Genomic DNA, 222,338 nt, shown 5'->3' on the forward strand with positions numbered 1-222,338 from the left:
GAGGTGCGGCTTGAGGTGGGAGGAGGGGATAGGTGAGAGGAAGAACAGGTTAGGGATGCGGGGACGAGCTGGGCTGGTTTTGGAACGCAGTGGGGGGAGTGGACGAGCTGGGCTGGTTTTGGGATGCAGTGGGGGGAGGGGGCGGATTTTGAAGCTTGTGAAGTCCACATTGATACCATTGGGCTGCAAAGTTCCCAAGCGGAATATGAGTTGCTGTTCCTGCACCCTTCGGGTGGCATCATTATGGCACTGCAGGAGGCCCAGGATGGACATGTTATCTAGGGAATGGGAGGGGAAGTTAAAATGGTTCGCGACTGGGAGGTGCAGTTGTTTATTGCGAACCGAGCGTAGATGTTTTGCAAAGCGGTCCCCAAGCCTCCGCTTGGTTTCCCCAATGCAGAAGAAGCCACAACGGGTACAGCGGATGCAGTATACCACATTGGCATATGTGCAGGTGAACGTCTGCTTGATGTGGAAAGTCATCTTAGGGCCTGGGATTGGGGTGAGGGAGGAGGTGTGGGGGCAAGTGTAGCACTTCCTGCGGTTGCAAGTTCACCCGGACCATCTCCGACACGTTTCTCCCCTTCCTGGACCTCTCTATCTCCATCTCAGGCAACCAACTAGAAATCGATGTCCATTTCAAGCCCACTGACTCCCACAGCTACCGAGAATACCCCTCCTCCCACACACCTTCCTGCAAAAATTCCATCCGCTATTCCCACTTCCTTCGCCTCTGCCACATCTGCTCCCAGGATGAGGCATTCCATTCCCGCATATCCCAGATGTCCTCGTTCTTCAAGGACCACAATCTCGCCCCCCGCAGTGGTCGAGAATGCCCTCGACCTTGTCTCCTGCAACTCATCCCTCACACCCCGCCCCCGCAATAACCGCCCTAGGAGACTCCCCCTTGTCCTCACATACCACCCCACCAACCTCTGCATACAACGCATCATCCTCAAAACTTCCGCCATATACAATCCAACCACACCACCAAAGACATTTTTCCATCCCCACCCTTGTCTGCCTTCCGGAGAGACCACTCTCTCAGAGACTCCCTTGTCCACTCCACACTGCCCTCCAACCCCACCACAGCCGGCACCTTCCCGTGCAACCGCAGGAAGTGCTACACTTGGCCCCACACCTCCTCCCTCACCCCAATCCCAGGCCCCAAGACGACTTTCTACATCAAGCAGATGTTCACCTGCACATCTGCCAATGTGGTATATTGCATCCGTTGTACTCGTTGTGGCTTCCTCTACATTGGGAAACCCAAGCAGAGGCTTGGGGCCGTTTTGCAGAACACCTACGCTCGGTTCGCAATAAACAACTGCAGCTCCCAGTCGTGAACCATTTTAACTTGCCCTTCCATTCCTTAGACGACATGTCCATCCTGGGCCTCCTGCAGATCTGTAATGATGCCACCCGTAGGCTGCAGGAACAGCAACTCATATTCTGCTTGGGAACCCTGCAGCCCAATGGTATCAATGTGGACTTCACAAGCTTCAAAATCCGTCCGCTCCCCCCACTGCATCCCAAAACCAGCCCAGCTCGTCCACTCCCCCCACTGCATCCCAAAATCAACCCGGCTCGTCCCCGCCTCCCTAACCTGTTCTTCCTCTCACCTGTACCCCCTCCCACCTCAAGCTGCACCTCCATTTCCTACCTACTAACCTCATCCCGCCCCTTGACCTGTCCATCCTCCCCGGACTGACCTATCCCCTCCTTACCTCCCCACCTACACTCTCCACCTATCTTCTCCTCTATCCTTCTTCGTTCCGCCTCCCCCTCTCTCTCCCTATTTACTTCAGAACCTTCTCCCCATCCCCCTTTCTGATGAAGGGTCCAGGCCTGAAACGTCAACTTTTGTGCTCCTAAGATGCTGCTCGGCCTGCTGTGTTCATCCAGCTCCACACTTTGTTATCTCGGATTCTCCAGCATCTGCAGTTCCCATTTTCTCTGATCCCATTTCTGTATCCATCTTGCCAGTTCACCCCAATACTATGTGAGTTCACCTTTTGTACCAGTCTGCCATTAGGGACCTTGTCAAAGGTTTTACTGAAGTCCGTGTAGACAACGAGATAATGGGAACTGAAGATGCTGGAGAATCCGAGATAATAAAGTCTGGAGCTAGATGAACTCAGCAGGCCAAGCAGTATCTTAGCAGCATAAAAGCTGACGTTTCAGGCCTAGATCCTCTTGGCCCTAAACATCAGCTTTTGTGCTCCTAAGATGCTGCTTGGCCTGCTGTGTTCATCCAGCTCCACACTTTGTTATCTCCGTGTAGACAACATCAGCTTCGTTTCCCTCATCAATCATCTTTGTCACCTCCTCAAAAAACTCAAATCACGTTAGCAAGACACAATCTTCCCCATACAAAATTACGCCATCTGTTGCTAATAAGTCTATTTCCTTCAAAATTTACATAGATCTTGTCCCTGAGAATCTTTTACAATAATTTCACCTTTGGCCAAAGAACGTACAAAAATGTCTGTCAATGCTCCAGCAATTTGTTCTCTTGCCTCCTTCAATGTTGTGGGATAGATCCCATCAGGACACAGGGACTTATCGACTTAATACTTTTTAAGACCATATCACCTCTTCCTTTTTAATAGTAATTCAATAAATATCTGGAGTTAAGAGGCTGTGGTAACCATGAATCTATTATTGATTTGTCAGGAAAAATCCATCTGGTTCACAAAGGGAAAGAAACTGCCATCCTCCCATGGTCTGGCCTCCATGTGACTCCACACCTGCAGTCAGGACAAAGCAACGCACTTAGTTGGCACCATATCCATTCCCTCTGATACCAATGCTGAATAGCAGCTGTGTGAATTACCTATAAGATACACTGCAGCAACAAACCAAGGCTCTAACAACAGCACCATCTAAACTATAACCACTTCCATCTAGGTGAACACAGGCACAGATACTTGGGAACACCACCACCTGCAAGCTCCTCTCCAAGCCACTTACTGGGACAACTGTGTATGTCAAGGCACAACAACTGGGGGCTATTTCTAGGGGGACTCTGGGTTGAGTCAGGAGCTGTGTCAATATATATTTGGGGCCTCTAGGGGTCTAGTATGGCTGCAGGCTCCCTGGCTTGGAGGCCAAGCAGCATCTTAGGAGCAAGAAAGCTCCTAAGGCCTGCTGTGTTCATTCAGCTCCACACCTTGATATCTCAGATTCTCCGGCATCGGCAGTTCCTATTATCCCTGGCTTGGGTTGGGTGCGGAGGCTGCAGGCCCAAAGTGACACTGGGACACTTGTCATTTGAGCCAATCACTTGAAATGAAATCTGTAAGTAAAAAATGATTAAAACTTCCTTCTTATAAAAGTTTAATGCCTCTTGTTAAGTATTTCAATTAGAATGCCATCCTGACTGGGAACTATAACACCATGCCCTCAGTGTCACTGGGTCCATGCCCTGGAACAAGTTCCCTCACAAAACTGTCCTACACCAGAAAGACTGCAACAGTCCAAGAAAGCAGCTTACCGTAACAATTTCCAGAGCAAGTAGGGATAGGCAATAAATGCTGGTCCAGCCAGTGATGCCCATGTCATATATGTGAATAAACAAAGATGAACATTTTCTAATGCTAACACATTGGTGGCTCACCTTTCACCCTCTATCAAAAGTGGCTTGTTTTGTCAAAGGCATTCAATTTGTATAGAATCAACAAACTATGTTCAATCATGATCTCAAGGCTCCAATCTTAAACAAGAGAACACCACAGCAGTTTAAAGAAAGTCCTTAACACAGAGCCTTTAATTTAGTTCTGCATTTCATTGGGCCTTGAATGTCCCATTCCCTTTGGTCATCTGCTATGGCTTTCAGTCCAGAACATCTTATTTCAGCATACTTATATCCTTATCTCTAAATTCCAGCAAGGCATCTCCTCTTCCCTTTCTCTGCAATCTCTGCGTTCTGTACCAATCTCCAAGATTTCTGTTCCTCTAATTCTGACCTCTCAACCATACCTTGACTTTCCTCACTACATTATCAGCGGCTGCACCTTCAGCTGCCGGGATCCCAAGGTCCAGAATTTCCTCTCTAAACTTTTCTGCCTGCTCTTTTTCTCTTCTTTAAAACACTGCTTAAAAACTGACCTCCAGCAGGTTTTATCACATGAACTTTATCATTCAACTGTTCACTTGTTTCTGCTGTATGCCTGCACCATTGGCCATCCAACCTGTTCAATTGTGCAGCAGGAAGAGGAGCTGAACATTATTAAATGGGGAAAGGCTGCAGAATTCCACAGAACAGAGGGTTTTCGAAGTCCTCATTGATGACCCATAAAAAGCTAGCATCCCAGTTCAGCAGGACACAGGGAAGGTAAATGGAATATTGGCCTTTATTTCAAAGAAATGGATTTGGGGCCGGTGATCATAATTCTACTAGTTTTAAAATAGTTATGAAAAAGGATAGACTTGATCTAAAAGTTAAAGGAGGAAGGACAATTTTGGCAGTATCAGGAAAGAACTTTCAAAAGTTGATTGGAGGTGAGTATTTCCAGGTAAAAGGATGGGTGGGAAGTGGGGAACCTTCAAAACTGAGATAACAATAGTCCAGAGAGAGTTTCTTCCTGTTAGGGTGAAGGGCAAGGCTGGTAGAAGTAGGAAATGCTGGATGACTAGAGAAATTGAGGCTCTGGTCAAGAAAAAGGAAGCATATGTCATGTATAGACGGCAGGGATCAAGTGAAACCCAAGAAGAATGTAAGGCAAGTAGGAGTATAGTCAAGAGGGAAATTTGAAGGGCAAAAAGAAGACTTAAGATTGCTTTGGCAGATAGGGTTAGGGAGAATCCAAAATGATTCTACAAATACATGAAGGACAAAACAGTAATTAGGGAGAAAATACAGCCCCTTAAAAATCAGCAAGGCTGTCCATATGTGGAAGCACAGGGGATGGGTGAGATACTAAATGAGTATTTTGCATCAGTGTTTACTGAGGAGACAGATATGGAAGCTAAAGCACTTGGGGAAATGAATGGTGATATCTTGAAAAGTGACCATGTTACAGAAGAAGGTGCTGGACAATTAAAATGCATAAATCCATGGGACCTGATCAGGTGTATCGTAGACTTTTGTGGAAAGCCAGGGAAGTTATTGCCGGGACCCTTGCTGAGATATTCGTATTATAGTCGGCCACAGGGGAGGTGCTGGAAGACTGGAGGTTGGCTAATATGATGACATTATTTAAGAAAGGTGGTAAAGAAAGGCCAGGGAATGAAAAGCTGGTGAATCGGCATCGGAGAAGGATAAGTTGTTGGAGGAAATTCTGATAGGCAGGATTTACATGTATTTGGAAAGGCAAGGACTATTTAGGGATAGTCAACAAGGTTTTGTGCGTAAGCTTGAAAGTAGGAGACAGAGGGTGGAGGTAGAGGGCTGCTTTTCAGACGAGAGGCTTGTGACCAGTGGTATGCCATAAGGACCAATGATGGTCCACTCTTGTTGTCATTTATATAAATGATTTGGATGTGAATAAAAGAGGTATGACTCACCTTGATGAGATGGGCCAAAGAGTGGCAGATGACGTTTAATTTAAATAAATGTGAGGTACTGTGTTTTGTTAGGGCAAATCTGAGCAGGTCTTATACACATGATGGTAAGTTCCTAGGGAGTGTTGCTGAACAAAGAGACCTTGGGGTGAAGGTTCACAGTTCTTTGAAAGCAGCATCACAGGTAGACAGGGTAGTGAAGGCGGCTTTTGGTATGTTTGTCTTTGGTCAGTGTATTGAGTATGGAAGTTGGGAAGTCATTTTGCAGCCATACAGGACATTACTTGGGCCACTTTTGGAATACTACATTCAATTGTGAAACTTGAAACGGTTTAGAAAAGATTTACAAGGATGTTGCCAGAGTTAGAGGCGTTTGAGCTATAGGGAGAGGCTGAATAGGCTGGAGATAGCCTGGAGTGTTGGAGGATCAGGAGTGACCTTACAGAAGTTTACAAAATCATGAGGGGCATGGACAGGGTGAATAGCCAGTCTTTTTTCCAGGGTAGGGGAGTTCAATATTAAAGGATGTAAGTTTAAGGTGAGGGGGAAAGATTTAAAAGGGACCTGAGAGGCAACGTTTTCACACAGCAGGTGACGCCTTGATAGAACGAGTTGCTAGATGATGCGGTGGAAGCTGATACAATTACAATATTTAAAAGGCACCTGGACATGTATATGAATAGAGATGAAGGGTTTAGATGGATACAGACCAAATATTAGCAAATGGGACTAGTTTAATGTAGAATATCTGGTCAGCATGGACAAGTTGGATCAAAGGGGCTGTTTGCATGCTGTACGTCACTATGACTCTATAAAAGTAGGGAGACTGTGCTAAAGCTATAAAAGCCACCAGTCAGACTCTAGCTGGAAAACTGTTAACAGCTTTGAGCCCTTCATTTGAGGAAAAAATACAGGCATTGGAGGTAGTTATGGATCAACTGTCTTATGAGGACAGGTTAAGTAGGTTCAGTCTGTATTCAATGGATCTTAGAAGAATGAGAGGGGTACTTATTGAAACAGCTAAGATTCTTAGAGAACTTGACAGGATAAATATGAGGATGTTGCTTCCCCTTGTAGGAGGTTCTAGGACCAAAGGGCAAAATCTGAGTGTATGGATTCACCTATTTAAGACAGAAATGAAGAAGAATTTCTCCCCTTAGAAGCTAGTGAATCTGTGGATTCATTTTTATACCTCAGAGAGCTTTAGAGGCTACGTCAGTGAGAACAGTCAAGGCTGAGATAGACATATTTTCAAACAGCAATGGAATCTAAGGTTATAGGGTAAAGGCGGTAAAGTGGAGTTGAGGATGATCTGGTCAGCCTGGCCCAATTGACTGGCAAAGCAGACTAGATAGGCTGAATGGCCTGATGTCTAGTTTCAGAATGGAAAGTGAATGGACTGTTGGCTATTTGATTAAATGTTTACCAACTATCCATCAAATATTCCTTTCTTTCCAAAACTCAAATATTTTCATAATTAATAAACAATGAATGCACTGATACAGCTTCTTTATTTATTTCATTACTGTCCCTTGGATTTGTCTTTTGGATTCTGATTAATTTTCAGTTCCTTGAGAGTCCAAGGCCACCCTATCATTATGCTGAGGGTGAGGAAGCAAAGTCTAAATGCAGGCACATTCTTCGGTGATAATGTTTGGGATAGTCTCGTATTTAAAAGTGTAGCCACTGTCGGACGTTGTCCTCACTCTCAGGGGCTTCATGGTCCCTGGGACTGAGGTGCAGCAAACCTTGAGGCCGAGGCTGGAGGTGAGCCGGTTGGAGTTGGAGCAGGTCCCATTGCAGTAGTAGAAGGTGAAGACACTGGGTTGAACAATCCAGTTGCCCCATCCCAATTCTTCAAAGGAGATGTTAACGGCAGAACGATGGCAATCGTCATGAATAAGTTCAGGAGATGGTGGCCTCTGAAGGAGACTGACATATGCGGGGGACCAAGGGACTGTTGAGCGTCTAGATCGAGAAGGACCCAAGTTCTTCGCTGTGGACAGGATGAAAGGCACATTCACTTGGTCCCTCACACACTGGCAATTGGCACACTTGACCTGAAGGAAAAGTATCTTGTGCGAGATATATGAGAGGAAGGACTGGGAGATATGAAAGATTACCCACTGTCCTTCAACTGCCATGCTCTCTGCTGCCTGGGCAAAGCTGCCAGGTTCAGTGAGGAAGTACAGTTTAGTGGGGGGGTCAGCACCTGGGGGTAACTGGACCCCGGCGTAAAACCAGAACTCAGCAGAGGTCACCTGGCTGCGACGGGAGTGCAGGGATGGCTGAAAGACGTAACTGTAATTGCCCACGAATCCTTCATACTGTAAATCACACGGTATGTCTGAAAATAAAAGTATGGGGGGGGAAGGGAAGATTGAGCGGAATGAGTTATAAAATAGCCAAAACTTGTGTAAAACCGAATGATTTGCATTCACTTGTTTTGCTTCCATGCTTGTTTATTGCAAATATCAAACATTGTTTGACAGTTCCCGTTCTCATTTGATTATGTCTTCAAAATAAACCACCCAACCACACACCCAAATTTTGTGCCACCTGCTTAATCCTATTATCTTAACCACATCTCGTGCTGTTTATGTGCGTATGGGCTCCCAGGTCAGTGGGTAACCCACTCACTTCTCACTCCAGCAGTGGTGGTCTTAAGATCCCGTTTAGAGACTGAGAATCTAGTCTGGCATTGGAGCACTGAGGGACTGCCACACTGTTTGGAGGCACTTTCTTTCAGATGATATGTCAAGCTTATCCACTTTCTAAGTGGAGGCCATAAAGGATTTCACAGCATCTGTTTCCAAGAAGAGCAGGGAGCAGTTCACACCAGTCTCCTGGGAAAATGTGTACTTAAACAGAAATGGACAACACCTGGAAATTATTACCCAGAAGGCATATGAGAGTCAATCATGTTGCTGTGGATGTGGAGTCAGATAGAGACCAGACGGAGTAAGGACAATAGATTTCGTTCACTAAAGGGAAGCGGTTGATGGGTTTTTAAACGGTACATAGTTTTCATTAGGCTATCTTCTCTCAACTGAATTCATATTTCACCATCTGCTATGGGATTTGACCCCTTTAGTTTGGGGTTCTGATTTACTAATGTCTGGTGACATTACATTATATCACTGCCTCCGTTCTATTATGATCACTACAAATTGGCTATCAGGTCATCGTTACACTGCTGTCTGTGGGAGCTTCCTGTAGAAATCGGATGTTGTACTGCATGTATTACGACACTTCAAAAAGTACTTAATTGGTTGAAAAGTACCTTAGGTATGGCTGACATTGTGAAACAGTGTGGCCAGGATTTATCATCCTGACATACAAAATGATACTATTTTTACGTATTTGTTTTATGAAAGCCAAAAGAAAGCTTACTGGTTATGGGGAATGAGATGACCTCCGATTTATCGTTGTCCGTTTTGGGTTTGTGATGTCCAATCCAGCGGGTGATGCGCCGTGTCAGTCTGCGGTTTTTGAACGGATTATGCAGCTCCTGGCTGGTTACATTGCAGTTCTCTGGGGGTTCAGTCAGCCCCAGGCTCCTCAGAATTTTCTCCTGCACCTTTGCAATGATTGCATCCTCACTCATGCTGTGCATTGAGCAGGCACTTTCCAGCATTGGGGCCTGGAACATCAGAATCAGTAGCACCATCCACAACAAGCTCAGGAATAAAGGGACACCAGGGAGTTTGTGGGAAGCATGAAGCTGGAACATTGGGACAGAGGGGGACAGAGTGAGGGGGAGAATGAATAAGATACGTACACAGAGTAGAAGATAAACACTAAACAAGATAACTAACTTGAAAGCGATTACGAGGGAGGTTCTAAGACAATGCAGGAATTTAATGATTCAGATACAGAATGATGAGGGTAAATGAGAGAATGGGATCCAATGACAGAGATAGAAACACAGATACAGTAAAAACAGGAATGCAGGAAGACCGAAAGAATAAAATCAAAGTGTTTGAGACAGATAGATTGTCAGACAGCTAGAGTGGAATTGAGTCAGTGTAACCGGGGAGGAAGACAAATGCACACTGACACAGACTCACACCACACACAGGCACAGAGACACATGCACAGATAAATGCACACGGACAGATATATACACACAGACACAGTCACCCACAGATACATGCACACAGATACACCCACATATAGAGACAAAAGGAGAGATGGACACAAACACAGTGGACAGAAAGAAAGAGCCAGCAATACAGAATATGAGACAAAACAAGATACTGATGCAAGAGGAGAATGTGAGTGAGAGGGACTGAGAGACTCAGACAGAGGATAAGACTGAAAGATTGAAACTGGCAAAAAGCAAAAGAGGCACAAAGGCACTGAAGAAAATGCAATACAAGCAACAGGCACTCAGAGGAACAGAGTTAACACAATAGGGTTAGTTAGAAAGAGAATACACCATTACAGACAGAGTCGAGGAGAGACTCAGTTCGACAAGGAGAGAATGATACTAATGTCCTTTTAGTGTGATCTTCAAAACTCCTACAATCCCAGCAGACACACCCTCAAATGCTTGCTTGGAGGGCAGGTCGAGCTGACAGACTTGCCATTCACCCTGATTGTGCTGATTGGTGACCTGCCCCCTGACCCTGCTGCTCTTTGTCTCTCTCTCTCTCTCTCTCTCTCTCTCTCTCTCTCTCTCTCTCTCTCCCCACTGAGCTCTTCAGTGTGAATGCGCAGAGTTGCCACTATCAGAACTCTGATAGTCTGGTGACATTGGGCACGGCCTCTAAGACTGTTGTTAGCTGAATGACGTGGGTCTCCTGATTTGAATTATCTTCTCACAGAAGCACAAAACTCTAGCTGTAGAATATCATATTTTGGCCTCAAACAGCAGCCAATGGCTGAAATTCAAAGAAAGACTGATCTCAGGGACAGGGAGAGGTCAAACCAAATCTTCACTGATGCGAAAACACCTCCAAAGGAGTTCTCAGGAGGGATGGGAAGCTGTGATTCTCTTTTAGCCATGGATCTGAAGCCTGTCAGAGTTTGACCATTCCCTCAGTATACAATGTGGAGATTGCAGTGTAGTGAGATTTAGCCCACATTGATACAACAACTACCTGCATTTCTGTAGTGCCTTTCATGACCTCAGTAAATCCCAAGGTGTTTTGCGGCTGCTCGCAGTATTTGTGAGTAGTCACTCTTGTAATGTGGGAAAGTTGGGGCCGCAATGTTGATTGAGGGATAAATATTGGCCAGGACACCAAGGAAAGCTCTCCTGCTTTTTAAAATTGGGACTTTTGTCATTCTTGATTGTGCAGCGATGTTCCAGTGATAATCAAAAGCCTGGTCAAATACTCTGGGATAAATTGGTTCAAACCCCACACTCAACTGGTAAACCCAATTCAAATTAAGCTTGAATTGAAATATAATCTCAGTAATGGTGTCTACAAAGCTATCATTGCAGTAAAAACCTATCTGGTTCATTAATGCCCTTTAGGCAAGGAACCCTCCGGCCTACATGTGACTCCTGATCCTATGGTGACATGGTGGCTTCAACTGACTTCTGAAGTGACCAAACAAGGGAATGGCAACTGATGTAACCGGTTCTTCCTCTCACCCATCCCTTCCTCCCACCCCAAGCCGCACCCCCAGCTACCTACTAACCTCATCCCACCTCTTTGACCTGTCCGTCTTCCCTGGACTGACCTATCCCCTCCCTACCTCCCCACCTACACCCTCTCCACCTATCTTCTTTACTCTCCATCTTCGGTCCGCCTCCCCCTCTCTCCCTATTTATTCCAGTTCCCTCCCCCCATCCCCCTCTCTGATGAAGGGTCTAGGCCCGAAACGTCAGCTTTTGTGCTCCTGAGATGCTGCTTGGCCTGCTGTGTTCATCCAGCCTCACATTTTATTATCCTTGCATGTAAAGCTGCATTTAAAATATGGCCTCATGTTATCTCCCAGAGGCTAGTGAATGCCTGAAATTCCCTATCCTAATGAACGGTGGAGAATTGATCAAGTAAAGTATTTGATGAGGAGGTAGACTGATTCTTGAAACATCAGGGAAGTGAGGGATATGAGGAGATGGCACAAAAGAGTAGTTGAGGCCGGGGCAGATCAGCTGTGATCTTGTTGAATGGGGAAAGAGGCTTGAGGCCTTGACCTATCTCTGTGGCTATTTCTTATGTCCTCCCGTTCAATTGGGCTTTTTAACCAGCATGAAATGTGATGCATCTCTTACTGCAGTGTGATCCTATAGGTAGCACACATTTTGGTCCCTGCACAGGCTGAGTTCTCCCCCAAAGAAACTGCTGTTGCCCGACTGGATATCGAGGCTGCAACATTAAAGAAATCTTTAGTAAGTGAGCAATGCCACAGAATGCCAAACGACATTTCCAGGGAACTAACGTCATGAGAGGGATCAGCACTTTGCTGATAAATGTCTTTATATATAGAGAGAACTGAACTCAATGTCATTCTCCAATCACTCGTTACTGTCACTCGGATTGCACCACATGCAGAGGGAACATTTCATCTAAATGCAGGGTCTCTCCCTGAGAGGTACCTCACTGCCAGTATTTAATGAGATGAGGGTTGGAGATACAAACCATCCACAGTGCAGAACAGCAGTGAGACTTGGGTAAGGTGTGTCAGACGTGGTGGAACTAGGAGAAAAAGCTTTGTATTTGTATAGCACATTAACATAACCTCAGTGCATCCGAAAACACCTTCTGGCCAATGATATGCAATCATTGTTGCAGGAAACATGCTAGTCCAATTTCTGCACAGCAACATTCCACAATCAACACAGTGCTAAATGCCTGTGGCACATAAATCCAAGCTGTGGCACTGGAGGGTCAGAGGCGGTATACCAGTCTGATACCCAGAATGCGCAGGTTGTCTTATGATAAAAGGTTGCAGAGGCTAGCTTTATTCCCACTGGCGTTCCGAAGAATTAGGAGTGACTTGATTGAGGTGTATCGGATCCTAAATGGTTATTACCAGGTGAACATGGAAAAGATGTTTCCTCTTGCTGGCCAGTCCAGAACTAGGGGGTTCTAATTAAAAATTAGGAGTCACCTTTTTAGCTCAGAGTCAAGGAGAATTTCTTTTCTTGGAGGGTTGTGTGACTTTAGAACTTGGGGTCAATTAATATTTTTAAGACCGAGATGAGTAGCTTTGTGTTTGGCAGTGGAATCAAAGGAGTGGATGGGAAGGAGGAATTTGAAACGAACAGTTCAATCACGATCTTATTGAATGATAAGCAGGTTCAAGGTGTGGAATGATCCATTTCTGCTCCTATGCTGTATGCCCGCTTGTAACATTTCTACCACAGTACAGAAAGAGTGCTGCACATAAGGCTTGCTCTCGCAGATGGCACTGCTCTAAAGAAAAGCAGGATAGTTGTCCCCAGTGTCCTAGCCAATAGTTATCCCTCAAATTCCAAAAAAGCTGCACAAATGCTCTGTCCATTACAATATTGCTCTGTCCAAACTGATCACAATATTCCTTACGTTTCAACAGTGACTGCACTTCAGGAGTACTTAAATCATTGTAAAGCACATTCAGACTTTCCAAAATAGTGATAGGTGCTATATAAATGCAAAGACCGCTTTCTTGCTCGAACTCGTAGGAGCAGTGTATGAGCCAAGTCCAATTAGCTCTTCCACACTTCTGTTCAGCTGCTTCGTATCAAATGACAAGGCAGTTTCAATCTTTCTAATTCTGTCGGCTGTCCCACCATCCCCCTCCACCATCCACTCTCACCCCCTCCCAGACATTGCTTGTCTAAGACAGCAGAGATCCTTCTGTAATGTCACTTAAACGTAGACACGTAACACCTCGTTGGCTTCAGCTAATTCTGAATCTCTGCCACAGCACAGATAAGGGTCTTCGAATTCCTGAACGGGATTTGCAGTCACTGATCCTCCTACTTAGTCTGCAGCCCCACACTCCCCCAACCAGTCAACTTTCTCTTGGCAGGCTGGCCAGTCAATGGATGGTGGCCTCCTTTGCTCCCTGCATCCCCCTCCCACTATGGTCTCAACCATCCACACACTGCCAACCACCAGTCCAGCTCCTATTGGTGTTGTCGGGTCATGATGGCAGGGGTTATTTTGGGAGAGGAGACAGCTGGATAAGCTCCTTCAAACAATGAGCTGCAGAGCAGAGCAGGAGGGAGTAAGAGACTGGAGCATGGTTGAGGGGAACGGGGGAGGGTAGTTGCACACGGAATTTAAAACAGTCTTGCTGCTGAAAGGGCCTCCCCTAAGGACGGTCCGCTGTTAACAATGAGACTCATGGAGACGACATCTTAATGAATAAGCTGCAAAGAGGAGTGTAGGGATCTCAGAGGAAGAAACACTTGACAGGCAAACTGCTTCCCATCCCTGCCCTGAATTCTCAGCTAACTGGCTGGTAAGTAAATGATCAAACCCATGCCATTCTGTGTTGTAAAAAGAAGTGGTTGTGAAGTGCTTTCAGAGTATTAACAATCTTAAAGAGATATCAGATCATGTCAAGAGTCTGTGTAATGGAATGCAGCAGGTTGGGCAGGGATCATATGATAGTATTAACTCCCAGTCAAGCCACATGTTGAGTGCTCTTAGAGGTTTTCTGTAGTCCACTCTGTCCTAATATAGCCTGGGATCTTCTCCGTCTCCTTATCCTCTGACAACCCCTCAGGTATGAGGGCGATTTGAAATTAATATATTCAAAAAAGTTTGTTTTTTTAAGAGGCAAAAATAGAAACTGCTGGAAAAGCTCAGCAGGTCTGGCAGCATCTGTAGACAGACAGCAGAGTTAACATTTCGGAAAGGATTGACCCTTCCTCAGAGGGGTTCCTGTGGAAGGGTCACTCGACCTGAAATGTTAAATCTGATTTCTCTCCACACCTGCTGAGCTTTTCCAGCAATTTCTATTTTTGTCTCTGATTTACAACATCTGCAGTTCTTTCAGTTTTGATATTTTTTAGATTTTAAAGGCAACAAGAGACATGGGGAAAAGGCATGAACATGGCTCCAAGGGCCACATGGCCTGCTCCTGCCCCTGGTTTGTATGTTTTTCTAGCTTGTTGCCAGCCAGGGTTCGATGGCTTTTGGAATGACTGAAATGACTGATGCTTGATCTGCAGCTTCTGCTGCATTTAGAAGGTTGGGTTGATGGGTGATTATGCGTTTATGCCGTTCCCTCTGACAGCTCATCTTCAGCTCTGCACCTTTCCAATGGAGTCTCCCAATGTCTTAGGCATCTTCCAGAGCAAACCTTCTCCCTTTTGGTTGTTCACAAGCTAGGGTATCCATGAGTCATCAGGGGATGTTTGATCTCTTCAGGGAGGCCTTGAATTGAGCAGTCTCATTTGGAATCTGGGGTCAGGCTCACGAGTAACATGTACTGCCCAGTGATGCTGGTTTTGAAAGACTGGCCTCTCAACGGCAGGAGTAGGTATTGATGTTAGTCATCCTTTCCTGTTCTTGGATTTGGAGGATCTTGTGCAGGTGACACTGCTGGGACCTCTTTAGTGATTCAATGTGTTCAGCGTAGGCTCTCCAATTCTGGAATATTATTAGTGCACAGACAGGGAAGGGTTCCATTCGTGTGTTTGTGGAATTTTCATGACAGTTATGATTCAGACTCTGAAACATCTGTTTCCAGGGAATAAAGTGACTCAATTGGATCAGATGTCAGTAGGCAGTATGTTTAGGACATTGAGGTCACAGTATAATAAGAGTTTGATTAAGCATAGAGAGGATCAAGACAAAATCAAGGGTAAAATACTTCACTGGAGTAAGGCCAATTTCAGAGAGTAGGGAATGGATCTGTCTTGAGTAAACTTGAATGAACGATGAGCATGCAGAACTGAAACTAGACACTGTGTTGCCTTTATACAGGAACCAGTTCAGGTGCAGGCCTGTAGCAATGTGGTTGACTCTTTAACTTCCCTTTGAAACAATCAATCAGGCACAAGTCAGGAGCGTGGAGGAATACTTTCCAGTTGCCTGACTTAGTGCAGCTCCAAAAACACTTAAGAAGCTTGATCCAGGACAAAGCAGCCTGCTTGATTGGCACTACATGCACACACATCCATTCCCTCCATCACAGATGTTCATAGCAGCAGTGTGCATAATTGACAAGATGCATTGCAGATATTCATCAAGGCTCTTCAGCCAACACCTTCCAAACTCATGTTCACTACTGTCTGGGAGGACCATCATCTGCAATTTCCCCTCTAAGTCACTCATAATCCTGACTAGGAAATATACTGCCATTCCTTCTAAACCCTGGAACTCCGTCTCGGCAGAACAAATACTGCAACGATTGGAGCAAGTAGCTCACTATCACCTTCTCAATAGTAATTACAGACTGGCCAGCCAGAAATTAGCACAGCCCACCATTTTTTTTTAAAAAAGCCTACTGAAGTCAACAGCAATTCTGAATTGACTGTATTTCTGCTTGACATGGAGAACATATGTGATAGAAAACAAGCAAGGTCATCCCCAAAGGAACCGATTTCTGTTTGGCAGTTTTTGAATAGATCCTTTTAGTGAAGCGGATCTCTGGGACTGCAGCAGAGACTGTGTTACCGTGTGCATTATACAATTGGAAAGAGAATGGAAGGGAGAAGTGACAGGGGTCTTTTGACTGCACAGAGGGCAGTCAGCAATGTCAATGTCTCTCGACTATTAAGCTAAAATCAGAAGCTAATTTTCTCAGGGTATAGGTTCAAACCCCACCATGGCAGATGGTGAAATGTGAATTCAATAAAAATCTGTAATTAAAAGCCTATTAGTGACTATATTGAAAAGAATCAATCAGCTTCATTACTTGTCCTTTAGGAAAGAAAATCTGCTGTCCTTACATGCACTTTTTAGAGTCATACGGCATGCAAACAGACCCATTGGTTCAACCAGTCCATGCAGAGCATAATACCAAACTAAACTAGTCCTGCATGTCTGCTCCTGGCCCATATCCCTCCCAATATTTCCTATGCACATACTTATCCAAATGTCTTTTAAACATTGTAATTGAACCCTCATCCATCACTTACTCAGAAATTCATCCCACACATAAACCATCCTCTGCATTAAACATTTGCCCCTCATGTCTCTTTTAAATCTCTCTCCTCTCACCTTAAAAATGTGTCCCTTTGTCTTGAAATTCCACATCCTGGGAAAAGACAACTAACATTAACCTTATCTGGACAACTTACTTTTTTTTTATAAACTTCTAGAAGGTCACTTCTCAAATCGTAGAATCCCTACTGTGTGGAAACAGGCCACTCCCCTACCACCACTTAACAGCTTCCCATCCAGACCCATTCCCCTACCTCTGCATTTTCCCATGTCTACCCACTTAACCCAAACATCCCTGGACACTACAGCATAGCCAATCCACCTACCCTGCGCATCTTTGAACTGTGGGAGGAAGCCAGAAGGACACCCATGCAGACACAGGGAGTATGTGCAAACTCCACACAGACAGTCATTTGATGGTGGAATTGAACCCAGGTCCCTGGTACTGTGAGGCAGCAGTGCTCACCACTGAGCCACCGTGCCGCCAACCTCCTAGGGCCCAGGCTATCCAGCCTTTCTTTATAACTCATACCTGGCAATATTTTGGAAGATCTCTTTTGAGCCCTCTCTAGCTTAATAATATTCTTCCTATAACTAGGCGACCAGAACTGGACACAGTGTTCCAGAAGAAGCTGTACAACCTCAACATGACTTCCCAAAACCTATTTTCAGAGGACTGAACAATGAAGGCAAGCATGCACTAGGCCCGAAACATCAGCTTTCCTGCTCCTAAGATGCTGCTTGGCCTGCTGTGTTCATCCAGCTGTACACCTGGTTATCTTGCATGCTAAACACCTTTTTGACCACCCTGTCTATATCTGATGCAAACTTCAAAGAATTATGTACCTGAACCCCTGGGTCCCTCTTTTCTACTTGGTCTGATCTATACGTGACTGCAGAAACACAGCAATGTGGTTGACTTTTACTTTTAATGGTCAATAAATGCTGGCCTAGCTACACCGCAGAAATGAATTAAAAATACAATTCTTGCTGTTTCAATCTTTCCAGAGGCCATCAAGCCACTTAAAGGGACAGGAAAAGAATTTGAGGATTCTGTGACCGTCAGTACTTGCACAGACTAAATGAGAAAAGGTTTGTGCCTGCGCATCATTACAGTATTAATCATGTCCGGGAACTTAAGATGAACAATGGCTGCTGCTAAAGGTGATTTAAGGGCCAATTCTTTGAGTGGGAAATAAGAGGCCATTCAACCCATCGTGCCTGCACAGGTCCTATTACCTACTGCCAATCTTCCACCTCTTCCCCAGATTGCAACACCATTTCTATTCAAATAATCATCCGAAGCCCCTCTCGAATGCTTCAGTTGAAGCTGTCTCCACCACATTTCCAGGTCATGCATTCCAGACCCTAACTACTTGCTGTGTGAGAAAGTCTTTTCTCATATAACCCTTGCTTCATTTGCACATCACTTTGAATCTATGCTTTCTCATTCCTGTTCCTCTTCTGAGTAGCAGCAACTCTCCCTAACAACTCCGTCCAGTCCATTCACGATTTTGAAAACCTCGATCAGATCTTCTCTCAGCTTTCTTCTCTCCAAGGAGAACGAACCTAATTACTTCAATCTCTCCTGATTGACAGCCCTGTGATAGTATCGCAAGGCTATTAATCCAGAGACCCAGGAAACCTTCTGGGAACAGGGTTCAAATCCCAACGTGGTAGATGCTGGAATTTGAATTCAATAATAATCTAGAATTAAGAGTTTAATGATGGTCATGAAACCATTGGTGATTTTCAGGAAAAACCATCTGGTTCACTAATGCCCTTTAGGGAAGAAATCTGCCATCCTCATCTGGTCTGGTTTGCATGTGACACCAGACCCACAGCCAAAGTGGCTAACTCTCAACTCAATTAGGGATGGGCAATGAATGCTAGTCCACCCAGAAATGACTACATCTCATTAAAGAATAAAAAAAATTACTGAAATTGCTCATTCCTGTCACTAATGATGTAAGCTTGAACGGAGGGTGATTAATCAGTAAGTTTGTGGGTTATATGAAAATTAGTAGGGTGGTAAATAGCTAGGAGGGTAGCCATAAATTACAGGATGATATAGACAGGTCAGTCAGATGGGGTGAACGAAATTCAGTGGTAAATAGAACTCAATTGATAAATGAATCTATGAAATGTGAGGTGATGCATTTGGGCAGGACAAACAAGGCAAGGGAATAAATTATGAATGGTCAGTCCCTGAGAAGCACTGAGGATCAGAGGGACCTTGGTGTGCATGTACACCAGTCTGTTAAATCAGTGGAACAGCTAGATAAAGTGACTAAGAAGCAGTTCTGAGGAAGTGTCAACAGACCTGTAACTATAATTCTGAATTTCTTTTAACAGATGCTGCCAGACCAGCTGAGCTTTTCCAGCAACTTCTGTTTATGTTGTGACTAAGAAGGCATATGGGACACACCTTTATTAGGCAAAGTATAGCGCTTAAGAACTGGGAGATTATGCTGGAACTGTATAAAACATTGGTTAAGCCACAGTACAGCTATGAAATCCTCACTATAGGAGGGATGTGATTGCACTGGAGAGAATGCAGACGAGATTTACTAGGATGTTGCATGAGCTGGAGAATTTCAGTTATGATGACTGATTGAATGGACCAAAGGTGCTTGGTGATTGGTACTGGGTCCACTATTGTTCATCATTTATATAACCAATTTGGATGAGAATATATCATGCATGGTTGGTACGTTTGCAGATGGTACAAAATTGGTGGTGCAGTGGGCAGTGAAGAAGATTATTTAAGAGATCTTGATCAAATGACCAAGAGTGCCAAAAGAATGGCAGATGGAGTTTTGTTTAATGTGAGGTGTTGAATTTTGTTAAGACAAACAGAGCAGGGCTTAAACAGTTAATGGTAGGACCCCGGGAAGTATTGTTAAACAGATACCGAGAAAGACCGACTTTTGGGGGTGCAGGTACAGAGCTTCTTGAAAGTGGTTCACAGGCAGACAGGGTGGTGAAGAAGGCATTTAGCATGCTTGCTTCCATTGGTCAGAGCTCCGAGTATAGCAGTTGGGGGCATCATGTTACAGCTGTACAAGACATGGTAAGACTACATTTGGAGTAGTGGGAACAATTCTGGTCACCCTTCAACAGGAAGGATGTTATTAAACTGGAAAGACTGCAAAAGGATTTACAAGGATGTTACTGAGACTAAAGGGTTTGAGTTATAAGGGGAGGCTGGATAGGGTGGGGCCTTTTTCCCTGGAATGTAGGAGACTGATGGGTGACCTTACAGAGGTTTATAAAATCATGAGGGGCATAAATAAGGTAAACAGCCAATGTCTTTCTCCCAGGGTAGGGGAGTACAAAACTGTCATGATGGATACAGTTATAATATTTAAAAGATATTTGGATGGGCACAAAAATAGGAATGGTTTAGAGAGACTGAAAACAACAAATGCTGGAGATCATAGCAGGTCAGACAGCATCCATGGATAGTGAGCAAGCTAGTGTTTTGAGTCTAGAACGTAGAACACAGAACATAGAACTGTACAGCACAGTAAAGGCCTTTAGGCCCACGATGTTGTGCCGAACTTCTACATGAAACCTAAGGTCTATCTAACCTCCACTGCTACCTTATACTATCATCCATATGCCTATCTAATACCTGCTTAAATGCCCCTAATAAGGCCGACTCCACTACCCTCTCCAGCAGTGCACTCCACGCCTCTACCACTGTCTGAGTACGGACCCTACCTCTGACATTTCCCTAATAACTACCTCCACGCAATTTAAACATATAGCCCATCATAATAGCTACCTCCACCCAAGGAAAAAGTCTCTGGCTGTCTACTCGATCTATACCTCTCATCATTGTGTACACCTCTAACAAATCACCTCTCATCCTTCGTTGTTCTCAAGAGAAAAGCCCTAGCTCTCTCAACCTTTCTTTGTAAGACCTCCCGTCCATTGCAGGCAACAGCCTGGTAAATCTCCTCTGCACCTTTTCCAATGCTTCCACATCTTTCCTGTAATAAGATGACCAGAACTGGACACAATACTCCAGATATGGCTGAACCAGGCTTTTTTTTTACATAGCTGGAGCATAACTTCACGGCTCTTGAACTCAACCCCTCTATTAATGAAAGCTAACACACCATCTGCTTTCCTAACAACTCCACCTGGTGGCGGCTTGCAGGGAACTGTGGACATGAACCCCAAGCTCCCTCTGCTCCTCCACACTGCCAAGAATCTTTCTGTTAACCTTATATTCTGCTTTCAAATTTGTCCTTCCAAAATGAACCACCTCACGCTTTCCAGGGTTAAATTCCATCTGCCACTTCTCAGCTCAGTTCTGCATCCTAAAAATGTCCCTTTGTAACCTAGAACAGCCCTCTGCACTATCCACAACTTGTCCCATCTTCGTATCGTCCGCGAACTTACCAATCCACCCTTTCACTCCTACATCCAAATCATTTATTAAAATCACAAACAGAAGTCGACCCAGTACAGGTCCTTGTGGTACACCACTTGTAAATGAGCACCATGTTGAATATTTTCTGTTCACTACCACCCTTTGTCATCTAAGGGTCCGCCAATTCTGAATCTAATCTGATACATTTCCAGTTATCCCATGTCTCCTTACTTTCTGCATGAGCCTACCATGGGGAACCTTATCAAACGCCTTACTTAAATCCATGCATACCACATCCACCGCTCTACCTTCATCCACGTGTTTGGTCACCTCTTCAAAGAATTCATAGAGATTTGTGAGGCATGATCTACCCCTCACAAATCAAACTGTGCCTATCCAATTGATCATAAATCCTATCTCTCAGAGCCCTTTCCAATAATGTGCCCACCAGTGAAGTAAGACTAACTGGCCTATAATTTCCAAGGTTATCCCTATTACCTTTTTTGAACAAAGGAATGACGTTTGTCACTCTCTAATCTTCCACCACCAGACCAGTGGACAGTGAGGACGAAAAGATCATTGCAAAAGGCCCCGCGATCTCTTCCCTCACTTCCCATAGAATCCTTGGATAAATCCCATCAGGCCCAGGGGACTTATCTATCTTCAAGTTTCTCAAAATTCCTAATACATCTTCCTTACTAACCATCCACTTCCTCTAGCCTAACAGCCTGTTTTACACTGTCCTCCCCTACAACTAGGTCCTTCTCAGTTGTTAATACCGAAGAAAAGTATTAATTAAGGACTGGATGCGAGTTTGCTCGCTGAGCTGGAAGGTTAGTTTTCAGGCATTTCGTCACCATTCTAGGTAACATCATCAGTGAGCCTCCGACAAAGCGCTGGTATTATGTCCCGCTTTCTATTTATCTGGTTAGGTTTCCTTGGGTTGGTGATGTCATTTCCTGTTCTTTTTCTCAGGGGATGGTAGATTGGCTCCAAATCAATGTGTTTGTTGATGGAGTCCCGGTTGGAATGCCATGCTTCTAGGAATTCTCGTGCATGTCTCTGTTTGGCTTGTCCTAGGATGGATGTGTCACAAATCTTCTCAAAACTTGCTATTAATTAAGGACCTCTCCTATCTCTTTAGGCGTCATACACAAATTACCTTTACAAGCCTTGATCGCTCCCCCCCACACTCCCTTTCTCTGGTCATTCTCTTATTCCTCATGTATGCGTAAAAAGCCTTGGGGTTTTCCTTGATCCTACCTGCCAAGGTTTTCTCATGCCCCCTTATGGCTCTCCTAAGCCCTTTCTTCAGCTCCTTCCTGGTTAACTTGTACCCCCCTAGTGCCTTTTCCAATGCTTGTTACCTAAACCTTATATCAGCATCTTCTTCCTCTTAACCAGTCGTTCGACCTCTCTTGAAAACCAAGGCTCCCTCACTCGACCACATCTTCTCTGCCTGCTAGGGACAAACGTATCGAGCACATGCAGTATGCATTCCTTAAACAATCTCCACATTTCTATGGTGCTCTTCCCTGACAGCACTTGTTTCCATTTTAGATTACCCAGTTCTTGCCCAACAGAATTATAATTACCCTTCCCCCAGTTATACACCTTACCCTTCTGTATGTACCTATCCTTTTCCATTACTTTGTAAAAGTAACAGAGTTATGATCGTGACTGCCAAAATGCTCTTCTACCAACAAGTCTGACATTTGGTCCGGTTCATTGCCAAGCACCAAATCCAAAGTGGCCTCTCCTCGTGTTGGTCTATCTACATACTCTGTCAGGAATCCTTCCTGAACACATTGGACAAAATCCGCTCCATCTAAACTATTACAACTGAAACGTTTCCACTCAACATTTGGAAAGTTGAAGTCACCCATGTCCACAACCTTCTGCACCTTTCCAGTATATGCTTCCCAATCCACTCCTCCACTGCTCTGCAACTATTAGGGGGTCTGTAAAAATTCCCCAACAAAGTGACTGCTCCTTTCTTGCTCTGACATCAACCAAAACTGACTCTGTAGACATATTATTCTCGAACTGCCTTTCAGAAGCTGCTATACTATCCCTGACCAGCAACGCCAGTCCCCCGCCTCTTTTACCACCCTCCCTATTTCTTTTAAAGCATCTAAATCTCAGAACTTCCAACAACCATTCAGTTCCCTGATTTACCCAAGTTTCTGTAATGGCCACAGCATCGTTGCTCCAAGTACTGATCCATGCTCTAAATTCATCCACCTTATTTCTGGTACTTCTAGCATTGATGTACACACACTTCAAACCATCCCTGTGTGCACAATTGCGCTCCATCGACCACATTTCTTTATTAACAACCTCACTCCCTGTTATGTCTGTTGGATGGCTGAATACCTCATACACTGAATTAGAAATCTAGTTCCCCACCCCCTGCCAATCTAGTTTAAACCGTCCCGTATTGTTCGAGCAAACTCCCCCTCCCAGGATATCTGTGCGGGTCTGGTTCAGGTGCAACCCGTCCTTCCTGCACAGGTCCCATCTTCCCCAGAATGTGCTCCAATATCCACATAATGGAAGCCCTCCCTCCTACACCAGCCCTGTAGCCACGTGTTTAGCTGCACTCTCTTCCTACTTCTTACCCCATTATCACGGGGCACTGGTTGTAATCCAGAGATAACTACCCTGTTTGTCCTGGACTTCAGCTTCCACCCTAATTCCCTGTACTTGTTTTTCACATTCTCAGTCCTTTTTCTACCTGTGTCATTGGTACCGATGTGTACCACGACTGCTGGTTGATCAGCCTTCCTCTTAAGGATCCTTAAGACATGGTCCAAGATGTCACGCACCCTGACACCTGGGAGGCAACATACCATCCGTTCGTCTCGTTTGCGTTCACAGAACTGCCTGTCTGTGCCTCTAACTATTGAATCCCCCACTACAATTGCTCTCCTATTCTCTCCCCTTCCCTTCTGAGTCACAGAGCCAGACCGTGTGCCAGAGACCCAGTCCCTGTGGCTTACAAAACAGTATAATTATTGGTGTTGGGAACGACCACAGAGGATCCCTACACTGACTGTTTCTTTCCCTTCCCTTTCCTTACTGTCAATCAAATGCCTTCATTCTGAGGGGTAACTATGTCCCTGTAGCTCGCTTCTATCACCAACTCAGTCTCCCGAATGATCCTACGTTCATCCAGATCCAGCTTCAGTTCCCTAACACGGTCTTTGAGGAGCTGGAGCTGGGTGCACTTCCTCAAGGTGAAGTCAGCAGAGTCACTGCTGTTGATCCTTTCCTCCCACGCTCCAGGGCCAGTATGTCCTTCCTGAGGTGTGAGGCCCAAAATTGGACACAGTATTCTAAATGGGGCCTAACCAGAGCTTTATAAAGTCTCAGAAGCACATCACTGCTTTTATATTCTTACCCTGTTGAGATAAACGACAACATTACATTCGCTTTCTTAACCACGGACTCTACCTGCAAGTTAACTTTTAGAGACTCCTCTGCTCTACCTTCATCAATGTGTTTTGTCACATCCTCAAAGAATTCAATAATGCTTGTGAGGCATGATTTGCCCTTCACAAAGCCATGCTCTTTCTAATCAAGAGGTGCTTTTCCAAATAATCATAAATACAATCTCTTGGAATTCTCTCCAATAATTTGCTCGCCACAGAAGTAAATCTGATTGGTCTGTAATTCCCAGGATTATCCATATTCCCTTTCTCGAACAATGAAATAACATTTGTCACCCTCCAATAACCTCTTCCTTCCTAACATCACCTCACAATCCGCCTTGGGAGCCTACAACCCAATGGCCAAAATCTCCCCACTTCCGGCCTTATCCCATGACCAACCATCCCTCTCATCCCTGCCTCCTTAACCTGACACGACCTGTCCATCTTCTCCCCAACCTATCCACTCCTCCCACCACACTGATCAATCCCCACCACTGCCCACCTGCACTCACCTATCACCATCCCACTTATCTTCCCCAGCCCCAACCCTTCTCCCTATTTATTTCGGGGCTCCCTTGCCCCTCTCCCATTTCTGAAGAAGGGTCCTGACCCAAAACATCAACTTACCTGCTTCTTTGATGCTGCCTGGCCTGCTGTGCTCCTCCAGCTCCACACTGTGCTATCTCTATGTGGATGAGTTGAGCCGAAGGGCTTGTTTCATCCTGTATGAATGGGGTTGTTTTACTTTAAGCAGAGGTTATTAAGAGGGGACATGATTGAGCTATATAAAATTATGTTCAACATTGACTGGGTAAACAGAAAGAAACTTTTCCCCAGTGGAGAGGTCAATCACCGAGGCAACAGATTCAGGCTGAGTGGCAGAAAATTTAGAGGAGAAATGTTTGGTGGAAATCTAGGGGTGTTGGAAAATTGGATTAGAATAATTAGATAGTTGTTTTTGACTGTGCCAGGCTTGATGGGCTTAAGGACCTTTTTCTGTGCTGCTGATCTTTTCAACTGCATGACTATAAATGGTGGACGTGAAGTTGAAACGTCTGTGGAATTTCATGTGGTCCCACATTTGGCTGGAAAGTAATGCAAGTACCACTTGAGACACATAGTTGTACAGACTATTTAAAGTGAAATTTACATTTTTACTTGAAATATTCTTTACCTGGTAATTTACGGGCACATAATGTTCATTTCAGTTGGTTTGTCACAATAAAAAAAATTAGAAGTGTGAAATGCTGTCCAGCATCCTGCGGGAAATTTCTTTCCTTTCCATTTTGTACAGGGGTGAATAAAGGTTTATAGATTTTTATTCTCCAAATGTATTAGTGGTTGCGGGGCAAGGCCAAAAGTGGAGTAGGTTGCATATCAGTCACAATCTGGTTATGTGTGGGAATAGATTTGAGGGGCAAATTGCTGCTGTTCCTATCTTCCTAGGAGCAGATATCAGTCTGTGCATCGAAGTGAATATCTATCAGGGTGTGTAGAGTCAGGGCCTTACAGCACTGAGACACGAATAGCTCAATGTCAACTAAGATGTCTATCCATGCTAATCCCATTTCCTTGCATTTGGCCCATATCATTCTCAACCTTTCCTTTCCACGTATTTGTCCAAATGTCTTTTAAATGTTGTTAATGTACCCGCTTCAACCACTTCTGCTGGCACCTCATTACATATGCATATCACCCTCTGTATAAAAAAAGTTGCCCATCAGGTTCTCATGTATTCTTTCTCCTCTTACTTTAAATTGATGCCCTCTAGTCCTCAATTCCCCAACCCTGGGAAAAAGACTGAATGCATTCACCCTATACATGTCTCACCAAATCTTATACACTTCTATAAGATCCCCCCTCAGTCTCCTATGCTCTAAAGAAAAAGTCCAAGCTTGTCCAGTGTCTCTCTATAACTCAGTCCCTTGAGTCCTGGCAACATCCTTATTGTTTTTTGCACTCTTTACAGTTTAATAACATCCTCCTTGCAGTACTTTGGTCTTCAAAAGATGTATAATAAGTGCATATTGGGTATCTAATGAGTGCGTACCAAAATGTGTAATAAAGGGCAACAAGTAGGTATCAGGTGTGTACTGAATGACCAGAAGGGCATGTGATGTGGTGGTATCTGTTATTTAAGAGAATTTCCGGTGTGCATTGTGGGGTTATCGGAGGTGTAATGAGAAGGTATCAGGGTGTTTAATGTGTGGCCTTTGTTGACAGCACTAGCAGTTACAAAGTTTGTCCTAGAGACCATTTTCATTGCAATGGAAGATATTAAAATGCAGGATATGGAGGCAGAATGACCTGAGTAGGATATTAGGTCAGCACAACATCGTGGGCCGATGGGCCTGTACAGTGCTGTACCGTTCTATGTTCTATAATGGCCAACTGACAGTGCTTAAGTGGAATGAGTGACAGCACTTCCCAAAAAATCGCTTCATTTAAAGAAGAGGAAAGGAAGGAGTGATTATCGTTGGAGCAATATGATCAGCAGTCACTGTTAACAGGTTTCACTCTGATATCAATGATGCCAACATACCAATCGAGCGCCAGTTTCGAGTTCCGAAATGGATTTTTGTCTGCACAACATCAGTGTTGTTAGCACAATGCTGTACTGCTTGAGGTGGTTAAAGTTTTTAGAGCTAAACTGTGTTTAGAAAAACTCTGCATTTATAATAGCAAGCTCTGCATACTAAAAATTGCCAATCTCTTATTCTGAGACTATGTCCCCTACTTGTAGGTCCTCACAGGCACTCCCACAGACCGGGGAAACAAATTTCCTGCATCTATCCAGGATATCCCTTTAAGAAGTCAATGTATGCTTTAGGGAGACTCTTAATGGAGGAGGGAATGTCAGCATGAGAGAAGGTGTCAGCAGCCAATCATCTAAAATGAGGATAGAGTCAAGTGGCAATTACAAAGATGAAACTAGACATTCTTAGCAAAGACATGTAGCTGGAAGTTAATCATGGTCATACAGACTCCTGTGAATCACCCTGAGATGTTTATAATGATAACAGTGATATATAAATCTAAGTTGCTGGTCATGTTATTGGGAAGTATTTGTGGGTGGGGATGATGGCCTGGCGGTATTATCACTAGACGATTAATCCAGAGACCCAGATGATGTTCTGAGGACCAAGGTTCAAACCCCACTGTGAGATAAGGTGCAATACGAATCTGATGAAATTCTGGAATTAAGAGTCAAATGATGACCATGACACCATTGTCAATTGTTGGAAAAATCAAGTCGGCTTCACAAATGTCCTTTAGGGAAGGAAATTGCCATCCTTACTTGGTCTGGCCAACATGTGACTCCAGACCCATGGCAATGTGATTGACTCTCAACTGCCGACTGGGCAATAAATGCTGGCCTAGTCAATAACACCCACATCCCCTTAATGAATGAAAACCAAAGCAATTCATCACACAATATCTACTAGAATAGTCTTGCCTTAAAAGTTGTTCATGGAATCATACAAGACAGAAGAGGCTGTTCGGCCCATCAAATCTGTACTGCCAAAATATACCAAATCTACACTTGTCCCACTTTCTCCCATTAGGTCCGTATGAATGTTATGACACTTTCAGAGTTTATCCAAGTACATTGTAAAGGTTCTGAGCTTTACCGCCTCAACTACCCTCCAGGCAGTGCATTCCAGATCCTCACACTTCCTCTGGGTGATTCAGTTTACCTCAAATCCCCTCTAAACCTCCTGTCTTTCACTTTAAAATGGCATCCCTTTGTTACTGACCCCTAGACTAAGGGGAACAGCTGCTTTCTACCAATCCTGTCCTTGCCCATCATGATCCTATGACACCTGCCCACCTCAACGTTCTTTACTTTAAAGAAAAGAACTTGAACTTATCCAACCTCTTCATAGCTGAAATGCTTCATCACAGAATTTCCTCTGCACCTCCTCCATTGCAATCATGTTTTTCATATACTATGGTGACCAGAACTGCACACAGTACTCCAGCTGTGGCCTATCCAAAGTTCTGTACCAAAATGGTTGATGTTGGTGCTACATGGGACTTTCCAGAAACCGGACTTGATGACTGTTGTTCCTGAAGGGTCATGGAACCAAACTGACAAGATGGAGTTGAGTTAATGACCAGCAACTATATCACTGAATGGATGAACCCAGTCTGATGGGTTGAATGGCCAACTCCCGGTGTACCTACAATAAGGTGAATGTGTTGGGCATCTGACCTTAGCTGGGGAAGAGACTAAACAGCTCTGATCAGTTTTTACAGTATGGAAACAGGCCATACAGCCCAACCAGTCTGTGCTGGCATTTGTGCTCCACATGACCTTAACCCCATCCCCACCTCGACATACCAGCACGCCCTTTCTTTTTCCCTCGTGTTTATGTAGTTCTGCCTTGCATTTAAAAAGCCTCTACCACTCTTTGAGACCACATTGCCTTGGTGAGGAAATTTCTCCTGAATTCCCTATCGGATTTGTTAGAAATAATAATAATCTATGAACACAACTACAAAGTACGTTCTTCCTACCTGACCCGTCCGCTCCTCTTGCTAAATGGTACTGGCGAAAAGCTGCTCCTGAGATGATGCTTGGCCTGCTGTGTTCATCCAGCTCCACACTTTATTATCTTGGATTCTCCAGCATCTGCAGTTCCCATTATCACAGGTTCTCAGATTATTTTGCTTTGCTCGTTTCTAGGTGCCTGACCAGAAAAGACTCATTCGATCCCTGATTATTCTTCAATGGACGTCTTTGGTGGCGCTCCGAGATTTTTATCGTATCCCAGGACGTTCACAGTGCCCAATGGGGCAGACGCCGTTCTCAAGTGCCAGATCATTGGGGACCCTCGTCCAACGGTGATCTGGGAGAGGGACAAGACACAGATCTCCCCTCGCGGTCGCTACCGGTTCCTGGAGGACGGCAATGTCTATAACCTGGTGGTGTCGCGGGCCAGGATGGAAGACAGTGGGCAGTACATCTGCAAGGCCAAGAACGGGGTGGGGGAGACCTACGCGGCCGCCACCCTCAAGGTGGAGGAGGGTGACGGGAACCCGGAGAACCGGCCGGCCTTCGTGGTCAAACCCACCTCGGCCAGAGTGGTCCGCGGCCACGACGTGATCTTCACCGGACGGCTGGCTGGCTCCCCGATGCCGGCGGTGACCTGGGAGAAGGACGGCAAGAAGCTGAGCGAGATCTTCGAGAACGGGCATTTCAGCGAGGGCTGCGACGGTGAAGGGTGGCACCACCTGAAGGTCTTCAACGCCCGCATGCCGGACGCGGGGGTGTACCTCTGCAAGGCGCGCAACCTTTACGGCGAGGCCATGTCGGCGGCCGTCCTCCTCGTGGACCCAGGCGACGCGCCCAACGAGCCAGTCCCACCCACAACCGCCAGCAACGGTCTTGGGGTGAGCGAAGGGTCAGGTGTCCAACGGATCCGGCGCGAGGCGCGGCGCGGGAAAAGGCATCGCCTCGCTCACCGCGAGCCGCAGTCAGTCTCCGGCGTCGCCCGACAGAGCCAGGGTTCCGGCGAACCACCGACGGCCTGCAAAGTCAAAGTCTTCTCGGTGACGGAGGGCAAGCACGCGAAGTTCCGCTGCTATGTCACCGGGAAGCCCAAGCCAGAGATTTTCTGGAGGAAGGACGGCAGGCTGATCGTCTCCGGAAGGCGTCACCTCCTCTACGAGGACAGGGAGGGCTACTTCATCCTCAAGGTGCTGTACTGCAAGCAGCAGGATAATGGCCTCTATGCTTGTGCAGCCTCCAACGCGGCTGGTCAAACCCTTAGCTCAGTGCTGCTCAACGTCAAAGGTAAGATTAGAATGCATGGAAACATTTCTCAGTAAGAAGGGCAGGAGTGAGAAAACAAAGCAAAAGCATCTATTTTATGATGATATGGAGTCTACACGTTTAAAAAGAAAATCCTTTCATGGGTGTCGCTAGCTAGACCAACATTTTGAAGGGGCAACAAAAACAGAAGTTGTTGGTAAAGCTCAGCAGGTCTGGCAACATCTGTGAAGAAAAAAATTAGAGTTAACTTTTCAGGTCCGGTGACTCTTCTTCAGAACTGATGTGGCATCTTATCAGAAGTGCGCAAAGGTCACCGGACCCGAAAAATTAACTGATTTTTTTCTTCATAGATGTTGCCACACATGCTGAGCTTTTCCAGCAACTTCAGTTTTTGTTCCTGATTTACAGCATCCGCAATTCTTTCGGGTTCTTTAGAAGAGGTAACTTGTGCTATGGTTAAAGGATGCCATGTAGACGCGCTACATTTAGACTTCCAGAGGGTCATTTGATAAGATGCCATATTATTGTGGAAAGCAAAAGTTCATGGTGTAGAGGGTATTATGTTAACATGATTGGAAGAATGGCTGACTGGCAGAAGACTGAGACTGAGTAAATGGCAGATGTGATGAGCCACAGGGTTTATGGTAGATCTCAATAAGCATGACAGGAGTGGGAATTAAAACACAAATCTCAATCTTAAGTCTGTTTTCCTCCATTGCCTTCTGAGGTAAGTTCATTGAACATTTTTAAGACAGAGGTAGAAAACATTCTGAAGTTATTTCTACTTTCTGTCCACAGATGCTGCCAGACCTGCTGAGTTTTTTTTTCCAGCCATTCCTGTTTGTGTCTCTGATTTCCAGCTTCTGTGGTCTTTCATTTATTTTTGTATAGAGTCTTGTTAAGCAGGAGGCTCAAGGTCTATTGGGGTAGAATGTGAAATTCAAAACACAATAGACCAGCAATGGCCTTATTGAATGGTGACGCAGTCTTGAGGGGCTGAATTTGTATGTTCTTAGGTTCACATTCTGCCCACCCCTAATTAAGAAGGCGCTGATGAACAGGCTTCTTGAATTGCAGCAGTCCCAGGCATATGGATCCAACCACAGATTCATAGGGTTTTTACAGTGCAGATAGAGGCTATTTGCCCATGGAGACTGCACTGAGTTTCCAAAGAGCATCCCATCCAGACCCAACCACTATTTTATCCCCCTTAAGCCTGTATATACCATAGCTAATCCAGCTAGCCTGCACATGCTTGGACGGTGGGAAGAAACTGGAGTGCAGAAACTGGAAACAGTCACCCAAGGCTAGAAGTAAACTGGGGTTCCTGGTGCCGTGAGTCAGTAGGGCTAATCCCTGTGCCACTGTGCCTTTCAAGAGTCAATTGCATCTCCAGAATATTTTTAGTCAAGATTCAATGATCATAATGCAATTGAATGCGAGGCACCTGTATAATACCACTTGACACTTAGTAGCTCAGGACAGGATATTGTAGAGGTCTTGTTGCATTTGACTGCTTCAATCTTTGAGGAGTTGCGAATGGTGCTAAACATTATGCAATCATTGGCAGACATCCCCACTTCTGACCTTACAATGGAAGGAAGGTCATTGATGAAGCAGCTGAAGATAGTTGATCCAGGACACTACCTTGAGGAACTCCTGCAAAGTGATCCTGGAGCTGAGATGACTGACCTCCAACAACCATGACCATCTGAGGAAGGGTCACTTGACCCGAAATGTCAACTCTGATTTCTTTCCACAGATGCTGCCAGACCTGCTAACCTTTTCCAGCAATTTCTATTTTTTCCCCCATCTTCCTTTGTGCCAGGTATAATTCCAATTATTGGAGGATTTTCCCCAATTGATTCCAACTTTTCTAGGGATCCTTGATGTCACACTTGATTAAATGCTGCCTTGATGTCAAGGGCAGTCACTCTGTCTTCTGAACTTGAGTTCAGTTCTTTTTGTCCGCTTTTGAAGCAAGGCTGTAATGAGGTCATTGTCTGAAGAAGCGCTTCCTGACATTATGTTGTGACTATAAAGGGAGTGCAACAAAGTTTTTACCAGACTGATTCCAGGGCCGACAGAACTGATGTCTAAAGAGAGACTGGATTGGTTAGGATTGTATTCACTGGAATTCGGAAGAATGAGAGAGGATCTTATAGAAACCATGAAATTCCAACAAGATAAACACAGGGAGGACGTTCCTGATGACCAGGGAGTCTAGGACCATGGGTTAGATCTAGATACAGCCCTTTTGATGACTGAGATGAGTAGAGATGTTTTCATCCAGAGAGTGCTGAGCTTGTGGAATTCTCTCCAACTGAAAGTGGTTGAGGCCAAAACATTCAAAGTTTTCATGGAGGAGTTATAGTTCTTAGGACTAAAGAGGTCAAAGGAAATAGGGAGAATGTGGGAACAGGATGCTGAGTCAGAGGTTTAGCCATGGTCGTATTGAATGATGGAGCGGATTCAAAGGGCCGAATGACCACCTCCTGTTCCTACCTTTGTTTCGAGAGAACTAACAGCAGCAGATACATGGGAACGCTACCACCAGTAAGTTTCCCTCCAAGCCACTCACCATCCTGACTTGGAAATACATTTCCATTCCTTCAGTGTTGCTGAGTCAAAATTCTGGAACTCACTTTCTGACAGTGTTGTTGGTCTACCTACAGTTTGTGGGTTGTAGTTGTTCAAGAACGCAGTTCACATTCTCAAAAGCATCTAGGGATGGACAATAACTGCTGGCCCTGGTCTTCGTTACTTATGAAGTGCTTGTTATTTTTTTAATCTAAGTTGCAACAGAGACCTAGTTAGTTATTCATTTCATGTCTCCTCCCCAGAACCTCGCATCAAATTTAAGAGCCAGTTGCAGGATGTCGAGGTGAACGAGAGGGAGCAGGCAATCCTGGAATGTGAGGTCCCGGGAGACTCAATCCCAGCTGTCTGGTATCTAGAAGACCGTAAGTTACACTCCAGTGCCAAGTACATCATCGAGCAGCAAGGGGCAGTGCATCGCCTTACCATCAAGGATGTAACCATGGATGATGATGGGGTTTACCTCTGTGAGATGAAAAATGGCGGCAGGAGCATTGCTGAGGTGGCAGTAAAAGGTAATTGGTTTAAAACCCATTGAGTGACTGCAGCCCCACCCCAGGTGTGCATGTTGATGGAATGGACAGTGGGAGAGGCTGGGGAACTAGTCCCCACCTATTGAATGACCACTTATTCTCCCAAACACTGTCTAGTACACAGACAGAGTCCCCACAGTCAAGATTGGCGATGGTCATTAGCCCCTTGGAAATACTCACATTTTTTAAAGAACCTAAAAGCAGAGCCAACATTCTCCATCTCCCAGCCTTGCGAATAGCCATGTCAGCTCTATTTTAGATCAGCTAAACTCATTGAGTCAGTGTCTGTCATCTGAGTCAGAAGGTCATGGCTCGAATCGCATTCCAGAGACTGCAGCACAAACATCTGTCAAAGGGTCAGTTTGCATTATTCGAAGAAGCACTGCACTGTTAGAGGTTCAGTGCTGAGGGAGCACTGTACATCAGAGGTCAGTGTTGAGATGCCACACTGTCAGCATCAGCACTGAGTGAGTGCTGCACTGTAGATGGCCAGTACTGACGGAGTGCTGCACTGTAGAGGGCCAGCACTGAGGAACTGCTGGGTTATTGGGTTTACTCAGTCTCAAATGAGCTGAATGAAAGTAAAATTGTTGGAGTCAAGATTTGATTTGAATGTCTGAAATTATTTATTCCTTCCCAACCCTCTGAAGGTAAAATTGTGAAACGATTACCAAGGAAACTGGATGTACTGGAGGGAGAGAATGCAGCCTTCTGTGTAGACCTCGATGAGGAGAATGTGGAGGTGTCCTGGTACAAGGATGGGGAGCTGCTGACCGAATCCCACAAAACAATCATCAAGTCCTTCGGGAAAACCCACATTCTGGTCTTTGTTAATGTCACAGCGGAGGATTCCAGTGTCATCACCTTCGTTATCAGTGACTCCAAATCATCGTCACAGCTCCGTGTGAAACGTAAGATACCTGAAGCCAGACTGAGTTTTATTTTGTTTATTTATTCATATGATGTAGGCATCGCTGGCAAAGCCAACATTTATTACCTGTTCCTAATTGCCACGATCTGAGTTGCTTTCTCGGGTCATTTCAGAGGGCATTCGAGAGTCAGTCACATTGCTGTGGGTTTGGAGTTACATGTAGGCAAGACCAAGCAAGGATAGTAGATTTTCTTGCCCGAAGGATGCTATTGAACCAGTGTTAATGGGAACTGCAGATGCTGGAGAATCCAAGATAACAAAGTATGGAGCTGGATAAACACAGCAGGCCAAGCAGCACCTCAGGATCACAAAAGCTGACATTTCGGGCCTAGACCCTTCGTCAGAGAGGGGGATGGGGTGAGGGTTCTGGAACAAATAGGGAGAGAGGGGGAGGCGGACCGAAGATGGAGAGAAAAGAAGATAGGTGGAGAGGAGAGCATAGCTGGGGAAGTAGGGAGCGGATAGGTCAGTCCAGGGAAGACGGACAGGTCAAGGAGGCGGGATGAGATAGTAGGTGGGAGATAGAGGTGCGGCTTGAGGTGGGAGGAAGGGATGGGTGAGAGGAAGAACAGGTTAGGGAAGAGGAGACAGGCTGGGCTGGTTTTGGGATGCAGTGGGGGGAGGGGACGACCAGCTCGTCTCCCCCCACCCCCCACTGCATCCCACAACCAGCCCATCCTGTCGCCACTTCCCTAACCTGTTCTTCCTCTCACCCATCCCTTCCTCCCACCTCAAGCCGCACCTCCATTTCCTACCTACTATCTCATCCCTCCTCCTTGACCTGTCCGCCTTCCCTGGACTGACCTATCTCCTCTCCACCTATCTTCTTTTCTCTCCATCTTCGGTCCGCTTCCCCCTCTCTCCCTATTTATTCCAGAAACCTCTCCCCATCCCCCTCTCTGATGAAGGGTCTAGGCCCGAAACGTCAGCTTTTGTGCTCCTGAGATGCTGCTTGGCCTGCTGTGTTCATCCAGCTTCACACGACGCTATTGAGCCAGTTGTGATTCTATGACAATTGGCAATGGTTTAATGGTAATTTATTAGACTAGCTTTAAATTCCAGATATTTTACTGAATTCCAATTTAGCCATCCTCTATGGTGGGATTCAAACCCACGTGACTAGAAATTTAGTTTGGGGTTCTGGATTATTGGTCCAGTGACAATGCCCCGTGCTACCACCTCACTTTATTGTTGGGGTCAATAGGGATCAATGGCCTGTGCCCTTTTATGTCATTTTCCCAGGGCAGAAATGGCTAGCACGAGGGGTCATAGTTTTAAGCTGGTTGGTGGAAAGTATAGAGGGGATGTCAGAGGCGGGTTCTTTACACAGAGAGTTGTGAGAGCATGGAATGCATTGCCAGCAGCAGTTGTGGAAGCAAGGTCATTGGGGTCATTTAAGAGACTGCTGGACATGCATATGGTCACGGAAATTTGAGGGTGCATACATGAGGATCAATGGTCGGCACAACATTGTGGGCTGAAGGGCCTGTTCTGTGCTGTACTGTTCTATGTTCTATGTGCACAGACTTAGCAATAGGAGCAGGAGGAGGCTATTTAGCTCCTTCTATTATTGATTTGGATTGGATCAGGGCTAGCCATTATCTTAACCTGCCTTAGATCTGTAACAGTTAATCACCTTCCCCAGTACAAGCCGATTAATTAGCCTGTTCAGTGAAGTCACGACCCACCTCTGGAGAATGTGGAACTTGAACTCGGGCCTCTTGGTTCAGGTGTAGGCAGATTTGGTCTTCATCTCAGGTGGTTGTGTCTGTGGAACTGTCCTCCTCAGATGGGTAGAGGTGGGCTCATAGAATACTTTTTAAATCCACCTGTTTAGAAAAGTTACAACACAGGTCTGGTGCAGGTGGGTCTTGAACCCACACCAGCTAGCCCAAATGTAAGAGAATTATCCCTGCATTGTCTTTATTCAATTGACTGCATAATTAATCATCATAAATATCTCAATTCAGTCAGCACTTAACCTTCTCAACTGGGGTAACTTGTCCTTGTAATTTAACCCTTTTAGCCCTGCTCCATTTGGCACTACACCCCTCCAAGGATAATGGTCTGGTGCAGAGTTTGGTGACAAGTTCTTATAAAAATCAGGAGGAGACTTGAGGTAAAAGGTGTCCTTGCCGTTAGAACGGGAGCCTAATCTACACGCTTCTCGAAACTGGGTTGTGACCATTGCAGCATATGCCATTTGGGCCCTGTCCAGCTGGATCATTGTCTGGCTCTGTATCGCTAAATCATGGTCTTGAGGCCTGTGTCAAGGCTTCAGCCCGTTGTCTGGGGCCATCCTGCCATTGAGCTACACAACAAAATGTAACAGGTTCATCTTGTGGAGTGTAGGATTATTCCACAGAGCAGATGGAGGTCCAGCCTAAGAATGACATAATAGCTTGATAATGGGATTGGGGGAGGCCATTCAGAGCCTCGAAATAGTTCCACCACAGCAAGACCATGGTCAGTCGAAGTTGTGGCCATTTGAATGGTGGAGCAGGCTTGAGGGTAGAATGATCAATTCCTGCTCCTATTTGTTATGTTCTTAACTCAACTTGAATCTCCTCCCTAAATAACAAAGTGTGAAGCTGGATGAACACAGCAGGCCAAGCTACTGCTTGGATTCTCTAGCATCTGCAGTTCCCATTATCTCTGATCACAATCTTTGAACCTCCTCCCTTTACTGCTTCCATATTCTGTACTTTTGGGAGATCAAAAATCTGTCTCAGCCTCAAATAAAATCAGCGATGGAGCCTCCATTTTCCTGATTTCTGAGTGAATAAGTTTCTACTCACCTGAGTCTGCAAGTTTTGACCTCTTATCCTGAATCTGTGATCCATTTTGAGCTTTCCTGGTCAGTAGGAAACAATTTTTCTTCTCTAATAGCTTCAGAATGCTGTATATTTTAATGAGATCACCTCATTCTTCTAAACTCTAGAAAATACCAACCAAATTTACTCAGCCTCCCATCAAAGGGTAATCCCCTGATCCCAGGGGCTAATCCTGTGAAGCTTCCCTTTCTACCAGGGAGACCATCTCCAACGTAAGGATAGCTTTCCCTAAATTCTAGATTAGGCCCAATCAAGGATAGTAGTGGTAAGTTGTGTGTGGAGTCAGATGAGATAGGGGAAGCACTAAATGAATATTTTTCAACAGTATTCACTCTAGAAAACGACAATGTTGTCGAGGAGAGTACTGAGATACAGGCTACTAGACTAGGTGGGATTGAGGTTCACAAGGAAGAGGTATCAGAAATCCTTCAGAGGGTGAAGATAGATAAGTCCCCTGGGCCGCATGGGATTTATCCTAGGATCCTCTGGGAAGCCAGGGAGGAGATTGCCAAGCCTTTGGCATTGATCTTTAACTCGTCATTGTCTACAGGAATAGCGCCAGATGACTGGAGGATAGCAAATGTGGTTCCCCTGTTCAAGAAGGGGAGTAGAGACAACCCTGGTAATTATAGACCAGTGAGCCTTACCTCAGTTGTTAATAAAGTGTTGGAAAAGGTTATAAGGGATAGAATTTATAATAATCTAGAAAAGAATAAATTGATTAGGGATAGTCAGCACGGTTTTGTGAAGGGAAGGTCGTGCCTCACAAACCTTATTGAGTTCTTTGAGAAGGTGACCAAACAGGTAGATGAGAGTAAACCGGTTGATGTGGTGTATATGGATTTCAGCAAGGCGTTCGATAAGGTTCCCCACAATAGGCTATTGTACAAAATGCACAGGAATGGAATTGTGGGAGACATAGCAGTTTGGATCGGAAATTGGCTTGCTGAAAGAAGGCAGAGGGTGGTAGTTGATGGGAAATGTTCATCCTGGAGACCAGTTACTAGTGGTGTACCGCAAGGGTCGGTGTTGGGTCCACTGCTGTTTGTCATTATTATAAATGACCTGGATGAGGGCGTAGAAGAATGGGTTAGTGAATTTGCAGATGACACTAAGGTTGGTGGAGCTATGGATAGTGATGAAGGATGCTGTAGGTTGCAGAGAGACATAGATAAGCTGCAGAACTGGGCTGAGAGTTGGCAAATGGAGTTTAATGCAGACAAGTGTGAGGTGATGCACTTTGGTAGGAGTGACCGGAAGGCAAAGTACAGGGCTAATGGTAAGATTCTTAGTAGTGTAGATGAGCAGAGAGATCTCGGTGTCCATGTACACAGATCCTTGAAAGTTGCCACCCAGGTTGACAGGGCTGTTAAGAAGGCATACAGTGTTTTAGCTTTTATTAATAGAGGGATCAAGTTCCGGAACCAAGAGGTTATGGTGAAGCTGTACAAAACTGGTGCAGCCGCACTTGGAGTATTGTGTACAGTTCTGGTCACCGCATTATAAGAAGGATGTGGAAGTTCTGGAAAGGGTGCAGAGGAGATTTACTAGGATGTTGCCTGGTATGGAGGGAAGGTCTTCCGAGGAAAGGCTGAGGGACTTGAGGCTGTTTTCATTAGAGAGAAGAAGGTTGACAGGTGACTTAATTGAAACATATAAAATAATCAGAGCGTTAGATAGGGTGGATCGGGAGAGCCTTTTTCCTAGGATAGTGACGGCGAGCACGAGGGGGCATAGCTTTAAATTGAGGGGTGAAAGATATAGGACAGATGTCAGAGGTAGTTTCTTTACTCAGAGAGTAGTAAGGGAATGGAACGCTTTGCCTGCAACGGTAGTAGATTCGCCAACTTTAGATACATTTAAGGTGTCATCGGATAAGCATATGGACGTACGTGGAATCGCGTAGGTTAGATGGGCTTGAGATTGGTATGACAGGTCAGCACAACATCGAGGGCCGAAGGCCCTGTACGGTGCTGTTATGTTCTAAGTTTAAATATTGAGACAAAAGTGCACTGTATTCCAGACATGCTTTCAGTTTTCAGTTTTATGGTACAATTATACAAAACCCTGGTTAGAGGCCACTTGAAGTTCTTTGTGCAGACCTGGTAAGAAAAATTGGCCTTGAAGGGAGTATGGTGTAGCTATACAGGAATGAGACCTGGACTGAGGGGTTAAATAATGAGGAGAGATTATACAAATGAGGCCTGGTTTCCCTAGAATTTAGAATGTTGAGGGGTAATCTGTTTGAAGTCTTCAAGATATTAACATTAAAAATCAGGGTAGATAAAGGTAAACAATTTCCACTGGTTGGGGTTTCTAGAACTAGGAGACACAGTCAGAGCATGAGGGCAAGACTATTCAGGAGAGATGTTAGGAACCACTTCTACACACAAAAAGTGGCAGAAGTTTGGAACTCTCTTCCACAAACAACAGTGAACGCTGGATCAGTTGTTAATTTTAAATCTGAGGTAGATATACTTTTATTAAGCAAAAGTATTCAGAGATATGGGCCAAAGGCAGGTAAATGGAATTAGGTCACATATCAGCTAGGACCTCATTGAATGGCTTGAGGGGCTGAATGGCCTACTTATGTACCTGTGTTCACCAAAACCCTGTGTGACTTCTTGGCTGAGCGAAATCTTTTATAAAACTCTAGTTAAGTGGAATATTGTGTCCATGCCATGTTTCAGAGAAATTATCAAGGCCATGGAGACTGTGTGAGGAGATTTATTGGAATGATTCCCAGGATTTGTTTTCTTGGTGATCACGAAACTAACAGTGATTGCCTTGGAAACCCATCTAGTTGTAGTTGACTCTTAACCACCCCCTGAAAGACCAGGAAAGCCATAAATGCTGCTCTTGCCAGCAACACCCAGATTCCATGGAAGAATAACAAGAAAGTAATCGCTGTGGTATCTGACACACATGGGCAAGGGGTGAGGTGTGGTGTGGTGACGATTACGTGAGAAATATGAATAGTGGCTGAAAGAAATCAAGTAATAGAACTAAGTGTTCTCATAACCAGTGGATCAGATCTAAGCTCTGCAGTCATGCCATGTCTAGCCGTGAATAGTGTAGCAAATTAAATAGAAGGCGGCTACTCAAATAACCCCATCTTCAATCTTGGAAGAGGCCAACATATCAGTGGAAAAGATGAGACTGAAGCATTTGCAATGATCATCAGCTAGAATTGCTGAGTGGATGATCCATCTCAACATCCTCCACAAGTCATGTTCTTCAGGTGCCAGTCTTCAGTCAATTCGATTCACTCCACTTGATATCAGAAAATAGTTGGAAGCACTGGATACTATAGAGGCTAAGGGGTTTGACAAAATTCTGCCAACAGAACTTGCTGCACCCCTAAGCAAGCTGTTCCAGTCCAGTCACAACACTGATATCTACCTGACAATGTGGGAAATTGCCCATGTTTGTCCTGGACATGAAAAGCAGGATAAATCCAGCTTGGCCAATTACCACCCCATCAGTCCACTCTTGATCATCAGCAAAATGATGAAAGGTATCATCAACAGTGCTATCAAACAGCACCTGCTCAGTGAACCCTGGCTTCACCAGGGCCATTCAGCCCCTGACCTCATTACAGACTTGGTTCAAACATGGACAGACGGGCTAAATTCCAGAGGTGAGGTAAGAGTGACAACCCTTGACATCAACAGTGCATTTGATTGAGTGTGGCATCAAGGAGCCCAAGCAAAATTGGAATGAATGGGGATCGGGGGAACCCTCCGCTGTTTGGAGTTGTCGTGGTGTAACAAGTTCAGCCAGGTGGACCTCACAGAATGAGAGTTTCCTGATTTGGGCTGTTAATCTGGTCCAATCAGGGAGCCTTGGTTGACAGATATAAACAGGAGTATCAGAGGTTCTGTTCACTCTGGCTCTGAGGAAGGCAGTTAGTGTCAAGATCTCTCCATATGTAAAATAGGGGTAACTTGGGTGACAGGATATCAGCCTTTGTGGACTTCTTTCAGTTGCAATGAGGAAAGCACAATTCTGAAGAAATTCACTTACAACAGTCGTATTTGTGCTGGGGGTCATGGTGCCATTATTTGGGAAGCTTGACTCATTCGATCCTGCTGTCGAAGATTGGGCCCAGTATGTGGAAAGACCACATTATTTTTTCTGGGCAAATGACATTGGGGAAGATGAAAATCAATGAGTAATTGTCCTGACACCTTTTGGACCCGTGGCTTTTTTGGTTCTTAGGAACGAAACTTTCCCTGAGGCATCAGATCTTAAAACCTTTCAAGAGTTGATGGATTTAGGTAAGGAACATTACGACCCCGAGCCTTCTGTAATTCTGAGAATCTATTCGTGTTGCTCCATAATTCGAGTGCCAGGGGAATCCGTATCAGAATTTTTGACTACTTTAGGAGGACTGGCAGAGACATGTGATTTTAGTTTAACCTTTAATGAGATACTGTAAGACTGTTACATAATTAGTCCCAAATACCAAACAATGCAGAAGTACGTGCTTACTGAGGCCCACCTGGACTTCAAACAGACACTGCAACTGGCTTTGTCATTTGAAAATGCGGCAAGTGGAGTATATGAGTTAATAAAATGTGAGGCTGGATGAACACAGCAGGCCAAGCAGCATCTCAGGAGCACAAAAGCTGACGTTTCAGGCCTAGACCCTTCACCTCTGATGAAGGGTCTAGGCCTGAAACGTCAGCTTTTGTGCTCCTGAGATGCTGCTTGGCCTGCTGTGTTCATCCAGCCTCACATTTTATTATCTTGGAATCTCCAGCATCTGCAGTTCCCATTATCTCTGAGTATATGAGTTGTCAGGTATTCTGATGTAAGTGGACATTCTCGCCAGTCCGACTGAGCTTGGGAACACCATTAGAGTAAAGGCAATTGCACAACTTCACTCAGGAATTTTCCTGTACAGACGGACTCTGGGTCAGACCACAGCAAAACCCTGAAACAAAGACAAGCCATGGCTAAACAGTTAAAATTTTCTTCAGGATCTTGGCTGACAAGCCATTGTAGTTGCTGCTGGTGTGCAGACCCGAGACAGCAAAAGAGTCCCACTGAATGTAAATGGAGTAAGAAGACTCAAGCCGGTATCCAGGAGGGTGCACGCCATGGAATGTCCACCTACATCTGGTTTGAAACAGTTAAATTGCTTAGCAACATGCAAATCAGAACCAATCAATATAAACATCTGGTTAAATAGTGACTCAGTGCTAATGGGGTTCGATAGTGGCGCAGCCATTTCAGAGATCACAGAACGAGTCTTTAACAACTTTCACTCCGGACTCCAACCTTAAGTTTGTGCAAGATCTCAGCTAGACTGAAAGCCCATACGGGCAACCTGTACAGAATAATGATATAGCTTCTGTTCCGGTTTTTTATGAGAAGCAGCTGGTTCAGTTAACACTAATTGTAGGTTTGGGCCCAAGCTTAATGGAGCAAAAGTGGTTGAGAAAGATTCACCTAGATTGGCTCAACATTTTCCCAATTAAAAAATAACAGCTTAAGTGAAGTCGTAACTAATTACCTGTAAGTTTTTCAGGAAGGTCTGGGGACTATTAAAGGAGCCAAGACCACCTTGCATATTGATTGGGAAGAAATTCCACAATACTGCAAGGCCAGCCCAGTGCTATTTGCTGTATGGGCAAAAGTAGAGGTATAAATCAGAGGGCTGGAAAGGAAAGGAATCATTAAAACAGCCCAGTTTGCAGAATGGACAGCAGCGGTCATACCAGTTGTGAGGCCCGGAGGATTAGTTTGCCTTTGTGGGGATTAGAAACAAATGGGAAACTACTTCTTGCAGTTGGATTAATATCCCCATAACAAAAATCCAAAAAGATCCCTTGCATAGAGGATTTATACGCAAAGCTGGCAAGGGGGTTGTCCTTCATGAAGCTGAACATGACTCATGTACACGCAGTTGCGGTTAGCAGAGGATTCCCAGAAGTATGCTCCAATTAATATCCATAAGGGTTTGTACCAATATACAAGACTGCCATTTGAAGAGTACCATCAGCCTGTGTAATGTTTCAGCAGATAATGGTGAGGATTTTAGAAGTTCTACCCCAGATCACCATTTATTTCAATGATGTACTAATGGCAGGAAATACCAATATGGAGCACCAAGAACTTGGACATAGACCTCAGACATTTCTCCCAAGCGAGCTTATGTCTTTTGAAGGGAAAATGTATGTTCCGGCTACCCTAAGTGACCTACTTGGGCTATAGAGTTGAAAAGACCGCGTTATACCTGTTGGAATATGAAGTGAGAATGATCAAAAATGTCCTGGTTCCCATGTCCATACTGCAGCTTAGGTCTTTCCTTGGACTGGTGAATTAATGCAGAAAGTTTGTACATAACCTGGCCTTCTTCCTGGCTCATTTGCATCAACTCTTAAAAAAGAGTTAGCCTTGGAAATGGTTGCAAAGCCAGGAAAGGGAAGAAACCGCTATCATCCTCTAAGGTGTTAGCACACTCTGATCCCAAGTAAGATCAGGTGTTGACATGCAATGCCTTCTTATACACCATTGGGATAGTATTAGCTCATAACCCAATAGACAGGAATGCCCAATAGTGTATGCATCCAGGATGTAGGCTAAAGCTGACTGTAAATATGCCCAGATAGAAAAGGAGGATTTGGCAGGCATACATGGAGTCAAGAAGTTCTACCAATACTTTTTGCGAAAATAAATTTGTAATTAAAACAGACCACAAACCCCTTCTAGGTCTACAGTGTCACCCACAGCTGTCCCAAGCAAAGGTTGCCCCCAGATACCGGCTGTAGTACACCTTGATCGTTCAGGGGTTTCCGAAATGAAGATGTTGGTGAGAAGTTATGTCTGGTGGCCTGGACTGGATGCAGACATAACCGTGTTGGTGGGGCAGTGCCCAGAGTGCCAACAAGGACACAAATGACAGTCAGCAGACCCTCGTCACTTACAGGAATGTCTGTGTGAATTCTGGACTTGTGCAGGTCCTTTCATGCACCCTATGTTCTTAGTCAAAGTGGCTGCCAGTACATAAAGTTAATTCATCAAACACGGGGCCAATTTTAGAAAAAACTATGCGCATCTTTTGCAATACACCAACTCCTGAAAGTATTGGTCAAAGATACAGGCTGTCATTTCCAGTAGGGAATTTGGGTATTTCCTGAAGTTGAATGGTACTTGTCATTTAAGGACAACTCCATACAATCCATCGTCCAATGATCTGGCAGAAAGAGCGGTCCAAACCTTAAAGGCAGCCTTAAAAAAAAGCTTACAGCTCCACTTGATACCAAACTGTCTTGGTTCCTATTTGATTGTAGAACCACCCTCGTGCAACTACAGGGATAACTCCACCAGTGTTACTAATAGAGAAGGCTCCGCATCAGGCTAAATCTGACCTTCCCCGGACCGGGGATGGGGGGAATGAAACGGCATCTGGAACGCCAACGCCAGACAAAGATTTTGCTGAGCGAGAGAGCCACTTAACTTCAGGGGATGAAGTTTTGTGAAGGGACCATAGGAATGGCACTGCATAGATAAGAGGCATGGATGATGTGAGGTCAGGCCCAGTTACAAATAAAGTTTGGGTGGGTACAATGGTCCTAAAAAAGCATGTGGACTACATGAAAGCCCCAAACTTACAAACCGTGTTGGAGCAAAATGTCCCTGGCTCCTCAACTGTCCTTTCCGACAGTTCTGGAACCCATCGGTTGTCTTTCTCCATCAAATATTAAAGATACCTTGGAATCTGAGTTGGACATGGCAGATGTTGCCGCCTCAACACCTTTGCTGTCTGAGGGGGAGAATGAATTTCTTCCTGGTGATCCAGGCACAAGAGCTGAGCAAATGTGTGTTACACACTGCCCAAATCAGAGACAGAGTTGGAGAAACATAACCCTGTGCTAAAATGCCCCAGGATGAGCTACAAAATTAAAAGAACCGGCCTGTTTCCTCGGACTCAGATGGAAAGGGATGTGATTGTGGCAATTGGACCTCATAGAATATGAGTTCCCTGATTGGGGCTGTTAATCTGGTCCAATCAGAAAGCTCTGGCTGACAGGAGTGTCTGAGTTTCTCTTCGCTGTGAGAGCTTGCTTTGAGGGAGCTGGATGACTGTTAAATGCTCTCCATGTAAATAAAGGGTGACTTGGGGACGAGTTACCGGCCTCTGTGGAGTTATTTCAGGAGTGTAGAATAGGAGAATAGTGTAGGTTAGATGGGCTTCAGATTGGTATGGCAGGTCGGCACAACATCGAGGGCCGAAGTGCCTGTACTGTGCTGTAATGTTCTATGAGTCTTATCAGTTACATAGGAAAAAAGTTGTGATTGTTGGAGATCAATCATCTCCACTCCAGGACATCTCTGCATGAGTTCCTCAGGGTAGTTCCCTTGACCCAACCATCTCCAGCAGCTTCATCAGTGACTTTCCATCCATCATAAGACCAGAAGTGGGCATGTTTATCAATGATTATATAATGTTCAGCACCACTCGTGGTTCTTCAGACATGGATTGCTTCAATGTTCAAATGAAACAAGATCTGGACAATATTCAGACTTGGCTGACAAAAGGCAAGTAACATTTGCGCAACACAAATGCCAAGCGATGACTATTTTCAGTAAGACACAATCTAACTACCACCCCTTGACATTCAGTGATACTGCCATTACTGAATCCCCCACTGTCAACAACCTGAAGTGGGGCGGGTGGGGGTACCATTTTCCTGAAACGCAGTTGGTCTCAACACAAATGCAGTGGCTACAAGATCAGATCCAGGCTAAGAATATTGCTGAAGGTAACAGCTGCTGACAACCTAAAGACTGCCCACAATCTATAAGGCACAAGTCAGGAGTGTGATGGAATGCTTCCTGCTTGCCTGGGTGATTGCAGCTCCACCAATACTCAAGAAGCTTGATATCCTCCAGGATAAAGCAGCCCACTTCTTTGGTACTGGACCAACATTGATGGGGGCGGCATGGTAGCTCAGTGGTTAGCACTGCTGCCTCACAGTATCAGGGATCCGGGTTCGATTCCACCCTCGGCTGACTGTCTGTGTGGTGTTTGCACATTCTCCCTGTGTCTGCGTGGGTTTCCTCCGGGGTCTCCAGTTTCTTCCCACAGTCCAAAGATGTGCAGGCTAGGTGGATTGGCCATCCCAAATTGCCTATAGTGCTCAGGGATGTGTAGATGCGTTATAGGGGGATGGGTCTGGATGGGATGCTCCAAGGGTCGGTGTGCATTTGTTGGGCCGAAGGGCTTGTTTCCACACTGCAGGGATTCTATGAAATAACACTCGCACCATCACTGATATTCTGCAGCAGCAGTGTGTACCATCTTAAGAATCACTGCAGAAGATCATCAAAGATCCTCGGACAGCACCTTCCAAATCCAACCCTCCCTCTCTTCCGCGCTTCCTTGACCTGACACAACCTGTCCATCTTCTTACCCACCTATCCTTCCCACTGACCAATCTCCACTACCCCCTACTTGCAACCAACTATGACCATCCCACCTACCTTCCCCCAGCCCTACCATCCCATTTATTTCCAAGCACCCTTCCCCCTCCCAAGTCCTGATGTAAACCTGAAATGTTGACTTTCCTATGCCTCTGATGCTGCCTGACCTGCTGTGTTCCTCCAGGCCCACTCTGTATTGACTTTGTCTCCAGCATCTATAGTTCTTGCTATCTTCTAAATCCGCAAGCATTAAGAACAAAGGTAGCAGATAAATGGGAACACCAACTTCTGTAAGACTCCCTCCAAACCACTTACCACTGATTTGGAAATATATCGCTGTTCCTTCAATGTTGCTGGCTCAAATTCCCTTCCTTAGGACATTGTGGGTCTACATATGCAGAGATCCAAGAAAGCAGCTAACCACCACTTTCTCAAGGGGCAACTTGGGACAGGCAAAAAATGCTGGCCAGCCAGCGACCCTGAGGTCCCATGAATGAATAAAACAAATCTAGCCAGAAGGTAAAGATAAATTTGAAAAATGAGCTGCCAGGACCATTCATAGATATGATCAGTGAAGCTTTGATTGTTTTGTCACCCCACTCTTCCTCTCAATCGGCTCCAGGAGTGGGAAAACCTACTCCAAATCTGATATGTCAGTCACAATGCCTTGTTAAGGTCTTCAGGAGGTTACAATTCTGATTTCCCGTTTGAATCTTAGACTATTGCATTGTGGGAGAACTTCCGTATATTGGTAAAAAAGTTTCTTGCTGGTTGCATGAGAATTATAAATGCTTTGTACAGGTTGATGTGGACTTTATAACTCATAGAGACAAAGGAAAACAGGAACAGGAGTACGCCATTTGGCCCTTCGAACCTGCTGTGCTATTCAATATTATCATGGCTGATTATCCAATTACATACCCTGTTCCCACTTTCTCCCCATACCCTTTGATCCTTTTAGCCCCTAGACTATATCTAACTCATTTTTGAAAACATTCCATATTTTGGCCTCAACCACTTTCTGTGGCAGAGATTCCATTGGCATGCCATACTTCGGGGAAAGAAATTTCACCTCATCTCTGTACGAAGTGATCTACTCTGTGTCCTTCAACTATAACTCATAAGACCATAAGATGACAAGACATAGGAGCAGAAATGAGGCCATTTGGCCCATCAAGTCTGCTCTGCTATTCAATTATGGCTGATAAGTTTCTCCACCCCATTCTCCCACCTTCTCTCCATACCTTTGATCCCCTTAACAATCAAGACCCTATCTATCTCCATTTTAAATGCACTCAATTACCTGGTCTCCCCAGCCTTCTGTGGTAGTGCATTCCAAGGATTCTCCACTCTCTGGCTAAAGAAATTTCTTCTCAGCTTCATTCTAAACAGTCTTCCATTTACTCTAAGGCTGTACCCTCAGGTCCCAGTCTGTCCTTCTAAAGGAAACATCTCAATGTCCACTCTATCCAGGCCATTCAACATCCCATAAGTTTCAATCAGATCTCTACTTACCCTCTAAATTCCATTGAGTGTAGACCCACAGTCCTCAAATGTTGCTCGTATGTTAAGCCTTTTATTCATGGGATCATTTTTGTGAACATCCTCTGGCCCTCTTGAGGGCCAGTGCAACTTTCCTGAGATATGGGGTCCAAAATTGCTCACAGTATAATAAATGTGGTCTGATGAGAGCCATTTAAAGCCTTAGAACTACATCCCTGCTTTTATATTCTACTCTTCTCAAAATAAATGTCAACATTGTATTTGCCTTTTTAACTACTGACTCAACCTGCAAGTTGACCTTCAGAGAATCCCAGATTAGGACTCCTGAGCCCCTTTGCACTTCAGATTTCTGAATTTTCTCCTCATTTAGAAAATAGTCTATGCTTCAGTTCTTCCTACCAAAGTGCATGACCTCATACTTTCCCGCTTTGTATCCCATCTGCCCCTGTTTTACACTCAGTGGTCATTGGGAACATCTTTCCTGTTTTTGCCCTGTCTAGTCCTGTTGAAATTATATTGATTTCTATGAAATTACTCCCTTATTCTTCTAAACTCCAGTGAATATAGCCCTAATTGATTCAGTCTCTCATCATAACTCAGACCTGTCATTCCAGGAGCCAGTCTGGTAAACCTTCGCTGCATGGCTTCCACTACCAGAACATTTTTCCTTAGGTAAGGAGACCAAACTGCACACATTGCATGGCAAGTCTTTCGGGAGCGCTGAGGAATAAAGGTACCTTGGAGTACATATTGATCCCTGAAGGTGACAGTGCAGATAGGTGGTGAACTTGGCATATGGAATTATTGCCTTCATTAGACGGGGTGCAAAATAAAGCAGTGCAGAAGTCTTTTTATAACTTAATATTGGTTAGGCCACAAACGGAATGTTTTGTGCACTTATGGTGACCATACTGTTGCAATGATGTGATTGCACTGGAGGGGATGCAGAAGAGATTTACCAGAACGTTGTCTGGGATGAAAAATCTCAGTGATGAGGAGAGACTGGATAGGCTGGATTTTTTTCCCTTGTAGCAGGGCAGGCTGGGTGAGGGATGGACCTAATTGTGGTGTGCAAAGTTATGAGAGGCATAGACAAGGTAGATAATGAGAATCTCTTCCCAAGGGCAGACATGTCTAAGAACAGAGTACACAGGTTTACAAGTAGTTTGGAGGAGATCTGAGAAAAATATTTTCCACCCAGAGGGTGGTAGAAACATGGAATGTGCTGCCCAAGGGGGTGGTAGAGGCAGATACTCTTGCAACATTTAAGAATCATTTGGATGAGCACTTAAAATATCAGGGCATGCTAGACTATGGACCGAATGCAGGTAAATAGAATTGGTGCAGTTTGTTGTTTCTTGGTTGGCATAGCCACAATGGGCCAAAGGCCCAGTTTCTGTGCTATATGACTCAATGATAATAAATAACATGTAGGTGTTGTGTGTTTTCTGTCTTTTAGGCAGAAGACATGTACCTCCTAGCACTCCAGAGAATGTGTGGATGAGCTGTGAGAAGCCCAATGTAGCCTCACTGCTGTGGGCACCACCATCTGATTGCCAACGGAGTGAGGTGATGGGTTATGTAATCGAGAGGCAGGAGCAGGGCACTGAGGAGTGGGTGCGCTGCCTGACCACTGAGGACAGCACAACAGTGGAGATCCTAGGAGAGAGCGTTCCCAACGAGGCCCGCTACCGATTCCGGGTCAGCACCATCAACAACTATGGGAGGAGTGAGCAGGTGGAATTCCCTGGAGTGGTACACCTAGGTAAGAGCTCAGCATCCTCATTGAGTGATAGAGATCTACAGCAAAGAAAAAGGCAGTTCTTCCCTTCCCCTCTTCTAGTCTCCTGCAGTCAAAAACAACAACCTAACTATTCTAATCTCATTTTCCAGCATTTAGCTCTTGCAATGCCAAAGTATGTCAGGCTAAGTGCACATCTAAGCACTTTTCAAATTGTCACCACCCATTGAGTAGAAACATTCTTCCTCACATCTTCTGTAAGCCTTCTGCCTTTAATCTTAAATTTATGCTCCCTGGTCACTGATCCCTCCACCAATGGGAAATGTTTTTCCTGTCTACGCAATCAATGCCACTCATAATTTTGTATATCTCAGTCATACCCCGCTTAGTCTCCTTTGCTCTAAGGAAATTGAAACTCCCCAACCCACGAAACATCCTAGTAAGTCTCCTCTGCACCCTCTGTAGTACATTGACATCCCTCCTATAATGTGGACTCCAGAACTGCACACAGTATTGTAGCTGTGGCCTAATCAATGCCTTATACTGTTCAGCATAACCTCCCCACTCTTAAATGCAAATAAAGGTAAATATCCCATATGCCTTCTCAACCACTCTACCTATTTGTCATTATTCCCTAAAGTGATGTGGAGGGTGTGCTAGTCCTAAAACAGAACTGTAACATTCTTCACTCCTTCCTCAGCCATTCTAGGGGTAGGGCAGGAAAGAACAGTTACCCCAGAGGGAAAGGAAAGGTAAATTATAACATTTGCAGCAAAGAAATTGCACCTACCAGTGACCTCAAATAAAGCTTCCTACCAAACTTCTCAATCACTGAGGCTTTCTTCTCCCAATGGCTGTTTAAATCTATAATAAGTCAAAGGGCTGTCCAAGGATGCAGCAGCAGTGTTGTCTCAAATCCATCATACTGAAAGATTCTCACAGCCAGCAAACCAGGAAATTAAAAGGAAATTTTTATTTACTTCTAATTTAAACTTGCACTTAGTGAAAACCATTATTTTGTTTGGATTAAGACAGAAACTGAAATAACTTAAACACACTTTTTAAAGTACTGTCCAATCATTTTTACTGCAAATATTATTAGCTTTTCAGACCCAAAGTCAGGGTGCATGAGTAACTATGAAGTTGGCCCCTATCTATATTGCAGTTACAGCTTGCTCAGCATAAAATGGAGTGCTCATCTGCCCCCAACATTCTGTCTCAACCTGGACCCTGCCCACTGGCTTTTTACCTGCACTGGACCTGTTCATTAAGAACTGTCAACACAACATTGGTCCCATTAATTTCTCTACCCGCTTCATCCATTTGAACAAATCTCTCTCGGAAATGGCTGCACTCTGCACCCTCAAATTCAACCCTGACATTGTAATTAAACCTGCCGACAAGTGTGGTGCTGTTGTTGATTGCATGCTGAACTCTGCATTGAAGAGACTGAGCGTTGGCTCTCAGGCACTTCTTCCTGTTTCTCCGGACCATAAGTCCACCACCAGACACTAGTCTGTTGAGTTCATAATGGTCACTAATCTAATTTCATCCGGTGATCTCCCCCACCACTGCCTCCAAGCTCATAGTGTCCCAATCCCACACAACCCCCTTTTACTTCATTCCCAAAATCCACTAATAGGGCTGACTGAGCAGACCCATTGCTTTAGGGGCAGCACGGTGCCTCAGTGGTTACCATTGCTGCCTCACAGCGCCAGTGACCTGGATTTGATTCCACCCTTGGCCAAATGCCTGTGTGGAGTTTGCATGTTCTCCTTCTGCTTGTGTGGGTTTCCGCTGGGTGCTCTGATTTCCTCACACAGTCCAAAGGTATGCAGGTTAAGTGGATTGGCCATGCTAAATTGCCCATTGTGCCCAGAGATATGTAGGTTGAAGGGCATTAGTGAATCAGATGGGTTTCTACAGCAATTAATGATAGTTTTGTGGTCACCATCACCATGACTGGCTTTCAATTCCAGATTGTATTAATTTGAATTTAAAGTATTTGAGAAGATTTGTAGCTTAGGTTGTGGATGAGGGTGTAGACTTGCTTGCTAAGCTGATGTGTTTGATTGTAAACGTTTTGTCACCCTGCTAGGTACCATCGTCAGTGCGCCTCTGGTGAAGCGTTGGAGTTTTGTCCTGCTTGTTATTTATATGCCTCCTTTTGCAGTTCTGTTTTTTAGTGGCTTGTGTATCGGGTCCAGTTCAATGTGTTTGTTGAGACTGGTCTCAATACACATGGACAAAGGACGACACAAATTTGCCTGGGATAACACATCCACAATAGCACAAGCCAAACAGAGACATGCCAGGGAATTCCTGGAGGCCTGGCATTCCACCCCTAACTCCATCAACAAACACATTGAACTAGATCCGATATACAAACCGCTAGAAAAACAGAACCGGAAGTGATGCCAACTACCCCAGCAAACTGAGGCATATGAATAACAAGCAGGACAGCACATCAACGCTTCAACTAGAGGCGTGGTAATGAAATATTTGCAATAAAACACACTGGCTCGGTGAGCAACTCTACAACTTAGAATTTAAGTTTCACCAACTGCTATAGTTGAATTACCCGCAAGGATGGCCTAGAGGCCCTCAGTTTTTTCCTCTCCAACAGACCCATCCAGTTTCTGCTCCAATTAATACTCTCCTCTGCCTCGTTAAACTAGTCCTCGCCCTCTAACTTATCCTTCAAATCTTCCCACTTTTTCCCAAATCCAGGGCATCGCCATGGGTACTTGCATGGGCCCCAGCAATGCCTGTTTGTTTATCGGTTATGTCGAACAGTCCCTCTTCAGCACATACACCAGTACTGTTCCCCAGCAATTCTGCCATACATTGATCTCTGCATTGGTTCTGCGTCCTGCACCCAGGCTAAACTGGATCAGTTCAACCACTTTAGAAACAACTTCCATCCCATGCTCAAATTCACTTGGTCTATCTCAGACATTTCACTCCACTTTCTTGACCTCTCCGTTTCAATTTCTGGTGACAGTTTACCGACTGACATTTACTGTCAACCCACAGACTCCCATAGCTACCCAGTCTATACCTCCTCCCACCCTTGTATCCTACAAAAACTCCATCCCATTTTCCCAATCCCTCTGTCTCTGTTACATCTGCTCTGATGAGGAAATGTTCCACTCTCAAGCATCCCGGATGTTTGCCTTTTTAAAACACAGTTCTTTTCCCCCCTCTGTCATCCAAACAGCCCTCTGGCACCTCCTCCATTCCCCGATCCACAGTTTTAACCACCAAATCCCCCCCAACATAATAAAGAGAGAGCCCCCCTTGCTCTCTCTTTCCACCCTACCAGGCTCCATATCATCCTCAGACACTTCTGCTAACTCCAATTGGACCTCTCCACCCAGAACATATCCATTCCCCACCCCTCTCTGCCTTCTGCTGGGACCATTTCCTTTGTCACTCCTCAGTTTGCATCACACTCCCCAACAACCACTCCAACCCACCCGGTACCTTCCTCTGTAACTGTAAAAGATGCAACATCTGATAACAGACCACCTCCCTCACCTCCATTCAGGGCCTTAAACAGTCCTTCCAAGCGACACAGCTTCACCTGCATCTCATTCAACCTAGTTTATTATATCCGGTACTCCCAATATGGTCTTCTGGATGTAGTGACACCAAACAAAGACTAGATGACTATTTCACTGAGCATCCACACCTGGCCTGTAACAGCCAACCTAACCTCCTGGTCACTGCCCATTTCAACTCTCTTCCGCACTCCCCCTGTCCGTGTCCATCCTCGGTCTCCTCGAGTGTTGCAGCGACTCAGAATGCACATTTCCAGAACAACACCTTAACTTCAGCCTGGGCACCCTACAGCCCAGAGGACTCAACACTGAGTTTTCCAATTTTAAATAACTTTCCCACCCAAGCCTGGCTCCCTTTCCAGCCCCACCTCCTCCCTCCCATTCCACCTTCTGATCGTCCTTTCCAACCATCAAACGGATTCATCCCTCTCATCGACCAAATAGGCCGTACCTACTACCAGTGTCCACCTATCAGCACCATTCTACTACCATCCCTCCTCCAACCTTTATCTGTAGCATCCCGACCCTCACATCCAGCCCTGAAGAAGGGTAATACCGGAAATGTTGATTGTAATACCCGAAATGTTTACTGTATTCACTACTCACAACCTGATCTCCTTTACACTGGAGAGACCAAACACAGGGTGGGTGACTGCTGTGCAGAACACCTCTGTTCTGTCTGCAGGAATGACCCTGACCTCCCAGTTGCTTAGTATTTCAACAGACCATCTTGCTGCCATGCTAACATTCCTGTCCTGGCCAGCTGCAAATTTCCAATGCAGCAAAAGCAAGCTCAAAGAACAACACCTCATTTTCCATTTCGGCATCTTACTGCCTCAAGGTATCAAAATTGTATTCCACAACTTCAGAAACTGATTGCAAAACGTCTGTTCTTCATTTAGCTTATATTTCCCTCCACAGCCTTGTCTTGTTTGTATCTTGCATACTTTTCTCCTAGTAGGGAGGATCCACTGTCTCTCTTTCACAAAGAAAACAGAACTACAGATACTGGAAATTAGAAACAAAAACAGAAATCCTGAATAAATTAGTGGGTCTCTCAGCATCTATGGAGAGAAAACAAGTTAATGTTTTGGGTCCAGTGACCCTTCTTTAGAACTGTCGCTGGAAAAAGTTGGTATATATGCTGCAGATAGGTTGGGGAGAGGGGGAATGAGTAAGCAATAGGCGGAAATAATGCATAGAGAGAGAGAGAAAATCAGTTGGGCGGACAAAAGAATGGGTAAAGGTCAGCCTGAGAGAATCAGTAGCTGCTACTGAGGACTGTTAGTGGCTGATAATTGATTATTTGTGGTAGCAGCCCGTGTGATGACAGTCTGATCTGTTAGAGTTGGGGTAAAGACATGGGAAAAGGTGCTCAGGCCCTCATATTATTGAAGTCGATATTGAGTCTAGAAGGCTACTGGGTCCTGAAGTAGAAAATGAGGTGCTGTTCTTCCAGCTTTTCTGGTGTGCTGTAGCAAGCTTGAGAAAGAACTGGAACATGGTGGTATGTTGAAGTGGCAGTCAAAAGGAAGCTCAGGTTCATTTTTGCACATGGAACATAGGTGTTCTGCAAAGCAGTCACCCAGTCTGCATGTTGTCGCACCAGTGTAGAGCTGATCATGTTGTGATCTGTGAATATAGTAGATTAGATTGAGTGAAGTGTAGGTAAATTGCTGTTTCACTTTCAAGGAGGGTCGCGGGCCTTGGATAGTGAGGAGGCTGTAAGTAAATGGGGCAGGCATTACACCTTCTGCAATTGCATAAGAAGGTGCCGTGGAGTTCTTTGGTGGAGGAGGAGTTGACCAAGCAATCCCATTGGGAATGGCCCCTGCAGAAGGCTGAAGAGGGAGGGGAGAGCAGTGTCTGTCTGGTGGGGGCATTTTGCTGGAGTTGGTGGAAGTGGCAGCTAATGATTCTTTGGATATGGAAGCTAGAAGGGTAGTATGTGAGCAATGGGAGACCCTGTTGATGTTGCAGAAGGGAAGTGAAGGAGCAATGGCCAAAGTTTGGGTGATGGGTCGGACACATCTAAATGGGAATCCTTGGTTGAGGAAGAACAAGGACATTTCGGAGGCCCCTTGGCAGCATTGGAACAGCTGTGATAGAGATGGAGAAACTGGACAAATGGAAGCAGGATGTGAGGATGTTCAGTCAACTGTGGGAGTCGGTGGGTTTGTCATGGATATTGGCGACCAGCCTGTCCCCGGAAATGGAAACATTGATGTCAAGAAAGGGAATGGAGGAGTCAGAGATGGCCCAGGTGAATGTTACAGCAGGGTGGAAATTGGACGCAAAATTGTTAAATGTTTACAATTTTGGACAAGAGAGGAAGCAGTACCAATGATGTCATCAGCGTATTGGAGAAGGAGATGTGGGTAGATGTTTGAATACGACTAGAAGAAGGAATGTTCCACATACCAGACAAAGAGACAGACATAATCTTTGACCTGAAAAAAGCAAGAGGAGTTGAGGAGAAGCTGTTCAGAGTTCACGAGGTCAGCCCCATGGACAAAGTTAGTGGGAAATGGGGATGGTTCAGGCCTTTTTTCCAGGAAGAAATGGAGAGCCCTAAGACCATTCTCTTGGAGGACTGGATGTTTGAAGAGATTACACAACTATGGTGAGGAGGAGGCAGCTGAAGCCCACAAACTGGAAATTCTGAAATTGATGTAAAGCATCGGAAGAATTACGACTGTAATTGGGAAGGGACTGGTCAAGGGAGTAAAGTATTGTGTCAAGTTAGAAGAGATGCCTTCTGTGGGGCAGAAGCATCAAGTTCACAGCAACCCTCCGAAGAGCATCCCACTCAGACTATACTCCTACCCTGTCCCTGTAACCCTGCATTTTACCATGGCCTTGAACAGTGAGGAGGGAGGACGTGAATGGGCAAGTGTTACACCTTCTTTGATTGCATGGGAAAGTGCCATGGGAAGGTGAGGATGCATTAGGAATGATGAAGGAATGGACCAGGGTTTCACGGAGGGAATGGTTCTTGCGGAATGCTGACAGTGGAGGTGGAGGGGATGAAGTGTTTGGTGGTGGCATCCTGCTGTTGGTGGTGGGAATGGCAGAGGACGATTCTTTGAGTGCAGAGGCTGGTGGTTGGAAAGATGGAGAGTAATCACAGGATCCAGACTCTTTAAAGCCAATGTGAAATGTCACAGAACAAATGTGGTAGGCCCAAGCTAATCCCCTAGAGACACAGGTTCAAATTCTGGTACCACTGTTGGTGGAATTTAAAATCAATTTAATACAATCAGGAATTGAAATCCAGTCGTAGTGATGGTGACCATGAAACTATCATTAATTGTTGTAAAAACCCATCTAGGTTACTAAAGTCCTTCAGAAAAGGAAATCTGCTGTCCTTACGTGGTCTGGCCCACAACACAGCTCTCCACTGTCTTCTCCAGGGCAATTAGAATATGGCAATAAATTTTGGCTCAGCTAGCAACACAACATCCCTGACTCTAGATGGTTGATTCTCAATGTTCACTGACATGGCTGAGTGAGCTTGTCAGTTCAAGGGTCAATGAGGGATGGGCAACAAATGATGGATTTGCTAGCGACACCCGTATGCTACGTAAGACTTTAAAAATACACAGGCCACACAATACCAGATTGGGGAGAGCCATTCCCTTGTACCTACAGAGTACTGTGCACACATACAGGAGCTAACATTGAGACACACATGTCAGCAGTACTGTACCGACAAACGTCAAGGACATGTCTATAACTGTACCCCTCTCTTTCCAGTGCCTTCAGCAAAGATTCAGATTCACCTGAGTGATATGACGGTATATCAGAATTCCGATGCAGAGTTCACTATCGAGCTGTCCACCTCGGTCCTGGGGACATGGCACATGAAGGGGCAACAGCTTCACAATGATCAAAGGTTCAAGATCGACCAGTCCAGGACACGTCACTCATTGCTGATCAGAGGAGTCAACGTGGAGGAGAATGAGTCTGAGATAACATTTGTCGCTCATGGAGTGCGAGATTCGGCCATTCTGTTTGTCAAAGGTAAGACCAGAGTTGTATGAAGACCGGTGGCTAGTCTCTGTGTGCAAGCAGCTTTCTCAAGCCAATTACACAGGGCCACAAGGAGGCCATTCAGCCTCTGTTGAGCCTGTTACACAGGAACAGGAGAGGGCTATTCAGCCTCTCTGGAGCCTGTTTGATAGGAAAAGGATGGGACAATTCAGTCTTTTTGAGACTGTTACACAGGAACAAGATGAGGTTATTCAGCCCTTTGAGCTAGTTCAGCAGGTAAACAGAAGTCACATGTAGACAGGGTGGTTAAGGAGATGCTTAGCAAACTCACCTTCGTTGCTCATACCTTTAAATATAGGAGTTGGGGCGCCATATTGACACTGTACAGGACGTTGATGAGGCCTCTTCTGGAGTACTGTGTACAGTTTTAGATGCCCTGTTATAGGAAGGATGTTATTAAGTTAGAGAACATTCAGAAAAGATTTACCAGGTTGTGGCGGGAATGGAGAGTTTGACTTATAAGGAGAGGCTGGTTAGGCTGTGAGTTTTTTCACAGGAACATAGGAAGTTGAGGAGTGACCTTATTGAGGTTTATAAAATCATGAAGGGTATAGATAAGGTGAATAGCAGGTGTCTTTTCCCAAGGATTGGAGATTTCAAGACGATGGGGCATGTTTTTAAGGTGAGAGAAGAACGGTTTAAAAATGACATGAGGGGCAACTTTTTTATGCAGAGGGTGGTTCATGTGTAGAATGAACTTCCAGAGGTTGCAGGTACAGTTACAAAATTTAAAAATATTTGGATAAGTACATGATTAAAAAATGTGTGGAGGGATATGGGCCAAGTGCAGGCAGGTGGGAATTATTTGGTTTTGGAATATGGCCGCCATGGGCTGGTTGAACCGAAGGGGCTGTTGTCATGCTGTATGACTCAATCCCATCTTGCCCCGCAACTGTCCTGGATCTTTGAGCTCATTCAGTTCTCACACCTGATTTCCTTTCTTCCACCAGTGGGATCTGTCCCAGAATCTCTCTGAAATGTTTGTTAAAATAAACCCATTTGAGCAAGCTTTACTCATCTGTCCCACAATATATCCTGATGTGGCTCTGAGATGATTTTTTGTCTGTTTAAAGTTCCTGTGAAGCAGCTTTGGGATGGTTTCACCAATATCTAGGTGCTGTAAAAATGAAAGTAGTTGTTGTAAGGACACTCAGAACCGAGAGCTTCTTCCACGCTTCAATTTGATTGTAGCTGCCCTGTACCAAGCCCTATTTCTGCACCTTTCACACATAAACCGTCACTATTCTTCCTTACCAAGGTGAAGTCATATAGAAAGGACGGACCTTGGGACTGAACAGGAATCAGCCAGAGAATCCAAATCTGTGTTTGGGTCCTTGAGGAACTTCTTTTATCAGCTTCCCTTCCCCTTTCTTCGTCAGAAAAATTCAAAACACATTTTGAAAATATTCATAAACGTCATTTCAGTGGATTAGAAGCTGAATTTGATAACCAACTCCAAGATCATGTCCTGCACAGTCAGCATTTAATGATAATGTTGTGGAAGCTTTTCTTGGAATTCAACCCCATGTTGTATTTGACATGGGCGTGTTTGATGGAAACAGCATAGAGGAAGCTTTACTCTGTATCTAACCTTAAGCTGTACCTGTAATAGAGTCATTGAGACATATAGCACGGGAACTGACCTTTCAATCTAACCAGTCCATGCCGAACATAATCCCAAACTAGTCTAGCCCTATCTGCTTGCTCCTGCCCATTTATCTCTAGGCCTTTTCTACCCTGGCAGTGTTTCATGGACACAATGTTGAGTGAGCTTTAGTTTAGCTTACTTTGAGTTTAAAAGAGTAGAGGAAGTTTTAATTTCAGTTTAAAAGACTAGAGAAGGCTTTACTCTATATTTAATCCCACGCAATACCTATCCTGGGAATCTTTGATGGGAACAATGGGGAGGCAGCTTTAACTTTCATTGAAAAGAGTAATTGTATATCTATGTTATTGAAAAATGTTCTGCCTTGGTTGTTTTATACTGTTAAAGGTGCCATTATAATAGAAGTTGTTGTTGTTGTTTAGCTGTCCCGGTGAAGATCACACTGGGTCCTGGGATGGAGACTGTACAGCAGATCACAGCTTCTGAGTCGATTGTCCTTTGTTGCGAGGTATCAAGGCCCAGTGTTGAGGTCCACTGGTGTAAAGACGGAGAGATCCTCACACCGAGTGACCGTGTTTCTGTCCATTCGTCAGGCCACGTTCGGAAGCTCATTGTCCAGTCTGCCTGCTCGTCAGATTCTGGACAGTATATCTGCAGTGCTGCTGAGGATGTCCTTATATTTACCGTAAATGTTTTGGGTAAGTACTGGAGAGGTTTGGGATAGTTGTGAAGTCTTTGTGAAGAAGTTAAGAGGCGATTTCATGTTTTGTTAGATTACATAGAGAAACTTTGATAATAAAATGTGAGGCTGGATGAACACAGCAGGCCAAGCAGCATCTCAGGTGCTCCTGAGATGCTGCTTGGCCTGCTGTGTTCATCCAGCCTCACATTTTATTATCTTGGATTCTCCAGCATCTGCAGTTCCCATTATCTCTGATACTAGAGAAACTTTTCCTGGTTTCTCTGTAAGGTCCCTTAAATCACACACCATTCCCTATCCATGTAATCTCTTCCAGCCCCTACGAACCTCCCTTTCTCTGTAGCTTGGTGACCCCCTAAACTCTTCCCTATCTGTGTCATCTCCTCCAGTCCCTTCACCATTCCCTATCTCTGTAAGTATCTCTAGCCCCTACTTCCTTCCCTATCTCTGTGACCTCCTCTAGTCCCTACACCCCTCCTATCTCTGTGACTTCCTCCAGCCCTTAAACCCCTCCCTATTTCTGTCAGCTCCTCCAGCTCAACACTCCTCTATTTCTGCAAACTTCTCCATTCCTGGTCTCTTTCCCATCTCCAATATGAATCGCTCCACCATTGCTTGCCATATCTTCAACTGTCTGAACTTTAAACTCTTCAACACCCTCCCTAAATCTCACTGCTTCACTGTCCTCCATTTTCTTTGAAGCCTTCCATCACCTGTCCTAATGTCCTTTTACTTGGCTCAGGTTTAATTTTTGCCTAAGATACATTAGAGGTGCTATTTAAATACATTTTGCAGTCATGCGTTGCAATGTTTAAACTGGCATCCGTTTGTGTCAATCAACAGTACTGTCACTTCTAAACCCAGAGATTAAGAGTTCAAGTCACACTCAAGGTGCTTGAACACATTATCTTTAGTTAATATTTCAAGCTTGTATTGATGGAGTGCTGAGTTATAGGAAGTGATGTTTCTCAGATGATGTGTTAAGTCTGCGGTTTACCCACTGGTTCAGGAGCACGCATCTAAAATTTCTGTTTCAACCACCAAGAGCAAAAGCCAATTCTATTTAACAGCCTTTCTTACCCACATATAATACACCCAGAAATGAGCTCAGATGTCATTGCCTGTTTTCATTTAGTTAGTTGACTTTGTGATTAAAATTAGACATAGAATCACAGAATTGTTTTGGTGCAGAACGAGGCTATTCAGTCCAGCGTGTCATTACTGGTTCCATTACCTGATGTCACTCTCCTACCTTTGTCATCATATCCTTACACACTGCTTCTATCCAAACAGTCCAAAATCCTCTTGAACGTGTCAATTGAACCTGCCTCCATCTCATTTCCAGACAGTGCATTTCAGACCCTAACTACTCATGGTGTACACGAGAGGAGCTTCCTCCAGAGTCGGTGGAATCCCTGTTTCTGGCAGTGTTTATGGAATGTACCAGAATGCTTTTCTTAATTTTCTAATGGGATGTGGCTGTGTCTGACAAAATGTGTGTTTGTGGCCCATCGCTAATTGCCATTGAACCGAGTGGCTTGCTGATGCTGTTTTGAGGATTGTCAAGAATCAATCACGTTGCAGTGGGGCTAGGATCACATGGAAGACCAATCAGGAAAAGATGGTCTGTTGCTGTTGTATAAGCGGTTATGTCAAATCAGTACTGATGCCATCCAGGTAATGGCCATGCCAGCTGACTGTGCTTTATAACCTATTGCACATGACGAAGGTTTCTGCCACCATCACCTCAAGTGTAGGAAACTATAGGACCTACTTTGTCCAGTACGGGAGGGAAAAATAACTTCTTAGTCCAATTAGAAAAGTCTCTTTTAGTTAACAATGTTGAGTTTATTTAACATGAGTAACGAGTTGTAGTTTACTTTGATATGGTAGACTAAAACATAATAGAGAAATGTTGCGAGGGATCTGATGAAGGGTCTAGGCCCGAAATGTCAGCTTTTGTGCTCCTGAGATGTTGCTTGGCCTGCTGTGTTCATCCAGCTTCACACTTTGTTATCTTGAGGGGGATCAGATGTTGGGTCTTGCTCCTTTGACTTCCCAAGCTGTTCTAACCAAAAGGAGTGGAAATCATTTTTGACGATCCAGTATAGCTACAGGTTCCTGTTTCCTTGACAATTCAAAACAAATGTTATGCTAACGTCATTAATATTAATAGATTCTGCTATCCTTTGATAAATTAAGAAGATTTAACTCATTCTGCCATTTAAGACATGTTGTTTTTGGTCCGGCACAGTGTCTAGCACTTCTCCCTCAGAGCTGTAGGCACCTGGATTTGATTCCACCCTTGGACGACAGTCTGTGTAGAGTTTTCACATTCTCTCCATGGCTATGTGAGCCTCCATTGGGTGCACGGGTTTCTTCCCACAGTCCAAAGATGTGTAGGTTAGGTGGATTGGCCGTGCTAAATTGCCCATAGTGTACGGGGACATGCAGGTTAGGTGGATTAGCCATGGGAAATGTAGGAATTCAGGAATTGGGTAGGGGTTGAGTCTGGGTAGGATGCCCTCTGAAGGGTCAGCATGGACTGAATGGGCTGAATGGCCTGTTTCCACACTGTAGGGATTCTGATTCTGACTAGGCCTTGTCTACAATTCCTGCAGCCGTTCTATGTCATATGAGTTTTGAGTTAAAGTCACATGGTTGCGTTTCTTCACAAATCTATTGATACCTTAGACCATAAAACCATAAGAAATGCTTCCCTCTATCATAAGGTCAGAAGTGGGTATGTTTGCTAATGATTACACAATGTTCAGCACCATTCATGACTCCTCAGATACTGAAGCAGTCCATGTTCAAATGTAATAAGATCTGGAAAATATCCAGGCTTGGACTGATAAGTGGCAAGTAACATTGGCGGCAGACAAATACCAGACTATGATCATCACTGATAAGAGACAACCCTTGATTTCCAATGGTGTTACCATCACCGAATCCCCCACTATCAATATCCTGAGAATTACCATTGACCAGAAACTCAACCAGACTCACCACATAAACGCAGTGGCTACAAGACCCGGTAACTTGCCTCCCGACCTCCCAAAGCCATCTACAAGGCACAGGAATGTGTTAGAATACTCCCCACTTGTCTAAATGAGTGCAGCTCCAACAACACTTAAGAAGCTTGACACGACCCAGAACAAAGCAGCCTGCTTGATTGGCACCAGATCCACAAACATCCACTCTCTCCGCCACTGATACTCGGTGACAGCAATGTGTACTATATACAAGATACACTGCAGAAATTCACCAAAGATCTTCAGGCAACAGCTTCCAAACCCATGATAATAAAATGTGAGGCTGGATGAACACAGCAGGCCAAGCAGCATCTCAGGAGCACAAAAGCTGACGTTTCGGGCCTAGACCCTTCATCAGAGAGGGGGATGGGGGGAGGGAACTGGAATAAATAGGGAGAGAGGGGGAGGCGGACCGAAGATGGAGAGAAAACAAGATAGGTGGAGAGAGTGTAGGTGGGGAGGTAGGGAGGGGATAGGTCAGTCCAGGGAAGACGGACAGGTCAAGGAGGTGGGATGAGGTTAGTAGGTAGCTGGGGGTGCGGCTTGGGGTGGGAGGAAGGGATGGGTGAGAGGAAGAACCGGTTAGGGAGGCAGAGACAGGTTGGACTGGTTTTGGGATGCAGTGGGTGGGGGGGAAGAGCTGGGCTGGTTGTGTGGTGCAGTGGGGGGAGGGGACGAACTGGGCTGGTTGAGGGATGCAGTAGGGGAAGGGGAGATTTTGAAACTGGTGAAGTCCACATTGATACCATATGGCTGCAGGGTTCCCAGGCGGAATATGAGTTGCTGTTCCTGCAACCTTCGGGTGGCATCATTGTGGCAGTGATCACTTCCATCTGGATGGATAAAGTTAGCAGATCCATGGGATACTACCACCTTCAAGTTTCCCTCCAAGCCACTCACCATCTTGATTTGGAAATATATTGCCATTCCTTTGCTGTCGCTGGATCAAAATTCTGGAATTCCCTCCTTAATGGCATTGTGGGCCAAGCCAAAACAAGTGGACTGCAGTGGTTCACGAAGGCAGAAGTATGCACAATAAATGCTGGCTGGCCGGTGACACCCACATCCCATTAATGAATTTTAAAAATTGGATGAGGAGTAGCCAATCGGCCCCACTGAGCCTGTTCTACTGTTCAATAGGCTGATCTGATTCTCCTCATGTCCACTTTCCTCCCTTTTCTCCATTACCGTTCATTCTCCTATTGATTAAGAATCTATCTATCTCAGCATTAAATGTATGCAAGAGCTCTGCCCCCAGAGCTCTCTGTGGTAAGGAGTTCAAAAGACTCTGAACCCTCAGAGAAGAAATTCCACCTCATCACAGTCGTAAATTAGCATCCCTTTATTCTGAAAGTATGCCATCTCGTCTTAGACTGTCCCAAGAGAGAAAACATCCTCTCAGAACTCTGTCAAGTCCCTTAAGAAGCATATAAGTTACAATGAGATCACCTCTTATTCTTCTAAACTTCAGTGAGTAGGGAGCAAACCTAATATTCTGTTCTGTAGTTCTCTTTTCCAAAATGAACAAGTTCACATTTCCATATTGTACCAAATTTACTAACATTTTATAACTTGCTTAATCTATCAATATCTCTCTGCAACCTATTTGTAACAATTTGCCTTTCCACTTGTTTTTGTGTCGACTGCAAATTTGGCTACGGTACATTCACTTTCTTCCTCCAAGCCATGAATATATGCAGTCCAAGTACTGATCCCTATGAAACCTCATTAGCCACAGGGTTGTCAACCTGAAAAATAACTCCTTATCCCAACTGAGATAACAGAGCTGGATGAACACAGCAGGCAAAGCAGCATCAGAGGAGCAGAAAAGCTGATGTTTAGGGTCTAGCTCTACACCTTGTTATCTCAGATTCTCCAGCATTGAATGTTCCTACTATCTCCTTATCCCACTCATTGTTTCTGGCCCATTCACAAATTCTCTATCCATGCTAAAATACTACCTCCAACATCGTGGACTCTTGTGCCTTAGCCTTTTGTGAGGTACCTTATCGAACGCCCTTTGGAAATCCAAATACACCATATCGACCGGCTTTTCTCTTTCTATTCTGGTTGAGAGACTGTCTTTTAAAAAACAAAACTGTAATAAATTAATCAGTCACAATTTCCCTTTCATAAAGCCATTTTGACTGCTTGATTAAATTATAATTTTTCAGATGTTGTGCTATTACTTTCTTGATAATTGCATCCGATATTTTCCAACAATAGCTGTTAGGCTAATTGGACTACATTTCTGATGAAGGGTCCACTGACTCCATGACACTATAACCAATGCATCTCTATTTCTGTAGTTGCTTTCTTTGAAATCCTAGGATGTAAGCCATTAGGGCCAAGTGACCTATCTGCTTTTAGCCTCATTCAATGAAAACGTCTTTGGTATTCACTGGATATAAATTCTCCCATTAAATCTTGCTCTTTCAAGAATGTTATTAGTTCTAATGGTGAGTTAATTGACAAAAACTTTCAGTTTACAAATGTATCTGTTCACCCTTTTTTTCCTTTGACACGTTTATAACATCATGGCTTCCAATTATATGTGGAGTGACTTTACAGATTCAGCTTCTCATTTAATGTCTAACGTAAAAACCAACCTGTATCTAGAACATAGAACATTACAGCACCGTACAGGCCCTTCGGCCCTCGATGTTGTGCCGACCTGTCATACCGATCTCAAGCCCATCTAACCTACACTATTCCATGTATGTCCATATGCTTATCCAATGACGACTTAAATGTACCTAAAGTTGGAGAATCTACCACCATTGCAGGCAAAGCGATCCATTCCCTTACTACTCTCTGAGTAAAGAAACTACCTCTGACATCTGTCCTATATCTTTCACCCCTCAATTTAAAGCCACGCCCCCTTGTGCTCGCCGTCACTATCCTAGGAAAAAGGCTCTCCCTATCCACCCTATCTAACCCTTTGATTATTTTATATGTCAATTAAGTCACCTCTCAACCTTCTTCTCTCCAATGAAAAAAGCCTCAAGTCCCTCAGCCTTTCCTCGTAAGACCTTCCCTCCATACCAGGCAACATCCTAGTAAATCTCCTCTGCACCCTTTCCAAAGCTTCCACATCCTTATAATGCGGTGACCAGAACTGTACACAATACTCCAAGTGTGGCCGCCCCAGAGTTTTGTACAGCTGCAGCATAACCTCTTGGTTCCGGAACTCGATCCCTCTATTAATAAAAGCTAAAACACTGTATGCCTTCTTAGCAACCCTGTGAACCTGGGTGGCAACTTTCAAGGATCTGTCTACAAGGACACCGAGATCTCTCTGCTCATCTACACTACTGAGAATCTTACCATTAGCCCAGTACTTTGCCTTCTGGTTACTCCTACCAAAGTGCATCACCCCACATCTCAGAAATTGTTTTCTCTATGATGTCCAATTTTGTGTCCAATTTGGTTCATCCCAATTTAAGTCGTCCCAACAATGTATTCCCAATGCCCCAGCATATTCCTAATATATTTGGTTGATTTAATGGTTGTTAATTTCATAGTAATAGCAGCTTTGCTTCTTTTCACTGCCAAACTGAATAGTTTGCCTCCATTTTGTAGCTAGAATGAAGGATTTTTGTCCTTTGTGCAGCTTCACTTTTTTAAAAAATTCATTCATAGGATATATAAATTGCTGTGGAGGCAAGTAAATATTAACCATTTCTAGTTGCCTTCTCTGGTGATAGTAATGTATCTTGTCAAATCTCTGCAGTTCTTGTGGTGCTTGGACAGTCACAATGCTGTTGGGAAGGAACTTCCGTGATTTTGACCCCGTGACACTGAAGGAACCATTATATATTTCCGAGTCACAATGATGAATGGCTTGGAGGCGAGTTTGCAAACAGTGGTATTCCCATCTGTTTACTGCCTTTGCCCTTCTAAGTAGAAGTGGACATGGGTTTGTAAGGTGCTGATTAAGGAGCCACGATGGATTTCTGCAGTGCATCTTGTAGATGGCATATATTGCTGCTACTGAGCATTGTTGTGGAGGGAGTGATGTTGAAGGTGATAGATGGGGTGAAGGTTTATGGATGTGGTGCAAATAAGGTGGACTGCTTTATCCTAGATAGTGTCAACACTTTAGAATGTTGTTGGAGGTGCACCTATCCAGGCAAGTAGGGAGTATTCTATCACACTCCTGACTTGGGCAATGTAGAACAGTATAACAGGCTTTGGAGAGTCAGGAAGTGAGTTGCTCACTCCAGGATTCCCAGCCTCTGACCTGTTGTTGCAGCCACAGTATTTATATAGCTAATCCACATACATTTTCTGCACAAAGTTAACCTCCACAATGTCAAAAGTGGGCAATTCAGTGATAGTAACGCCATTGAATGTCAAGGGACAATGATTAGATTGTCTTTTTGGAGAAGGTCATTGCTCAGCACGTGTGGCGTGAATGTTATTTGCCTCTTGTTAGCCTAAACCTGGATATCGTACAGATCTTGCTGATTTTGGACATGGACTGCACCAGTATCTAAGAAATTATGAATGGTGCTGAACATTGTGCAATCATTGTCGAGCGTCCCTACTTCTGACCTTTCAACGGAGGGAAGAGCATTAAGGAAGCAACTGAAGATAATTGGATCTAGTATACTATCCTGAGGAACCACTGCAGAGATGTTCTGGAGCTGAAATGATTTACCTGCAACATCCACGATCATCTTCCTATCTGAGAAGCTGCGAAGGATCACCCATTTGCATTTCTGGCTGAAGAGTGTTGTGAATACTTCAGCCTTATCTTTTGAACAGATGTGTTGGGCTCTTCCATAATTAAGGATGTTGATATTTATGGAACCTTCTCCTTCAATGAGTTATTTAATTATCTATCATATTTCGTGACTGGATGCGGCAGGACTGTAAAGCTTAGATCTGATCTGTTGGATGTAGGATTGCTGACTTCTGTCTGTCACTCACTGCGTATGCTGTTTAACATGCAAGTATTTTGTAGCTATTCTGTAGCTTCACCAGGTTGACACCTCTTTTTTTAGGTATGCCTGGTGCTGCTCCTGTCAAGCCTTCATGCACTCTCCATTGAACGAGTGTTGATCCCCTGTCTTGATGGGAATGGTTAATGGGGGATATGCTTCGTCGTGAGGTTGAAGATTGTCCTGGAGTAAATTCTGTTGTTGTCAATGACCCACAGTCTTGATTTGCTAGATCTATTCGAAGCCTGTCCTATTAAGCACCGTGATAGTGCCACACAACAAGTTCGAGGGTATTCTCAGTGTGAAAGTGGGGAGACAATGGGGCCTAGTGGTATTGTCACTGGACTGTTAATCCAGATATCCAAATAATGCTCTGGGGACCCAGATTCAAATCCAGAGATGGTGGAATTTGAATTCAGTCACATACTAGGGAATAAGAAAATAATGATGCCCGTGAACCCATTGTGATTGTTGGAAAAACCCATCTGGTTCACTAATGTCCTTTAGGGAAGAAAACTGCCATCCTTACCTAGTCTGACCTGTTTGTGATTCCAGACCCACAGCAATGTGGTTGACTCTTAACTGCCCTCTGGGCATTTAGGGATGGGCAATAAATGCTGCCTGGCCAGCAACATCCTCATTCCATGAATGAATTTTAAAAAACTGTCTCTATAATGAATGTGAGGTAGTGACTATTATCGATATCATCGTGGATAGATGCATCTACTACAGGCTGATTGCTAATGATGAGGTCAAGTATGTTTTTCACTCTTGTTAGTTCCTCCACCACTTTCTGCAGACTAGGTCTGGATGTGAGTTTGCTCGCTGAGCTGGAAGGTTAGTTTTCAGACGTTTCGTCACCATTCTAGGTAACATCATCAGTGAGCCTCCGATGAAGCGCTGGTATTATGTCCCGCTTTCTATTTACCTGTTTAGGTTTCCTTGGGTTGGTGATGTCATTTCGTGCGTTGGTGATGTCATTTCCTGTTCTTTTTCTCAGAGGATGGTAGATTGGTTCCAAATCATGTGTTTGTTGATGGAGTTCCGTTTGGAATGCCATGCTTCTAGGAATTCTCGTGCGTGTCTCTGTTTGGCTTGACCTAGGATGGATGTGTTGTCCCAATCAAAGTGGTGTCCTTCCTCATCTGTATGTAAGGATACTAGTGATAGTGGGTCATGTCGTTTTGTGGCTAGTTGATGTTCATGTATCCTGGTGGCTAGCTTTCTGAACCCAAGGAAACCTAAACAGATAAATAGAAAGCGGGACATAACACCAGAGCTTCATCGGAGGCTCACTGATGATGTTACCTAGAATGGTGACGAAACGTCTGAAAACTAACCTTTCAGCTCAGCGAGCAAGCTCACATCCAGAACCTCAACCTGAGCTACAAATCTTCTCAAGACTAGGTCTAGCACATATGATCTTTAGGATCCAATAAGCTCAATCTGCAGTGTTGCTCCCTAGCCATTTGGTGATTGTCTATCGTGCAGAGTATGTTTTGTGCCATAGCTGCACTCAGTGCTTTCTCCAAGTATTGTTTAACATGGAGGAGTACTAATTCATCTGCTGAGAAAGGATGGTACATGGTTATCAACATGAGGTCTCCTTGCTCATATTTGACCTGGTACCATGAGACTTCATGGGGCTTGGAGTCAATGTCACGGAGCCTATGTCAACTCACTCATGACTGTGTACCACTATGGCAACCACTGCTAACTATCATGTTGCAGCAGGTCTCTTACTTGGTCTGAAATGCTTTAGCATTCACTGGCTTGTTGAGGATTGTTTGAGAATTTCTTCTGCAGTGTTTGTAAATTTTCAGCTCTCCCTTGCTGCTGACTTGAGCTGCATGAGCAAGTGGCTTATAGCTGAGTTTGAAAATCTCACACCACTGCTCACCATGTTGAGTGGATAGCCATCTGAAATCTTTATGACTGCTCAACATGTTGTGTGGATAGATATATGAAATCTTCATCACTGTTCACCTTGTTATGTGAATAGTTATCTGCATATAGCTCATCTAACAGCCCATACAACATGGTGAGCAGTGGTGTGAGGATTTGATGTAACTGTCCATACATTATGGTAAGCAGCAGTGAGGATTTGCTGCCACCATTCTCTTTAAGTGCAGGAAACTGCAGGACTTGCTTGGTCTATTGTGGGAGAGGAAAGCACACCCTGTCTTCCTGACTTCCTTATTGAGGAGCAGGCATGTCTTGCAGGAATTGTACAAGGCCTTGTTGAGACTACACTTGGAAGATTGTATGCAGTTTTGGGCTACTTATCTGGGACAAGTTGTTCTGCCTGTGGGGGAAGTGCATTGAAGGTTTGCCAGGCTGATTCCCAGAATAGCAATACTGACGTACGAAAAGAGACTGGATCAAATATGACTATACTCATTGGAGTTTAGAAGAATGGGTGGGGGGGAGTGTTCATCTCATAAAAACCTATAAAATTTCCAAAACCTAAAATCTGACTGGACAGGGTAAGCACAGGAAGGATGTTCCTGTGGACTAGGGATCCCAGGGATCAAAGCGTAAGGATACAGGTTGGCCATTTAGGACTGAGAAATGTCTTCACCCAGAAAGTTATGAGCCTGTGGAGTTCTCTTCGTGGAGAGCAATTGAGGCCAAAACATTGAATATTTTCAAGAAGGAATTGAGTGTAATTCTTAAGGCGAAAGGGATTTAAGGCTCTGAGGAGAAAGACGGAACAGGGTACTGAGTTGGATGGTCAGTCTTGATCACATTGAATGGCAGAGCAGACTCGAAGGGCCTAGTGCCTTACTCCTCCTGTTATTTTTTGATGCTTCTATGGTCCATCTAGAAGTATCTTTTGTGATTAGGAGCACTAGTTTATTACGTGTCAGCAACCAGTGACAGATCACAATGAGATGATAGACACTGTTCCAGGGACTTTGACAAGGACCAAATAATGAGTCTCAATCCTTCAAGATCCTACACTGTACTGCTCACAGATCCATTCGGGATTCTTACAGTGAGTGAGGCTAATGGCTTTCCTCAGTAATAATCCTTTCAGAACTGCATATAGCACCTTCGTTCCCTAAAGGAACTTAGGGAATCAAATGGGTTTTTAACATAAATTAATGATTGTGTTTTCCTGGTCACCATCACTGAGATTAGTTTTCAATTCCAGATATATAACTTAAATTTAAATTCCGCCAGCTGCCGTAGTGGGATTTGAACCCACTTCTAGCAATATCAACACTACACCACTAGCCCTCTAAAGCCTAGCTCCACCCCCATTCCCAGCCTCACAGTGAGGAGCATTTTCTACAGTCCAAAAGGTGAAGAAATAACTTTCACTTATTGTATGCCATTTACAACAATAGAAAGATCCTACAGACAGCAATGTGATCACGAGTGGACGATCCATTTTTTTTAAAGTGTGGTTGGTTGAGGAACAAATATTGATTCAGAAAGTGGTAGTAGATTCACCACCTTTAAGTACATTTAAGTCTTCATTGGATAAGCATATGGACGTACATGGAATAGTGTAGGTTAGATGGGTTACAGATCGGTATGACAGGTCGGCACAACATCGAGGGCCGAAGGGCCTGTACTGTGCTGTAATGTTCTATGTTCTAAAGAGGAACATTCTTCCACGCTGAGTCTGTATGATGTTCATTTGAGATGATAGATGGTCACCTCTGATTAAAATCTCATTTGTGAGACAATACTTAGAGTCATAGAGGTCCACAGCACAGAGAAAAGTGCTTTTGGCCCATCAAATTTATGCCAGTCAAAATAACCATCTAAGTATTCAAATCACATTTTCTAGCATTTGGCCCATAGCCTTGTTTGATTTGGCATTGAAACTGCACATCTAATTACTGCTTAAATGTTATGAGAGTTTCTGCCTCTAACACCCTTACAGGCAGTGAATTCCAGATTCTCATCATCTTCTCAGTAAAAAAAATTCCCTCACATCTACTCTAAACCTTCTGTCCCATACCTTACGTCTATGCCCTGGATCATTAATCCCTCCAACCAGGGAAGAAGTATCCTGTTTATGACTCTTATCATTTTATACATCTCAATTATGTGCCACTTCAGTCACCTCTGCTCCAAGGAAAACAACCCCAGTCTGTCCAATTTCTCATTATAACTGAAATGTTCTAATCCAGGCAGTGTTCTGGTAAATCTCCCTGTCCCCCCTCCTGTGAAATCAATGGCCTGGGATGGGCATTGAAGATGTCAGTGTAATCGGTCCAAGAAACATTGACGTATTTCAAGACTTGACAGGCTTGAGCGACCAGGGGAAGGTGTGTCATGGGGTTGTTTGGGGTTGAGTGGCCTAAACCAGTTTGAAAAATACTTTTGGGGGAGAAACATTTAAAAAGGGCATGAGGAGCACCCTTTTTACACAAAGAGTGGTGTGTGGAATGAACTGCCAAAGGAAATGGTGGATGCAGGTACAGTTAAAACTTGTAAAAGACATTTGGATAAGTACATGAATAGGAAAGGTTTGGAGGGATATGGGCCAAACACAGGCTAGTAGACTAGTTTAGTTTAGACAGATGGCCAGCATGCACTGGTTGGACTGAAGGATCTGTTTCTATGCAGTATGACTCTGTGACTCTATAATCTGACATTCAGTGTAGTAATGGCCCCTGAATAGCCACTAACCCAGAGTCTGGCTTTTCACTGTAGCTATCTCTGTTGGAAGCTGTTTGACGCACTTGTAATGTCATTTATAACACTTCATACAAGAATTTATGGTTTCTGCAAGTCACTTGTCCTCTCCTGTTGAAGTGGTAGCCTCTGTCAATTCCTAACATACCAGCTATCTATGAATCCTTCTGAATGGATTATAAGCATTGATGAATTTAGCTCTGACCACACTCTATGTAGCGGGGACAGGGCAGTAGAGATGGTGCTAAGGAGATTTACTAGGACAGTACTAGGATTAAGTAACTTCAGTAATGTGGAGGGTTTGAAAAATCTGGAATAGTTCTCCTTAGAGCAACATGAAATCTTAATGGAGTTGTTGAAAATGCTGAACAGCTTTAATATAGTAAATGTCTTGCGGGTTAGTATCCAGAGGCTTGGGATAAATTTAGAGAAGGAAACAGCAGAGATAACAATTTACATTTCTTTAGTAAGCTATTGTGATCTGGAATATGCTGCCTGCTAGGGCAGTGGAAGCAGATTTAGTGGAAACTCTGTAAGAAATAATTTAAAGGAAAACAAGTTGTGGTAAAGAGCATGGACTAACTGGAGAAAGTAGAAACTGCCGATGCTGGAGAATCTGAGACAACAAGGTGTAGAGCTGGATGAACACAGCAGGCCAAGCAGCATCAGAGGAGCAGGAAAGCTGATGTTTAGGTTCTCGATCCTTCTTCAGAAAATGGGATGATTAGCCTTGTTCTTTGCTGTAAGTTACATGATTCTAAGGGTGAAGACTGTGTCATTATTGTCATGTGTTACTGCCACATAGTCCCAATCCCCAGTGCCCCTCAGTAGCTCACTCAAGTTGCCAAACTTCACATGAGAATTTAGGCAGTCCTCATGTTAAGTCCCATTTACTCTCTTCGTTCACTAACCTGCACTTTGGGTCTAACAGAATTTCTGATTCACATCCTTAATTTTTAATCACATCCATGGCATTTCCTTTCTGTATTGTGATGTTTGATATGCCTCAGTGTTATACCTGCATGACACACCAGATTATATGGTGTGTAACAGGAATTTATCTAACTTGTTTTAAAATATATATCCATACATATAGTGATAATGGGAACTGCAGATGCTGGAGAATCCAAGATAATGAAATGTGAGGCTGGATGAACACAGCAGGCCCAGCAGCTCCTGAGATGCTGCTGGGCCTGCTGTGTTCATCCAGCCTCACATTTCATTATCCATGCATATAGCTTTTATTTGCTTCCAATAACTGCAACAATTTGATTACTTTCCTTTGATTGTACACACAAGGGTACCTAGTCAAGTACATGGACCGTTGATAGTAAACAAATTCACATAATCCAATGCAAGACGTTTGAATGCAATACTTATCGCTGTAATGCCCTCCAGTGAGATGGGAGGGAGGGTGTTATTTGTGCGAGTGAGAGCATTCATTGAAGTGAATGCCCCGGCTCAAGATTTCCCCCAACAGTGGAAACATTTTCTCAACATCTACCCTGTTAAATCCCCTCAGGATCCGATATGTTTCAATAAGATCACCCCTCATTCTTCCAAACACGAATGAATAAAGGCCTAACTATTGAGATATTCTTGATAAATCAACTCCCTGAACCCAGGAATCAGCCTAATGAATCTATTTAGACTGCCTCCAAAGCCAACATATCCTTTACTAAATACAGGAACCAAAATTGCGCAGTATTCTAGATGCAGCCTTACTAATACCCTGTACAGTTGTAACAAAACTTCCACGTAACTGCGCCCCCCCCCCCCCCCCCCGCAATCGCCACCCCACGCACTCACAAAACCCCCTTCCCCAGCTACCCAAAGCAATGAAGATCAAAATTCCCTTTGCTATTTTATATACATGCTGCACTGAGATGTAACTTCTTATGTTTCACGTACTCAAAACACCCAGATTCCTCTGTGCTGTGCCTTTTTGGAGTCCATTTAAATAATAGTCTGAACCTTGTGGCACTCCAGTAGTGATATCTTTCTCATCTGAAGAAGACCCTAAGATCCTGACTTTCTCTCTTCTGCAGGACAGAGAGAGTTAGACTAGAGTGACAATATTAAATGAGGGCCTGAGAGGGGAGTGACAGCATTAACTGAGGATATAATGGGGGAATGAGAATATTAACCTAGTCAGTGAGGGGAGAATGAAAGTGTTAATTGGGAGTGTGAGTGACAATGTGAATTGCACATTGTGTTATGCTTCTATGTGAATTAACTGCAGTGTTCCTCTCGTGATCCTGTACTTTCAGAATCTCCAGTGAGGATAGTGAATACAACCGATGATACAAAGATGGAGTATCACACTTCAGAATGCATTGTGTTGACCTGTGAGCTCTCCCGCTCCAACGCTGAAGTGAAATGGTACAAAAATGGACTGGAAGTCGAGGGAAGTGGAAGGGTCAAGATGGAATCACATGGACTCCACAGGAGTCTAATTATTAAGAAGGCTGGAATGGAAGATTCTGGAGAATACGTCTGTGATGCTGGGGATGATTCCATCTTTTATGACATCACCGTGAGAGGTTAGGTATCACACTGGTATCCAGAACAATTGGTGGTGGTTGTGAAGTGTTTTGGGTACCTAGAAGCTGGTATGCTGTGTGTAGTATAGTTGGTAGAAGGCTTGCCTCTGACAACCAAGGTTGTGGGCTCAAATCCTGCTCCAGGCTCAAGTGCAGAAATGAAGGCTGCTACTCTGGCCCAGTGTTGAGGAGGTGCTATGTTCCAGGATGTGTTGTGTCTCTGATAAGAAATTAAACCTGGGATTCCATCAGCCTTTGTGGTTGAATGAGAAAAATGAGCAGAGGAGTTTGTTCTGACTGTTTTATTCCAGGACAGGCATTGCTTTCTGAAAAATAAATCCTTGGGGGTAATTACCAGATTGCTCTTTGTGGGAGCTTGCCGTGTGCACATTACCCACATTACAGCTGCCAGCAAAGTACTTCATTGCCTGTAAAGCATGTTGAGAGTATAAGAAATAGGAACAGGAGTAGCCAGCTCTTCCATTCAATAGGATCATGACTGTTCTAACACTCCATATGTTCACTTTTGTGCCCTTTCTTTGTAATCCTTGCTTTACATATTAATCAACAATCTATCTATCTGAGCCTTGAGGATACATATGGACCTAGCAGTCCATGGCGCTCTGTGGCAAGAGAATTCCAAAGACACTCAACCCTCCGAGAGAAGAAATTTCTCCTTGTTTCAGTCTTAAATGGCTGCCCCCTTTAATCTGAGATTATGCCCTGTAGTCATAGACTCTCCCATGAGGGGAAACATCCTCTCAACATTTACCCTGTTAAGCCCCTTAAGAACCCTGTATGTCTCAATGAGATCACCTGTCATTCTTCTAAACTTCAATGAAGAGAGTCTGGCATACAGCAGAAAGGACATAGCTAGGATATTTTACGTCTTGTTTCAGAGAGAATGCTGTTGCTTCCAAAGATCTTGGGTTCAGTCTCCATTCCAGAGTCAATATCTTGGTGACACTCTCAGTGTAGGTTCTAGAATGATTCCTGCAAATTGGAAAGCAGCCAGTATTGCCCCACTATTTAAGAAGGGAGCAAGAGAGAAAATAGAGATCTATATGCCTGTCAGTACTCTACCAGTAGTGGGGAAAATGCTGAAATCTATTATAAAGGATAGGATAAATAGACATCTGGTTGATAGTAGATGACAAAGCGTGGAGCTGGATAAACACAGCAGGCCAAGCAGCATCTTAGGAGCACAAAAGCTGACATTTCGGCCCTTGACCCTTCTACCTGGTTGATAGTGATCTGATTGGTCATCATCAGCATGGATTTGTGAATGGGAAATTATTTTAGATTAACTTTTGGAGTCTTTCAAAGATATAATTAGCAAAATTGATAAAGGAGAGCTGACGGATGTAGGAGAGACTAAGGTGTAGGAACTACACCACCATGGTTCCACTTTCCTGCCAGTACACTTTGATTCTCAGAAGGAGTTTGGTAAAATCTCCCACAAGAGTCTGTTTAGAAATGTTAAAGCATGTGGGATAGAAAGTAATGTATTAACATGGATTAATGATTGGTAACAGACAGAAAACGGAGTGTAGGAATAAATAGATTATTCTCACAATATCAGACTGTGATGCATGGGGTACTGAAATGATCTGTACTCATCCCCAGCTGTTCATAATATATATCAATGATTTGGAAATAGGGACTAAATAGATTATTTCCAATTTCGTGGATGGTATAAGTCTAAATGGGAATGTGTATTGTGAGGAGAATGTACTGTGGCTTTTGGAGGATTTGGACAGGTTTAGTGAATGAGTGAGAACATGGTAGATGGAATACAATGTAGAAAATGTGAGGTTATGCACTTTAGTAGGAGAAACGGATGTGCAGAGTATTTCTTAAATATTAAGTGGGTTGAACATGTTGATGTACAAAGTAACCCAGGAGTTTTTGTCCCTAAGTTACTGAAGACTAACAAGCAGGTACAGCAGCTATAAGGAAGGCTAATGGAATGTCAAACTTTATTACACAGACTTTCAAATGCAGGAGTAGTGAGACCTTGCCTCAAATGAACAGGATCTTGGTTAGAGCACACCTGGAACACTGTGTGTAGCTTTGGATTTCTTATGTCGGAAAAGATATTACTTCCAGAAAAGGAACATTCACTAGACTTGCTCCCAGGCTGACAAGCTGTCCTACGAGGAGAAGTTGGACAAACTGGGCCTGTATTGGCCTTGTTGCCACATAACCTGCCATTATACTCTATCCGTTATTAGTCACTAATAGCTCCCACTAACAACTATTTACCCTCCCTGATCGTTATCAACTCTTTGTCCAACTGGTCTTCTGTCTCATTAGGCTCTATCCTATCATTTACTCCCTACCCCACCCCCTCACCTTTTTTCTGCATATAAACTGACGTTTTCCCAGCCACCATTAGTTCTGAGGAAGGGTCACCAGACCTGAAATATTAACTTTGTTTTTTGCTTCACAGATGCTGCCAGACCTGCTAAGCTTTTCTAGCAACTTAGTTTTTGTTCCTGATCTATAGCATCCATAGTTCTTTTGGTTTTTGTAACACAGTGTGGAGCTGGAGGAACATAACGGGCCAGGCAGCATCAGAGGAGCAGGAAAGTTTTTGTTTCGAAGGGTCCCTTCTGATGCTGCCTAGCCTGCTGTGTTCCTCCAGCTCCACACTGGGCCTGTATTCTCTCTAGTTTTGAAGAATGAGAGGTGATTGCACTGAACCTACAAAATACTTAAAGGGACAGACAGGGTAGATGCACATAAAATGATTCCCCTGTTTGGGGGATCTAGGTCTTAGCCACAGTTTAAAAATAAGGGGGATCTCACTTAGGCCTAAGATGAGGAGAATTTTTTTTTTACTCACATGGTTGTAAATCTTCAGAATTCCTTATCACAGAAGGCTGTGAAACTCAGTCTTTGAGTGCCTTTAAGGTAGAGATTGATAGATTTCTGATTACTGGACTGTGGGTTTAGGGTGAATAAAAGGCATTGATGTTTTTGACCCTATATTGATCATATTGAATGATGTGGCAGGTTTGACTAAGTAGGCTGAATGGCCTACTCCTGTTCCGATGTGCCTCGTAACAATGGTGAAATGGTATAATGATGGCCAGACACAGGTGGAGAGCCAGATCATTAAAATGGAGTCTGAAGGAATTCTTTGGCTGCTGTGGTTTCCTAGGGTAACAAATAGGTGTGCCTCTCTATGTTGGAGGGGCCCAGGTCAAGTGACAGCACAGGAGTCAATGCAAGACTCCTGACTAGAAATACAGCCTTGCTTCCTTCAGAAAGGTGTGTAGTGGAGGGGAGTGAGATGAAAAGAGGAAGGAAAAAAAGAGAGAAAACACTTGCCCCTCCCATTGATCAATGCAGCAGTTAAAAGATGGCCAATGGCAGTGGAAACTTTAAATAGCATTATTTCTTCTTAAAACTCCCAATTATTTATGTAACTAACTTTTCTGTGTTATTTGCTGTTTCACTCTGTCAGTTTTCTATTTCTTTCCATTCTTGATGAGCTGAATAGCCTCTTTCTGTGCCATAATTATTCCATCACACTCTCTCTCACTCTGTCCTATCTCTTTATATTCTCGCTTTTATCCATCTCTTCTTCAGTTGCTGTCATGCTTTTCTATTCTCTCTTCCTCTTTCTATCTTCTCTCCTTTACTCTTTTTATCAGTGTCTTTCCAACAACCTCACAATTTCTCTTTCTCTCTCTCTCTCTGTTGGATCTAGAGCCTCCAGTGAAAATTGTCAACAGTTCTTCACCAGTATTGAACGTACTGACTGGGGATGAGGTTGTCCTTTCATGTGAGCTCTCACGGCCTGAGGCAGAGGTAAGATGGTATAAGGATGGGGTGGAGGTGGATCGGAGTGAGAGATCCATGTTTGAGGTGGACGGACGGCATAGGAGGCTGACTATCTGCCAGGCTGCGATGGGGGACCAAGGGACATACGTGTGCGATGCAGTCGACAGCTCGGCCAAGTTTGAAGTGGCCGTTTCTGGTGAGTTGTCAGAAAAGAATGTATCAATGATGAGATGCATTTTCTCCTCTTCCTCGGTAATTGTAGGGATGTCCCATTGACAGCCTTGATGAGGTGTGTTGACTGCTCTGATGGAACCTGGTGCCCTTCAGACTCTGCCTCAGTACCACCTTGCATGGTTCCTTTATAAACACAGGAACAGGCCATCAACTCCTTGATCTCTCCCACCTCAGTCAGACGCTGGCTGATCTGTATCTCAGCTTCCTTTACTCAATTCATCCAATATTCCTTTAATCCCTCAAGTACCAGAACTCTACTCAGCTTACACATCAATGCATGTTGTTTTCCAGGCCAACGTTTCTGTCTCAGGCCCATTGTAGTGATCCAGCAAAGCTCAGTGCAGGCTGAAAGAACAGCATCACATTTTCTGCATGGGGTCCTTGCAGCCTTCAAGACTCAATATCGAGTTCACCACCTTAAGAGCCTGAACACCTCTTTCCATGCCCTTTATCCATCCCCGCACCCCAGGCCTTGTTGTGACATGGGTTGCTTTCAGCGGAGCCAACCTATTTTTACCTACTTTTAGTCCCATTATCAATTTTTCTTTTTCTCAGGCATATTATACCTTTTATAGCTACGTCAGTGCTGTTTTGTACAGCTGAAAATATGTGCCATTTGATTTTTCAAATTACAAAACTGGTGTTTCAACTGTACAGAAATGTCTGACATCCATTCCAGTTTATAATACAAAAAGAAGTAATATGTGGAAGTATGATGTGACAATAACAGAATGTTTAAAGAAGGACACGACTGAGTGTTAAATATCCTGGAAAGAAAGTATTCAGAAAAAAATAGAGGACTAAATCTGCAGGAAAATTAGAGTGATGTGAACATTCTCGAGTAGATATAATGGTTGGCGTCACTTAGTCAACTACAAAATAAGAGACTGGTAGTATACAGGGCAGCAAAGGGCAAGTGTTCCTAGGCCCAACCCGAAACATCAAACTGCTGTGTGCATCCAGTTTCTAGATGGTGTTTGGCAGTTTCCTACCTCAGTATATGTCTGGTTCAACAAGGAAGGATGCATTGTTGGACTTAGTCCTTTGGACTGAAATGTTCCAAGTGGATCTAGTGTCAGTGGGAGAACATTTAGGAGACATGAGATCATTATATTAGAACCTGAAAGAACTACAGACGCTGTAAATCAAATCAAATAAAAACAAATTGCTGGAAAAGCACAGCAGGTCTGGCAGCATCCATAGTGAGAAATCAGGGTTAACGTTTTGGATTGAGGGACCCTTTCTCAGTACTTGTTATATTATCAGGCTCAGGATGATATACAACAGCCCAGAGTGAGAAGTATCAGTTGCCAGAGAGTGAACTTAAATGAGGCTAGGTCAGAGCTGGTCAGGTTTAACTTGAACGAGAAGTTGGTGAGAAAAACCATAACTGAGCAATTGGTTACCTTGAAAGATGAGGTGGTTTGCTTACAGTTGAGGTATACGCCCTCAACTGGGAACAAAAGGATAAACTAATACAAATCTCCCTGGAGATAGCATATTTTTTTTTAAACTTAATTTCTAATGGCAGGTGTCAGGAAGAAAATAAAATTGAGAACCAAGAAAAAAAATCTGAAAATTCAGACTGAGGTGGAAAAGCAAATAAAAGAAGCAAAGAGGAATTATGAGGAGAAAAAAACTGACAGCCAATGTAAAGGATTGTCCGAAGGTTTTCTATGGCCATATAAATAGTGAAAGAGTGATAAAATGAGTAGGGTCAATTAGGGTCCAAAAAGGAGATTTACACCTGGAAGCAGATGGCATGATTGAGGTGTTTGAAGAATACTTTGCGTCTGTCTTTACAATAGAGGTGGATGCTGTCCAGGCCTTGGTACAGAGGGGACACTCAGTCACTAGAAGTGTTTGAAACTAATAAGGAAAAAGTCTTGGATAGATTGTTAGTTCTTAAAGTTGTCAAAGCACCAGGACTGGATGAGATGCATTCAAGGACTCTGAAGGAAGTACGCACTGAAATTATGGAGGCACAGGCTACAATCTTTCAGTCTTTCAAGAGAGGTGCCAGAAGACTGGAGATTTGCAAACATTAGGGCCTTGTTCAAAGAAGATTGCAAAGATTGGACCAGAAGTTGCAGACCAGTCAGTTTAACTTCAGGAGCGGGGATCTTTGAGAAACAATTTTTCGAGATAGAATTAGAAAAAGGTGAGTTGATTAGAAAGTGTCGGCATGGATTTCCGAAGGGGAAATTGTGTTTTACCAACTCACTGAAGTTTTTTGAGGATGTAACAGAAAGGCTCAATGAGGGTAATGCTATGAGTGGGGTGTACATGGATTTCCAGAAAGTGTTCACTACAGCATGAGGAGACTCATAGGTCATGGTTCAAAAGGTACAGTAGTGACTGAGCGATGGGAACCGACCTGAGGTCCCACCAAGTCTGGTGTGCAGTCCCTCAGCAGCATGTCCAGGAGACTAGGGATGAGCAATAAATAATATAAAAAAGTACTGTAAACAAAGTCTTACCAGACCAGGAGAGATGATTGGCAGTAGTTTAACCTAAGGATCACCCTGCCTCAGGCACGGGGAGAGGTTGAGAAGGTTGGATGTTCCTGGAAACCGAATTGAACCCATGTGGTTGGTAGCATTTCGTTGTGAACCAGCCATCCAACCCAACTGAACCACAGTTGAATAAGCAGACAAATGATTTAGCAATAGTGGAGGAGTCAAGAGAGGGATAGTCAGGTGATGTCAGCAAACTTGACTAAACTAATGCGGCTCTTTTGATTTATTTGTGTGTAACAGAAGAATGTTCCTGTCCCTGTCAACACCATGACAGTAGCTCACCTTGAGCAGTGTGACGGTCACTATTACTAATACACAAATCAGAGAGAGCACACTGTGAATGGGAATTGTGGACACTCTTGGGTGGAGACTTTGAAATTAGCTCACAAAGATATTGTCATGTTTTCAAGCACAATTGTCCTTGTCTTCTCCAAATTAATTCTCATTTGCTCTCTTCTACTGTCTTGTCACTTGCTCTTTGACTCTTTCACATTATCTTTCTCTCTTTCCGTTCCTGTCTCTCCATTTTTAATACTTAGCCCTCTCCTTTTTTCTATCCCTCTAACTTTGTTTTCTGCATGTCTTTTAATGATTCCCTTCTTTCTATTTCGTGTTTTCTCTCATCCCTTGCTTCTTCTTCAGTTTGTGTTTCTCTGCCTCACTCTTTCTCTACCTTTCCTTTCCCACTCCCTCCTAACAATCATATCTTGCTGTCTCTCGTTTTGTTTTTCTCCTTATTGCACACTCCTTCTTTCGCTCTCATTCTAATTTTTCTTGATTTTCTTCATTTTCTCTTTCTCTGTCTCTCTTGCCCCCTCCCTCTCTCTGCCTGTGTTGGACCCAGAGCCTCCAGTGAGAATTGTCAACAGTTCTTCTCCAGTGTTGAGTGTACTGACTGGCAGTGAAATTGTCCTCTCGTGTGACATCTCACGGCCCGAGGCAAAGGTGAGATGGTACAAGGATGGGGTGGAGGTGAAGCAGAGTGACAGGTCCACGTTGGAGGTGGACAGAGGGCACAGAAAGCTGACCATTCACAGAGCTGCTGTGGAGGACCAAGGAATATACACGTGCAACGCTGTTGATTGTTCAGCCGAGTTTGAAGTGACCGTGTCTGGTGAGTCCCCAGTCAAGCCATTGTTCCCTCTGGTGGGGAATGCACTGCTTTCATTCAGAGTTACAGCAGGAGACACGAGAAATCCCGGCAGGATCTCGGGATAGGTTTTCACACTCCCAGATGTCACAAATCTTTGTAAGAACCTTAAAGTTTCCATTACCCTCACAGCTGTTCTGATCCCTTAGTGACACAGGGCTTTGACCTCCCTCAACTCCTAGAGCTTTCTGCAGCATGGATTCCGACAATCAGTTGCCTGCTGTTTCCTAGAACTTGTTCATGCACTCTATCATCACAGTTTTTTAAGTGCTCTTGATTTGCCATGAAATCCACAACACTGCAGGCTCAGAATAGAGAAAATACCTTTCCTGTAGTTCAGCAAACTCTTTCCACATTAAGGTTTAATTTTTTTCTCTGTCTTCTCTAACTGTGATTCAGTAACTGCTCTACAGTAACCCCTGAACTGTTTGGTGTGATCTGTTGAAAACATTCCAATGAGAATATTCTGTATTCCATAATTTCGACACAATTATATCTGCCCAGTATCATCTCCAAAGTAAAGAAACTATCTTTTCTCTTTTTCACTCTCTCACTGTTCCATATTATGTTTTTCTTTCTTTGATTCTAATTCTGTCTTTTTCTATCTCTTTATCCTTATTTCTCGTTTTTATTCCTTTGTGCCATTATGTTTATTTTATTTCATATTCTTTTCTGTGCCTCTCTTCGTTCTCTGTCTCGCTACTTTCCTTTTTCTCTGCTTTTTCTCTGTTTGCCCTGCACTCCAACAATCACTCCATTCCGATTTGAATTCATTTGTTGTTCCTCCTCATACTCCCTCTATATTTTTGCTAATTTCCCTCAGTTTTTTTTCTCTCACTCCTCTCTCTCCTTTCCTCACCTGTGTTGGATCTAGATCCTCCAGTGAGAATTGTTGACAGCTCCTTCCCGATGTTGAGTGTACTAACTGGGGATGAGGTTGTCCTCATGTGTGAACTCTCGCGGCCTGAGGCAGAGGTGCAATGGCACAAAGACGGGATGGAGGTGGAGCACAGTGAGAGATTAATGACGGAGGTGGATGGAAGATGTAGGAGGCTGACCATCCACCCAGCTGCTGTGGGGGACCGTGGAATATACGTGTGTGATGCAGTCGATGTCTCAGCCAAGTTTGAAGTGACTGTGTCTGGTGAGTCCCTGGTTAAGCAGCTCTCGAATCCTTAACATTGTTCCCTCTGGTGAGGAGGGCACTGCTTTCATACAGAGTTACAACAAGAAACAGAAATTCTGATAGGATCTTAGGGATAGATTGTCATATTTCTCAGATGTCATACCTTGCTACAGAGGCAGATTGAGAAAGTTGCTCAGTTCCTCACTTCAAGGAAACTGAAGACATGACCAGCATTGGGGGAGGGGTAGAATTGGGTAGTTGGTTACAATCAGGAACAATCACATTTGTCCTACTTAATTGTTTCCATTTCAGAATTTCCTGTCCACTATCTGCAAGGCACAAGTCAGAATTGTGATAGAATACTCCCTACTAGCCTGGATCGGTACTGCTCCAACAACACTCAAAAAGCTTAATACCATCCAGGACACTGCAGCCTGCTTGAATGGCATCACATCCACAAGCAACCACTCAACACTCTGTAATAACAGTGTGTACCTTTTATAAGCATTGCAGAAATTTGTCAAATATCTTTGGATGGCTCCTTCCAAACCCATGACCGATTACCACCTCGAAGGGCAATGGCAGTAGATACATGGGAACACCACTACCAGCAAGTTCCCCTCCAAGCCATTCAACATCCTAACTTGGAAATATATCACTATTTCTGCACTGCATGGGTCAAAATTCTGGAAATTCCTCCATTAGGGCTCTGCGTCTATTTATAACACTTGGTCTACAGCACTTTAAGAAGGCAGCTCACCAACATCTTCTAAAGAGCAATTACGTCAGCCAACAGTGCCTGTGCCCCCTGACTGAAAAAAGAACAATCTAGAGAGCTTTTACAGTCTATTTTTATGCACCTTGCTAGTTTGCAATCGTAATCATTTTTCCCTTGTTTTGAAACTGCTTTTGACCCTCCTTTGCCAAGATCTAAATTATTACCAGCCCTCCAGACTGATATAACCTCAGACTGCTGCCAGGGAAGGGATGGACTGAGCAGTTAAGGAATGGAGTTTGGAGAGGTGTCCAAAACAGTGGCTTCAATCTCCCTGATATTTAATTATCTGAAGTTTCCGTAATAACCAATGGTGTAGGAGTTGAGACAAATGATAGTGAATTGGAGCTGTATTATCAGTGCACAGGTGAAAACTGACACTTTCCGTTAGTAAGATAATAAAATGTGAGGCTGGATGAACACAGCAGGCCAAGCAGCATCTCAGGAGCACAAAAGCTGACGTTTCGGGCCTAGACCCTTCATCAGAGAGGGGGATGGGGGGAGGGAACTGGAATAAATAGGGAGAGAGGGGGAGGCGGACCGAAGATGGAGAGTAAAGAAGATAGGTGGAGAGGGTGTAGGTGGGGAGGTAGGGAGGGGATAGGTCAGTCCAGGGAAGACGGACAGGTCAAGGAGGTGGGATGAGGTTAGTAGGTAGCTGGGGGTGCGGCTTGGGGTGGGAGGAAGGGATGGGTGAGAGGAAGAACCGGTTAGGGAGGCAGAGACAGGTTGGACTGGTTTTGGGATGCAGTGGGTGGGGGGGAAGAGCTGGGCTGGTTGTGTGGTGCAGTGGGGGGAGGGGATGAACTGGGCTGGTTTAGGGATGCAGTGGGGGAAGGGGAGATTTTGAAACTGGTGAAGTCCACATTGATACCATATGGCTGCAGGGTTCCCAGGCGGAATATGAGTTGCTGTTCCTGCAACCTTCGGGTGGCATCATTGTGGCAGTGCAGGAGGCCCATGATGGACATGTCATCAAGAGAATGGGAGGGGGAGTGGAAATGGTTTGCGACTGGGAGGTGCAGTTGTTTGTTGCGAACTGAGCGGAGGTGTTCTGCAAAGCGGTCCCCAAGCCTCCGGAGGCCACAATGATGCCACCCGAAGGTTGCAGGAACAGCAACTCATATTCCGCCTGGGAACCCTGCAGCCATATGGTATCAATGTGGACTTCACCAGTTTCAAAATCTCCCCTTCCCCCACTGCATCCCTAAACCAGCCCAGTTCATCCCCTCCCCCCACTGCACCACACAACCAGCCCAGCTCTTCCCCCCCCACCCACTGCATCCCAAAATCAGTCCAACCTGTCTCTGCCTCCCTAACCGGTTCTTCCTCTCACCCATCCCTTCCTCCCACCCCAAGCCGCACCCCCAGCTACCTACTAACCTCATCCCACCTCCTTGACCTGTCCGTCTTCCCTGGACTGACCTATCCCCTCCCTACCTCCCCACCTACACCCTCTCCACCTATCTTCTTTACTCTCCATCTTCGGTCCGCCTCCCCCTCTCTCCCTATTTATTCCAGTTCCCTCCCCCCATCCCCCTCTCTGATGAAGGGTCTAGGCCCGAAACGTCAGCTTTTGTGCTCCTGAGATGCTGCTTGGCCTGCTGTGTTCATCCAGCCTCACATTTTATTATCTTGGAGTCTCCAGCATCTGCAGTTCCCATTATCTCTGATACACTTTCCGTTAGTATTTAAGATTTCTTGCATTGTGCACAATATTGTTCCTGTCCCTGTAAACACCATGTCACAAGCTCACCATGAGTTATGACATGGTAACTAATACTATAATACATCCCTTCCTCTCTTGCTGCTTGTAATTTATTCCATCCTTTGCTATATCTGTCCAATTCATTTGTTTTCCACTTTTACATTCATTCGTCCTAATGTATTCTAATCTTTCCATATGCCACTATTTTATGTTCTTGTTCCCAGCATCTCTTCCTCCTCCATAAGTATTTTGCAGTTTCACCCTTCCTCTGCTTTTCCTTTCACTCTTCATCCTTGTAATAGTCAGCTCCTTGCTGACTGTTGCTTTCATTGACCCTTCACCTTGCTTTCCTTCCTTTCTCTCCTTCTTGATCTATTTCCTCATCCTCTCTCCCGCTCTCTCGCTCCCCCTCGCTCTCTACCCCCCTCGCTCTCTTGCTCTCTCCCCCCCCGCTCTCTTGCTCTCTCCCCTCTCGCTCTCTTCCCCTCTTGCTCTCTCCCCCCCTCGCTCTCTCCCCCCTCTCGATCTCTCCCCCCCCGCTCTCTCGCTCTCTTCCCCCCCCCCCCTGCTCTCACCCCTCTTGCTCTCTCCCCCCCCACCCCCCGCTCTCTCCCCTCTCGGTCTCTCTCCCCCCCCCCCCCGCACTCTCGATCTCTCCCGCCCGCCCCCCCCCCCCCCCCCCCAGCGCTCTCCCGCCCCGCCCCCCCCGTGTTGTAGTGATCATGAATGCGAATACAGTTGCAACATTGAGTAAGAAATGTTGGAGGGATGTGGGGCAAGTGCAGGCAGGTGGGACTAGTTTAGTTTGAGATTGTGGTCAGCATGGACTGGTTGAACTTAGGATCCGTTTTCATGCTGTATGACTCTGACCCATCTGGTTCACTAATGTCCTTCAGGGAAAGAAATCTGCTGCCCTTACCTGGTCAGGTTAATGTGTGACTCCCATCCCACAGCAGTGTGGTTGACTCTTAACTGCCCTCAGTGTGATTAGCAATGTGCATTAAATAATGGCCCAGCCTGTGATGTCCAGATCCTGTGAATAAATTTAGAAAGAATTGTGCCAATAACTCAATAGTGACAGGGTCGCTATTACACAAACAAGTTATTACACAAATTATTATGCTATTACACAAATCGCTATAACACAAACCAGAAAGACCTTTCTGTGGTCAGGGATTTTTCAGGATGTTCTGCATCAAGACATCTGAAATAGATCATTAATAGATCCTGTTTTTAATAAAATTATGTTCGCTGTATATCACCTGCAGGGTAAATGTAAATCTCTTTTTACACTCATTCTTTCATTATCTGGATCACTGACCTCCCTTTCTGATTCTATTTCTCCATCTTTCTTTCACTCTTTGTTCCCTCATCCCTTTCTATGTGCCTTCTGTTGTGTATTTACATTTCCTTTCCACTCAATTTCATGATCTTTATCCATTCCTCTTTTCCTGCCTGTTCAATGGCTCATTCTTTCTCTGAGACACCTCTCTGTAACATTAGCTCCCTGTTCTGCCTTTCCTTCTCATACTCCCTTTCCTTTTCTGTCTGTTACCTAATTTGCATTGCTGTCTTTCTCTCTCTGTCCCTGTCTTTCTGCCTGTGCTGGATCCAGAACCTCCAGTGAGAATTGTTGACAGTTTCGCTCCGATGATGAGCGTACTGACTGGGGATAAGGTTGTCCTGTTGTGTGAACTATCACAGCCTGAAGTAGAGGTGAGATGGTACAAGGATGGAGTGGAAGTGGAATGGAATGAGAGATCCACAATGGAGGTGACGGAGGGCACAGGAGGCTGACCATCCACCCAGCTACAATGGGGGACTGAGGGATGTATGTGTGTGATGCAGTTGATGACTCAGCCAAGTTTGAAGTGATTGTGTCTGGTGAGTCCCCGGTCAAGCTGCACTCAAATCACTGACATTGTTCTCGCCATAAAAGCTGGGGTGGGGGACCCTGTGCTCATTCAGATTAACAACAGGAGACATGGAAAAGTTCCTTCAGGATCTCGGGAATAGCTTTCACACTGCCAGGTTTCATGCCTTGTTACAGAGGCAGAGTGAGAAAGCTGGTCACTTTCTGGCTTCAAGGAAAACAAAGCAAGAGCAGAGTGGGGTGAAAAAGTGGGGCAGAGGGTTGGGTTGATTAAAATGACAAATGATCAGAGATCCCAAAGAATGGTAAAGTAGAATAAGATTACAGAGATAGTGGAAAAGGAGGGAATGGATGGATTTAAAAGCAATGATGAGAATTTGTGAACCAACATGTCTATTGCCTAGGACCCAGTGTAGGTCAGTATAAGTTTGCGGATGATAGGTTAATAGGGCTCGACTGTGGTTAAGTTACGGTTGGCAGTGTTTTGGTGTTGTAGTGATCATGACAAGGTCAGCCAGATGGATCTCATTGAATATGAATTCCTAGATTGGGGCTGTTAATCTGGTCTAATCAGGGAGCCCTAGCTGACAGAGAAACTGGGTGAGTGTCAGAGATACTGACACTCTGGTGCCTGATTCTGTATGAGGCAGTACTATAGTCAGGGACTGTTCAGTGTAAATAAAGGGTGACCCGGTGAGAGGATACAGGCCTGTTTGGAGTTATTTCAGGCATGATGTGTAGTTAATGTAGGGAGGAGTCTTTATGACCCACCGAGAAACCACTCAGCTATTTGAATTTAGAGTGAACGTAGACATGGTTAAGGGTTTCAGCAGCAGATGGGCTGAGACAGTGGAAATGTCAGGTGACAGACAGAGGTAGAAACAGGTAAGTCTTTGTGATAGAATGAATAAGAGTTTAGAGTAATTATCTCAGAATCAAAAGAGACAGAGGTGGTGAACAGACAGATTTGGTTGCAGACTATTACCAGAAAGGCAAATGGAATTCAAACAGAGACACGCACGAGAATTCCTAGAAGCATGGCATTCCAACCGGAACTCCTTCAACAAACACATTGATTTGGAGCCAATCTACCATCCCCTGAGAAAAAGAACAGGAAATGACATCACCAACGCAGGAAATGACATCACCAACCCAAGGAAACCTAAACAGATAAATAGAAAGCGGGACATAACACACAACACCAGCGCTTCATCGGAGGCTCACTGATGTTACCTAGAATGGTGACGAAACGTCTGAAAACTAACCTTCCAGCTCAGCGAGCAAACTCACATCCGGAATTGGCAGTTTTGGAGTCAGAAGTCATTGTCTTTGGTCAAGCCTCCAATCCTCCCTATGTTTAACTGAAAGATATTTCAACCCATCCAGTGTTTAATAAGTATCAGATAATTCAGCAACCAAGGTGGTAGCGAGGTACAACTGGATGTTGTCAGTGCACATGTGACAACTAATTATTTAATTTTTAATTTAATACTTCATATTTTACACATGATAATATTCCTTCACCTCTAAACAAAATAGTAATGCAGTGACAGTGTCACTGAACTAATAATTTTAAACTTAGGACTAATGTCCTGAGAGTGGAGCTTCAAATCCCACCATGGCAGAAGGTGACACTTAAATTCAATAAAAAGAGTGGGATTTAATAAATCAGAGATAATGGGAACTGCAGATGCTGGAGAATTCCAAGATAATAAAATGTGAGGCTGGATGAACACAGCAGGCCAAGCAGCATCTCAGGAGCACAAAAGCTTCCCAGATAATAAAATGTGAGGCTGGATGAACACAGCAGGCCAAGCAGCATCTCAGGGTTTAATAAATGTTGGTCTAATGGTAACATGTAAAGCTGAGAGGAGCAGAATTAGACCACTCAGCCCATTGAGCCTGGTCTACCATTCAATGAGATCATGGCTGATCAGATAATCCTCAACTCTACTTTCCTGCCATATTTCTGTAACCCTTGACTCACTTACTGATTAAAGACTCATTTATCTCAGCCTTACCCCGTCAGTAGTTATAAAACCCTATTTGGTTCATCCGTCAGGGAAGAAAATCTGCAATCCTTGTCTGGCCTGGCTTACACGTGTCGCCAGACCTCACAGCAAAGTGGTTGATTCTTAACTGCCCTCTGGACAGTTAGAAATAGGCAATGAGTACAGTTCCAGCTAGTGATACCAGATCTAAGAATGAATTCTAAAATAGTGTTTCAGTAAATCAGCTTGAGCAGTGTGAAAACACCACTATCACTGTAAAACAAACCAGAGAGGACACACTGTGGACAGAGATCGTTCAGGACACTGTGTGGAGACGTCGAGCTTAGGTCATGGGGATATTCTCCATGCCATATTTTCAAATTTATCATATTCGCCCTATATCATCTACAGACTAAATGTGACTCTCGTTCACTTACTTTCTGTCTCACTTACACTCTTCTATATTCTGTTCCTCACCTCCTGATTTATTTCTCCAACTTTCTTTTACTCTTTTCCTTCAATCTCTTTCTCTGTTCCTTCCTTCTGTTATTACATTTGTTTCTCTGACCATTCTTTTTCTGTCTGTTCTCTATGCCTCTTTGTTTGATATTCACTAGTTGTTCTGTTTGTTTCTCCTCCTTGTTCTCACTTCCTTTCTCTGTATCAGTTTTCTAATTTGCCTTTTATCTAATCTCCCTCTACTATCTTGTGTTGGATCCAGAACCTCCAGTAAGAATTGTCAACAGTTCCTCTCCAGAATTGAGCGTACTGACTGGGGATGAGATTGTCCTCTCGTGTGAGTTGTCACGGCCTGAGGCGAAGGTGAGATGGTACAAGGATGGGGCGGAGGTGGAATGGACCAAGAGGTCCACAGTGGAAGTAGACAGAAGTCACAGGAGGCTGACCATACGCCCCGCTACAGTGGGGGATCGAGGGACATACCTGTGTGATGCAGCCGACGACTCGGCCAGGTTTGAAGTGGCTGTGTCTGGTGAGTCCCAAGTCAAGACGCACTTGAATCATAAACATTGTTCCTTCTAGTTCGGGATGGTGGCTGGGGAGCACAGCTACCATTCAGACTTATAACAGGAGACACAATGACCTGCCTTCAGGATCTCAGGGATGGATTTTCACACACCCAGACCTCATGTCTCATTGCAGAGGCAAAACCACTTTGGAATTAAGAAAAATCTGTCATTTTGTGAGATAACAATGTGTAGAGCTGGATGAACACAGCAGGTCAGGCAACATCAGAGGAGCAGGAAAGCTGATGTTTCGGATTTGGACCCTTTTTCAGAAATAGAGGAGTGGAAGGGGGCTCAAATAAATAGAGCGAGGGAAAGGAGATGTTAGAAAGTGGGTAGAGGAACAGATAGGTGGAGAGAAGACAGACATGTCCAGGAGGCAAGGATGAAGCCAGTAAAGATGAGTATAGGTGTGGAGTTGGGATGGGGGTTGATCAGTGAGGAGGGAGGGGCGGGTAGCTGGGAGGTAAGATGGACAGGTCAATCATGTGGGGATGAAGCTAGTAGGTGGGAAGTGGGGGTTGGACAGTGAGGTGGGTGGAGCGGATTGGTGGGAGAAAAGACAGACTGTTCAAGGAGGCGGGCATGAGATGGGCTGGTCTTGGGATGAAGTTGGGGGTAGGGAAATTTTGAAGTTTGTGAAGTCCACATCGAGACCATTGAGCTGCACAGTTCCCAAGTCGAATATGAGATGCTGTTGTTCCAGCCTTTGGGTGGCATCGTTGTGACACTGGAGAAGGCCCAGGATGGACATGTCACCCGAGAAGTGGGAGGGGGTCACTGCTTGATGTTTTTTGAGAGTTAAGGAAACAGGCAGTTAGCCTTTAACTAGGATTCAGGATAATATCTCAAGAATAAGGAGCAGGACTTGGATATTTGACCCCTCGAGCCTGCCCTGACTTTCTTTTAAATCATGGCTGAACTTTCTGCCCCAAGCCAACCTTCCTGGCCACTTAGGGCTCTTGTAGTGCAGTGGTAGCTTCCCTACCTCATACCTAGATATTGCAAGTTCTAAACCCTGTTGAGATATGTCATAATATCAATGCAAGTTGATTGAAACTGCCATTTCAGTGGTAGCGGGTTAGAATGTTGCATCTTTCATTTTTAAGAATGGGAGAGATACATTTAGAACATGGAACATAGAACAGTACATCACAGGAAACGACCCTTTGGCCCATGATGTTGTGCCGAACTTGATGCCAAATTAACTAAATCCCTTTTGCCTGCCCGTGGCTCATATCCTCCATACCTTGCTTATTCACCTGCTTATCTAATAGCCCAATGGCATCTGCCTCCACCACTCCCCGGCAGTGTGTTCCCTGCATCCACCACTGTCTATGTAAAAATGCCTGCCTCACATCACCTTTGAAATTTTCCCCTGTTACCTGAACACTGACAGAATCTTTGTATCCTCTTTTGCCACAGGTGAGGACCTAGAGGACTGAAAAATAGTTAATGTTGTCCCGTTGTTTAAAACATTAAGAGGGATAAATCAGGAAATTACAGCCTTGTGAGCCTCACGTCCAGTATGAAAATTATTGGAAAAGATTATTGAGGATCAAATCTATAAGCATTTAGAAGAAATGGACTGATTAGCAATAAACAGCATGGTTTTGTGCAGGGGAGATTGTGCCTCACTACCTTGCTGGGAGTCTTTTGAGGAGGTGAGGAAGTTGATTGAAGGAAAGCAGTTGCTGTTGCCTACATGGAATTCAGTAAAGCCTTTGACAAGATCTTTCATGGCAGACTGGTACAAAAGGTGAAGTCACATGGCATCGGGGTGAGCTGGCAAGATGAATACAGAACTGGCTTAGTCTTGGGAGAAAGAGGATAGTGGTGGAAGGCTACCTTTCAGAATTGTGGGCTGTGACTAGTGGTGTTCTACAGGGGTCAGCGCTGTGACCTCTGCTGTTCATGATCTATATAAATGATTTGGAGGAAAGCATAGCTGGTCTAATTAGTAAGTTTGTGGACAGTACACAGTTTGGTAGAGTATTTGATAGTGAGGGGAATTGAGGTTGTAGACATGCTCGCTGAGCTCATAGGTTTGGTTGCAAACGTTTTGTCACTCTGCCAGGTAACATCAGTGCGCCGCCAGTGAAGCATCGGTGTTCTGTCCCGCTTGTTATTTATGTGCCTCGGTTTGCTGAAGTGGTTGGTATGACTTCTGGTTTTGTTTCTCAATGGTTTGTACACAGGGTCTAGTTCAATGTGTTTGTTGATCGAGTTCCGGTTGGAATACCAGGCCTGCAGGAATTCCCTGGTGTGTCTCTGTTTGGCTTGTGCGATTATCGATGTATTGTCCCAGTCGAACTCTTGTCCATGTCCATGTATAATGAGACAAGTGAGAATTGATTGTGTCCTTTGGTGGCTAATTGGTGTTCATCTATCTGTATAGTCAATTTTCTTCTGGTTTGGCCTATGTAGTGTTTCCCACAGTCAGAATTGCATACCAAAAAACTCTGAACTCCAATGCAACTAACCAAGAATGGACATTCACACTGGAACAAGCCATCAGCATACATAAACAAAAGACTAGAACAAAGAAAAGAATAGTCATTCAAGAAAACCTGTCCAAAATCACCCACATCAATGACATGGACAACACAGATTCATGGATTAAAAACATCTCGGACCAACCTCTTACGGATGCTGAGAAGACCGTCCTGGTTTGTAGACAGAGTCGCTAAAATGACTGATTTTCTCGCACTGGAATCAACACTAAAGAACAAACTCACGGAAGAAGTACAACAGACCATCTATGGAATAGAATCCCTACAGGATTCAGATGATAATCCCAACGCTGAGCCAAAAAAGAAAGTGGAACACATTCAACCTGGAACAAAAGAAAGCCTTGAAAAGACTCAAAAAAAAAGGACAGGAACAGTGTAATCTTATGACCAGACAGAGGATGCATGACTGTGATCCTCAATAGAACCCACTACATCAAGAAAGCTAACGTACTACCAACAGATGGAGATAAACGTGACACCACAGCTAGGAACTCTGATTACAGCGACCCTGAAGAAATTACACAACACAGGAGAAATTACACAACTTAGCAAAGCAGACTGCCAAAAATGAAGTCAGGGGGATCCAACACACCCTGATTCTACGGACACGCCAAGGTACACAAACCAGGAGTCCCTCTCAGACCCGTTGTCTCCCTGCCAGGTACACCAACATATAGACTTGCCAAAGAACTATAACAGAAATTAAAATACTTAGTGGACAACACGACCCACTCCATCCACTCCTCCCAAGAATTTCTCAACACCATTAAGGACACCAGGGTAGATGAGGACAAGCTGATGATATCCTTCAGTGTAACAGCACTATTTACATCCACAAACATAGAACTAGCCAAAGAAACAATTTCCACATTGCTAGACGAATCAACTAAGCAGACAACCTAGGACACCAACAACAATCAGGACATCACCATGAAACAACTAAATTTATGTCTCACAACCCACTTCACCTTCAACAACAACATATACAAATAAATCAACGGAACACCAATGGGATCTCCAATATCAGGAGTGATTGCAGAAGCAGTACTACAAAGGTCAGAATAGTGCTTCCCACTGTACAACCCAAACTTTGGGTCTAGTATGTAGATGACGCCTTTGTGATTATTCAATTAACTAGCGAGTTTTGAGAAGATTTGTAGCTCAGATTGAGGTTCTGGATGTGAGTTTGTTCGCTGAGCTAGAAGGTTCGTTTTCAGACGTTTCATCACCATTCTAGGTAACGTCATCAGTGAGCCTCCGACGAAGCGCTGGTGTTATGTCCTGCTTTCTATTTATCTGGTTAGGTTTCCTTGGGTTGGTGATGTCATTTCCTGCTCTTTTTCTCAGGGGATGCTAGATTGATTTGGAGCCAAAGTGTTTGTTGATGGAGTCCCGGTTGGAATGCCATGCTTCTAGGAATTCTCGTGCATGTCTCTGTTTGGCTTGTCCTAGGATGGATGTGTTAACTAGTTAATTCAATTAATTAAACTGGAAGAAACCCATCGACGCATAAATAACATCCTTACTGGGATAAAATTTATGAGAGAAGATGAAAACAACAACCGGCTGCCCTTCCTGGACATTTTTGGAGAAAGCAAAAGCAATGGGGATCTCCAGACAAGCGTATATAGAAAGACCACACATGCAGATCAAATAATCAATTACGCTAGCAACCACCCCAACACACACAAACGGAGTTGCACCAGGACATTATTTAAACGACAGAACACATTGCAGCAATCCGGAACTACGCAAAGCAGAACAGGAACACTTATACAGAGAAAGAAATGGAAGACATGACCAATTCTCACTTGTCTCACTACACACAAACAACGAGGGACACGAATTTGACTGGGACAAGGCATCAATAATCTCAAGCCAAACAGAGACACACCAGGGAATTCCTGCAGGCCTGGTATTCCAACCAGAACTCCATCAACAAACACATTGAACTAGACCCTGTGTACAAATTACTGAGAAACGAATTCAAAAGTCATACCAGCCACCCCAGCAAACAGAGGCATATAAATAACAAGTGGGATGCTTCACTGACCTAGCACGGTGACAAAATGTTTGCAATGAAACCCAATGGCTTGGCAAGCATGTCAACGGTCTCATTCACAACCCGAGCTACAAATCTTCACTGAAAATTTAAAGTGAGGAGAATTGTCAGATCCAGCAAGATATAGATAAGTTGAGGCATGGGCAGAAAAATGGCATATGGAGTTTAATCAGATAAATGTGAGGTGATGCATTTTGGAAGGTCAAGTACAGGTGAAAACTATACAGTGAATGGCAGAACCCTTAGGAGCGTTGATATACAGACAGCTGTGTGTGTGTGTGCAGGTTCACAGATCACTGAAGCTGGCAGCGCAGGTAGATAAGGTAATTAAAAAAAGGCCTATGGCATTCTTGCCTTCATTGGAAGGGGCATAGAATATAAGGATAGATAAGTTTTATGCTGCAGTTGTATAGAACTTTAGTTAGGCCAGAGTTGGAATATTGCATCCAGGTTTGGTCACCACACTGCCTGAAGGATGTGGATCCTTTGGAGAGGGTAAGAAAAGATTTCCCAGGATTTTGCCTGGTATGGGAGATTTTAGCTATGAAGAATGGTTGGATATACTGGGTTTGTTTTCGCTGGTGCGCAGGAGGTTGAGGGGTGATCTGATCAAAATTAATAAGATTATAAATGGCATGGATAGAGTGGAAAGTACCAGACTTTTTTCCACGGTGGAGGGATGAATTACCAGGGGATATAGGTTCAAGGTGCAAGTGCGAATGCTTAAAAGAGATGTGCAAGGCATGCTGCCAGAGGAGGTGGTGGAAGCAGTGTCAATAGTAGCATTCAAGAAGCACCTGGACGAATACTTGAATAGAATGGGAATAGAGGGATACGGATCCTGTAAGTGAAGACTGTTCTAATATGTTAGGCCAAAGTGTGTCGGTGCAGGCTTGGAGGACCGAAGGGGCGGTTATTGTGTTGTGTTGTTCTTTGCTCTTTGTACCTTAAATGCAAGCCCTGTAGTATTAGATAGTTCACTCTTGGTAAAAGAGTCTGACTGTCAAACCTATCTATGCCTCTTATAATTTTATAACCTTTCATCAGGGTTCCCCTCAGCCTGCTCTGCTGCAGAAAAACAACACTAGTTATTCCAGACTGTCCTGATGGCTCATACCCTCTAATCCAGGCAGCAGCCACTTCTAGGTATTCTAGGCATCAAGGCATATGGGGATAAAGCAGGAATATGACATTGAGATAGAGGATCAGACATGATTGTTTGGAATGACGGAGCAGCCTTGAAGGGCTGAATGGCATACTTCAGCCTTATTTTTTACGTTTCCTTCAATTGTGAAGAGTCAAATGGTCTTGAACATACCTTAATGCACGAAGATCCACATTGCTCTGGTATGGAGAATTGGAAAGATTTTTTACTTACTGAGGGAAGAAATTTCTCCTCCTGATCACCAGAAATGGCTAGCTCCTTACCCCGTGACTAGCCCATTGTTCTGGATGTATTATTCACATTATTAGTGGCCCTAACGGAACAAGTGCAGAAAAAAAAACCTGTGTGTCAGAACAGGAGCACTTGTATCTCTCTGAATACCATATCAGTATCTCACTTTGAGCAAAGTGGTCACTGTTATAGAACAGGGTCACTGTTATAGGTAGCATAAACCAAAGATAGCACTGCAGCAGGGATTCTTCACAAAAAGCCTCTTTCTGCATTCCCCTCTCTGCCCAAGCCTACAATGCACTCTTATTGTTTTTATTTCCTCCTCCCTTGTCTCTTCCTCCTAATTTCTCTAATATTCACTTTCCTTTCCTTTTTCTCATTGCTTCACTTTCTCTCTTTTTTCGACTTTTCTGTTTCATTTTGTCCAGTTATAGTTTGCTCCTCAAATTCTCCAATTTCTCTCAGTCTCACTCACACACTCCTTTTCTCTCTGTCTCTTTCTCTGTTTGTGTTGGATGCAGAGACTCTGGTAAGAATCGTCAGCAGTTTCTCTACGGTATTGAGTGTACTGGCTGGGGATGAGGTTGTCCTCTCATGTGAGCTGTCACGGCCCGAGGCTAAGGTGAGATGGTACGAGGATGGGCTTGAAGTGGAACGGACCAACAGGTCCACAATGGAAGTGGACAGATGCCACGGGAGGCTGACCATACACCCCGTTACAATGGCGGATCAAGGGGCATGCCTGTGTGACGCATTCGACGACTTGGTCAAGTTTGAAGTGATTGTGTCTGGTGAATCCTAAGTCAAGCTGCACTCGAACAGTTAACATCACTATCTCTGGGTCGGGCTGGGAGGCACTGCCATCATTCAGATTTGTAGCAGAAGACACAGGGAACTGCGTTCAGGATTTCAGGGATGGGTTTTCACACAACCAGATGTCATGCCTGTTGCAGAGGCAAAGCCACCTTGGAATTAAAAAAACAGCCATTCCCTGATGTTTGAGAAACAGGCAGTTAGCTTTTAATGAGGATAACTCTTAGTTTTTCTTCCCTGTCAGATGCAAAGATTCAAACAGTCTTTCAATTCTGGTCTTGAATATACCTTTGTGAGTGAGGATCTCAAGAATAAGGAGCAAGAGAAGGACAGTTAACCCCTCAAGTCTGCCCCCACTTTTCATTAGATCATGGCTGAATCTCTGTCTCTAGCCAACCTTCCTGGCCACCTAGGGTTCTTGCGGTGCAGTGGTAGCATCTCAACCTTACCCCTAGAAGACATGGTTTCTAATTCTAATTGATATGTGACAAACACATCTATGCAGATTGATTGAAATTGTCATTTCAGTGGTAGTGGGTCAGACTTTCGCATGTTTCATTTTTTAGAATGAGATAGATACATGTATTACATAGAATAGCGCAGGAACCATTCCTTTAGCCCATGATATTGTCCCAAACAAGATGTCAAATTGACCGAATCCCTTTTGCCTGCCCTTGGTCCATGTCCCTCTATTCCTTGCTCATTCATTGTCTTATCTAAAAACATTGAAACGTTCTTATGGTAACTGCCTCCATCAGTACCCATAGCAGAGTGTTCCAGGATTCAGTCACTATCTGTGTAAAAAACTTACCCCTCAAACCTCCTTTGATCTTTCCCCCACTTGCCTTAAATACATGACCTCTCATATTTAGTATTTCAACTCTTGGAAGAAGGTTCTGACCATCAACCCTATCTATACTTCTCATAATTTTAGAAACTTCCATCAGGTCTCCCTCAGCCCGCACTGCTCTGGAGAAAACAATGCTAGTTTCTCCAGCCTCTCCTTATAACTCATATCCTCTAATCTGGGCAGCATCCACTTCCAGAAATGCATTGCTGGAGAGGATAGTGGAGTCAGCCTCATTAGGGACGTTTAAGCGGCTATTAGGTAGGCATATGGATGATAGTATAAGGTAGGGCTGGAGGTTTGTTGGACCTTAAGATTAGGGTAAAAGTTCGGCACAACATCGTGGGCCGAAGGGCCTGCACAGTGCTGTACTGTTCTGTGTTCTAGGCATTGAAAGGGTATGGGAAGAAAGTGGGAATGTGGCGTTGAGGTAGAGGATCAGCCATAATTGTATAGAGTGACAGAGCAGCCTTGAAGAGCTGAATGACTTACTTCAACTCTTAGTTTTTCTTCCCTGTCAGATGCAAAGATTCAAACAGTCTTTCAATTCTGGTCTTGAATATACCTTTGTGAGTGAGGATCTATGTTCCTGTGGTGCAGAGAATTGCAAAGATTTGTCATCTACTGAGGGAAGAAATGTCTTCTCATCATCTGAAAAGGCCGGCTCCTTATCCTGATACCAGCCCATTGTTCTGGATAAATTTTTCACATTATCATGGTCCGAATGGAACAAGACCCTTTGCTGCCTGGCCTGCTGTGTTCCTCCAGCTCCACACTGTGTTATCTCTGACTGCAGCTTCGACAGCTCTTACTATCTCTAAAAGTACTGTGTGTGTCAGAATATGCACTTTCTTGTTCAGCTGAGCACCATATCAGCATCTCACCTTGAGCGGAGTGACAGGGTCACTATTAGTGTAACTCAAACCACAGAGAGCGCTGAGGACAGGAATTCTTCACAACAAGCCTCCTTCTGCTTTTCCCCACTCTGCCCAAGTCTCCAACGCACTCTCGCTGTTTTTGTTTCCTCCTTCCTTGTCTCTTCCTCCCATCTCTCTAATTTTCTCTTCCTTTCCCTCATTCTCATTGGAAAAAAAACTTGCTCTCCATCTTCCACTTTCCTATTTCACCGCCTGTATTCATATCTTTCTCCCGCAAATCCTCTAATTTCTCTCTCTTTTTAGCTGTCTCTCTCAGTCACTAATATACTCTTTCTCTCTCTGTTTCTTTCCCTGTTTGTGATGGATCCAGAGCCTCCGGTAAGAATCATCAACAGTTCCTCTGCAGAATTGAATGTACTTACAGGGGATGAGATTGTGCTCTGGTGTGAGCTGTCACGGCCCAAGGCGAATGTGAGATGGTACAAGGATGGGGTGGAGGTGGAACGGACCATGAGGTCCACAATGGAAGTGGATGGAGTTCATAGGAGACTGACCGTCCGCCCCGTTACAATGGGGGATCGAGGGACATACCTGTGTGATGCATTCGATGACTCGGCCAAATTTGAAGTGGCTGTGTCCGGTAAGTCCGAAGTCAAGCTGCACTTGAACAATTAACATCATTCCCTCTGGATCGTTACGTGGGCCTCTGCTGTCATTTAGATTTATAACAGGAGCCACAGAGACCTGCCTTCGGGATCTCAGGGATGGGTTTTCACACAACCAGACATAATGCCCTGTTGCAGAGGCAAGACCACCTTGGAATTGAGAAAATCAGTCATTGGCTGATGTTTGTTGTGAGTTGGGGAAGCTAGTAGTTAGCCTTTTATTCAGATAACAGAGTAAGATCTCAAGAATAAGAAGCAGGATTAGGACATTTGACCCCTTGAGCCTGTCCCGATTTTTAATTAAATCTTGGCTGAACCTCTACCTGTAGCCAAGCTGTCTGCCCACTTAGCGCTTGTGTCATGCCGTGGTAATATCCCTATGTCAGACCTAGAAAATCCAGGTTCTAATCCCCATTGAGCTATGTCATAATGCATCTATTCAGATTGATTGGAATTGTCCATTGAATGGTAGTGGGTCAGAGCCTTGTGTGTTTCATTTTTAATAATTTCTCCTATGTCTTATGGTCTTATTAATGGCTACGGGGAGAGTGCAGGTAGGTGGAGTTGAAATGCCCATCAGCCATGATTAAATGGCGGGGTGAATTCGATGGGCTGAATGGCCTTACTTCCACTCCTATGTCTTATGGTCTTAAGAATTGAATAGTGTTACAAAATTTGGTAGAGTAATTGTGAAGTGGAAGGCAGGAATCTAAAATGTGTGGCTCCTTTAAGAGATTTGTGCCTTGTCTGTACTTAAAATTTTAAAAAAATGTATGTCTGTGAGCAGTAGCTGAAGTTACCAGTACAGAGAGCCTCAAAAGTGAAACAAGTGTGTCAAAAATACCTTACAGGTGGTAGGCAAAACAGCAGTCTTGTTTTGATCAGAGATAATAGGAACTGCAGATGCTGGAGAATCCGAGATAAGAAAGTGTAGATCTGGATGAACACAGCAGGCCAGGCAGCATCATAGGAGCTGTGTTCATCCAGCTCTACATTCTTGTTTTGATGTTGTGACAGCAAGTTTGAATTCAGCTAATTACTTTAAAACCAAACTCAGCGATTCAAAGCCAGTTGAATTTAAATCTGATGGTATTGACAAATTGAAATCAATCATACTATAAGAATTTGATTATGTCATTATGGGCATATAAAACGAGGGCATTTGGAAAATCAGAAAGAGCCGACTGCCATCTGAAAGAGAACTATCTGCCACCTGCCAGACTTAGTACCATTCAGCTCTCAGAGAAAGCCCATATAATTAATTAAAGGTACCACCATCCTTTAACTCAAAGCCCTCATTGAAGAAATTACAGAAATAAAACACTCTTGACAGCAGAATTAGCAGAGGAAAGACTTCTGTGAAAAGACTGGAGATGACAGAATATTCCAGAAGACAGTCTGTGCGAATTTGGAGAGATTAAGTTATAATTCATTGCTTCATATTAATTGGGTTATGTAAGTGGGCCTTGTCTTTATTTATACAGCATTTTGTAGAACTTAAACCAGTTAGGGTGTAGTTAGTAGACTTAAGGTGGAATTGTCGGTCTGTTATTAATTTTGTTAACTTGGCTACTGTTTGGTGAAATAAATAAATTGTTTCTCGTTACTTGTAAAGTGGAGGTCAGGGATTTTCTTTCTTATAACTACTCTTCTATTAGATTAAGAGGGGATGGACAAGCTTCTCTAAGTGCTTTGAGGGCAACTATTAGAGAGGAACCCCTATTCCTGTCACAACGGATTGGAGCTTGTGTTTAAGAGGGATTTTAAGAGCCATTCCCAATTGTAACAATAGATACATTTTGAATATAGAACTCTTCAGCAGCTTCTCCCTCCCTGAAACCCTTGAATTTCTTTCTCTCTCACACCTTCTGCGCTGGATCCAGAGCCTCCAATAAGAATCGTCAACAGTTCCTCGCCAGTTTTGAGCATACTAACAGGGGATAAGGTTGTCCTCTCATGTGAGCTCTCACAGCCCAGAGCCGATGTGAGGTGGTACAAGGATGGAGTGGAGGTGGAGCGGAGTGAGAGGTCCACAGTGGAGGTGGATGGAGAACACAGGAGGCTGACCATCCGTCAGGCCAGATCGGGTGACTGCGGGACGTACCTATGCGATGCAGTTGATGACTCAGCCAAGTTTAAAGTCAATGTGTCTGGTGAGTCCCATGCGAATCCGTGCACAGTTGTTTTTCTCCCGCGTCGTTCAGCGTCACTGTGGATAGTTTTAACATCCACCTGTTCTTCAGCTGACTTGTGCAGTTTGGTCTAGCTCAACAGTGGTTGCGTTTCACTTGGACTGGCAAGAGACCAAGCTGCAGTGACTGCTTACAAAGAAAAAATTTACATTAGTGTAACACCATCCACCACCTCAAGATGTTTCAAATCAATTTACAACCAATGAAATATTGTTGATGTGCAGTTTTTTTTTAAATTCATTCATGGGACATGGGCATTGCTGGCTAGACGGCATTTATTGCCCAGAGGGCAGCTTAGAGTGAACCACATCGCTGAGAGTCTAGAATCACATGTAGGCGAGACAAAGTAAGGATGGCGGTTTCCTTCCCTAAAAGACATTAGTGAATCAGATGGGCTTTTCCTGACAATCAACAATGGATTCACGGTAATTGTTAGACGTTTAATTCCAGATTTCTTTTTTTGAATTCCAATTCCTCCATCTGCTGCTGGATTCAAACCTGGGTCTCCAGAACATTACCTGAATCTCTGGATTAACAGCCAAGCAACAATACCATTGGGTTGATTTAGTGGGCGGCAGTGACAAGTTGGCAATGTCACTGGTCTGGTAAACCAGAACCCCGAATGTTGTGGGGCTGTGTTTCAATTCGTGCTATGACAGAGTAGCTGAATAGCAAGTGAAGGGATGACCTATAATCCAATTAATTGAGGCAAAGAGATAATTGCAAAAACTTATAAAATGAGGTGGTGCTGGACACAAACCAAATGGCTTGAATATGTAAAACATGAACATAGAACAGTACAGGCCCTTTGACCCATGATGTTGTGTTGACCTATTATCCTACTAAGATCAAGATACCCTGCATACCCTACATTTTACTATCCTCCGTGTGCCTATCCAAGAGTCGCTTAAAAGCCTCTAAAGTATCTGACTCCACTACCATTGCCAGCGGCGCATTCTATATACCCACCACTGTGTGAAGAACCTATGGCTGACATCTCCCCTACACTCTCCATTCACCTTAAAACTATGCCCCCTCATAATAGTCATTTCTGCCCTGGGAAAAAGCCTCTGACTATCCACTCTACCTATACCTCTATCAAGTCACCTGTCATCCTTCGCTCCGGTGAGAAAAGCCCTAGCTCACCCAACCTTTCCTCATAAGACCTCCCCTTTAGTCCAGGCAGCAAGCTGGTAAATCTCCTCTGCGCCCTCTCTCAAGCTTCCACATCTTTCCTGTAATGAGATGATCAGAACGAAATACCAACCTGTCCCCTGCAGAATGTGTAGCCCTCCGCTCCCTCCACTCCAATCCCAACCTCATCATCAAACCCGCAGACAAGGGAGGTGCATTTGTATTATGGCGCACTGACCTTTACATTGCTGAGGCCAGACATCAACTCTCCAACACCACCTCCTACCGCCCCCTGGATCATGACCCCACCCCCGAGCACCGAACCATCATCTCCCATACCATTCACGACCTCATCACCTCAGGTGACCTCCCACCCACAGCCTCCAATCTCATTGTTCCCCAAACCCGCACCACCCGCTTCCCAAAATCCTCAAACCCGCCTGCCCTGGTCGACCCATTGTCTCCACCTGCTCCTGCCCCACCGAACTCATCTCCACCTGTTGAGACTCCATTTTCTCTCCCTTGGTCCAGGAACTGGCTGCCTATGTCTGCGACATCACCTATGCCCTCCACCTCCTCCAGAACTTCCAATTCCCCGGTCCCCAACACCTCATTTTCACCATGGACTTCCAGTCCCTATAAACCAGCATTCCCCATGCAGATGGCCTAAAGGCCCTCCGCTTCTTCCAGCCCCGCAGACCCATCCAGACCCCTCCACCAACACCCTCATCTGCCTTGCCGAACTCGTCCTCACCCTTAACAACTTCTCTTTCACTTCCTCCCACTTTCTACAGACAAGGAGGGTGGCCGTGGGTACCCGCATGGGCCCAAGCTATGCCTTGCCTCTTTGTAGGTTACGCGGAACAGTCCCTCTTCCGTACCTACACTAGCCGTAAATCCCACCTCTTCCTCCATTCCATTGATGACTGTATCGGTGCCACCTCGTGCTCCCAAGAGGAGCTCAAACAGTTCATCCACTTCACTAACACCTTCCACCCCAACCTCAAGTCCACCTGGACCATCTCCAACACATTCCTCACCTTCCTGGACCTCTGTCTCCATCTCAGGCACCACCTAGAAACCGATGTCCATTTCACACCCACCAACTCCCACAGCTACCTAGAATACACCTCCTCCCACCCACCTTCCCACAAGAATTCCATCCCCTATTCCCAATTCCTTCGCCTCCGCCGCATCTGCTCCCAGGATGAGGCATTCCACTCCCGCACATCCCAGATTTCCACGTTCTTCAAGAACTGCAACATCCCCCCCCCACCATGGTGATCGAGAACGCCCTCGACCGTGTCTCCCGCATTTCCCACAACTCATCCCTCACACTCCGCCCCCACAATAACCGCCAAAAGAGAATCCCCCTTGTCCTTACATACCACCCCTCCAAACTCCGGATACAATGCATCATCCTCCGACACTTCCACCATCTACAATCCGACCCCACTACTAAAGACAGTTTTCCATCCTCCCCCTTGTTTGCTTTCCGGAGAGTCCACTCTCTCCGCGACTGCCTTGTCCGCTCCACACTCCCCTCCAACCCCACCACCCGGCACTTTGCCCTGCAACTGCAGGAAGTGCTACACTTGCCCCCCCACACCACCTCCCTCACCCTCATCTCCAGCCCAAAGATGACTTTCCACATCAAGCAGATGTTCACCTGCATATCCGCCAGTGTGGTATACTACATCCGCTGTACCCAGTGTGGCTCTCTCTCTACATTGCGGAAACCAAGCAGAGGCTTGATCATTTTGTACACCTGTATCAAGCCACCTCTTATCCTTCATCATTCTATAGAGAAAAGTCCTAACTCTCTCAACATTTCCTCATAAGACCTTTCCTCCATTCCAGGCAACATCCTGGTAAATCTCCTGTGCACCTTTTCCAGTGCTTCCACATCTTTCCTACAATGAGGCAACCAGAACTGGACACAATACTCCAGATGTGGCCGAACTAGGCTTTTGTATAGCTTAAATAGGATGTTGGCTGATCTGACATTCCTGATATCCACTTTCCTGCTGTGTCTGATAACCCTTGATCTCCTGACTGATCGAGAATCTATCTATCTCGGTCTAAAATATTTGCAAGGACTCTGCCCTCATAGCTCTCCGTGGCAAGGAGCTCCAAAGACTCCTGAACCTCAAGTATGGCAGATTTCCTTCTGTAAAGGGCGTTAGTGAACCTAATGGGGATTTATGACGATTGATGGTCTTCTTCGGTGTTGTCTGGTCAAAATCCTGGAATTCTATCCCTAAGAGCATGGTGGGTCAATCTACAGCACATGGATTGCAGCAGTTCAAGATAGCAGTGCACCACTACCTCCTCCAGGCAACTCGTGTTTGGCAGTAAATGCTGGCAAACCAGCAACACCTATATCCCATTGAGATTTTTAAAAACAGTTAACTGGTCACTACTGGCCTGGCTTTTTATTCCAGATTTCTTATTGAATTTAAATTCACCATATGTGGTGGGATTTGAACCCATGCCCTGAGAGCAATAACCTGGGTTTCTGGGTTATTAGTTTAGTCAGGAATCCTGTCATTGTTATCTGGTCTGGTCTACATCTGATCTCAGTCCCACAGGAACGTGGTTGATTCATAACTGCCCTCTGGTTAATTAGGGATTAGCAAATAATGCTAGCCCAAATAGTGATAACCACATCCCATGAAAGAATAATGCAAAAACTTTCTATCTTTATCTCATCATAAAAATTTTTCTTCTCTACTAATCTTTAGTCATTTTTTACTGTGTAGTAATCTTGTGATCGACCTTCATGTTTGCTCAGTTATATACTTTTCTTTAAGTTTGATAATATCTTCAACATTTTTGGTTCACAAATCTCACGGTTCCTCCCCCTGGAAATTTGCTTTCTTGATGGAATTTATCAGTTCTGTGTATTTTGAAATATCCCCATATATGTCTGCTGCTGCATCTCTATCAATTTATCCATTTTTCTAATTTTCTCATTCATTTTAGCTAGATTTCCTTTCATGTGTTAATAACTGCCCTTACTTAAATTTAAAAGGCTAGTCTTGAGCTGACTCTTCTCTGCTTCAAGCAAAATGTAAAATTCAGTTCAACGATAACAACTGCTACCTGGGGTACTGTCACTATGGGCTGCAATTTTTGCCCAATACCAGATCAAGTATAATCTGCCCTCTATTTAGCAGTAAAGTCTGCTGTTTGATAAAAGTATCCTGGAGACATTCTATAAACTTCTCATGTACTTTTATCCATGTGTATTTTCTCGTATGTATGTGGATTAAAGTTCTTTACAATCAATGCTCTACCTTGCTGAAAAGCTACCAGTGTTCGTTCTTTATACACCATGCAACTGAGTGTTCAGTAGTAAGGACCTGGGCGCAGCTCCCACAAGTGATTACGTGCCTTTGGCATTTCTTATCTCTATCCAAACCATTTCTATATCCTGGTTTTGAGACTTAATTTCATCCCTTTCTGTTGTGTGTGAATTAACAGGGCTACCCTGCTATGTTTTCCTAGCTTCCTAACTGTTAGACTTCAGGCCAAGAACATAATCATTTTACAGTTCTGATTGTTGTTTTCAAATCTCTCAAAGGTCATCCTCAGTTTATCTCTGTCATCTCTTCCAGACTGGCATCCCTCCAACTTCTCTGTGGCTTCCAGAATTTGGTTGCTTACCATCTAACCGTTCTGCTACCTGAGGCATAACCTCTGGAATTCCCTTCCTTTCGACCCTCCTTTTAATAATGTCCAACTCTTTGACCAGATTTTTTTTTTCATACCCTCTCCCATGAATGAATCACTGGCCAGGCCAACATTTATTACCATGTCTAGTTGCCCGGAGGGTGGTGAAGAGTCAGTTCCAGTCTGGAGTCACGTGTAGGCCCAGACTGGGTGTAGATTGCTGATTTCCTTCCCTAAAGGAGATGAGTGAACAAGGTGGGCTTTCTTCCCCATCAACAAATGATATCGCTTTCATAGTCATTATTAGACTCTTATGGCCAGAATTCTATTGAATTCAACTTCCACTTTTGCACCCGTGTTCCCCAGGAAATTACTTGTGTCTCTGGATTAAAAGGTTCATGGCTGATCTTTTCATGGCCTCAGTTCCACTTACCCACCCTCTCACCGTAACCCTCAATTGCTTTACCATTTTAAAAAAGTATCTTTCTTAGCTTTAAAAACATTCAAAGAGGAAGCTTCAGCTACTTTACTGGGGACAGAATTCCACTGGTTCACAACCCTTTGGGTGAAGAAAATGCTCCTCAATTCATTCCTAAGTATGGTCCCCCTCATTCTGAGGCTATGTCCTCTTGTCTTAGTTTCACGCACCAGTGGAAACAATCTAATCCCTTCGGCACGTCACTCACGCGTTGCCGACCCCCTCCCCACCAGGGGAGGTGGCGCCCCGTGCGTTTGCGTGCCGTCGGCAGCAGTTTAAAGACCCTCGTGTGTCCGCCTGTCGGTCCTCGTCGAGCTCGGTGCACCGAGCATCCTCGAAGGAAGCGCGTCCTGAGCGGCGCTGGGCTCTCTGCCTCCCGGTCACGGCGTCCGGGCGGTGGGTTCCCGCTCTGTTTCCGGCTCACCGCTTCCTTGCGGTGGGGCGAGCCGCTGTGCCCGTCGACGCGCTGTCGGCGGTCTGGCGGCAGAGATCCTGCCTCTGCCAGCTGCGTCGCGCGCGCCAGCACGGTCACGGACTCCGGTCGTTCTGAGAGCCGCGCACGCGCTCCGCCTCACGGGCGCCCTGGCCTTTGTCAAACCCTTTTCAATATTCTGACTTTTCCCGTTGAGGGGCGCGAGTTTCCGAACCCAAACCCCGCCGCGGGCCGCACCAGGATAGGACTCCCCCCCGGGCAGCGGGGAGTGTACATGCGGTCCGGGTCGTTTTCCTCTGGCGAGGGGAACGTGCCGAGAAAAGAGAACTCGTACAACTCTTAGCGGTGGATCACTCAGCTCGTGCGTCGATGAAGAACGCAGCCAGCTGCAAGAACTAATGTGAATTGCAGGACACATTGATCATCGACACTTTGAACGCACTTTGCGGCCCCGGGTTTTTCCCGGGGCTACGCCTGTCTGAGGGTCGCTTGGCAATCAATCGCACCCGCCCCTTGGCCGGGCGGGAGCGCGGCTGGATGTGTCGCAGAGGACACCGCTCCTCTCTCTCCCCCTAAATGCAGACTGCGGCGTCGGAGCGCTCGACCTTCTCCCGGTGCCCTGCTCATTCCCCCGTCGCGTCGTACGCCCACTCCGGGCCCGGCGCAGCGTCGGTCTGTGCTGCGGTAGCGGGGCCAGCACGGCTGTTGCCTTTCCCAGCATGGCTGTCGGTGGGCTTGCACGGCGACGTTGACCGCTTCGTCATTGGGATACGGTGCTGCCTCATGTGCTGAGCCCCGCCTGGCCGGGAAGGGGGGTCGGTCCTCGCTCCGTACGCCCGCACCCCCGACCGCCCACCCCACCCCGGGGGTGGGCCGGTAGTGACGGAAGTCAGAGGAGGGCTTTGTCGGCTGCTACAAACGTGCGCCTTGTGCGTGCGGGCACCACCGACGCCGACGCGGATTCGGCCGCCGGATCGATTGAGAAGAGGGAGTGAGATCAACACAGGCTGTTTGCCCGGGAGCTGCGGGGCGCCGCTGCCGTCGGCGGGGTTTGTCCTCGTCCTATGGCTGCGGGCCGGGGTGCGTTCAATCCTGTCCTCCGCAGGCGCCGGTGGCCTGGGTGTGCCTCTGCACGTCGCCACCCTCGGCCCAGCAGATACAGGAGGCGTTTGTCCCCCTCCGTGGACGGGGCACGGCAATCCACGCATGCGTGCGTGCCCGCTTCACCCGGCCGGTTCTGTGTCTCAGCACCGTGTGTTTTGTCTCCCTCTTACTCGCTCCCTGTTGGTCCGTCCGTCCGTCTGTCCGTGTGCTGTCCGCGAGTTGCCTGTGCTTGCATGGCCTTGGCTCTTTCTCCTCTTCCTCCGTGTACCCTACCCCCCTTGTGGTGGGGTGGTTGGGGAGGAGGTGCGGGAAACGGGACGGTGTCCGGAAGGAATGCTTGGCGCCGAGCACGGTCGGTGACGGCCGCGCCGGTCTGGTGAGGAGGCGCGTGCGCTGGCGCAGCCTCGCCACCCTCGTTCTGACTACGACCTCAGATCAGACGTGACGACCCGTTGAATTTAAGCATATTACTAAGCGGAGGAAAAGAAACTAACAAGGATTCCCCTAGTAACGGTGAGTGAAGAGGGAAGGGCCCAGCGCCGAATCCCCGCTCGCCTGACGGGCGCGGGAAATGTGGCGTACAGAAGACCCATCTTCTGACGATGCCGCGGGGCCCAAGTCCTCCTGATCGAGGCTTAGCCCGGGGACGGTGTGAGGCCGGTGGCGGCCCAGGGCTCATCGGGATGGCGTCTTCTCGGAGTCGGGTTGCTTGTGAAAAAAAAAAGTGGAAACAATCTCCCTGTTTCTAACTTAACTATTCTTGTTAAAATTTAGTATGTTTCTATAAGATCCCTGCTCATTCTTCTAAATTGCAATAAATATAATACCAGTGTCTTCAGCCTGTCCTCATAAACCAACCGTCTCATTTCTGGAAACAATGTACTGAATCTTCTCTACAAACCCTCCAGTGCCAGTACATCCTTTCTCAAGTAAGGAGACCATAACTGCACGCAGTAACCCAGGTGTGGTCTCACCAGCACTCCATACTGCTGCAACATAACCTCCTGCTTTTAAACTCAATCCCTCTAGCAATGAAGGATAAAATTCCATTTTCCTTCTTAATTACTGTTGTATCTGCAAACCAACATTCTCCAATTCATGCACAAGGACACCCAGGTCCCTCTGCATGGCAGCATGCTGCAGTTTTTTATCTAGCCATACAATAGCCCCTTTTATTATTTATCCTATCAAAATAGATGAGATCAGATTCATCAACATTGAATTCACTTCCAGACCTTCATCCACTCACATAATCAATATCCCCCTGCAAACTTCCAGAGCCCTGTACACACTTTGCTCTACCACTCAACTTAGTGTCATCTGCAAACTTTGACACGTTACACATGGTCCCCAACTCCAAATCATCTATGTAAGAGTCTAATGAAAATATGACTGTGCCATCACCTCCCCGGTTATTTTATTGGTCATTAATAAAGACAGTCATGAATATAGAGAAGCTTCTTAATGCAGAAGGTGGAAGATTGTGGTATTCACTTTGACGTGGTGTGAATGAAGTAACAAGTACAAATACATTGATGGCAGAACTTATGGGTAGGCAAAGAATTGATAGTTATGCAGAAAAGGGTGAGATGTAAAAGTATGGAAAGGCATTCTTCTGGTGAACTGGAACCATCAGTGACTCAACAGCCTATTTCAGTGTTGTAAACTTCTCTGTAACTGTATGTAAACATATTGATCATGTGTTCTAATATGTTCGCGTGTCTCATGTTAACTTGAGTTTGATTGCACATCTTGAGACAGCTCTACAGAGAGAGAAGTGCTAAATAAATGCATGTTCTTGTTACAGAACACCATTAAAATGACTCTTCCCTGCTTCTATCTACAGAGCCACCGGTCAAGATAATTAGACAGATTGAGGGTCCGAGAGAGCACAAGTACTTGACTTCCGAGGATGTTACACTCCAATGTGAACTGACTCGGCTGGAAGGTGTTGCCAAATGGTACAAGGATGGGGAGAAAGTAGTGGAAAACAAGAGGATCTCCATTGGGAGTGAAGGAACATTCCGGTCACTGCGAATACTGGATGCTCAGATAACAGACTCGGGAGAGTACCTCTGTGATGTACAGAGTGACAGCATTGTATTCACAGTGTGCGTGGAAGGTAACAAAGCTTGATCTCAGTGCCCTCAACTATCTAAGCTTGGCCCTGACCATAACCAAAGTCAGGGTGCTGTTTGATGCTGAACTCAGCTTCCAATCCTTTCTGCTGTCCATCAGAAGGACACCCACCTCCATCTGTGTACTGCCACCACTACTTCCTTAACCTGACGGTTACTGACACTGTGCTGCATGCCTCTGACATCTCTTAGTTTCTCATCTTCTGTCCTCCATATTCTCCAGCTCATCCAATTTTCTCTGCTCTGTATCCAAACTGCAGTAAGCCTATTCGCCAATTAGCTCCTGTGTTCATCAACTTGCTGTATCAAGAGATTGAGCACTCCTGGCATCAGGACTTTACAAAGATGAAGTTAAATTAAGATTAAAACCAGAATAATGGAATATAAATGTTGGATTCAGACTTATAGTTGCTCATTTTGGTTGAGGAATTTCTTGTCTCTCTGGTCCTCTCTGACCCTGAATGTGGCCCCTTGCTGCCCCCTTCCTTACCAGTGCCATCTGCTGTTGAAGGCTCCAGTCTTAAACGGATGTAAATTAAGAGTAGGCCATTCAGCCCCTCAGATCTGCTCCTGAATATTGCGACAGTTTTGGCCTCCTTTTCTGATGAAGGATGCTCTTGCTCTCGAGGGAGTGCAGTGAAAGTTTACCAGGCTGATTCCGGGGATGGCAGATTTGACGCATGAGGAGATATTGACTAGGTTCGGAGTTTTTTGCTAGAATTCAGACAAATGAGGGGGGATCTTACAGAGAATTATAAAATTCTAAAAGGACTGGACAGGGTAGATGCAGGGAGAGTATTCCCAATGATGGGTGTGTCCAGAAGCAAGGGTCACAGTATGAGGATTCAGGATAGACGATTTAGGATGGAGATGAGGAGACATTTCTTCACCCAAAGAGAGGTGAGCCTGTGGAATGCATCATCACAGGAAATAGCTGATACCAAGCCATTGAATGTATTCAAGAGGTGGCTAGATATAGCACTTGAGGCGAATGGGATCAGTGGTTATGAGAAAGCAGCATTAGGCTATTGAGTCAGATGATCAGCCATGACTGTGAAGAATGGTGGAAGAGGCTCAAAGGGCCAAATGGCCTCTTTCTGCTCCTTTCTTCGAATTTTCTATTTACATTTTCATTTTTCATTAAATTTTCATTTACAATGAGACCATGGCTGATCTGATTACACCCCATTCCCAAAATAACTTTTATAGCATTTCACACCTTTGGTTATCAAGAATTTATTTACTCCACCTGATAAACATTTAAAGGCTCTGCTCCCCTTGCTACTTCAGGAACAGAATCACACAGACCCATAACTGCCTGTGAGAAAATAACTTTTTCAGCCCCGTTACTGTGGTTTTGGAGTCACATGTAGGCCAGACCAGGTAAACAACAATATTGAACCAGATAGATTTTCCCTGACAATCAACAATGGTATCATGGTCATCAACAGACGTTCAATTCCAGTGTTTTGATGGATTCAATTTCAACGTCTGCTATGGTGGTATTCAGTCCCAGGGCCCCAAGATATTACCTGGAGTAATAGTTTGCTGATAACACCACCATGCCATTACTGCCTCTGGTTACCTAATTGGTCATTGATAAAGGCAGCTACAAATGCATTGAAGCTTCTCAACTAGAAAGTCAGGAGAATGTGGAACTCACTCACTCCTTCACAGAGTCAACGAAATGATGAGTGCAGATACATTTATGGAGGACCTATGTGTGATGCAGAAAGGGTACTATGTAATGGTTTGGGAGGATGTACTCGTGAACTAGCGCCAACAGAGTCATGATAGATTGCATAGCCTATTCCTGTGTTGTAACTCTGTGTAATTGCACGTAAAAGTATTGATACCTGTCTGATATGTTCATGTGTCTTGGTGTTAACTTGAGTTTAATTGTACATCTTGAGCCAGCTGCATAAGATAGAGGTGGCAAATAAATTTATATTCTTGATATTGAATGCACCATTAAACTAACGCCTCTCTGGTTCTATCTGCAGTGCCACCGGTTGAGATAATCAGACAGACTGGGCGTCCAGCAAATCACAAGTACTTGACTTCCGAGGACATCATGCTCCAGTGTGAGCTGTCTCGGCCGGATGGTGTTGCCACATGGTACAAGGATGGGCAAATGGTGTTGGAAAATGAGAAGATCTTCATTAGGAGGGAGGGAACGTTGCGGTCACTGTGTATACTGGATGCTCGGACGATAGACTCAGGAGAATACCTCTGTGATGTCCAGAATGACAGCATTGGATTCAGAGTGCATGTGGAAGGTAACACAAATCGAGCTCAGTGCCCTCAACTTAAACCTGACCATTCCTAATCTCGCGATTCTGCTTGACCCTGACCTCCACTTCCAATTGCTTCTCCTCTCCATTACAAAGGCCCTGACTTCCACCTGTGTAATTTCGCCCGTCTCTAGTCCTTTCTTAACCGTTACTGATAGCATGCTGCATGCCTCTGGCATTTTCAAAAACGACTGTTCCAATGTTGTCTTCTTGGTTTTCCACTGTGCATCCTCCAATCATCAGTTCATCCAGTATTCTCCCATCCCTATCAAATTGCACCAATTCTCTTCACCCGTCATCTCCAATGCTGAGAAACTTATTCTATTGAGGGATTGAAGCAAACAGGTCGCCCAAAGATCATGAAGCAGTGTTTCTTTATTTTATTGTCATCAAATCTTTGAAAACTTGAAATTAAATTGAAACTAAACTAGTGAAATGGACTATTTACATTTAGATTGAGATTATAATTCTCATTTTGGTTGAGAAATCTTTTATCTCTCTCTCTGTCTGTTTATTTGGCTGTGTCCTTGAATTAGGCCTTTTCCTGACATTGATATGTCTTTGTAAATCAGATCTGTAAGGGATTCTGATCTATTGGGCCAGTGGTCTCAGGAGTGGTGGATGGAGTTGAATTTGGATTAATGTGAACTATTACATTTTGGTAAGACAAACATGGACAAAATGTATACAGTTAATGGTCGAGCCCTGGCTAACATTCTCAAGCAAAGATACTAACGGGTTCAGGGGCCTGATGAACGTATGATGAACAGCTAAGGATCCTGGGATTGTACTCATTAGAGTTTAGAAGGTTGAGGGGAGATCTATTAGAAACTTACAAGATAATGTATGGTTTAGAAGGGGTGGACGCTAGGAAGTTGTTTCCATTAGGCGGGGAGACTAGGACCCGTGGGCACAGCCTTAAAATTAGAGGGGGTAAATTTAAAACTGAAATGAGACGACCTTTCTTCAGCGAGAGAGTGGTGGGCTTGTGGAATTCATTGCCGTAGAGTGCAGTGGAGGCCAGGACGTTGGATGCCTTCAAGGCAGAGATCGACAAATTCTTGATCTCAAAAGGAATCAAGGGCTACGGGGAGAGTCCAGGGAAGTGGTGTTGAAATGCCCATCAGACATGATTTAAAATGGCGGAGTGGACTTGATGGACCGAATGACCTTACTTCCACTCCTATGTCTTATGGTTGTACAGGATGTTGTTGTGGCCACTTTTGGAATACTGTATACAGTTCTGGTTGCCCTTTTATAGGAAGGATATTATTAAATTGGAGGATTCAGAGAGGTTTGCGAGGATGTTACCTCGACTGGAGGGTTTGAGATTTAAGCAGGGGATGGATAGGCTGAGATGTTTTTCATTGGAATGTAGGAGTTGAGGAGTGACCTTATGAAAGTTTATAAAATCATGAGGGGCATAGATAACGTGAATAGCAAAAAATAAGCCTGCTCCGCGATTTAACATGATTGTGAGTGATCTTATCCTGGTCTCAACTCCACTCTTCTTCTGGCTCCTCATCGCCCTTTATCCCCTTTTCATCACCTTTTTCATCAGAAACATATCTATTTCTTTCTTGAATCTGTTGATTGATTCTACTTGCTCTGCGCTCTGGGGCAGTGAGTTCCACAGATTCGGAACCCTCTGAGAAAAACAGTTTCTCCTCACCTCTGTTTTAAACCTACCTCCTCTCACTCAATATCTATGACCTCTTGTTGAAAGCTGCCCCACAAAGAAGAACATCTGTTCAACATTCACCTTATCAATCCCCTTTAACATTTTGAAAGCCTCAATCAGGCCTCCCCTCATTTTTCTGAACTTCGGCGAGTATAAGCCCACGCTATTCAACTGCTCCTCATATGACTTCCCTTTCAGCCCTGGAATCAACCTGGTCAACCTCAACTGGTGCCACCTCATCCTTCCCCAAGTAAGGAGACCAAAACTGGACAAAATATTCCAGGTGGTCTCACCAACACCTTATATACTGATAACAACACTACTTTTATAATCCAGCCTTTTGCAATAAATGCTGAAATTCAGTTTGAGATAATAAGGTGTACAGCTGGATGAACACAGCAGGCCAAGCAGCATCAGAGGAGCAGGAAAGCTGTCATTTCAGGCCTGGACCCTTCTTCAGAAATTCCAGATCCGAAACATCCAGGTATACACCTTGTTATCTTAAATTAAATCCTAGCATTTAATACATAATGCACCTCCATACCCACTATGTAATTAATGCTGAAGGACATACAAATCCCTCTGCACTCATGCACTTTAAATCTGCTTCCTGGGCAGCACAGTGGCTCAGTGGTTAGCATGAGACTGCCAGAGACTCAAGTTTGATCCCACCTTTTGGTGGCTGAATGGAGTTTGTATACCCTGCCTGTTTCTGCCTGTGTGCTCTGATTTCCTCCCACGGTCCAAAGTTGCGCAGGTTGGATGGATTGGCCATGCTAAATTGCCCATAGCTTCTAGGATGCAGAAGCTAGATGGATTAGCCGTGAAAAATCCAGGTGCGGGTCTGGGTGGGAAGTTGTTAGGAGGGGTCAGTGTGGACTCAGTGGGCCCAATAGCTGTCTTCCACACGAGAAATTCTATCATTTAAACATTAATCTGCTTTTACTTTTCCAGCCAAAATGGACAACCTTGCGTCTAGAATCATAGAGGCATACAGCACAAAAACAGACCCTTCGGTCCAACCAATCCATGCTGACCATAATCCCAAACTAGACTAGTTTCACCTGCCTGTGCTTGACCCATATCCCCCCCCCCAGACTTTTCTTATTCATGTATATGTGTAAAATGTCTTTTAAACGTTGTAACTGTACACACATTCACCACTTCCTCTGGAAGTTCATTCCACACACAAACTACTCTCTGTAGAAACGTTGCTACTCATTTCATTTCTAAATCTTGCTAGCCTTGAAATCCCCCACCATAGGGGAAAAGGCATCTACCATTCCACGCCCTTCGTGATTTTAAAAACGTCTATAAGATGACTACTCAACCTCCTACACTCCAGTGAAAAAGTATCCAGTCTTTTCCTATAACTCAAACATTCCATTCCTGGCAACTTCCTGATAAATCTTTTTTGAATCGTCTGTAGCTTGTTAATAACCTCCATATTACTGGGTAATCAGAACTGGAGACAGTACTCCAAAGGGGCCTCACCAATGTGCTGTACAACCTCAACGTGACTTTCTAATGCGTATGCTCAAAGGTCTGGAAAGATGGGGTGGTGGTTGACCCTGAGCTCAGCTTCCAATTCCTTCTCCTCTCCATCACAAAGACGCTTCCCTCAAGTCCTTCCTTAACCTGACTGTTACTGATACCATGCTACGGGCCTCTGTCCCCTCCAAACTCAACAGTTCCAATGTTTTCCTCATGGTTTCCCAACATCCATCGTCCATAAATTCAGATAATCCAATATTCTCTGCTCTGTGATAACAAGGTGTAGAGCTAAATGAACACAGCAGGCCTAGCAGCATCAGAGGAGCAGGAATGCTGACATTTCGTGCCTAGACCCTTCTTCAGAAGTGGGGGAGGGGTAGGGCGTTCTGGAATAACTAAAGAAAGAGGGGGAGGCGGATTGAAGATGGATAGAGGAGAAGATAGGTGGAGAGGAGACAGACCGGTCAAAGAGGAGGGTATGGAGCGAGTAAAGGTGAGTGTAGGTGGGGAGGTAAGGAGGAGAAAGGTCAGTCCGGGGAGGACGGACAGGTCAAGGGGGCAGGATGAGGTTAGTAGGTAGGAAATGGGGGTGTGGTTTGAGATGGGAGGAGGGGATAGGTGAGAGGAAGAACAGGTTAGGGAGACAGGGACGAGTTGGGCTGGTTTTGGGATGTGGTAGGGGGAGGGGAGATTTTGAAGTTTGTGAAGTCCACATCGATACCATTGGGCTGCAGGGTTCCCAAGCGGAATATGAGTTGCTGTTCCTGCAACCTTCAGGTGGCATCATTGTGGCACTGCAGGAGGCCCAGGATGGACATGTCATCTGCGGACTGGGAGGGGAGTTGAAATGGTTCGTGACTGGGAGGTTCAGTTGTTTATCGCGATCTGAGCGTAGGTGTTCTGCAAAGTGGTGCCCAAGCCTCCACTGATTTTCTCTGATGTAGAGGAGGCCACAACGGGAACAGCGGATGCAGTATACCACATTAGCAGACGTGCAGGTGAACATCTGCTTGATGTGGAAAGTCTTCTTGGGGCCTGGGAGAGGGATGAGGCGGGGAGGTGTGGGGGCAGATGCATCACTGCGGTTGCAGGGAAAAGTGCCGGGTGAGGTGGGGCTGGAGAGGAGTATGGAGCGGACAAGGGAGCCACGGAGAGAGTGGTTCCTCCAGAAGGCAGATAAGGGTGGGGATGGAAAAATGTCTTTGGTGGGGTCAGATTGCAGATGGCTGAAGTGTCAGAGGATGATGCAATAGACTCACACAGCTACCTAGAATACACCTCCTCCCACCCACTTTCCTGCAAAAATGCCATCCCCTATTTCCAATTCCTTTGCCGTTTTTCCAGTTTTTTACTGTTTAACTCCCTTTTACTGTTGCTGCCACCAAATTGGATGATTATTAACATTGAATTCATCTACCCACCTTCGCCCACTCACTTAAAATGCCTCCTCTTCACACTTTGCTCTATCACTCATCTTGGTGTCATCCACAAAGTTTGTCACACTAAACATGGTCCCCAACACCAACCACCTATGTAATAGTCTTATGGTAATACCACCATTCCATCACCTCCCTGGTTATCTTATTGGTTGTTAATAAAGGCAGTCATGAATATAGACAAGCTTTTTAAAGCAGAAAGTGGGAAGAATGTGGAACTTGCTTCCTCAAGGAGTGAATGAAATGATTAGCACAGATACATTTCTGGGGAACCTATGGGTGAACAAAAAATTGGTGATACAGAAAAGTGGAGGTGTAAAGGTATGGATAAGTGTTCTTCTGGTGAACTAGAACCAACGAGTCACAATGGCCTAATTCTGTGTTGTAAATCTCACTGTAGCTATGTAAAGGTATTGATCATCTGTTCTAATATGTTTGCGTGTCTTGTGTTAACTTGAGTTTGATTGCACACCTTGAGACAGCTCGACAAAGGTAGAGGTGTTAAATAAATGCATGTTCTTGTTATAAAATCACCATTAAACTGACACTTCCCTGCATCTGTCTGCAGAGCCACCGGTCAAGATAATTAGACAGATTGAGGGCCCGAGAGAGCACAAGTACTTGACTTCCGAGGATGCTACACTTCATTGTGAGCTGACTCGGCTGGATGGTGTTGCCAAATGGTACAAGGATGGGGAGAAGGTGGTGGAAAACAAGAGGATCTCCATTGGGAGTGAAGGAACATTCCGGTCACTGCAAATACTGGATGCTCAGATAGCAGACTCGGGAGAGTACCTCTGTGATGTACAGAGTGACAGCATTGTATTCACAGTGTGCGTGGAAGGTAACAAAGCTTGGTCTCAGTGCCCTCAACTATCTAAGCTTGACCCTGACCATTCCCAAAGTCAGGGTGCTGCTTGATGCTGAACTCAGCTTCCAATCCTTTCTGCTGTCCATCAGAAGGACACCCACTTCCATCTGTGTACTGCCACGAGTGCTTCCTTAACCTGACGGTTACTGACACTGTGTTGCATGCCTCTGATATCTCCAAACCTCCACTTAGTTTCTCATCTTCTGTCCTCCAAATTCTACAGCTCATCTAATATTCTCTGCTCTATATCCAAACTGCACTATTCACCAATTGGCTCCTGTGCGCATCAGCTTACTGTGTCGAGTAATTGAGCACCCACATGGCCCAATGAATGTGAAGCAGTGTTTCTTTATTCTCCTGGCATCAGGCCTGTATGAACTTAAATTGAGTAAAATGAGGGAAATGGGGCATTGACATTGGCTTCTAACAATACTTGATCATCTTGCTGAACAAATTTTTTTGCCCCTCTGTCTGTCTGATCCTCTCTGTCCCTGAATGTGGTCTCTTGATAAACCTTTGTGTAAACCGTGGCTGTAGGTTCAATTTGGCTCCCTTGCCGCCCTTCCTTACTGGTGCCACCTGTTGTTGGAGGCTCCAGTTCTTGTAAGCATGTAAATTAAGAGTAGGCCACTCAGCCCCTCAGATTTGCTCCTGAATATTGTGTGCAGTTTCAGTCTCCTTTTCTGAGGAAGGATGCTCTCACTCTCGAAGAAGTACACAACGGTTTATCAGGCCGATTGTGGGGATAGCGGGCTTGACATATGAGGAGAGGTTGACTAGTTTGGGATTGTTTTTCCTAGAGTTCAGACAAATTAGGGGGCATCTGATAGAGAATTATAAAATTCTAACAGGAGTGGATAGGGTAGATGCAAGGAAAATGTTCCTGATGGTGGGTGTTTCTAGACCCAGGGTTCACAGTATGAAGATTCCGGGTAGATGATTTAGGACAGAGACGAGACATTTTGTCATCCAAAGAACGATGAGCCTGTGGAATTCGTTACCACAGCAAGTAGTTTTTTAAAATTCATTCATGGGATGTGAGCGTCGCTGGCTGGACCAGCATTTATTGCCCATCCCCAAATGCCCAGAGGGCAGTTAAGAGTCAACCATATTGCTGTGGGTCTGGAGTCACGTATAGGCCAGACCAGGTAAGGATGGCAGACTTGCTTCCCTGAACATAGAACATTACAGCACAGTACAGGCCCTTCGGCCCTCGATGTTGTGCCGACCTGTCATACCGATCTCAAGCCCATCTAACCTACACTATTCCATGTACGTCCATATGCTTATCCAATGACGACTTAAATGTACCTAAAGTTGGCAAATCTACTACCGTTGCAGGCAAAGCATTGCATTCCCTCACTACTCTCTGAGTAAAGAAACTACCTCTGACATCTATCCTATATCTTTCACCCCTCAATTTAAAGCTATGCCCCCTCGTGCTTGCTGTCACCATCCTAGGAAAAAGGCTCTCCCTATCCACCCTATCTAACCCTCTGATTATTTTATGTGTTTCAATGAAGTCACCTCTCAACCTTCTTCTCTCTAATGAAAACAGCCTCAAGTCCCTCAGCCTTTCCTCGTAAGACCTTCCCTCCATACAGGCAACATCCTAGTAAATCTCCTCTGCACCCTTTCCAAAGCTTCCACATCCTTCTTATAATGCGGTGACCCGAACTGTACGCAATACTCCAAGTGCAACCGCACCAGAGTTTTGTACAGCTTCACCATAACCTCATGGTTCCGGAACTCGATCCCTCTGTTAATAAAAGCTAAAACACTGTACGCCTTCTTAACAGCCCTGTCACCCTGGGTGGCAACTTTCAAGGATCTGTGTACAAGGACACCGAGACCTCTCTGCTCATCTACACTACTAAGAATCTTACCATTAGCCCTGTACTTTGCCTTCTGGTTACTCCTAATAAAGTACATCACCTCACACTTGTCTGCATTAAACTCCATTTGCCACCTCTCAGCCCAGCTCTGTAGCTTATCTATGTCTCTCTGCAACCTACAGCATCCTTCATCACTATCCACAACTCCACCAACCTTAGTGTCGTCTGCAAATTTACTAACCCATCCTTCTACGCTCTCATCCAGGTCATTTATAAAAATGGCAAACAGCAGTGGACCTAACACCGACCCTTGCGGTGCTCCACTAGTAACTGGTCTCCAGGATGAACATTTCCCATCAACTACCACCCTCTGTCTTCTTTCAGCAAGCCACTTTCCGATCCAAACTGCTATATCTCCCACAATTCCGTTCCTCTGCATTTTGTTCAATAGCCTATTGTGGGGAACCTTATCGAACGCCTTGCTGAAATCTATATACACCACATCAACCGGTTTACTCTCATCTACCTGTTTGGTCACCTTCTCAAAGCACTCAGTAAGGTTTGTGAGGCATGACCTTCCCTTCACAAAACCGTGCCTTCTATCCCTAATCAATTTATTCTTTTCTAGATGATTATAAATCCTATCCCTTATAACCTTTTCCAACACTTTACCAACAACTGAGGTAAGGCTCACTGGTCTATAATTACCAGGGTTATCTGTACTCCCCTTCTTGAACAGGGGAAGGTCATTATTGAACCGGATGTGTTTTTTGTGGCAATCAGCAATGGATTCATGGTTATCACTAGATTCTTAATACCAGATTATTATCTAATTCAAATTCCACCATCTGCCATGGCAGGATTCCAACCCATGTCTCCAGAACATTACCTGCATCTCTGGATTAATAGTCCAGCGATAATACCATTCGGCCATCGCCAACCCTAAAACTGTTAAAACATTGTATGTATGCAAGAGGCAGCTCGATATGGCACTTAGGGCGAATGGGATCAGTGGTTGTGGAGAGAAAGCGGGATTAAGCTAATGGGTTGGATGATCAGCCATGATCATGACAAATGGCAGAACAGTCTCGAAGGGCCAAATGGCCTCCACCTGCTCCTGTCTTCTGTGTTTGTGATTCCATACAATGAGATCATGTCTGATCTGAATACTCCCCATTCCCAAAATATTTTTTACAGCATTTCACTCCCTTGGTTATCAAGAATGTATTTACTCAAAGACTCTGCTTCCCTTGCTACTTTAGGAACAGAATTCCATAGTCATAACCTTCTGTGAGAAAATAACTTTTACAGCCTCATTACTGTGCGTTTGGTGTCACGTGTAGACCAGACCAGGTAAACGATAACATTGAGGCAGATGGGTTTTCCCTGGCAATCAACAGTTGTATCATGGTCATCAATAGATTTTTAATTCCAGGGTTTAATTGAATTCTAGTTCCAACACCTACTATGGTGGCATTCAGTTCCAGGGCCACAAGACATTACCTGGAATAATAGTCTGCTGATAATACTGTCATGCCATCGTTGCCCCTGATTAGATAATTGTTCATTAATAAAGACAGCTATGAATATATAGAAGCTTCTCATCTAGAAAGTCGGGAGAATGAGGGTGAGATGTAAAGGTATGGGGTATGTTCTTGTGAACTAATGTCATGAGAGTCAGTATGGATTGAATGGCCTATTTCTGTGTTGTAAATTTCTGTGTAATTGCACGTAAGAGTATAGATCCGATATGTTCACCTGTCTTGGTGTTAACTTGACTTTATTTGTACATCTTGAGCCAGCTGTACAAGATAGAGGTGGTAAATAAATTCATATTCTTGTTTTGATGCACCATTAAACTAACGCCTCTCTGGTTCTATCTGCAGAGCCACCGGTTAAAATAGTCAGACAGACTGGGGGTCCGGCAGATCACAAGTACTTGACTTCCGAGGACATTATGCTCCAGTGTGAGCTGTCTCGGCCGGATGGTGTTGCCAAATGGTACAAGGACGGGGAAATGATGTTGGAAAACAAGAGGATCTCCATTAGCAGGGAGGGAACGTTGTGGTCACTGCATATACTGGACGCTCAGATGACAGACTCGGGAGAATACCTCTGTGATGTCCAGAATGACAGCATTGTATTCCAAGTGCATGTGGAAGGTAACACAAATTGAGCTCAGTGCCCTCAACTGTCTGAATTTAAACCTAAGCATTCCTAATCTCAGGATTCTGCTTAATCCTGAGCTCAGCTTCCAATCCCTTTTCCTCTCTTTTACAAAGTCTCCGTCTTCCACCTGTGTAATTTCTTGTTCTTTCTTAACCTGACTGTTATTGACAGCATGCTGCCTGCCTCTGTCTCTTCCAAAAGCAGTCGCTTCAGTGTTGTCCTCTTATTTTCCACTGTCCATCTTCCATAATCTTCAGTTCATCCTGTCTCTATCAACCTGCACCAATTCTCTGCACCAACATCTCCTGTGCTTAGAAATTTATTCTGTTGAGGGGGATTGAAGCAGCTAGATGGCCCAAAGATCATGAAGTGTTTCTTTATTCTACTGACATCGGGTCTTTAAAAGCCTGAAGTTAAATTGAAACTAAACTAGTAAAATAGTTTAAATACATTGGATTGAGACTGTAGTTCTCATCTTGGTTGAGGAATCTTATCTCTTTCTCTCTCTCTGTCTCTCTCTCTCTCTGCCTCTCTCTCTCTCTGCCTCTACCCTTGACTGAGGCCTTTTCCTGACATTGATATATCTTTGTGCAAATCAGATTTGTAAGAGATCCTGATCTATTGGGCCCATGATCTAAGGAGTGGCAGATGGAGTTTAATTTGGATTAATGTGAGATTTTTGGTAAGACGAACAAGGACAAAACATATACCGTTGATGGTAGGGCCCTGGCTGGAAAGATCAAGGGATTCAGTGGCCTGGTTCTATGAAAGTTGTGGTAAAGGTAGACAAGGTGGTTAAGAAGGCATATAGCATGTTTGCCTTCATTGTTCAGACCATTGAGTATCAGAGTTGGGATGCCATGTTGAGGTTGTACAGGATATAGTTGTGGCCACTTTTGGAATACTATAAACAATTCTGGTCTGATGAAGGGTCTAGGCCCGAAACGTCAGCTTTTGTGCTCCTGAGATGCTGCTTGGCCTGCTGTGTTCATCCAGCTTCACACTTTATTATCAACAGCTCTGGTTGCCCTTTTATAGGAAAGATATTATTAAATTGGAGGGTTCAGAGAGGTTAACAAGGATATTGCTGAGACTGCAGGGTTTGAATTATAAGGAGGGGATGGATAGGCTAGAACTTTTTTCACTAGAGAGTAGGAGGTTGAGAAGTGACCTCGGAAAAGTTTGTAAAATCCTGAGAGGCATAGGTAAGGTGATGAACAAAGATCCTTACCCTGGGATGGTGTAGTTCAAACTAGGGGGCATATTTTTAAAGTGAGAGAAGAAAAGTTTAGAAGGGACCTGAGCGGTACTGTGTTCACACGTGGAATGAACTGCCAGATGAAGTGGGTAGATGTAGTTATAGCATTTAAAAGACGTTTGGGCAGCGACTTGAATAGGGAAATATTAGAGGGATATGGTCTGCATGCAGGCAAGTGGGATAGTTTAGTTTAGGAAACTTGATCTGCATGGATTGGTTGGACCAAAGGGTCTGTTTCCATGTTGTTTGTCTCTTTTGACTACTGTCTGGGTCCCCTGCTGCCTTCCCTCACCCTTGCACCTGCTGTTGGAGGCTGCAGTACTTTATATCATGCAAATTAGGATTAGGAATTAGCCACAGCCCCTCAGCTCTGCTCCTCTGCACATTAAGATTTTGGCTGATCTGAGGGCTCCCTGTTCCCACCAACACCTTTGTAACAGTTCACCCCTTCCTTATCAAGAATGTATTTACTGCAGCTGAATCACATTCAGAGACTCTCTTTCCAAAATGGCAAGGGAGGCAGAGTTTCAAGACGAATTACCCTCTCTAAGAATGGCTTTTTCAACCCTGTTGCTGTTCACCTGGAGTCATACATCAGCCAAAACCAAATAAGGACAGCTGATTTCTCCCATAAAAGACATTAGTAAACCACTGGGTCTTCCTGACAATCAACCACGGTATCATGGTCATCATTAGACTCTTAATTGCAGATCTTTATCAGAGTCAACTTGCCCCATCTGCCATGGTTGGATTCCGATGCAGTGTTCCCAGAACATTACCTAGATCTATGGATGAATAGGCTAGTGATAATATCACTAGCCCATTGCCTTTTGGGTTATCTTATTGATCATTAATAAAGGCAATGATGAAGATCGAGAAACATCTCGCCTAGAAAGTGGGCAAAATATGGAACTCACTCCCTGGATGCTTGGACGACCAACTCAGGAGAATAGTTCTGTGATGTCCAGAGTTTCAGCATTGTATTCAGAGTGCCTGTGGAAGGTAACAAAGCTCGGGCTCAGTGCCCTGTCTGAAACTTTCCCCAGACAGTTTCCTTATTGTTGCATGGTGAAAAGTATGGTCTCTAAGTTACCCTGCTTGCTAAGACCATCATAAATATGTTCCTCTCTGTGACGCAGAGCAATACCATACAGGCACTCACTCCAGAGTCACTGCCTGCTCGTTATGGGATAGGTGAAATTCTGTGGTTTCCTGATTGTCTGACACACTCTCCATCCTCACAGTCTATCATGCCATTGCTAACCCCTTCTTCCTCTCCAAGTTCCATTCCCAACTTTTCCAAACTCTGTGTTTGTCCCACTCGGTTTTTGCCCCTGTGCCCAAAACAAAAGTGTTCTGCTCAGAGTACAAATGTCACCGTATGTGACCCTGACTGTGGTTAAACTTTCCCTCCTCATGTTTCTCAACCTTTGACACATCGACCATCCTTTTCCAACCCCTCTCCTCAGTTGTCTATCTAGTGGGGTTCTTTCACTTGGTTCCCTTCTAATTCCTCACATTGTATCTAGAGCATTACCCTGAGTGGCCTCTGTTTGTGTTCATTCTCTATTATCTCTGGTGATCTCCAAGGATTAGTCATTAGTTCCCTCCTGTATCTCAGTTACATACTGACCCCAAAATAACATCATCTGAATTCACCATAGGCCAAGCAGCATCTCAGGAGCACAAAAGCTGATGTTCCGGGCCTAGACCCTTCTTCAGAGAGGGTTGCTGTCTGACGGGTGTAGGCCCGAAACGTCAGCTTTTGTGATCCTGAGATGCTGCTTGGCCTGCAGTGTTCATCCAGCTTCACACTTTGTTATCTTGGATTCTCCAGCATCTGCAGTCCCCATTATCTCTTATCTGAATTCACCAGGTCAGTTTTACACCAACGAAACTCAGCTCTTGCCCACTAGCAACTCAGTCAATTCTTTCTGTCCTTTTAACACTCTTCTTAAAGCTTCTCCCTTTCTCCAGGTTTGGTGTGTCCATCCAGATGTGGTTTAGTGCTGTTGTTACCAAATTATGTTTGGTAACAATGCTGTGAAGCATTCAAACATGTTTTACTGTGCAAAAGTGCAGTATAACCGCACAGTTTACAGCGAAATGATGTTGTATCAATGTAAGCTTTGCTGCGAAAGATGCTATGTAAGTGAAAAATTTTACTCTACAATCATGCTGTGTAAGTGCATCTTTTTACTGTCACTGGTGCTTTATAAATGCAAGAACTGTGCAAATGTGCCATAATAATTGCATGTTTTTTTCTGTCAAAGATGCTTTGTGAGAACACAGCACAGCACAGCACAGGTCCTTTGGCCCACTATGTTGTGCCAACTTATTATCCTACTCTAAAATCGAACTACGCTGCATACCCTACATTTTACTACCATAAGTTCAATTTTGTGATGTAAAGGTGCCATAATAATGTAACTTATTCTTGCTGTATAGCTATAAATCTCTGGCAAAAATGAAAGTCTCGATGACCCAGATGAAGCACATACTAAATTCTGATGGTTCATTCTTGATAAACTTAATGGCTTTCCTTCCAGATCCGCCCGTGATGATTGTTGGAAGCTCCCAGATCTTGGAAGATCGCAGTTTCATTGAATCTGAGACCATTGCCATGACGTGTAAACTATCCCGTCCAGATGTGCAGGTTTACTGGTACAGGGACGGGATGGAGCTGCAGCCCAGTGACAAAATCAGAATCGAATCACGGGGTCTGACACGGGAGCTGATGATCTTTGACTCCGAGCCATCTGATTCTGGACAATACGTCTGTGATGCTGGCTCAGACAAACTGACGTTTAAAGTGACTGTCACAGGTACAGGAAAAGGCAACAAAGCTACAGCTCATCTTAAATGTCCTGATTGTTTTTCAGTCCCCACATTGTCAAACAATTAGATGATAAGATGGAGGAGCAGTGGGCTATTTAGTCTGCTCTGCTATTCACTGAGGTGTGGCTGTTCTGATAATCCTTAATTCCACTCTCCCCCCTTTTCCCTAAACTCTTGACTCCCTTACTCATTAGAAACTGTCTGTCTCAGCCCTGAATACACTTAATGACCCAGCCTCAACAGCCCTCAGTGGTGAAGAGTTACACAGATTCATTACCTTCTGAGGGAGAAACCTTCCCAGTCTTAAATGTGCAACTCCTTATTCTGAGATTATGCCGTCTGGATCTAGATTTACAAGGGGAAATAACCTTTGCACATCTATCCTGTTAAGTCACACAAGAATTTTGTATGTTTCAATTAGGCTTCCACTCATTCTTCTCAAATCTTTTGACTCGATCTCTCCTCATAAGACAGTCTCTCCATACCCAGTATCAGCCTAGAGAACCTTCTCTGTACTGCCTGTATTGCTGATATGTCTTTCCTAAGATATGAGGACTAAAACTGTTTGCTGTATTCCACGTGTGGTCTGAGGTAATCATTCCATGCGTATGTCCTGTTACACACTGAATTTGGTGTTACTTTTTTGTAATTTGTGCACGTGGACTCCTAAATTCATCTGTTCCGTAGCTTTTGCAGTCTTTTTCCATTTAACTATTGTTCACCTCCACTAGTCTTTCTGCCAAAGTGCAGAATCTTACATTTCCCCACACTGTATTCCATCTGCCACATTTTTGCGTACTCACATAACCTGCCTATATATCTCTGCAAACTCTTTTTGTCGTTGTCATCATGTCTCCCCAATTTTGTCTCACCCATTTCCTTGGCCATTCACTTCCCTCAACCAAGTTATTATTAAGTATTGTGAATAATTGTAGCCCCAGAATTGATCCCCGTGGCACTCCAGTAGTTACAGGTTGCCATCCTGAAAATGTACCCCCTTATCCTAACTCTATCTTCTGGGTTAGCCAGTTCTCTATCCGGGCGAACGTGCTACCCTAACACGATGGACTCTTATTAAGTAACCTAATGTGTGGTACCTTTTCAAACACCTGAAAATCCAAATATATTACAATTACTGTTTTCCCTGTTCCTATCCTGCTTGTCATCTCCTCAAAAAATGCTAGTAAGTTTGTCAGGTGTGATTTCCCCTTTCTGAAGCCATGCTGACTCTACTTGATCATATTACCTATTTCTAAATGCTCTGCTATTACATCTTTTATAATGTACACTAACATTTTTCCAATAAAATAGCAAACATTAAGCTATCTGGCCTATGGTTATCTAGATATAGCAAGAACTGCAGATGCTGGTGTCTTCCATCTATTTTATCTTCCAGAACTGAGAAAGGGTCACCGGACCCGAAGCGTTGACTTCGATTTTTCTTTACAGATGCTGCCAGACGTGCTGAGCTTTTCCAGCAACTCCTATTTTGTTTGTGATATTTATGGACTTCAGTAAGGCATTTGATAAGGTCCCTCATGATAGACTGGTTAGTAAGATTAGGTAACACAGAATAGAGGCAAAACTAGCTACTTGAATACAGAACTGGCTCAAAGTTAGGTGGTGGTGAAGGGCTACTTTTCAGACTGGAGGCCTGTGACTAGCAGTCTGCCACAAGAATCCGTGCTGGGTCCACTGCTTTTCATCATTAAGATAAATGAGTTGGATGTGAACATAGGAGGTATGTTTAGTTAGTTTGCAGATGACGCCAAAATTGTAGGTATGTGTGGACAGTGAAGAAGGTTACCTCGGAGTAAAACGGGATCTTGATCAGATGAGCCAATGGGCTGTGGACTGGCAAACGGAGTTTAATTTAGATAAATGTGAAGTACTGCATTTTGCAAAAGTAAATCAGGGCAGGACTTATACCTAATGGTAAGGTTCTGCGGAGTATTGATGAACAAAGAGACCTTGGACTGTGTCCAATTTTGGGCCCCACACCTCAGGAAGATCATACTGGCCCTGGAGCATGTCCAGCAGAGATTCACACGGATGATCCCTGGAATAGTAGGTTTAACGTACGATGAACGGCTAAGGATCCTGGGATTGTATTCATGAGAGCTTAGAAGGTTGAGGGGAGATCTAATAGAAACTTACAAGATAATATATGGCTTAGAAAGGGTGGACGCTGGGAAGTTGTTTCCGTTAGGCGGGGAGACTAGGACCTGTGGGCACAGCCTTAAAATTAGAGGAGGTATATTTAAAACGGAAATGAGGAGACGTGTCTTCAGCCAGAGAGTGGTGGGCTTGTGGAATTCATTGCCGTAGAGTACAGTGGAGGCCGGGACATTAGAAGCCTTCAAGGCAGAAATCGATAGATTCTTGATCTCAGAAGGAATCAAGGGCTACAGGGAGAGTGCAGGGAAGTGGAGTTGAAATGCCCATCAGCCATGATTTAAATGGCGTAGTGGACTTGATGGGCCGCATGACCTTACTTCCACTCCTATGTCTGATGGTCTTATGGACTGCAGGTTCATAGTTCCTAGAAAGTGGAGTTGCAGGTGGATAGGTTAGTGAAGAAGTCATTTGGTATGCTTGCCTTTTTCGGTCAGTGCATTGAGTATAAGAGTTGGGATGTCATGTTGCGGCTGAAAAGGACATTGGTTCGGCACTTTTGGAAAACTGCGTGCAATTCTGGTCTCCCTGCTACAGGAATGATGTTGTGAAATTTAAAAGGTTCAGAAGAGACTTAGAAGGATGTTGTCAGGGTTGGAGGGTTTAAGCTATAGAGAGAGATTGAGTAGACTAGGGCAGTTTTTCCCCTGGAGCGTCAGGGGCTGAGCGGTGACCTTAGAGGTTTATAAAATCATGAGGAGCTTGGATAGGCTAAATAGGCAAGGTTTTTTGGGGCGGTGGAGTCCAAAACTAGAGGGCAATAGATTTAAGGTGAGATGAGAAAGACTTAAAAGGGATCTAAGGTGCAGCTTTTTCTCAGAGGGTAGTGCATTTTATGGAATGGGCTACCAGAGGAAGTGGTAGGTGATGGTACAATTACAACATTTAAAAGGCATCTGGATAGCTATATGAATAGGAAGGATTTAGAGGGATATGGGCCAAATGCTGACACATATGACTAGATTTATTTAGGATATCTGGTTGGCTTGGACAAATTGGACCAAAGGGCCAGTTTCTCTGCTGTATATCTCTCTGACTCCATAATTATTCTAATTAAGTTTAGCACAGTTGTTTCTGACATGTTTTTCTCTCTCTCACACTGAATGCTAAATTACAGCTTGGTATGGTCACTGTTTTCAAGGAGAGAGATCGTTTACTCTGAAATCATTTCTTAAATCTGCTTATTACAGATCTCCAGATCCAAAATAGCCCAACCTCTGGTTAAATCAACAGCGTATTGTTCTCGAAAACTGTCCAGAATACACTCTGTGAATTCTTCCTCATGGCTACCTCGGCCAATTGGACTTCCCGATCTACCTGAAGATTAAAGTCACCTGTTGATTAATCTACTGCCTTAATTACACATCCTCATTGTCCCTTCATTTATTCTGTTAGGGAACCTATACACTACTCCCACCAGTGACTTCTCCCCTTTTATTTCTTACCATCAGCCTATGGATTCTAGATAATCTGATTCAAGATCACTTCTTCCGATCATACCTGTTCTGTCTCGTATTAGCAATGCTATGCAACCACGCTGTTCTTCCTGCCTGTCCTTTTTAAAGAGCTACAAACTGCTGAATATTTAGTTCCCAGCTTTGATCTCCTTGTAACCATTTCTTCCTAATGGCTATTACGTTGTACCCATTAACCTGTATTCATTATTTTGTTCTAAAGCATGCATTTATTCAACTAAAGAGTGGTTAATTTTGCCTTTCCATTATTAGTATCCAGCAGCTCCAACAGCAACACACAACCCGTCCTGCCATCAGTATTCTCCTTTAATTGATTGATTAATTACTGTAATATTACAGCTCATAACACTTGAAGAAAGAGATAATGGGAACTGCAGATGCTGGAGAATCCAAGATATCAAAGTGTGGGGCTGGATGAACACAGCAGGCCAAGATGCTGCTTGGCCTGCTGCGTTCATCCAGCCCAACGCTTGAAGAAACCTCACTTTCGCATTTACTGTTATTCCTTTCAATTGTGTACTTCACAATTTAGTTTTAAGAATAGGGATTAAATAAAGGCTAGAGACCTAATTACAAAAAGAAGGTAATAAAATGTGAGGCTGGATGAACACAGCAGGCCAAGCAGCATCTCAGGAGCACAAAAGCTGACGTTTCGGGCCTAGACCGTTCATCAGAGAGGGGGATGGGGAGAGGGAACTGGAATAAATAGGGAAAGAGGGGGAGGCGGACCGAAGATGGAGAGTAAAGAAGATAGTTGGAGAGAGTATAGGTGGGGAGGTAGGGAGGGGATAGGTCAGTCCAGGGAAGACGGACAGGTCAAGGAGGTGGGATGAGGTTAGTAGGTAGCTGGGGGTGCGGCTTGGGGTGGGAGGAAGGGATGGGTGAGAGGAAGAACCGGTTAGGGAGTCAGAGACAGGTTGGACTGGTTTTGGGATGCAGTGGGTTGGGGGGAAGAGCTGGGCTGGTTGTGTGGTGCAGTCGGGGGAGGGGACGAACTAGGCTGGTTTAGGGATGCAGTAGGGGAAGGGGAGATTTTGAAACTGGTGAAGTCCACATTGATACCATGTGGCTGCAGGGTTCCCAGGCGGAATATGAGTTGCTGTTCCTGCAATCTTCGGGTGGCATCATTGTGGCAGTGCAGGAGGCCCATGATGGAAATGTCATCTGGAGAATGGGAGGGGGAGTGGAAATGGTTTGCGACTGGGAGGTGCAGTTGTTTGTTGCGAACTGAGCGGAGGTGTTCTGCAAAGCGGTCCCCAAGCCTCCGCTTGGTTTCCCCAATGTAGACGAAGCCGCACCGGGTACAGTGGATGCAGTATACCACATTGGCAGATGTGCAGGTGAACCTCTGCTTAATGTGGAATGTCATCTTGGGGCCTGGGATGGGGGTGAAGGAGGAGGTGTGGGGACAAGTGTAGCATTTCCTGCGGTTGCAGGGGAAGGTGCCGGGTGTGGTGGGGTTGGAGGGCAGTGTGGAGCGAACAAGGGAGTCACAGAGAGAGTGGTCTCTCCGGAAAGCAGACAGGAGAGGGGATGGAAAAATGTCTTGGGTGGTGGGGTCGGATTGTAAATGGCGGAAGTGTCGGAGGATGATGCGTTGTATCCGGAGGTTGGTAGGGTGGTGTGTGAGAACGAGGGGGATCCTCTTGGGGCGGTTGTGGCGGGGGCGGGGTGTGAGGGATGTGTTGTGGGAAATACGGGAGACGCGGTCAAGGGCGTTCTCGATCACTGTGGGGGGAAAGTTGCGGTCCTTAAAGAACTTGGACATCTGGGATGTGCGGGAGTGGAATGTCTTATCGTGGGAGCAGATGCGGCGGAGGCGGAGGAATTGGGAATAGGGGATGGAATTTTTGCAGGAGGGTGCGTGGGAGGAGGTGTATTGTAGGTAGCTGTGGGAGTCGGTGGGCTTGAAATGGACATCAGTTATAAGCTGGTTGCCTGAGATGGAGACTAAGAGGTCCAGGAAGGTGAGGGATGTGCTGGAAATGGCCCAGGTGAACTGAAGGTTGGGGTGGAAGGTGTTGGTGAAGTGGATGAACTGTTCGAGCTCCTCTGGAGAGCAAGAGGCACCTCCGCTCAGTTCGCAACAAACAACTGCACCTCCCAGTCGCAGACCATTTCCACTCCCCCTCCCATTCTCCAGATGACATGTCCATCATGGGCCTCCTGCAGTGCCACAGTGATGCCACCCGAAGGTTGCAGGAACAGCAACTCATATTCCGCCTGGGAACCCTGCAGCCATATGGTATCAATGTGGACTTCACCAGTTTCAAAATCTCCCCTTCCCCTACTGCATCCCTAAACCAGCCTAGTTCGTCCCCTCCCCCGACTGCACCACACAACCAGCCCAGCTCTTCCCCCCCCACCCACTGCGTCCCAAAACCAGTCCAACCTGTCTCTGCCTCCCTAACCGGTTCTTCCTCTCACCCATCCCTTCCTCCCACCCCAAGCCGCACCCCCATCTACCTACTAACCTCATCCCACCTCCTTGACCTGTCCGTCTTCCCTGGACTGACCTATCCCCTCCCTACCTCCCCACCTATACTCTCTCCACCTATCTTCTTTACTCTCCATCTTCGGTCCGCCTCCCCCTCTCTCCCTATTTATTCCAGTTCCCTCTCCCCATCCCCCTCTCTGATGAAGGGTCTAGGCCCGAAATGTCAGCTTTTGTGCTCCTGAGATGCTGCTTGGCCTGCTGTGTTCATCCAGCCTCACATTTTATTATCTTGGAATTCTCCATCATCTGCAGTTCCCATTATCTCTGATACAAAAAGAAGGTAATAGGAAAGACTAAACTACTTTCCCCATATCGTGTCACGTTTGTGGCATCATTCCACTGTACTCACTAATTACTGGCCACCTGACAGTGCAGTGCTCCCTCAGTAATGACTCTCCGATAGTGTAGCATTCCCTTAATTCTGACCTCTGACAGTGCAACACTTCCTCAATACTGACCTCCAACAGTATGGCACTCCCTCAGTACAGACCATTTGACAGTGCTGCTGTCTCCCTCATTACTGATCTCTGACAGCATGGTGCACCATCAGTGCTCCCTTAGCCAGTGCAACACTGTATGAGTGCAGTACTCCCTCAGTTTTGACCCTTTGACAGTGCCACACTCCCTCCGTACTAATCCTCTGATAGTGCAGCATTCCCTTGATACTTCTGACAGTGCGGCAGTACCTCAGTAATAACCTTCTGATAGTGCAGCACTCTATCCGTATTGACCCTCCGATAGAACAGCACTGTCTTAGTACTGACCCTCTGACACAGTAGCACTGTCTCATTACTGACTGTCTGACAGTGAGGTGCCCTGTCAACATTGACCATCAGACAATGCAGCACTCCCTCATTACTGACACTCTAACAATACAATCTTGACATTCGATAGATTCATTCACTTTGAGAGTTGTGAGCCTGTGGAAACCATTGTTAAAGAAAGTTGAGACCAAAACATTTTGTGTTTTTAAGAAGGAAGTAAATATAGCTCTTGTGGCTAACAGGTCAAAGGATATTGGACAGGATGGTGATAACCTAATGGTATAATTGCTAAACTATTACTCCAGAAATCCAGGTAATCTTCTGTGGACCTCAGTTCAGATCTGGCCATGGCAGATGGTAGAATTTGAATTTAATAAAATTCTGCAATTAAGGTTCTAATGATGACCTCGAAACCATTGCTGATTGTTGGATAAACCCATCCAGTTCACCAATGTCCTTACGAAAAGGAAATTGACATCCTTATCTGGTTTGGATATAGCAATGTTATGACTCACAGCAAATCTCAGTCATCACTCTTAATTGCCCACTGGGTATTTAGGGACAGGCAATAAATGCTGGCCTAGGCAGTGGCACATTCATCCCATGAATGAATAAAATTTAATTTCATATTTGAGAAATGGTATCAATGATCAGCCATGATGCTGTGGAATGGTGGAGAAGGTCAGGGTGTCAAATGACTGCTTCTTTTTTACCTTTAATGTTTCAATCTTGTAAATTTCCCTGTGCGAATCAAACAGATCACTTTTTCTCTAAGTCCGCAACCACAAAAGGATGTTTGTCAAGTCCCTTTGTAAAACCATCAAACCCAAGTGTCTGGTGGTCAAACCAGAGGCTGAAAGAATACAGCAGAGGCTGATTGGCTTGCTGTGTTCTTCCAGCTTCATGTTTGTCTACTTCGGATTTCAGCATCTACTTTGTCTTTAAATCCATGGGTCTATTCAGCTTCATCCTGTGAGAAATGAATACCTCTCAGGCAGAGCCACACAATTATGAATAGCCAATCATGGAGGCTTAGAGCTCTCAAAAGGTGCCTGAAGTGTAGACTTCATCCAGGGAGCTGTACATTTAGGGTAATTGTGGTCTTTCCCACTTATCATTAGTCTGGACTGAGTTCTGACGCCTGGTGAACAACTGAACTGGAAGTGAAGCAGCGCATTGCTGCAATAGAATGTACTTCAGGCTTGGCCTCTTCTCACTGAATAAATCTCTTGGCCCACCTTCTAACTGAACAAGGAATGACATGTGTATCTTGCCTTTAAGAAACAATATTAAATAGGGGGTACAATTTCTAGAGGGGTGTACAATTGAAGATGCCAGGAAACGTAGAGAGAGCAGTAAGTAAATCATAGTGTTCTCACCTTTATTAATTAGAGAGTACAACAGCAAGGAGGTGATGTTGAACTTGTTCAAGAGGCTTGTTAAAAAAAAAACCCATAAGATTAGGAGCCAAAGCAGGTCATTTGGCCGATCAGCTCTGCTACGGTATTCAATGAGATGGCTGATCTGATCCTCCACTACACTTGCCTGCTTTATCCCATATCTCTTGCTGGCTAAATATCTGTCTGTCTCAGCCTTGAATATACTTAATGACACATCCTCTAGGGCTGTGCCACTATAGCCTTAATGTGCTGAGTGTATTCATTATTGTGATTCTGCCTGGTAGTTAGTCTGCACACTGTTAGTTAGCAAGCTGCACACACAGAATTGAATTGCTTTGCTGTAATAACAAGGTGTAGAGCACAGCAGGCCAAGCAGCATCAGAGGAGCAGGAAGATTGATGTTTCAGGCCTAGACTCTTCTTCAGAAATGGGGGAGGGGAAGGGGGTTCTGAAATAAATGGTGGTGGGGGAGCGGATAGAAAATGGATAAAGGAGAAGATAGGTGGAGAGGAGACAGACAGGTCAAAGAGGCGGGGATGGAACCAGTAAAGGTGAGTGTACATGGGGAGTTAGGGAGGGGATAGATCAGTCCTGGGAGAACAGATAGGCCAAGGAGGCGGGAAGAGGCTAGTAGGTGGGAGATACATCACCAATGCAGGAAATGACATCACCAACCCAAGGAAACCTTACCAGATAAATAGAAAGCAGGACATAACACCAGCGCTTTGTTGGAGTCTCACTGATGATGTTACCTAGAATGGTGACGAAATGTTTGAAAACTAACCTTCCAGCTCAGCGAGCAAACTCACATCCAGAACCTCAACCTGAGCTACAAATCTTCTCAAAACTCGCTGGGACGTATTGTCTGAGGAGTGGGAAGGTGTGTTGAAATGGTCGTGACTGGGAGCTGCAGTTGTTTGTTGCAAATCAAGCATAGGTGTTCCACAAAGCGGTCCCCAGGCCTCCGCTTGGTTTCCCTGATGTAAAGGAGGCCACATCAAGAACAGCGGATACAGTATTCCGTATTAGCAGATGTGCAGGTGAACATCTGCTTGCTGTGGAAGGTCTTCTTGGGGCCTGGGATGTGGGTGAGGGGGGAGGTGTAGGGGCAGGTGTAGAACTTCCTGTAATGTTGGCTTTATAACTTATCATATATTTGACTGTTTCAAATGTACTAACCTACAGCATTAATCAATTCCTAGCGAGCAATTAGTTATTAGACCATTATCATTAATGGGACACAAGGTGTCTACTGTGTCTCTAAAATGGCCTGGGTCCCCAGGAGTTCATCACCTGGGGCCTATTAACTATCTTGGGAAATCTGACGGCCCAACACTGGAACTATTTCTGTAGTAACCAGTAACAGCGTAACCTAATGCACACAGACCAATTTAGACAGGGTCATCGAGGGGTTGGATCACTGCTATTCTGATCCATAACAACAGGTGCTCTGGTTTAGATAGAAGCATTCACCATCGCCTCCTCACCTTCCCCCACCCTGCAAAATTCAATGCTGTGGTCTGTGTCAGAGACAGAAACAGATAGAGAAAAAGAGACAGAGCTCAAGAGAGAAAGATAGAGACAACAGGATAGGACTCTCTCAATCTCACCGTGCAGTACACCTGCTAGGCTGGTGGTATGATTTTGCCTCCAGTCGGTATTTTATTTGATGTGACATGAGTTATGTTATCTCTTGTAACATGAGAAACCGGACATGGTATTGTGGTATTAAATAACCTGACAGATATTTATTACAATGATATAAAACAACTCCAGATGCTGAACGTCAGAAACAAAAACAGATATTGATGGAGAAATTCAAAAGGTCTGTCAGCATCTGTGGGAAGAAAGCAAAAGTGAGTGTTTCAAGTCCAGTGACTTAATCAGATATTTATTTATTTATTTATTCATGGGATGAGAGCATCACTGACCAGGTAGCATTTATTGCCTATCCCTAATTACCCAGAGGGCAGTTAGGAGTCAACCACATTGCTGTGGATCTGAAGTCACATGTAGGCCAGACCAGGTAAGGATGGCAGTTTCCTTCCCTAAAAAACATTAGTAAACCAGATGGGTTTTCCCAACAATCAACAATGGATTTATGGTTATCATTAGATTCTTAATTCCAGATATTTTTATTGAATTCAAATTTCCTGCCGTGGCAGGATTCACACCTGGGTCCCCAGAACGTTATCCAGGTCTCTGGATTAATAGTCCAGCAATAATACCACTAGGCCATTTCCTCCCCAACCAACTATTATAACTATTATACATTCACAGACATGCAAGTGTTTGGGCTCCTGTTATGCTCTTTGTTTATAACAGAGCAGCCTTCTTCCAATAGACTGCCATGCTTCCAGTGAATTTGGGGTAAGATGGAGTCAATATGAAGTTTGTAATCTCAGGTCACATATTATCACATACAGTGGTAACATCATGAGCATGTCTGTTAAAGGTAAACTGACACACTTAACTGTGCAATAAATACAACAAACAAACTGGACAAATGTTTGTAAAATCAAAGCAATTGCACGGCTATGGGCAAAGAGCAGAAATGAATGGGACTAATTGGTTAGGTATTCCAAAGAGCTGAAACAGGTATAATGAGTCAAATGGCCTCCCTCTGTACAGTAATATTCTATGATTTCACAGAACCTTTTTAACCTATTCATCCACTGAAAGGATGAGAAAGAGTTATACATGGACTTTACAGTTTTAGAGAAAAACATACTCTTGCAGGCTTTTCATAAAACATAAAAGTAGAAGAGATTTCAAATGCTGATGAACTGCAGCTGAATTGATCCCACTCAGGACACGGAGGACTGGAGGGAGCTTGAGGTGCATGTTCACAGATCTGTGAATGTGGTAGGACAGGTTACTAGGGTAATTAAGAAGGTATATGGGACACTTGCATTTACTAGTCGCGACATAGGTTATAAGAGGAGGATGGTTATGTAAGAGCTGCAGAACTTTGGCTAGTCCACAGCTGGAGTACTGTGTGCAGTTCTGGTCACCACACTGTAGAAAGGATGTGAATGTACTGGAGGCGTGCAGAGGAGATTCACCAGAATGTTGCTTATGATGGAGCAGTTTAAAAATTAATAGAGACTGGATAAGTTCAGATTGTTTTCTTTGGAGCAGGAAAGGTTGAGGGATTGAATGATCCATTGTCACATATACTGGAATACTAGATTGAAATGCTTCGCTTATGAGGCAGATCACAGTAGACAAGGATGTACACATCAAAGGTTGTTTACAAAAACCTAAATAGAGGCGTACAGGTTACATCACACCTAGGCGAGGTCAACATCAGCAAGATCAGCACTATTTGAGGCTAGAGAGTCCATTCATCAGTCTAATAGTGGCTGGGAATATGCTGTTCCTGAACCCGCTCATGCATGCGTTCAGGCTTCTGTATCTCCTCCCCAATGGAAGACTTTTATGAGATCATTATCAGGGAGTGCTGGGTCTTTGATGTTGGCAGCCTTTACATGGCAACAAGCTGTTAAATGGAGCCCATGGTTGGAAGTTTGGCTTCCATGATGGTTTGGGCTGTGCATGTAACCTCCTGTAGTTTCTTACAGTCCTGGCCAGAGCAGTTGCCATACGAGTCTGCTATGCACCCGGACAGTATGATTTCAATAGTGCACCTGTAGAAGTGGGTGAGTGTCCCTAGGGACATCTCAAATTTCCTGAGCCACCTGAGGAAGAAAAGGCGTTATTGTGCCTTCTTGACCATCCATAAGAGAAGTCCAAGACAGGTGGTTGGTTATTGTCACCCTGAGGAACTTGACACTCTCCACCCTCTAAACCTCAGTTTCGTTGATGTAAATAAGGGTGTGTTCTTCTCCATTCAATCTGAAGTCACGGATCAGTTCTTTAGTTTTGCCAACGTTGACAGAGAGGTTGTTCTCATTGCACCATACCACCAAGCCTTCCGTCTCCCTTCTGTAGTTTGACTCGCCCTGACAGAAGTGTGCAAGATTAAGGAGCGTGGACAGGATGAATACGAAGAAGCTGTTCCCCTTAGCCAAAGAGTTAGTAACAATGGGATATAATTAAAAGTGAAAGCAGTTTAGAGGGGATTTGAGGAAAACCATTTTTCACCCAGAGGGAATGTGGGACGAGTGTAGATTGAGCACAACTAATCTTGTCATCATCAGCTATCCCTCAGTTTGAAAATGGTGTCTGTTCAAACTGTGTGAGTATCTGCTGAGAGATTTCTTGTGAGCCAAATGACCAATTCCTAAACCCCAGGTCTCTGGGCATATGAGTCAGAACGTCTCTCGGGGCAGTGGAATACGGATGGCAGGATTTGCTTCCTTTAATTGCCTAAAATTGCTTTTATTAGTCAAGTATTAATCTTACTTGCCTTGATCAGTGGAGACATAGTGTTTAAAAATGGGGAGGTTATGCTAGGACTGTATCAAATGTTGGTTAAGCCAAAGCACAGTCTGGAATCCACATTATCGGAGGGATGTGATACCTCTGGAAAAGTTGCAGAGACAATTTACTAGAATGTGGTCAGAGCTGGAGAGTTTGTTATGAGTAGTTTGGACAGACTTGGGGGTGTTTTCCTTGGTGCAGAGCAGATTGATAAGAGACATGATTGAGAGGTATAAAATTATAAGGGGCCTAAATAGGGTAGACAGGAAAAAACCTTGGTGGAGAGATCAATGACCAGGGGCCATGGATTTGAGGTAAGGGGCAGGAGGTTTAAAAGAATCTTAGAAAAACCCTTTTCACCCAGCGGATGGTAGAAATCTGGAACTGTCAGCCTGTAAGGGCGCTAGAGACAGAAAGTTTTGCAGGGAGTCAATGGCCTGGTGCTGTATTTGCAGAACTGTTAATCCAGAGACCCAGATAATGTTCTGGGCAGCCAGGCAGATGGTGGAATTTGAATTCAATAAATATCTGGAATTAAGAGTCTAATGATGACCATGAATCCACTGTTGAATGTTGGCAAATTCCAGTCAATGTCCTTTAGAGAAGGAAACTGCTATCCTTACCTGGTCAGGCCAAGACCCTCAACTGCCTTCTCGACAATAAATGCTGGTCTTATCCCGTGAATGAAAAAACTGTATTTAGATGTGTACTTGAGGTGCCAAGGCATGCGTGGCAATAGGCTAATTGGTGGAAAAGGGGATTGGAGTGGTTGGGTGGCTGTTTTTGACAGACTTGGATAGAATAGGGTGAGGGGATGCACAACTGTTTGACTAGATTAGATTCCCTACAGTGTGGAAACAGGCCCTTTGGCCCAACAAGTCCACACCGCCCCTTGAAACATCCCACCCAGACCCAACCCCCTATAACCCACACACCCCTGAACACTATGGGCAATTTAGCATGGCCAATCCACCTAACCTGCACATCTTTGGACTGTGGGAGGAAACCGGAGCACCCGGAGGAAACCCACGCAGACACAAGGAGAATGTGCAAATTCCGCACAGACAGTGACCTGAGGTGGCAATCGAACCCGGGTCCCTGGCACTGTGAGGCTGCAGTGCTAACCACTGAGCCACCGTGCCGCCCGACTAAATCTTTCTCTGCTGTCACTTCGCCTCTTTGTTAAGACATTCGGGTACAAAGCCTGATGAAGGTTGATGGACAAGTTGCCAGCCATTTTTGAACGATTTGTAACAAGCACCACCCCCTCTCCCAACCCACTCATTAATGTTAGTGCTGCCTTGCTTCGAGAAGGATTTCAGATTGCCTTTGGAGTGTTTTCTTTGTCCTCCCCTGGAATGTATTTCAGCATGAAGAAATCTCAAGTTTTTCAGCCACCCAAATGCAGTTTCTCATCCATTGTTCTGAAGAAGGGTCACTTGTCTGGAAATGTTAACTCTGCTTTTCTCCATTGATGCTGCTAGACCTGCTGAGTTTTTCCAGCAATTGCTTATTTTTTTTCTCATCTATAGTATCTGATTTTGCGGGAGTGTTCACCTTCCCTCCTAACCTTTTGCTCACCGATGCTGAATGTTCTATACTCAGCAAAGGCGTCCACTTTACTCCTCTGCATCCCCACCTTAATGGATTTCAGGCATGACGTGAAGTTGAAATTTTCTTCCCCTGTCTTCGCCTCCGTGTGCATTTCTTTGGACAAGAGTCCTCTCCCCATCCCACAGACCCCTTCGATCAGTTCCAACACTGTCCCTCTGCTTGGACCTCTCCCTCTGGCCATTTATCTGCTCTCGATTTGTTCATTGGGAACTGTCAGCATGATATTAGTCGCCTCAATTTCTCTGTACCCCCTCACCAGATCCAACCTATCTGCCTCTGAACTGACTGCACTTCATGCACTTAGATCTAATCCTGACTTTGTTATTAAGCCTGTCGATCAGGTTGGTGCTGCTGTAGTCTGACATATTGACCTCTACATTGCAGAGGCTGAGTGCCGGCTCTCAGATATCTCCTCCTATCTTCCCCTAGACCACGATCCCAATAGGATGTATTAGGCTACTACTGTAACTGATAATTTCATCTGGTGACTCCTCCCCCACTGTTTCCAAGCCGATAGTCTCCCAGCTCCACATATCCACAAACAGGATTATCCAGGCAGACCCATTGTTTCAGCCCGCTCCTGCCACACAGAACTCATCTCATCCTACCTTGACTCAATCTTCTCTCCCCGGTCCAATCCCTGCCCACGTACATCCGTGATTCCTCTAAAGTTTTCCCCGGTTTCAAAACATCCAGTTTGCTGGTTCCGGCCTCCTCTTTACCATAGACGTTCAATCTCTTTATGCATCCATTCCCCACCAGGCGGGTCTTAGGGCTCTCCACTTCTTCCTGGAATAAAGACCTGAACCTCCCCTACCCAACACCATCCACTCTGCTTGGTTGAGCTCGTCCTCACCCTCAACAACTTCTCTTTTAACTCCTGTCATAACAGCGGTGGCCATGGGAACCCGCAAGGGCCCCAGTTATGCTTGTCTCTTTGTGGGGTACGTGGAACATTCCTTGTTTCAGTCCTATTCTGGCCCCCGCCCACAGCTCTTTCTCCGATATATCACTGATATCATTGCTGCTTCCCTCTCGTGTCTGGAATTGGAAAAGTTCATTAAGTTCTCTTTCAATTTCCACCCGGCCCTCACTTTCACATGGTCTATCTCTGACCCCACCCCCCCCTTTCCATTCCTCAACATCTCTGTTTCCATTTCTGGGGACAGACTGGTCACTAATATCCACTATAAACCAACTGACTCCCCCACTTACCTGGACTATACATCCTCACACCCTGCTTCCTGTAAAGACTCCATCTCATTCTCTCAGTTCATCCACCCCCATCAAATGTGAGGCCAGCTTCAACAAGGGAGCCTCTGAAATGTCCACCTTCTTCCTCAACTGAGGATTCCCCAGCACTGTTTTTGACAGGGCCCTTAACTGGGTCTGACCCATCTGTCTCACTTCTGCCCTCATCCTTTCTGTTCTCTCCCACAAAAGTGATAGTGTTCACCAAATGCTTACTTACCATCCCACCAGCATCCACATCCAGAAGATCATCAGACGCCATTTCCGCCATCTTCAGAGAGCTGCTACCACTAGACACATACTCCCCTCCCGCTCCTTGTCCGCCTTCTGTAGAGACTGTTCCCAACTGGGACACTCAGATCCACTCTTCCTTTGCCCCCAACGCCCCCATGGCACCTTCCCATGCAACCGGTGAATGTACAACACCTGCCCATTTACCCCCTCCCTTCCCAGTATCCAAGGGCCCAAAGCAGCACTTCACCTGCCGTTCCCAGTATCTAGTCTACCTCATTTGCTGCTCACAATGTAGTCTCCCCTACATTGGGGAAATGAAGTGTAGACCAGGTCACCGCTTCACAGAACATCTATGTAAAAAATACCCTTTGCTAAATATTACCTGCCACTTTAACACGCCACCCTGTTCCCTGGTCAATATCTGTCTCTGGCTTGCTGCAGTGTTCTGGCAAAGCTCAATGCAAGCTGGACGAACAACACCTCATTTTCCGCTTGGGGACCCTCTGGACTCAATATCAATAATTTTAGGGCTTAAACTCTTCCATGTCCTAGCCCCTTACCCCACATATCAGGCCTTGTTATCATACATAGCCTGCTATTACACACTACCTGTTGTTAGTCACTAACTGTCCCCATTAACAATTATCAGAGATAATAGGGACTACAGATCCTGGAGAATCAGAGATAACAAGGTGTGGAGCTGGATGAACACAGCAGGTAAAGCACCATCTTAGGAGTAGGAAAGCTGACATTTCGGGCCTGGACCCTTCATCAAAAAAAAATATTTTTCTGATGAAGGGTCTAGACCCGAAATGTCAGCTTCCCTACTCCTAAGATGCTGCTTGGCCTGCTGTGTTCATCCAGCTCCACACCTTGTTATCTCCCGTTAACAATTACTCACCCTTCTAGCCAGATCATTATCAACTCCTTTGTCTATCTTCCCTCGTCAGGCGCTATCCTATTGTTTACTCTGTACTCCATCTCCCTGCCTATTTTCTGCATATAAACTGACATTTTTCCAGCTTGCATCAGTACTGAGGAAGGGTCATCGGACCTGAAACATTAACTCTGATTTTTTTCTTCACAGATGTTTCGAGACCTGCTGAGGTTCCAGCAACCTCTGTTTTTGTTGCTGTTAAGTTGGGTTGTGTCATTTCCAGTTCTGTTCTACATGGGTTTTTATTTGGGGTCTAATTCCACTTTTTGTTGATTGCATTAAGTTTGAAAACCAGGCCAGTAGAAATTCCCGTGCAGTCTGTGGTTCGCTTGAGCTAAGATGGTCATGTTGTCCCAGTTAAACAGATGGCCTTCGTTGTCCAAGTGCACTGAAATGAGGGCAAGTTTGTCGTGCTGATTTGCTGCTAGCTGGCGTCCGTGCATCCTGTTGGCTAGTTTCCTTAAGGTCTGACCAATGTAATGCTTGTTGTAGTCATTGCAAAGTATTTGTAAACTACGTTGGTTCTGCATGTCATGGGTATGGGGTCTTTGGTCCTTGTGAGTTTTGTAGTGTGGCTTGTTTGCTACCATCATTCCTAGTGGTCACAGGAATCTTGTCAGTTCTGATATGTTCTTGATATAAGGTAGTGTGGCCATTATATTAGGGCGTACTATGTCCTCTTGGCATTGGCTGTCTAGTACACAGCTGCAGATAAAGTTGTTGGTATATCTGTTGTTAGCAAAAACTTTGTGCAGGTACTCTTCCTCCTTCCTGCGTAGTTCTGGTGTTTGGCTACACAACGAGCTTTCCCTCATTTCAGTGCACTCGGACTTTGAAGACCATCAATTTAACTTGGACAACATGACCATCTTAGCGCAAGCCAACCACAGACACGCACAGGAATTCCGAGAGGCCTGGTTTTCGACCTGTAATGCAATCAACAAAATGTGAAATTAGACCCCATGTACAAACCCATGCAGAACAGAACCAGAAATGACATAACCCAATTTAACAGACCAGATCATATAAACACCAAGCAGAGAACAACATCACTTCGTCAGAGGGCACGGATGATGTTGCCTGGCGTGGTGACAAAATGTCTACGATAACCAGCCAGCTCAACAAGCAAGCCAACAGCTTCAACCGTTAATGCTCGATGCCACTCCATTGCTCGTTGTAGGATTTTGTATGCATACATTAAGTGCATCATTTTCCAATTTAAATTTCATAAAGTAGTTTTGTTTTGTTCCTTCACCGGGTATGGGCATCGCTGGCAAGACCAACACTTGTTGCCTGTGACTAATTGCCGTTGAACTGAGTAGCTTGCTCAGCCACTTCACAGAGTAGTTAAGAGTTGGTCACGTTGCTATGGGTCTGGAATCACATGTAGGCCAGTGTGGATAAGGACAGCAGATTTCTTTCCCTAAAGGACACAATTGAACCAGATTGGTTTTAATGATATTCTTGTCAACATGAGGGGCATCTATTAGAAACTGATCAAATTCTAACAGAATTAGAGAGGATAAACACAGGAAGGATGTTCCTGATGACTGGGGAGTCCAGAACTATGGGTCACAGTCGAAGGATATTGGGAGGCTATTTAGGACTGAGATGAGGAGAAATTTCTTCACTCATGAAATGGTCAACCTGTGAAATTCTCTGCCACAACAGGTGGTTGAGGCTAAAATATTGAATAATTTCAGCAGACAGATATATTTCTCAGGCCAAAAGAAGTGTGGGGAGAAAGTAGGAACAGTTGGACAATCGGCTATGATCGTATTGAATAGCAAAGCAGGCCTAAAGTTTTACTCCGTGATAATGGGAACTGCAGATGCTGGAGAATCCAAAACAATAAAATGTGAGGCTGGATGAACACAGCAGGCCAAGCAGCATCTCAGGAGCACAAAAGCTGACGTTTCGGGCCTAGACCCTTCATCAGAGAGGAGGATGGGGTGAGGGTTCTGGAATAAGTAGGGAGACAGAGGGAGGCGAACCGAAGATGGAGAGAAAAGAAGATAGGTGGAGAGGAGAGTACAGGTGGGGAGGGAGGGAGGGGATAGGTCAGTCCAGGGAAGACGGACAGGTCAAGGAGGTGGGATGAGGTTAGTAGGTAGGAGATGGAGGTGCGGCTTGGGGTGGGAGGAAGGGATGGGTGAGAGGAAGAACAGGTTAGGCACCCGAAGGTTGCAGGAACAGCTGCCACCCGAAGGTTGCAGGAACAGCAACTCATATTCCGCTTGGGAACCCTACAGCCCAATGGTATCAATGTGGACTTCACCAGTTTCAAAATCTCCCCTTCCCCCACCGCATCCCAAAACCAGCCCAGTTCGTCTCGTCCCCTCCCCCCACTGCACCACACAACCAGCCCAGCTCTTCCCCTCCACCCACTGCATCCCAAAACAGGTCCAACCTGTCTCTGCCTCCCTAACCTGTTCTTCCTCTCTCCCATCCCTTCCTCCCACCCCAAGCCGCACCTCCATCTCCTACCTACTAACCTCATCCCACCTCCTTGACCAGTCCGTCTTCCCTGGACTGACCTATCCCCTCCCTACCTCCCCACCTATACTCTCCTCTCCACCTATCTTCTTTTCTCTCCATCTTCGGTCCGCCTCCCCCTCTCTCCCTATTTATTCCAGAACCCTCACCCCATCCCCCTCTCTGATGAAGGGTCTAGGCCCGAAATGTCAGCTTTTGTGCTCCTGAGACGCTGCTGGGCCTGCTGTGTTCATCCAGCCTCTCATTTTATTGTCTAAAGTTTTACTCTGTGTATGTTTTCATTAGGGAAGTTTTTAATCCCAAATATTCTTTTCATTTCAAACTGCACCATCTGCCATGGTGAAGTGTAAACCCACATCTCCAGAATATTGGCCTGGAGTCTTAGATTGGTAGCTGCATGGCATTACCATAGTGCCACTGCTTTTATCAGGTGGCAGTGGAATGTAATGTGGATTCACACACTGTGTAAGGTGTAAAGGTGAGGACTTTATTTCTGTTCTCTCCACCAGAGGCCCCGGTATTGTTTACAAACAAGGAGAAGCATCCAGAAGAAGTTTACGCCAATGAAAATGGACAGGCTGTGCTTGCAGCCATCGTCTCCAAGGATCCAGCTAATGTCACCTGGTATCGCCACAAAGAGCAGGTGACCAAGGGAGAAAAGTACGAGATGAAGACTGAGTCGCGGGTGCACAGTCTGATCATTAAGAATGTCCTGAAGGAAGATACTGGGTTTTATATCTGCCGCTCCACAGATGATGAGATGATCTTCAATGTGAACATGACCGGTAGGAATAGGGGAGCACAGAGTAGGAACACTGAACTGGAGTCAAAGGTGGGAGGGATCTGATTGTGGGTGGTTCTTTGTTGCCAAAATCAGAGATGATCAGGATCCCCCTAAAGGAGCTGAATCACACTTTTTAATTGTTGAAATGCCGGAAATGTTCCACAGGTGCATGGAAAGATATACGGAATAAATGATTCAGGTCAATGAAGTTTCCTTAAGTTGAAAAAAATGACCCACGCATTTAGGAGCTGAACATTTTCAGGCTGAGCAACCCTCAGCAGTGAGTCCAACTGCAAGGTACAACAATGTAGATACTGCTTATATTTCAGATTTCCAGCATAGGGACAGGAGGAGGCCATTCAGCTCCTCAGACCTGCTTAACTCCTCTGTTAGCTTGTAATTCCAAAGTGATTTTCAAAGTCTCCTCTTAACTGCTTCCTCAGCAATAGATTTCAGTATTTTACGAATGACTGGTGTCAGTTTAACTGTTCTGTAGCTCGCTGTCTTCTCTCTCCCTCCTGACTAACAAGTAGCATGACATTAGTATCCAATCCACACAAACCATTCTGGAATCAAAGGAATTCCATTGGAAGGCAAAGTACTTGGCTAATGGTAAGATTCTTAGTAGTGTAGATGAGCAGAGAGATCTCGGTGTCCATGTACACAGATCCTTGAAAGTTGCCAACCAGGTTGACAGGGCTGTTAAGAAGGCATACAGTGTTTTAGCTTTTATTAATAGAGGGATCAAGTTCCGGAACCAAGAGGCTATGCTGCAGCTGTACAAAACTCTGGTGCGGCCGCACTTGGAGTATTGCGTACAGTTCTGGTCACCGCATTATAAGAAGGATGTGGAAGCTTTGGAAAGAGTGCAGAGGAGATTTACTAGGATGTTGCCTGGTATGGAGGGAAGGTCTTCCGAGGAAAGGCTGAGGGACTTGAGGCTGTTTTCGTTAGAGAGAAGAAGATTGAGAGGTGACTTAATTGAAACATATAAAATAATCAGAGGGTTAGATAGGGTGGATAGGGAGAGCCTTTTTCCTAGGATGGTGACGGCGAGCACGAGAGGGCATAGCTTTAAATTGAGGGATGAAAGATATAGGACAGATGTCAGAGGTAGTTTCTTTACTCAGAGAGTAGTAAGGGAATGGAACGCTTTGCCTGCAACAGTAGTAGATTCGCCAACTTTAGGTACATTTAAGTCGTCATTGGATAAGCATATGAACGTACGTGGAATAGTGTAGGTTAGATGGGCTTGAGGTCGGTATGACAGGTCGGCACAACATCGAGGGCCGAAGGGCCTGTAACTGTGCTGTAATGTTCTATGTTCTATGAATTCTAGAAAATCAATGCAACTGTATCCATTTTGCCACAGCCATCTATTTTAGAAATCTCAGATATAGGGCTTAATCAAATGAGGACTTGCCGGATTTTAATCCTGGTATCATTTCCACTGATTATTTTTCACCAAGTTTACTTACATTTGCATTCTTCAGCTACCCCCTTTGGTAGTGAAATCTGCATTAACCCGAGATAATGGGAACTGCAGATGCTGGAGAATCCGAGATAACAAAGTGTGGAGCTGGATGAACCCAGCAGGCCAAGCAGCGTCTTAGGAGCACAAAAGCTGACATTTCGGGCCTAGACCCTTCATCAGAAAAGGGGGATGGGGAGAGGGTTCTGAAATAAATAGGGAGAGAGGGGGAGGCGGATCGAAAATGGATAGAGGAGAAGATAGGTGGAGAGGAGTCAGACAAGTTAAAGTGGCGGGGATGGAGCCTGTCGAGGTGAGTATAGGTGGGGAGGTAAGGAGGGAATAGGTCAGTCTGGGGAGGATGGACAGTTCAAGGGGGCAAGATGAGGTTAGTAGGTAGGAAATGGAGGTGCAGCTTGAGGTGAGAGGAAGGGATGGGTGAGAGGAAGAACAGGTTAGGGAGGTGGGGACAAGCTGGGCTGGTTTTGGGTTGCAGTGGGGGGAGATTTTGAAGCTTGTGAAATCCACATTGATACCATTGGACTGCAGGATTCCCAAGCAACCTTCGGATGGCATTGTTGTGGGACTGTAGGAGGCCCAGGATGGATATGTCATCTAAGGAATGTGAGGGGCAGTTGAAATGGTTCGCGACTGGTAAGTGCAGTTGTTTGTTGCGAACTGAGTGTAGGTGTTCTGCAAAGCAGTCCCCAAGCCTCTGCTTGGTTTCCCCGATGTAGAGGAGGCCAGAACAGGTACAGCGGATGCAGTATACCACATTGGCAGATGTGCAGGTGAACATCTGCTTGATATGAAAAGTCATCTTGGGTCCTGGGATGTGGGTGAGGGAGGAGGTGTGGGGGCAGGTGTAGCACTTCCTGCGGTTGCAGGGTAAAATGCCAAACTGTTTATTTTATATTACATACAAAATATTTATATATTTTATAATATATAAAAGCCTTGATGGGTATAATGTAGGAAATAAAATTGAATCCAGGTCAGGTTAAATGTACTTCACGCCACTTGGTGAAGTGTGAAATATAACACTAGTTTTCTTAATAGTTGTCTTCTTTACAAAATAGAACATAGAACATTACAGCGCAGCACAGGCCGTTCAGTCCTTGACATTGCGCTGACCTGTGAAACCAATCTGAAGCCCATCTAACCTACACTATTCCATTATCATCCATATGTTTATCCAATGACCATTTAAATGCCCTTAAAGTTGGTGAGTCTATTACTGTTGCAGGCAGGGCATTCCAGCCCTTGCTACTCTGAGTAAAGAATGTACCTCTGATATCTGTCCTATATCTATCACCCCTCAATTTAAAGCCATGTCCCCTCGTGCTAGCCATCACCATCTGAGGAAAAAGGCTCCCACTGTCCACCCTATCTAATCCTCTGATCATCTTGTATGCCTCTATTAAGTCACCTCTTAAACCTCTTCTCTCTAATGAAAACAGCCTCAAGTCCCTCAGCCTTTCCTCATAAGACCTTCCCTCCAAACCAGGCAACATCCTGGTAAATCTCCTCTACACCCTTCCCAGTGCTGCCACATCCTTCCTATAATGCGGCGACCAGAACTGTAAGCAATACTCCAAATGCGGTCGCACCGGAGTTTTGTACAGCTGCAACATGACCTCATGGCTCCGAAACTCAATCCCTCTACCAATAAAACCTAACACACCGTATGCCTTCCTAACAACCCTATTAACCTGTGTGGAAACTTTCAGGGATCTATGCACACGGAGACCGAGATCTCTCTGCACATCCACACTACCAAGAATCTTACCACTAACATAGTACTCTGTGTATTCCTGTTACTCCTTCCAAAGTGAATCACCTCACACTTTTCTGCATTAAACCCCATTTGCCACCTCTCAGCCCTGATCTGCAGCTTACCTTAACCTGCAACATTCTTCCGCACTATCCACAACTCCACCGACCTTAGGTGTCATCCGCAAATTTACTAATCCATCCTTCTACACCCTCATCCAGGCCATTTATAAAAATGACAAACAGCAGTGGCCCCAAAACAGATCCTTGCGGTACGCCACTAGTAACTGAACTCCAGGATGAACATTTCCCATCGACCACCACTCTCTGTCTTCCTACAGCTAGCCAATTTCTGATCGAAACTGCTAAACCACCCTCAATCCCATGCCTCCATATTTTCTGCAATAGCCTACCATGGGGAATCTTATCAAATGCTTTACTGAAATCCATATATGCCACATCAACCACTTTACCCTCTTTGGTCACCTTCTCAAAGAACTCAGTAAGGTTTGTGAGGCACAACGTACCCTTCACAAAACCATGTTGACCATCCCTAATCAAATTATTCCTTTCTAGATGATTATAAATCCTGCCTCTTTTAATCCTTTCCAACACTTTACCCACAACTGAAGTAAGTTGTCTACAATTACCAGGGTTGTCTCTACTCCCCTTCTTGAACAAGGGGACAACATTTGCTCTCCTCCAGTCTTCTGGCACTATTCCTGTAGACAATGACGACATAAAGATCAAAGCCAAAGGCTCTGCAGTCTCATCCCTAGCTTCCCAGAGAATCCTAGGATAAATCCCATCCAGCCGTATTTTCATACTTCCCAGAATTGCTAACACCTCCTCCTTATGAACCTCAATCCTGTCTAGTCTAATAGCCTGTATCTCAGTATTCTCCTCGACAACATTGTCTTTTTCATGTGTGAATACTAACGAAAAATATTCATTTAGTGCCTCTCCTATCTCTTCGGACTCCACGCACAACTTCCCACTACTGTCCTTGACTGGCCCTCTTAATCTAGTCATTCTTTTATTCCTGACATACCTACAGAAAGCTTTAGGGTTTTCTTTGATCCTACTTGCCAAAGACTTCTCATGTCCCCTCCTGGCTCTTCTTAGCTCTCTCTTTCGGTCCTTCCTGGTTAACTTGTAACTCTCAAGCGCCCTAACTGAGCCTTCACACCTCATTTTTACGTAAGCCTCCTTCTTTCTCTTGACAAGAAATTCAACTTCTTTAGTAAACCATGGTTCTCACGTTTGACCACTTGCTCCCTGCCTGACAGGTACATACTAATCAAGGACACGCAGTAGCTGTTCCTTGAACAAGCTTCACATTTCAATTGTGCCCAGCCCCTGCAGTTTCCTTCTCCATCCTATGCATCCTAAATCTTGCCTAATCACCTCTTAATTGCCTTTCCCCCAGCTATAACTCTTGCCCTGCAGTATGTACCTATCCTTTCCATCGCTAAAGTAAACGTAACCAAATTGTGGTCACTATCACTGAAGTGCTCACCTACCTCCAATTCTAACACCTGGCCTCGTTCATCACCCAGCACCAAACCCAATATTGCCTCGACTCTTGTTGGCCTATCTACATACAGTGTCAGGAAACCCTCCTGCAGACATTGGACGAAAACTGACCCATCTAAAGTACTCAAACTATAGCTTTTTCCGTCAATATTTGGAAAGTTAAAGTCCCCCATAACAAATATCCTATTACTTTCGCTCCTATCCAGAATCATCTTTGCAATCTTTTCTTCTACATCTCTGGAACTTTTCGGAGGCCTGTAGAAATCTCCTAACAGGGTGACCTTTCCCTTCCTGTGTCTAACCTTAACCCCTTCTACCTCAGGAGACGAGTCCTCATCAAACGTCCTTTCTGCCACCATAATACTGTTCTTGACTAGCAATGCCACACCTCCACCTCTTTTACCACCTTCCCTGATCTTACTGAACATCTGAACCCCGAAACCTGCAACAGCCATTCCTGCTAACAAAGTGTGAAGCTGGATGAACACAGCAGGCCAAGCAGCATCTTAGGAGCACAAAAGCTGATGTTTCGGGCCTAGACCCTTCATCAGAGCCCATCCAGCTTCACACTTTTTGTTATCTTGGATTCTCCAGCATCTGCAGTTCCCATTATCTCTGACAGCCATTCCTGTTCCTGCTGTATCCATGTCTCTGAAATGGCCACAACATCGAAGTACCAGGTACCAACCCATGCTACAAGTTCACCCACCTTATTCCAGATGCTCCTGGCATTGAAGTAGACCCACTTCAAACCACCTTCCTGCCTGCCGGCACACTCCTGCGACCTTGAAACCTTATTCATGACCCCATAACTCTCAACCTCATGTTTACTGGAGCTACAAATCAGGTTCTGACCCCTCTGCTGAATTAGTTTAAACCCTCCCGAAGAGCATTAGCAAATTTCCCCCCCCCAGGATATTGGTACCCCTCTGGTTCAGGTGTAGACCATCCCGTTTGTAGAGGTCCCACCTACCCCAGAACGAGCTCCAATTATCCGGGTATCTGAATCCCTCCCTCCTGTACCATGCCTGTAGCCAAGTGTTCAACTGCAGTCTCTCCCTATTCCTCACCTCACTAGCACATGGCGTGGGTAACAAACCAGTGATAACAACACTGCTGTTCTAGCTCTAAGCTTCCACCCGAGCTCCTTGAATTTCTGCTTTATATCCCCATCTCTTTTCCTACCTATGTCATTGGTGCCTATGTAGACCATGACTTGGGGCTGCTCCCCCTCCCCCTTAAGGATCCCGAAAACACTATCTGAGACATCACGGACCCTGGCACCTGGGAGGCAACAGACCAACTGCAAGTCTCTCTCGTTCCCACAGAATATCCTATCTGTTCCCCTAACTATGGAGTCTCCAATGACTAATGCTGTCCTCCTCTCCGCCCTTCCCTTCTGAGCAGCAGGGACAGACTCTGTGCCAGAGACCTGTACCCCATGGCTTACTCCTGGTAAGTCGTCCCCCCAACAGTATCCAAAACAGTATACTTCTTATTGAGGGGATCAGCCACAGGGGATCCCTGCACTGTCTGCCTGTTCCCTTTCCGTCCCCTGACTGTAACCCATCCATCTTTTTCCTGTACCTGAAGTGTGATTACCTCCCTGTAACTCCTCTCAATTACCTCCTCGGCCTCCCGAATGATCCGAAGTTCATCCAGTTCCAGCTCCAGTTCTCTAACACGGTTTCCAAGGACCTGGAGTTGGGTTCACCTCCTGTACATGAAGTCAGTGGGGACACTAGGGGTGATCCTTACCTCCCACATTCTACAGGAATTCAGCATTACATTTGTCTACATCCTACCTAGTACCCACTGTGTCACAAGTGTCTCTTTTTGTAAAAACCAAAAGAACTGTGAATGCTGTGAATCAGGAACAAAAATAAAGTTGCTGGAAAAGCTCAGCATGTCTGGCAGCATCTGTGTAGGACAAAACAGAGGAAGGTCACCAGACCTGAAACATTAACTCTGCAGTTCCCTTCACAGATGCTGCCTGACCTGCTGAGCTTTTCCAGCAACTTTATTTCTGAGCCTCTTTTTATAAATGCCTCCTGTAACCAATTACACAATCCCCATCACAATATCATTAATATACCATAAATAGAAATGAGTACACAAGGACTCAAGAAATGATCAAGAGTAGGCCATTCAATACCATAAGCAGGCTTTGCCGTTCAATTAAATGAAGGTAAAGTAGTCATTATCCTACCAGACGATGGGGCTGCTCTCTCATGTAGATAACTGGATGTGGTTTAACCTAAGAGTTACCACATCCCAGCTGAAAGAGTTTGGGAAGGAGAATCCTTCATGGTAACCTCAACCAGTATGGTAATTGAACCCACGCAGTTGGCATCATTCTGTCCAGCCAACTGAGCTAATAAGTCCTCTTGCAACAAAGGCTAATGCTGACTTTGAGAGCCATTTGAAATGGGATGAATAAGATCCTTTCATCATGATATGAAATCATCCTCAACACCTCCCCCTTTGCACCTTTGCAGAGCTGCCGCTCAGATTTGTGTTGAAGCTGGAGGACATGTGCGTTCAGAGATATGGCTCCATCACCCTGTGGTGTGAACTCAACAAGGTCAAAGGTGACGTCATGTGGCTGAAGGATGGGAAAGAGGTTCAACCTAGTCGCAAGTACATCATCCGAGCTGAGGGACGACTGCGATCCTTGACCCTATGCAAAGCGACACTTGACGACCAGGGTGAATACTCATGCGAGTCTAAAGATGACAAGACGGTGGCAAGAGTGTCCGTGAGAGGTCTGTGCTGCCTTCCCTTTGGTTTGATGTTGTGTCCATTCTAAATTACTAAAAATCACCTACATCCAGCTCTAAAACATTATCCATCTCCACCTCTGCTGGGAAATCCCTTTGCCAATGACATCCCTTCTCTTTCTTCCCAACTTCAAAGCATATTGACCCAACTATGATGCCTCTCATCCTGTCCTCACATCACCTTGTATCAGAGATAACAGGAGCTGCAGATGCCGGGAAATCTGAGATAACAAGGTGTAGAGCTGGATGAACACAGCAGGCCAGGCAGCATCTTAGAAGCAGGAAAGCTGACGTTTCGGGCCTAGACCCTTCATCATTTCTGATGAAGAGCCTAGGCCCAATACGTCAGCTTTCCTGCTCCTAAGATGCTGCCTGGCCTGCTGTGTTCGTCCAGCTCTACACCTTGTTATCTCCTCCTCACCTTGACTATCCTGCCTTTAGGGCCACCGGAATCCGACTCTGTTATCCATCGTCCACACTGTGTGAATATGGGGTCATTCCAAATTCTTGCTGCTTGTCTCCACGCTCACCACCAACCCTGATTGCCCATTACTGCTGAGCTCATTCAACTCCACTGTTTCCAAGTCAGACACACCCCAATTTCAAAATCCGATCCTTGTTTTCAAATCTGCCCATGTCCTCCCCTTCCCTGTCTCTGTAATCTCCCCCAGATCCACAACCCTCCTTTAATTGTGGCTTCTTGAGCACTCCCAAATTAATTGCTCTGCCATTAGTAGCTGCATCTTGGGATGCCTGAGCCCTGAAATTTTCTCCCTAAACCTCGCTGCCTAATCCATCCTTTAAGATGCTCCTTAAGTTGTGCTTCCTTAACCAAGCTTGCAGTCATCTGCCCAGAACGTCTTCTGGTGGCTCAAAGATACATTATGTTTGCTGGCACTCCTGTGAATCATCTTGGAACATTCCAGAATATTAAAGGGCTGTACAAATGCAAGTTGCTGGTGTGACTTTCTGGATCACAGCTGTGTTCCTTCTCATTTCAGTTCCCAGAGTCGTGGAGTTCATCTCTGACCTCCGCAGTATCACTGTGCAGGAGGGAGATGACGCTAACTTCAAGTGCATGGTGTCCCCGGAGGATGTGAGGCTGTCCTGGCGAGTGCATGGCTCCGAAATTCCACCGGGTAGCACGAAATACGTGACCTCACGGAATGGCCTGTGTCACATGCTGCTAATACGGGACTGCCAGCTTACAGACACTAGCCAAGTGATAGCAGAGGCTGAGGGAATCGTCTCCAGTGCCAACCTTCAGGTGCAAGGTAAGACACAACCTAGGGTAGTTGGGAGCATTTAACATCACCCTACAGATCCACATTTGCTAATTCGCCACATGGGTAGGCATGGAGTGAGGTATGGCTTGTCACCCTGTAAAAGATTCTATATTTATGGAAGTTGTTATTGTAGAGTAATATTGACCCTGGGCAACATGGGATGAAAAGGAAAATTAAAGGCCGTGACTTGTCCACTTTCTTTGGAATTCCAGAGGGGTTAAAGCAATCCAGGTGTCAGACACCATTTTTAAGATGAGAGATCGTAGTTTTATAATGATGTGCAAAAGAAGCAATGGTGGTACAAGGTAAACCTTTTCCTTAGTTTATTTGACTGGACAGCTAGTTTGTGATGCAGAGGGATGCTAACAGCATGGGTTCAGTTCCTACACTGGCAGAGGTTACCATGTCCCACCTGCCCTAAAGGTGTGTCATAATGTGCCTGAACAGTTTAATTGGGCTCATATGGCGTAATGGTAGTGCCCTTGCCTCTGAGCTAAGAGCCAGGTTGGAGTCCCACCTGCTGCTGAGGTGTAGAATAACATCTTGGTACAGGTTGATTAGAAAATACCTCAATCCTTTTCCTCACCTGAGGCCTTTACTGTTTTATAATTCATTCATGGTATGTGCATATCGCTGGATAGGCCAAAATTCACTGCCTGTCCCCATGAAAGAATACTCAAAAGGGCACTAGAGGTGAAGGACGTCACTGATTATGGTAAGACTGTAGAAACTGGGATTGTAACTCACTCGGAGACAGTAAGAACTGCCAATGCTGGAGTCAGAGATAACACAGTATGAAGCTAGAGGAACACAGCAGGCCAGACATCATCAGTGGAGCAGGAAAGTTGATGTTTCAGGTCCGGGACCCTTCTTCTGAAATGGCATGGGTGGGGGGATTGGAGAACAGGAATGGAGCTCAGAAATAAATAGAGAGAGGAGGGTTGGGGCTGGAGAAGGTAGGTGGGATGGTGATAGGTGAGTTCAGGTAGGGAGTGGTGGGAATTGGTTAGTGAGGTGGGAGGAGTGGATGGGTGGGAGAGAAGATGGACAGTTTGTGTCAGGTCAAGGAGGCAGGGATGAGGCTGGAGGTGGGGAGATTTTGAAACTGGTAAAATTCACATTTTGGCCATTGGCCTGTAGCCTCCCAAAGTGGTATACAAGGTGCTGCTCCTCCAGTTTCCGGGTGGCATCATGGTGACACTGGAGGCAGCCCAGGATGGACACGTCACCCACGGAGTGCGAGGAGGAGTTGAAATGGTTCTTGACTGCAAGGTGTTTGTCATGAGCAGAGCACAGGTGCTCCACAAAGTGGTCTCTGAGCCTCCGCTTGGTCTCACCAATGTAGGGGAGGCCACATCGCAATAGACCACATTGACGGATGTGCAAGTGAACCTCTCAGATGTAAAAAGCTTGGTTGGTGCCTTGAATGAGAGTGATAGGGGAGGTGTAGCACTTCCTGTGGTTGCAGGGAAAGGTGCCGGGAGTGGTGGGGCTAATGGGGAGTGTGGAGCAGATGAGGGAATTGTGGAGAGAGTGGTCCCTATGAAAGGCAGATAGGGGTGTGGACGGAAATATCTCTTTGGTTGTGGGGTTGGATTGTAGGTGGCCGAAGTGTCGGAGAATGATACATTGGATATGGAGGTTAGTGGGGTGATATGTGACAACAAGGGGGATTCTGTCTTTCTTTTTGTTGCAGGGAGGGAATGTGAGGGCAAAGGTGCAGGAAATGCAAGACATGCAGTTGAGAGCATTTTTGACCACTGAAAAGGGGAAGTTGCAGTCCTTGATATAAGAGGACTTCTGGGATATTTGGGAATGTAGCACCCCGTCTTGGGAGCAGATTCGGCGGTAGTGGAGGAATTGGAAGTAGGGGATCGCATTCTTGCAGGAAGGTGGTTGAGAGGAAGTGTAGGCTTGGCATCTGTCAGAGTTGGTGGGCTTGAAAAAGATGTCGATTTCACGGCAGACACCAGAGCTGGAGACAAAGAGACCCAGGAAGGAGAGAGAGGTATCAGAGATGGTCCAGATGAACTTGAGGTTTGGGTGAAAGGTGTAAGTAAAATTAATGAACTGGTCAAACCCCTCAAGGGAGCACAAAGCAGTGCCGATACAGGCATTGGTGTAGTAGAAGAAGAGGTGCTCCCACTGTGGTCTATTGCATCCGCTGCTCCCGATGTGGCCTCCTCTACATTGATGAGACCAAGCGGAGGCTCAGAGACGAGCATGTGTGCTCTGTTCGTGTCAAATGACAACACTTCCTGGTTGCGAATCATTTCACAACTCACCTTCCCACTCCCTGAGTGGCAAGTTCCTCCTGGGCTTCCTGCAGTGTCACAATGCTGCACAGAAACTGGAGGAGGAGCACCTCATATTCCGCCTTGAGACCCTACAGCCCGTTGACCTAAATGTCGATTTTACCAGTTTTAAAATCCTCCCAACCTCTGGTTTCATCCCATTTCCAATCCTCCCTCATCCCTGCCTCCTTGACCTGACAGAAACTGGGATTGTTATCCTCCAGAACAGGGAGGAAACTAAATGGAGCTGTTCAAAAATTATGATGAATTTTGATAGGATTAAATGAGTTGAAACTGCTTCCCTGCAGGCGGGTCAGTGACCAATTAGCAAATGAACTCTGGAGAATGATTAAATCTTTCCATCTTTCTCTGCTCTTGTTTAGTTGCTTCTAACCAGTTACATCTTTGACCAAGCTTTCAATTGTGGTGTTTACTCACATGATCCCTGGTCAAATACTACATTCTGGTATTTACCACCTCCACTGGTGTGTGGTACTCAGGAAGAATCTCTTTAAAGAAGTCCACTACCACCAATCCTCGTTTAGCTATGCGGGGAAGCGATGGCATAGTGCTAATATCGCTGGACTGTTAATCCAGAGACCCAGACAACATTCTGGGGCCCGGGTTCACATCCCACCGCGACAGATGGTGGAATTATCATTCAGTAAATATCTGGAATTAAGAATCTAATGATGACTATGAATTCATTGTCGATTGTCAGGAAAAACCCATCTGGTTCACTAACATCCTTTAGGGAAGGAAACTGCCATCCTTACCTAGTCTGGCCTCCATGTGACAGCAGACCCACAGCAATGTGGTTGACTCTTAACTGCCCACTAGGCAACTAGAAATGGGCAATAAATGCCGCCTAGCCAGAGACGCCCTCTTCCCATAAATGAATAAAAGATGTCTTGGGTCTATCTAGTGATTATTGGTAGATGATACACCACTCTAGAGAATCTACAGAATTGGCACTATCCTTCAAATAACATAATGGTAGTGTGGCTGGTTTGTGACACAAAGCATTCCCAACAGCTTGGGTTTCTGGAACAAAAACAAAGTTGCTGGAAAAAGCTCGGCAAGTCTTGCAGCATCTGTGGAGGAGAAAACAGAGTTAACGTTTCGGATCCGGTGACCCTTCCTCAGAACTGATAGTGGCTAGGAAAACGTCAGTTTATATGCAGAAGATAGTGAAGTAGAATAGGAATTTTCTGCATATTAACTGATGTTTTCCCAACTACCATCAGTTCTGAGGAAGGGTCACTGGACCCGAAACTTTAACTTTGTTTTCTCCCCGACAGATGTTGCAGGACCTGCTGAGCTTTTCCAGCAACTTCGTTTTTGTTCCTAACTTACAGCATCCACAGTTCTTTTGGTTCTTAGCTTGGGTTTCTGAACCAGCTGAGATTACCATGAAGGATTCTATTTAATTCCCACCTGTTTCAAAGGTGTGCCAGAATATTCTGAGCAGTTTAATTGAGCTGTTGTGGTGCAATGCTATTGTCCCTGGCTCTGAGCCACAAGGTACAGGCTCAAGTCACACTTGCTCCAGAGATGTGCCATTATATCTCTGAACAGGTTGATTGGAAAAATGTCAACAGTGCTCATTGCATAATTTCACTGAGGACAATTTTTGTCCAATGTGTGTAGGACGGTTTCCTGACACAGTGTGTCAAAGGGCCGACAAGAGGGGAGGCCACACTGGATCTGTTACTTGGCAACGAACCAGGCTAGGTGTTTGATTTAGTGGTAGGTGAGCACTTTGGAGAGAGTGACCATAATTCGGTTACGTTTAGTTTAGCGATGGAAAGGGATAGGAACATGCCACAGGACAAGAGTTATAGATGGGGAAAGGGCAATTAAAATGTGATTAGGCAAGACTTAGGAAGCGTAGAATGGGGTAGCAAAATGCAGGGGATGAGGACAATCGAAATGTGGAGCTGGTTTAAGGAACAGATATTGCATGTCCTTAACAGGTATGTCTCTGTCAGGCAGGGAGGAAGTGATAAGGTAAGGGAACCGTGGTTTATGAAAGAAATTGTACCTCTTGTTAAGCGGAAGAGGGAGGCTTATGTGACGATGAGACGAGATGGCTCAGATGAAGCGATGGAGAATTACAGATTAGCTAGGAAGGATTTAAAGAGACAGTTAAGAAAAGCAAGGAGGGGACATGAGCAGACATTAGCAGGTAGAATAAAGGAGAACCCTAAAGCTTTCTATAGGTATGTGAGGAATAAGAGGCTGACTAGGGTGGGAATAGGGCCAGTCAAAGACAAAATGGGAAGTTGTGTGTGGACCCTGTGGAGACCGGAGAGGTCCTAAACGATTATTTCTCTTCTGTTTTCACTCAGGAAAAGGAAAATATTGTAGAGGAGAAGACTGAGTTACAGGCTACTAGAATTGAAAGGAGTGAGGTTAGTAAGGAGGAGGTGTTATCAATTCTAGAAGGTGTGAAGGTAGATAAATCACCTGGGCCAGATGGGATTTTTCCGAGGATTCTCTGGAAAGCTAGGGAGGAGGTGGCGGAGCCTTTGGCCTTGATCTTTGAGACCTCATTGTCTACAGATTTAGCACCAGAGGACTAGAGGATTGCAAATGTTGTGCCCTTGTCTAAGAAGGGCAGTAGAGATGACCTAGGTAATTATAGACCTGTGAGACTTATGTCAGTTATAGGAAAAGTTTTGGAAAGGATTATAAGAGATAGGATTTATAATCACCCAGGAAGCAACAATTTGATTGGAGATAGTTAGCATGGATTCGTCAAGGGCAGATCGTGTCTCACAAACCTCATTGAGTTTTTGAGAAGGTGATCAAGCATGTGGATGAGGGTAGGGCAGTTGATGTGGTGTACATGGATTTCAGTTAAGCCTTTGATAAGGTTCCACATGGTAGGCTGTTGGAGAAAATACGGAGGCACGGGATTGAGGGAGATTTAGCAGTTTGGATTAGAAACTGGCTTTCTGTAAAAAGGCACCGAGTGGTCGTTGATGGAAAATATTCAGCCTGGAGTCAGGTCACTAGTGGTGTGCCTCAAGGATCTGTTTTGGCACCACTGCTGTTTGTCATTTTTATAAATGACTTGGACGCAGGCATAGGTGGATGGGTTAGTAAGTTTGTAGATGACACTAAAGTCGGTGGAGTGGTGGACAGTGGAAGAATGTTGCAGGTTGCAGGGAGACTTGGATTAACTGCAGAATTGGGCTAAAAGGTGGCAAATGGAGTTCAATGCGGATAAATGTGAGGTGATTCACTGTGGGAAGAATAATAGGAAGGCAGAATACTGGGTCAATGGAAAGATTCTTAGTAGTGTGGATGTGCAGAGGGATCTTGGCGTCCATGTACATAGATCCCTGAAAGTTGCCACCCAGATTGATAGTGCTGTTAAAAAGGCTTACGGTGTGTTAGATTTTATTGGTAGAGGGATTGAGTTCCGGAGCAGTGATGTCATGCTGCAACTGTACAAAACGCTAGTGCGATCTCACCTGGAATATTGCGTGCAGTTCTGGTCGCCCCATTACAGGAATGATGTGAAAGCATTGGAAAAGATGCAGAAGAGATTTACCAGGAAGTTGTCTGGCCTGGAGCGAAGACCTTATGAAGAAAGGCTGAGGGACTTAGGTCTGTTGTCATTGGAGAGAAGAAGGCTAAGAGGGGATTTAATAGAGACATTCAAGATGATCAGAGGATTTTATAGGGTGGACAGTGAGAGTCTTTTTCCGAGGATGGTGACATCAGCTTGTACGAGGGGGCACAGCTACAAATTGAGGGGTGATAGATTTAAGTCAGATGTCAGAGGCAAGCTCTTTACTCAGAGTGATAAGGGTGTGGAACGCCCTGCCTGCCAATGTAGTTAACTCAGCCACATTAGGGGCATTTAAACAGTCCTTGGATAAGCATATGGATGATGATGGGATAGTGTAGGAGGATGGGCTTAGATTAGTTCACAGCTCGGCACAACTTCGAGGGCCGAAGGGCCTGTTCTGCGCTGAATTGTTCTATGTTCTGTGTTCTATACATTGGGCTAGGTATAATGACTAGGACCTTAGGCAACTGGTACAGATCCACCTCTGAAAACTCAAGCAGATCTCATTTCTTGGCTGTCATGCACATTGAACATCAACTGCTTCAGAGCTAATACCTTTTAAACAACATTGATCACCCAGTTTTAATATATCTTTAAGAGGCATGCATTCAAATTTTACATGTTCAATATCTGTGAAGTACCTTGGGCTGCTTTACTGCATCCATGGTACTATATAAATGCAAATTGTTTTTGGTGTCACGCAGTGGAAATGAGTGGGAATTCCTGTGATGGATCTTCCTGCACTGAGCCCAAGGAATCTATGGTCCTGTTGTAGCCCCTAGTGAATTCAGTAGACAAGGAAGGAAATTGTGCTCCCCTGATTACAGTTCACTGACGTCTGCTTAGAAATGTTATGTGATTTAGTGAAAAGTGTTCAAATAGTGTGGCAAGTGTGAAATTATCCATATTGACAGCAATTATGGTAAGAGCTTGCAGAACACTGAGATGGAGAGGGATCTGGGTGTTCTTGTGTATGAATCACAACAGTTTAGCATTACAGATCCAGCAAATAATCAGGGAAATTATTAGAATGTTGTGGTTTATCGCAATGTAAAAATAAGGAAGTTATTAGTGATAGGCAGGATGGTTTTGCGCAGGGAAGGTCATGTCTTACCAACTTGATAGAATTCTTTGAGGAAGTGACAAAGTTGATAGATGAGGGAAGGGCTGTAGATGTCATATACATGGACTTCAGTAAGGTATTTGATAAGATTCAAGATAGTAGGCTGTTGAAGAAAGTGAAGTCACATGGGGTCCGGGGTATACTAGATTGATAGAGAACTGGATGGGCAACAAGAGAAAGAGAGTTGTAGTGGAAGGGAGTTCCTCAAAATGGAGAACTGTGACCAGTGGTATTCCACAGGATTCATGTTGGGACCACTGTTGTTTGTGATATACATAACTGATCTAGAGGAAGGTATAGATGGTGTGATAAAGCAAGTTTTCAGGTGACACTAAGATTGGTGGAGTAGCAGATAGTGAAGGGGACTGTTGGAGAATGCAGCAGAAAATAGATAGATTGGAGAGTTGGGTGGGGAAATGGCAGGTGGAGTTCAATCCAGGCAAATGGGAAGTATTACATTTTGGAAGATCCAATTCAAGAATGAACTGTACGGTAAATGGAAAAGCCCTGGTGAAAATTGATGCACAGAGAAATCTGGGTATTCAGGTCCATTGTACCCTGAAGGTGGCAAATCAGGTCGATAGAGTGGTCAAGAAGGCATATGGCATGCTTTCATTCATTGGACGAGGGTATTGAGTACAAGAGTTGGCAGGTCATGTTACAGTCGTATAGGACTTTGGTTCTACTACATTTGGAATATCGCGTACAGTTCTGGTGGCCACATTACCAAAGATGCTTTGGAAGGGTGCAGAGGAGGTTCACTAGGATGTTGCTTGGTCTGGAGGGTGTTAGCTATGAAGAGAGGTTGAGTAGAATAGGATTATTTACATTAGAAAGACACAGGTTGAAGGGGACCTGTTTGAGATTGACAAAATCATGAGAGGCATAGACAGGGTGGCTACCAAGAAGCTTTTTCCCAAGTGGAGGACTCAGTTACTCGGGCTGACAATTTCAAGGCGAGAGGGGAAAAGTTTAAGGGAGATATGCATGGAAAGCTATTTACGCAGGGGGTGGTGGATGCCTGAACACGTTGCCAGCGGAGGTGTTAGAGGCAAGCATGATAGCGTCATTTAAGATGTAACTAGACAGATGCATGAATGGGCAGGGAGCAGAAGGATACAGATCCTTGTAAAATAGGTGACAGGTTTAGTTAGAGGATCTGGATTGGCGCAGGCTTGGAGGGCTTAAGGGCTGTTCCTGTGCTGTAATTTTCTTTGTTCTTTGTTCTTTGTTTTGGGCTAGTTCAGTTATACAGAGCACTGGTGAGACCACAACAGGAGCAGTGTGTACAGTATTGCTCACCTTATTTAAGGAAGGAAATCAGTGTTCACAAAACGTTTACTAAGCTAATACCTGGAATAAGCAGATTGCCCAATGAGGACAGACTGAGCTTGTATCCACTTCAGTTTAGAAGAGTGAAGGGGTGATTTGACTGAAATATAATGGATCCTGAGGGGACTTGACTGGATGTTTCCTTTATGGGAGAATATAAAACAAAGGACCACTGTTTAAAAATATGGGATTGCCCATTAAAGCCAGAGATGAGGCTAAATGATTCCTCTGAGAGCGTTGTGAGTTTTTAGAATTTTTTCCTGAAAAAGTGAATTCCCTGAATATTTTTAAGCCTTGATTAGCAAGAGGGTGTGAAAGATTATTGAGGGTGTGAAGGAAAGTAGTGTAACAATGCTGTCGCTTTAAAAGGATTACTTTGATTGGGGTTTTTTTAAGAGAGGTTGTAAAGGCAGCAGTATGAACTGGTACTGAAGTCAGTTTAAGTAAACAGCTTAGGAGGCCTTTAAGATAATAAAATGTGAGGCTGGATGAACACAGCAGGCCAAGCAGCATCTCAGGAGCACAAAAGCTGACGTTTCGGGCCTAGACTCTTCATCAGAGAGGGGGATGGGGAGAGGGAACTGGAATAAATAGGGAGAGAGGGGGAGGCGGACCGAAGATGGAGAGTAAAGAAGATAGGTGGAGAGAGAATAGGTGGGGAGGTAGGGAGGGGATAGGTCAGTCCAGGGAAGACGGACAGGTCAAGGAGGTGGGATGAGGTTAGTAGGTAGATAGGGGTGCGGCTTGGGGTGGGAGGAAGGGATGGGTGAGAGGAAGAACCGGTTAGGGAGGCAGAGACAGGTTGGACTGGTTTTGGGATGCATTGGGTGGGGGGGAAGAGCTGGGCTGGTTGTGTGGTACAGTGGGGGGAGGGGACGAACTGGGCTGGTTTAGGGATGCAGTAGGGGAAGGGGAGATTTTGAAACTGGTGAAGTCCACATTGATACCATATGGCTGCAGGGTTCCCAGGCGGAATATGAGTTGCTGTTCCTGCAACCTTCGGGTGGCATCATTGTGGCAGTGCAGGAGGCCCATGATGGACATGTCATCTCAAGAATGGCAGGGGGAGTGGAAATGGTTTGCGACTGAGAACACTTTGCAGAACACCTCCGCTCAGTTCGCAACAAACAACTGCACCTCCCAGTCGCAAACCATTTCCACTCCCCCTGCCATTCTTGAGATGACATGTCCATCATGGGCCTCCTGCACTGCCACAATGATGCCACCCGAAGGTTGCAGGAACAGCAACTCATATTCCGCCTGGGAACCCTGCAGCCATATGGTATCAATGTGGACTTCACCAGTTTCAAAATCTCCCCGCCCCCTACTGCGTCCCTAAACCACCCCAGTTCGTCCCCTCCCCCCACTGCACCACACAACCAGCCCAGCTCTTCCCCCTCAACCCACTGCATCCCAAAACCAGTCCAACCTGTCTCTGCCTCCCTAACCGGTTCTTCCTCTCACCCATCCCTTCCTCCCACCCCAAGCCGCACCCCCATCTACCTACTAACCTCATCCCACCTCCTTGACCTGTCCGTCTTCCCTGGACTGCCCTATCCCGTCCCTACCTCCCCGCCTATACTCTCTCCACCTATCTTCTTTACTCTCCATCTTCGGTCCGCCTCCCCCTCTCTCCCTATTTATTCCAGTTCCCTCTCCCCATCCCCCTCTCTGATGAAGGGTCTAGGCCCGAAATGTCAGCTTTTGTGCTCCTGAGATGCTGCTTGGCCTGCTGTGTTCATCCAGCCTCACATTTTATTATCTTGGAATTCTCCAGCATCTGCAGTTCCCATTATCTCTGATACTAGGAGGCCTTTAAGTTCTTTGTAAAAGTTAGAACAATGGAAGCAATTTGAATGCGAGTGGCTCGCTTTCACAGACCAGGCTTTCTGGTTTATTTCAAGCAGTCAGAAGTTGTTTGGGATCTTGGAAGAGGTGGAAGCTTCGGTGAAAGATTCCTAGCTGCATATTTCTCTGGAATTTGTCTTGATTTTTTTCCTCCTGGATTGCAGAACTGTGTAAGAATCTGTGTCTGAGTTCGCTTTTTTGCTGTGGGGAAGGTTTATAGGACATTATTAAATTGGAACAGTTATTTAGTAATGTCTATTACTCAGTTTTCCATTAGTTGTTTATTGTAAATTCCTGTTTCTTTTGTTTGTATTTCAACTATAGTCTATAAATAAAGTGTTTTGCTTAACATTGAGTAGTTTAGCCAGTTGCATCATATCTGGAAAACACACTTCACATCTGTCTTTAAAATAAGAAAATGTTAGGGTCTAGTCTACCCTCTTAACACATTTTGGGGTCTGGTCTGGTCTGTAACAGTATAGTTAACACACAAACCATGGTTTTAATGAATGATGCAACAGACTCAGAGGCTGAATGACCTACTTCTGATCTTGATGTTTATTTGTTCATATATACTATGAAAAAGTAGGAATAGCAACGTTTGATAGGTAAATAAAATCAACATACTGCAGATGCAGAAGCTCTGAAATAGAGAAAAAGAATGCTGGAGAAATTCAGCACGTTTAGCAGCATCTGTGGAGAACAGCGTTAACTTTTCAGGTCTGGTATGATCCTTCATTGAAGTGTGCTGGATTTAAAACATTAACTCTGTTTTCTCTCCAGTCACTGCCGGAACTGTGGAGTTTCTCCAGTACAGAACTAAAATGAGGAGCAATTTGTTCTCAGAATGTTGTGAGGGTTTAGAACTTCTTGCTGGAGAGCAGTGGGGGCAGAGCCCTTGTCTGTATTAAAGGCTGAGATAGATTCTCGATCAGTAGAGATCAAGGGTTATGGGGAAAGAGCAAGCAAGTGGATGTGAGCACTGTCAGATCACCCATGATCCTATTGAATGATGGAGAGATCTATTTGTTTTTCTATTTGTTAAGGTCTTATGTTCTAAGACCAAGATGATCCAACTGTCAAATGGCCCATGGATACAGAGAATGAGAGCCAACACAGAGTGGGAACTTGCAATTGAAACAAGAGGAGATGATGATATTTACTCTGTTTTTAACTGTTCCTGCAGAGACCCAGGTTGTATTCACCAGGAAGCTGGTGAGCGCGACAACAGAGGAACGGCAAGATGCTACCTTTGAGGTTGAGGTAAGCAATGAGTTAGCCGAGGTCCAGTGGATGAAGCAGGGAGTGGTCATCCAGCACAGTCCAAAGTTCATGCTGCAGCAGGATGGCAGGACCAGGCGGCTAATAGTGTGTGACACTGTGTTCAGCGACCGAGGGAATTACCGCTGTGAGACTCTGCACGACAGAACGCAGGCCAAACTCAGTGTTGAACGTAAGTACAGACCTAGTTTTAAAAAAAACACAAATCAAGGGAGGGAGCTTAACTCTGTATTGACCCCTGTGCTGATCCTATATTGGAGTTTTATTGGGAGCAGTGAAGAGTAAACTTTACTCTTTCTCTAACCCTGTGCTGCCACTGTCTTGGAAGTATTTGATGGAGGGGTCAACATTGACGACACTTTACCTTCAGTTTCGGAGGGCAGAGTAGGCATTATTTTTGATGTAAAAGAGTAGAGGAAGTTTTAACTTCCGTTTGAAAGAGTGGAGAAAAGTTCACTTTCCATCTAACTCCATCTTGTCCCTGTCCTGGGAGTCTTTGTTGAGGACAGTGTAGAGGGACCTTTACTCTATATCTAACTCAACGTTGTCTTGTTGTGGGAGTGTTTAATGGGGACAGTGTAGAGGAGCTTTATTCTGTACCTAATCCCACATATGGGTGTTTCTTTGGATGTATGTGATGATAAAACTGGTCTTTTTTGAGGATGGGACAAAGATGATGGTAAGATGAATTCAAAGGAACAAAGAACAATATAGCACAGGAACAGGCCCTTCGGCCCTCCAAGCCTGCATTGACATATTTTGTCCTTCCATGCTAAAACTGTTTTCACTTACAGGATCTGTAGGCTCTATTCCCTTCCTAGTCATGTATTCAGCCAGGTGCTTCTTGAATGCTGCTGATACGTCTGCTTCCACCACCACCTCTGGCAAACCATCCTTTGCACTCACCATCCTTTGTGTGAAAAACATGTCTCACATATCTCTTTTGAACTTTCCCTCCGCACCTTGAACCTGTGTCCCCTAATAATTGACCCTTCCACCCTGGGAAAAGGCCTCATACTTTCCACTTTATCCAAGGTGACTTCACCTTGCCATTGAGCCACCTTGTCAGAGGCATTCCTGAAGTCCATGTGGACAATGTCAACCACTTTTCCATCATTAATCATCATTGTCATATTTGGAGGTGACAGTAGAATGGGTGTATGAAATTGGTACCGCAATGCTGCATTTAGCCAAAGCAGTTAAACTAACTCTGATTATGTCCCTGTGATTGTAGCTCGAAGGATATCAGTGAAGAAACCCCTGGAAGACATGGAGATCTTTGAGAAGGAAGCAGTCACCTTACAGGTGGAATTATCCCACCCAGACGTTGATGGTGTATGGATCAAGGATGGTATCCGAGTGAAGCCCAACAACAACCGACGGATCAGCTGTACGGGAAGAGTCCACAGCCTCACACTGTCTGCACTGACGCTTGAGGACTCAGGCACTGTCATATTCCAGGCCGACAATGTCCGCAGTACCTCACGGATAACAGTCAGAGGTCAGATTCCCACATCTGTTCTCAGTTTCCACCACCAACCACCTTTAGGCCTAACACTGGCCATGTCCACACATCATCTGGGTTGGATTCATGGCCACAGCACACCAGAAGTAGGCCATTCTTCCCATCAAATCTTCCCCTATATTCAGTGAGACCATGGCTAATCTAATAATCATACCACTTTCCTGCCTTTTCATAGAGTCGTAGAGTAATACAGCATGGAAACAGGCCCTTTTACTCCAAACTGGTCCATGCTGACCATGGTGCCTGTTCAGCTAGTTCCAATTGCCTGCATTTGGTCCATATCCAAATAAAGTCTTCTCGTCCATGTACCTATCCAAATGTTACTTAAATATTGTTATTGTACCTGCCTCAACCACTTTTTCTGGCAGCCTATTACATATACCATTCCATATATCTGCATGAAGAAGTTGCCCCTCAGGTCTTTCTTAAATCTATACCCTTTCTCCCTAAACCAATGACCTCTAGTTTTCAATTCCCCATCCCTGAGAAAAAAACTGTATGTATTCATCCTATCTGTGCCCCTCATGATTTTATACACCTCAGTAAGGTCATCCCTCATTCTCCTACATTCCAAGGAATTAAGTCCTGTCATGGCCATCCTCTCCTGCTGACTCAGCCTACTACTCCTGTCAACATCCTTGTAAATCTCCTTTGCACACTTGCAAGTTTGACTATGTCTTTCCTATAACGGGGTGACCAAAACTGGACACAATACTCCATGTGCGGCCTCACAACTATACCATAACATCCCAACTCCTATACTCGATGCCTCAATTGATGAAGGCCAGCGTGTTTAATGCCTTCTTTGCCACCCTGTCCATGTCTGACACCACTTTCAACAAACTATGTACTCATCCCTCCGCTCCACCACACTCCTCAGAACCTTAGTATTTACTATTTAAGTCCTACCTTGGTTTGACTTTCCAAAGTGCAACACCTCACACTTATCTGTATTGAATTGTATTTGCCAGTCCTCAGCCCATTTCCCCATCTGATCAAGATCCCTCTGTAATTTTTGATAACCTTTGCTATCAACAATATCTCCTAATTTTGTATCATCACAGACTTACTAATCATGCCTTTTTCCCTCACATCCAGATCATTTACGTAAATAACAAATAACAAAGGCCTCAGCATTGACCTCTTTGGCACAGTACAGGCCTCCAGTCCGAGAAACAACCTTCAGCAATCATCCTCTGCTTCCTATCATCGAGTCGATTTTGAATCTAATCAGCTAGCTTTCCCTGGATCCCATGCAACCTAACTTTTGTGATTAGTCCGCGATACGGAACCTAGTCAAAAGCCTTACTAAAGTCCCTCATCCATCCTCTAGGTTTTCCCCATAACTTTAGATTCCCTTGCTGATTAAAAATCTGTCTATCTTAGCCATGAATATACTTAATGATCCAGAGTTCTAAAGGAGATAGCTGATGAGATAGTGGAAGCGTTAGTGGTGATCTTTCAGGAATCACTAGAGTCAGGGACGGTCCCAGAGGACTGGAAAATCGCTAATGTGACACCCCCTGTTTAAATAGGGAGTAAGGCAAAAGACAGAAAAATACAGGTCGATAAGCCTAGCCTCAGTCGTTGGTAAGATTTTGGAGTCCATTGTAAAGGATGAGATTGCTGAATATTTGGGCAAAGTCAGCCTGGTTTCATCAAGGAGAGGTCATGCCTGACAAATCTGCTAGAATTCTTTGAGGAAGTAATGAGCAGGGTAGACCAAGGAAAGCCAATGAATGTTATCTACCTGGACTTCAAGAAGGCCTTTGATAAGGTGCCACACAGGAGGCTGCTGAGTAAGATAAGGGCCCATGGTTTTAGAGGCCAGGTGCTAACAGGATAGAAGATTGGCTGTCTGGCAGAAAGCAGAGAGGAGGGATAAAGGGGTCTTTCTTAGGATGGCAGCCGGTGAAAAGTAGAGTTCCACAAGGGTCAGTGCTGGGACCACAACATTTCACTTTGTACATTAATGATCCAGATGAAGCAACTGTGGGCATTCTGGCTAACTTTGCAGATGATATAAAGATAGGTGGAGGGACAGGTAGCATTGAGGAGGTGGCTAGGCTGCAGAAGGACTTGGACAGGTTAGGAGAGTGGGCAAAGAAGTGGCAGATGGAGTACAACATGGGAAAATATGAGGTCATGCACTTTGGTAAGAAACATAAAAGCATGGACTATTTTCTAAATGGGGAGAAAATTCAGAAGGCTACAGTGCAAAGAGACTTGGGAGTTCTAGTTCAGGATTCTCTCGAGGTAAACTTGCAGGTTGAGTCACTAGTCCAAAAGGCAAATGCGATGTTGGCATTTATTTTGAGAGGACTTGAATATAAAAGCAGGGATGTACCATTGAGACATTATAAGGCTCTGTCATACCACATTTGGAGTATTGTGTGCAGTTTTGGGCCCCATATCTCAGGAAGGATGTACTGGCCCTGGAGCGGGTTCAGAGGAGGTTCGTGAAAATGGTCCCAGGAGTGGAAAGTTTAACATATGAGGACTGTTTGAGGACTCTGGGACTGTACTCATTGGAGTTTAGACAGATGAGGGGGTATGTAATTGAAGCTTCCAGAATGCTGAGTTGTCTGGACAGGGAGGATGCATCCATTGGTAGGAGAGTCTAGACCTTTTAGAACGGAGATAAGGAGAAGTTATTCAGCCAGAGAGTGGTGAATCCATGGAATTCACTGCCACAGAAGGCTGTTGAGGCCAGGTCATTGAATACATTTAAGACTGAGAAAGATAGGTTCTTATTATCAAGGGTTATGGGGAGAAAGCAGGAGAATGGGTTTGAGGAACTTATCAGCCATGGTTGAATGGCGGAGCAGACTTGGTGGGCCGCATGGCCTAATTTCTGCTTCGATGTCTTATGGTTTTTTGGACCCAGCCTCGACAACCTTCAGAGGTAAAGAGTTCCATAAATTTACTACCCTCTGAGGAAAGAAATTCCTGTCTGGCCCTGTCTTAAATGATTGACCCCTAATTCTGAGATTCTGGTCCTAGACTGCCGCACAAGGGGCAACAAATATTCTGGCTTGTAGAATCTTGTAGCAGAAGTGGAGGTCATTCAGGCCATTTTCTCTTTGCCAGCTCATTGAAAGATCTTGCAGAAAATCTCACTTGCCCCCACAACTTTCTCCCTACTCACCCTTTGTCTACCACCCTGCAAATTCTTTCCTCATGTTGAATCTGCTTCCACTGCCCTTTCAGGCAGCCAATTTTGGATCACAATAACTCTCTGCAACAAAATAAGTTATCCTTATCAGCTCCCATGCCTTCCCCCTCCCAATTACTTTGCCAATTAGTGTAAATCTATGTCCCTGTGCTTATCAGAAACCAGAATAGAAGTTGCCTGAAAAGCACAGCAGGTCTGGCAGCATCTGTCTTCACAGATGCTGCCAGACCTGCCGAGCTTTTCCAGCATCTTCTGGTTTTGTTTCTGATTTACAGCATCGGCAGTTGTTTTGGTTTTTCTGTGCTTAATTGCCCAGTTAAAAAGTTAGGGAGAGGTGTAGGGGCTAGAGGAGGTTACAGAGATAGGAGGCTCGTGGGGACTAGAGGAGGTTACACTGATGAGGGAGGGTTATGGAGACTGGAAGAGGTTATAGAGGTAGGGAGAGGTTTAGGCACTGGAGGAGGTTATACAGATGGAGAGGGCTGTAGAGACTGGAGGAGTTTACAGAGATAGGGATGGGGCTTTAGGGACTGGAGGAGTTTACACAGAAAGGGAGAGCTGTGGGGATTGGAGGAGGTTACAGAGATAGGGAGGGGTGTAGGTTCTGGAAGAGGTTGCAGGGATAATGAGGGATGTAAGGGCTAGGGGAGGTTACAGAGATAGGGAGAGATATAGGGTCTAGAGGAGCATACCAAGATAGGGAGGGGATAGGGGCTCAAAGAGGTTACAGAGCTTAAGGAGTGGTGTAGGGACTAAAGGAGGATACAGAGGTGTGGAGGGGTGTAGGGACTGGAGGAACTTACAGAAATATGGAGGGATGTAGGAGCTGGGAGAGGTTGCAGAGATAAAAATTTTAGGGAATAGAGGAGCTTACAGTGACAGGGAGGGGTGTCGGGGGTAGAGGAGGTTGCAGAGACACGGAGGGATGTAGGAGCTGGAAGAGATTACAAGATAGGGAGGGGTGCAGGGACCAGAGGAGCTAACAGAGACAGGGAGGGGTGTAAGGACTGGAGGAATTGACAGCGATATGAGGCGTGTAAAGTTTTCCAGTTAGAAACAACTTATTGATTTGATGTAAACCCTTTTTTTTAAATAACCTGTGTTAAATTTCCCCTTTCCCTATTCTCTTGGGTGACAATTGCTTTTTTGAGAAATAGAATTATGCAGTTGCGAAGTTATTTGAAACTTGTTTTGGCCATATTTATAGTTCTGCGCATTGTTCTAGTCTCCATTTTGCAACAAGGATTTGAGTGCACTGGACAAGGGTCAAAATGATTTAGAAAGATGATGTTAGTATCAAGATAATACCAATTAGGAGAGGCCGAACAGGCTGGGCCTCTTTTCCCTCAAAGATAAAGACTGAGGGGTGACATAATTAACGTATTGGATAGACTAGGGATAGAGAGAGATGTGGGAGGGATCACAAGGGGCTATTAACATTGATACCTCTCTAGGAAATGCAGTCAGGTTTTTTGTGAGAAAAATCTTTCATGTAAAGAGTGGGAAGAATGTGGAACGCTGTCCAGCAGAGAATGTCTTTTTTCCGTTCATTCGAAGGTATGAGTATCACTGCCTGGGCCAACATTTATTTCCCACCCGTAATGGTACTTCAGTGACTTGCTCAGCCATTTTAGAGGGCATTTAAGAGTCAACCTGTATCTGGAGCCACATGTAGGCCGGACGGTAAGGTATAGAAATTTCCTTCCCTAAACGACATTAGTGACCCTGGTGGGTTTTTGCAACTATCGACAATTGTAACTGGGTACCCTTAGACCAGCTTCTAACTCCAGATTTTTATTAAATTCAAATTTCACCACCTACCATGTCTCCAGATCTTTAGCCTGGGGTTGTACAAGAACAAGCAACGTCATGTTGAGGTTGTACAGAATATTGATGAGGCCGCTTCTGGATTACTGTATGCAGTTCTTGGCAACCTATTACAAAAAGGACATTGCTAAACTGAAGAGGGTTCATAAAAAATTTACCAGGATGGTGCCAGGACCAGAGGTTTTGCGAAAAGAAATATGCTGGGACTTCTTTCACTGGAGTGTAGGCGGTTGAGGGATGACATTATAGTGGTTTATAAAATCATAGTGGGACAAAGCAAAGGTCTTTTCCTTGTGGTGGGGAAGTTCAAAACTAGAGGGCATTTTTTAAGATGAGAGGAGAAAGATTTTAAAAGGGCATGAGGGGCAACATATAGAGTGTGAGTGGTTGGCGCATGGAATCAACTGCCAGAGGAATTGGTGGATGCAGGTACAGTTACACTGTTTAAAAAAGACATTTGGAAAAGTACATTAATTGGAAAGGTTTGGGCAGATATGGGCCAAGCTCAGGCAAGTGAGGCTATTGTACTTTGGGAACATGGTTGGCACGGACTAGTTGGACCGAAGGCTCTGATTCCATGCCTCTGTGACTACATGAAACAAGACTGTCCAGAATGCAGTGCTCTTTTACACCAGTAGATATGTTTGCGTGTATGTTTCTGATTGTGAATATGCGTGTAGGTGAGTTTGCATGTATGCACATACGTGTATCTGTGCCTCTATGTCTGCGTGAATAAGAGGGTGGACATCTGCATCTGAGAGTGTGTTTGTGTGTGTGTGTGTGTCTGTGTGAGGATATGTGTCTCTGTCTACGTGTGTCTCTGGGTTTGAGAATGTTGGTGATGAGAGGTGTATTTTCTCAGTGAGTAGAGACTTTACAATTCGCTGTAAAGAGTTTTGGATTGGTACAGACTGGAGTAGGAATTGTGTGGGAGATATTTGGAGTGGTCGTAAGCCATGCGTCCTTCCTGGTCAGCTACTGTCACCTGCCATCGTACCCTCTCACCCTGTCTTGTGGCTGCTCTGTTTCAGAACCCCCTGTGACCTTCTTGAAGGAACTAAAAGATCTGCGGGTTCCAGAAGCAACTGTTATCACCTTGGAGTGTGAGCTGTCCCGGCCCAATGTAGAAGTCACCTGGTATAAGGTAGGTGGGAGCGGACATTTTGTGGTTTCATGGCTTGAAAATCACTGTCTGTCCCAATGATATTAGGCGCTGTGAGGTGAGCTGCATTTGTTTGATGAGTTTCTGTCAGCCTCTCCTGAAGTTCTGAGCTGGGTTACAAGGCCAGGGATGCCAAACACCCACCATCCCTGGCCACTAACCAACAACTGAATGCTTGACCTGCAGGGCATAAGTTTGGGTGTATCTTGGTTTGGTCAGATTCCCAAGTAATTGACGGCGTTCACTCCGGACACTAAACCTTAGGAGATCCCATAATAATGTATAATCTGAATGGGATGTGGGCATCACTGCCAAGGCCAGCATTTATTGGGCATCCGTAGGTACCTTTGAACTGATAAGTTCTCTCCACCAAATACAATACAATATCCTTTTATTGTCATGTGTACTCCATTATAGGGGTGTAGTGAAAAGCTTTATAATGTCTGCCTTCTTATGGCGTCAGCTTAAGTATAAGTAGCTAGGTACAATTCTTGAATACAGCAGAGGAATAAAAGTAGTTGCATTATTTACAGAGTTGAAAAATAAGTTAAAAATAGAAGGATTGACAGTACAGTAAGGTAGGCAATTTTAAAGACATTATAATGTAACAACTCAGTGCAGGGCCCCTCCACTTGGTCTGACCACCCACGTCAGACCCAGTCCAACAGCCGTCCTTACTCTGCACCTAGCCCCAGTCTGCTCCATACTGACACACAGCTACTTCAAGGTAAGTGCCAGGACTGCCTCCTCCATGCTGGCCTCTGCCCAGGACACTCTGCCTGCATGATGCTCCAGGGCTCCTTCCCCACATGCTTGAGGTTTTGGGGGCATGATGAAGGTAGTGTTGGTGGTGGTGGTGTTTAAAATTTACTGCCGATTCTGATGACTACAGTGCTTACTAGGGACAGTGTACACGCAGCTTTATTCTGTATCTAACCCCGTGTTGTCCCTGAGAATGTTTGATGGGCACAGTTTTGAGAGAGCTTTACTCTGTATCTAACCTTGTGGTTTCTCTTTATTCACTTTACCTGAACAGGATGACTTGGAAATGAAACCCAATAAAAACATCCGTATTTATTCAATGGGGAGGAAGAGGATTGCTTATTTAGGGAAATGTGGAATTCAAGATTCTGGAACTTATTCCTGTGACACTGGTGAATGCAAAACCTTGGGCAAGCTGGAGGTGTTTGGTAATTGCCATGATTTGGCCTTCGTATTCGTGAACTGAATCTTTGGAAATGAGTTTGATTGAAATTCACAATCCTCCTTCAAAGCTTTAATATGTTTGTCATTTTACTGTCAGCCAGTGTTTGAGTCTGGTAAAACTCTTTAACGCAGAGAGGTTTGAGTGTGAATGTGAGTATTATTATCCTCAGCTTCGATCTTCTGTACCTTCTCTTCAAAATCAGTAGCCTTCATCATACAGCAGGCCTAAAACTGAGTTTGTAAATTGCAGAGCTCAGGCACAGCACAGTCTGTTTCACCTCACCTGTAAGTCAATCCAGGCCTGGATTTGAGACTCGCTACCTGCAGGACCCTGAGCATCAAATCCAACCTCTGGGCTAGTAGGAACTTCCGATGCTGGAGTCTGAGATAACAAGGTGTAGAGCTGGATGAACGCAGCAGGCCAGGCAGCATCAGAGGAGCAGGAAAGCTGACATTTTGGATTTTCTGAAGAAGGGCCCAGACCTGAAATGTCAACTTTCCTGCTCCTCTGATGCTGCCTAGCCTGCTGTGTTTATCCAGCTCTACACCTTGCTATCTAACTCCAGCCTCTTTCCTAGGGGAGTACTGCCCCTATCAGGGGTGCAGTCTTATCAATAAAACCATAAAGCCAGTACCCATCTGCCTTCTCACGTGGCTGTGAAAAGTGTCTGCTGGCATTATTTTGAGGAGAAGGGAAGTTAGAACAATGAACAATATAGCATAGTAATAGGCTCTTTGGTCCACCAAGCCTGCAACAATTTGTGATATCTTTCTGCGTTAAAAACCTTTCGCCTCTACACAGTCCCTATCCCTCTATTACCTGCCTATTCATGTATCTGTTAAGATGCCACTTAAACATAGCTATTGTATCTGCTTCTACGACCTCCTCTGACAAAGAATTCCAAGCACTTCCCTCTGTGTAAAGAACTCGCCTCTCACATCTTCTTTAAACTTTCCCCCTTTTACCTTAAACCCTATGTACTCTAGTAAGTGACATTTCTACCCTGGGAGTAAGACACTGATTGAGCATTCTAACCACACTTCTCATAATTTCCATTCTAACCACACCTTTCATAATTTTGTAAACTTCTACCAGGTTGCCCTGCAGCCTCTTCTACAACTTAAAATGTTTCGAATTACGGTCACTGTTCCCAAAATGCCCTCACTGAAACTTCAATTACCTGGTCGGGTTCATTTCCCAATACCAGGTCCAGTTTGGTCCCTTCCCTAGTTCAACTATTTACATAATGATTTAAGAAACCTTCCTGGATGCACATAACCTCCATTCCGCACCCCGCCAAAAAAAAGCAGTAGCAAACCTCCCTGCCAGCATATTGGTGCCTCTCTAGTTTGGGTGCAGCCTGTCCTTGTGTAGGCCCCACCTGCCCTGGAAGACAGCCAAAAGATCATCAGTACTGAAGCCTTCCCTCCTACACCAGTTCTTCAGCTACCTATTTAACTGTACTATTTAGAACATAGAACTGTACAGCACAGGAAGGGATCTTTCAGCCCATGATGTGCCGAACGTGTTGCCAAATGAAACTAATTCCTTCTGCCTGCCCTTGGTCTATATTGCTCCATTTCCTGCATATTCATGTGCTTATCTAAAAGTCTCTTAAACGCTTTATTGTATCTGCCTCCACTGCTACCCCTGGCAGTGCGGTCCACACTCCTATCACTCTCTGTGTGAAAAACTTGCCCTTCACATCTCCTTTGAACTTTCCCCTTCTCACCTTAAATTCTTTCCCCCAGTTTTTGATATTTAACTCTGGGAAAAATACTCTGATTCTCAAGCCTATCTGTGCATGTCAATTTCATCGACTTCTATCAAGTCTCCCTTCAGCCTCTGCTGTCCAGAGAAAACAAGCCGAGTTTTTCTAGCCTTTCCTTATAGTTCATACCCACTAAGCCAGGCAGCATTCTAGTAAACCTCTTCTGGATCCTCTCCAAAGCTTCCACATCCTTCCTGTAATGTGGTGACCAGAACTGAATGCAGTTCTCTAGGTGTGGTCTAACCAAAGCGTTATAAAATTGCAACATGACATCCTGACTCTTGTATCAATTCCTTGACCAATAAAGGTAAACACGCCTTCTTCACCCACCTGTCTACTTGTCTGGCCACTTTCAGGAAGTTATGGACTTAAACCCCAAAAGCCCTCTGTACATCAACTTTGTGCCCAGATGCCAGTTTCTGCTCCACTCACACTCAGTTGGAAGGATAGGTACTGGCTGGTAGTGGCTCGGTGACTATTGCCACGTCTGCACCAGGCCTATTGTGTAACTTCTTCAGGGTAGAGTCCAGCTAAAGGATGACCTATGAAGCACTTCATATCCGCAGCTATTACCAAGAGTGGCGGTACCCTCCCCACTCGACACCCACAAAGTTATGACTGTATGGCCCCATCTCCAAGCCCAAGGCTAGAGTGGCTAGCTCCTTAGAAACAGAGTCACAGGGTCGTACAGCAGAGGAGGCCATTTGGCCCAAATGTTTGTGTCACCCCTTTCAATAGGCTGTCCTCACAGCCCCATAAATCTCCTTTGAAATGTTTATTAAATTCTTTATTGGAAGATCCTACTGAATCTACTTCCACCACCCTTTTAGGCATGTGATCCAGATCACAATCATTTAGAAGCTTGCTGGGCTGGAGGAATTTGTAGAGATGAAGAGGGAGTGAGAGTGCACAAGTGTTTGAATACAAAGAAAGTGTTTTATCCAGAATGGAACTGATGTAGGTTAACAGGAACCAGAGATGGCCTAATGTGTGGATAGTGTAATAAAGATGTGTGATCTAAATGTGATTTAGTAAATCAGTGACTGGATATACATATGTACATTGATGTGTATCTGTGTGTTTAGTATATATCTTGAAATTTCTGGAGTGAACACCTGGCAAAGCAAAATGTACTGACTACAGCAGCAGCAATGTTGTTTGCAAAGAGCGGGCTGTTCGGATGGAGACCTGAGTCTACAGTATAGAAACATAGAACATTACAGCACAGTACGGGTCCTTTGGCCCTCGATGTTGTGCCGACCTGTCATACCGATTTTCTTTTTTCTTCTTATTATGGAACACTTTGCCTGCAACGGTAGTATACTCAGAGAAAAGTCATATGACCCAAACTGTAGGGGTAATAAAGCAACTGAACTCTTAAACCCAGAGAATCTAAGACAACTTGTTGATGGAGAAACAACCATTTGCATCCCTGTCCCCCCACAAGCTTTTTCTCTGAAATTCCTCATTAATGTGTCTGAGTCAAAAATTAGGAACAAAAACAAAGTTGCTGGAAAAGCTCAGCAGGTCTGGCAGCATCAGTGAAGGAGAAAACAGAGTTAACATTTCAGGTCTGGTGACCCTTCCTCAGAACAGATGGTGGCTGGGAAAATGCCAGTTTATGTGCAGAAAATAGGGAGGTGAATGGGGTAGGGAGTAAACGATAGGATAGAGCCCAAAGAGAGAGAAAGATAGTTGCACAGACAAAGGAGTTGCTAACGATCAGGCTGGGAGGGTGAATACTTGTTAATGGGGAATGTTAGTGACTAACAACGGGTGTGTAGTGGCAGGCTGTGTGGTAACAAGGCCTGGTGTGTGGGGTGGGGATTGGGACATGGGGAGGTTTAGGCCCTAAAATTATTGAACTCAATATTGAGTCCGGAGGGCTGTAGGGTCCCCAAGTGGAAAATGAGTTGTTCCTCCAGCTTGCGCTGGGCTTCACTGGAACACTGGCAAGCCGGAGACACAGATATTGGTCAGGGAGCAAGGTGGTGCATTGAAGTGGCAGGCAACAGGTAGTTCAGAGTCTTTTTTGCGAGCAGAACGTAGATGTTCTGTGAAGCGGTCGCCAAATTTATACTTCGCTTCCCCCGTGTCGAAAATTAATCTAGAAGCATCATCAGTTGTGGAACCTCTCAGGAGTATTTCAGAACCTACTGTGCTGTTTCCAGAAAGAAGAGATTTCACCCAGCCACAACTGATCCAGTACGAAAACCCAGTGCCAACAGTTTGCGTGCACAATGTGACTTTGGCTACAGGTTAACATTTGGACCAAACCGTGAAGTGCAGAGTTTCTTTGCCTGTGTTTTTTCAAGAAGGGCAACTCACATACTTGCATAAAACCTTTTGTTAGTAATTTTTGCTCAAGTAAGTTTGTCAATCGAGTTATTAATAGTTCAATTAAGAATTTTGGCAGGCATGTTGCTCGTGCTAAGCAGATAGAATCTAAACCTATATATGTGGTCAAATCGTCTCCCTATTTAAATTCAAACATTATTACGATGAGTGGAGCTAGCTAACAATCAAAGTACCCTGCAGGCTCAGTCTAAACAATGGTGCATGTTTAAATAGAGGCAAGACAGCTTGGTTAAATTCCAATTTTCAGAGGTGGTAACGTGGTAAGTTGCCCAAGAGATGATTGCAATGGTGAGGTCTGTTTGTAACTACAGCCTTCATGAGGCAGTAGACGGGCAATGTCATGGTTCAAGTGGTCATCTTGCAATAGAGTTGGAAGCTCAGCTCATAATAAATAGTGAGCTGATGCCTAGCACGCCTCAGGGAAGAATATCTCAGGGAGTTAGAGGCTCGGGCCTGACTTTAACTATGTTGAGTGTCTATATGTTATGTCCCCACAGAACAGGAAATTCAGATTGTGAAGGAGCTAGAGAATCAGGATGTTCGAGAGAACGACAATGCAGTCTTCGTCTGTGAAGTGTCCCATGCAGAAGTGAAGAGTGAATGGTTTCAGAATGGAAATAGAATCAAATCAAACAGCAGTGTCAAAATCAGACAGGAGGGTAAGGAGACGCACAGCTGGTGTTCATAAAGATCACGTGAGAAAAATATTAATTTGATTTGGTTTATTATTATCACGTGTACCTAGGTACAGTGAAATGTTTTGGAGTCCAGAATGATATGCCTATGTGAGGATAATATGGATATTCAACTATGGGAACTGTGTTCAGATTTAACCATGTTCATTATTTCATGTGAAATAATGCAATACAGACAAAAATTATTCTGTATCTAACCGTATGCTGTACATAGTATCCCTGGTATACCTACAGTGTAGAAACAGGCCTTTCGGCTCAACAAGTCCACACTGACACTCTGAAGAGCATCCCATCCATACTCACTCCCCTACCCTATCCCTGTAATCCTGCATTTCCCATGGAAATTCACCTAACCAACCATCCCTGGACACTTTGGACAATTTAACATAGCCAGTCCACCTAACTTGCACACCTTTGGAATGTGAGAGGAAACCAGAGCACCCAGAGGAAATCCATATCAACAGGAGGAGAACATGCAAACTCCACACAGTTGCCCGAGGGTGGATTTGCACCTGGATCAGGTGAGGCAGCAGTGCTAGCCACTGAGCCACCAGACTGCTCCATGCAATAAATCACAATATATTGATTGCCTTCCTGATCAGTTGGTATATCAAATTTGTAATTTTTTTTGTGATTCATATACCAGGACACCCACATTCTCTGTACCTCTGATTACTTCAATTTCCATCCATATAAATTATTGTCTAGATTTTCCAATCAGGATTTTCACATCTTGGATTCAAATCCACCTTTGAAATGGAGCTGTTAAATGAACTCCTTTTACTTGATGTGTTAGTTATGAAATTTATCATGGATTTTCTTACTACTGTGTACCACAAACCTACCTTCACTGGACAATATATGTATTCAGATCCCTACAGTTCCACACAATAGAACGCTGCCATTATCAGAAGCTTCACAAACACAGTTCAAGTCATTTGCTCACTGTACAAGTTTGATGCTGAAATAGTATACATCAAAGCCATCCCCTGTGAGGTAGTGGCTATCATTATCAGAGAATTTCTCACTGTAAATGGTGCTACAGAGCCTAAGGCCACCACTTCTGGTCCTGAAAAATATTATCTGAGGTGAAAGTATCTCAAAATTCGAGCAAGTGATGAAACCAACTACATGCAGTAACAAGATGAGTGATGTTCACCACTAACAGGATACTGCCATCAAACCAAAATAACTTTCAGCCAGTCAGTGCCAGTGTGATCCTGCATATGTATGCTGTGTCCCTTGAAGACTAGCAGATTGCATTAAACAGCATGTTACTTCACCTGTTCACCACACGCAAGATATTGACTGTACCCAATCAGTCCATGCTCACAAAAATCTAAACAGGGTCCAACATTGGATGGGATTCTGCAGTTGGTTAACATTGTACATATTCCTGATTTTGCTCATAATATGTTTGACAACCACCTTGATTGTCAGCCAACAAAGAACAATACAGCACAGGAAGAGACCCATCGGCCCTCCAGTCCTGCACTAACATATTTTGCCCTTCCGTACTAAAACTGTCTTCACTTAAAGGATCTGTTTCCCTCTATTCACTTCCCATTCATGTTTTCATCCAGTTGCTTCTTAAATGCTGCTGTTGTCTCTGATTCCACCACTACCTCCAACAGCACATTCCAGGCACTCACCACCCTTTGTGTGAAAAACCTGTCTTGCACATCTCTTTTAAACTTCTCCCCACTGCATCTTGAACCGGTGTCCCTCAGTATTTGACCCCTCCACCCTGGGAAAAACCCTCATACTTACCACTTTATCCATGCCATTCACAACCTTAGAAGCTTCTATCAGGTTGCCCCTCAGCCTCCTGCATTCCAGTGAAAACAAATTTATTTATTTATTGACAGCTGAAATACCCCATACAAGATAACATCCTGGTAGACCTCTTCTGTACCTTCTCCAAAGCATCCATGTCCTTCTGGTAGTGTGGTAACCAGAACTGTGTGCAATATTCCAAGTGTGGTCTAACTGGAATGCTATAAAGCTACAGCATAACATGTCTTTCCTTATGCTTAATGCCCCTTCCAATGAAGGCAAGCATGCCATACTCCTTTTTTACTACCTTATCTACCTGCACTACCACCTTCAGTGATCTGTGGACCTACTTGTTCTGGGAGTCTTTGATGTGGACAGTGTCAAGGAAACTTTAGAATCCCTACAATGTGGAAGCAGGCCACTCAGCCCATCAGGTCCACACTAACCCTCCAAATAGTATCCTACCCAGACCCAGCCACCTACCCTATTATCCCGTATTTCCCATGGCCAGTCCACCTAGCCTGCACATTCCTACACACAATGGACAGTCTAGCATAACCAATTCATCCAACCTGCACATCTTTGAACTGCGGGAGGAAACCGGAGCACCTGGAGGAAACCTGTACAAATATGGGGAGAATATGAAAACTCCATGCAGACAGTCACCATAGGTTGGAATTGAACCTGGGTCCAAGACACTGAGGCAGTAGCGTTAACCACTGACACCTGTGCCGCCCTCTGTATCTAGCCCCATGGTGTGTGTGTATGTGAACAATAATCTGTGAGTGTCTGCAAGAACCGATTCAGTTTCCTGACCTTTGGATTCACTCTCCCAATGGGCAGTGATTTACTGGCTCAGGTCAGTTTATCATCTTGAGGCGAATGATCAAATGCAAGCTAATTTTTCTGATTGCCTTATATTTCAAGGTACCAAACATTTCTTGCTGATCTGCAAGGTGAGGGTGGAGGATGCTGGAGAAATTCGATTCAGAGCCAAGAATGCTGAGTCTGTTGCTCGACTAGATGTCAATGGTATTTCAGTTGCTTCTTCCTCATTCACCTTTCTGTTTGCACTCAAGGGTGAAATTCTCTCCTCTGTTTGTACTCAGCCAGGGACCTACATCAGGAGGAACATGCTCATCAATTCAAGAGAATTGTTTACTCCGGAAATTGAGCATACAATCAGACTGAGAGAGATAATGGGAACTGCAGATGCTGAAGAATCCGAGATAACACAGTGTGGAGCTGGATAAACACAGCAGGCCTTTCCTGATGAAGGGTCTAGGCCTGAAATGTCAGCTTTTGTGCTGCTAAGATGCTGCTTGGCCTGCTGTGTTCATCCAGTTCCACACTTTGTACGAGATAACAATCAGACTGAGACTGTTAGTGTGCTATTGAGGGAGTGCTGTGCTATCGGATGGTCAGTACTGAGGGAGCACTAACTGTAAGTTGAGGGGAGAATCAGTTCTGAGGGAGTGTTGCACTGTCAGAGGGGCAGTGCTGAGGGCATGCTGCACTTTTTGAGGTTCCATCATTCCGATAAGGCATTAAATTGAAGTTGTGTCTGTTCTCTGGTGGCTGGAAAGGAGTTGCACAATTAGAGATGAAGGAAGTTCTCCCCAGTTTCCTGAGCCAACATTTACCCTTCAATCAACGTCAGTTAAAAGGATATTGCTTTGATAATTTATCTGATTACTGCTGTTGGAGCTTGTGGGCATCTCTGGGTAAGGCAGTATTTGTTGCCCATCCCTAATTGCATCACAACAGTGTTTGCACTTTAAGAATTAGTGACATTTTAAATGTAGAACATTTTTAAACATCCTGGCGCTGCTTTAAGTGCAGCAGAAATGCATGTTTTTCCTGGGGTGCGATTGGTCCAGGCCGGGGGTACAACTGTGCAGTGGTCATTCTCCCTCCCTTAAACCTGAACTATGAGTGATGGGGAATGGGGATGACGTCTCTTGTTTGAGCTGAAGCTGACCCCAGAGGGGTAGAGGTTTCCTGAGGTTGGCAAACTCATTTTTTGTCACTCACTGTGCCTTTGCTTCCTCAGAGCTGCCAGTCAAGATTGTGAAACCTCTGCGGGACAAGACGGCGCTGGAGAAACACAAGGTCATCCTGGAGTGTAAAGTCTCTAAGCCACATGCCCATGTGCGTTGGTACCGGGGAGATGAGGAGCTCTGTGCCACCAGCAAGTACGAGATCTGCAGTGAGGACTGCTACCGGCAGCTGGTCATCCATGATGTCAGCTTCAAGGATGAGGACACTTACACCTGTGATGCCTTTGATGACTGCTCGTCTGCCAAGCTACTTGTGGAAGGTATGTGGGAGAGTCACTGTCCCATTCTTCCAAGGCCTCAGTGACTATAGGTCAAGCCCCTGGTGTAGCCACTGAAACAGCACACACACAAATCAGAGCCAAGCCTTTCAGAGTGCATACACAACAACAAAACTCTCAGTAATCAATGATGCCACATAACCCAAAATTGGTCATGCAAGCTCTTCCACAGTTTAAAGCAGTAAATTACAAGCAACTAGATATATATTACGTCTTCTATAGAGAATGAAGATCTGATTGAGGTCTTAAAGGTTATTAGAGAATTAGAAAGAGAAGAGAAACTATTTTTGCTGGTGGGACAAGTCCAGCACAAGGGGAGAAACCTTAAAGTTGAGTCCAGGCTATTCAGGGGCAATGTCAGGAAGCAGTTTTCCCTTATTTTTTCATGGGACCTTGGCATTGCTAGCTGACCTACATTTAGAATCATAAAGTCCTAGAGATATACAGCACAGAAACAGACCCTTTGGTCCAATTCATCCATGCGACCAGATATCCTGTATAAATCCAGTCCCATTTCCCAGCATCTGGCCCACATCCCTCGATTCCTATTCACATTCTCATCCAGATGCATTTTAAATGTTGTAATTGTACCAGCCTCCACCACTTTCTCTGGCAGCTCATTCCATACACGCACCACCCTCGGCATGAAAAAGTTGTCCCTTAGGCACCTTTTATATCTTTCCTCGCTCACCTTAAACTTATGATCTCTAGCTTTGGATTCCCCAGGGAAAAGACCTTGCCTGTTTATGCTAGACATGCTCTCATGATTTTACAAACTTCTATAAGGTCACCTTTCAGCCTCCTACGCTGTAGGGAAAATAGCCCCAGCCTATTCAGCCTCTGCCTACAGTTCAAACTCTCCAACCCCAGCAACTAGTTTCACAACGTCCTTATTGGAAGAAGCGCAGAATTGCTTGCAAACTCCAGAAGTGTCCAGACCAATATCCTGTATAGCTGCAACGTGAGTATTTGGATCCGCAGATAACGAGAAGTGACTAGTTGTCATTGTTCCATCAGTGTCACTGGACTAAAATCCCGGAACTACCTCCCTAGGGATATTGCAGGTACTTATTGCATAGTTGCCCTTGAGAAAGTGGTGGTGAGCTGCTTTCTTGACCTGCTGCAGTCAAGGAACAAAGAAAACTACAGCACAGGACAGGCCCTTCAGCCATCTAAGCCTGCGCCCGTCCAGATCCTCTATCTAAACCTGTCACCTATTTTCCAAGGATCTGTATCCTTCTGCTCCCTGCCCATTCATGTTTCTGTGTAGATACATTTTAAATGACGCTATCGTGCCCGCCTCTACCACCTCCGCTGGCAACGTGTTCCAGGCACCCACCACCTTCTGTGTAAAGAACTTTCCAGGCACGTCTCCCTTAGACGTTTCCCCTCTCACCTTGAAATTGATCACCTAGTAATTGAGTCCCCGACTCTGGGGGAAAAAGCTTCTTGCTATCCACCCTGACTATACCTCTCATGAATTTGTAGACCTCAATCAGGTACCCCTTCAACCTCCGTCTTTCTAATGTAAATAATCCTAATCTACTCAACCTCTCTTTATAGCTAGCGCCCTCATTACCAGGCAACATCCTGGTGAACATCCTCTGCACCCTCTCCAAAGCATCCACACCATTTTGGTAATGTGATGACTTGAACTGTACGCGGTATTCCAAAGGTGGTCGAACCAAAGTCCTATAAAACTGTAACATGACCTGCCAACTCTTGTACTCACTACCCTGTCTGACAAATGAAAACATGCCGTATGCCGTCTTGACCATTCTATCCACCTGTGTTGCCACCTTCAGGGTACAATGGACCTGAACACCCAGATTTCTCTGTGCATCAATTTTCTCCAGGGCTTTTCCATTTACTGTATAGTTCACTCTTGAATTGGATCTTCCAAAATGCATCACCTCGCATTTGCCTCGATTGAACTCCATCTGCCATTTTTCCACCCAATTCTCCAGTCTATCTATATTCTGCTGCATTCTCCGACAGTCCCCTTCACTATCTGCTTCTCCACCAATCTTAGTGTCATCTGCAAACTTGCTAATCAGACCATCTATACCTTCCTCCAGATCATATATGTATATCACAAACAACAGTGGTCCCAACATGGATCCCTGTGGAGCACCACTGGTCAGTTCTCCATTTTGAGAAACTCCCTTCCACTACAACTCTCTGTCTCCTGTTGCCCAGCCAGTTCTCTATCCATGTAGCTAGTACACCCTGGACCCCATGCGACTTCACTTTCTCCTTCAGCCTACCATGGGGAACCTTATCAAACATCTTACTGAAGTCCATGTATATGACTTCTACAGCCCCTCCCTCATCTATCAACTTTGTTACTTGCTCAAAGAATTCTATCAAGTTGGTAAGACATGACCTTCCCTGCACAGAACCATGCTGCCTATCACTAAAAAGCCCATTTTCTTCCTAATGTAAATAGATCCTATCCCTCAGTATCTTCTCCAGCAGCTTGCCCACCACTGACATCAGGCTCACTGGTCTATAATTACCTGGACTATCCTTGCTACTCTTCTTAAACAAGGGGACAACATTAGCAATTCTCCAATCCTCCAGCACCTCACCCGTGCTCAAGGATGCTACAAAGATATCTGTTAAGGCCCCAGCTATTTCCTCTCTTGCTTCCCTCAGTAACCTGGGATAGATCTCATCCAGACCTGGGGACTTGTCCACCCTAATACCTTTTAGAATACCCAACATTTGCTCCTTCCTTATGCCGACTTGACCTAGAGTAATCAAACATCTGTCCCTAACCTAAACATCCGTCATGTCCCTCTCCTTGGTGATTACTGATGCAAAGTACTCATTAAGCATCTGATACACCAAGTCATTGGGCTGTAGCGATACCCACAATGCCCTTAGGAAGTAGTTCCAGGATTTTAATGCAGCGACACTGAAGGAACAATGACGTACACTCACTTCTCGTCTGCAAATCCACGTATTCACCATGGGGTCAGCTCAATATCTCATTTTATTGTTTCTCATCAAGTCGTCAAAGTCTGATCATGCAGCCCTTCATAGTACATAAAGGAGAGTTACATGCTAGCAGGGTCTGTGTTTTCTGTTATCTCCAGGATGTTCATGTCCCTGTCCTCCACAAATAACAAGGACTTGGTGTATTTCCAAGACAGAATGATGAATGGCTTGGAGGGAAACTTGTAGGTGGTGTTCCCATTTGTCTGCTGCCCTTGTCCTTTTAGATGGAAGTGGCTAGTGTTGGAGGGAATGAATTTTATGGATGTGGTGTCAATCAAATGGGCTGCTTTGTCCTGGATGATGTCACGCTTCTTGAGTGTTTTTGGGAGTTGCACCCGTCCAGTATTCCATCACACTCCTGACTTCTGTCTTGTAGATGGTGACAAGCTTTGGGGAGTCAGAAGGTTAGTTACTCACTGCAGTATTCTTAGCTTGTGACCCATTCTTGTAGCTATTATGTTTAGAAGACTAGTCCAGTTTGGTTTCTGGTCAACAGTAACCCTGGAAGTCTCTCCCTCCAGAAAACTGTTGAGGCTGGAGGTCAGTTGAAGCTTTTTAACTACGACTAATAGACTTTATCAGGTAAAGAGATTAAGGGTTATGAAACCAAGTCAATAGATTTTAGTTACTTTTTGTTCCTCATCTCTTTGGCATTAACTTATCAATCACACACAGATTGGTGAAAGAACAAAGTGAGTTCTTTATTTGAAGATAAGGCTGTACATGGACAGAGTTAACTGGAAAACTCTGTATGGAATATCTGATCTTCATTCTTTGCTGCCTCCAGACTAACCACAAGCCATTGCTGGACTAACACATCATTTCCTGTGAAAGGTGTGTGATTGACCGACAGCAGTTTGATTTACCCCTTTAAAAGTGCATGCACATCATATCACAACCAGCTACCAATCAGCCATGATCTCATTGAATGGAGAACCAGGTTTGAGGGGTGAAATAGCCCTTGGTTGTTACCATTTTTTTTGCAATATAATGAGAAGCATGTGTACAGAGAGAAATATAAGGGAGGATCAAAAGATGAGCAATAAAAAGAAAAATTAAGGAAAAGGAAGTGAACTCCATTGAAATGAGATTAAGAGCATAAGAACAGCATAAGCAGGAGTAGGCCATTTAGCCTGTCAAGCCTGCGCTGCCATTTGATGTGATCGTGGCTGATTTCAACTCTACTCTGTCGCCACTCCCCATATTCCTTTTAACTCATTACTCTTTAAAAATCTATCTCTGTCCTCCTTATATTTACTCAATGTCCCAGCATCCATTGTAGTCTAGTGTAGTGAATTCCACACATTCATGATTTTTCAGAAGTAATTCCTCCTCAACTCTGATTTAAATCAGCTATCTCTTATCTTAAATCTATGTACTCTGTTTCTAGATTGCTACACCAGTGGAGACATGCTTTCTACCTCTACTTTGTCAATCCCCCTTTGCAATTACATACCCCGTTAGAGCTCATCTGGTTCTTGTCAGCGCCAGAGAATATGGGCCGAAACTGCTCAATTGCTCTTCATCTGTGCAATTGATCTAGTGAACCTTGCCTGAACTACCTCAAATATATTTGCATCTTTGTTCTTTCTGTTCCAGGGCAAGCCATTTTGATAGTGAAGGACCTGATGGATGTGGAGGTGACAGCCCCTGATGCAATCCAGTTGGAATGTGAGCTGTCAGTGCCGATGATCAGAGCCCCTCAGTGGAGCCTAAATGGACAGCTCCTTCAGAACGGGGATGGGGTGCACATGGAAAACAGAGGTACTATCCAGAGGCTGATCCTCAGCAACACCTCCCCTGACATGAGTGGAATGGTGAAATTCACTGCAGGGAAGGCAAACTGCAGTGCTAAGCTCACTGTGAAAGGTAAACCTCAACAGGGAGAACTGAACAACTGACATTTACATTGCACATTTGAAGTGTTACGAACTTGTGGAAAGCGTTAATGGGATTGGACAAACCCACCATGGGCTTACAAAAGGCAAATCATGCTGAACAAATCTACTGGAGCTTTTTTGAGGATGTAACAAGTAGAATAGATCAGAGAGAACCAGTGGATATAGTATATTTAGATTTTCTGCCAGTATATGATAAGAGCCTTCATAAGAAGTTAGTGGGAAAAGTTAAAAGAGATGGGTAACATATCACATTGATCAAGAACTGGATGACAGACAGGAAACAGTGTGGGAGTAAATGGATCTTTTTCTGAGTGACAGGCAATGAATTGTCAATCAGTGTTTGTGCCCCAGTGATTCATTATATGTATAATATGTGTGTGTATGGATATATTTATGTATATAATATATCTGTGTATGTATGCATATATACATGTGTGTGCGTGCTTGTGAGGAAGAAGGTGGATATTTCAGAGGACCCCTTGTTGAAGTTGGCATCATCAGAACGAATGTGATGGAGACGGATGAACTGAGAGAATGGAATAGAGTCCTTACGGGAAGCAGGATGTAAGGATGTTTGGTCAAGATAACTGAGAGTTGGTGGGCTTGTAGTGGATATTGGTGGCCAGCCTATTCCCAGAAATGAGATCAGAGATTTAAGGACCAGGTGATGGTGAGAACAGGTGCAAATTGGATGCAAATTAGATAAACTTTTTCACTTCCAGATGAGACAGTGAACAGCATTGATGATCTGGTAGTTGATGTACCAGAGAAAGAATTGTGGTTGGAGGCCAAAGTAAGACTGGAACAGATATGTAAAGACTCAATTCGATTCACTGAACTGCCATTGAAGCCTGCCAAGATTACACTAGGGACAAACACGGAACAAGTGGTGCCACCGAAGGGCTACATACTGGTAAAAGCACAGCTAAGAGATCAATGTGCCAAACTGCCTCTGTACACCATGAAAGGCAAATACCCTGCATTATTTGGATGCTCCTGGTTTCAGAAAATAAAAGTAAATTGGAGTGTGGTGGACTCAAAAATGAGTTTGTAGAGATTTTGGATGTGTATAAGGATGTCTTCAGGAGGAACCCTGGAGGAAATGAAAGGAGGAGAAACTAAAGTTCGCTTGAAGTTCAGGCTCATTCAAAGAATCTGAAGGCGCATCCCGTACTGTGTGCCATCCAACCTAAAGTGGAGCAGAACTGAAATGGCTAGTGAACCTGAGTGTTGGAAGCATAACTGCCAGGGTATGGGCCATCCTTTCGTTCCTGTCTTAAAAACATATGGTGTGGTGAGAATTTGGAGTGACCTTAAGGTCACAAGCAACCCAGGTCTGTGTGCGGATCAATACCCACTTCCACTCATTGAGGATCTGTTCAGTGAACTAGCTGGGGCAAAGAAGTTCTCAAAAATGGATTTGTTGCAGGCCTATTTACAGAAGGGTGTCACAAAGGAACTGCTTGCGATAGTGATACACGGGGTACTGTTCTGTACAAACAACTGCCTTTTGCCGTTATGTCAGTGTAGACTGTATTCCAGAGGGCCATGGACCAAATTTTGAGTAGATTGACAGGTGTCCAATATTATCTGGATGATACTTTTGTTACTGGATCCTCTGTAGAGGAGCATTTGAAAAACCTAGAAGAAACCCTAAAAGGTTTGCAAGAGGATGGCCTCAAGTGAAAAGAGAAATGCAATTTTTTTAAAGACTCCATAGAGTATCTGGATCATTTACCTGGACTACACAAGGCACCCAGGAAAAAGGAGGCTATCATGAAAGCAGCCAGACCAGAGATTGTCTTGGGACTATTAAATTACAATGTGTCTGATCTGGCAACTGTGCTAAAACCCCTGCATTGGTTGCTGGGGAAAAGAAAGCCACAAGTATGGACCCAGTAATGTGAGGATGCTTACCAGGACTGAAACAAGCCTTAAAAAAAGTTGGGAGTGTTGACTCATTTCAATCCAAAGTTGCCATTGCAGTGGCATCTGTTGCTTCACCTTTTGGGGTCAGTGCTGTAATCTCACACATCTTGCCAAACAAAGAGGAAAGGCCCATTGTGCTTGCAGCAAAATCACTCATGAGGATGGTGGAGAAGTACGCCCAAGTGGAAAAGGAAGGATTGGGCATCATATTTGGTTTTAAAGAAATTCACCTATTTCCTTTCTGTCAGGAAATTCGTGTTGGTGATAGACCACAGGCCGCTAATCTTTTTGGCTATTGTACAGGAGTAATGTCAACGGTGGCAGCACACCTGCAGAGATGGGCACTGGCTCTGCCAGTCTACTCATGAAATCAATACTGACAGAGAAGCACAAAAATGCAAATGCTTTGTCAAGGTTACCATTACCTGTACGTAAGGATATCCCTGATTTGAACCTGAAAATTACATACTTTCCGCAGGAAGACAAGGTACCAGTGTCAGCGAACACTACCCGGAATGATTTGGTCCTGACAGGAAGGACTTCTCATAGACATCACCCAAATTTACATGCTTACCTTCCCAGGTGGTGGGAGTTGTCCATATCAGATGGATATTTAATGTGGGGAATGTTATCCCTCCCTAATTAGGAGGAAAATGTGCTGGAACAAGTGCAGCCAGGGCATGCTGGCATGGTTTGAATGAAGGAGATAGTCAGGAACCACTTTCTGTGACTGAAGATGGAACACCAGATGGAGGAGAATGTAGAATCATGCAAATCCTGTGTAGTAATAAGGAATGCACTGCTGCTGATGTCCCTTCACCCATGGGAATGGCCTCAATCAAAGTGGATTCACATTGATTTCACCGGACCAGGAGAAAGACAAATGTTACTAATAGTTTTGCATGCCCACTCCAAGTGGTCTGAGGTGGCAGTCATGAAGCCACTATGGGTGGACGCAACAACAGACCAACTGGATGGAATATTTAAGATAACAAAGTGTGAAGCTGGATGAACACAGCAGGCCAAGCAGATGAAGGGTCTAGGCCTGAAACGTCAGCTTTTGTGCTCCTGAGATGCTGCTTGGCCTGCTGTGTTCATTCAGCTCCACACTTTGTTATTTGGGATTCTCCAGCATCTGCAGTTCCCATTATCTCTGGATGGAATATTTGCCAGGTTCGAGAACTCTGAACAAGTTGTTAGTGGCAATAGTCTGTATTTTGTGGCGCAGGAGTTCAGAAGTACCTGAAAAATCACACAGTCAGACATGAGATTGGCCTGTGACAAACAGCCAGGCAAAGAAAGTTGGACAAACCTTGAAACATCCCTTAAAGGCCTCACAAGGGGTGGATTCTCTAATCCAATGACTCAACAAGTTCCTCAGCATGTACAGGAACGTGCCACATGTGACAACCCATGCTCAGCTCGCTGGTGTCCTTAATTTTCAACTGCCAACTGAGAACCATGTTTGACTTGTTGCAACTGAAATAGACCAGAGAAGTGGTAAAGCAAAGTCAAGAAGGGCAGGAACCTCTCAGTCAAGGGGTTTCCAAAAAGGAGAAATCATATTAACTTATGACGTTTGGGGATAAGTGGATCCCAGCAGTGGTGGACTGAAACAAGACTGGGTGTTCTTCCTCCCACCCCAAGCCGCACCTCCATCTCCTACCTACTAACCTCATCCCACCTCCTTGACCTGTCCGTCTTCCCTGGACTGACCTATCCCCTCCCTACCTCCCCAACTATACTCTCCTCTCCACCTATCTTCTTTTCTCTCTATCTTCGGTCCGCCTCCCCCTCTCTCCCTATTTATTCCAGAACCCTCACCCCATCCCCCTCTCTGATGAAGGGTCTAGGCCCGAAACGTCTGCTTTTGTGCTCCTGAGATGCTGCTTGGCCTGCTGTGTTCATCCAGCCTCACATTTCGTTATCTTGATGTCATATAAGATGCAGATTAGGGATGATCGAGTCTGGAGGAGACAGTTAGTCCAGGTGGTCACTGCACCTCACCAAGAAGGGAGGCCCCACAGAATACTGAGCCAGTCCAGATGGGACCAGTGATGCCGACCAAGTCATGTGTATCAGAGCCAGGGTTGACTGCATCCGGGTAGGAAACAACAACAGCTTGATAGGTCAAAGAGAGATGTATCTGTGGAACAGAAATTTCCAGAAGCCCAGGAGACTACACTAGAAAAAGTTCCTGAGATGAAGAGACAGTCTCCTAAAAATCCATATACCCCTGACAGGCTGATCATGTCATTCTAGACTGTGGAAGAATTGTTTTCTTTTTCCATTTTTTTCGTAAATATTCCTGAGATATACATATGTTAGCAACAGTGCCTGTATAATAATTATAATTGTTGGATGTATACATATTGTAAAGTGGAGTATTGAAATAAAGGGCGAAGGATGTTATGAATGCAGTTGGGTGCGTGTTGCCCCATTAAAGAGTACAGATCAGGTGACCTGGTGGCAAGAGTGAGGGGAGGCAGTCTAAAATCAGTTATGGAGCTGAGGGACCTACAATAAAGTATTCCCTGTTCAAGTTTATCTCATGTTCTGTTAATGGTTCTGGAGAACCCCAAACATAATAAAGAGTATTATTTTGATGGTGCTATGTTGGGAAGTGTGAATGTACAAAGGGATCTGGATGCCTTCGTACACCAACCAATGAAAGTTGACAGACAGGTGCAGCAAGCAGTTAGGAAGGCAAGTGCTATGTTGGTTTTAATTGCAAGACTTTTTTCTCTTGTTCATTTATGGGAAATGGTCTTTGCTGACTAGTCAGCATAAATTGCCTGTCTCTAGTTGCCCTTGAGAAGTTGGTAATGAGCTGCCTTCTTGAACTACAGCAATCCAAATGCTGTGGGTTGACAGACAATGGAGGAAATTCCAGGGTTTTGACCCAATATTGGTGAAGGAAAGGCAATCTATTTCCAACTCAGGATGGTCAGTGGTTTGGAGGGGAATTTGCAGGTGGTGGTGTTCAGCATAGAAATAGGCTGTTCGGCCCACCCTGTCTGTGCTGAGCAACAAATGCCAAACTGCAGTAATTCCATTTACCTGCACTTGGTCCAAGTGCCCTGGTATTTTAAGTGCTTGTCCACATGCTTCTTCAATGTTGTGAGTGTATCTAATTCAGCATCCTCTCAGGCAGTGCATTCCATGTTTCTACTACTCTCTGGGTGAAAATAGTTTCCTCCAACCCCCTCTGAATCACTTAATCCCTACCTTAACATTATACCGTCTGATCTTAGATGTTTTCACTATTGAGGAAAATATTCTCTCAATCTACCCTGTCTGTGCCTATCAGAATTTTGTATATCTCAATCAGATTCGTCCCCCTTAGCTGCTACTCCAAGAAAGACAAACCCAGTCTATCCAGTCTGACCTCATTACTGAGACATTCAATCCCTGGCACCGTTGTGGTGATTCTTCTTTTCAGCTTCTCCAGTACAATCACATCCTTTCATTAGTGTGGCAACTAGAATTGCATGCAGTATTCCATCATTGACTGAACCAATGTTTTATGAAGTTGTAACAAGACTTGCACCTATATATTGTGCCCTGGCTAATGAAGGTAAGCATCCCTTATGCCTCCATACCCTGTACACCTTCAGGGATCTATGGACTTGATCCTCAATAGGGAGCAACCATTCATTGTGTAAATCCTGCCCTTATCAGATCCCCCAAAAGGCATTTCCCCACACTTATCAGGATTAAATTCCATCTGCCATTGCTCTGCCCAATTTAACTGATATAACTATAAAACTGAGACCATCATTCTCATTATCAACTACAATTTTTGCGTCATCTGCAAATTTACTACTAATACCTTCTTCATTCACATCCAAGTTGTTAATAAAGACAACAAACAGTGAGAATACAAGCTGTGATCCCTGTGGTATACTGCTGGTCACTTAGAGAAAGCTTTTGGTGTACAGATATCTCCCTGAGGACAGTGGGGCACTAACAGATACTAGTAAATGTTCAGGTGTCTCCCTGAGAGAGAGAGAGGGGGGATTCTGGGAGACACCAGTCGGTGTACAGATATTTGCCTTAATGTGGAAGTGCTGGTGTTGGACTGGGGTGGGCAAGGTCAAAAACCACATTACACCAGGTTATAGTCCAACAGGTTTCTTTGAAAGCACAAGCTTTCAGAGTGTAGACCCTTCGTCAGGTGAAGTGAGAAAGAAGCACACTGAACACAGAATTTATTAGTAAAAGATGTAAGGGTCAGACAACTGATGAGGGTGTATTAAACAAACCTAAGTGGCTGTTAAATCTTTAATCAGTTAGAAGGTTTTAGTTGATTAATATGTGTGTGTGTTTGTGTGTGTGTGGAAGGGTGTGTGCATGTGTGTAGGAGAGATTGTGTGTGTGTGTGAGGGAGAAGGAGATTGTCTGGGTGAGGGGGAGAGTGTGTGTTTGTGTGAGGGGGTGGGAGAGAGTGTGTGTGTGTGTGTGTGAGAGAGTGAGGGAGAGAGTGCACGCCCGTGTGTGTAGTTGTATGTGGGGCTTTGAGAGAAAGTGTGTGTGTGTGTGTGTGTGTGTGGTGGGGAGCAGAATGTGTGGGGTGGGTGGAGAGTTTGTGTGTGGGGAGGGAGAGAGAGAGAGTGTGTGTGAGCAACCTCTGTAAGACATTTCTGATCTTCGACATGGACACTACCATCACACGTGGAAACACCACCCGCCATGTGCACTGCAGATTATCATGTGACTCAGCCAACATTGTCTATCTCATGCCAGAGGCAAGGGTGCCTCGAGGCATGGTATATTGGCGAAACCATGCAGATGCTATGACAACGGATGAATAGGCACCGCGCAACAATCGCCAAATAGGCATGTTCCCTCCCAGTGGGGGAACACTTAAGCGGTCAAGGCCCGAAACGTCAGCTTTTGTGCTCCTGAGATGCTGCTGGGCCTGCTGTGTTCATCCAGCCTCACATTTTATTATCTTGGATTCTCCAGCATCTGCAGTTCCCATTATCACTGGACTATAAATTGGTGTTGTGTGGTTTCAGATGTCTGTCTGATATAGGAGCAGAGTTAGGCCATTTGGCCCAGTGATCATGGCCGACTTGGTTCTCAAAACTATTTTCCTGCTTTTTCCCCGTAACCCTTGATCCACTTACTAATCAAAAATCTATCTCCCTCTGCTTCATATACTGTCAATTACTTGATCTCCACAGCCTTCAGCAGCAGTGAGTTCCAAACATTAACCACCATCTGGCTGAAGGACATTTTCCTCATCTCAGTTATAAGGGGTGGTCCTTTCACACTGAGGCTGTGCACTTGGATCCTGGTCTCTCCTACTAGTGGAAAAATCTTCTCTAAGTCCACTCAATCCAGGCCAGTCAATGTTCGTAAGTTTCAATCAGATCCCCCCTCATCCTTCTAAACCCCATTGAGTACAGACCCAGAGTCCTCAACCACTCTTCATATGACAGCTCCTTCAACCCTGGGATTATTCTTGCAAACCCCCTCCAGATTCACACCACAACCCCAGCACCGGCACATCCTTTCTTAGATACGGGCTCATAATATTCCAAATGTGGTCTGACAAGAGCTTCGTACAACCTCAGCAGCACATCCCTGCTGTTATATTCCAGGCCTCATGAAATGAATGTCAAGATTTATTTGCCTTCCTAACTGCCATCTGAATCTGCACGTTAACCTTAAGAGACTCCTGAGTTAGAACTCACAAGTCCCTTTATTGCCTCAGATTTCTGAAGCTCTTCCCCACTTACAAAGTAGTCCATGCTTCTATTCTTCCAACCAAAGTGCAAAACTTCACACAGTGCCATAAGCCTAGAGGGCATAGATTTAAGGTGATAGGGAAAAGATTTAAAAGGAATCTAAAAGGGCAAGTTTTTCATGCACAGGGTGGTGCATGTGTGGAATGAGTTGCCAGAGGAAGTGGTGGAGGCTGGTAAAACTACAACATTTTAAAAGGCATCTGGATGGGTATATGAATAGAGAGTGTTAGAGGGATGTGGGCCATATGCTGGCAAAAAGGACTAGATTTATTTAGGATATCTGGTCAGCATGGATGAGTTTGACCTAAGAGTCTGTTTCCATGCTGTGTATCTCTGATTCTGTGTCTGATTCTGATCTGCCACTTCTTTGCCCACCCTCCTAGCTTGTCCAAGTCCTCTGCAGCTCTGCAACTGTCCCTCCATCTCTCTTTGTATTATTTGCAAACTTAGCAACATTACCCTCAATTCCCTCAACCCCTTTATCATTATTCGTGCCTTCTGCTAATCCTCTATGTTGGTATCTTGGTCCTATCACCATGGGCTGCTATTTACCAGCCACGTGTGCAGCACCTTGTCAGAGGCCTACTGGAAATCCAAATGGATCATGTCCACAGGCTCTCTTGTCTAATTTGTTTGTTACTTCCTCAAAAATTCTAACAGATTTGTCAAGCATGACTTCCCCTTGATGAAGCCATGCTGACTCAGCCCTATTTTACCATTTCCAAGCACTCTGTAGTCTCATTATTATAGACTCTAAAACCATATCAACAACAAGGTCAGGGTAAGCGGTCCTTTGTTTCCTGTCTTCTGCCTTCCTCCCTTCTTAAACAGGAGAGTTAGTCATTTTCTAGTCTGCTGGTACCCTCTTTGACTCCAGTGATTTCTGAAAGATCACCAACAATGCCTGTACAATCTCCTTAGCAATCTCTTTCAGGGGTGTAGTTCATCTGATCCAGGGGATTATCTACTTTCAGAGCTTTCAGCTTCCCCAGCACCTTCTCTTAGTGATGACCACTATACTCACCTCTGCCCCCAACTCTCTTGAATTTCTGGTATGCTGGAGGTGCCTTCCACTGTGAAAACTGATGCAAATGTCTGTTCAATCCCTCTGCCATTTCTTTGTTCCCTATGGCTACTTCTCCAGCCTCATTTTCCAGCAGCCCAATGTCCACATGTACCTTTTAGATGTCTAAAAAGACTCTTACAATCTTTTATATTATGGGCTAGCTTCCTGTCATATTTCATCTTCTGCCTCCTTTTTGCTTTTTTAGTTGTCCTGTACCAATCCTTTGTCTTCCCACTAATCTTCACCACATTGTTTCATTTGAGAGATACCTGTCAGTGTTCAGATGCCTTCTTCAAAAAGGATTGAGAGACAACCATCAGTATAGCAATCCAGGAGTTGAGGGACTGAAATGCACCAGTTAGGGTTAAAAATTGAGTGTTTTTAGCAGCAGCTCAATTGGGTTGAATTAAATTTGTATTGCCCATATTAAAATTCACATCCTGACTGGTTTAGCAGAATCTGCAATACGTGTTCTGCCACCAGGTGGCAGTAGTCAGTTTTAAGAGCTTGGCCAGAAGCCTCAAGTCTGTAAACTGGTCCTGTTTACTCTCAGCATGTAATCTTAAACTGGCTGACAGTGTGTTATAGCAAAGCTTTTCCTCCGCATCAACAAGGCCTCAATACCACTCTCTGTAAACAGGGAGCCCTGAAGGGAACATTTCGGCAGCTCTTTTCTGTTGTAGTCTGTGTAACAGCACAGCCCACCCTCTTGATCTGATTCACTCACTTTATCCTCAAATTTACTGAGTTATTTACATCTGGTCTCTGACGGAATTCTTTCTGCTCCTACGTTATCTCAGCCGATTATCATAACATTTGATTCCTTTCTCCTGGCTATGTTTATCTAACTTGCTTTCAAATGCATCTAAACTTTACGCCTGAGTGACGCCTTACAGTAGCAAATTGTGTTACCTCTCTCACCACTTAATTTCAAGGACGGTTTGCAGAGGTCCACATATATTTCCTCCTCTGATATTTAAAGGAATTGGAAAGGGTAGCTAAACTCCAAAATAAAACACAGAATTGTGGATGCTGGAAATCTGAAATAAAAAACAGAAATTGAATGAATGAATGATTTGGGGACACAGTTAAGAGTGTTCTGTCACCAAAATCCAATGCCATTTTGAGGTACAAAATAATTAAACGAAAGTACTTAAATATAGTTAATCTTCATCAGTCAGGGTCCCAAACACAACTGGAGGACTTCTGCTTGTTCTGGGGCTACTGCAACAAGAGCTCCTAGTCCAGGCACCGACGCTGCTGCAGTCAACGACTTCTTACCAGCTAAAGAGTCCACAGTCTGGGCCTACTGCAGCCAAGTGTCTCCATCAACATTCCAGCAGTTGGGCCTACGAAGCCAGAAATCACTACCTGAGACCTACCCCCAGATAGGGTTCTAAAAAAAACTTTAGGTTGATATTCTCTTGTAAGAGGGACAATATGGGTATAGAAATCAGAAAGAAGATACTCGGGCAAATTTGAAAGTAGATAAATCTCCAAAAGGGCTGCAAAGAAGAACCTGGGAATTATAGACCAGTGTGCCTTAAATTTGTGGTAGGTAAATTACTTAAGAATAGTCTGATGGATAAGATATACATGCATTTGGAAAGACAGGGTTCGATTAATAGTAGTCAGTATGGCGTCGTGCATGGGAGATTATGCCTCACAAATTTGTTAAGAGTTCTTTGAAGTGACAAGCAATGTTGATGAGGGCAGGGTGGTAGACATAGTTTAAATGGATTTCAGTAAGGCCTTTGATAAGGTTCCACATGGTAGACTGCTCTGGAAGGTTAGATCAATGGAATCCAGAGAGAGCTAGCAAATTGGATACACAATTAGTTTGATAGTAGGAAGCAGAGCGTAATATTGGAAGGGTACTTGTCAGACTGGAGGCCTGTGACTAGTGGTGTGCCTCAGCGGTTGGTGCTGGGCCCATTGCGGTTTGTAATCTGTATTAATGATTTGGATGAGAATGTACAAGGCATGATTAGTTGGCAGATGACAATAAAATAGGCAGTATCATGGACAGGAAGGAACATTATTAGAGATTGCAGCAGGATCTTGACCAGCTGGGGAAGTGAATAGAAAAATGGTAAATGGAATTTGATATAGATAAGCGTGGGGTGTTGCATTTTGGAAAGTCAAATCAAAGTAGGATTTTCATGATGAATGCTAGGGCCTTAAGGAGTATAATGGAACAGAGTAACCTTGGAGTTCAGGTACACGGCTTTCTGAAAGTGGAGTCACAGTGGACAGTGAATAAGGCTTTTGACACACTGGCCTTCATCAGCCAGGGCATTGAATAAAGAAGTTGGAAAGTTATGTTGCAGTTGTACAAGACATTGATGAGGCTGCACTTGGAGTATTGTGTTCAGTTTTGGTCATCTTACAACAGGGAGGATGTTATTAAACTAGCAAAAGTGCAGAAGAAATTTACAAGGATGTTGGCAAGACTCAAGGGACTGAGTTATAGGGTGAGCTTGGACAAGCTAGCATTTTTTTCTTTTAGAGCTTAGGAGACTGAGGGGGGATCTTGTAGAAGTGGACATGCATAGGGTGAATGCACTCAATCTTTTTTCCCAGGGTTGGAGAATCAAGGACTGGAGGGCATCAGTTTAAGGTAAGGGGGAAAGAATACGTGGGAACCTGAAGGCCAACTTTTTTACACAGAGGGTGATACGCATATAGAATGTGCTGCCAGTGGAAGTGGTTGAGGCAGGTATATTAACAACATTTAAAAGGCATTTGGACGAATACATGGATAGGAAAGGTTTAGAAGGATATGCGCCAAGTGCAGGGAAATGGCGTTAATGTGAATGGACATTTTGGTCAGCATGGACCAGTTTGAGCTGAAGGCCTGACTCTTGTAGAAATCTATGACTTCAAGACCCAGTGCAACATACCCCAGGTGGTTGTGTGTGGCAAGGGAGTAAATAGCAATTGCATTTGTATAAGTTTTCAATTCCTCTCTGGCCACAGGTGAGGTGTTGGAGGACAGCTAATGTGATACTGTTTTATTCAAGAGAGCAAGGGATAAACCAGGAAACTACAGGCCAGTCAATCTAACCTCAGTGGTGGAGAAACTATTGGAAGCAATTCTGAGGGACAGAACTAATATGCATTGGACAGGCAGGGATTAATCAAGAGTAGTCAGCATGGTTTTGTTATGGGAAGATCGTGTCTGTCCGACTTGGTTGAATTTTTTGGAGAGATAACCAGATGTGTTGATGAGGACAATTCTTTTGATGTAGACGACTCGGATTTTAGCAAGGTTTTTGATTAAACCCTGCTTGGGATATTGATTGCAAAGTTAAGAGCCCTTGGAATCCAAGGAGATTTGCCCAATTGGATCTGCAGTTGACTGAATGGCAGGAAGGAGACAGTGATGGCTGATGAGATAACAAGGTGTACAGCTGGATGAACATAGCAAGTCAAGCAGCATCAGAGCATTGGAAGCTGACATTTCAGGCCTAGACCTTTCTTCAGAAAATGGCTGATGGATGTTTTTCCAACTGAAAGTCTGTGTCCAGTGGTGTCCCACAGAGATCAGTGTTGGGCTTCCCCCTCTCTCCCTATTTATTTCAGAACCTCCTTCCCCTCCCCCATTTCTGATGAAGGGTCTAGGCCTGAAACATCAGCTTTCCTGCTCCTAAGATGCTGCTTGGCCTGCTGTGTTCATCCAGCTCGACGCCTTCTTATCTCGGATTCTCCAACATCTGCAGCTCCTGTTATCTCCGAGTGTTTGGACCCTTGCTGTTTGTCAGTTACGTGAATCATTGTGACTTACGTGTGGGGGGCGATGATCAGTCAGTTTACAGATGGTACAAAAATTGGTGGATGGTAAGTAGTGAAGAGGATAGGCCTTAGACTACAGGAGGGTATAGACAAGCTGATCAAATGGGCTGATTAGTAGCAAATGGAATTCAATGCAGATAAATGTCAGGTGATGCACTTGGCCCGAACAAACGTGGCAAGGGAATACATGATGAATGGTAGGACCCAACTGAAGATCAAACTAACCTTGGAGTGCATGATACTCGTCTCTTAATTTTATCTGCCTGTCATATGAGATACTTGCCTTTATTAATCAATAGTGTTTAAGAGTGGGGAGGTTATGCTGAAACCGTTTAAAACAATGGCTAGGCCATAGCTGGAGTATTGTGTGTGGTTCTAGATCCCACATTAGAGGAGGGGTGTGATTGCATTGGAGAGGATGCAGAGGAGATTTACAAGGATGTTGCCTAGGTTGGAACCTGTCAATTATATGGGGAGATTGTACAGACTAGGGTTGTTTGTTTAGAGTAGAAAAAATTAAGAGGGAAAATCATTGAGATGCATAAAATTATGCTGGACGTAAATAGGGAAGAGAGGAAGGAACTTTTTCTCTTGTTGGAGGGATCGGTGACTGGGCAGTACAGATTTAAGGGAAGGGCCAGCAGATTAGAGGGGATGAGAGGAAAAATATTTTCATCCAGAGGGTGGTGGGATTCTGTACTTTCCTAACTGTGAGAGTGGTAGAGGCAGAAACCTTACAACATTGAAGTATTTAAATATACACTTGCAATGCAAGGCAATAAGTGCTAGAAAATAAGGTCAGAATAGTTAGGTTGGTGTTTACGACTAGTGTGGACATCATGGGCTGAAGGGGTGTTCTATTTTCAGAGAAATACGGCAAATCTGTGCGGTACATCTCTATGGACTCAAAGGAACAAAATGTTAAAATTAAAGCCTGTTAAGGAGTGAAAATGGGAACTGCAGATGCTGGAGAATTCAAGATAACAAAATGTGGAGCTGGATGAACACAGCGGGCCAAGCAGCATCTCAGGAGCACAAAAGCTGACGTTGTCGGGCCTAGACCCTTCATCAGAGAGCTCTGATGAAGGGCCTAGGCTCGAAACATCAGCTTTTGTGCTCCTGAGATGCTGCTTGGCCTGCTGTGTTCATCCAGCTCCACACTTTGTTCAGGAGTGATCTTTGTTAGCATTTTATATTTACATATGGGATGTGAGTAATCAATGCCAGTATCCATTGCCCATCCTAGTTACCCTTGAGAAGGTGATGGTGAGCTCCTTTTTTTAAACACTGCAGTCCATGTGCTGTAGGTAGGCTCACAATACGTTTGAGGGAACTGTAGAATTTTGACCCAACAGCACTGATATTTCTAGATAGTGAATGGCTTGGAAGGGAAATTTCAGGAGGTGATGTACCCAGGTACTCCATCACACTCCTGACATGTGCCTTATAGATGGTGGACAGGCTTTGGGGAGGCAGGAGATGAGATACTCACTGCAGAATTTCCAGCTTCAGGCATGCATTTGTAGCCACATTATTTATTTGGCTAGTCCAGTTCAGTTTCTGGTCAGTTGTAATCTGCAGAATGTGATAATGGAGGAATTCAGCAATGGTAATGCGAAGGATAGATGATTAGATTCTTTCTATCTTGATGAAATGAGCATTATCTGGTGCAAAGAGCCGATTATTAGGCAAAATCTATTGCTCCAGTTTCTGAAATCAGGAATGGTGCTAAGTGCTGTGCAATTATATGTGAAGATGCCCACTTTCTCACTATATTGGACCACAAAATGTAGGAGCAGATCTAAGCCATTCAGCCCATTATGTTTGCTCCACCATTCAATGAGATCATGGCTGATCTGATAATCCTCAACTCCACCTTTCTGCCTTTTTGCTATACCTCATGATTCCCTTACTATTTAATTTGTCTCAGCCTTGAATATACTTAATGACCCAGCCTCGGCAGCCCTCTGTGGCAAAGAACTTCACATGTTTACTACCCTCCAAGAGAAGAAATTCCTCCTTATCTCTTACATTTGCAACTGTTTACATGTGTGACCTTTGATCCTAGACTCTCCCATAAGAGAAAACAACTTCTCCACATCTTTCCTGTCAAGCCCCTTAAGCACCTTACACAATAAATTAAACAAAGAACTGCAGATGTTGGAAATCTGAAAAAGAAATTGCTGGAGAAACTAAGATAACAAAGTGTGGGGCTAGATGAACACAGCAGGCCCAGCAGCAAAACTGAGCTGGTCTGGCAGCATCAGTGGACAAAATGCAGAGTTAATATTTCGAGTCCTGTGACTCTTCTTCAGTGAATCTTGAATGATTCATTAATGTCTCCTCTCATCTTCTAAATTCCAATGAGCACAGGCCCAGTCTAATCAACCTCTCCTCATAATGGTAAGACAATACCTCCATATCTGGTACTAATGAACTTTCCCTGGCTTGTCTCCAATGCCAGTATATCTTTCTTTCAATAAAAGGGGCCCCAAACTGTTCACAGTATTCCAGCTGTAATCTAACTAGTACCTTATGTAGTTTTGCTAAAACTCCTTCCTATTTGTGTACTCCCTTTGAAATAAAAGCCTACATTATTTTTTGCCTTTCCTATTACCCTCTGCACTTGAATGCTAGCTTTTATTGACTCATTCATGAGGACTCTCAAATCTCTCAGAAAGAGGTAATACATAAAGCAGCTGAAGATGGTTGGGCCTTGGACATGACCCTGAGGAATTTAGGGTGCTGTGTCATGTCCCTACCTGTGAGCTTATTACTGGCATACATGAGTAAACCTTAATATAGTAACATCCCATAAACACACCCTCAATGGCAAATTCAGTAAAATAGGTTATCTCACATGCAGTTCTAGCAGCAGGAAGAGAGCCCCAGCTTTCAGCTGTAAGAGAGAAGAATAAGAGCTTCTCCATCCAGCTTCAAGATCCCAGCATCTGCAGATAGCTAAAAATCCTGGTTCAGTGGGTGCTTGACCCCATTGATTCAGACTGCTTCTATTGTACCAACTTCAAAAAAATACCCAGGGTCTCTCAAGCTGTTTATTTTATTGGATTAATTAAATAACACCAACATCAATAAACCCCCTCTCAACATTAACCAAAAACTCAACTGGGCCTGGCACATAAATACTGTGGCTACAAGAGCAGGTCAGAGGCTGGAATTCTGTGGTGAGTAACTCACTTCCTGATTTCCCAAATCCTGTCCACTGTCAGCAAGGTATAGGAGGAATACCTTGCCTGAGTGGTGAAGTTCCAACAGTACTCAAGAAGCTTGACACAGTCTAGGAAAAAGGTAGTGCAGTGGCTCAGTGGTTAGCATTGCTGCCTCATGGCACCAGGGACCAGGTTCAACTCCAACTTTGGGTGACTGTAGAGTTTACACTTTCTCCCTGTGTCTGCGTGGGTTTCCTCTGGATGCTCTGGTCTCTTCCCACACTCCAAAGATGTACAAGTTAGGCGGATTGGCCATCCTAAATTGCCCATTGTGGCCTGAAAAGTGCAGGCTAGACGGATTAGCCATGGTAAGTGTGGTGTTACAGCGATAGGGTGGGGTTATGAGTGGGATGGTCTTCAGAGGGTTAGTTTGGATCCAAGGAGCTGAATAGCCTCTTTCCGCACTGTAGGAATTCTATTCTATGAACATAGCTCACTTGATTGGCACCTTGTGTACGAATACTCACTCCCTGCATCACTGATGCTTGGTAGCAGCAGCGTGTACTATCTACAAGATGCACTGCAGAAATTCACCAAGGCTTAAGACTGGGTCAAAATCCAATGCTCATTCAACACCACCTTCCAAACCCTCAACCACTTCTATCTAGAAGGACAAGGGCATCAGATACATGGGAGCACCACCAATTACACGTTGCCTTCCTAGCATCTCACCATCCTTATTCGGAAGTACACTGCAGTTCCTACAGTGGCATGAAGTCACATTCCTGGAACCTTCAACAGTATCAAAGCTGTACCAACATGAGATAGACTGTAGCAGTTCAAGAAGTATATCCCTATCACCTTCACAAGGGCAGCTAAGGACAGCCATTAAATATTGGCCCAGCCAGCAATGGCCACTTCCCACGAGAAAATGGTAAGAATCAGATCTTTGGTGCAAGTGGAAATATACTCTGAATCTTCTTCATCTTGTTGACATCTTTCTTTCTTCTGTTTTCAGGTGAATAGAAGGAATGGGTTGGATCAGATTCACTGTCCACCTGGGAATCGAACACACATAGACAAACACACACACTTGCGTGCTCCAGGGAAGCACTGTCGCTGGACCCTGAAGTCAGTCATGTCTTATAGCCTGCTTTTAGGGACTGCTCAATTCACTTTCAGCTTGAAAAGAGGCAACATCGCCTGGAGAATTCTCCAAGTCTCCCCCCACTGCTCACTGACTCAGGATAAACCGAGCTAGTGCATTGAGGATGGTGCCAATTTCCCTGGATTGTCCTGGAATCTTCAGGAATGAATCTTGCAGATGTGGCTGCTCACCAAACCCAGGAGTAACATTGTAATGGCATTGTTTCAAAAACGAACAGTGCTATTTAATTGGCACGAAACTCTTGAGTTATAAAAATAACGGGTGGGCAAAAGGCACAATTGATTAAGTTGAAAATCAAATTAGTTGATTTCATCTGGGTGATGCTGATGGGGAAGGGGGGTACAGGGGCCACAGTTGCCCCCAGGTTTTCCTGGGTTAAGAGGGGGAATAGAAATCTTTCCTTGTCAGCGTGTCCTTAGAGAGGGAGAATGCAGCACCCACAGTTTTCTTCAAGTCCTCTATGACCAGCAGACACAGTGAGGACTAGGATGCATATCCCCTACCCCACCCACCAAAAACAACATTGTGGTAATAAAATTTGTAATTTTCCTTTGACTTTTGTTACAGTGACAATCTTATTTTTAAAACAGTAAACACATTCAGGGTCCCTGCACGGAATCACTGTCCAACCAAAAGCTTGGCTGTGATGCCCCTTAAGTTCAAATCGTGCTGTAATATACACATACGCTGACATACACATGGAGCTTAGTCCATCTGGGCAGCCAACAAAACCCAGAGTAATCCAGTGTATTCGGACCTCTGTCATTGCCAACCTCTGCAAATGCTGCACATTCAAGATCCTGATCCAAATTAGCTTACCTGCTCCACTGTATAGCTCTCCAATCTCCACTGAACAAATTATTTTTCCATTTTGTGTGGGTTCCAGAAGTGTGCCCCCCACCTATAGTTAAGTATCTTCCACAGCCATGACAAAGCATCAGTAATCACCAGCCTCCAAGTGCACCTGCTGCCAAAATTTCATATCTGTGCTTTTGGTCCCTAAAGCCTGCAAACCTTCACTTTCTGCAATCGCTAGTTTATCTAAAACTTTGCTACCTGTGTCCTAACTTGAAACAAGTCCTGTTCATCTGACACTCCAACTTTGTAAATATTCAAGCGGTACTCCCCCAGATCAAAGTTGCTGGAATTTAATTTTTTTTCCGTGAAGGTGTTCACTCAAAGTGGCATCACCTGTTGAATTTAATAAAATGTGAGGCTGGATGAACACAGCAGGCCAAGCAGCATCTCAGGAGCACAAAAGCTGACGTTTCAGGCCTAGACCCTTTTTGTGCTCCTGAGATGCTGCTGGGCCTGCTGTGTTCATCCAGCCTCACATTTTATTATCTTGGATTCTCCAGCATCTGCAGTTCCCATTATCTCTCACCTGTTGAATTTAATGCTTTTCCCTTAACATTGACCCCAGTGTTGTCAGTTAGTTTGCCTTCCTGACCTTTCTCTGCGCCTTATCTTCTTTTCACGACAGTCCAGAACCTGTACCCTCAGTCAAAGAGCACATCAACACTTAATTCCCTTGCCTCCTTCAAGACTAACCCCAACTTCAAAAACCCAGACCAGTGACCAAATTGATGGTTGCTCTCCCCTAATTTCTGGTTCATCCCTGCCCCCATTTGTATGAACCACTTTGATCGCCATCTGTGCACAGGTTCCGACAAGATTCCTTAGCAGTTGCCTTACTATATTCTGATAAAGGAATATCAGTTAGTGTGAAGATTTCACACTCCAATGCAGTCCTAGCGATGCACTGGTTAGCAGACAGTGTGAATTGTTGGTGTTTATTGTGGCTATTGTCCAGGGATCTTCACAGTGCTCGATTCCATACAGCTACACATTTGTTTTGTGATGCCATTACCTATATATAAAAAAAAGTTACACCAGATGGCCATTTTTGTGTCTTTTATTTCTGCCTGCAAACATGTAGTGTGGTCATTATAAACTTTGTTCTTTCACATGGTGGGAAAACATAAGAAATAAGAGAAGGCCTGGACCCATGGAGCCTGCTCTTCCATTGCGTGGTCATGGCTGGTCTTCAGTTTCAACTCCATTCCCTCCGCCCAGCCCTTATCCTGCAAATCCCTGAGATGTCAAAATCTGCTGTTCTAGATTAGATTAGATTAGATTCCCTACAGTGTGGAAACAGGCCCTTCAGCCCAACAAGTCCTCACCGCCCCTTGAAGCATCCCACTCAGACCCATCCCCCTATAACCCACACACCCCTGAACACGATGGACAATTTAGCATGGCCAATCCACCTAGCCTGCACATCTTTGGACTGTGGGAGGAAACCGGAACATCCGGGAGAAACCCACACAGACACAGGGAGAATGTGCAAACTCCACACAGACAGTCGCCCAAGGCTGGAATTGAACCCGGATCCCTGGCGCTGTGAGGCTGGAGTGCTAACCACTGAGCCACCGTGCTACCCTTGTTCAAGTCTTTGGAATTCTCTACCCCGATGCTGTGAATACTCTGTTGTTGAAAATATCGAAGGTTTACAACCATCTGAAGAAATTTCTCCCCCTTTCATCCTCAATGATTGACTGCATTCATTAATAGCATGTGCAGTAGCAGTGAAACCTCAGAAGTAGAGTGGTAGAACCTTAGCAAACCCTTAAAAATGAAAAATTCAGAGAAAGAAAACTTTAAAAATCAGCTTTATATTGCATACACATTTACTTAGAGGTGAGTATGTGTAGTCAAAACTTATCAGAGGGTTGGTGTCAGTACTTTCTAAATGATTTGCCCCTTCACTTCAGACTGCATCTCTATGTTTTAGACATCCCAGCCAAGGAGAAATAACTTCTTTAGCTCCCCTGTGAAGCCCCTGAAGAATCTTGTACACTTCAGTTTGCAAGTGGTGTTCAGTTTATGATCAAAAACAAAGTTGCTGGAAAAGCTCAGCAGTCTGGCAGCATCTGTGGAGTAGAAAACAGAATTAACATTTCAGGTTTGGTGACCCTTCACTGGACGCGAAATATTAACTGTTTTCTCCTCCACAGCTGCTGCCAGATCTGCTGAGCTTTTCCAGCAACTTTGTTTTTGTTCCTAATTTACAGCATCCGCCGTTCTTTTGGTTTATTCAGTTTATGATATTACCAAGTATATCTCAAAGGACTAGCCTCTGCTGTTATAATATGGTCGACTTAATGCATGTCAGTGCTTGCAAACGTTGCTCTACAGTAAGAGGTGTCACTGTTTTCAGCTTTGCGGAGCAATGTAGTTAGGATGGAGCTGCAGATGGGTGTCAAATACTCTGGGGTTGTAAACTTCAAAGACAACTTCTCATTTTTCTAAACTCCAACTTTACTTAGTGTCTCATAATAGGACAACCACCGCCTCCCCCGCCACCCTGGGATCAATCGAAAGAACCTGTGCTATGCTGCCTCCAATGCAAGAATGACCACCGCTAAATATGACCAAGACCGTATTCAATATCCTCAACCACTGTAGCAGGTTTTTTTTTAAATTAATTCCTATACTTCAATCACTATCCAAAAATTGCCATTTGCCTTCCTAATTATTTTCTATACCAGCCCACCTTGTATGTCTCATACAAATACACCCAAGTCTTCAAACTCATTTTTGAGTCGTTAGACACGAGTGAGGTCCTAGAGGACTGGAGACTTGCTAATGTTGTCCCCTTGTTTAAAAAGGGCAGCAAGGATAATCCAGGTAATTATCGACCAGTGAGCCTGACGTCAGTGGTAGGGAAGCTACTGGAGAAGATACTGAGGGATAGGATCTATTCCCATTTGGAAGAAAATGGGCTTATCAGTGATAGGCAACATGGTTTTGTACAGGGAAGGTCATGTCTTACCAAATTAATAGAATTCTTTGAGGACGTGACAAATTTGATTGATGAGGGGAAGGCTGTAGATGTCATATACATGGACTTCAGTAAGGTGTTTGATAAGATAATAAAGTGCGAAGCTGGATGAACACAGCAGGCCAAGCAGCATCTCAGGAGCACAAAAGCTGATGTTTCGGGCCTAGACCCTTCATCAGAGAGGGGGATGGGGTGAGGGTTCTGGAATAAATAGGGAGAGAGGGAGAGAAAAGAAGAAAGGTGGAGAGGAGAGTATAGGTGGGAAGGTAGGGAGGGGATAGGTCAGTCCAGGGAAGACGGACAGGTCAAGGAGGTGGGATGAGGTTAGTAGGTAGGAAATGGAGGTGCGGCTTGGGGTGGGAGGAAGGGATGGGTGAGAGGAAGAACAGGTTAGGGAGGCAGAGACAGGTGGGCTGGTTTTGGGATGCAGTGGGGGGAGGGGACGAATTGGGCTGGTTTTGGGATGCAGTGGGGGGAGGGGAAGAGCTGGGCTGGTTGTGTGGTGCAGTGGGGGGAGGGGACGAACTGGGCTGGTTTTGGGGTGCGGTGGGGGAAGGGGAGATTATGAAGCTGGTGAAGTCCACATTGATACCATTGGGCTGCAGGGTTCCCAAGCGGAATATGAGTTGCTGTTCCTGCAACCTTCAGGTGGCATCATTGTGGCACTGCAGGAGGCCCATGATGGACATGTCATCTAAAGATTGGGAGGGGGACTTGAAATGGTTCGTGACTGGGAGGTGCAGTTGTTTATTGCGAACCGAGCGGAGGTGTTCTGCAAAGCAGTCCCCAAGCCTTCGCTTGGTTTCCCCAATGTAGAGGAAGCCACACTGGGTACAATGGATATAGTATACCACATTGGCAGATGTGCATGTGAACCTCTGCTTAATATGGAAAGTCATCTTGGGGCCTGGGATAGGGGTGAGGGAGGTGGTGTGGGGGCAAGTGTAGCATTTCCTGTGGTTGCAGGGGAAGGTGCCGGGTGTGGTGGGGTTTGAGGGCAGTGTGGAGCGAACAAGGGAGTCACGGAGAGAGTGGTGTCTCCAGAAAGCAGACAAGGGTGGGGATGGAAAAATGTCTTGGGTGGTGGGGTCGGATTGTAGATGGCGAAAGTGTCGGAGGATGATGTGTTGTATCTGGAGGTTGGTGGGGTGGTGTGTGAGAACGAGGGGGATCCTCTTTGGGCGGTTGTGGCGGGGGCAGGGTGAGGGGTTTGTTGCGGGAAATGCGGGAGACGCGGTCAAGGGCGTTCTCAACCACTGTGGGGGTGAAGTTGTGGTCCTTGAAGAACTTGGACATCTGGGATGTGCGGGAGTGGAATGCCTCATCATGGGAGCAGATGCGGTGGAGGCGGAGGAATTGGGAATAGGGGATGGAATTTTTGCAGGAGGGTGGGTGGGAGGAGCTGTATTCTAGGTAGCTGTGGGAGTCGGTGGGCTTGAAATGGACATCAGTTACAAGCTGGTTGCCTGAGATGGAGACTGACAGGTCCAGGAAGGTGAGGGATGGCCCAGGTGAACTGAAGGTTGGGGTGGAAGGTGTTGGTGAAGTGGATGAATTGTTCAAGCTCCTCTGGGGAGCAAGAGGCGGCGCCGATAGTCATCAATGTAACAGAGGAAGAGGTGGGGTTTGGGGCCTGTGTAGGTGCGGAAGAGGGACTGTTCCACGTAACCTACAAAGAGACAGGCATAGCTGGGGCCCATGCAGGTGCCCATGGCCATCCCCTTTGTCTGTAGGAAGTGGGAGGAATCAAAAGAGAAGTTGTTGAGGGTGAGGACGAGTTCGGCTAGGCGGATGAGGGTGTCGGTGGAGGGGGACTGGTAGGGCCTGCGGAACAGGAAGAAGCGGAGGGCCTTGAGACCATCTACATGCGGAATATAGGTGTATAGGGACTGGATGTCCATGGTGAAAATGAGGTGTTGGGGGCCAGGGAATTGGAAGTTCCGGAGGAGGTGGAGGGCATAGATGGTGTCATGGACGTAGGTAGGGAGTTCCTGGACCAAAGGGGAAAAAATGGAGTCCAGATAGGTGGAGATGAGTTCAGTGGGGCAGGAACAGGCTGAGACAATGGGTCGACCAGGGCAGTCAGGTTTGTGAATTTTGGGAAGGAGATAGAAACGGGCCGTGCGGGGTTGGGGAATAATAAGGTTGGAGGCTGTGGGTGGGAGGTCCCCTGAGGTGATGAGGTCATGGATGGTGTTGGAGATGATGGTTTGGTGCTCGGGGGTGGGGTCATGATCAAGGGGGCAGTAGGAGGAGGTATCGGAGAGTTGGCGTTTGGCCTCGGTGATGTAGAGGTCAGTGCGCCATACTACCACTGCGCCACCCTTGTCTGCGGGTTGGATGGTGAGGGTGGGGTTGGAGCGGAGGGCTGCCCGTTCTGCGGGGGAGAGGTTGGAGTGGGTGAGAGGGGTGGAGAGGTTGAGGTGGTTGATGTCTCGATGGCAGTTGGAGATGAAGAGGTCGAGGGAGGTTAGGAGACCTGGGGGTGGTGTCCAGGAGGAGGACTTGTGTTGGATAAGGTTTGATAAGGTTCCCCATGGCATGCTGATGGAGAAAGTGAAGTCATATGGGGTCCAGGGCGTGCTAGCTAGATGGATAAAAAACTGGCTAGGCAACAGGAGACAGAGGGTAGTAGTAGAAGGGAGTTTCTCAAATTGGAGACCTGTAACCAGTGGTGTTCCACAGGGATCTGTACTGGGACCACTGTTGTTTGTGATATATGTAAATGACCTAGAGGAAGGTGTAGGTGGTCTGATTAGGAAGTTTGCTGATGACACTAAGATTGGTGGAGTAGCTGATAGTGAAGGGGACTGTCAGAGATTACAGCAGAATATAGATAGACTGGAGAGTAGGACAGATAAATGGCAGATGGAGTTCAATCTGGGCAAATGCGAGGTGATGCATTTTGGAAGATCAAATTCATGGAACAGTCCTCTGGAAAATTAATGAACAGAGAGATCTGGGTGTTCAGGTCCATTGTTCCCTGAAGGTGACAACGCAGGTCAATAGGGTGGTCAAGAAAGCATATGGTATGCTTTCCTTCATAGGGCGGGGTATTGAGTACAAGAGTTGGCAGGTCATGTTGCAGTTGTACAGGACTTTGGTTCGGCCACATCTGGAGCACTGTGTGCAGTTCTGGTCGCCACATTACCAAAAGGATGTGGATGCTTTGGAGAGGGTGCAGAGGAGGTTCACCAGGATGTTGCCTGGTATGGAGGGTGCTAGCTATGAAGAGAGGTTGAGTAGATTATGATTATTTTCATTAGAAAGACGGAGATTGAGGGGGGACCTGATTGAGGTCTACAAAATCATGAGGGGTATAGCCAGGGTGGATAGCAAGAAGCTTTTTCCCAGAGTGGGGGTCTCAATTACTAGGGGTCATGCGTTCAAAGTGAGAGGAGGAAAGTTTAAGGGAGATATGCGTGGAAAGTTCTTTACAGGAGGGTGATGGGTGCCTGGAACGCGTTGCCAGTGGAGGTGGTAGACGCAGACACGTTAGCGTCTTTTAAGATATATTTGGACAGGTACATGGATGGGCAGGGAGCAAATGGACACAGACCGTTAGAAAATAGATGACAGGGTAGACAGAGGATCTCGATCGGCGCAGGCTTGGAGGGCCAAGGGGCCTGTTCCTGTGCTGTAGGTTTCTCTGTTTGTTTCTTTGTGACAATATACAAATGTCACACAATTTTAAAAATTCTATTCTTATGACCAAGATGATTAACCTTAGACTTCTCCACATTATCCTCCATCTGCCAAGTTGATGCTGCTTATATAACTCGTCTGTAGCTCAAATGTTTTGTCCTCACAGCCTGCATTCCCTCAGAGCTTTGTATCATCAGCACATTATTCTGACGTTTGTAAAGATCCCATCCCCAAACTCTTAAAGCGTCTCCAGTGTTCACTCACAGACCTATATTGCTCCCAGTTCAGCAAAGCTTTAAAATTCTCATCCTTGTGTCAAATGTTTCTTATGGCTTCATCTTCATCGATGTAATCTCCTTCAGTCTTGCATGCAATTTCTTTAATATTCCAGCTCTGAATTAAGTACAATTGTTCCACTGGTTAGACCCCATTTGGAGTACTAACAACAGATCAGGGCACCATACCTTGGGATGCATACATTGGCCTTGGAGGAAATACAATGTAAGCTGACAAAAATTATATGTAGACTTCTGAGGTTGTTATGAGGAGAGATTATACAAATTGGGCTTAACTACTCTAGAATTTAGAAGCTTAAAAGGGATGACCCGATTGAAGTCTTCAAGATATTAACAGGAAAAGACAGCCTGGATACATTTTCACTGTTCAGAAATTCTAGAAAAAGGATAGACTAAAAATTACAGCCTGACCATTCTGGAGAGATATTAGGAAGTTCAACTGCACACAAAGGGTGACAGAGGTTTGAAACTCTTCAACAAACAGCAGTTGGCATTAGATTAGTTGTCAATTATAAATGTGAGATTTATTTTTGTTAAGTAAAGATATTAAGGTATATAGACCACAGATCAGCCATGATGTCTCTGAATGATGGAACAGGCTAGAGGGACTGAATGGCCTATTCCTGTTCCTATGCTACTGAGGGCTACCTATATTCTAAACTTTGCAAAGACTCTAAACTGTCCAGAACCTCCTGGCCTCTTGTTCCTAACTCGCTGGCCGAGCTCTTAGTTCCCTATTCCAAAATCATAGTTCGATTACTCTCCTATAAAACAACTTTTAATTTAGCTACATTAAATGCACAATATGAATGTAAGTTTATTCTCACACCCTCAACCTTTCATATTCACTCCCTCCACTACCAAACATCAGTGTCACCATTGTGCATTATCTGAAAGATGCTCTATAAAAATGACCAAGGCTCCTTAGAAAGCACCTTCCAAACCCATGCCCACTTCCATCTAGAGGAACAAAGGCAGCAGAAACATTGGAACATTGTAACCTGTAGATTCCCCTCCGAGCTGCTCATCACCCTGAGTTGGAAATATGCCACCACTCCTTCTCTAGTGCTAGTCAAAATCCTTCCTGAAGAGCACTATGGATCTACCCTACAGCACAGGACTGCAGCAGTCCCAGACATCCAATGACAGTGTTTAAAAAAACTTTCCTTGCATCAGACAAATACATTAACATGGAAAACACTTGAAAGGAATGATTTAGGTGAATGCCATGACTTTAACCTTGAAGAGGTCTTTTCACTCTCAGTTTGCTGGTGATGTTCAGTTTATGATATTACCAAGAACATAAGAACTGTGCTCTGATTTTATTAATTCATGTCAGTTCCTGCAAACATGTTGCATTGCAGTAAGAGGCATCACTGTTTTTGGCTTAGCGCAGCACTGTAGTTTGGGTGTAAGCAGGTGCCAACTGCTCTGAGTCTCATGCTGATGGGAGAGGACACTTCCTGCACTATTGACCATGACTGAACTTAGATTCTATCTTGCTCCAAATGACAATCTGTTTCAGAGTCTTATTAAACATGGGCATGCAGTTGTGGGCCTGGTCAACGGGGCATCATTTGGTTGTGCTGTAATGACAAGCATCATCACAGAGCTTGAACTTGACTTCGCTCCAATACTTTACCAATAGAGGTAACCAGATCAGATCCAATAAACCCCTAGTTTCCTTTGGAGCACAGGAATCAACATTGCCAATGGTAACTTTGGCACTTCAACTAGCACATCTATCACCTGGCAAGCCAGACCAGGGATCCTCATGGAATTCAACAGTGAGCAGTTCACCTAATAAATCAAGTCATCGAACACAACAGCCCAAACCCAGAAAATGTAAAACAAAACCTCCCAAGTATGATCAGATCAAGACGCTGTCTCCAAGTCTGGAGGTGCATATCAGTCCTACTCCAGACATTTGAGTACAAACTCTTGACCATGACCCCAGTGCAGGACTGAGGTACTGCTGCACTGATTGACATGCTGCCTTTCAGCCAAGGTGTTAAACTAAGCCTCCGCCTCAGATGTGAAAAGATCTTACAGCAACAATTTGAAGAGGAGGTCTGCACTCCTGAGTCAACAATTATCCATCAATCAACATCACCAAGATGATTTTATATTTCGGGATCTTGCTGTGCAAAAGTCAATGGCTGCATTTCTTAGATAATAAAATGTGAGGCTGGACGAACACAGCAGGCCAAGCAGCATCTCAGGAGAGATGCTGCTTGGCCTGCTGTGTTCGTCCAGCCTCACATTTTATTATCTTGGAATCTCCAGCATCTGCAGTTCCCATCATCTCGGCTGCATTTCTTAAACTGGTCTCTGTTGAAATGTAAGGGAAAAAAAACTTGTTTAAAGTACATTGTGATATCCTGAGGTTGGGGAAGCAGAGACTGATTTGAAGCAAGCATGAGACTCTTCCTTCCGACCCTGGTTCCTCTCCATTAAATTTCCAACATGTTTCCATCCTGCTGCTCCCTGTGAATCACTGGATAAAACCTCAGCTCACAGCAGTCCATCTATTCCTTGGTGTTTTTATGCGATTCAGGACCACATTTAGAGAAAAAGAAAATGCTCTTCTAGTCTCTGATTCTGTACAGGCAAGCTGAACATCTACATTAGATTAACACATGATAACTAGGTAATATATTAAATATTTTTAATTAGGAGTCTGTACAGTGTGCAAAGTCACCTCTATCATATTGAATACACTCTACCTTCCCACAGAAGGGGAATACTTTCAGTATCTGCACCACTTAAGTAATCAACATCTCATTTTGTGATCTGCTCTGGCCCTGCACCTCAAATTGTCTCCAGACCCCTGTAGTCATGACGGTCTAACCAGCAGAAAGAGTCCTGAATCAGACGTAGCTGCAGAGGCTTTGGAGAAGGAGGCAAGGTGAAGGCAAAGCTTGAAGGATGTGAAGAGAGTGAAGAAAGTTCCAGACCCGAAACGTCAGCTTTCCTGCTCCTCTGATGCTACCTGGCCTGCTGTGGTCATCCAGCTCTACACCTTGTTATCTCAGACTGTTCTCCTGTTCTCCCAACATCGTAAGACATCACAGCACTGGAGGCAGCCCTTGACAAACTAGTATCCTTAGCTAATATTCCTTTATCCTCCACAGGAACATGCAAGACAATTAAAAGGTCCTTCACCTAACTCTATTATATTGCATGAAACAGTTCAGGATGCACTCAATATCAGCCTGACTCAGTCACATTACCATACTGTCCCATGACGGGCACTCTGAACTTTGCTTTTTGGCATACGATGCATACCAAAATAATATTAGCAATATAAATTAGGAAGAGTACCTGAAATGCAGGAAAGAAGCTAAGGCTGGAATAAGGAAGGCTAAGAGGAAGCATGAGGAAAGGTTAGCAGGCTGCGCTAAAACAGATAGGAAAACGTTTTTAAACATATTAGTGGTAAAAGATTAGTGAAGAATAGAATGAGGTCCATAATAAAGAAGCAGGGTAAGCCGCTCATTGGAGCAAAAGATGTGGGCATACAGATCAAAGACCCCTGAAAGTGGCAATACAGTTGGATAAGGTGGTCAAGAAGGCATGCAACACAGTTGCCTTCATTGGTCCTGGCATCAAATATAAAAGTTATATTACAGCTGTATGAAACTTTAGTGAGGCCACATCTGGAATATTCTGTACAGTTCTAGTCACTACACTACTAGAAGGACATGAATGCTTTGAAAAGGGTGCGGAGAAGGTTTGCCAGGATGTTGCCTGGTCTGGAGAGTTTTAGTTATAAGGGGAGGTTGGTTAAACTCAGGTTATTTTCACCAAAAAACAGAGGCTGAGAGTCAACTTGATAGAGGCCTACAAGATAATATTAGGCATAGATAGGAACCAAAAGAACTGCAGATGCTGTAAATCAGGAACAAAAACAAAAGTTGCTGGAAAAGCTCAGCAGGTCTGGCAGTATCTGTGGGGGAGAAAACAGAGTTAACGTTTCAGGTCCAGTGACTCTTCCTCAGAACAGTTCTGAGGAAGGGTCACTGGACCCGAAACATTAACTCTGTTTTCTGAGCTTTTCCAGCAACTTTGTTTTTGTTAGGCATAGATAGGATGGATAGAGGCTTTTCCCCAGGGTGGAAAGGTCAACTGCAAGAGGGCACAAGTTCAAGGTGAGAAGGGGAAAGTTTAAGGGAGAAGTGCAGGGAAAATTTTCACACAGAGGGTGGTGGGTATCTGGAACACACTGCCAGTGAAGGTGGTGGAAGCAGGCATGTTAGCAATGGTTAAGGCGCATGTTGATGCAAACATGAACAGGAGGTGAAGAGAGGGATAGAAATCACATATAGACAATAAGTAGCAGGTCTAAGTAAGGATTAGGAATCAGTGCAGGCTTGGTGGACCTGTTCCTGCACTGTATTGTTCTTTGTTCTCAATGGTAGAGGTACTAAATGAATGTTTTGCTTCTGTTTTTACTAAATTAGAAGATGGTGACAATAGCCTAGTTGAAGACGCGTGTGGTGAAGAACTAAACTGTGTAATGATAATTAAAGAAGTGCTATAAAAGCCGGCAGCACTTCAGGTAGAGAAGTCGCCAGGCCCAGTTGGGATACAGCTGGATTGCTGATAGGGGTATGGGTAAGGGAGCAAATTGCAGAGATGTTGACAGAATTTTATATGCCTCTCTGAACAAAGGATTAGTCCTGTGGTACTGGAGAACTGCAAATGCGACTGAGTTGCTTAAGAAAGCGGCAAAGGATAACCCAGGAAACTGCAGACCTGTCAACTTGACATCAATAGTGAGAAAATTGATGGAGGCCATATATAATGACAAATTTGACTGAGTTCTTTGATGAGGTGATAGGTAGTGGATGAGGTTAGTATTGTGAATGTTGCACATTCCTTTCGGAAAGCATCTGTAACAGAACCACACAGGGCAGGTTGGTTAACAAATCGGAAATGTTTAGCATTGACGGGTCCTCGACCACGTAGATTAGAAATTGATTAAAAGATTGGAAACAGGTTAGGTATAGGTGAGCATTTCCCAGGTTCGAGACAAATTGAAAGTAATGTTTCCCAGGAATCAGTGTAGGAAACCTTGTTCTTTCTAATTTATAGAAATGATTTGGAGATGGGTGCTGAGGGCAAAATCTCTAAATTTGCAGATGATACTAAACTATGGAGAGTAATGAATTGTGAGGATGATGTTGGCCAAATAGGCACAGACCTGGAAGATGAATTTCAATACAGTGAAGTGTGAGGTAATGCATTTTGGTAGAATAAACACAGAGGCATTATAGGCTCAATGGTATAAATTTGAGGGGAGTACATGAGCAGAGGGACTTCAGGGCTCACGTCGATGATTCTCTGAAGGTGGCCAGGCAAGTTGAAATAGTTGTTAAGAAGGCTTATATAAACCCAAGGATCCTATATTGAGGCACAGGGTATAAAGGCAAGGAAGTGATGCTACCCCTTTACTCTCAGACCACATTTGGAATATTGTGTTCAATTCCAGGCACCTTATTTAAGGAAGAATGTTAAAATCCTAGAGAAAATTCCAGAGATTTACTAGAATGTTACCAGGATTGAGGGATTTTAAGATACAGGAAAGATGAGAAAGTGAACTTTTTTCTCTTTGGAACAGAAATGATTAAGAGGTGACCTTATTTTAAATTGTTCAAAATTGTGAACAATTTTCAGAGGGTAATCGATATTCTGTTTCCAATAGTCTGTATGCCAGTAACTATGGTTCACAATTTCAAGCCTGTCAGCAAGGCAGCTAGGAGTGAGATGAGGAGGAACTTCTTTACTCAGAGTTGTTAGGATTTAGAATGCACTCTCGTGGAGCAGAAGAAAAGGATTCCACAGGAATTTTCAAAAGACAGCTGGATATATATTTGAAAGTGATGAAGTTTGAGTGCCACAGAGATAGCACTGAAGACTGTGACTAACTCGGTCGCTCTTTCTAGAGCTGGTACAGGTACGATGGGTCAAATGGCCTCCTTCTCTAATGTAAAATTCTATGATTCTTGTCTGCACTAACTCTCAAAGGCAGCAAACTGGTGCCAAGCAGAGCCCTGGCAACTTAATCTGGTCATCTCACTTCGGGAAAGAAATGCCCGGGTTGAGTCTTCTGGATAAAACTGCACATAAAGCACTATTTGGACAAGTAGGCACTAGTGTCCTCAGAGAGAAGGCTGAAAGGAGATTTGACAGAGGTTTTTAAAATTATGAGCAGGCTGGAACTGGTAAGGAAAAACTGTTCTCACTCATAGAAGGAAAAATAAGAAGAGGGCATAGATTTAAAATGATGTGCAAGAGCAGCAGGGGTGATGCAAGAGAAAATGTTTTCTCAGTGAGTATGTGTGGTATGGAATGCACTAGCTGGAAGTATGGTAAAGGCATGTTTAACTGAGGCATGCAAGATGGCATGAGGTGGTTATTTGGAATAGAAAGCACATGCAGGGGTTTGGGAACGAACAGGACATCGACACTGGGTGATGATGCTATTTTGAAGAGTCAGTGCAGACACAATGGGCTGGATGGCCTCCTTCTGCCCTATTACCATCTGTGAATGATGGACAGTGATGCACAGCTACTAGAGGTCAGACTGAGGCTGGCCTACAGCTATCAGGTAGCTCAGTCAATTTGAGTCTCCAATCCAAATACAAACTCTAACCCCAGTCCGTCACTCAGAGTGAAGAGTAGAGCACTGTCGGAGCTGCCACATTTTGAATTCAACACCAGTCACTTGGGCGACTGCAAAAGACCCTGCAGCTGTTGCTTCAGAGAAGAGCAGAGGAGCATTCCCTAGTGTCCTAGCTAAGATTTAACCTTAATCAGTATCAGGAGGAAGAAATTATACAGCCATTATCAGATTTCTGTTTTCAGCAGCTTACTCTCTGCAAGGGAACTGAGAAAGATGCAGAATTCTTTATCTTGGAGGGCTTTTGAGGCTGGGTTATTAAAGGTTGTTAAATTCAAGGCTGAGACAGACAGATTTATATGAAGTAAAAGAATCAAGGCTTATGTAGAAAAGGAAGTTGAGTGGAGGATTATCACATCAGTCCATGATCTTGTCAAAAGGCAGAGCAGACTCAATGGGCTGAATGGCCTATTTTGGCTCCACTAACTTATCTGCAAGTTGGGTGCTGCAATTCCTACATCATAACAGCGACTAAACTTCAAACATTTTTTCTCATTTGGCTGTGAAATGCAATGTAACCTCCCAAAGTCACTACAAGGCCGAGATACACAGGACTTTCTTAAACTAGCAGAATGGAGATATACTCTGAAACAAAACAGAAATTGTTGCAGAAACACAGCAGGTCTGGCAGTATCTTTCTAAAGAAACAGAGTTAACATTTTGAGTCCAGTGATGGGAATGTGGGAATCC

The 222,338-nt window shown here is 44.8% G+C and overlaps 2 protein-coding genes and 1 non-coding gene across 10 annotated transcripts; 2 read left to right on the forward strand and 1 right to left on the reverse strand.

Annotated features, from left to right (window-relative positions):
* Window positions 1–6,997: 6,997 nt before the first annotated feature.
* inha (inhibin subunit alpha) lies at window positions 6,998–10,070 on the reverse strand. The gene is made up of 2 exons (XM_048535078.1): window positions 8,899–10,070; window positions 6,998–7,852 (listed from the first exon to the last, which is right to left on the reverse strand). Exons 1-2 carry the CDS (start codon window positions 9,236–9,238, stop codon window positions 7,128–7,130), a joined length of 1,065 nt encoding a protein of 354 aa, XP_048391035.1. The 5' UTR covers window positions 9,239–10,070; the 3' UTR covers window positions 6,998–7,127.
* A 3,520-nt stretch (window positions 10,071–13,590) lies between these two features.
* obsl1a (obscurin like cytoskeletal adaptor 1a) lies at window positions 13,591–209,064 on the forward strand. Of its 8 annotated transcripts, none has more exons than XM_059647569.1 (32): window positions 13,591–13,911; window positions 17,574–17,729; window positions 29,074–30,183; window positions 33,006–33,275; window positions 33,944–34,204; window positions 49,456–49,761; window positions 57,057–57,323; window positions 59,382–59,657; window positions 74,567–74,839; window positions 78,558–78,827; window positions 82,229–82,498; window positions 83,409–83,678; window positions 90,729–90,998; window positions 99,912–100,181; window positions 102,090–102,359; window positions 111,069–111,344; window positions 113,364–113,639; window positions 118,834–119,109; window positions 122,858–123,133; window positions 126,948–127,223; window positions 146,975–147,250; window positions 154,528–154,794; window positions 155,811–156,083; window positions 167,462–167,728; window positions 168,791–169,057; window positions 175,115–175,227; window positions 176,282–176,435; window positions 181,079–181,240; window positions 183,980–184,084; window positions 185,106–185,372; window positions 189,993–190,262; window positions 207,029–209,064. In XM_059647569.1, exons 3-32 carry the CDS (start codon window positions 29,118–29,120, stop codon window positions 207,034–207,036), a joined length of 8,148 nt encoding a protein of 2,715 aa, XP_059503552.1. In that variant the 5' UTR covers window positions 13,591–13,911; window positions 17,574–17,729; window positions 29,074–29,117; the 3' UTR covers window positions 207,037–209,064. The 8 variants fall into 8 exon arrangements, with proteins under 8 accessions (XP_059503552.1, XP_059503551.1, XP_059503556.1 ...); XM_059647568.1 differs by having other exon boundaries at window positions 17,574–17,657; XM_059647573.1 differs by lacking the exon at window positions 126,948–127,223 and having other exon boundaries at window positions 17,574–17,657.
* LOC125450270 (5.8S ribosomal RNA) lies at window positions 108,453–108,606 on the forward strand. The gene has a single exon (XR_007247070.1). It is a non-coding gene; the product is annotated as a 5.8S ribosomal RNA (ribosomal RNA).
* Window positions 209,065–222,338: the final 13,274 nt, after the last annotated feature.

This window comes from Stegostoma tigrinum, chromosome 7, assembly GCF_030684315.1.
Source record: "Stegostoma tigrinum isolate sSteTig4 chromosome 7, sSteTig4.hap1, whole genome shotgun sequence".
NCBI lineage: Eukaryota > Metazoa > Chordata > Chondrichthyes > Orectolobiformes > Stegostomatidae > Stegostoma > Stegostoma tigrinum.

Excerpts from the sequence above, each read along its gene's own strand:
- obsl1a (XM_059647569.1), top strand. The coding sequence starts at position 29,118 with ATGGACGTCTTTGGTGGCGCTCCGAGATTTTTATCGTATCCCAGGACG. Across the intron at positions 169,058-175,114 it reads CTCACGGATAACAGTCAGAG|AACCCCCTGTGACCTTCTTG; the intron begins GTCAGATTCCCA and ends GCTCTGTTTCAG. Across the intron at positions 175,228-176,281 it reads TAGAAGTCACCTGGTATAAG|GATGACTTGGAAATGAAACC; the intron begins GTAGGTGGGAGC and ends TTACCTGAACAG.
- inha (XM_048535078.1), bottom strand. The coding sequence starts at position 9,238 with ATGTTCCAGCTTCATGCTTCCCACAAACTCCCTGGTGTCCCTTTATTC. Across the intron at positions 7,853-8,898 it reads CATCTCATTCCCCATAACCA|ACATACCGTGTGATTTACAG; the intron begins GTAAGCTTTCTT and ends TTTTATTTTCAG.